This window comes from Chelonia mydas, chromosome 12, assembly GCF_015237465.2.
Source record: "Chelonia mydas isolate rCheMyd1 chromosome 12, rCheMyd1.pri.v2, whole genome shotgun sequence".
Classification (NCBI taxonomy): domain Eukaryota; kingdom Metazoa; phylum Chordata; order Testudines; family Cheloniidae; genus Chelonia; species Chelonia mydas.
The window spans coordinates 425,210-712,934 of record NC_051252.2 but is presented as its reverse complement, the minus strand read 5'-3'; the positions used below and the strand labels follow the sequence as shown (position 1 = coordinate 712,934).

At 49.4% G+C, this 287,725-nt stretch overlaps 2 protein-coding genes and 1 long non-coding RNA gene across 13 annotated transcripts; 1 reads left to right on the top strand and 2 right to left on the bottom strand.

Annotated features, from left to right (window-relative positions):
- Window positions 1-108,779: 108,779 nt before the first annotated feature.
- On the bottom strand, window positions 108,780-232,710 carry CFDP1 (craniofacial development protein 1). 6 transcript variants are annotated; one of them, XM_037878267.2, is made up of 8 exons: window positions 232,417-232,710; window positions 225,641-225,749; window positions 224,350-224,590; window positions 220,554-220,672; window positions 180,457-180,567; window positions 123,071-123,229; window positions 114,444-114,584; window positions 108,780-109,666 (listed from the first exon to the last, which is right to left on the bottom strand). In XM_037878267.2, exons 1-8 carry the CDS (start codon window positions 232,478-232,480, stop codon window positions 109,576-109,578), a joined length of 1,035 nt encoding a protein of 344 aa, XP_037734195.1. In that variant the 5' UTR covers window positions 232,481-232,710; the 3' UTR covers window positions 108,780-109,575. The 6 variants fall into 6 exon arrangements, with proteins under 6 accessions (XP_037734195.1, XP_037734196.1, XP_037734197.1 ...); XM_037878268.2 differs by having other exon boundaries at window positions 232,469-232,704; XM_037878269.2 differs by lacking the exon at window positions 114,444-114,584 and having other exon boundaries at window positions 232,417-232,703.
- On the bottom strand, window positions 181,998-196,787 carry LOC122462515. The gene is made up of 3 exons (XR_006285082.1): window positions 196,742-196,787; window positions 185,344-185,349; window positions 181,998-182,335 (listed from the first exon to the last, which is right to left on the bottom strand). It is a non-coding gene; the product is annotated as an uncharacterized LOC122462515 (long non-coding RNA).
- Window positions 232,711-233,849: 1,139 nt separating the features above from the next.
- TMEM170A (transmembrane protein 170A) lies at window positions 233,850-253,663 on the top strand. 6 transcript variants are annotated; one of them, XM_037878277.2, is made up of 3 exons: window positions 233,850-233,986; window positions 246,978-247,079; window positions 249,112-253,663. In XM_037878277.2, the coding sequence occupies exons 2-3, from the start codon at window positions 246,980-246,982 to the stop codon at window positions 249,240-249,242; spliced, it is 231 nt and encodes a 76-aa protein (XP_037734205.1). In that variant the 5' UTR covers window positions 233,850-233,986; window positions 246,978-246,979; the 3' UTR covers window positions 249,243-253,663. The 6 variants fall into 6 exon arrangements, with proteins under 6 accessions (XP_037734205.1, XP_037734203.1, XP_037734201.1 ...); XM_037878275.2 differs by having other exon boundaries at window positions 233,851-233,986; window positions 246,978-247,148; XM_037878273.2 differs by having other exon boundaries at window positions 233,939-234,142.
- Window positions 253,664-287,725: the final 34,062 nt, after the last annotated feature.

The following is a 287,725-nucleotide window of genomic DNA, read 5'->3' as shown; positions in this document are numbered from 1 at the left end:
ATCCCTGAACGGAGTCCAGGTCCCCTGAGCCCCTGTGCCCTAGCCACTGGACCACACTCCCCCTTACACTGTCCCAGCCAGGTGACTCTGCATGGGGAGGTTCCTGGGCAGACCCCGTCACTCTGGCACCGGTGCCTATACCTGTCACACAAGGTACTGTGGGACCAGACCTCGGGGTTACACCCCCATGGACAAATGGCAGCCGTTCCATACCCCTAATCATTTTTGTTGCCCTTTTCTGAACCTTTTCCAATTCCAATATATCTTTTTTGAGGTGGGCGACCACATCTGCACGCAGTATTCAAGGTGTGGGCGTACCATGGATTTATATAGGGGCATTATGATATTTTCTGTCTTAATATCAATCCCTTTCTTAATTATTCCCAACATTCTGTTCACTTTTTTGACTGCCGCCGCACATTGAGAACTATGCACAATGACTCCAAGATCTCTTTCTTGAGTGGTAACAGCTAATTTAGATCCCATCATTTTATATGTGTAGTTGGGATTATGTTTTCCAGTGTGCATTACCTTGCATTTATCAAAATTGAATTTCATCTGTCATTCTATTGTCCAGTCACCCAGTTTTGAGAGATCCTTTTGTAGCTCTTCGCAGTCTGCCTGGGACTTAACTATCTTGAGTAGTTTTGTATCATCTGCAAATTTTGCCACCTCAATGTTTATCCCTTTTTCCAGATCATTTATGAATATATTGAATAGGACTGGGCCCAGTACAGCTCCCTGGGGGGCACCACTATTTACCTCTCTCCATTCTGAAAAACTGACCATTTATACTCACCCTTCTGTTTCCTATCTTTTAACCAGTTACCAATCCATGAGAGAACCTTCCCTCTTATCCCATGACTGCTTACTTTGTGTAAGAGTCTTTGGTAAGGGAGCTTGTCAAAGGCTTTCTGAAAATTTAAGTGCACTATATCCACTGGATCACCCTTGTCCACATGCTTGTTGACTCCCTCAAAGAATTCTAGTAGATTGGTGAGGAATGATTTCCCTTTACAAAAGCCATGCTGATCTTCCCCAGCAACTTATGTTCATCTATGTGTCCGGGGCGGCCCGTCCAAATAGGTGAACTAGGCGGTTGCCTAGGGTGCCAAGTTAAATGGGGCACCAAATTACAGGAAAAAAAGCATATTAAAAAAAAAGAAAAAAAAAGAAATAGATGAAAAAATACAAATAAAATAACAAAGATGTCATTATTTCAATTCCTGTGTGCGTACAGAGGGACTATGCATTATAATTCATTTCTGTACATTTCTGAGAATTTATTAATATGTCAAATCTTTTATTTACTGCAAAAATCAATAATATTTTAGCGATTTTTTTTTTCAATTTGCGACATAGGGTTAAGATGACCGACTCCACAATTTTGATAAGCAGTAACAGCCACAATGAAACACGTCCGCCAGCGGCAAGAGCTGCAATGCTAGTGACACCTAACTCGACTATACCTCAAGGTCGCATAGCTGGAAATTCACGTAGAGCAGAGATATTGCGAGCTGATACATGTCAAACGGTCATTTTAACACACGTCACAGGTAGATGGTTAAGAATCTAGCAAATACTGTGGAAAACTGTGTTTCTTGGTGCCAAAGAATAAAGAATAACATCTTTCAGCATTATAAATCCAAAATGTGAGTATTTTTAAGTGTTATTAAACCTTAGCGTTATTATCACACTGTATAATTATGAACTTTTCTTTGTTATAACTGGTTCATATGTAATAAATAAGGTCCATAAAAGAAAAGTAACAGCGTTAACACTTAATAGACTACAAAAGTGATGATGTCACACTCCAAGCGGGTAACTGTGAGGAATGGATTACTTTCCTAACAACCGGTGTCGGGTTATAATGTTGAAAAAGGTCATTTTGTTTCCGTGTAAACGCTGTGACTAACTGTTTTAATAGGTAAGTGAGTGTACGTTACTAATCATTGAACCTTTAGGCAGTGAAAAGACGTGTTGGGATGGCTGCAATGTGGTTTAAATCGCCAACCCTGGTGGGTGTGTCAGCCATCCTTACCAGTATCATGCTTGCAGTTGGGAGCACAGTACATAACAATATTCAAATGCCCCCTGGCAGAAAGAGGAAAAAGAAAACTCTCAGGAGCTTTAAATGAAAGGCTGAGAAGGAAAAGGACCAAGCAAAACAGCAGGGATCCTTCCTGAAATATCTTCTCTTTAATCCAAATAAAGATTGAAGCAGTTCACAGCATCCAGATGAAGGAATTTTACTGGGAGAGGAGGAGGTTAGCTCATATCCGCATGGAAGCAGTTTGGAACATCAAGCTGAAGGTATATTACTTCGAGATGAGGGTAGCTCACATCCACAAAAAAGCAGTTTGGAAACTCAAGATGATGGAAACTTACTTCTAGATGAAGGCAGCTCACAGCATCAGACTGATATGCAAGTGGAGAAAAATTATTCACCTTCAGAGACACATGCAGAAATTGAAGTAAATGAAGTAGCAGGAAGAAAGGATGAGGAAGTTACAAACAAGTTACAGGATGGGGACCCAGCTTCATGACCCAGATGTGATGACAGTGTTTGGCAAATTCTCATGGAACATGGACCTGAACAAGTTCATGAATTTCCCTTCCCTAAGGATGGAAATAAAAGAAAATTCTCTGCTTAGCATTACAACAGGAAACTCATTAATGGGGAAAAAAGAACAAGGAGTACTTGTGGCACCTGAGAGACTAACAAATTTATTTGAGCATAAGCTTTTGTGGGCTAAAACCCACTTCATATACATACACACACACACACACAGAGAACATGAAAAAGTGGGTGTTGCCATACCCACTATAATGAGAGTGATCGGTTAAGGTGAGCTATTATCAGCAGGAGAAAAAAAAAACCTTTTGTAGTGATAATCAGGATGGTCCATTTCCAACAGTTGACAAGAACGTGTGAGTAACAGTAGGGGGAAAAAATAAGCATGGGGAAATAGTTTTACTTTGTGTAATGGCCCATCCACTCCCAGTCTTTATTCAAGTCTAATTTAATGGTGTCCAGTTTGCAAATTAATTTCAATTCAGCAGTTTCTCATTGGAGTCTGTTTTTGAAGTTTTTTTGTTGTAATATTGCCACTTTTAGGTCTGTAATCGAGTGACCAGGGAGACTGAAGTGTTCTCTGACTGGTTTTTGAATGTTATAACTCTTGACATCTGATTTGTGTCCCTTTATTCTTTTACGTAGAGACTGTCCGGTTTGGCCAATGTACATGGCAGAGGGGCATTGCTGGCACATGATGGCATATATCACATTGGTAGATGTGCAGGTGAATGAGCCTCTGATAGTGTGGCTGATGTGATTAGGCCCTATGATGGTGTCCCCTGAATAGATATGTGGACACAGTTGGCAACGGGCTTTGTTGCAAGGATAGGTTCCTGGGTTAGTGTTTTTGTTGTGTGGTGTGTGGTTGCTGGTGAGTATTTGCTTCAGGTTGGGGGGCTGTCTGTAAGCAAGGACTGGCCTGTCTCCCAAGATATGTGAGAGTGATGGGTCGTCCTTCAGGATAGGTTGTAGATCCTTGATGATGCGCTGGAGAGGTTTTAGTTGGGGGCTGAAAGTCACTGCTAGTGATGTTCTATTACTTTCTTTGTTGGGCCTGTCCTGCAGTAGGTAACTTCTGGGTACTCTTCTGGCTCTGTCAATTTGTTTTTTCACTTCAGCAGGTGGGTACTGTAGTTGTAAGAACGCTTGATAGAGATCTTGTAGGTGTTTGTCTGTGTCTGATGGGTTGGAGCAAATGTGGTTGTGTCGTACAGCTTGGCTATAGACAATGGATCATGTGGTGTGGTCTGGATGAAAGCTGGATGCATGTAGGTAAGTATAGAGGTCAGTAGGTTTCTGGTATAGGGTGGTGTTTATGTGACCATCGCTTATTAGCACTGTAGTGTCCAGGAAATGGATCTCTTGTGTGGACTGGTCCAGGCTGAGGTTGATAGTGGGATGGAAATTGTTGAAATCATGGTGGAATTCCTGATACAGACTAACACGGCTACCACCCTGAAACCCGTCATGAATGGGGAAGAAATTCATCGAAACTGGTTACAATATTCAGTGTCGAAGGACTCTGTGTTTTGTTTTTGCTGCAAGTTGTTTAGAAATCAAACAATTGGTACAACACTTACTGAAAATGGTTCGAAAGACTGGAAAAACATATCTTCAATTCTCTCTTCACATGAAAGAAGTACAGAATGTTTGGAATGTGTTTTCAAAATTGGAAAGAACGTGAATTATGATTGAAAAAAGGAAAAAATATCGATGAAGAAAATTTACATGTGATCAAGGAAAAAGAAGAGTATTGGCAACATGGGCAAAATTTAGCATTCTGCAACCATGGTAGAAATGAAAAATTATACACTCCAGGTAATGGAAACTTTTAAAAATTTGTTGAATACCTAGCTTAGTTTGATCCAGTCACGAAGAGCATCTATGTAAAATAACTGATCATGAAACACAGGTTCATTACTTAGGAAGAAACAAGCAGAATGACCTGATTCAAATCCTAGCAAATGCCATTAAAAAGAAAATTGTAGAAGCTGTCCATTCTGCAAAATACTTTTCAATAATACTGGGCTGTACATCAGATGTGAGTCATGTTGAACAAATGATGATGATCATTTGTTTTATGGACAGGGAAAAGTCTGCGGATGAAGATAATGTTGAAATGCTCATAAAGGAACATTTTTGGGGTTTCATACCACTGAAGGAGATGGCTGGAGCATTTATGACTGAAACTATTCTACAAGAGCTTGAAACAATGTCATTATCTGTTGAAAACTTATGTGGCCAAGGCTATGATAATGGGAGTAATATGAAGGGTAAAGACAATGGTGTGCAAAGGAGAATGATGGAAATTAATTCTAGGGCCTTTTTCGTTCCTTGCAGTGCGCTTTCTCTGAATTTGTTTGTCAATGATGCTGCTAGATGCTGTTTGGAAGCAAGCAGTTTCTTTGACCTGGTGCAACGTGTTTATGTTTTTCTCAGGCTCAGCATCCCGTTGGGAGATTCTGACTCACCATGTGAATTCTCTAACTGTGAAACCATTTATTCAGACAAGATGGGAGAGTCGCATTGATGCTTTGAAGCTCTTCACTATGAACTTGGAAACATTTATGATGCCCTAATTGAAATTTCTGATGATACTACCTTTACTGGATCATCTGGCAATATGGCACATTCAGATTCAGAAGCTCTCACAAATGGCCTTTCCAAGTTCCAATTTGTGACTTCACTCATTTTGTGGTATAATATCCTTTTCGAGATTAACCTCGAGATTAACCTCACTAGTAAGCAGTGTGACAAAGTTCCTCCTCTACCTTGATGGGCCCTGTGCTTATTGGCGGATTTGCTTGCCTCAGAGATTCACGGCAGCCCTCCGTTTGGCCTCTCTCATGGCTCAAATCTGCCGTTCACTCAGAAAACCTCATCACTGGCCAGCATGGGGAAAGAGAGAAGAACAACCCCCGCAGTCTATGCTGATCCACCTGTAGGTCGGGGAACAGCCCAGAGACCTTCCCCTCTGGGGGAACTCACAGTCCAGGTCAACTCCTCCTGTGTCTGATCAGGAGTTGGGAGGTTTGGGGGAAACCTGGGCCCGCCCTCTACTCTGGGTTCCAGCCCAGGGCCCTGTGCAATGCAGCTGTCTAGAGTGCCTCCTGGAACAGCTGTGCGACAGCTACAACTCCATGGGCTACTTCCCCATGGCCTCCTCCCAACACCTTCTTTATCCTCACCACAGGACCTTCCTTCTGGTGTCTGTTAACGCTTGTACTCCTCAGTCCTCCAGCAGAACGTCCTCTCACTCCCAACTCCTTACGTGCCTCTTCCTAAGGCTATGGCTACACTGGCACTTTACAGTGCTGCAACTTTCTCGCTCAGGCGTGTGAAAAAACACCCCCCTGAGCGCAGCAAGTTACAGCGCTGTGAAGCACCAGTGTAAACAGTGACCCAGCTAATCTCCTCGTGGAGGTGGAGTACCAGGAGCGCTGGGAGAGTGCTCCCAGCGCTGGCGTGCGACCACACTCACACTTGAAAGCGCTGCCGTGGGAGCGTTCCCGCAGCAGCACTTTGAAGTTTGAAGTGTAGCCATGCCCTAACTGAAGTGAGGTCCTTTTTAAACCCAGGTGCCCTGATTAGCCAGACTGTCCTAATTGGTTCTAGCAGCTTCTTCTTAATTGGCTCCAGGTGTCCTAATTAGCCTGCCTGCCTTAACTGGTTCCAGCAAGTTCCTTCTTGTTCTGGAACAGCCCCTGTTACCTTACCCAGGGAAAAGGTATCTGCTTAATCTGGGGCTAATATATCTGCCTTCTATCACTCTCCTGTAGCCATCTGGGCTGACCCTGTCACAACAGCTTCAGGAAAAGAACTTGAACATACATTCTGCTATTCAAAAACTGCAGCAAACTAAAAATATGCTGGAGGAATTCAGAAGTGATGAAGGGTTCGAAAGAACACTGGTAGATTCTCTCAAGCTTGCTGAAGAAATAGACTTTCTGACAGAATTTGAACCAGAGCTAGTTCACATTCGGCAAAAGGAACAGCAGTTTTCATATGAAGGATGAGACACACCCATTCAGAACCCCCCAAAAAAGGTTCAAAGTGAATTTCTACTTTGCAGTCCTTGATACTGCTATTCACTCGGTTGACAAAAGATTACAACAGATGCAGCAGCTAGAGTCAGTATTTGGCTTTCTATACGATATCCACAGCTTGCAAAAGAAAACAGCAAAACAGATAGGAGAATTTTGTCTAAAACTGGAGTCGGCATTGACTCATGAAAATTCAAAAGATATTGATTCTACAGATTTGTGTAGTGAGCTTCAGTCTTTTGCAAGACGACTTAAGAAACATTCCACTTCTGAAGAAGTACTGAAGTTTATTTGTGAAAATAAACTCACAGACAGTTTTCCAAACATTTTTATAGCTCTACGCATTCTTTTAACTTTGCCAGTTTCCGTAGCTAGTGGGGAACGTAGCTTCTCAAAGTTAAAATTGATAAAAACACATTTGTGTTCAACAATGGTGCAAGAGAGACTTGTTGGACTTGCCACAATGTCAACAGAGCATGAAATATCTGGAAAACTGGATCTAAAAGAACTAGTGACTGAATTTTCAAAACTTAAAGCAAGAAAAGTCATTTTTTAAGAGCACAGAGCGTTTTTTTGTTCGGAGTGTTTTGTAAATACAGGCTAAAGTTCATTGAAGAGTTTTCTTATTTCTTTCTATATTGGATGTGGTGGTAATGGCAGTTAAAGCAGGATAGCATAATGGATGATTTTGGATTTGTAATAATAAAAATAATTAACATTTTTAATGCATTTTTATTTGAAATTGGACTGAAATATCATCTAGATGTCATGTACAAATCTATTCTGAAAATTTCATGTCTCTCTTTTATCTGATCTCAGAAACATTGGTCGGACGGATGGATGGACAAACCGAATAATTAAGCCTCTGTTTAAAAAAAAAAAAAAAGCTTAAAAATCATTAAAAGGAAAAAAGGGGCAAAATGTTTCCCAGTTTACCAAAAACCTCAGCCTAGATCTGCCCTTGGGGTCTGGGGGCGCCGATTGCATGGTTCGCCTAGGGTGCCAGTTGGTGGCAGCTAGTCTAGGGCCGCCCCTGTATGCGTCTGACAATTTTGTTCTTTACTATAGTTTCAGTCAGTTTGCCAGATACTAAAGTCAGGCTTACTGGCCTATAATTGCTGGGGTCACCTCTGGAGCCCTTTTTAAAAATTGGTGTCACATTAGCTATCCCCATGTCATTTGGTACAGAAGCTGATTTAAATGATAGGTTACAGACGACAGTTACAGAGTAGCAGCCGTGATAGTCTGTATCCGCAAAAAGAAAAGGAGGACTTGTGGCACCATAGAGACTAACACATTTATTTGAGCATAAGCTTTCGTGAGCTACAGCTCACTTCATCGGATGCATGCAGTGGAAAATACAGTGGGGAGATTTTATATACATAGAGAACATAAAACAATGGGTGTTATCATACACACTGTAACGAGAGTGATCAGGTAAGGTGAGCTATTACCAGCAGGAGAGCGGGGGTGGGGGGAACCTTTTGTAGTGATAATCAAGGTGGGCCATTTCCAGCAGTTGACAAGAACGTCTGAGGAACAGTGGGGGGAGGGGAGGGCGTGTGAAATACACATGGGGAAACAGTTTTACTTTGTGTAATGACCCATCCACTCCCAGTCTCTATTCAAGCCTAAGTTAATTGTATCCAGTTTGCAAATTAATTCCAATTCAGCAGTCTCTCATTGGAGTCTGTTTCTGAAGTTTTTTTGTTGAAGAATTGCCACTTTTAGGTCTGTAATCGAGTGACCAAAGAGATTGAAGTGTTCTCTGACTGGTTTATGAATGTTATAATTCTTGACATCTGATTTGTGTCCATTTATTCTTTTACGTAGAGACTGTCCAGTTTGACCAATGTACATGGCAGAGGGGCATTGCTGGCACATGATGGCATATATCACATTGGTAGATGTGCAGGTGAACGAGCCTCTGATAGTGTGGCTGATGTGATTAGGCCCTGTGATGGTGTCCCCTGAATAGATATGTGGGCACAGTCGGCAACGGGCTTTGTTGCAAGGATAGGTTCCTGGGTTAGTGGTTCTGTTGTGTGGTGTGTGGTTGCTGGTGAGTATTTGCTTCAGGTTGGGGGGCTGTCTGTAAGCAAGGACTGGCCTGTCTCCCAAAATCTGTGAGAGTAATGGGTCGTCCTTCAGGATAGGTTGTAGATCCTTGATGATGCGTTGGAGAGGTTTTAGCTGGGGGCTGAAGGTGACGGCTAGTGGCGTTCTGTTATTTTCTTTTTTGGGCCTGTCCTGTAGTAGGTGACTTCTGGGTACTCTTCTGGCTCTGTCAATCTGTTTCTTCACTTCAGCAGGTGGGTATTGTAGTTGTAAGAATGCTTGATAGAGATCTTGTAGGTGTTTGTCTGTGTCTGATGGGTTGGAGCAAATGCGGTTGTATCGTAGAGCTTGGCTGTAGACAATGGATCGGGTGGTGCGGTCTGGATGAAAGCTGGAGGCATGTAGGTAAGTATAGCGTTCAGTAGGTTTCTGGTATAGGATGGTGTTTATGTGACCATCGCTTATTAGCACCGTAGTGTCTAGGAAGTGGATCTCTTGCGTGGACTGGTCCAGGCTGACGTTGATGGTGGGATGGAGTGCCGCTGATTTGGAGGTATACATTGTCCTCACCCATAACTATTTCACACTTGGGGACAATGTATACCTTCAAATCAGCGGCACTGCTATGGGTACCCGCACGGCCCCACAGTATGCCAACATTTTTATGGCTGACTTAGAACAACGCTTCCTCAGCTCTCGTCCCCTAATGCCCCTACTCTACTTGCGCTACATTGATGACATGTTCAACATCTTTTTATTTGGCTAGCTGTTCTTGAAATTCTTTTTTGGACTTCCTAATTATATTTTTACACTTCATTTGCCAGAGTTTATGCTCCTTTCTGTTTTCCTCAGAATGATTTAACTTCCACTTTTTAAAGGATGCCTTTTTGCCACTCAGTGCTTCTCTTACTTTGTTGTTTAGCCACAGTGGCTCTTCTTTGGTTCTCTTACTATGTTTTTAATTTGGGGTGTACATTTAAGTTGAAGCTCTATTATGGTGTCTTTAAAAAGTTTCCATGCAGCTTGCAGGGATTTCACTTTTGGTACTGTACCTTTTTAATTTCTCTTTAAGTAATTTACTCATTTTTGTGTAGTTCCCCTTTCTGAAATTAAACGCTACCGTGTTGGGCTGCTGTGGTGTTTTCCGCACCACAGGGTTTTGTGAGGGCTGTGCTCCCCTCGCAACCCAGCTCCGGCAGCCCTGTTCTTCACCCAGCTGTCTTGTTGCTCCTCCAGCCATTTGGGGCTGGACAGAGGGAGGGTTCCCACACCCTCTGCTGCCCACCGGTCACTCTCACTGCTCCAGCAATGTGTGCAGGGGCCGCTGTTGCCCGGGCCTGAAATGATGCCTAGCCCCGCAGCCTGCTCCAATGCCCACCAGCCACTCACCTGTGGGGAGTGGCAATGTGCTGTGGTGCTCACGGCCCCCAGCTGTGGGGCTTCCCTGGTAAGCTTGCTGCCTGGCCCTTATAGGGCACTGCAAATTAACACTGCCCGGGGGGGAAATCTCACTGGTTCTGATGTGTGTCAGGGCAGCGCCTAGAGACCCAAGCCGAGAGCCAGGCCCTATTGTATCACCAAGGAGGAGCTGAGGCCCAGGTCCTCAACAGTATGTAGGATCTAAATGCGATCGATTCCACTGGGAGTTAGGCACTGTATACCTTCGAGGAGCCGGGTGTTTTGTCCGAGGTCACACGAGGGGTCCATGACTGAGTCAGGGACTGATTCCTAGAGAGATTCAGGCCAGAAAGGACCCTTACATTCACTTGATACACCGTGGGCCAGAGAATTTCCCCCAGTTACCACTGCCCTGAGCCCAGTCACTTGTGTCTGGCTAAAGCATCTTCCGGATGCGAAGACACGGAGAGCTGGAGAACCCACTGCTGCCCTTGGGAGTTTGGTCCAGTGGAGAATCGCCCTCACTGGGTCCTATAATGGGAATGGGAATGTGTCTGGTTTTAACTCCCAGCCCTTGATTCTGGTTCTGACTTTCTCAGCTATGATAATTAGCCCTTTAGGACAGGGGCACCAGGACAGGGGCACCAGGACGGCCCCATCACTTTTAAAAGTAGAAGGGCTATGACCTCCCCTTTGTACCGGCTGTAAGGGGAAGTGATGGGATGGGGGGAGTGGAGCGGAGCAAGCGGGAGGTGGGATCTTGGGGGGAAGTGGCAACATGGGGCCGGGCCTCGGCGGTATGGGGGGTGAGGCCACCGTTTGGGCACCGGTGCCCTCCCCCTTTTAGGGAGCTTCCATCACTCCTGCTTTAGTACCTGGGGTTTTCTCCCCATGAACACATTCTACACACAGTGATCAAAGCACTTCTGGGTCATTGTGATAAGCTGCAGAGATGGGGCTTGAAGTCTCTCTTTGTAGGCATCCCACGCCTTGCCTTCCCCACAAGGCCAACCTTCCTCAGGACACAGGTGGAACCGTCCCCCACCCCTGAGGAGAGCAATCTCCCCGCGGACCTGTGCAATTGGGGCACGTCTGATCCCCGTCACACACCGGCAGCACCAGGCTCTGTGCCAGATAGTCCAGCCAGCCTCCAAGCTGCACAAACAATCAGAGGAAGGACTTTCTGGCAGAGCGTTCAGTGCAGTCCTTCTTCTGCCGCAATCCAGAGCTCGCACGGAGGAGCCTGACAAACCCACAGAGAAGCAGACGTGCCCATCAAGAGACCCAGCATCCCAGGCCTTTCACACTGATACCGATGGCCCTGCACAGCCCTGGCAGCCTCCCCAACATGGGTCCATCAGACTCCATCACCCTAAGGCTGCCCAGCTCCTTCACTCCCACCCCAGCTAGAATGCAAGTGACTCTGTTAGTACCATTGTTATGGGACTTGGTCTCCCACACCTCATTATTGCCCTGTTTCCATGCTGGCAAGAGGTGAGATGATACTTTGAGCCGGGCTGCCTTCTGTTTGTTCCCAAAGGGGGGCTGTGAGGGACAGTTTGCAGGCAATCCCACCTGTCTGAGACAGCAGAGTAGAAGGAAGGAGGAGGAGGAGGAACCTGCATATGACATCTGAGGCGCCTCTTAGAAGGAAGACATGGATAGTGAGCGATCAGCTGTTGTGACCTGCTCAGAATGTGCCACGTTTGTCTTTCTCCCAGAGGACAAAAGTGACTTCATCTGTATGAAGTGCAAGCTGGTCTGCATATTGGAAGAGAAGGTTAAAGGACTAGAGAACCAAGTATCAACCCTGCATCAGAGAACATGAAGATTTTCTGGATAGAAGTCAGTGTTTGGTGCTGGAAGCACAACATTCGGAAGATTCAGAGAGGGCAGTGCAGAATGGGGAAGAATATTGGCGGCATGTGACCTCCAGAAGAAGACAGAGGAGAACCCATGTACCCCCAATGTAGACAGAGGTGTGAAATTGTTTTCAGGCTCCTGCACAGGTACTACTGCAGAGAAGGATTTGGAAGAGCCCTCTGAGGGAAGGAATCAGAAAGAGACCAGAAGTCATGGGATGCACTGTCCTAGGGATGGGGGTTTCATGACCTCCACTCCCAAGAGGAGGAGACGGGTGGTGGTGGTTGGGGACTCCTTTCTAAGGGGGATGGAGTCATCCATCTGCTGACCAGACCAGGAGACTCAAGAAGCGTGCTGCTTGCCTGGAGGTAGAATCCAGGATGTGACGGAGTGTCTGCTGAGACTGATCAATCCGCTGGACCACTACCCCTTCCTACTTCTCCACATGGGCACCAATGATACTGCCAAGAATGACCTTGAGCGGATCACTGCAGACTATGTAGCTCTGGGAAGAAGGATAAAGGAATTTGAGGCACAGATCATGTTCTTGTCCATCCTCCCTGTGGAAGGAAAAGGCCCAGGTACGGACCGTCGAATTGAGGAGGTGAATGCATGGTTATGCAAGTGGTGTCACAGAGAGGGCTTTGGATTCGACCATGGGATGTTGTTCCGGGAAGAAGGATTGCTAGGAAGAGATGGGATCCACCTAACGGAGAGAGGGAAGAGCATCTTTGCAGGCAGGCTTGCTAACCTAGTGAGGAGGGCTTTAAACTAGGTTCACCAAGGGATGGTGACCTAAGCCCAGAAGTAAGTGGGGAAGTGGGATACCAGGAAGAAACACAAGGAGGAGGGTACAAGAAGGGAAGCCTCCTTATTCATACTGAGAAAGTAGGGCAATCAGCTAGTTATCTTAGGTGCATGTACATGAATGCAAGAAGCCTGGGAAACAAGCAGGAAGAATTGGAAGTCCTGGCACAATCAAGGAACTATGATGTAATTGGAATAACAGAAACTTGGTGGGGCAGTTCACATGACTGGAGCACTGTCATGGATGGGTATAAACTGTTCAGCAAGGACAGGTATGGGAGGAAAGGTGGAGGAGTTGCATTGTATGTAAGAGATTGCTTTGATTGCTCAGAGCTCCAGTTTGAAACTGGAGAAAAGCCTGTTGAAATTCTTTGTGTTAAGTTTAGAGGCGAGAGCAACAAGGGTGATGTCATGGTGGGTGTCTTCTATAGACCACCGGATCAGAAGGATGAGGTAGACGAAGCTTTCTTCGGACAACTAACTGAAGTCTCCAGATCACAGGCCCTGGTTCTAATGTGGGACGTCAATCACCCTGAGATCTGCTGGGAGAGCAATACAGCAGTGCACAGACAATCCAGGAAGTTTTTGGAGAGTGTTGGGGACAACTTCCTGGTACAAGTGCAGGAAGAACTCACTAGGGGCTGTGCTCCTCTTGACCTGCTGCTCACAAACAGGGAAGAATTGGTAGTGGAAGTAGAAGTGGGTGGCAACCTAGGCAGCAGTGACCGAGAGATGGTTGAGTTCAGGATCCTGACAAAAGGAAGAAAGAAGAGTAGCAAAATATGGACCCTGAACTTCAGAAAAGCAGACTTTGATTACCTCAGGAAACTGATGGGTTGGACCGCCTGGGAGTAGGGTGACCCAATATCCCGATTTTATAAGGACAGTCCCGATTTTTGGGTCTTTTTCTTATATAAGTTCCTATTACCCCCCACCCCGTCCTGATTTTTCACATTTGCTGTCTCGTCATCCTACGTGGGAGGCTAATATGAGGGGTCAAGGAGTCCAGGAGAGCTGGCTGTATTTTAAAGAAGCCTTATTGAGGGTGCAGGAACAAACCATCCTGATGTGCAGAAAGAATAGCAAATATGGCAGGTAACCAGCTTGGCTTAACAGTGAAATCTTCAGTGAGCTTAAACTCAAAAAGGAAGCTTACAAGAAGTGGAAAGTTGGACAGATGACTAGGGAGGAGTATCAAAATATTGCTAGCGCATGTAGGGGTGTAATCAGGAAGGCCAAGGCACAACTGGAGTTGCAGCTAGCAAGGGATGTGAAGGGTAACAAGAAGGGTTTTTTAGGTATGTTAGCAACAACAAGAAGGCCAGGAAAAGTGTAGGTCCCTTATCGAATGAGGGAGGCAACCTAGTGACAGAGGATGTAGAAAAAGCTGAAGTACTCAATGCTTTTTTTGCCTCGGTCTTTACAGACAAGGTCAGCTCCCAGACTGCTGCACTGGGCAACACAGTATGGGGAGGAGGTGAGCAGCCCTCAGTGGTGAAAGAACAGGTAAAGGACTATTTAGAAAAGCTGGACATGCACAAGTCCACGGGTCCAGATCTAATGCATCCAAGGGTGTTGAGGGAGTTGGCTGATGTGATTGCAGAGCCACTGGCCATTATTTTTGAAAATTCGTGGTGATTGGGGGAGGTCCCGGACAATTGGAAAAAGGCAAATATACTGCCCATATTTAAAAAAGGGAAGAAAGAGAACCCGGAGAACTACAGACCGGTCAGCCTCACTTCAGTCCCCGGCAAAATCATGGAGCAGGTCCTCAAGGAATCCATTCTGAAGCACTTAGAGGAGAGGAAGGTGATCAGGAACAGTCAGCATGGATTCACCAAGGGCAAGTCATGCCTGACGAACCTGATTGCCTTCTCTGATGAGATAACTGGCTCTGTGGATATGGGGAAAGTAGTGGATGTGATCTATCTTGACTTTAGCAAAGCTTTTGATACGGTCTCCACAGTATTCTTGCCAGCAAGTTAAGAAGTATGAATTGGACGAATGGACTATAAGGTGGATAGAAAGCTGGCTAGATTGTCGGGCTCAATGGGTAGTGATCAATGGCTCCATGTCTAGTTGGCAGGCAGTATCAAGTGGAATGCCCCAGGGGTTGGTCCTAGGGCTGGTTTTGTTCAACATCTTTATTAATGATCTGGAGGATGGTGTGGATTGCACCCTCAGCAAGTTCGCAGATGACACTAAGATGGGGAGAGAGGTACATATGTTGGAGGGTCGGGATAGGGTCCAGAGTGACCTAGACAAATTGGAGGATTGGGCCAAAATAAATCTGATGAGGTTCAACAAGGACAAGTGCACTTAGGACGGAATAATCCCATGCACTGCTACAGGCTGGGGACCGACTGGCTAAGCAGCAGTTCTGCAGAAAAGGACCTGGGGATTACAGTGGACGAGAAGCTGGATATGAGTCAGCAGTGTGCCCTCGTTGACAAGAAGGCTAACGGCATATTGGGCTGTATTAGTAGGAGCATTGCCAGCAGATCGAGGGACGTGATTATTCACCTCTATTCGGTACTGGTGAGGCCACACCTGGAGTACTGTGTCCAGTTTGGTCCCCCCACTACAGAACGGATGTGGACAAATTGGAGAGAGTCCAGCGGAGGGCAACAGAAATTATTAGGGGGCTAGGGCACATGACTTATGAGGAGAGGCTGAGGGAACTGGGTTTATTTAGTCTGCAGAAGAAAAGAGTGAGGGGGGATTTGATAGCAGCCTTCAACTATCTGAAAGGGGGTTTCAAAGAGGATAGAGCTCGACTGTTCTCAGTGGTAGCTGATGACAGAACAAGGAGCGATGGTCTCAAGTTGCAGTGGGGGAGGTTTAGGTTGGATATCAGGATACACTATTTCACTAGGAGGGTGGTGAAGCACTGGAATGCGTTACCTAGGGAGATGGTGGAATCTTCATCCTTAGAGGTTTTTAAGGTCAGGCTTGACAAAGCCCTGGCTGGGATGATTTAGTTGGGGTTGGTCCTGCTTTGAGCAGGGGGTTGGACTAGATGACCTCCTAAGATGTCTTCCAACCCCCATATTCTATGATTCTATGAAGCAGTCTGCAATGGCTGCACAGCGATGGGGTGGGTCAGCCTGTTGAGCTATGGGAGAACAGGCTTGTTCCAAAGTCCAGGGGAGGTTCTGGGAGTGTTTCCATTAACTTAAAGGGGCTTTAGATCTTCCCCTGGGCCAGCCAGGTTTTGGGGAGTGTACCAACGCGATGAATCACCAGCTCGGCGCCTCCTTCTGGTTGTCTCGGGAATTAGCTCTTCCAGCCCCGAGCGTCCTCTGCAGGTCGGTGTCTCACCTGCCGCTGGCCCCTGTGTCCTTCCCAGACCCCGGTGCCCCTCTACGTCAGGGTTCTGCCTGCCAGTAGTAACCCACAATCTTGGTCTCCCCACCCAGGGGAACCCCCAAACCTCTATCCCCACCTTGCCTCAGTGGCTACTGCCAGTCACCATCTAGCCCCCACTCACTGGGGCAGACTGCCGTGCACAAGCCATTCATCACTGGCAAAGGGGGTTTGGACCTGCTGCCTTTGCCTACCCTGGGCTGCACCTCTGCAACCCCAGTACCCTTCCCGGCCTTTAACAAGGCCTGCAGCCTGGGGGGTTTCCAGGCTGGAGCTCCCCAGCTCCTCTAGCCTTCCCCTAGCCCTGCTCCACTCTAGGTACCTTACTCAGCTCCCAAGCAGCCAGGCCCATCTCTCTCCACAGCTAGAGAGAGCCTGCCTGAGCTCCCGGCTCACAGCCTTTTACAGGGCCAGCTGTGGCCTGATTGGGGCGTGGCCCCGCTGATGCTGCCTTCCCCATCAGCCTAGCCTTTGGCTCACCGCCCCAGCCCTCTCCCAGGGTGGGCTGTAACCCCTTCAGGCCCAGAGCGGGTGACCACCCCGCTACAGGGAGCAGTGCCTGTAACCAGCCACCAAAATGGTCTGATGTGTCTGGAACCCAAACGGAAATAGCTCAGCCTGGCCCTGCACTGGGAGTCAAGGCTCATTCTCCACCCTTCGGATCAGCCGGCACTTACTGGGTTCCCAGATTCTTCCCGAAAGCCTGAGTAGACCTGGGCCTTCATCACGTGCCCTTTGTTAACCTGCATGACGTCTCAGCAGGGGATATGTGGCCCCTAGAGGCCCCACTCACGATTGACGCCCCTGGGTGCGAAGTGCAGTCCATACACCCGGGGAGAGTCACAGTCTGACTGGGCAAGACAGACAATGGTGAGGAGAGAAACAGGGGCACTTAGAAAGGTAACTTAGAGCCCAGTTTGGAGTTTTTTGGAACATGTTTTGTCCTGTTTTGAACCAATATTTTCCAAGAGAAATGTAATTCTAAAGTTCCCCTGTCCCTTATTTCCTTGTCACTCAGTGGTTTCAGGGCCCTTCCGACTATACAGATCTGGGGCTGGAACCTCAGTGGGTGTAAATCAGGGTAACTCAACGCAGGACTAATGGAAGCTTCCTAAAAGTGTGTGTGTGTGGCGGGGTGTTACCGGCACCTGAACTATGGCCCTGCCCTTGTGCAACCCCTTCCCCTGAGGCTCTGCTCCTACCTCCCCAAGACCTTGCCCCCCGCTCACTCCTCTTCGCCCCTTCCCCTCCATCACTTGCCCTTACGGCCAGTAAAATGTGATGGCCCCCTGGTCTTCCCTGTTCTGGCACCCTTGCCTCAATGGAGCTATGGTGATACACACCTGTTGAAGATCTGAGCCCTTTGTGGGACAACCATCTTTGCTTGGCTGCAGGGAGCAGCCCATAACTTGCATTGTGCTTGGCTTCATACTTGGAGGTCTGATCTGACCTGCAGGTTTTGAGTTCAAAAATTGAGGAAAGGGGATGTTTTTCCTTCCTCACTGGAGCTTTCCAATAAACGCACTGAACTTATTCATTTGACGCTCAATTCGTTGCCGGTAAGATCTGTTGTTTATGTTCCTACAGCACCCAGCACCGGAGAACTGGTTGGTACTATAAGAAAATAGATCTTAAAATAATAATAGTCCATGTTGAACTTGTGCATCAATACAAGCAGGCAACCACCATTCTCCTCTGCTCTTCTCAAATCAAAGGAAATTAAATGCAAAACCCAACGCTGACGCAGCACTGTGGTTCAGATTTGACACACCCAACAGCACGATAGTCAAAGCTGTGGTTCTCACGGTTACTGCAGCTCAGTAATGAGCTGTACACACATGAAATTTACTCCATATATAGCAATGGAAAATACTGCCCTCTGGCACGAGGGCAAACTCTGGGTAATGAGGGCACCATGACTGTGAATTCCCTGCCTCTTGTGCATGTAAAATCACAACCATCGTTCTAATTACCTTGTATTAAAGCAGCCAGTGAACATAACCTGTTAGACGCGCCGGACAAAGAAGGGGAAGGTGTGTTTTCTGTCAGTGACAAACACAAAGAAATCTGTCTCGGCAGTCGTGCATCCCACTCTCGCGTTTCATTTCCAGCCATTTGAAGCGTGCACTGATATCTCACACAGCTTCCGACTGCCCGGCCCTTTATGTGCTCCTGGAGGATGCAGATACAATGGAAAATTTCAGGAATTATTGCTTTGGATGCATGTTGTCCTAGCAACCATTGCTATGGAAAACATTTCAAGGCAAAATGTACGGTCGTGATCAAGCGTCCATCACTGTCTTCTGGAAAGTGTCATCTGGTGGATGAGGCAGCCCCATCTGGCTCACGGTGGGGTGGGTTGTTGATCATGGGAAAGCAGCAGGAAAAGAGGCCCCAGTTGTTTTTCCTTCACTGTCTCCCCTCTCCACTTTTTTCTGGGCGCTGGCAAGGGAAAGCTCTGCCAACCCATTAAAATGGTGCCAGTTCAAATAGATGCCACTGCTCACAGTGGCCACCCAGCCGAAACTAGCATGTCTTTAACACCCAGAGGAGAGCGGAGGGCCCAGTCAAAGCAATCGCCAGGGAATTAACTGAAGGTCTAGCCAGCCAGCCAGGCAAAGCACAAGCCACTGTGCCACATAGATGTAGGTACAGGATCCAAGAAGGGGAAGGTCAAATCCAACCACAAAACCCCCACGTCTCCTTCTAAGGAGGCCCCTAAACCGCCCCAGCCATCCGAGTTCCTAGTTCTTCCTAACACACTCTGAGGCATCAGCTCAGGTCAGGTTCCAGCACCCTTGAGACCAAGCAACCAACCTCACGTTCAGAAAACAAGTCTCCAGGAGCCAGCTCATGCTGGTGCCCAGAGGGTGCGGGGGGCAGAGCAGCCAGCATGGCTTCCCATCTGCCCCCCACGCAGTTTCCCTTTACTGTAGGGTGCTCCTGGATTGCACCCAAGCGATCTGTCTCGTCTGTAAAAGCCAGCCTGTCCCGTATGGGGCACTGTGTCCCACCAGCCGGTCAAATGCAGACTAGAAGACGTGTTTGATCCAAAGTGGACTCTGCTCACTCTAATCCTGGGCTCAGCTGCTGACACTTGGGATGATGTTTTGTGTTCTTAATTCCTCCACCAGTTCCATTGGTCAGTCCCAGTCCCCGCCTCACAACTACCTCTGGGCCAACTGGCCACCTTGCTGGCCGACTGAATGGACCACAGGGATGGAACTCCTCCCCTGCCCCTGCCAATGGCTGCAGCCAGGCTAGGCTGTGGCACATCAGGGGCAGACGCTGCCAGGTGATGACGGTCTCTCAGATAGAATCACAGAATCCTAGAATCTCAGGGGTGGAAGGGACCTCAGGAGGTCATCTAGTCCCACCCCCTGCTCAAAGCAGGACCAATCCCCAACTAAATCATCCCAGCCAGGGCTTTGTCAAGCCTGACCTTAAAAACCTCTAAGGAAGGAGATTCCACCACCTCCCTAGGTAACGCATTCCAGTGTTTCACCACCCTCCTAGTGAAAAAGTTTTTCCTAATATCCAACCTAGACCTCCCCTACTGCAACTAGAGACCATTACTCCTTGTTCTGTCATCAGCTACCACTGAGAACAGTCTAGAGCCATCCTCTTTTGGAACCCCCTTTCAGGAAGTTGAAAGCAGCTATCAAATCCCCCCTCATTCTTCTCTTCCGCAGACTAAATAATCACAGTTCCCTCAGCCTCTCCTCATAAGTCGTGCTCCAGCCCCTAATAATTTCTGTTGCCCTCTGCTGGACTCTTCCCAGTTTTTCCACATCCTTCTTGTAATGTGGGGCCCAAAACTGGACATAATATTCCAGATGAGGCTTCACCAATGCCGAATAGAGGGGAACGATCACGTCCCTCAATCGGCTGGCAATGCTTCTACTTATACACCCCAAAATGCCTTTAGCCTTTTTGGCAACAAGGGCACACTGGTGACTCATATCCAGCTTCTCATCCACTGTAACCCCAAGGTCCTTTTCTGCAGAACTGCTGCTTAGCCACTCGGTCCCTAGTCTGTAACGGTGCATGGGATTCTTCTGTCCTAAGTGCAGGACTCTGCACTTGTCCTTGTTGAACCTCATCAGATTTCTTTTGGCCCAATCCTCCAATCTGTCTAGGGCCCTCTGTATCCTATCGCAACCCTCCAGTGTATCTACCACTCCTCCCAGTTTAGTGTCATCTGCAAACTTGCTGAGGGTGCAATCCACACCATCTTCCAGATCACTGAAGATATTGAACAAAATCGGCCCCAGGACCAACCCTTGGGGCCCTCTGCTTGATACCAGCTGCCAACTAGACATCGAGCCGTTGATCACTATCCGTTGAGCCCGACAATCTAGCCAACTTTCTATCCACCTTATAGTCCATTCCTCCAGCCCATACTTCTTTAACTTACTGGCAAGAATACTGTGGGAGACTGTATCAAAAGCTTTGCTAAAGTCAAGGAACAACACGTTCACTGCTTTCCCCTCATCCACAGAGCCAGTTATCTCGTCATAGAAGGCAATGAGTTTAGTCAGGCATGACTTGCCCTTGGTGAATCCATGCTGACTGTTCCTGATCACTTTCCTCTCCTCTAAGTGCTTCAGAATTGATTCCTTGAGGACCTGCTCCATGATTTTTCCAGGGACTGAGGTCAGGCTAACTGGCCTGTAGTCCCAGGATCCTCCTTCTTCCCTTTTTTAAAGATGGGCACTACATTAGCCTTTTTCCAGTCATCCGGGACCTCCCCCGATTGCCATGAGTTTTCAAAGATAATGGCCAATGGCTCTGCAATCACATCCGCCAACTCCTTTAGCACTCTCGGATGCAGAGCATCCAGCCCCATGGACTTGTGCTCGTCCAGCTTTTCTAAATAGTCCCGAACCACTTCTTTCTCCACAGAGGGCTGGTCACCTCCTCCCCATGCTGTGCTGCCCAGTGCAGTAGTCTGGGAGCTGACCTGGTTCGTGAAGACAGAGGCAAAAAAAGCACTGAGTACATTAGCTTTTTCCACATCCTCTGTCACTAGGTTGCCTCCCTCATTCAGTAAGGGGCCACACTTTCCTTGACTTTCTTCTTGTTGCTAGCATACCTGAAGAAACCCTTCTTGTTACTCATAACATCTCTTGCTAGCTGCAACTCCAGGTGTGATTTGGCCTTCCTGATTTCACTCCTGCATGCACGAGCAATATTTTTATACTCCTCCCTGGTCATTTGTCCAATCTTCCACTTCTTGTAAGCTTCTTTTTTGTGTTTAAGATCGGCAAGGATTTCACTGTTAAGCCAAGCTGGTCGCCTGCCATATTTACTATTCTTTCTACACATCGGGATGGTTTGTCCCTGCAACCTCAAAAAGGATTCTTTAAAATACAGCCAGCTCTCCTGGACTCCTTTCCCCCTCATGTTATTCTCCCAGTTAATTGTATCCAGTTTGCAAATTAATTCCAATTCAGCAGTCTCTCATTGGAGTCTGTTTTTGAAGTTTTTTTGTTGAAGAATTGCAACTTTTAGGTCGGTAATCGAGTGACCAAAGAGATTGAAATGTTCTCCGACTGGTTTTTGAATGTTATAATTCTTGACATCTGATTTGTGTCCATTTATTCTTTTACGTAGAGACTGTCCAGTTTGGCCAATGTACATGGCAGAGGGGCATTGCTGGTACATGATGTCATATATCCCATTGGTAGATGTGCAGGTGAACGAGCCTCTGATAGTGTGGCTGATGTGATTAGGCCCTATGATGGTGTCCCCTGAATAGAGATATGTGGACACAGTTGCCAACGGGCTTTGTTGCTAGGATAGGTTCCTGGGTTAGTGGTTCTGTTGTGTGGTGTGTGGTTGCTGGTGAGTATTTGCTTCAGGTTGGGGGGCTGTCTGTAAGCAAGGACTGGCCTGTCTCCCAAAATCTGTGAGAGTGATGGGTCGTCCTTCAGGATAGGTTGTAGATATCCACATATCTATTCAGTGGACACCATCATATGGCCTAATCACATCAACCACTCTATCAGAGGCTCGTTCACCTGCACATCTACCTTAGCTCACCTTAACTGATCACTCTCGTTATAGTGGGTATGGCAACATCCATTTTTTCATGTTCTCTGTGTATATATATATATCTATATATATATCTATCTTCCTACTGTATTTTCCACTGCATGCATCTGATGAAGTGGGTTTTAGCCCACGAAAGCTTATGCTCAAATAAACTTGTTAGTCTCTAAGGTGCCACAAGTACTCCTTGTTCTTTTTTCCCCATTAATGAGTTTCCTGTTGTAATGCTGAGCAGAGAATTTTCATTTATTTCCATCAGCTCCACAATTTAAGGAAGTTTCCATTGTTTGGCACATACAGCTGATCTGCAGTGCCACGCAGTGCTAGGGTTTGGGTCGCAGGCATTGTCACAATGGTAATGAGCCTTTTCAGAACATTTTACCAGTAAAGAGACTTTGACGCAATCTTCTCTTGATGCTGTTCATCCGTGGTGGCCTTTAACCTTAGTCTCACCTCCAGCTCTTTCCACCTGTGGAATGCTCTCTGGTGATTTGCTGCCTTCTCATGGCATGCCAGATTTCTAGCCAGATTTTTCCAGTCCTTTGTTCCTGTAGAACCCAATGTGGCTGGAACATTAGACTGGAAGAGTTTGCAACAAAACCAGTATGCAGCATTCTGGGTTTCTGAGTACATAAGCCATGGCCTCTCCACTTTGTCACCATTGGGGATTTCAAGCCAGTAATGTGTTGGATGGAAACTTCTATTTTCGCTGTCTTTGGGGAACATGAAGTTTTTTACTTGCTGTGGCCCATGCCGTACAAGGAAGTCCCTCAGGCTACTGCTCAAGTGGGTCCACAGTCCTGGATCCTCTGGACTCAAGGAACTAAACTCAGCAGCAGCTGTTTCTTGTGCCTTCAGCACACTCTTCTCTGATCTTCACTTTTCTTCAGGAATGTGCCTGGTTACATCCACTTGAGATGGAGATATGGATGCTGCAGCAGCTGCCAGGTCACCTGCACTCTGACTGACTGGAAGATCAGGCATCTCCTCACCACTCACATCCTCACAGGGGCCGGAAGGCTCACCGTGAACATTTGTGTCTATGTATCTCAGGAGAGCTCCTTCCTGCTTAGATAGAAAAGCTTCCTTTGCTTTCTTTCTTTTTCTGAATGCTGCCCCAGAGGGGCGTTTTCTTCTTTCACTCATGGCTGCTGTTCTGTGCCAGCTAGAGTGGCTCTCGACACTCAGTTGAAGGGGAGAAATAAGCAGGCTGGTAGCAGGGCCTGAGTGAGGGAAGAGATCAGCGTCTTAGGGCCTAACTGGCTCCTACTACTCCAGTTGACGGCCTGTTCTCCTCAAGTGGCTTCAGGGAAGCAGCAGGACACAGGAAGCTCCCTGAGAAGCTGGGGTTAATCAGTCCAGACTCCTGGGGGGCTAGAGAGGGACATAAGAGGCTCCTTCTCCTCTCTCTCCCTGCAGCTCCTGCTGCTTTCTGTTATTCCCCCTCCCCTTTTCTCCTGCCTGCCTGTTCCGTCTCTTGTGCCCTCCTCCCTCCAGCCCAGCACTCCCCCCTCTCTGTGCATCTCGAGCAGAGAGGATACAGATGCACCAGCAGCAGACACCATTTTCTACACTCTGGGTCCTCGTGGTGCACCCCATGCCAGTCTGGCACCTGAGGCGGCTGCCTCAGTTCGCCTCATGGTAAGGCCAGCCCTGGGGATGCGGGGTTTAAAATGCCAGTCGGAGCCGTGCACAGACACAGCAGTGCAAGACTGCTCTGTCCCTTCCTGCTAGCGTCAGCAGCCACCAGCCACCCGGGCCCTGGTCTGCAGGCAGCCCGTGTCCAAGCAGAGATGGGAATTCTAGTAAGCCTCCAGTCCAGCCAAAGACAGGAAAGAGCCAGAGTCACCTGCACCATGTGGCCTATGGGAACCAGCTTGGGGCTCCCCACTCCCTAGTGGTCAGGTGTCCACCTCGTAGGACTTCCCGCCACCCCTGGAACTCCTGTACAGCCCCAGCGGAGAGGCCAGGGCCTGTACAGCCCCAGCGGAGAGGTGCCCGGGCAGGCGGCGGTATGGCTGCAGGCTGGAGCATGGGACGCTCGCCTGTGCTGGACGTTTGCTGTGGCTGCGCCTTCCCCAGAGCTCTCAGCCTGGCTCCTTTCTCCAGCACAGGGCTGCATTCTCCTGCGAGGAAAGAGAGGGAAAGAATTCCCGTCCCCAAGCAGTTAGCCCAGCTGTCAACCCAAGAGCAGTGACAGAGTCGTCCTCTCATCAACCCAGCACCCCAGCCACCAACACACCCACCCCTTATGGCTTCAGCATCCCACCCACCAGAGCACAGCCTGGGGGATGTGGGACACAGGGCCCAAGGGGCTGAGGGAGCCAGTGGCCCACTGGACACAGGGCCCGAGGGATCAGGGAGCCAGGGGCCCGATGGACACAGGGCCCAAGGGGTTGGGGAGGAGCTGGGAGTCCCAATGGCATGGACACAGGGCCCAAGGGGTTGGGGGGAGCTGGGGCCCCATTGCACACAGGGCCCGAGGGGCTGTGGGAGCCAGGGGCCCAATGGACACAGGGTTCGGGAGGTTGCGGGGGAGCCAGGGGTCCATTGGACACAGGGCCTGGGGGTTTGGGGAGCCAGGAGCACAATGGACATAGTGCCTGGGGGCTTGAGGGAGAGCTGGGGGCCCAACGGTCCCAGGGCCCAGGGGGTTGGGAGGGAGCCAGGGGCCCATAGGACACAGGGCGTGTTGTCGGTGGCAGGGATACAGGACCAGGTTTCTGTCCAGGACCCTCAGGAGTGTTTGCTGCCTGGTCCCCCACAGGAGGCCAAAGAGCCACGGCCAGGAGTAAAAAGAAAAGGAGTACTTGTGGCACCTTAGAGACTAACCAATTTATTTGAGCATAAGCTTTCGTGAGCTACAGCTCACTGCATCCGATGCATTCAGTGGATCCGCTGAAGTGAGCTGTAGCTCACGAAAGCTCATGCTCAAATAAATTGGTTAGTCTCTAAGTGCCACAAGTACTCCTTTTCTTTTTGCGAATACAGACTAACACGGCTGTTACTCTGAAACAGCCAGGAGTGAAGATTTACCTAGCAAAAGCCATGGGCTGCTTGTCTATGCATATATCTACATTACAGCTGTCGAGACTGGGGTAAATCCAGCTCTCCGAGAGGCAGGAGCTAGGTCGATAGAAGAATCCTTCCGTCGACGCAGCTACGTCTATGCTGGGGGATAGAGCGAACTAACTATGGTGCCCAGGCCAGGACACTTTTCACAGCCCTGGGCAAGGCAGCTAGGCAACCTATGTTCTAGGTGTAGACTGGCCTCAACCTCCACGCTCAGGAGCAGGGACGCTGCTGCCCTTTGGCTCTCAGCTGAATGCTCCCTTGTGAGCTCGTTCTGGTGATTGGCCTGGCTCTTGTGTGGGGGGCTAGTTTGGCATGATGGGGCGTTTGTGATACAATACCAGGGCTGCTGTGCCAACCAGGAAGCAAAGTGAGCAAGAACAAGACACAGCTTGCACACAGGAAACAGGACTTGGGTGAAGGTGACTCCATTAAGCACGGCAACACTAACGAGTTCTTATTTGCATTATCGATAATTATTTGCACAGTGCCGGAGATGTGCTGCAAAGCCATGCTGTCTCACCATGACTGAGAGAGGCTGCTGGGCACAGCGCTTAGCAGTACCCGAGCTGGTCTGGGAATCTGTGGAGGGCCTGCATTGGTGGCAGACCCACCTGAGCTGGGCTTGGCCCGTTGCTCAGAACTGGGACCACATTAGATAGAGGTTTAAGGTTGGGACTGGGGAGCAGGACACCTGACTTCTAGTCCTGACTTGTCTTCTGGAGTCTGGGGCAAGTGGCTTTCCTACTCTGTGCCTCAGTTTACCCATTGCTTAAATACCATTATAGGGATATAATATTTCCCTGACTCACAGGGGCGTTGGGACGATAGATCAGGTATTGTCTGTAAAGCACTTATAAAATCTGAGGGTATCTTAGCCCTGCATATCCAGAGCCCTTAGGCAGCTTTGGAAACCCCAGTCAATACCCCTAGTATTAGCAGCAGCATTCTCCTCCCCTGGTCCCCATCAGTTCCTTCAAGGCTGTCCTAGCAATCCTTTGACCCTCAACTGTGCAGAGCAAATGATGCCTAGCTCTCATACAGCGCTGTTCATCTGTTGATCTGAACCACTTAACAAAGGAGGTCACCAGCATGATCCCCCTTTTAGAGATGAGGAAATGGAGGCACGGAGCATTGAAGAGACTGGCCCAAAGTCACCCAGCAGGCCCGAACTAGGTCTAGAACACTGGTTTTCTGAATTCTAGGTCACTGCTCTATCCGCTAGGCAACGCTGCCTCCCCACAAGTGTCTATGTCCTCTGGCGCAGCTACAATCTGAGTTTGGTTAGCTGAGCACCTACCCTTCTGCAGCACCTGGCTGCAACACGTGTATCATTCTTTCCCTGCTCATCTGGAAAATCAACAGCACCCCCCCTCACCCCCACCAAGGGTTCATAAATCACGTGCCAGGCCTCCAAAATCAAAGAGTTTGGTCTAAAAAAAGTTTGTGAGATTTTTCAAATGTTGGGTCCTTTTTATTTGCCTCTGGGTCTGACCTGTAAGAGGTCACAAACGTTCACAGCTTTTCTCTGAAACCATGAGGGCTAGAGACTTAGCGGGTCTCACAGGATCACAGCACTCCAGGAGCTGGGGCTTCAAGAAAATCCCCAAATATCATGAGACTCATTATAAAGAGATGAAACAAACTGGAGGCCTACAGAAAGTGAACAGGGCGCTACAGACATAACTGTTGTACCCTGTAGAGGTGAATAGTGAATTACAGCCCGTCTAGCCGCTGTTTTGAACCATCCAATCAAGCTCTCTAGGAGGGCGACATCTCTCTGTTTAATTCGATAGGGTTGTTGAACAGCCCCGTAAGAAGGTTGTTATTTTTCAGTCACTTCTAAAGATGACGCCAGGCTCACAAATTATTATTATTTATTACTGTATGATCCCCAGCCAGTCACCAGGACCTTGCCATGTTAGGAGCTATACAAACACAGAACAAAAACGGGTCTCCAGATGGCTGGATCTCACGGATGTGACTGAGCAGTGATCATATGGGTCTGGAGGCTTCTCCTTGTTTCCAGCAGAGAGAGAACCGACCAGTGGAAGAGGAGGTGAAATGAAGAGCAGACATAAACACAGCACGGGTCTTTCCTGGAGACCCACCCACTTGTGGAAGGAAAGACAGTGCGAGTACACAGGCACCTTTCTAGCATTACTCTGCCATGTAAAGACGTGCTGTAGCTGCCACTGGAACATCATGCCATGGCAGAAGGGCTGTGGAGGTGTCTCCTGATTGCCCATGACAAGGGAGATTTCCACAAGACAAGGAAGTTTTGCAGCCATTGCAAACCTGCATGATGATGTCATCCCACCAGTCAGTGCTGGTTTCTCAGCCCAGACCCGGCACTCCACCGGCTGAAGCTGCTCTGTGAATGCCACCAACAACCTTGAATTGTTTCTTTCTAGGTCCCACTGCAAGCTGGCCTCCAAAGGAATCCTCATGTTCCTTGCAGCTCTGGAAATACTGCAGGTCGTGTGTCCCATGCTCACAACACTCATGACAACAGTGCAGAGCTGTGCAGGCTCCAAGCTTTTGTCAGAGAGGCAGGAAGCAAGGAGGGATTTTTGTGGGGATTTTTGAAAAAAGGTGTGAAATATTATGGGATGCCAATGAAATTATGGGATGGAGCACACAGCATTATGGATGTTGACCCCATGCTCTCAGTCATCGTTTCGGCCCCATCAGGCATCGCAAACACTTCCCCAAACACCCTGCACTGGACGGTGGCGAGTTGCATGCTGGGATACCTACCCACAGTGCACTGCTCTCTTCAGCGACACAAGTGCTCCTGGAGATGATGCGCACCGTCAACACTAGGAGCAAAGTGTGCACATGCATAAGCACCGTAATAACCGGCGCGGCTGTACACTGACCTAATTTAGGGTGATATAATTTGGTAGTGTAGACATGGCCAACCACTCCAGTCAGCTGTACCCTACACTGTGAGCGGCATTGGCAACCTGCTCTAGGACATTTTCCAGTCTGTGGGGAGAGTGTTGGGGGGAGGGATAGCTCAGTGGTTTGAGCATTGGCCTGCTAAACCCGGGTTTGTGAGTTCAATCTTTGAGGGGGCCATTTGGGATCTGGGGCAAAAATTGGGGATTGGTCCTGCTTTGAGCAGGGGTTGGACTAGATGACCTCCTGAGGACCCTTCCAACCCTGATATTCTATGAGTCTATGTTACAATGCACAAGTGGGTCCATACTGGGTCCCCACTCCCACCCAGCCAGCGCTATAGGAAGAGCAGAGGGATCATGTCCCCTGGCACCTGCGTGTGACACCCCCCAAGGTTGACATGCACAATAGAGTCTGACTGAGCCATTCCCTCCCTTTGAAGTCACTCTAATCCCCTCCCTCCTGCTATAAGACCTGTATTGACACACTCCCTGAGCACGCACTCCTGGCCCAAGCCCCTGATAGTTTATGTCCATTTCAAGTGAGTTGTTTATCTAGGGACTTCGTCCAGCTGAACAAACAAGCCATTGACAGCTGTCAGTTTACTCTGCCTTCTGCATTGCTAAGGATTCCATTTAACACCTTCCTTGGTGTTCCCCGATTTACATGCGGGCATAGCCTAATTTCATGGGGGCATAGCCTAATTCAATTGTGTAATGGAGGTACAGCCCTCCGGTTTGCAGAGCAGGAAAGACACACAGCAGGAATCATAAAACACAGCTCCCGTAGCTGGAAGGGCAGTGCGCACTCATGCTCCATTAGATCCACGCAATGCATTGCTCTGAGGCTGCAGCCAGTGTAGTTGGAGCTGAAGGCATGTAGTTCAGGGGCTAAGAGACAAGTGAAAAAAAAACCTTGGCAAGTCAGTTCAACTCTGTGCCTCAGATTCCCCTCTCACTTCTTGCCTAGTTAGATTGTGAGCTCTCCAGGGCAGGGATTGTCTCTCACTATGTATATGTCCAGGGCTAGCGCCCTGATCTCAGCCAGGGTCTTAGGTGAGAATGGAATAAACAATAAATTATACAAACTTGTTTGTACAATGTTGTGGGTCGAGGTTAGAGCCACTCAGGACATTGAAAGTGATGGCTCCCAGGGAGGTCACCAACTCAGCCATGCTGCATGTACAGACCTTACGCCATGAAGCAGAAATGCCTAGTTCTTCAGCCATGGATCTCAAAGTGCTTAGCAAAGGAGGTTAGTGGGGGAAACTGAGGCACATGTGGTGATTTGCCCAAGGGCAGCCAGCAGGTCAGAGTCAGGAATTGAATCCAGCTTTCCTGAATTACCAGCTTCACCCCATCCACTAGGCCATGCTGCCTCAGCTAGAACACCCTCTTGTGCAACATACTTCCTGGGTGCAAGGGCCAGGCACAGTTCCCACAGGAATCAGAGAAGGGTGCACTGGCCCAGGGGGCACAGGAAGCTGAAGGCAATCTGGTCTGCCAGATCACACATCCCCTGGTTGGGGACAAATTACAATTGTGCCCAGCTCAGCCAAAATGCCGATTGTTTACCAGGGAAGAGGCCAGTTGGGGGAGCAGGTTGGGTGGGGTGGAGCTGTGCTGGGCAGGGGCTGCTGGCTGGTCCAGACCATGCACTCTTGCTTTGGTAACTTTTAGTCCTCCGCCTGGTTCACTAGGAATTTCTCATTGGATGCATTCTCGTACATATTTTACAGCTAATGGGCCAGATACCCCACTGGGGTAAATTGCTGTAGCTTCACTGTCCCCAGGTGAGCTAAGCTGGACGATTAGCTGCCCTTCCATGCCTGGAGTGTCCATACCAGGATGTCGGGAGATCCAGTGTGGTGACAATCGGCAGCACAGACTGAGCACGAGGGTGTGGGAGACAGCCAGAGACCCACAGGGCGGTCCGTGTCCAGCAGGCCCAGGAAAGGATCCGCTTGTCCTGTCTGTTTCCTTTCTCCCGGGGACACTGCGCTGTGTCTCCACACACACTGCAGGGCAATGCTGGGTAACAGGGCGCCCGTAACTGTGTCTGCTCGCCAATCCTCAAATGCAACTGATGCAGAATTGCTCCTTAAGACAAAGTGAACCATGCAGCAAGATGGATGGAAAGAAGGCGGGGGGGGGGGGGGTGGAATCTGTAGCTCCGACCCACAAACACATTGGAGAGAAAACAGGGCTTTTGTGAGCAAAGCACAGGGAGAGAAGGGCAATGAGACAGATGTGTTCTGCTTAGCTGACTGCTTCAATAACCCTCACGTTGCAAACGGGTTGCTTCGTGCAGGCAGGATTTTTGCTCTCTCTGGACAGCGGTCTCCTGGAGAGGAGACAGTCCTCATCTGTGGGAGGTGGCTGCAGAAGCAGATGCTGCAAAAGCCCATATGATGCAGCCCCTGGCCCATTGAGCTTGTCAATCCGAGGCACCCAGGCATTGTCCAGTTGAGAGTCACACTGGCAGCTGGCACCCATGGACTGTAACCTTCCTTGTGTTATTTGGAGCCCCTCTCCTTGACACAGCCATGCGGGTTGCAAGAACTACACATGCTCCCCTAGTGTGGCCTGTGAGGGAGCACTGCATCTTGAGACTTGTAGTCCCCTTGGGCCACATCTTTAGAGTAAAGAGATTTGGTTGCTGCAGGCCACTTTCAGCCTGCGTGCTCAAAGCACAGTCAGCCCTTTATAAGCTCATAGCCCAGCACAGCGCTCTGGCAGCTGCTGGCTGGGTTCCCATGAAGATCTCTCACCCTCAGAGTACATTACGTAGCCACAAGCCATTGCAGAGAAATCACAAGCGATGGCATGACGCCCCATGGGGAGATTCCATCAGGCTGTCATCACTCCAGCTCCCGCATGATGATCAAACTCCAGGGTCATTGCAGGTGTTTGACATGTTCCTCACTCCACATTTGCTTGTTACTCCAAAGGCCCTTGTTTCCCTGTCTAAATTCTCAGCGGCTCCCCTCTACCCAGCTCAACCCTGCTCCCCTAAAGAGAAACGGTCCTTCTGTGCAGATCAGGTGTCCCGGTACTCTGAGTTAGAACCAGACAAGGACGTATCTACCGCCCCAAGGACGCTTCTGAAGAAGGAAAGCATCACAGCCTAGTGGGACGGGGTCCTTTGCCCAGTTCTGACACCAACTCACTGAGTGACCTTGGGCAAATTGCTTCCCCACCCTATACCTCAGTTTCCTTCTCTGTAAAGTGCGGAGAATTCTTACCCAGCTTCGCAAAGTGCACTGAGCCCTCGGGATGAGAGGAGCCGTAGCTGGTCTCATGCACACCCTTAACAATTCATACAGATGCCACTAACCCCACATCATAAGGGTGGCGGGGTAGGGGGAGAAGATGGGAAATTTGAGGCTAAACCAAATCTGCCCAAACGAGGGCCTCTTTGCTGCTTCGACCAGAGCCCTGAACTCGCATTTGATGCACAGACTGAGGCTGTTCTTACAGCAGAGCAGCGCGGCCCATGGAACTCCAGGTCCCAGCAGCCAGTGCTCCCCAGTGACCTGGGTGGCCGTGGACTTGGGGCTGTGACTCTCCTGCTGGCTACTGTGGAGGAGAGTGATCCAGAGGCTGCGATCGCTACGAAGCCGTGCTGGCTGGGAGCTGCCCTCCCTGTACTGCAGGGGTAAGTGGCTCCCGTGCCAAGCTCGGTGAGGTGGCTTTCGCCATGCGGCTCTGAACGAGGGGTGCAGAGAGTGGGAGTGAAAGGGAAGAGCTCCCACCCTGAGAAGAGGCTCTGCGCCCGGATCCCCACAGTGACGACCCTGTGCTTGTGCCTGCCCCGATACCTCGCTGATTGCACCCGAGAGAACAGAGCAGGGCTCCATGGCTGGGGCGGCACCTCGCCAGCTAACGACCTGGCACACTCCACCACAGCTCCTCCTGAGGGATCCCCAGCTGCCCCAGCCTCGAAGCAAGCACAGCACACTCCTTGCTCGGGCCTGGCCTATGAGGAGAGCAGGGCTGATTCTATGGCCCCATCATCCAGCTTTTCCCAGCCCTGCCTGCTAAGCCAGCCCCTCCATAGCTCGCTGATCATTCTTGTCGCTCTTCTCTGGGCTGCCGGGCAACGCGGTGCGGAGAAACGGACGCAATCTCCAGAGAGCCCTAGAGGCAGGGGCTCCGGAATCAGACGTCTTTCCATATGTAGGGCAAACTTGCAGCATCAGCCTTTTTCGCAGCAGCAGCATCACATCTAATTTACTCTCCATTCTCCCCCCAAAGGTCTCTTTCAGCATCAGTGTGCTGCAGATCGCTCCCCGCCAGCTGCTTTTCCCCCGCCAGAAGCTGAATTGTAGTTTATCTTTTCCTGCCCTCCTTTGTAATCTCCCTTCGTGTTACTTTCCTGGCCTCAATACTGAGCTCCTCCCGGCTAAGAGGAAGAAATCAACACACACAGCCCAAGAGTCTCCGACGGGAGAGGGTGGGGAAGGGGCAGAGGAAAGGCTGTAGCAGGGGAAACACCTATGATTTCCTAGGCGCCTTGTCAGTGTCTGCGCTGCTAATTTTTCCTGTGGGGGGAGGGAGAGATCACACCCAAAAGCAAAATTTACAGCTAATTGAGAGGGCCAGACAAACTAATGAGCCCGTGTGAAACGAAGGCGGGTTTCTCTTGCCAAGTGTTTGTCATCCAGGGTAAATAAATCCCAGGAAAGCCTGTATTTCTCACTCAGGCATGGAATATTTATACCAATAACCGGCTTCGTGCTGCTTGCTTCCTGTGATGTATCTGTAATACCCAATCTATAAACGTGAGCATGTTCGTTTTCCCAGGTGCCAATAAATTGTGGCAGCATCTTGCTCAGGGGCTCACGGGCTGCATTAATCACAGCTATTGATAGAGCCGGAGCCGGCTGTACCAGGGACGCGCACAGGGCACACATGCTGGAGAAGCAGCTGCACAACAAATACTCCTCTGTGAGGCTGGCTCCCAAGGGTAGCACGGTCCAGTGGTTATAGCAGGACGCCAGGGTTCTGGGCCTGGCTTTGCTGCAGGACCTTGGGCAAGTAATTTGACCTGTTTTCCCCTCACAGCCGCTCTTGTGAGCGTTGTGGGGCAGAGATGGCCTCTTGCTGTGCATCAGAACAGCACCTAGCACGGCGGGGCCCAGAGCCCAATTGACTTAGACAGACTGAGTTTCGTGTGCTTGGCAATAGACCCCGTCTCTTCCCCGTGGCTGGGCTGGCCTGGTTTTGGCCCAACTGTAGCAGACGGGGCTGTGAAATGTGAATACACGTGGGGAGCGGATGTGCTCGGCAGGAAGGGCCATTTCATGTTGTTTTCTAGAGCAGACTCGCCCAGTGGTTCTCTATAGCCAGGTTCCCATCACACAATGCGCCTCAGCCCCCCTCGGCAGATGGCCTGCTGGGCCCAGCTCTCTCCAAGCTCTGGAGTACGTCAGTCCTTCCAGCCCCTGGACGCGAGGCCCTGCCTGCAGCCTAGGTTTGCCACCTTGAGCGGTGCTCCGGGTCTCTATGGGATGACTCGCCATGAGTCAAGGAGATTGGGGCAGGGGCAGGTCTCCCATCGACCTTTTGATTTATATCTGACAGCTGTGACATTTCCTGTTTTCCCCTCACCCGCTCTGCGTCCATCCAAAGGAGATCAAAGCAGGGGGCACAGACCTGGCGCTGCTGCCCGCTTTCAGCCTGACTCACAGGCCAGGTGTGTCGGGGGGGCAGGAAACAGGCTGGCTGCCAAGGGCACGCCGAAGGTGCCGACAAAGCGTTCGCATTCACCCCATCCCTCTCTTGCATCACAGCCACCGTCCTTTCTGCTGCCACAGCTTCACAGTCCCTGCTGTTAACACAAGCAGTGGCTTGTCTGCCACCCCATGCTGCCCATCCCCAGAAGTGGTCGCGGCTGCCACCCCAGAGAAACCCCTTTACTGCCACTCTGCACCCTCCCCAGCTCAGCGACACAGCAACAGATCCCACCCACCCCCAGCTTCGGAGGGCAGTGGGAGGACTAGGCTAACTGGCAGGGATAGGCTGCCTCTCAGGACCCCTCAACTCCAAAGCCAGTGATCAAACGGTCCCCGCCCCATCCTGCCCCTCCCTCTGGGTCTGTATCCAAGGGGAAAGCGTGTCTACACAGACCGGCGCCTGCAATCGGGGAGGGGTGTCCTCTCAGAAACCAGCCAGCGGCCTCGGGCATGGCCTGAAGCAAAGAGGCACTTCACCAGCCCCAGTGACAAATTGTACCCAGCTGACTGGTGGGGTCTCTCTGAGCTGGGCCACAGCAGCCCCAAGGTGGAAGGGAGTGGGGCACCGCTGCCAGCCACAGGCTGTGTGTGCTCTCGCCTGTCTCCTCTGTCCGCCAGCCCAGGGCCAAAGCTTCGTGAGGTGTGAGTATTTCAGCTCCACTAAAGCAGTGACTGATGGATGGCTCTGTAAATTAGCTGCCACGGCTCCCCCGGCTCTGGGGGGCTTTCCAAAGCGGGGTTTGCGGCACAGCATTTAAGAAGTGCTAGAAATCCGCTGGTGATTCCAGCCCATAGATCCTAAGGCCAGATGGGACCGTAGTGATCATCTAGTCTAACCCTCTGCACGGCTGTGGCCAGAGAATGGTGTATCTTGTCGTCAAGCTACAGCCGCTCTTCCTGCAAGACACCTGGCATTGACCGAAAGCCTCCAAGAGCTGGCAAAGCCAGCATGGTCCCCAGGCTCCGTGGGACTGCTTAGAGGGAAGGGGAATACTGGATTGCGTGGAATCCCTGGGAAGTGGCTACCAGGATGAGCCTACAGGCCAAAGCCCAGGCGGGTTTGTCCCCAGTAGATCCCCACGGTGTCAGAGGCCCAACATCTCTACTCAATAAACCACCCAGAGTTGCTAAATGGGCAGTTGCTCAGATCTGCGATAATGTCCCACTCACTGAAGGTAGGGTGGCTGGGTGCCCGTCTGATCTACTGACCGAACACTCAATGTCCCGCTCCTGCACGTCGGGGAAGTGCTGGGTCATCACTCATGCCCCCACTCAGCCGGGATCGCCTCCTACCTGTGTCAGGCTGCTGCAGTTCCCAGCCCTGACTCCATGGGCGAGTCCCTCCTGACCTGGGCGAGGGGGTGGGAGGGGAAAAGCAGCGAGTATCGGGGGGGGAGTGGACGGGGTGGGGCCGCAGGGGAAGAGGTGGGGAGGGGCCTCGGGGGAAAGGGCTGGGCAGGGGAGGTTTTCGGCACTCCTGCTGGAGTGTCCAGATTTTAAATGGTACCAAGCTGGCAACCCCCCCTGTAGGAGGTGCTCTCAGGAGTTCACCGAACGCTCATTCTGCTCCCAAGCAGGGCTGTTTATTGGCCAGGGCCAGTTAGTGCAGGGCCAGGCTTTCAAGAGAGCTCGTGGCCAGACTTCATCAGCCCGCACCCATCAGGGCTAGCTCGGCCAGAGTGCTCAACCCCCAGCAGCCCCCGCTGTGACCCCCCCGAGGCAGAGTCTCCCCCCACCCGGAGCCCCTTTGAAAAGTCAGCCACTTGTTCTGAATGGGAGCCAAGCCCCCCTCGCTGAGATGCAACCAGTGGTGGCTCGGGGGTGGGGCACAATGGGGACCCCCCAGGGGCAGTGGGGGAGATTCAGGCTATGTCTCACAGCGGCAAGCAGGGTCTTTCCAACATCCCCAAGCACAGGCCAGGCCACCTGGGGGCTCCGAGCCACGTGGCTGTTCCCTGGTACCAGGCAGCTGGAGCACCCCTTTGTGGCAATGTCTGCGCAGGAGCAAATGCTCACCTGCTGCATCACCTCTCACCCCCCTCTGCACCGGGGTCCCCGCTCCTCTTTCTGCTCAGCCACAGAGGCTGGCAGCACGGCAATGTGGGTCAAGGGGCTGGACTTCAGAGGCTGCTGGCTCTCAAAGGGCTCCCTGTGTCTTGGACGAGGCTCGGTCACCGCTGGAATTCGAGGGGACCTTTGAAGGTGCCGTCTTGTTGGCTGAGGCCATTCATCTTCCCACGGCAGCTTTTGTTACAGCAGCGACCCAGCCCCAGTTTGGGTCCTGAGCGCGTTGACAGACGGAGCACAAATGCGGGTCTATGTCTCGACTCACATCCGCGACTCCCAGGGCTTCCTTTAATGGCTGTGCCTCAGCCATCACACGCAGAGGACGGTGGCGTTGAGAACAGAGAGAACGCTTCCCCCTGTGAGCCGCCGGCTGACCGAAGACTGGGGCGGCTGATAAGTAGGGCCCTACCAAAGTCACAGCTGTGAAAAACGCATCATGGACTGTGAAACCTGATCTCTCCAGGTGACAGCTGGGCTTTTGTGTGCTTTTACCATGTACTACATAGATTTCATGGGGGAGACCAGCATTTCTCAAACTGGGGGTCCTGACCCAAAAGGGAGTTGCAGGGGAGTTGCAAGGTTATTTTAGGGGGGTGGTGGTATTGCCACCCTTACTTTTGCGCTGCCTTCGTATCTGGGCGGCTGGAGAGCAGCAGCTGTTGGCCAGGCACCTAGCTCTGAAGGCAGCGCCCCGCCAGCAGCAGGGCAGAAGTAAGGGTGGCAATACCGTACCCTGCCACCCTTCTGCGCTGCTGCGAGTGGCGGCTCTGCCTTCATATCTGCCAGCAGCAGCAGTGCAGAAGTCAGGGTGGACATACTGCGATCCCCCTACAATAACCTTGGGACTCCACCCCGCAACTTGTTTTTGGGTCAGGACCCCTACAGTTGCAACACCATGAAATTTCAGATTTAAATATCTGAAATCATGAAATTTATGATTTTTAAAATCCTAGGACCGTGAAATTGACCAAAATGGACCGTGAATTTTGTAGGACCCTACTTATAAGCATCAATTTCAACTGCTCAACTGAGCTTGAGAGTTAAAGTCAATCAAACACCACTGCTTTCACAGCGTCCTCTGGGCACCACCAGCTGGTGACTGGGCTCTCGGTCTGAGCCAGAGCCAGCCATTGATGTCAACGGGCACACTAGAAACTTCTCAGTTTGATTAGAGATGGACAGACAAGCAGACCCCCCTGGCAGGAATCCCTAACCCCATTAGAAACTATTGGCAACATTCAATGCAAATCAAAGTGCGGCCAGGGCCCCCCATTCCTGTGGATTTCATTCCTAGAGCATCGAGCGCAGCCAGCTCTTAGGGTCGGGGACACAGGCTGGAATTGCAGAAAAGCTCCTTCGGGAGGATTAAAATGCACACTTAATGTACAGCGTGACTGAGAATCATGCTGCTGGCTTCTCAAGGCTTCTCAAGGCACAGGCTCTCCCAGCCTCCCAGCCATGAAAGGCAAGGGCCATAGCTTTCAGGTGTGCTTAAAATGTAGTTCAACGACATGTCTAGTCTTTGAGCAGCAGGAGCGCATGTCCCAGCCCCACCGATACTGGCATCGTAAAGTGGCCCATACTCTCAAGTGCATAAAACCAACCTCAGCCAGGAGCTCTAGCAATGAGACCCAGCACACGTACAACCTATGTAATGACACTGCATCGCGCAGGGGAAACTGACAAGGAGTCAGCAGCGTGATGCAGTTGAGAAAAAGGCAAATATTGTTCTGGGGAGTATTAACAGGAGTGTCGTATGTGAGACACGAACGGTCACTGTCCTGCTCTACCTGGCACTGGGGAGGCCCCAGCCGGAGTCCTGTGTCCAGTTCTGGGCACCGCACTTCCGGAACAATGTGGACAAATTGGAGAGTCCAGAAGAGAGCAACAAAAATGAGAAAAGGTTTAGAAAACCTGCCCTGTGAGGAAAGGTTAAAAACTTGGGCATGTTTAGTCTGGAGAAAAGAAGACAGAAGGGCAACCTGATAAGTCTTCAAACTTGTTAAGGGCTGTTACAGAGAATGATGATCAGTGGTTCTTCCTGGCCACTGAAGGCAGGACAAGAGGTAATGGGCTTAAGCTGCAAGGGAGATGTAGGTCAGATACTACGAGAAGTTTTCTAACTCTCAGGATAGCTAAGCTCTGGACCAGGCTCCCAAGGGATGTTGTGGAATCCCCGTTGCTGGAGGTTTAAGGACAGGTTGGACAAGCCTCTATCAGGGCTGGTCTAGGTTTCTTGGTCCTAGGTCATTGTAAGAGACTGGACTAGATGATCTAGTGAAGTCCCTTCCAGCCCCACATTTCTATGATTCTCTGATGATCTGTGGCCCTGATCTGTGACCCTTTGTCTAAGGCTCTTAGAGTGCTAACGCCCATCTCTGCACAAACCAGAGAGCGACCTGTCCAAGGACAGACAGCAGGTTCGTGGCAGAGTGGTGAGCAGCAGTCAGGTCATAGAATCATAGAATATTAGGGTTGGAAGAGACCTGAGGAGGTCATCTAGTCTAATCCCCTGCTCAAAGCAGGACCACCGCCAACTAAATCATCCCAGCCAAGGCTTTGTCAAGCCAGGCCTTAAAAACCTCTAAGGAAGGAGATTCCACCACCTCCCTAGGTAACGCATTCCAGTGCTTCACCACCCTCCTAGTGAAATAGTGTTTCCTAATGTCCAACCTAAACCTCCCCCACTGCAACTTGAGACCATTGCTTCTTGTTCTGTCATCTACCACCACTGAGAACAGACGAGCTCCATCCGTTTTGGAACCCCCCTTCAGGTAATTGAAGGCTGCTATCAAATCACCCCTCACTCTTCTCTTCTGAAGACTAAATAACCCCAGTTCCCTCAGCCTCTCCTCACAAGTCATGTGCCCCAGCCCCCTCATCATTTTCGTTGCCCTCCGCTGGACTCTCTCCAATTTGTCCACATCCCTTCAGTAGTGGGGGGACCAAAACTGGATGCAATACTCCAGTCTGTGGCCTCACCAGTGCCGAACAGAGGGGAATAATCACTTCCCTCGATCTGCTGGCAATGCTCCTACTAATGCAGCCCAATATGCCGTTGGCCTTCTTGGCAGCAAGGGCACACTGCTGACTCATATCCAACTTCTCGTCCACTGTAATCCCCAGGTCTTTTCTTCAGAACTGCTGCTTAGCTAGTTGGTCCCTACTCTGTAGCGATGCATGGGATTCTTCTGTCCTAAGTGCAGGACTCTGCACTTGTCCTTGTTGAACTTCATGAGATTTCTTTTGGCCCAGTCCTCCAATTTGTCTAGGTCACTCTGGACCCTATCCGTACCCTCCAGTGTATCTACCTCTCCCCCCAGCTTAGTGTCATCTGCGAACTTGCTGAGGGTGCAATCCATCCCATCATCCAGATCATTAATAAAGACGTTGAACAAAAACAGACCCAGGACTGACCCCTGGGGCACTCCGCTTGATACCAGCTGCCAACTAGACATCAAGCCATTGATCACCTTTGATCACCATTGATCACCGTTCTACCCACCTTATAGTCCATTCATCTAATCCATACTTTTTTAACTTGCTGGCAAGAATACTGTGGGAGACCGTATCAAAAGCTTTGCTAAAGCCAAGATAGATCATATCCACCGCTTTCCCCATATCCACAGAGCCAGTTATCTCATCATAAAAGACAATCAGATTGGTCAGGCATGACTTGCCCTTGGTGAATCCATGTTGACTGTTCCTGATCACCTTCCTCTCCTCCAAGTGCTTCAAAATGGATTCCTTGAGGACCTGCTCCATGATTTTGCCGGGGACTGAAGTGGGGCTGACTGGTCTCCCACTGCACAGCTCTAGCCAGTAGGCCCCAGACTGCAAGGGCTCACCCCCCCCCCCAATTGGAGCCAGCTTTTGCACAGGCTCAGCTGCTATTTAAGCCCTTAAGTAAGGGGCAGTTAAGGACTCAGTGCTTGACATGCTGAGCTCTTTTGGAACCCTGGCTGTGAACCACTCTGCCATGTGCCCAGACAGGAGGTGGCTCAAACCAAGCACCTACCTTGCCCAGTGCTGGCAGGAGCAGGAAGTCACTGCCGGCTGCCCATAACCCTTCCTGCACAGTGCTGGAGCTGGCAGGAGTCCAGAGGCTCTTCTCTTTCTTGATCTGTCCAGGAGGGTGCAGTGGAATGTTGTCAGCTCTACCCTGATTGCCCCTTTTCAGGCCCTCCAGTCAACCTCCCTCCAGGAGATGGAGCCCCATAAGCAGCAGCTAAATATAATAGAGAGATATGGAGGGTGTATTTGTTTCCCCCCACTGTGCTAATTCTGCATTGTAAGAGTGAGCCCAAATAACAAATCAATTAAAGAGAAATCAACTAATCAGCGCTATAAACTTGGGGGGGGGGTGTGGTTAGCATCAAATTACGTGAATGATATTGCACTGCCCAGAAGTGGAAGGATGCCGTGGACTGGCAGATCTTGGTTCGATTTGCTCTTCTACAGACTGGGGACAAGCCATTTAACCTCTGTATACCTCAATCTCCCCGCTGCACAATGCGGGTAAGAATATTGTCTGTCCTGTCTACTGAGAGGGAGCTTTTTAAGGCAGGGACCATGAGAGGTACGTCTGGCACCTGGCACAGTGGGGCCCTGATTACGGTGGGGGCTCTAGCCACAGCCACCATCACCACCACCACTGGAACAGCCTCCGTTTATATTGTATCAAATCTCTGGCCACACAGGACTTCCTGCTTGTCCCTATTGTGCATCTTGTAGTCACTTGGAACTTCCTAGCTCCAGCAACACAGACCATTACCGCTCGAGCTAACAGAGAATCTCCACGAGGTATTAGCAATATAAGGCCTATGACACACAGTGGAGTAGTTCGGCGTCTATCCAGTAGAGGGCGTTGTGGCACATACACGGCCAGCACATTGTGCTGCAGAGGATGATGGCACTCCAACAGGAGCACGGCTAATGGAGCATGCAGGCGTTGTGCTCCATGACTCTCCTTAATGTCATCCAACAGCTCGGAGTTGTAACCCGTCAGCAGCACTCAGCTAACCAGGAAACAGACCAAAGCCAGTGGCCTTGTGCTGCTGGGCTGGCTGTAGCAGCTCTCTTTGTCCTGTGTAATTGCTTAAAGATGGTGCAGGGCAGTATCCAGACAGCACCTGGGTACAACACTGCCACCGACAAATCCACCACTTAGAAAGCAATCTCCCAACGCCCAGAGCAGAAATAGGATTACATGGGATTGAGTCCCCTGGCAATGAAAGGACAAAATAAATCCTATAAGGCTGTATGGGATTTATTAGGCTGGAAATAATAAGGGTATTTCTCTTGACTGGTAGCATCACAGGACCCAACAGGGACACCACAAGGTTTTACCCTGATAGGTTTCCATGGCACTGGATGCTTTTTCATCACTTAAGACTAACTGAGGCAGAATTGGGGGAAGGAACCTAGAAGCTTTCGCATGAGATTAAAAGCAGGCCTGGCCCTTTAAGGTTTACCAGGATTCAGTCTGACAAAGTGGTGCATTGCTCACAAACTCCCCTGAGGGCAGGGGCTGGTGGGGTTTTAAAATGTCAGTGTATAGGATTTGGCCTGGTTTTCCCCCCTCCCTCCATGTGTTTGCAGCCTTCAGAGGAGACACTGAAGCGAGCTCATTCTGCCCTGTCCTGTAGATTCCCAGCTCTGATGGCACTTTCCTAGAGGGAGAGCCGTGGATTGGAAGCCCCCAGTCCTGTCTCACTCCCCTGCCGCAGTGAAAACGGAGCTCTCAGGTCCAAGGCCAGGCATATGCTGTGGGTGAGCATTACAGCTGAGTACTTGGAGCCTAATGACGGCTTGAAAAATCCATCTGCCAGCTCATCACTGGTGAGTGGGAAGCTTCTCCTGGTGAGGGGAGGGGTTGTCAGGGACCAGGACATGGGTAGTCCTGCTGAGTGTCATAGCCAGAAGCAGAAGTCAGGAATCAGAGCCAAGGGTCAGAGCCAGGTTATCTGGAGAGAGGCAAGGCAGAGGCAAGATTGGAACCAGGACAGGAGCAAGGCTGGGAACAAGCAGGCTCGGGAGCTAATGCAGCCACTGAACTGCTGTGGGGTGTAAGAACAAGTCCACTAGCTTCGTCAGCCAATCAGGCAGGGCCTTCCGCCAGTTGGGCGAGCTGTGCTCATCCGGCTGCCCGCAGACTGTAGGGCCTTATTCCTGACACGGGCCTGAGCCAGCACTGCCCTACGCCGGCTGAAATACCATCATGGCTGTTATTATTCCAGGGCACCCCAAAGCAATTGCATCTTTTACCATTGCTCATTATTTATCCATCCTCTCAAGAACCCTGGCATGAGCAGATGAAGGAAGCAGCAAATACCCGGATGGATTTTATTCCTTCATGCCCTGCTCTCGCATTTCTTTATTATTGTGAAAAATCTAGATTGTTCGGCAGCTCTGCCAGGCATTCGGTAGGTTAAAAAGATCGTCGCCATTACACGAGTGTGTTGAATTTGGCCCTTTGGGAGCCTTGTTTTCTGTCACTTCTGGGCTCTTCTTTCTTCGCAGCCTCTCCGTGTGCACAAAGACAGGTTCTGTGCGGCTCCATACGTGATCCCCAAACCCAGTGCTGTATCAAGGGCATGGACCCTGCTTGTCCCCCGTGACTGTGTAATCCAGGAAGTAAGGGCCTGGCTTTGGAAACAGGCTCTAATCCCAGCCAAGGACTGGTGCAGTGATCTCCAGGAAGACTCTGAGCCTCAGGGAAATCCATTAAAAGAGCTGGTAAAACTTTCCCTAGAACCCAGAATTCACCCCTGCACTGTAATGTGCAAAGAGCTTTGAGATTTATAGATGGAGGGTGTGAGGTACCGGTGGTATTAACTGACAGGTCACATGTGACACTGATCCTCTAGCCCAATACGTCCATGATGAAACCTCAGCCCTCCAGGCAGATGAGCCAAGCTCTGCTCTCTGTCTGTAGCTAACAGAGGAGACTTTCCCCATAGGGTTTGCTTCCTCATCCGGCTGCTGTTTGTGCTCACACAGCTTTCCTGCTAACTCCAATCAGTCTGCCAGGAAACACCTTTCTGACTCGGGCAGTCCCGGGAGAGGAGAGCGAGAGAGGAAACACATGGGCCGCAGAGATCACTGGCAGTGCTGGATTTGGAAAATGAACCTGTCTCCCCCATCCCTCCCTGCACAGAGCTGTTTTGCCAGGTGGCATCTGGAGCTCTTGAGTCATTTCCAACGAAGCACCAAAACACGAGCTGCAGGAAACGCTCCTCTGTTGTCCGAGGCAGGGGATGGCCAGGGGTTTGCTGATTGCAGAGCTGGCCTCGGGCCCTGGTGTAGCCTGGGGCTCCCAATGGAGCGCTCAGAGACTATGGTGATGGCAGCCCAGGCCAGCAGGGGCAGGGTCACACGGGTGGGGGTGGGCCCACGCCATTCCCGGGGGGCCAGAGTGCCTGGTGTCCGGGGTGCAGCAGTCACCACCCTAACTGGGGGAGCTGGTGGCACAGGCGCTGACTTATTTTTTTCCTGGTGGGTGCTCCACCCCCGCTCTGCCTGAGGCCCCGCTCCTGTCCCCGAGTCCCTGCCCTTGCTCCGCCCCTTCCCAGCCCTGCTCTACCCCCTCCCCAAAGGCTCCCCACTTGCTGCTCTCCACCCTCCAGTGAGCGCCTGCTGCCAGCCCCAAACAGCTGATCAGCAGCCCCGCCAAAGAGCTATGGCTGGTGGGTGCTAAGCATTGTGTGGGCGCCTGAGCCCGGAGCACCCACAGAGTCGGCGCCTATGGCTGGTGGGGAGCTGAAGGCCAGGACTGAGGGGCATTGGCAGAGCTGTGCAGGGAGCCCAGGAGTGAGACAGCACGGGCACAGCGGGTATGTCTAACGTGCCTCCCGATTGCAGTGCAGACATATTACATATTCAGTAGCTTTCCTCCAGTCAGCATTATCTAACACTACACATAGCCAGTTATCCATGTACCAAATTTTCACACTTCGTTTTTCATTCAGTGTTATTATAAACAGTTAACATTCCATCAACATTCAACTAACACATAGTCCTTAGTGTCTATCATTCAGCCGTTTTCCTCCTATTTTCGTATACATGTATCCATGGCTCATCCTAGATTAATCATCAATATATCCTTGATATTTATTTGAATAGGAAAGTTAGAGGGGTTACCATGCCCTTCATGGCAGCATGTTTTTATCTTTTTCAGACATGGGTTTTCAGGGGACTTTTTCTCCAAGCTTAGTGTCCACACCATCAGGCTTATAAATTGTTAATCAGTATCACTGTCAGTAATTGGGCTAGTTGCATTCTGGTGCTTTATTCTGGTGCTTCACTATCAGGGCCTAAGTAGTTATTTGGTCCCCAACACCACTTTAGAAAATGTTGCTCTAGATGTCTGGCCTAAGACCGCAGCTAGAGATAGTGCCCGTGCCAGACATTCCAGGGGCCCAGTCCTGTGCTAACACCGCGTAGTGCTTGGGGCATGAAAACTCTACTCAGGTCCTAGCTGGAGGACGAACCCTCCTAGCCAGAAGGTGACATGAGAATGAGGAGGCCCCCAGCACTGAAGTCCAGAGACAGCACCCCAGTGGGAGGCCACCTGCCTTCCATGCCCCCATGAGCATCACATGATGTGAAGGGGACCCAGCTTGGAGGCTCCATCTTTGGGCTCTGGCGGGCAGTGTCAGGCGCCTGATCAGCTCGAAGGTCACTACTAGCTGGCAGAAGGGAAAAGGAGCCCTGTGTCAGTTCTTCCAGATCTGGAGACTTTTGTGCACTGTGAAGAGAGTCTAGCTAACTTTCCCACTACTTTTTTGGGGTGTCCCCCCCTCAGATCACTCCACGGCTGCTGCTCACAGCTTTCCCAAGCAGCAGGAGAATGACATTAACACCATTCTTGACAGGGCATTGCTCACAGTGGTCTTAGTAACAGCCGTGAAACGGACCAGAGTCTTGTTAATGTCTCTCCAGGGCTGCTTGGCAAAGCACTGGGCCCCAGCAGAGGTATGGAGCTGTCTGTCCACAGACTCAGGCAGATGGCACTGGATTGGTTCACAGCCAGAAGAGCTAGAGGAAGCAAACCCTGTGGGGAAAGTCTCCTCTGTTAGCTACAGACAGAGAGCAGAGCTTGGCTCATCTGCCTGGAGGGCTGAGGTTTCATCATGGACGTATTAGGCTAGAGGATCAGTGTCACATGTGACCTGTCAGTTAATACCACCGGTACCTCACACCCTCCATCTATAAATCTCAAAGCTCTTTGCACATTACAGAACAGGGCTGAATTCTGGGTTCTAGGGAGAGTTTTACCAGCTCTTTTAATGGATTTCCCTGAGGCTCAGAGTCTTCCTGGAGATCACTGCACCAGTCCTTGGCTGGGATTAGAGCCTGTTTCCAAAGCCAGGCCCTTACTTCCTGGATTACACAGTCACGGGGGACAAGCAGGGTCCATGCCCTTGATACAGCACTGGGTTTGGGGATCACGTATGGAGCCGCACAGAACCTGTCTTTGTGCACACGGAGAGGCTGCGAAGAAAGAAGAGCCCAGAAGTGACAGAAAACAAGGCTCCCAAAGGGCCAAATTCAACACACTCGTGTAATGGCGACGATCTTTTTAACCTACCGAATGCCTGGCAGAGCTGCCGAACAATCTAGATTTTTCACAATAATAAAGAAATGCGAGAGCAGGGCATGAAGGAATAAAATCCATCCGGGTATTTGCTGCTTCCTTCATCTGCTCATGCCAGGGTTCTTGAGAGGATGGATAAATAATGAGCAATGGTAAAAGATGCAATTGCTTTGGGGTGCCCTGGAATAATAACAGCCATGATGGTATTTCAGCCGGCGTAGGGCAGTGCTGGACAGGCCAGGAACCTGCCCTGGAACAATCAGCTCCTAAGGCAGCATCCCATTTTCTACTTAGTCACAAACTGCCTGGGGGACCTTGGACCCAGATCCCCAAATGTACTTTGTCATCTAACTCCTGTGGATTTCAACAGGAATTAGGCACCTTGCTACCTCTGAGGATCTAGGCCTGGGGTGCCCTGTGACTCAGTTCCCCATCTGTACAATGGGCGCGCCCCCTGCTCCCGGCACTCACATACCACCATGACAGCGGCACCATAGATGGGGGAGAGCACCAGAGCCGGGCTGACACCAGGCTAAGCCTCACTTGCTCTTGCTTTGTGGGGGTGTTTAGAGTTTTAAGAATCACCCCTAAAGCAATGGATCCTGGGCAGCAAATTTGTCAGGGGCTCCAGGCTGGCCCTGATCCTGCCTGCATGCAGTTCATCACAGGACTGGGTCCTTGGCCTTTTCCTTGTCTATGAACCACATTTCACCCTCGTCCTTCAGCCTGTTTGGGTGCAGTGTCATTCAGTGGTTAGAGCTGGAGGGGCCTGACTCGCAGCATAGCCAGCAAGCCATGGCCACTTCTCTAATACCAGTCTGAATCTTACTGACACCAATGCAATTCCATTCACTGCAGAGGAGTTAATCCTGAGCTACGTCAGTGTGAGACGAGAATCAGTTTTCCCATCTGAGCAGGGATGACATTTCCCCACCTGCTGGCTGGGGGGCTGTGTGGACTGAGCCCTTTGTCAATGGAGCGTGCTAGGCAACTCAGCGCTGTTCTTATTTCACACCTAGCTATTTCTCGGGGAGCCTGTTTCCGAAGCACCGCGTGACCGACTCTGGTGGACACGGAGGGAGCGATGCTGGATTTGACTTGCACAAGATCAGCCAAAGGAGCAAGCATGGCACAGGCAAGGCCTAGCCCGCCGGCGTAAGGGTAAGTGCTGAGCCCTCCCAGGGGCAGACGATGAGTCTCAATCCGCAGGCCCAGGATTTACAGACTCCCCGGGCCACTGGAGTGTGGAAAGCCTGGGGCAGGAGCCTCAAGGTGCTGCCAAGCTCCTTTGGGTGGCTCAGGGAGGGTTAGTGGGCTCAGAGGAAATGGGGCCCAGGGGAGCGGGAGGGGGAGTTGATAAAATGGAGGGAGGAAAGAAATCCTCAGTGCTCCATCGGCGGTGGGAGAATCCTCCCAGCAAAGCAAAGCAGAATCCACTGGCTCGTACCCCTCTTGTTTCATTCATTCCCATCCGCAGAAACCTGCTTCCCCATCGCAGTCATGACAAGAACAGCCCAGGGCGTTCACTGGCTCTGTGGAGTCAGCCCCAGAGTGCCGAGGGCATGGGATGGGATGCCCTGGAATGGGGGAATGCTCCTGTAATGCCCGGTACTGACAGAGCCACGCCAGGGTCTCAGCACCCAGGGCTGGCCCTAGATGGGATGGTGCCCCAGGTGAAGAGAGTCTTTGGTGCCTCGCTCCATTGGTGTATCTTTTGAATACCTTGTTTTTTCACTGGAGCCCCTTTCATGACTTTGAGGCATGATTCCTCCCTGTCCTGTAAGACAATAAATGTGCATGCTAGGCTTGGTATATCTGTGTTTATTCATCCCATGAACGATCAGTGTCGGCAGAGTTGAGGATCGCCAGGCATAAAGCAGGGTGTGATGTATCAATCTGTGGCGTGCAGTTTTTCTCACTGCTGTTTCGGTCATCGTTCGAGGCTGATTCTCCTGTATCGCGTCTCTCTTTTCCACATCAGCCACATCCGTCTTTCCCATCCCTCTCCTTCCCGCCGCCAGGAAAACTGGATGATTCTCCATCACTTTCCTCACATTTCCATTCCGTCAGGGAAACCTGCTAATTCTTTAGTAATAGGACTTCCAGTGTTTAACCTTCGCTCCTCAATTTCATCTGCACTGGAACCATCGCTACTGCCTAAAGCCCGGGCTATGTAGTTCTGTTTCAGAGATTTCCCCATCAAATCTTCCCCTTGCTGCAAGCTAGATTGCAGTTGAGCTTTTTATACTGAGCTCCTCAAGGCTTCTTCAGGGGCATTGTTTATTTTCTATGGGGGGAAAATGGACATTATTAGGGAGAGCAAAAGTCTGTGTTCCACAGTCTTAGAAAGTCATCAGATATTACGTGTGAAGCATAGCCAAAGAAGTAACAGTATTTTCTTTTATATTGTTGTGTAGACAGGGGTTCAGTAGATATCTCTGGCGTCTCATTAAATATGTCCTTTGTTAGTCGCTACTTACACTCTTCAAGTCTTAAAACACAAGTACGCTTACACAATACAAAAAAGGTTCACAATATCGCAGCTGGGCTCTCACTTCATTCTTATATCTCACTGACTGCCTGGTGACACCCAGCCCCTTATATAGGCCTGAGGGCCTGGCAGACAACATTCTAGGAGGTTTGAGGAAAACGTAGTTCTCACAAAGTCTGGAAGATCACGAGATTCTACAAAGGCCCAGAACATTCTAGGAGGTTAGTGGAAAATGAAACCCCACATGGAATAATGGAAACATGTTTCTTCAGACATTCGATTTTCCCTTGTGTTGCTAATAACAAAAACAGCCCCCCAAGCCCAGCGGCCCCCACCCAAGCTCGGCACCTCAGGCAGTTGCCTGGGTCACCTGCCCCTAAATCCATACCTTTCAGTACCCCAGTGAGGAGGGGATCGTCCCCCATTGACAGCTGGGAAGCCCAGGCATGGAGCAGGGAGGTGGCTTGCCAGAGGTCAGACAGTCAGGCTGTGGCAGAGCTGTGTCTCCTGACTCCCAGTCCTGACACTACCACCAGCCCATGCTCTCTCCCCATTCATAGATCTACTACCTACCCCATCTACCTCTCTCTCCGTCTGGCCAGCCTTATGGACAATCACTGCTCTTTTCGCAGCAAACAACATGAAGGCAAGGGACAGATGGGGCATAAATGTGTGGATGGAAAAGTAAGATGGCCACATAACAGCCCATGCATTATGCTTTTCCGGTACGATGGGTAAACATCCTCCCCCTACAAAGACAAAAAGTGGGGGAATGCAGTAGGAAGAGAGACTGAGACACAAGCCCTTGTATCAGGGCTTGGTATGAGGCAGGACCTGCTCACAGAATCTGGCAAGAACAGGGCTGATATTGCAGAAATACACATTTCTAAGAAGTTCTAGGCACAGAGTACTTACGCAAACACATCCTGATATCAAGTGGTACCAGAACATTCCGATATCAAGGATGGTACAAAAACATTTCCCGAGGATAACAGGAACACACTGACCCCTCCTAAAAGATAAGGTCAGGATGACAGTACATAATAGAGATGTTTTGATCAAACCAACATGTACAAGGTGGTGGGTAATAACAAGCCATGTCAGGGAGCAGTAACTAACTATGTCAGAGTTAGTTATAAAATGGAGTCTCAGAGGGAGTATCTGTCCAGCCAAGGGGGAATGGAAAGTCCCGACATTCACTGAGCTGCATCCATTGTTATGGGCATACATGTCTTAGTATCCTTGTAGAGTCTGCCAGGTGCTACTACTGTGCTTCCTCGACAATAAACCTAGCCTGGTGCCTTCGTACCTTAACAGATCTTGTGGTCATTGGGCGGCTTGCTCGAGGTCTGCTGTGCCAGCTATCTGTGCAGAGCTGGGGCAGCACACAGGGAGAACACACACATGCAGACAAACATCTAATCACACAGCCTAATGCCCTGTTTGCTATTTGAAACTAGTGGTGGATTAGCCACTGGGCTGATGGGGCCCTGGACAACTGGGGGGCCCGGGAAAAAATCCATATCTGGGCAGCAGAAGCCTGGAGCCCCGGCCGCCAAGCAGGTGGAGGAAGCCCACGCACCCCCTGACCCCCCCATCCCCAGGAGAGCTGCAGGACAGGGGAAGCCCCCGCACTCCTCCATCCCTGGCAGAAGCCATGGGGCAGCAGGGGAAGCCCCTGTGCCCGACCCTGCACTACAGCAGAAGTGACGGGCGGGCGAGGTGGGAAAAGAGCCAGCACCCCAACCCCGGTCCCTCGCAGAAGCACAGGGTGTGGCAGGGGAAGCCCAAGCATCCAGACCCACGCTGGGGCCCTGGGACTGGAGGAGTTCTCACTCGCTGCTGTGACCCCAGGGTTGTGGTAGGGGGACTAAGCTTCTCCGGTCTTGGGGCAACAGCCGGGGCTCGGGGGGCAGAACAGAGCAAAGGGGTTGTGGGGTCAGAGTAGGGGGGGCAGAATGGGGAAGGACCATGGATAGAAAAGGGTCAGGGCCACGGGAAAAGGGGCAGAACGGGGTAGGCCCATGGGGGGGCCTCAGACGGAAGGGACGGAACAGGGGTGAGACTGTGGATGGAAGTGCTGGGGATGGGGTGGGACCGCAGGCGGAGGGGGCGGAACGGGGGTGGGACGGCAGGCGGGAGGGGCGGAATGGGGGTGGGACCGCAGGCGGGAGGGGCGGAACGGGGGTGGGACCGCAGGCGGGAGGGGTGGAATGGGGATGGGACTGCAGGCAGAAGGGGGGTGGGACCGCAGACAGAAAGCGTGGGGTGGGGGCCCTCACTTGCTCTGGCCCAAGGCCCCAAGAAATCCACCTCTGTTTGAATCACTGGTGTATGTCCCTGCTTAGCTGTCTACACAGGCGCTGGGAGCTTGCTTTGAGGGATAACTCACTTGCCTATGGGCAGTTGACACTGTGCCCTGTGACAGGCATCACCTTGAGTCCCAGCTGCTCTGGGGTAGCCTGATTCCTGGGCAGTGCCTTGCAAGCCTCCCCAAACCCTGTGGTGCAATGCAGCAAGTCATGTCACCCCACTTGTTACAACCTGCTGCGGCTCGTCAGGAATACATTGCTGGGGCAGCCCTCCATGAACCTCTCTCCACACTGACAACGGACCATTTATTCCCGCTCTTTGCTACCTATCGCTGAACCTATTTTAAATTCATGACAGGGCATTACCTCTTAGTCTATACCAGGTTCTCTTGTCAGGAACGTTAACAAAAAGCTGTGAACAGTCTCCATAAATTAATGGAACCCAGCAGTTCCCCTGCAGCTGCATGGGTTAACTCGTTCCTGGAACACTCCCGGCTTACGGCTCATCTTCACTAAAGTGATGCTGTTTGTCACTGTCTCATCACACTCAGATAGGTGAGAGGCTAGCTGCCTTCAATTATTTTCTGCAGTACTTTTCCATGCTACTGAAGTCAGCTGGATAACCCTTGGGATAACCCCTAGCAACTGTTTTACAGGTAGGGTGATATTGGCCCCTGTCCAGTCCTAAGCTGTGTGAAGTGGTCATTTATTAGCATTACTGTGACTTGCCCTGCACCACTTGTCCAATCACTGATACAGCTGGTAACAGAACCCAGACACCTCCTCCTCTAACCACTAGTTCATACTCCCTCCACTCATTAACTTGACTTATGCAAAATTATCCATAAGGACGGCCATTCTGGGTCAGACCAATGGTCCTGTCTTCTAACAGTGGCTAATGGCAGGTGTTTCAGAGGGAATGAACAGAACAAGGCAACTTATCGAGTGATCCATCTTCTGTCGTCCAGTCCCAGCATCTGGCAGTCAGAGGTTTAGGGACACCCAGATCATGGGGTTGTGTCCCAGAGCATCTCAGCTAATAGCCATTGCTGGACCTATCCTCCATGAATGTCTCATTCTGCTTTGAACCCAGTTATACTTTTGGCTTTCACAGCATCCCCTGGCAATGAGTACCACAGGTTGACTGTGCACTGTGTGAAGAAATACTTCCTTTTGTTTGTTTTAAACCTGCTGCCTGTTAATTTCATTGGGTGACCCCTGCTTCTTGTGTTATGAGAAGGGGAGAGTAACATTTCCTTATTCACGTTCTCCACATCAGTTATGGTTTTATAGACCCCTAGCACAGCCCCCCCACTTAGGCGTCTCTTTTCCAAGTCTCCGTCTTTTTCCTCTCTCCTCATATGGAAGCAGAAGAAGAGAAGGGGACTAGCAGTCAGGACTCCTGGATTCTAGGCCTTGCTGTGGTGGTTGGAGAAGAGGGATGGCACTCTGGACTCCTGGGTTCTATGTGTGGCTGTATTCGCCATGTGACCTTGGTGGAGTTGTTCCCCCCCGCCAGGTATAATGCTTCCTGCACCTGGGAGGGGGCTTGGAGGCTTAACTAGCACCTGCAAAGAGCTTCAGGTCCTGGCACAGGCACAGTATGGATGTTAGCGGTGCTGTAGGCAGGAGGATGAAATAAGAGACCCCTCATGGCTTATCACAGAGAAAGGAGGAAGCTTGGCCTCTGAGCCCAACAGCTGGAAATCTGGGCCACGACTCTCTCCATGACTTCACTCCCTGGTGCTGCCAGTTGCCGTGGATAACACAAAGAGAAGATGCCACCCCAGCCTTCTCTTGTGCCCAGCAGCCAGCACTTCTCATGGCACATGTCCTTGCCACACAGGGAGGGAAGCTCCGACATATCTGCCACTCACTAGGGGCAGAGAGAGGGGGCCCTCCACTGAATTGTGTGCCCTGAATTCCTGGCCAAAGTTGGAAGAGCGGAAGCTCACATACAAATGACAACGGTTGCGGACATTAACGCCATGTCAAGGAAAATATTAGCCAACATAAGTGGTTGAAAGAGAAAAGATCCTTGGATTGATATCAAAGCATAGTGGATGTTATTTTCCAGGATCATGAGATTGTGAACAGGACACACCGCAGGAATGAAAATCAATAGTGGTGGGACCATATCCACTCTGTAAGTTGTGTCAGGCCCAGGATCTAACATCTGCCTGCACTTCAGAATGTGACATTGTAAGGCTAGTGATACTCTTCGGATTTGACACATTGGCCCAAGACCTTACAAAGGACCCCATAAGCGTCCTGGGCTGGTATGATTACCACAGTGACAGAGCTTTGTGGCTCTATTTCAAAGATTACAAGGGAAGGGGCTGGCCAATCTCTTGCTGTGGCATTGTCCTTCATACCAATGTGCGACGGAATCCATTGAAAGGTCAGTGTATTGCCTCCTTCTCCAGTCCTCCAAGCCAGCTTCTGAACTGCATTGGTGATGGTGTTCTGGTTTCTTTGAAAGGAATTGAGGATCAGCACCTGTGAGTCAACAAACACCACTCCTGCCTCTCTTCCTGCTGTTTACTTCTTGCAGTGTGTTGAGCATAGCTTTCATTCAGCGATATGATTCGAGCTCATCTACCCTGAACAAATGCTTTTCCTGTACTCTATTTGGCCACTGGATGAAGCCCCCACAACCACCATTCCAGAAGAATTTGTCTGAGGAACCATGAGTGTACACATCAATCTGTTTGTCTTGTGACTGATACTGTTGGATGGTCTTTTCTGAAATTTTCCTTAGAGTAGTCAAGTTTTGTGCTCCTTCAAGAAAGGTTCCTAAAGGGAGAGGTGTTTACTAAAGTAAATAGGTTCATATGGAAGAACTACTGGACATATAAGCTTCTTCATCTACTTTACCCTCCTAACATCAAGGAATCATAGAATATTAGGGTTGGAAGAGACCTCAGGAGGTCACCTAGTCCAATCCCCTGCTCAAAGCAGGACCAACACCAACTAAATCATCCCAGCCAGGGCTGTGTCAAGCCTGGCCTTAAAACTCTCTAAGGATGGAGATTCCACCACCTCCCTAGGTAACCCATTCCAATGCTTTTACCACCCTCCTAGTGAAACAGTGTTTCCTAATATCCAACCTAGACCTCCCACACTGCAACTTGAGACCATTGCTTCTTGTTCCGTCATCTGCCACCACTGAGAATAGCCTAGCTCCATCCTCTTTGGAACCCCCCTTCAGGAAGTTGAAGGCTGCTATCAAATCTCCCCTCATTCTTCTCTTCCACAGACTAAATAATCCCAGTTCCCTCAGCCTCTCCTCATAAATCATGTGCCCCAGCCCCCTAATCATTTTCGTTGCCCTCCGCTGGACTCTCTCCAATTTTTCCACATCCTTCTTGTAGTGTGGGGCCCAAAACTGGACACAGTACTCCAAGTGAGGCCTCGCCAATGCCGAATAGAGGGGAACGATCACATCCCTCGATCTGCTGGCAATGCCCCTACTTATATAGCCCAAAATGCCATTGGCCTTCTTGGTAACAAGGGCACACTGGTGACTCATATCCAGCTTCTCGTCCACTGTAACCCCTAGGTCCTTTTCTGCAGAACTGCTGCCGAGCCATTCGGTCCCTAGTCTGTAGCGGTGCATTGGATTCTTCCGTCCTAAGTGCAGGACTCTGCACTTGTCCTTGTTGAACCTCATCAGATTTCTTTTGGCCCAATCCTCTAATTTGTCTAGGTCCCTCTGTATCCTATCCCTACCCTCCAGCGTATCTACCTCTCCTCCTAGTTTAGTGTCAATCTGCGAACTTGCTGAGGGTGCAATTCATCCCATCATCCAGATCATTAATAAAGATGTTGAACAAAACCGGCCCCAGGACCGACCCCTGGGGCACTCCACTTGATACTGGCTGCCAACTAGACATGGAGCCATTGATCACTACCCGTTGAGCCCAACAATCTAGCCAGCTTTCTATCTACCTTATAGTCCATTCATCCAATCCATACCTTTTTAACTTGCTGGCAAGAATACAGTGGGAGACCGTATCAAAAGCTTTGCTAAAGTCAAGATAGATCACATCCACCGCTTTCCCCATATCCACAGAGCCAGTTATCTCACCGTAGAAGGCAATCAGGTTCGTCAGGCATGACTTTCCTTTGGTGAATCCCTGTTGACTGTTCCTGATCACCTTCCTCTCCTCCAAGTGCTTCAAAATGGATTCCTTGAGGACCTGCTCCATGGTTTTTCCAGGGACTGAAGTGAGGCTGACCAGTCTGTAGTTCCCTGGGTTCTCTTTCTTCCCTTTTTTAAATATGGGCACTATATTTGCCTTTTTCCAATTCTCCTATCAAATGTTTCCATTTCTTCAGACATTCTTCAGACATTCTTCCGTTTCTTCAGATGTTCATTTCAGCCTTGATTTGGTTTCCCAATTTCTGAACAGACCTGAACATTGATAACATTCAGGTAGAGAACGAAGACGATTTCCCTGCTGGAATTAGCTGTTCCTTTTCTACAGTTCTCCAGAAGTTGAACATCAGACTCTTGTTCACAAATTGTTGTTGGAGTGGATCTTACAGCTCCAGTTATCATGGGAAGTGCAGATGACTGCACAACGTCCATCTCGACAAGGTTACCGGGAGCAGAATGTAGCCAGAAAGGGGAGGTGTATTCAAGAACTGGACGAACTATTGATCCATGTACTGTTGTCACTGCCTACCACAGGAACCCCAGTTGAGGCTGGCAATACACATAGAAGATTCAGTCTCTTCTTTGCTTTGGCCACCATCTTTCTGAGTTGTGGTCATAGAATCATAGAATCATAGAATATCAGGGTTGGAAGGGACCTCAGGAGGTCATCTAGTCCAACCCGCTGCTCAAAGCAGGACCAACCCCAACTAAATCATCCCAGCCAGGGCTTTGTCAAGCCTCACCTTAAAAACTTCTAAGGAAGGAGATTCCATCACCTCCCTAGGTAACGCATTCCAGTGTTTCACCACCCTCACAGTGAAAAAGTTTTTCCTAATATTCAACCTAAATCTCCCCCACTGCAACTTGAGACCATTACTCCTTGTTCTGTCATCTGCTACCACTGAGAACAGTCTAGAACCATCCTCTTTGGAACCCCCTTTCAGGTAGTTGAAAGCAGCTATCAAATCCCCCCCCCCCATTCTTCTCTTCCGCAGACTAAACAATCCCAGTTCCCTCTGCCTCTCCTCATAAGTCATGTGTTCCAGACCCCTAATCATTTTTGTTGCCCTCCGCTGGACGTTTTCCAATTTTTCCACATCCTTCTTGTAGTGTGGGGCCCAAAACTGGACACAGTACTCCAGATGAGGCCTCACCAATGTCGAATAGAGGGGAACGATCACGTCCCTCGGTCCAAACCTTAGTTCTGTGTCTGTGGTCACTCCAAGGTAAACCAGGTTCCTCTGAATAGCAATATCTTCTCCATCCAATGCCAATTTCAGACTACAGTTGAACCTCTTGGGTAAGGAAGGTGGACTTTGGTTTTACTGGATTCCACTGGAATTTATGTTCATTTGCGCATCTAATTACAATTCTCAAGTCCTCCTTCAAAGCGTCTGTTTCATGAGCTGTGATACGAAGCAAAAAATCATCTGTATGTGTGTATGCAAATGTCACAAGAGCTGAAAGTCCAGCAGGAAAAGAAGAGGATTTAAAACTGAGCCCTGGGAACTCCCATATCTTGAGTGGCCTTATCTTTGAAAAAGTACCATTTAGTCTCACTGTTATTTTCCAGTGCTGCAGGAAATCTCTTACCCAGAAGCACTCAGAATTGCTACCCACTTTAATGCCAAAACGGCAGCATAAATGGCCAGTGCCCCAATGCTGCATGCCCCGGTGCTGATGACTGGGGGTCAGAGAGGAAGGTGTAGCAGTCAGTTACGCTGGCCCTGTGCCCCCATCCCAAGGCAATCCTTGTGCACTACCATTGCGTATACACATTACATCTCTAGTTGCCTGCGGGCGTCAGAGTGATGCTGCTGGAGACCTCGCCACAGACCGAGGAGCAAGTAGACCAAGGAACCATTGATGGTTTGGCTGTGAAATCATTATTTCCTTGGTTGTTCTCTCTGTCACCTGAACGGTATCAAAGTGCATTAAACTTTCCTGTGAATGTTGTTCAACTGCTGCATCGCCACCCCCGTCATCAGCATAGGGGTGTGGAGAATTTGGATTTGCAAAAGTGGTTAGCGAGTCTGGGTGCAGAAACTTGGCTACACTAAGGAAATTTGCCCAACCCATGACACCTGCTTCTGAGAGGATGAGTGCGCTGCCTCTTCTGAAAATCAGGCCTGATTGAGATGTCTCAAGGAGGGCCTCAAAACCAGAGGCCACTAAAATCATGAGTTGTTTGGAAAGTCTTGCCCTAAAGTCATGCAATCTTTCATGGCGAGGATCAGGCTCCTACAGGAAACAAGATCATGCCAGTCACAAGAGGACACAAAGACAAATGGTCAGTGGGATGCTCTTCCCCCTTTTACAACCGGGATCCTGTACCTGGAAGCATCAACGTAGCTCAACCACCATAAAGCTTGTAGATTTCTGTTGCAGGGCTTGACTGAACCAGCCTAAGTAACAAAACAAAGCCTGATTTCATCTCCTCAGCAGTAATCAACGCAGCGGGCACGTCCGCCTACCACCCTCCTCCAGCATAGCCAGCAGCACCTGGAGCGCTTCATTCACATGCAGAGATGTTCTATAGAAATAGGCTGTCGGTGACATTAACAATCTGATAGCAAACCCCAGTCAGGGCAGAGATAGCATCTCTAATGACCATGCTAGCTCCGCTAAAGCAATCCCACTCGACACTGCAATTAATTCCAAAGGTCAGGATGGAGGAAATGAATAGCACAGAGCTATTAGTCCAATTGCACCTGCCCTGACAGTGGCTAGTTTCCACCAGGCCGTCTCATTTCATCCTGGACTCATCTTGAAAAGCTCCATCTACTAAGTGGCTCTGCACCAATTTTCCACTGTATCCAATCCCATTATTACTCCTGAACTCTGAACCGATTCCCTAAAACAGCATTGGCTCATTCAGCAGTTTGCACCAGAGGAGAGAAGATGGATTGCCAGCGTGACTGAATATTATTCGACACTGGTGAGGCCTCATCTGGAGTACTGTGTCCAGTTTTGGGCCCCACACTACAAGAAGGATGTGGAAAAATTGGGAAGAGTCCAGCGGAGGGCAACAAAAATGATTAGGGGACTGGAACACATGACTTATGAGGAGAGGCTGAGGGAACTGGGGATGTTTAGTCTGCAGAAGAGAAGAATGAGGTGGGGGGGGGGGGATTTGATAGCTGCTTTCAACTACCTGAAAGGGAGTTCCAAAGAGGATGGCTCTAGACTGTTCTCAGTGGTAGCAGATGACAGAACAAGGAGTAATGGTCTCAAGTTGCAGTGGGGGAGATTTAGGTTGGATATTAGGAAAAACTTTTTCACTAGGAGGGTGGTGAAACACTGGAATGCGTTACCTAGGGAGGTGGTGGAATCTCCTTCCTTAGAAGTTTTTAAGGTGAGGCTTGACAAAGCCCTGGCTGGGATGATTTAGTTGGGGATTGGTCCTGCTTTGAGCAGGGGGTTGGACTAGATGACCTCCTGAGGTCCCTTCCAACCCTGATATTCTATGATTCTGTGATTCTATAGAACCAAAACAGTGCAATGGTCCTGATTCTCTTCTCCCTCAGAGTGGTGTAAGTCTGGAGAAATTCCACAGCCAGTGAATTTACAGCAGGTGAAAGTGTAACAGGAGGAGAAACTCCACCAAGGCAAACCAGCATAAATAAGAAGAGACCCAATCCCAGTGTTAGGGCTGGGCGCCACAAGTACACTGCACCACTTAAAATCAGTTCCTGAGCCCAGTTAGTTAAAATCAGTGCAGCCCTCTGTGCGTGGATGCTCTGAAACTGGGGTAAAAGTGGCCAGTACTAATTTAGTTTAATTCATTTGGCTACTGAATGTTACCATTGATATCGGCCACTCTCAGACTGAATTCAGAGTGGTTACACGCAGGAGTTGCCCTGATCTCACTAAATGAGTTTAGTTAAAATGGTGCCATGTGTGGGTGTAGACTGGGCCTTCAAATGCAGAAATCTCTGACTATGGTTTCAGCACCACTCCCATCCGAACCCTAAATATTGCTCCTCATTAGACGTCACATAAACAGGAAGGCTCTGATCATCAAAGGTATTTTGGTGCCCTAAATCAATTAGAGTTTTCTTTTTTGGCATCTAGCAGGGTCCAACGCTTGGCAAATAGTATCTGTGTAAGTAAGTATGTGAGATCGCCTGACCAATGGGTGTCCTGCAGGGCTTGGGCACACAGAGGTTGCAAGTTCTATCTCCAGGCCAGTGGAGTTTTCACAGCCAGGAGCTCAGATTGGAAGCACTTTGCTCCACAGCTGTTCCAAGCTGTTCCAAGCACTGACGGTTCGTGCCACTGGGAACCCCACGGTGCTGGACTCAACTGCCCGTCAGTGCTTATGCAAGAGGAGAGCACTGGAGCACCGGTCTCACGGTACAGCCGCGCTTCAGTTTCAGGACCTAAAGAGATGGCACGCTCCAGACATGTCACCCGGGGAGGATAGCAGAGCAGACAACCACTCTGAGCCGTGCCCTTCAGAGCTGTTACAACCAGCGCCAATGAGCCTCCCGAGCTGGGGTAGTGGCTTTGCCGCTTGGAAACGCAGCTGGGCCCTTCTGTACACAAGCGTGGTGCTTAGGGTACCTGGAGCACTGCACTGATTGGCTAACACCTCTGGGACGCTGGAAGTGCTTAAACTGGCTAAGGCCACAGACCTATTTTCCATGGTAACAGTGATACAGCGAAGGGCCCACTCCGAAACCTGGCTGGCCTGTCAGCACCACTTGGAATGGCAGGGAGGCATTTTGTGCACGCTGACAGGATTTGGAAACACAGCCAGCCTCATCAATATTCACCTGCTCCCGAGTAACTCTGTAGCGCCCCTCTGAGGACTTGTTCACAGGCCTCTGACCATCTGTCTGGGGCCTGTGGGGAGATGTCACCGGTGTTCCCGGCATTGAGTGGTTTTTGCTTTCAATGGGCTTCAAAACTGTTCACCTGGCAACCCTCAGCGTGAGCCTAGTGTAGCGGGGCAGTCACTCCGCTCCGGCTCAGAAAGGGTTAAAAGCCAGCCCTTGGAGACGGCTGGGGCTGAGAGCCAATAAGAAAAGGCTGGGAGGCAGCCAATCAGGGCCAGGCTGGGCCCTATTAAAGGGCTGTGAGCTGGAAGCTGGGTCAGTCTCTCTCTAGCTTTGGAGAGAGATGGGACTGGCTGCCTGATGGAGCAATGCAGGAAAAGGCAGCAGGTCCAAACCCCTCTTGCCAATGATGAGTGGCCATTACACTGCAGTCTGCCTCAGTGAACAGGGGCTAGATCAGAGGTGGGTAAACTACAGCCTGTGGGCCACACCTGGCTTGTGGGACTGTCCTGCCTGGCCCCTGAGCTCCTGGCTGGGGAGGCTAGCCCATGGCCCCTCTCCTGCTGTCCCCCTTTCCGTGCAGCTTGTGCCTGCCCACCTCCCAGGCTTTCCAATAAGCCTGTCCTGATGCTCGGAGCAGCATGGTAAGGGGGTGGGAGTGGGGGGGTTACTTAAGGGGTGGGAGGTCCTGGGTGGTAGTCAGGGGGAGGTCAGGAGGCAGGGAGGGTTGAATAGGGGTGGGGTCCTGGGGGGGTGTTTAGGGGTGGGGGATCCTGGCAGGGGATGGTCAGGGGACAAGGAGTGGGGGGTTTGGATGGGTTGGGGATTCTGAGAGGGGCAGTTGGGGGTGGGAAGTGAGAGGGGGTGGATAGGGGTGGGAGCCAGAGACCTCCCTACCTGGCCCTCCATACAGTTTTGCAATCCACTGAGGTAAGGTGGGCTTAGAGGGTTGGGGGTTCCCCTGGGAGGGGAGACCCAGAGAGTGGGGGTCTTGTCGGGACCAGAACCCTAGAGTAAGGGGCACTGGGGTCTGGGAGGGACATGGGGGCCTGAGGCAGGTGAGCGGCCAGCAGAGGGTGCTCCAAGCTGGAAGTGAGCTAATTCCCAGGGCAACCAGCAGGAGGCGCTGCACCAGTGAGTCTCACTTCGCTACATCTAGCATGAGATCTCTGAGCATAAAATCCAGCTGCCTTCAGCTTTCTGGCGCACCCTGTCCTGGGGAGGGGACAAAAGCCAGGGAGAACTTCTGAAAAGTGTCCAAGCCAAGCATGCTCCTAAGGAGTGGACATGGTGGCAGAGGAGAGAAGCAGCCCTGGCCGCCACCTAACCAGGAGAAATTGCAGAATAAAAGGAGGAGGTTTGGAGGGGCTAAAACTTGGAGGTGTCAATATCAGGCTTACACACTGTCTCACAGCCTTCAATATGGCACTATGCCGTGGTTAATAGACTCATGGCAAGCCAGATACACTCAGCCAGTACTGTCTGCATCCAGCCCCGCAATGCTGGCTGAGCTAGAGGAGATCCTGGACAACGACAGCCCACCTTGAGTTAAAGGCAGACAGGGATGGAGAATCTCCCACAAGTTGTGCTAAGGGTTAATTACTCTCCCTGTTACAAAAGTGCACCTTATTTTGAGGCTGAATTAGTGACGCTCCACCTTCCAGGGCACCAGAATGGGGGTGGGACCCGGAGGTCATTGCTCACCCTTATGGCTGGTTAAAAAGTGATGGAGCCAGGGGGGAGGGGTGGAGAGGAGTGAGCAGGGGGTGAGGGTCTGGGGAGGGGAAGAGGCAGTGGGAGAGGTGAGGCCTTGGGGAGAAGGGGAGGTACAAGAGGTGGGGCCATGGTTCTGGCATGTGTGGCCCCCCCGCTTTTAGGGCACGTCCACCGCTCCAGCACTGGACACCCATACGCAGCTTTAAAAACCACACCCAAGTCTGCCAAGTTATGGGTGAGCTGCCGTCAGCGAGGTACACACAGCTACCAGCCTAGCAGCATTTGCGGCATCAGTATGCAGGTCCCTCCAGCTTTACAATCTCTTCTTCCACAACTGGGAGTGCTCCTGAGATCAGTCAAGTAAGTTATGCTGCCCCCCTTTGCTCATTTCAAAGGGAAACTGCTCCCCTTTGTCCAGGAGCAGGCTTCCCCGGAAACTGGCATTTGATTCAGTTCTGAAGCTCTCAGCACTGCAAACCTGGAGCCAGCAGCTTATTTGGGGTCATGGAAACTAAAAAGAAAAGTTTAGTGGGTAAGGAAATAACCCAGCCAGTGTTGTTTTGGGAGCAGTGAGCTTTGGGCATAGAGCAGAGTTTTGGAAACCACTCTGGTTTCCCCACACATGTTAAAGCCATTTTAAAGGATTTTCTGTGTGATCCAAAAACAAAACAGCCACACAGGTGAGCCCCCAGGAGCGCTGCTCTAGGGCGAAGGGAACAAAGCAAGGGCTGGACTGGGAAACAAAAGGGTCTGATTTCAACATTTAACACAACACAAGTACACCTGGGCACAGGCGCTGACTTTCTGCGCCACCCCTGCTCTGTCCCAAGGCTCAGCCCCCACTCTTCCATATCTGAGGCCCCGCCGCTTCCCCGAGGCTACACTCATGCTCTGCCTCTTCCTACCCTGGCTTCACCCTCACCCCGACCACTGCCGAACAGCCGATTGGCAGGTGACTGGTGGGTGCTGAGCAGCCACTGTTTTTCCTCTCGTGTGCGTGCCGGCCCCGGAGCACCCACGGAATTGGCGTCTATGCACCTGGGTTATTGTCGACTACAGCATTTGCAGCGAAGGAAAATGAAACCGATTCGGTGGAAATCCTAATCCTCATCCACTAACATCAATGGGACGTACGCAGGGCAGTAAAGCAGGCAAGAGTAGGTATCTCCTTTCAGCTTGGTCACTAATATTTTGCTATTCCCTACTCCAAAATTTTTTTAAACGATCAAGCTACAGATTTGTACCAACTGGAAACCAGGCATTGCCAACATAGGCTCCAATTCGAAGAGCTTTTAGCGTACTGATTTGGTGCTGCTTTGATGGCCTTGAAGCTTCGTGCAGGTGTCACAGCAGCTCCTTTGGTATGCTGCCAACCCAAGTAGCTCAGAGCACCCTCTGTCCATTACAGGAGTGCCAGCTCCACTCGGAGCCGACTGCAGCCTGGGTCAGACAGGCTCATGGACCAAGTAGCTGCTACGCACTGTGCAGTAACCTGCATGGAACTTGGAGGGAGGAGCCCAGGTTGCAGGAGGGAAGCATCTGGAGGGAAATCCCAGTAGTCAGTCTGTGTGCACATGGCTTAGGGTTGCCAACTGTCTAGGTTTTCCCAGGATCGTCTGTTTTGAGATAGCTGATCTGGGAAATGTGTCATGGTGCTCAGGGAACAGTGGCAACTGTTCTACAGGCTCAGAATCATCCTGGGTTTCGTACATTGCAGATCACAACAGCTGTAAGAGCACAGCACTGCCTAAACCCTATTTGTAACCCGAACTTGGGATTCCCTCACTCCTGTGGCTGCCTGAACATGACACGCGCTAGGGAGAAACGAGCGCAAAGGAGAAACATGCAAGACAGCTCCCTGTAACCATGCAACAGAGATTTCAGGCCTGAGTCTCGATGCACTGATCCAGATCCACACTTCCCCAGGTTAGGGGAGTCTGGATCCAGGGTGTGACCCCCATAAACCCCCATAAGGCTTTATAGAAATGTGCTTATGAATGTAAATATGACCTAACTGGAATATGTTTTATGCTAGATATGCCATGTAACATATCTGTGCAAAGGTTATGTTCTTCTGCATACATTCATACAAATAGGGTGAATACATCATTCTTGTATCTGAAACTTGAAATATAACTGAGGGCCTATTGTAATTATGCAAAGTGTGGTGGTTTGGAATCTTGATGCCTCCCATTAACCAGGAGAATTGACTGTAGATGGCTCTGTTTACTTGCAAGCCTTCCTGTGAGTCAGGCCGGGAAGAATGAAGGCTTGGGGCAGGGGTGGGCAAACTTTTTGGCCCAAGGGCCACATCGGGGTTGCAAAACAGTATGGAGGGCAAGGTAGGGAGGCTGTGCCTCGGCAAATGGCCTGGCCCCCTCCCACCCCGCTCCTTGTCCCCTGACCGCCCCCTCCTGGGACTCTCCGCCCCTAACCACCCCCCAGGGACCCCACCCCCTATCCAACCCCCCCTTGCTCCCTGTCTCCTAACCCCCCCAACCTCCGCCCCATCCAACCGCCCCCTGACTACCCCTCGGGACCTCCTGCCCCTTAACCAACCTCCCCACCCCCTTACCATGCCTTTCAGAGTGGCAGAACAGGCTTATTAGAAAGCCTGGGAGGTGGGCGGGTGCAAGCCGTGCTCCTCATGCAGCTGCAGGGAAGGGGAAAGAGCGGGGGTGGGGCCCGGGGGCTAGCCTCCCTGGCCAGGAACTCAGGGGCCGGGCAGGATGGTCCTGCGGGCCGGATGTGGCCCATGGGCCGTAGTTGCCCACCTCTGGCTTGGGGTCTCACAGGACATGTGACCATGTCACCTGGTACTGGAATCCATCTTAAACCTGGGGCTTTTCCATTTAGAAGGAGGGGTGGGGACCCAAAGAGACAAAAGATTCCCGCCTTGTGCCAAAGCTATATAAGGGGGTGGAACAGAACAAAGGGGGCTGCAGTCATGATAAATCCCCTCGCTACCACCTGAGCTGGAACAAGGACTGTACCAGGGGAAAGGATTGGGGCCAGATTAGAAGGAGGCTAGTCTGTCAAAGACACTTATTGGAACATCTCTGAGGATGAGATTTACCTGCATTTAGTTTCCTACTGTATTAGGCCTAGACATGCATATTTTCTTTGGTAATTTACTTTGTTCTGTCTGTTATTACTTGGAACCACTTAAATCCTACTTTTTGTATTTAATAAAATCACTTTTTACTTATTAATTAACCCAGAGCAAGTATTAATTCCTGGGGGAGTAAACAGCTGTGCATATCTCTCTCTGTGTTATAGAGGGTGAACAATTTGAGTTTACCCTGTATAAGCTTTATACAGAGTAAAATGGATTTATTTGGGGTTTGGACCCCATTGGGGTATCTGAGTGCTGGAGACAGGAGCATTTCTTAAGCTGTTTTCAGTTAAGCCTGCAGCTTGTGTGGGACGTGGTTCAGACTTGGATCTGTGTTTGCAGCAGGCAAGCGTGTCTAGCTCAAACAAGGCAAGGGACTGAAGTCCCAAGCTCACAGGGAAAACGGGCTCAGAGATAGTCTAGGCACATCAGGTGGCCGCCCAAAGGAGTTTCTGGGATCCAAACTTTCACACAGGGATTTAGTTCAGCTCATCATAGATGGAGCCAAGTCACAAAGGGCTTGATCCTGCAGCGGGGCCAAGTGCCACCCAAGAGGTGTCTCCCACTGAAGTGAATGGGATCTGAAATGCCCAGCACCTTGCAGGATTGGGCCAAAAGTTTGGATTTGGATTCACATTCAGTCCAGGGTTTTGGTCTGGGCAGCAGCATCCAGGTAAGCTGTCCCAGTGCCATACCCTGTGCTGCCAGGGCGATCTCCATAGCAAAGGAGGACAGAGGCAGCAACAGAAGGGCTCGGAACCAGCAGCGGCATCTTTTAACCCTGTTTTCTGGTGACGCAATTGCTCCTTTCACATTGAGTCTATGTGGGGCGACATGGAAAAATTTGAGATAGTTACTGAAACTCCCAGGTGCGGCTGATGAGAATGAATCAAGGGAACTGCTTCTAGCTTATGCTCTGCTAGGGAGTTAAGTGACACCCACCCAGTAATTTATCACACAGTCTGTACTGAGCAGCATTCCACTTGAAATCTCTTCTCTCAGACTCTTGCCTCGTTCTGTTTGGCAGGTGCCGATTGGCAGCAGCAGCAGCCCATTTCTCCCAGGGGATCTGGAATAAGCAGGCTGGTTTTGATGAAACAAGAACAACCTGTTATCAATGCACTTAGCCAGGGTCTGAAGGTGAGGAAAATGCTTTGAAGGCCACTGGTGTTTACAAAGGGCAATAAAAGGCATTGTGCCAGATTTCTAAAGGCATATAAGCATTGCTGTATTCTGTGTTGCAATGCTGAACTAATTTAAGAGACTAAATCTAATTTTCAAACATTATTTAGGTACCGAGGAGCAGGGCCGTCCTTACCCATATGCAAAGTATGCAGCTGCATAGGGCACCAGAAAATGTGGGGCTACGTGTTGCTCCAGCTCCTGCTCCGGCTCTTGCCCAGGGCCCCCACCCCTGCTCTGCCCCAGCCCTGCTCCTTCCCTGCCCCAGCCCCACCCCCACTCCCCTGAGGGGTGCAGCAGGGCCGGGCCTGCACTCACCGGTAGCGGGAGTGCAGTAATCCAGCCCCAGCCATGCCACTGGTGAGTGTTGGGGGATGCTTCCCCCAGCCCCCCAAGCCAGTCCCCCTCCCCCACAGAGGCCTGCCCCCCTGCGGAGGCCTGTGACCAGCCCCCCCACTTCTCCCCTGCAGAGGCCTGGGGCCCCACATGCACCCCCTGTGGGGGGGCTGCATGGGGCCCCAGAACAGCTAGGGACGGCCCTGCCTAGGAGCCAAAATCCCACCGATACAAGCTGCTAAGTGCCTAAATCCCTTCAGAGGCTTCTAAATCAGTTAGGTGTTGCAGTGCCAAAATACCTTCAAAAATCTGGGCCATTGTCAGTTCTCCAGGCACACTGGTGAACTCTAGGCCTTCATGGCAGCCACTTTGCTATACACGGCTCAGAGCGACAGAAGCCTCAGGCCTAGAGATGAGCAGCGATATGCCTCTGTTGTATTAACTGAGATGGAATATATGGGCCCCAAAAGACACAGTTGTCAACGTGACCTTGAAACTGTCTGACATTAAACAATTCCAGAGTTTGGCATCCGAGACCTCAGCTGACAGAGTACCATGGCCAACACACTATTAAAAATCCTTTGTAACCTTTCATTAAAAATACAGAAAAGAAGGAAAACCAGTGAAAGCCTTTGCAATGTAAAGTATTAAGTGAGGCTTTCATTTAAACACCATCTCTTGTTCCCTTTTTCTGAGGAGCGATTTTGAACAGACAAGTCCCTGGGTTTGACAGTCTCTTAGATGGTATCAAAGATGGTAATAACAGTCATTTTGGGGGGAAATGAGAACTTAGCTGAGATAGGTCGGAGCTGTTCTTAAAGTCCAACCCTGTTTCGTAGCAGACAAAACAAGCCAAACAGGCGCAAAGGGAGAGGAAAGAACAACAAAGAGAGAAAAATGCAGCTTCTGTCTCTGGTGTCAACTCATTTGCAGCCTGGCTGCTGGAGCAATGCAGGCCCAGCCCATGAGCTGATCAGCCATGCCAAGACCTGGCGAATGTGTACCAGAGCCGGGCTGTTCAGGGCATTGCATTGATCTGCTTCTGGGCACAGGCATACAGCAGTGTTGCCTGGCTAAGCCAGACTCTGGTAAGACAGAAAGACAAAGGAGAGGGGTAGGAAAGGAAAGAAATAAGGTGGAGAAGGAAAAGGAGACATGGAGCAGGGGAGACACAGCTTTAGATTTAGCCAAAGATGGTGGGGATGATGTCAGCTAGGTCCCCTGTCTCTGGCCTGGTCAGGACATCTCTCAGGATTAGGATGAAGAAGGCACAGCTGTGTCACATTGGACCCTGGGATCCCAAGGGGGTGGTAGGACTCGCTCCTTCCCCACCTTTCAGTCAGCCAGTGTCACAGTAGCCAGCTTCCCTCCTGCCCCCCCACCCCAAAGTCTTTTCTGAGGCTCTCAAAAGGGGAGCAATGGGTGGATTAGCCCATCTTTTCCCTTGTTTCATCAACAAATTAGACCTAATTTCTGACACACCAGTTTTGGTTCATTGATTTCTGGTCCCACGCTTCTCTTGCTTACCAGACGTGATCTGAACCCAGTCCTTGAATTATCTCAGGAGGCCTTTTCATTTGAACTGAGTCCGGCTCCCTTTTGCACCTTTGCCCAACCTACACTGACTATTCTAGGCTATTGTGCCACGTCATAAGCTTTCATGTTTCACAGCTTAAATCATCTGCGTCACACTCCTCTGAAATGAGAGTTGCTATGCATTTCCCAGGAAGTGCAGGATCACCAATAAGACAAGAAGGGAATTTCCAAGGATAAGAGAATTATAGAATCATGGAATATCGGGGTTGGAAGAGACCTCAGGAGGACATCTAGTCCAACCCCCTGCTCAAAGCAGGACCAACACCAACTAAATCATCCCAGCCAGAGCTTTGTCAAGAGAGATCAGGAGGAAGCTGTTTGCTCCATGCCTTTGCTGAGGATGTTACGTTCATTTTCTCCAGGCAGGTGCAGAACTTTGGGTCAATGTTCACAAGCGGGACAGAGGCTGATTGGGGTCAGTATCCCTTGGCTTAGCTGACCTGCCTAAAAACCAAGCTGCTGTCCTCAGGGCAGGACTTCACACCACAAGGATCAGAACAAAAATGGCAACTCCAGGGGAGCCAACAAACCATCCTTGTGCCTGGGGGTAACTTGTTCAGGCAGGATGCGGCCGGGAGTGTGGACTTGTCACTCTGCCATGGCATTGGCTCAGCTGGAGAGTGTCTAGGTGAGATTAATATGAACAAGAAGGTCACTGCACACAAATCAACCCTACAGGAAATGACAAAGCCCGGGCTGCGATGATTTAGTTGGGGATTGGTCCTGCTTTGAGCAGGGAGTTGGACTAGATGACCTCCTGAGGTCCCTTCCAACCCTGATATTCTATGATTCTATGAGGCGAGAGGTTAAAGGTCTGGAAAATGCAACCTTGGGCACTGAATATATAACAACAGTGCTGCTCAGAGAGAACAAAGTGCTACAGAGCAGGGCAGAGGGAAGGGGAGGAAGGCGGGGGGGCCTGAATCCAGCCTCCTCCAAGGGTCAGAACCTGGCAGTGCCAGGCTACTTTTCCATCTGACTGATAGGATTCATGGCATTGACTTTGCACAAGGCTTTCCCTTGTTCGGGAGATCCCTGCGCTGCGCGGGATGGGCCTAGGTGCACTCCACCAGAACAGAGTACCTAGTATGGCACCAAGCTGAGCCCCTCAGGAGCTGGCACCGGCATCACTTTGGAAACACATGGGTGACTTTAATTTTCCTGATATCTGCTGGGAGAGCAATACAGCGGTGCATAGACAATCCAGGAAGTTTTTGGAAAGCGTAGGGGACAATTTCCTGGCGCAAGTGCTAGGGGAACCAACTAGGGGGGGCGCTTTTCTTGACCTGCTGCTCACAAACCGGGTAGAATTAGTGGGGGAAGCAAAAGTGGATGGGAATCTGGGAGGCAGTGACCATGAGTTGGTTGAGTTCAGGATCCTGACGCAGGGAAGAAAGGTAAGCAGCAGGATACGGACCCTGGACTTCAGGAAAGCAGACTTCGACTGCCTCAGGGAACAGATGGCCAGGATCCCCTGGGGGACTAACATGAAGGGGACGGGAGTCCAGGAGAGCTGGCTGTATTTCAAGGAATCCCTGTTGAGGTTACAGGGACAAACCATCCCGATGAGTCGAAAGAATAGTAAATATGGCAGGCGACCAGCTTGGCTTAATGGTGAAATCCTAGCGGATCTTAAACATAAAAAAGAAGCTTACAAGAAGTGGAAGGTTGGACATATGACCAGGGAAGAGTATAAAAATATTGCTCGGGCATGTAGGAAAGATATCAGGAGGGCCAAATCGCACCTGGAGCTGCAGCTAGCAAGAGATGTCAAGAGTAACAAGAAGGGTTTCTTCAGGTATGTTGGCAACAAGAAGAAAGCCAAGGAAAGTGTGGGCCCCTTACTGAATGAGGGAGGCAACCTAGTGACTGAGGATGTGGAAAAAGCTAATGTACTCAATGCTTTTTTTTGCCTCTGTTTTCACTAACAAGGTCAGCTCCCAGACTGCTGCGCTGGGCATCACAAAATGGGGAAGAGATGGCCAGCCCTCTGTGGAGATAGAGGTGGTTAGGGACTATTTAGAAAAGCTGGACGTGCACAAGTCCATGGGGCCGGACGAGTTGCATCCGAGAGTGCTGAAGGAATTGGCGGCTGTGATTGCAGAGCCCTTGGCCATTATCTTTGAAAACTCGTGGCGAACGGGGGAAGTCCCGGATGACTGGAAAAAGGCTAATGTAGTGCCCATCTTTTAAAAAGGGAAGAAGGAGGATCCTGGGAACTACAGGCCAGTCAGCCTCACCTCAGTCCCTGGAAAAATCATGGAGCAGGTCCTCAAAGAATCAATCCTGAAGCACTTACATGAGAGGAAAGTGATCAGGAACAGTCAGCATGGATTCACCAAGGGAAGGTCATGCCTGACTAATCTAATCGCCTTTTATGATGAGATTACTGGTTCTGTGGATGAAGGGAAAGCAGTGAATGTATTGTTTCTTGACTTTAGCAAAGCTTTTGACACGGTCTCCCACAGTATTCTTGTCAGCAAGTTAAGGAAGTATGGGCTGGATGAATGCACTATAAGGTGGGTAGAAAGCTGGCTAGATTGTCGGGCTCAACGGGTAGTGATCAATGGCTCCATGTCTAGTTGGCAGCCGATGTCAAGTGGAGTGCCCCAGGGGTTGGTCCTGGGGCCGGTTTTGTTCAACATCTTCATAAATGATCTGGAGGATGGTGTGGATTGCATCCTCAGCAAGTTTGCAGATGACACTAAACGGGGAGGAGTGGTAGATATGCTGGAGGGGAGGGATAGGATACAGAAGGACCTAGACAAATTGGAGGATTGGGCCAAAAGAAATCTGATGAGGTTCAACAAGGATAAGTGCAGGGTCCTGCACTTAGGACGGAAGAACGCAATGCACAGCTACAGACTAGGGACTGAATGGCTAGGCAGCAGTTCTGCGGAAAAGGACCTAGGGGTGACAGTGGACGAGAAGCTGGATATGAGTCAGCAGTGTGCCCTTGTTGCCAAGAAGGCCAATGGCATTTTGGGATGTATAAGTAGGGGCATAGCGAGCAGATCGAGGGACGTGATCGTTCCCCTCTATTCGACACTGGTGAGGCCTCATCTGGAGTACTGTGTCCAGTTTTGGGCCCCACACTACAAGAAGGATGTGGATAAATTGGAGAGAGTCCAGCGAAGGGCAACAAAAATGATTAGGGGTCTAGAGTACATGACTTATGAGGAGAGGCTGAGGGAACTGGGATTGTTTAGTCTGCGGAAGAGAAGAATGAGGGGGGATTTGATTGCTGCTTTCAACTACCTGAAAGGGGGTTCCAAAGAGGATGGCTCTAGACTGTTCTCAATGGTAGCAGATGACAGAACGAGGAGTAATGGTCTCAAGTTGCAATGGGGGAGGTTTAGATTGGATATTAGGAAAAACTTTTTCACTAAGAGGGTGGTGAAACACTGGAATGCGTTACCTAGGGAGGTGGTAGAATCTCCTTCCTTAGAGGTTTTTAAGGTCAGGCTTGACAAAGCCCTGGCTGGGATGATTTAGCTGGGAATTGGTCCTGCTTCGAGCAGGGGGTTGGACTAGATGACCTTCTGGGGTCCCTTCCAACCCTGATATTTTATGATTCTATGATTCTATGATTCTATGAACACGGCTGAGTTACTTGGGCCAGGCTGTGTGTGGCTTACAGCTGTGGGAACCACATCGGCTCTTGCCACTTTTATTCCAAAATCAGAGGGTTTAAGGCTTTTTACACTTTGACATGTGAGGTCGGCACTTTGTAGTTATAAAACGTTAACTTTAACTTTTTGGATCTCAACGGGTGCTACTGTTAAATACTAATTGGCTGACACCCCCCGCCCCCATAATCTCCTGGAAGAGTGAAAATTTAAATAGATAAAAATGGAAACAAAAATGCTCAAAACCCAGAATTTTGTACAACTGTGACAATTTAGTTTGATAAAAAAGGGCTTAATATAAACATTGATATTTTCAGTAAAAACTATCAAAAGAAGTGAATTCTGCAGAGCCAGTGTTTGGTCCCCACAGGCCTGGCCTCTGGGTGACTGTTCCCTGTGCTCTCCCTCCCCAACTCAAGATTCCCCTGCCATGTGGCCATGGGGGGAAACTACAGAGTGGAACCAGCCAGAGTCTCCGGCCAGGAGAGGCAGAATCAGTCAGAGCAGGGACCACTGCACATTCGGGAGCTGTCTACTGTTTTGATTGGATTTTCTTTGCCCTGTGCTGATTGGCTGTTTGCGCCAACCCTGCTCTTTGCTCCCGCTTCCTCCGAGCTCTGTCTACACTGGAGCTGGCTCAACCTAGTGCACTACATCTAGCAGTGTTGCTGCGGCAACGCAAGCCGGGGCTAGCTGCCAGACCATGTACCTCAGACCTCAGGCAGGATTGTACTCAGAGCAACTAGACCCTCCCACTGTGGCTACACTCAATCAGAGCTGGCACAGGTAAGATTAGAACATAAGAACGGCCAGACTGGGTCAGACCAAAGGTCCATTCAGCCCAGTATCCTGTCTGCCGACAGTGGCCAATGCCAGGTGCCCCAGAGGGAGTGAACCTAACAGGTAATGATCCAGTGATCTCTCTCCTGCCATCCATCTCCACCCTCTGACAAACACAGGCTAGGGACACCATTCCTTGCCCATCCTGGCTAATAGCCATTAATGGACTTAACCTCCATGAATTTATCCAGCTCTCTTTTAAACCCTGTTATAGTCCTAGCCTTCACAACCCCCTCAGGCAAGGAGTTCCACAGGTTGACTATGCACTGTGTGAAGAAGAACTTCCTTTTATTTGTTTTAAACCTGCTGCCCATTAATTTCATCTGGTGGCCCCTAGTTCTTATATTATGGGAAAAAGTAAATAACTTTCCCTTTTTCACTTTCTCCACACCACTCATGATTTTATAGACCTCTATCATAGCCCCCCCAGTCTCCTCTTTTCCAAGCTGAAAAGTCCTAGCCTCTTTAATCTCTCCTCATATGGGACCCATTCCAAACCCCTAATCATTTTAGTTGCCCTTTTCTGAACCTTTTCTGATGCCAGTCTATCTTTTTTGAGATAAGGAGACCACATCTGTACGCAGTATTCAAGGTGGGCGTACCATGGATTTATATAAGGGCAATAAGATATTCTCCGTCTTATTCTCTATCCCTTTTTTAATGATTCCTAACATTCTGCTAGCTTTTTTGACTGCCGCTGCACACTGCGTGGACGTCTTCAGAGAACTAGCCACGATGACTCCAAGATCTCTATCCTGATTAGTTGCAGCTAAATTAGCCCCCATCAGATTGCATGTATAGTTGGGGTTATTTTTTCCAATGTGCATTACTTTACATTTATCCATATTAAATTTCATTTGCCATTTTGTTGCCCAATCAATTAGTTTTGTGAGATTTTTTTGAAGTTCTTCACAGTCTGCTTTGATCTTAACTATCTTGAGCAGTTTAGTATCATCTGCAAACTTTGCCACCTCCCTGTTTACCCCTTTCTCCAGATCATTTATGAATAAGTTGAATAGGATTGGTCCTAGGACTGACCCTTGGGGAACACCACTCGTTACCCCTCTCCATTCTGAAAATTTACCATTTATTCCCTGTCTTTTAACCACTTCTCAGTCCATGAAAGGATCTTCCCTACAGCTGGGAACTGCGGCTTCAGTGTAGATGCAGCCAGTCTCTTCAGCTTTGCTCCACCCTATGTCCCTTTTCTCGCCTGCCCTGTCCCTTCCTCCTTCCCATTTCACTGATCCCCTCCTAGCTAACCTCCTTCCCCACCCAGAAAAACTGTGGCACTAACACAATATTTGTTGCCCTCTCATTGTTCGCTCTGCTGGTGTGTTCTACCCTTCCCCCACCCTACGTCTGTCTCCCCAATATTTGGCCGCCTGATAGGATTGGTTACTTTTTATTACTGTAACATGGGTCTCTGAGCATGAATCCAGGGATAATGAGAGTGGCAGGGCCAGCTCTGCAGCTGGCTGAAATCAGCAGAGCCCCATGGATGTCAGTTCGCTCGATTGACTTCCTTGGAGCGACAGCAGCTGAAGAGCCGGCCTGTAGGTTTCTTGAGCTGAGGATCGGTGCATCTGCAAGAAGCTGAACCCCCCTTTTCTTTGAAAAGGCATAGCGCTTTGTTACACCCTGCCAGCTGAGGCCAGCCGGCGCGTCATAAACAGCTGAAAATAAAAAGCAGGGTCTGGGAATGCCCTGAGAGAAGAAGCTCCCACAGAAGACGGAGCATCAGAAAACGCTCCGTTGGGTTAACTAAAGGGCTGGCCTGCGTGGGGAGCTTTCACAGGCCCGCAGCTGCATGCTGCAGTGGTGATCAAAGCTGCTCCAGGCTGTCAGACAATTTGCCAAAGTGCAGTCAGGAAGGTGTACAAGTGCACGCGCACACACACACACACAAGCGCACACACACAAGCGCGCACACACACAAGCGCGCGCACACATACACACGCACAAACATATACACAAACGCACAAACACACAAGCGCGCACACACACACACACATGCGCAAACCAGAAAATGCTTAAGGCGGGAAAAGAAGGAAGAGATGGACGCTTCCTGGCTGCCAGTTCAAATCAATGCCAAGTACCCGGGGCCTGCAGATCAGTCCAACCTCTGCAGGTGTCTATAGCAAGAGAGAGCTGGAGAAGGATGTAATAAGGGCAAGAAAATTACTTCAGTGACCTTCAGGGCTGCCTCACTAACACGGCAACCTCTGCTGAGCAGGCGAGCCTGGGGATTCTCTGGAAAGGGAAGCCACCTGGAAAGGTGCCCTGCAAAGGAGGGAGCCATTGCACTGCCGCCCATCTTTGGAGCTGTTTGATGCACGGTACAGAGAGTGTCTCTCTCTTGCTTAGCACAGGCACAACCACCCCAGGCATGTGCAAGCCCAAGGGAAAGGGCAACTCTGCACTGCAGACACTGTAAAAACGGCCCCTTCTTATCCTGCGTATCTGCTCCCTATGAGTAGCAGAGTTGGAGCTGATTAGTTTGCTGATGGAGATACATCCTCCTGCTTGGTTTCAGAGTAACAGCCGTGTTAGTCTGTATTCGCAAAAAGAAAAGGAGTACTTGTGGCACCTGAGAGACTAACCAATTTATTTGAGCATAAGCTTTCGTGAGCTACAGCTCACTTCATCGGATGCATACTGTGGAAAATACAGAAGATGTTTTTATACACACAAACCATGAAAAAATGGGTGTTTATCACTACAAAAAGTTTTCTCTCCCCCTACCCCACTCTCCTGCTGGTAATAGCTTATCTAAAGTGATCACTCTCCTTACAATGTGTATGATAATCAAGGTGGGCCATTTCCAGCACAAATTCAGGGTTTAACAAGAACGTCTGAGGAAGGGGGGGGGGAGGAATAGGTTACTTTTTATAATGAATCAACCATTCCCAGTCTCTATTCAAGCCTAAATTAATTGTATCCCATTTGCAAATTAATTCCAATTCAGCAGTCTCTCGTTGGAGTCTGTTTTCGAAGTTTTTTTGTTGAAGGATAGTCACTTTGAGATCAGAAATCGAGTGACCAGAGAGATTGAAGTGTTCTCCGACTGGTTTATGAATGTTATAAATCTTGACATCTGATTTGTGTCCATTTATTCTTTTACATAGAGACTGTCCAGTTTGCCCAATGTACATGGCAGAGGGGCATTGCTGGCACATGAGGGCATATATCACATTGGTGGATGTGCAGGTGAACGAGCCTCTGATAGTGTGGCTGATGTTATTAGGCCCTGTGATGGTGTCCCCTGAATAGATATGTGGACACAGTTGGCAACGGGCTTTGTTGCAAGGATAGATTCCTGGGTTAGTGGTTCTGTTGTGTGGTATGTGGTTGCTGGTGAGTATTCGCTTCAGGTTGGGGGGCTGTCTGTAGGCAAGGACTGGCCTGTCTCCCAAGATTTGTGAGAGTGTTGGGTCATCCTTCAGGATAGGTTGTAGATCCTTGATAATGCGTTGGAGGGATTTTAGTTGGGGGCTGAAGGTGATGGCTAGTGGCTTTCTGTTATTTTCTTTGTTAGGCCTGTCCTGTAGTAGGTGACTTCTGGGAACTCTTCTGGCTCTATCAATCTGTTTCTTCACTTCCACAGGTGGGTATTGTAGTTGTAAGAATGCTTGATAGAGATCTTGTAGGTGTTTGTCTCTGTCTGAGGGGTTGGAGCAAATGCGGTTGTATCGCAGAGCTTGGCTGTAGACAATGGATCGTGTGGTGTGGTCAGGGTGAAAGCTGGAGGCAGGTAGGTAGGAATAGCGGTCAGTAGGTTTCTGGTATAGGGTGGTGTTTATGTGACCATCGTTTATTAGCACTGTAGTGTCCAGGAAGTGGATCTTTTGTGTGGACTGGACCAGGCTGAGGTTGATGGTGGGATGGAAATTGTTGAAATCATGGTGGAATTCCTCAAGGGCTTCTTTTCCATGGGTCCAGATGATGAAGATGTCATCAATGTAGCGCAAGTAGAGTAGGGGCGTTAGGGGACGAGAGCTGAGGAAGCGTTGTTCTGAGTTCAGCGAAGGGCATCAAAAATGATTAGGGGTCTGGAACATATGACTTATGAGGAGAGGCTGAGGGAACTGGGATTGTTTAGTCTACGGAAGAGAAGAATGAGGGGGGATTTGATAGCTGCTTTTAACTACCTGAAAGGTGGATACAAAGAGGATGGATCTAGACTATTCTCAGTGATAGCAGATGACAGGACAAGGAGTAATGGTCTCAAGTTGCAGTGAGGGAGATTTAGGTTGGATATTAGGAAAAACTTTTTCACTAGGAGGGTGGTGAAACACTGGAATGCGTTACCTAGGGAGGTGGTGGAATCCCCTTCCTTAGAAGTTTTTAAGGTCAGGCTTGACAAAGCCCTGGCTGGGATGATTTAGTTGGGATTGGTCCTGCTCTGGGCAGGGGGTTGGACTAGATGGCCTCCAGAGGTCCCTTCCAACTCTGTTATTCTATGATTAAGTCAGCCATAAAAATGTTGGCATACTGTGGGGCCATGCGGGTACCCATAGCAGTGCCGCTGATTTGAAGGTATACATTGTCCCCAAATGTAAAATAGTTATGGGTAAGGACAAAGTCACAAAGTTCAGCCACCAGGTTAGCCGTAACATTATCGGGGATAGTGTTCTTGTTCTTGATGGCTTGTAATCCATCTTTGTGTGGAATGTTGGTGTAGAGGGCTTCTACATCCACAGTGGCTAGGATGGTGTTATCAGGAAGATCACCGATGGATTGTAGTTTCCTCAGGAAGTCAGTGGTGTCTCGAAGGTAGCTGGGAGTGCTGGTAGCGTAGGGCCTGAGGAGGGAGTCTACATAGCCAGACAATCCTGCTGTCAGGGTGCCAATGCCTGAGATGATGGGGCGCCCAGGATTTCCAGGTTTATGGATCTTGGGTAGTAAATAGAATATCCCAGGTCGAGGTTCCAGGGGTGTGTCTGTGCGGATTTGATCTTGTGCTTTTTCAGGGAGTTTCTTGAGCAAATGCTGTAGTTTCTTTTGGTAACTCTCAGTGGGATCAGAGGGTAATGGCTTGTAGAAAGTGGTGTTGGAGAGCTGCCGAGCAGCCTCTTGTTCATATTCCGACCTATTCATGATGACAACAGCACCTCCTTTGTCAACCTTTTTGATTATGATGTCAGAATCGTTTCTGAGGCTGTGGATGGCATTGTGTTCTGCACGGCTGAGATTATGGGGCAAGTGATGCTGCTTTTCCACAATTTCAGCCCGTGCACGTCGGCGGAAGCACTCTATGTAGAAGTCCAGTCTGCTGTCTCGACCTTCCAGAGGAGTCCACTTAGAATCCTTCTTTTTGTAGTCTTGGTAGGAAGGTCTCTGTGGATTAGTATGTTGTTCAGAGGTGTGTTGGAAATATTCCTTGAGTCGGAGACGTCGAAAATGGGATTCTAGGTCACCACAGAACTGTATCATGTTCGTGGGGGTGGAGGGGCAGAAGGAGAGGCCCCGAGATAGGACAGCTGCTTCTGCTGGACTGAGAGTATAGTTGGATAGGTTAACAATATTGCTGGGTGGGTTGAGGGAACCATTGCTGTGGTCCCTTGTGGCATGTAGTAGTTTAGAAAATTTAGTGTCCTTTTTCTTTTGTAGAGAAGCAAAGTGTGTGTTGTAAATGGCTTGTCTAGTTTTAGTAAAATCCAGCCACGAGGAAGTTTGTGTGGAAGGTTGGTTTTTTATGAGAGTATACAGTTTTGAGAGCTCATTCTTTATCTTTCCCTGTTTGCTGTAGAGGATGTTGATCAGGTGGTTCCGCAGTTTCTTTGAGAGCGTGTGGCACAAGCTGTCAGCATAGTCTGTGTGGTATGTAGATTGTAATGTGCCAGCAATGCCCCTCTGCCATGTACATTGGGCAAACTGAACAGTCTCTACGTAAAAGAATAAATGGACACAAATCAGACGTCAAGAATTATAACATTCAAAAACCAGTCGGAGAACACTTCAATCTCTCTGGTCACTCAGTGTCTGATCTCAAAGTGATTATCCTTCAACAAAAAAACTTCAAAAACAGACTCCAACAAGAGACTGCTGAATTGGAATTAATTTGCAAATGGGATACAATTAACTTAGGCTTGAATAGAGACTGGGAGTGGCTAAGTCATTATGCAAGGTAACCTATTTCCCCTTGTTTTTTCCTCCCCCGCCCCCCCCCCCCCCCCCCCGACGTTCTTGTTAAACCCTGAATTTGTGCTGGAAATGGCCCACCTTGATTATCATACACATTGTAAGGAGAGTGATCACTTTAGATAAGCTATTACCAGCAGGAGAGTGGGGTAGGGGGAGAGAAAACCTTTTGTAGTGATAAACACCCATTTTTTCATGGTTTGTGTGTATAAGAACATCTTCTGTATTTTCCACAGTATGCATCCGATGAAGTGAGCTGTAGCTCACGAAAGCTTATGCTCAAATAAATTGGTTAGTCTCTAAGGTGCCACAAGTACTCCTATCTTCCTGCTTGGTATCTCAGGAGCCCTGCGGGCTGGCCTGGCCACAGGGAAGGGAGCCGGAGTCTGTCCCTGTGGGCCCTGCAGGGCCGGCCTGGCCACAGGGGAGGGAGCCAGAGCCTGTGCAGGTTCACACATCACCGACAGAACTGTTGGAGTCTATTTGCAGACTCTCTACTACTGATGCTATCTGAGAAGGGACAGGTCCAGCCTGAATCTCAGATCCCAGCTGAGTCTGCAGGGCTGGCGGCTATGTAAAAGGCATCTTTTTATTTGCAGACTGAGCCTGTTTCCTCTGGAGTCACCAAGAGATGACGAAACTCACCAGTCATCTAGCAGAGAAGCACGGCGCCTTCAGGGTCCACCCTGCAGGTGAGGAGCATTCTGGCCCCAGTGCAGCACAGCCTAGGGGAAGCCAGTGCATCTAGTCACCTGCTTAAAGTTCAGCACATGCCGTGGTGCTTTGCTGGACCAGGGCCAGAATGCTCAGGATCAAGCCCCTGACTGCTAGGTGCCGCTGGCGATTGGGTGGAGCTTCTGGGAGGATCAAGACGTCAGCATTTTTCAGTCTGGCCCAATAGGAGCACTTAAAAAAGTTTACTGGGCCCTGAAATCAATGTAGGGAGTTGGGGCAAAGACCATGTGTGACCTGCTCTGCTGAGATTCATCGGAGCTCACAGCATGAGTGTTACCTGTTCTGTCTCGTCCCCTCAACAGGCTAATCGGATGGGAATTGCAGCAAATCCAAGTTTCACAAAATCTGTCGTATTGGTCCCTAACGGTTCCTTCGCCCAGCAAAGTCTGAGAGGTCCCTTTGAGCCCCTTCCAGCTGCTGCCATCCTCAGGCAATCCCCGATCTCTATAAAATGCCAGTGAGAGAATATCAAGTGTAATAAGTTATTGACATCAGCTGAGGACCTTGGCACAGCCAGGGACATGCTGTCTCAGCTCATCCAAAGTATTTGGGTGCCTGGGTGAGGACTGGGGCCAAAGTGTCTCATAGACTTGGCTGGGGGAAAGGAACCATCTGGAGGAGCCTGTGTGTAAATGTTACATCATTAACATTCAGGACCCGCCTCCAGCGATGTCACAAAGGAGATGATGCCCACGATGGGAAATCAGGCCCTTTTCATGCCTCTCTTATGCCCTCCCGCCCCAGCAGCTGGACTCCTCACCAGCTCCCAGATGTTGATGCTTTGGACACAAGGGCTGCAGGCTGACAGCTGTTGGCTAGTGTGGCTCCAGTTTGGGGGTGGGGGGAGGGCTGGCTTGTGGCCCTCCAGAGTGGTTGCTCTAAGACGCTGCAGAGACATTTCCCAAGGCGCATAAGGAGTGAGGAGCCCAATTCCTATTGTGAGGCACTCTTACAGTGGGACATAGGTTCCTAAACCACTTGGGTCCCTTTGGAAACCTCACCTGTGTAGCCTCGCCCCTGAGGTGTGGCTCCGCCTCTTCCCTGGTGCTTGCTACTTGAAGCAGCTTCTTCCCTCTTTTTACATGGGTTGGGGTCTGGGTGATGCCTGGTGCCTCCACCCAGATGATTCCTCACCATGCCTGAGACACATGGGCGCTGTCCCTTGGGAAAATGAAACATGGTGCCACGGAGTGTAAATCCCAGCACACACGAAACAATCAAGAATGTGAATACAGCCCAAAATAATAATATAACAAGGGAGGGCGCAGGTAAATAGGATCTGGGAAAGGAGCATGTTATGGTTAACTCACAAGGACTAATGCATCAACAAGTTCCCCACCTCCAGCAGGTGGCATGCTGAGGTTGAGTCCGGAGCCAGGGGCTGTGAACGCTGGGTGACATACACCAAAAAGGGTCTCCCTATGGAGTCTTCGCCCCTGATCTGCCGTCCTGTGGGGGCTGAGCAGCCCTGGCTCATCACTGGCCCAGCAAACTGCTTCTCTAGATCAGCCCATGCAGAAGTGTCCCTATTGTCCTCAGCAGGAGCCCCCAGTAGCTCCACCCAGGGCTTACATGAACTAAAAATCAGTCCCATGCTCCTGGGAGCAGACAGGTGGCTGCCCCTCACTGCTTCCCTCTGGCCGCCTGCTGCATTGCAGGGGAGAAAGAAGAGTAGCACTGGCTCCTTTATTGCCAAGTTTCCCACCAGCCTGTGGGAGCCCCAGGAAAAGCAGGGTAGAAGCTGGACTGGTTCTGCCTCAGCCTAGAGCAGCCCTGAGCAAAGGACAGGTCCCCCCACATAGCCACCCAGGGCAGGAAAAAGAGAAGCTGAGAATCCATAGCAGTTACAGTTTCCATAGTCTACACCCTAGACCAGCCTGGTGGCTGCTCTAATTTGCACCATCGGACAGGATTTTTAAGGTCTTATACCGGGGAAACCTCCAGGGCCAGGAAAACCTCCCATAACCCTTTGGGAAGGAATGCTTCCCAGAGGCATACAGCACAAGTTCTTTTCCTCAGTTGTTCGCGAGCTCTCATACTTAACATGCTCCCTGCATCTTCCAGCTAGTGGTGGGCACAGCTGGGAGGGGTCCCCCGTAACAGAAAAAGTCCCTCCCCCAGCTATAAAAGCCTGGCTGTGATGGCTGAATGCAGGGGTTTTTAAAGTGTGGCCCAGGAATGGTTTTTAACAGTACCCCTGGGAGAACAGCCGTGTTCTGCTGGGGAACAAAGCGCTCATTTCTTTGCTTGTTTATTTTGGATGTGCTCTGCTGTCACAATGTTGGCTACATGTCATGGCCTGTCCTGGCGCCTGCCAGGAACCACCGGACCGTCTTCAGAACCAGCCCCTCCCTCCGTGTGGCTCGTCCCACCCAAATCTGGCTTGCTCAATCCCGCAAGCTGGCAAAGGTTCTGCTCCTTCACATCCTCCCTCTCCTCTACACCCCCCGCCCCAATCACAGCGCCAGCATTTCGTAGTGTGTGTGAACTTGATGCAGCTCCCACAAAGCTCTAACCTGACTTGATTAAAAGGAGTGTTTGTTCTCCCCACAGGTGTGACACAAACACACTTGGCAAAAGCACCATCGTATCTAGTGTGCTGGAAAAAATGGATTAAAAAAGCATCAGTTCTAGAGCAATCCCTCTACCCCCATATGCTTTATATGCCTCCACCGCAGCTTCCGCTCCACCCCAAGGCCTGGATCAGTCCCTCTTTGGCCCTGGGATTCATAGGTTGGCCACAGAGGTTATTCTTACCTCTGGCCAAATGGGGTGTTTGCCGTGGCATGACTGTCCAACCAGACAGTGGTTAGAGCCGGGTAGCCAGGACTCCTTAGCTCTGTTGCTGTTTTAGGGAGACGAGTGTGATCTAGTGGTTAGAGCAGAGGGTTGGGGCCAGGAGTCCTGGGTTCCAGTCCTGCTCCTGTGAGGGGTGTGTTGCCTAGTGGTTGTTTCATTCACAACGTGCAAAGTTGGTTGCCGTTTACGTCAAATTGATGAAGCCCTGTGCACTGCTCTGTCCACACGGCTGAGTTGCTTCCAGCCCAACGCCCTGCGTTCCCTGTTTCACTGGTGTCCCCTTCATAACAGTGTCTCCAGGGAGTGTTGGCCCTCGGACTCCAGCTCCACTGGTCAGGATGCAGTTTTTAAAGCTGGGGACTGGAAGCAGGACTCCAGGAAAGGACTATGGTCAAGTGGTTAAAGTATAGGGTCGGGAGCCAGCATTTTTGGCTCAGGGAGAGGAGTGTGGTCTAGTGGTCAGATCAGGGGAACAGAGAGGCAGGACTGGTGGATTCTGTCCCCAACCCTGATCCAAATTTGCCGAGTGATTTGGAACCGAATCCCAAGCTGACGCGAGGTCTGCCCGCTAGCAATCACTGGAACGTGTGTGCTCACCGAGACACAAGATGCTCCCGTTTTCCTTGCCAGCTCTCTCCCCCACCAGACGCCTTGACAAGCAGATTGGGACCAGCATTGTATAACCACGGGGCTGACTCATGGACTCTCCACAGCTGCCGGAAGGTGGCTGTCAGCAATGGCCTCTCCCAGCCATGGCCAGCCTGCGGCCCTTTGCAGTTTTCTCGCCCTCTGAACGCAGCAGGGGATACCGTTCAGTCATTGAGAGCTGCAGCTACACCGCCAGTGACATGCCTGAGGGATACTGAAAAGCCAGGGAGTGAATGACAGGCAACAGGATAAAAACGCGGCAGTAAGGCCCAGTGGGGAGGGCTGGGCCTCAGGCATCCTGGGCTCTAGTCTTGACACTGCCATGGCCTGCGGGGTGACCTTGGGTGCGTCCCATCCCCGCCCGCCCTGTCTCTCACTCTGTGCCTGTGCCATCCACCCACCTCGCCTGAGCTGCCGGCGTCCGCATTGCTAACATCCATCCAACGGGGTGCTCAGGCAGCCCCAAAGGTGTCTGCATGCCTCACCCTCCGGGATTTCACTGGGAGTGAGGCACTGGAATGGCTTGGAGGATCTGGGCCTCAGCTCTGATGAGGAGATCGGCCTAGGAACCCCTGTTGAACAGCAGAGAGCAAGGGTGGAGCCTGGCACCACAGCTCGCCAGGTGGACTCCAACGCATTGACGTTATGGTCGGTGTGCGAGCGCCTGCCCTAGGGATCTTCGTTCACCAAGAGGCAGATGCCTGATCTCAACGCTGGAGTCAGTGGCTGCAGTAGGGGTGGGGCTGACCGAGCCCCCAGGCCCAGCCTGAGATCTGGATCTGGAACGCGGCGCTCGCGGCACACTCAGAAGGGAGCTAGGATCCTCTCACGCCCACACCACCTCTACTGCTTTGCCTGCTCCATGTTTCCAACATGTCTGGCCCTTGGCTCTGGGCCTAGGCTGCACAATGCCCTAGCCCCAGTGCAACCAATTCCCAATCCAGCCCCTGCTGAGGCCAGCGAGAGATGTCACCGGGAGCAGGGATGGGCCCTTCACGTGTCCCCAGGGAAAGCTGCCCCCAGCAAATGGCAGGGAGAACATGTGTTGGGGTTGGTTGTTCTATCCACCCATGCAAGCGCCCATCCCTCTCCTCCTCTTGGGTCTGTAAGAATGTGGGGCTCTCGCTCCCTCCCCGAGGTCCACAGCCTCTCACAGATTGGCTTTCGCTGGCTACATCACACTGGGAGGATCACATTCACCTATTCCTCTTCCCAGGCCCCCTCGTCCTTGGGACGGGCTCATCCAGACTGGGGCCAGTGGTCAGCCTTCTCCATGTAAGGTGTCAGAGAAAAGTGGGGGGTACTCATCAGCCACGGGGTTCCCTTTTTCAAGCACAGCAGGTAAGACAAGTCTAGGAACAGGAGGTCTGCCACAAGGGATCAAACCACCGGGCCATAAATCCCAGCATCCTGCTGCCACTGGCTGTCAGCACCTGCTGCACAGAGCGCATCCTGGGGCTGCGTGGTGTGAACCCTGGTCTGTTTTCAAAGCAACTGAACAATAAGTCCCCGCTGCTTTCTACTGGCATCTCTCCCACTAGTCGGAGGCTGCTCAGGTGAGAGGCCTTCCGGGGACAAAGCTATCCCCGCTGCAGCCCCATGTCTCCTGGCCATCACACCCACAGGCAGCTCATTGCATGGATCTCAGCACACTGAGGAGAGCAAATCCCCTTTGACTCAGGAGAGGTGGCAGATGGGGGCTGTGGCCCGACCTGCTGTGGACGGTCAAATTGCTCACCATCCTGGAGTGAGTCTCTGATGTTTAAGACATTCCCTGGCAGTTCTGCGCTAAGAAGCCCGACTGCATCTCTTTCATGGCACTGGACCCCACAGGCTAGGAACCCTCAGGAGCCCAGGGCTTTATCTCTAGCCTGGCATTCCCAGATGATCTTTGGGATTAGCTACAGCACAGAGGGTCACTGCTCAGCCTGGTTTGTAGGGAAAGAAGGGAACAGGGTGGCTGAGAACTAGAGTCGAGTCCTGTAGGTCTAGCAAAGGTTTTGATCCAAGAGCATCTGGATCTGGGTCTGCTTATGGAGCACCGCTAGCCTGGGCTGATGGGAGCAACAGACGGCACCCCGAGCCATCACAGTGCAGAGCACAGGCCTGAGCTGCCAAGTTTATACTTTGTTTTTCTAGAGGGTCAAGTTGCTTCCAAGGTTTCAAAATTTCCACGTTTGCTTAGTGAGCTTTAACAAAAAACAAAACAAAACAAAAAGTCGAGGCATTGCTGGCAACCAGAGCTGGAACTGCAGCACGGAGGTTTCTGTCCAGGGCCCAGAGCCTGATCCTCTGAATCATAGAATATCAGGGTTGGAAGGGACCTCAGGAGGTCATCTAGCCCAACCCCCTGCTCAAAGCAGGACCGATCCCCAATTAAATCTGAATCTCTGAACAGGGAGAATCTGGAATCTTTTTCCAAGGGATGTGGTGCATTGTCCCTCACTCAGGGTCTTGAACTGGAGCCTGGACGTTTGTCTGAGAGAGCCGCTCCGGTCCAGCCACTGGGTGTTGGGCGGAGTGCAGGCACCCCGGCTGTTCTGTGGCTTGTGTTACGCGGGAGGCCAGACTGGATGATAACAATGGTCCCTTCTGGCCTTCAGCTCTGAAATCCATGAATATGGATGTGAGTAACACACGTAGCAACTGTGGGCGGATCCCCACAGGGGTCAAAGTGGTCTGAAACAGCCACAGAACAGCTATGGCCAAGAGGTTTATCTAACCTTCCCCTGGCACAGAAAGGTGACGGTTCACACCTGGCTTCTGTTGGCCACGCTTCTCCTCCTAGCTCTTGCTGAGCAGGCCACATGGGAAGTTTTGGTATGGCCCTGCTGGCTACCACAGTCCTGGGGCATTATTCTACACCTGACACTACCCCTGTGCTCCCAGCCAGGGGTGTGAGCAAGCCCTGGCTTTGGACAGCTGGGGGCTGGCAGGCCAGCTTAGATTCTGCTAATTAAACCAGGGTAAACCTGGAGAAACATCATTGACTTCCAGGGAGTTAGTCTGAGCTTGAAGCTGCTCTGGGGTATCCATGGCAGGCCCTCGGTTCCACAACTCTTCCCCCTGATTCCTCCAAGCCCCTCAGAGCCTGCTGGGAGCCCTTTTGGTCCCGTCCCCTGCTCCCAACTGCAGGAAAGTCAGAGCATTTGCAGTCAGTGACCTAGTGCAGGGGTTCTCAATGGGGGAGTGCTGGCAGTGGTATTTAGGGGGGTGCTGGAGGGGTGGGGGTGGGGGTCAAGGTCCTTCACCAAAGGCTCTTACACAAAGTAAGCTGCCACAGGATAAGAGGGAAGGTGCTCTCATGGATTGGCAACTGATTAAAAGATAGGGATGATTTAGTTGGGGATTGGTCCTGCTTTGAGCAGGGGGTTGGACTAGATGTCCTCCTGAGGTCCCTTCCAACCCTGATATTCTATGATTCTATGAAACAAAGAGTAGGTATAAATGGTCATTTTTCAGAATGGAGAGAGGTAAATAGTGGTGTCCCTCAGGGGTCTGTTCTGGGACCAGTCCTAATCAAGATACTCATAAATGATCTGAAAAAAGGGGTAAACAGGGAGGTGGCAAAATTTGCAGATGATACAAAATTACTAAAGAGAGTTAAGACCCAGGAAGACTGCGAAGAGCTACAAAAGGATCTCTCAAGACTGGGTGACTAGGCAACAAAATGGCAGATGAAATGTAATGTTGACAAATGCAAAGTGATGCACATTGGAAAGCATAATCCCAACTGTACATATTGTGATGAACTCAGACGAGAAGGATAAGAGAGTAGTCCTATTGGGATCCAGGAAGTGGGCGGGCGGAAGCCCGCCAACTGCTAAAGGACCCCCCCTCAGCCTAAGAGGAGTGTCCACGTGACCTGGAAACCCAATAATTCTGGGGGACAACTAATGAAATAACAGGGACAGGAGTGAGATCAAAGGGTCAAATGAAGGAAACCTGATGGGGACACCGAGCAGAGAACCCCGGACAGTGCCCACTGCTCCTCGAAGGCATCAATGGAGCCAGTGGACGCCGCCCAGAGGAACTCTGCCCGGATGCATGAGCAGACGAAGGATCGGAAATAGGCCCCACAGTCACAGGAGACCCCGTTGGCCAACCTCCTCTCCCTGGTTTTGTAGATGGCCATTTTAGCCAGGGCTAGGAGGAGGTTGACCAGGAGGTCCCGGACTTTGTGGGGCCACGGATAGGGAGTGCATACATAAGAAGGCGAGGGGAAAAGTGCAACTAAAAACGTAGGAGGATATCTAAGAGCAGCCGGAATAGGGGCTGCAACCTGGCATACTCTAGGTAAACATGTGCCAGAGTCTCCCTCACGCTGCAGAAGGGGCAGGTGTCTGGGACGGGGGAAGAAGGAGGATCCTGGGAACTACAGGCCGGTCAGCCTCACCTCAGTCCCCGGAAAAATCATGGAGCATGTCCTCCAGGAATCAATTCTGAAGCACTTAGACGAGAGGAAAGTGATCAGGAACAGTCAGCATGGATTCACCAAGGGCAAGTCATGCCTGACTAATCGAATTGCCTTCTATGATGAGAAAACTGGTTCTGTGGATGAAGGGAAAGCAGTAGATGTGTTATTCCTCGACTTTAGCAAACCTTTTGACACGGTCTCCCACAGTATTCTTGCCAGCAAGTTAAAGAAGTATGGGCTGGATGAATGCACTACAAGGTGGGTAGAAAGTTGGCTAGATTGTCGAGCTCAACGGGTAGTGATCAGTGGCTCCATGTCTAGTTGGCAGCCGGTATCAAGCGGAGTGCCCCAGGGGTCGGTCCTGGGGCCAGTTTTGTTCAATATCTTCATAAATGATCTGGAGGATGGTGTGGATTGCACCCTCAGCAAGTTTGCGGATGATACTAAACTGGGAGGAGTGGTAGATACGCTGGAGGGGAGGGATAGGATACAGAGGGCCCTAGACAAATTGGAGGATTGGGCCAAAAGAAATCTGATTAGGTTCAACAAGGACAAGTGCAGAGTCCTGCACTTAGGATGGAAGAATCCCATGCACCACTACAGACTAGGGGGCCGAGTGGCTAGGCAGCAGTTCTGCAGAGAAGGACCTAGGACTGACAGTGGACGAGAAGCTTGATATGAGTCAACAGTGTGCCCTTATTGCCCAGAAGGCCAATGGCATTTTGGGGTGTATAAGTAGGGGCATTGCCAGCAGATCGAGGGATGTTATCATTCCCCTCTATTTGACACTGGTGAGGCCTCATCTGGAGTACTGTGTCCAGTTTTGGGCCCCACACTACAAGAAGGATGTGGAGAAATTGGAGAGGGTCCAGCGAAGGGCAACAAAAATGATGAGGGGACTGGAACACATGACTTATGAGGAGAGGCTGAGGGAACTGGTATTGTTTAGTCTACGGAAAAGAAGAATGAGGGGGGATTTGATAGCTGCTTTCAACTACCTGAAAGGTGGATCCAAAGAGGACGGATCTAGACTATTCTCAGTGATAGCAGATGACCGGACAAGGAGTAATGGTCTCAAGTTGCAGTGGGGGAGATTTAAGTTGGATATAAGGAAAAACTTTTTCACTAGGGGGGTGGTGAAACACTGGAATGCGTTACCTAGGGAGATGGTGGAATCCCCTTCCTTAGAAGTTTTTAAGGTCAGGCTTGACAAAGCCCTGGCTGGGATGATTTAGTTGGGATTGGTCCTGCTCTGGGCAGGGGGTTGGACTAGATGGCCTCCAGAGGTCCCTTCCAACTCTGTTATTCTATGATTCTATGAAACCGTGCCAAGTACATGCCCGTGCTCACGGCTCTGTGAAGGACCTGCCAACTGATATCCTGAGTGGGCCCCAGGACCAGGGTGGCATATAGGCTGGCCCATCGGGGCTCCTCACCCTCCAGAGGTGGCAGGAGGTCCCGCCACTTTGTGTCGGGGCGGGACCCAAGGGTGAGGATGTGAAGGGTGTGGAGCACGAGTGTGTAGAGATGTTTCCTCGGTGCGGTCTGGAAATGAACTGGCTGCAAATCGTGCAGCCAGCTCATGGTGAAGGGGTGGTGGGGTGCGGGGGGCAGTCAGGTCCACGGGGCAGGGGCCCAATGAAAAGGTCTGGAGGCCCTGGGGTGGAGGGTGGGCGGGGGGTGCCCTCTTGCAGGACCCAGTTGTGGTAAGCCTGAGCAGTGGGCGGTAAAGTGGCCCTCGCCTCCTGAAGTACGCGCCATGGAGTACGTGGCCTAGAGAGCCCCACGCACCGAGCGAGCGTCAGGGGATCCAGCCAGTCTCCCCAGTCATAGTCCAGGAGGTCTCCGACTCTGGTGACTTCTGCCAGGACCAACCTCTGGTGCACCAAGTGGGACTCTACCACCTGCACACGGAGCTGGGGTTGTGTAGCAGGGGCTCTGTGAGGAGATCTGCCCCCTCAGGGGCTGCCACGGACCTGGTCACTGAGAACAGTTTCCAGGTCCGGAGGAGGTCCTGGTAGAAGAACAGCAGCCCGGAGAGGTCTCGCGGAAGACCTCTCGGATAGAGATAAAGGAGCTGCCAGTCATATTGGAGCCCTCTGAAGTGGCGCAGGAAGGCGTGCACCAGTACGCTCCACGCCGGACTACCTGCACCATAAAGGAGCCTCTGCAGGCCCTGCCCTCCCTCCTCCAGGGGCAGGTGGAAAACCCCTGCAGAGACCCAGTACAGTCCTGGCCAGAAGAACTCCAGAATTGATGTCCGGAGGTTGGCCAGCAAGCCCGGGGCCAGGACCAGGGTGTTGAGCCCATACCAAAGCATGTACAGGACTAGCCGATTGAGCACCAGTGCCCTCCCTCGGAGGGAGAGGAACCAGAATAGTCCTGTCCATCTCCAGAGCCGCTCTGTCACCCTGCCCTGTAAACCATAGAATATAAGGGTTGGAAGGGACCTTAGGAGGTCATCTAGTCCAACCCCCTGCTCAAAGCAGGACTGTCAAGGTTCCTCCCCCACTCTGAATGCTAGGGTACAGATGTGGGGACCTGTGTGAAAACCTCCTAAGCTTATCTTTACCAGCTTAGGTCAAAACTTCCCCAAGGTACAAAATATTCCACCCTTTGTCCTTGGATTGGCCGCTACCACCACCAAACTAATACTGGTTACTGGGGAAGAGCTGTTTGGAAACGTCTTTCCCCCCAAATACTTCCCAAAACCTTGCACCCCACTTCCTGGACAAGGTTTGGTAAAAAGCCTCACCAATTTGCCTAGGTGACTACAGACCCAGACCCTTGGATCTTAAGAACAATGAACAATCCTCCCAACACTTGCACCCCCCCTTTCCTGGGAAATGTTGGATAAAAAGCCTCACCAATTTGCATAGGTGACCACAGACCCAAACCCTTGGATCTGAGAACAATGAAAAAGCATTCAGTTTTCTTACAAGAAGACTTTTAATAGAAATAGGAGTAAATAGAAGTAAAGAAATCCCCTCTGTAAAATCAGGATGGTAGATACCTTACAGGGTAATTAGATTCAAAACATAGAGAATCCCTCTAGGCAAAACCTTAAGTTACAAAAAAGATACACAGACAGAAATAGTTATTCTATTCAGCACAATTCTTTTCTCAGCCATTTAAAGAAATCATAATCTAACACATACCTAGCTAGATTACTTACTAAAAGTTCTAAGACTCCATTCCTGGTCTATCCCTGGCAAAAACAGCATATGGACAGACAGAGACCCTTTGTTTCTCTCCCTCCTCCCAGCTTTTGAAAGTATCTTGTCTCCTCATTGGTCATTTTGGTCAGGTGCCAGCGAGGCTACCTTTAGCTTCTTAACCCTTTACAGGTGAGAGGAGTTTTCCTCTGGCCAGGAGGGATTTTAAAGGGGTTTACCCTTCCCTTTATATTTATGACAAGGACCAATCCCCAATTTTTGCCCCAGATCCCTAAATGGCCCCCTCAAGGATTGAACTCACAACCCTGGGTTTAGCAGGCCAATGCTCAAACAACTGAGCTATCCCTCCCCCCGTGCCAGTTCTCTGGCGGAGATGGATGTGTGGCAGAAAGGTAAATGCCAAGATAGAGCAGCAGACCCGCGCTCCACCGGATGGCCTGAAGCATGGGTGGGAGGGAGCTCGCCTGCCACCCATCCCGACCACCAGGCCAGAGCTCTTGACCCAGGTGTCCTGGGCAGAGGAGGCTGCTAAGTAGATGGCCTGGCATGCCTTCACCCTCACCAACTCGCCCGGGTCCTGGGCCACGAGGAGCATGTCGTCAGCATATGCTGACAGGACCAGCTGCAGCTCCGGCTCTCACAGCACCAACTCCGTCAACCTCTGACTGAGGAGACAAAGGAAGGGCTCGATCACCAGAGCATACAGCTGGCCCAAGAGGGGGCATCCCTGCCGTACTCCCTGGCCAAAGCTGACCAGTTCAGTCAGGGTCCAATTGAGCCTGACCAGACACTCTGCGGAGATGTACAGCACCTGGAGAAAGCCCACAAACTGGGGTCAGAAGCCTAATGCTCGCAGAGTGCCCAGGAGATACCTGTGGTCCACCCTGTCAAATGCCTTCTCCTGATCCAGAGACAGGAGGGCAAATGACAGACCATCCCTACACCCATGCTCCAGGAGATCCTGGACCAGATACAGGTTATCAAAGATGATACGGCCGGGATGGTGTAGGTCTGGTCTGGGTGGACGAGGTCCGCCAGCACGGACCCCAGCCGCAGCAAGATGGCCTTCGCTATGACTTTGTAGTCCGTGCTGAGGAGAGAGACTGGACGCCAATTCTGTAAGTCGTGGAGGTCCCCCTTCTTCGGCAATAAGGCAAGAACGGCTCGCCTGCACGAGAGAGAGAGGACCCCACTTTGAAAGGACTTGGCCCAGACGGTGACTAGGTCCGGGCTGAGGACGTCCCAGAACACGCGGTAGAACTCCACAGTTAGCCCGTCCATGCCCGGAGATTTATTAGTGGGCATGCGGCAGAGGGCTTCCAAGAACTCGGCCAGAGTGATAGGCAGCTCTAGCCGGTCTCGGTCGCCCGCGCTGACCGTCGGGAGTCTGTCCCAGAGCACTCTGCAAGCGTTAGGATCGGTCGGATCCGGGGAGAAAAGGCCTGTGTAGAAGGCCCTGGCCCTCTCGCACATCTCCACTGGATCCATGACGGGGGTGCAGTCCTCTGCCAGGAGGCAGGTGACCTGCTTTTTGGCCCCCCTCCTTTTCTCCAGGGCATAGAAGAAGCGGGAGCCGCGATCCATCTCCCAAAGGAGGCGGATGTGAGATCGAATGAAGGCTTCCTGGGCCTGATAGTCCTCGAGGGCTCCTCCCGCTTCTCCTGGCATGCTCCGCAGAGGGATGGATCCTCAGGGCTGGTGGCCAGATGCCTCTCCAGCTCTAAAACCTCCCATTCCAACTGCCCTATTGCCACATCCCTCTGTCGGCTGGCACCCCGGGTGTAGTCACAGCAGAGGAGCCGGGCGCGCACATTCCCCAAGAGGGCACGCCGCTGCCCTCGCCAGGCCATCCAGAACTCCCTGAAGGATGCCACAAAGCCCATATCCTCCAACAAGCTGTTATTCAAGTGCCAATAGGCCGGCACCAGCCTCTCTGCGCAGAGAGAGGCCGTCATGGTCACTAGATGGTGATCCGAAAACGGGGCTGGCCAGATGCTGGAGGAGTGGGCCTGTGAAAGATGGAAGCATGAGAGGTAGATGCGGTCCAACTGGGGTGGCGCGACAGATCGGCCTCCACCTGGACAAAGGTGAACGTTGAGACATCGTCTGAGTGGTGGTCGCACCAGACGTCCACCAGGGAGTGGTGTTCGACTATCTCCTGGAGGACGTCCGCGGCGGTCAGGCACTGCTCAGTCCCTGAGCGGTCCTGCTCCTCAAGGGTGGCGTTAAAGTCCCCACCCAGGACCAGGCATTCGTGAGGATCCAAGGTGCTGAGGAAGGCAGATGCCTGCTGATAGAAATGCAGCCAATCCGGGCCCAATGTTGGGGCATAGACGTTAACGAGGTTGACCACAAGCCCTTCCATACGAACCCAGAGGTGCAGCAGGTGACCCGGCACAGCCTCGGTGTCCCCAGAACCTCGGGCCGTAGGTTGGGGGAGAACAGGGTCGCCACTCCAGCTGTACGAAGTGTGAGATGGCGGAAGTAGTCCCTGTTCCCCCACTCCAGACGCCAGCTATCTTCGGCATCCTGATCCGTATGGGTCTCCTGAAGGAAAACTACACAGTACCCTCCTTCCCAAAGGAAGGAGAGCACCTGGCAACTGCGGAGACCTGTCCTACAGCCCAGGGTGTTTAATGTTGCAAAGATGATGGATGCCATGAGGAGGGCTCGGGGGGATCCTTGCTGGCAGGGACGCTCACGGCCCCCATTGGGCTGCACAGCAAACCCTGACCTACCCCGAAAGTAAGCAAGGAGTCACTGAAGCCGCGGGCCTGATGGTAAGCTGCAGTGCCCTGCTTCCCGGTCCTTTTACCCTCCCCCATGAGGGCCCTCATGGCCCAGAAGATTTGACGAAAATCCCCCCATCGCTCGAGAGTGAGCTGCACCTTGTTGCGAGAGCCACGGACGTCTTTGAGAAACTCCCACAGCTCTTCCCGCAGTGTAGGCGGGGGCAGGGACATTGGCCCCTGGCTGTCCTCCGGCGGGGCCCCTGGCCCAGCCCCGTGGCCCACTGAGACGGGCAGGCAAGGGGCGGACCCCCGACGTAGCGCCCAATGGGCCGGCGCCACATGGCCTGCCTCAGACCCCAGCTCAGTAGGGGGCAGCAGAGGGAAGGTAGCAGCCCCTAGTGGTTCGGGACAGGGAAACATGAAGGCTGCTCCCTGGGGGGTCATCTGCTGGAAAGGGGAAGGAAACAGCCCCAGGGGTGGCAATAGCATCACGGGAGGTGGAGGGGATAGGGATGGGGCCGGCATCAGGGACAGGGCCGGGGTCAGAAGTAGGGGCAGGGAGAGGGGCAGAGGTGAGATCCTGGGCCCCAGTAGCTGCACCGCTGTGGGGTGGCACCTCTCGGTCGGGCTCAGGGGTCTGGGGAGTGGGAAGGGGGCCCTCAGTGATGCTGGGCTCAGGCTCCATGGCAGGTGTGGCAGCCACGGCATCAGGAGTTGGATAATCTTCAGTGGGGCCCTCGCCTGGGAAGGAGGTCGGATGCCCCGCACCAACGAGGGGTGCCCCTCAATAGGCTCGGCAGCCGTCAGCGGGGTGCCACCTGTGGCTGGGACGGTGGAAGAGTCAGGGGACCTTCGGAGGCAGGAGCAGAAGCAGCGGTTATGGGGAGGGAACACAGGGAAAGGGGGACCGGGGTGAGGTCACTCATATCGAGGCCCACTGGCAGAGGGTTGTCCTCCCCCTGGGTGACTGGGGTCAGACCCAGGGCCTCGATCTCCTCACAGATGGAGGGGAGACCACCTCCCACCACCCCAGGGTCCTCCCCGACAGCGCCCGAAGCGAAGCTCTCCTCGGGGCTCGCTGGGGCCTTAGGTATCAAAGGGGCAGGAGGGGCTCCATCGGGGCCTCCGTGAGAAGGGACTCCAGTTGAGGGCCAGTGCTACCCTCCGGTGCTGCCACGTATTCCCCAGCCAGCACCGGTGGATGGAAAACACACCCGTGGGCAAAGCGGAAGGCTCGGTGTCGGTGCCCCCCTTCCTGGTTTTCCAGGGGGCCTCCGCATCGGATGGGAGGAGCGGAGCTCGAGCCTTCCGCTTGCCCTGCTTCCCTTGCACTAGGGCCCAGCCCTCCATGGCATCATCTGGGGGCTGGCTAACAGGGGTCGGGTCAGGGCTATGGCTCAGGGACTTGGGGGGGTAACAGTGGGGCAGCACGAGGGAGGAAAGATTCCCCCTGGGGCGGGCCCTCTCCCATGCCCGGTGGTGTCCCTGCCCCACCCTCCTCCACAGGCCCCGCCAGATTGCAAGCAGCGGGAGCGGGGCTCTCCCGCTCGTCTGGGTATAGTGCAGGAGGTGCCCCTTGGGCCCGAGCGGGAGCAGTGGTGGGCTGAGAAGGAGGAGGGGTGGCTCTGGCACCGGGCAGCCAGGGGCACCAGCGATGACGGGGCCAGTGCCCTGCCGGGCCTCGGGGGTCCCAGACATTCCTCCTTGCCGGGCCAAGGGGCAGTCCCTCCACACATGCCCCATCGCCCGGCAGAGGTAGCACCGGGCCCCCCCGTGGAATAATGCACCCGGTAATGGGCCCCCTGGTAGGGGACCAGGAAGGACCCCTCGAGCGCCTCTCCGCCACGCGCTGCCGGCGGCAGTTGAAGCTGCACCTGCCGGCAGAATGAGAGGACATCATGGAGGGCGGGGTCCTTGCAGCCCAAAGGGAGAGGGCAGATAATGGAGATGGGTTTCCCCAGGGTAGAGAGGGCGGGTAGCAGGGCGGCATTGGGGAGGGTCAGAGGTCAGGACCACTCAGACGCCCAGGTCCTCCAGCGGCTCCAGGGGGATGAACACCCCGCCACCGCCAGGCCCTTCTCCACCGCCTCCTGGGCAGCAGCCTCGGATGCCAGGAAGAAGACGACCTTCCCGTACATTTTGGAGGCTGCCACAATGGCCGTGGGCCCCACCACCCTCGCCAACGCCCGCACGTAGGTCTCCACGTGGGGCGAGGCGGGCACCAGGAGGCAACGGATGCCGTGATTCCTGGTCAAGGTTGGGAAGGGGCCTCGTCCGCTATAGCTGGTCGCGGAGGCGGTGGGTGGGAGAGATGATGGAGCGGCAGGCGGGGGGGCTGCTGCCACCTGGGCGTACCCCCTGGGGGGCTGGGGGAGGGGCACCTGTAGAGCTGGTGGAGGGAGCAATGGGGAGGGACACTGCGGCCAGTGGTGGGGCCGCGGCAGCCCCTGCCATGGAGGGCCTAATCTTCGTGGTGGGGCTCTTACCCTTTTTTTTACCCTGGCCCTTCCCGCTGGCTGGGGAGGGTCTCCCAGAGTCAGAGGGGGGAGGGACGTGGGACCAGTGGAGGTCACCCCAGTGGGGGCGACAGCAGGTGGTTCAGCAGCGGAGGTTGAGGTAGAGGCTAGGAAGGGTGTTGGGGGGGCAGGCAGGGGAGGGGCAGCAGGGTCTGCCCAAGGGGTCCTACTCACCCTGTCTCCTGCCATAATGAGCGGGGAGGAAGGGGAAGGAGGGGAAAACGCCGGAGAGAGGAGGGGAAAGGGGAGGCAGGTCGACCACTCCTCCCCACTAGACTGCAGGCAGGGGAGGAGGGCGCCACAAGGGGGGCTGGTTGGGGGGGGCTATCAAGGACTTGCAGGGGGGTTCAGTCACCGACTCAGGATGGGATTCCGGCTCCTCTAGCTGCACTAGGGGAGGGAAGGTTATAATAACATTGGGGGGGGGGGTGCAGGGATACCGGGGTCAACTAAAACAGGAGGGGGGGGGCACAAGTACATGGGAGGGGGCATGGGCGTATGAGGGGAGGGGCTAATCAGGGCAAGGGGGCTGCAGGGGGAGTGGAACAACCAGGCTGGGAGTGGGGCAGAGGAACCAAGGGGCTAGCTTCAGGGCTGGGGCGGGACAAACAAAAGCTGCAGTGGGAGAAGGGTGGCGCAGGCAAACAAACTGGGGCTAGAGAGGGGTTGGGGCAGAAAAGGGGGGGAATTAAGGGCCACAAGGGGAGAGGGGGAGACTGCTGCAACAGTGGGGGGGCAGTCCAATGGGGGCACATGCGCCCATGTGCATTTGCACAAGAAGTCAATGTTTGGGCTGGCTGCTGCAGGCCCCAAGGGTGGAAACAGGCACGGCAAGCCAGGCAAGCAGCTGAGTCGCAGAGGCAGGAGCTTGAGGCAGATAGTAAGCGGCCAGTGGAGGTGGTGGAGGGGGCAACAGTGGTGGTGGGGGTTGGGGGGACACAGATGGACCAGGGAGCAGGCTCCACTCCACACCCACTATGTCCCCACAAACAGTCAAAATCCCCACCACAAGAGCACAGTTCGAAAGCAACTCAGTCCTTGATGGCCCCCTCCACAGTGTCTGCAGAGTCTGTGCACTCCCCCAAGAGCAGAAGGTCCTCTTCATCTTCTCCCTCCTCTAGGCTCCAGCAGCTCCTGGGCAGCAAGGACAGCAGCAACTTCAGGTGGTCAGGCAGGAAAGACCCCCCCCCCAGGTGGTAGTGGTGTCCACAGCAGTAGTCACAGATGGGGTTGGAGCAGGGGTCCCTCACTCCCCTCCTCTGGGGCACAGGCCAGCAGCCCCCCAAGAGGCTGCAGCAGGAACAGCAACAACCAAGGGGGGGGGGGCGTCCAGTAGTCAGCCAGCAGCCAGGCAGCAGAGGGGGGCGGTCTGGCCCAACTAGGGGAGTAGCAGGAGCAGCCCCCTTCCTCCAGGCCAGAGTGGAAGGCAGGGAGATCAGCCGCAGAAGGAGCAGCTCCATGGATAGCCAAACAAAGGCTATTCCAGGCCAATCAAACCACCTGACGCCAATTTAACCAGTTAAGGTCATTAGGCTAATGCTGGCACCTGACCTCAATTAACTGGCAAAGGGTCAGTTAAGGCCGTTAGGCTAATAGAGACAGCTGGAACCAATTAAGGTCCTACTCATACTGCTTAAAAGCTCTCCTTTCCAGCCTTCTCTTGAGAGAAGCCTCGATGAAGGGAGCTGGAGGAGAGGGAGCATTGCTGAATCCTGAGGGAAGGGCGAAGCTGGGAAAAGGGGACCACAGGGAATCGAAGCAGCGTCAGTGGTGAAGGGAAAAGCTGCCAACAGCTGCTACCATTAGGGTCCCTGGGCTGGAGCCCAGAGTAGGGGGTGGGCCTGGGTCCCCTCTCCCCCATGCTCCACAGACAGGGCCGGCTCTAGGCACCAGCAAAACAAGCAGGTGCCTGGGGTGGCACGTTTCTAGGGGCGGCTCTCCGGCGCTGGCCAGGCTGCCCCTAGGAATGTGCCCCTGCCGCCGCCTGCTCACCTGAGCCCGCTGCCGCTGGCTTCTCCCCCCGCCCCCCCCCCCCCCAGGCTTGCTGTTTGGTGCGCAGCAAGCTTGGGAGGAAGGGGGAAGCGGAGCGGTGGCGTGTTCAGGGGAGTGGGCAGAGTGGAGGTGAGCTAGGGCAGGGGATTGTGGGGGGAGCCACAGGAAGCAAGGGGGGGGGAATGCGGCATGCCCAGGGGAGGAGGTGGGGCCAGCGATTTGGGGAAGGGGTTGGGAAGGGGCAGAGTTGGGGCGGAGCCGGTGGGGAGCACGAGAAAAAAAAGCAGGGGCGGCCAAAAATTTTTTTTGCTTGTGGTGGCAAAAACCCTAGAGGCAGCCCTGTCTACAGAGATCCCCTTGAAAGGGGAAGCAGACTTTGGTCCAGGCAGGAGGCTACTGAGCTCTAAGGAGCAACAGAGTCTGTGGGTATTACACCTTCCATGCTGGCCTGTGACGAATAAGCTCAATAAGCTGTGATCTTTGCTGCCATACTGGGAAATGGAGGTCATATTGAGGGTCTCAGTGAGCTTCTGAGGCCACTGAATCCACCTGGAAGCGCAGGACCCACCAATACAGGCTTGGAGCTTTGTCACAGTATAAAATGATGGGGTCTAAATTAACTATTACCACTCAAGAAAGAGATCTTGGAGTCATTGTGGATAGTTCTCTGAAAATATCCACTCAATGTGCAGCGGAAGTCAAAAAAGCAAACTGAATCCTGGGAATAATTAAGAAAGGGAGAGATAATAGGACAGAAAATATCATGTTGCCTCTATATAAATTCATGGTACGCCCACATCTTGAATAGTGCGTGCAGATGTGGTTGCCCCACCTCAAAAAAGATATACTGGAAAAGGTTCAGAAAAGGGCAACAAAAATGATTAGGGGTATAGAACAGCTTCCGTATGAGGAGAGATTAATGAAACTGGGACTTTTCAGCTTGGAAAAGAGATGGCTAAGGGGAGACTGCTACAGACTAGGGACCGAATGGCTAGGGAGCAGTTCAGCAGAAAAGGACCTAGGGGTGACAGTGGACGAGAAGCTGGATATGAGTCAACAGTGTGCCCTTGTTGCCAAGAAGGCCAGTGGCATTTTGGGGTGTATATGTAGGAGCATTGCCATTGGTGAGGCCTCATCTGGAGTCCTGTGTCCAGTTTTGGGCCCCACACTACAAGAAGGATGTGGAAAAACTAGAAAGCATCCAGCGGAGGGCAACACAAATGATTAGGGGTCTGGAACACATGACTTATGAGGAGAGGCTGAGGGAACTGGGATTGTTTAGTCTGCAGAAGAGAAAAATGAGGGGGGATTTGAGAGCTGCTTTCAACTACCTGAGAGGTGGTTCTAAAGAGGATGGATCTAGTCTGTTCTCAGTGGTAGCAGATGACAGAACGAGGAGTAATGGTCTCAGGTTGCAGTGGGGGAGGATTAGGTTGGATATTAGGAAACACTATTTCACTAGGAGGGTGGTGAAACACTGGAATGCGTTACCTAGGGAGGTGGTGGAATCTCCTTCCTTAGAGCTTTTTAAGGTCAGGCTTGACAAAGCCCTGGCTGGGATGATTTAATTGGGGATTGGTCCTGCTTTGAGCAGGGGGTTGGACTAGATGACCTCCTGAGGTCCCGTCCAACCCTGATATTCAATGATTCTATGATATGATTGAGGTCTATAAAATCATGACTGGTGTAGAGAAAGTAGATAAGGAAGTGTTGTTTACTACTTCTCATAACACAAGAACTAGGGGTCACCAAATGAAATTAATAGGCAGTAGGTTTAAAACCAATAAAAGGAAGTATTTCTTCACACAGCACACAGTCAATCTGTGGAACTCCTTGCTGGAAGATGTTGTGAAGGCTAAGACCATACCGGGGTTCAAAAAAGAACTAGATAAATTCATGGAGGATAGGTCCATCAACGGCTATTAGCCAGGATGGCAGAAACAGTGTCCCCAGCCTCTGTTTGCCAGAAGCTGGGAATGAGCAACAGGGGATGGATCACTTGATGATTACCTGTTCTGTTCATTCCCTCTGGGACACCTGGCGCTGGCCACTGGTCTGACCCAGTAGGGCCGTTCTTATGTGTGTGTGCACTGGGAAGGGTATTTGGGGGGTGCTGCAGGGTGTGTGCACTGGGAAGGGTATTTGGGGTGCTGCAGGGTGTGTGCACTGGGAAGGGTATTTGGGGTGCTGGAGGAGGTATTTGGGCAGGGGTACAGGAGTTGGTACCTGTGACCTCACAACCTAGGTATGGGGCAGTCTCGCACTCACTGTCATGTTGGCAGGGTGGCTGGTGCAGGCCTGGGACACAGCGCTAGCCTATTAGTCAGTGTCTCCCTGTGGGGCTCACCTCCTTCCCAGGGTCGGGATCCAGGGCCTGGTCCTGTCACCCTTCCTGGCCAGGCTCTGGGGTTCCACGGTGGGGCAGGTGGCCCGGCCTAGAGGCACTTGGCGGTTCAGCTAACCTGGTGGGGCAGGCAGGATCCGGCAGATGCAGGGGCGGGACCAATTGGGGCTCGGAGATGGCTCTTTCTGAGCTACAACAAGCAAGGAAAAATCCTGGACATTTCCCATTGAAAAGTCCTCCCCGGTGGAGATCAGCGGAAGAAAAGAGAGGTGATGTCCAGGTAACCCAATCCTGGTGCAACCTTCGGCTGAAGGTGTGTGTTAATGAGAGCTGAAGCCACACCGGCTTGTTCCATACACAAGAAATTATTATTGACCTTCTTAAATGAGCAAACAGAACAAATCGGCAGATTGAAGTGTTTGATTCTCCTGTGGCAGGCTCCTTGCTGGCTTAGCTGAAAAAGCACCTGGACCCTCTCATCCTGCGCCCTCTTCAGGGGTACACTGGCTTTGTGGGGGGCAGCAAACTGAGCCTCCTGCTTCCTCACCAGTGGGTGCTCTCCCCTCCCCAGACACTTGTGCACGTGGGCACTGAGAGGGCTCCTTGGTGTTTCCTGCTGGTCTTACAGAGTCCTTGAGGTCTAGAGGCTACCAAGGCTTCCCCCACGTGGTCCTGCCAGGGTGGGGGAGGGGAATCAGCTCCTCTGGGCTGCCACGGTCCGTGGAGATGGGGACAGTTGGGCCCTGGCCTGAGACCAGTCGCTCTAAGCCAGGCGTGGCCAACCTGAGCCTGAGAAGGAGCTAAAATTTACCAATGTACATTGTCAAAAGAGCCACAGTAATACGTCAGCAGCTCCCCTCCCCACCCTGCTCCCAGCGCCTCCTGCCCACTGGCAGCCCTGCCAATCAGCGCCTCCCCCTCCCTCCCCGCACCTCCCGATCAGCTGTTTTGTGGTGTGCAAGAGATTCGGAAGGGGAGGAGCAAGGGCATGGCAGGCTCAGGGGAGGGGGCGGGAAGGGGTGGAGTGGGGGCAGGGCCTGTGGCAGAGCCAGGGGTTGAGCAGTGAGCACCCCCCGGCACACTGGAAAGTTGGCGCCCGTAGATCCAGCCCCGGAGTCGGTGTTTATACAAGGAGCCGCATAGTAACTTCTGAAGAGCCACGTGTGGCTCTGGCCACCCCTGACCTAGGCTGTGGGCTCTTCGGTGGCAGCATGGCCCGAGAGCAATCAACAGGACAAGGGAGGCAGCGAGGTCTGACCTGCCAGGGCAATTTCTGCAGCGTCTCCAGAGCAGTTTACAAAGCAGAAGGCCAGGAGCTTGTGCATGCCTGGGAGACAAGAGAACTGGATGGAGAGAATGGGGCAGGGCTCCAAAGAGGTGTGTGCCCGAGCTCCAGCAGGGCTGGCCTAGAAGTGGCTCGCATGGGTCTCTTCTCAGCAATGAGCAGCGCCTTTATCCCTTTTGACAGGGTTACTGGCCGAGTGCAGGGGGGGAAGCAGGAGATGTGTTGTATCTTCATGTTAGTACGGCTTTTGACAAGTCCCACATGACATTCTCACAAGGAAACACGGTCCAGAGGAAATGACTATAACTGTACTATACACAACTGGTTGAAAGACTGTACTCAGAGTAGTTATCAATGGTTCACTGTCAAATGGGGAGAGAATATCTGGTGAGGTCCTGCAGCAGTCTGTCCTGGGTCTGGTACTAGTCAACATGTTCATTAATAACTTAGATAACGGAGTGGAGAGAGTGCTTATCAAATTTGCGGATGACACCACACTGGGAGGGGTCACCAGCACTTTGGACGATGGGATTAGAATTCAAAATGGCCTTGACAAATTGAAGAATTGGTCTGAAATCACCAAGATGAAATTCAATAGAGGCAAGTTCAAAGTACTGCACTTAAAGGGAAAAATCTAATGCACAAGTACAGCACAGGGAATAACTGGGGAGGCAGCCGAACTGCTGCGAAAGCTCGGGGGGGAGGGGTCTAGTGGCTCACAAATGAAATATGAGATGTGAGGCATCCGCGAAAAAGGCTCCTATCCTTCTAGGATGTATAAACAAGTGTGTTGTATGTAAGGCACAGGAGGGGAGTGTCCCACTCAGCACTGGGGAGGCTTCAGAAGACCACTGCGTCCAATTCTGAGAGTCAGGAGTTAGGGAAGATGTGGACGAATTGGAAAGAGTCCAGAAGAAAACAAAAATGATCAAAGATGTAGAGACCCTAATCTGTGAGGAAAGGTGAAAACCTGGGCACGTCTACTCTGGAGAAAAGGGGACTGAGGGGGTGAGACTTCAAATAAGGATCATTCTAAAAAGGATGGGGATCAATTGCTCTGTGTCCACTGCAGGCAGGATAAGCTGTAATGGGCTTCATCTACAGCAAGAGCGATTCAGGTTAGGTGTTAGGAAAACCCTTTCGAACTCTCAGGGCAGTTATGCTCTGGACCAGCCTTCCCAGGGAGCTTGTAGAATCCCCATCCCTGGAGGTTTTTAAGAACAGGTGGGAAAACATCAGGGCTGGTTTAGGTTGTACTTGGCCCTGCTTCAGCTCAGGGGCTGGACTTGATGACCTCTTGAGGTCCCTTCTAGCCCTAAGTTTCTGTGTTTACCTCTGCTGCCCTGCTCTTCCAAAGCCAGAGAGCCCAAGTGAGAGCCTAGGAAGTGCTGCATAGCCATTTCCCTACAGCTGTGAGCCACTATCTGGCCTGAACGAGATGCTTTTCCTTCCTGTACTCCCTGAAGTGGCACTATGACGCTCTGTACCTCAGGAGAACACCCTGCACCCCCATGTTCATTCTTATGTGTGGGATCCAGTGCAAAGTTTGTCATGGCGGGTGTCTTCGGAAGGCTCACAATGCACTGAGCATTGTTGTTATGGTAATGTTAAAGGTTGTAATTTCATGTATATAGTTGAGGCTGAAAATGTGTCCTCATGGCTTAAAACAAGCCCAGACAAAAACTCTCCAAGAGCAGAGGGGAAGTTCACGCCTCATCAGGGCATGTATGGGACAAACCGCACCCAGCCTCACAGGAACAAAGGATACTGGCCTAGGCAGCAACAAAGGATCTGTTGGACTCTCGAGTGAGTCACCCCCCTTCCCTTGATCACTTTGGGACTACGATGAGATAATGCTCACCTGACCCTGAAGGGGGGGGGGGGAAGAAAGGCAAAGCCAAGTGGGAAGAAAGAACATGATAAAAGGGAGAGACATTTGCCATGCTTTTCCTCTCTCTTCCACCTCCATCTACAGACACCACCACCAAGTGACAAGCACCCATCAATGGGGAGAGCCTGGTTGAAGGGCAACCAGCCAGCCTGTGGTGAGAAGCATCTAAGTTTATAAGGGCAATGAAAGTGTTAAGATCAGCTTAGAATGCGTTTTGGTTTTATTTCATTTGACCAAATCTGACTTCTTGTGCTTTGACTTATAAACACTTAAAATCTCTTTGTAGTTAATAACTCTGTTTGTTCTACCTGAAGCAGTTCGTTTGGTTTGAAGTGTGTCAGAGACTCCCCTTGAGATAACAAGCCTGGTGCATATCAATTTCTTTCTTAAATTGATGAACTCATATAAGCTTGCAGCATCCAGCAGGCATAACTGGACACTGCAAGACGCAGGTTCCTAGGATTGTGTCTGGCAGCAGCTGGCCAAAAGTGCTCACTCACGTAGCTGGGAGCAGCTTGCATGTCAGAGGCTGTGTGTGAAAAGCCTGGGAGTGGGGGTTCTCACAGCAGAGAAGGATAAGGCTGGCTCCCAGATTTGAGGATTGGAGAGGCCTAGCGGATCACCGGTCCAGATAGCACCAGAGGAATGTCACAGGCATCCCACCAGCCCTTGAGTGTGGAGGTACCTGTGACACATTCACAGGGCCCTGCACACCTTGGAGCTCCCACACGGTTCAGCACGGTTGGCTTGATGGACAGGCACGGCAGCCACAAGTGACAAACCGTGCCAAGCTGAAAGTCTCGGGAGAGCTGGTACAGAGAGCCAGAATGTAAAGGAAAAAACATGTGTGCCCTTGTTGCCGAGAAGGCCAATGGCATTTTGGGATGTATAAGTAGGGGCATAGCCAGCAGATCGAGGGACGTGATAGTTTCCCTCTATTCGACATTGGTGAGGCCTCATCTGGAGTACTGTGTCCAGTTTTGGGCCCCACACTACAAGAAGGATGTGGAAAAATTGGAGAGAGTCCAGAGAAGGGCAACAAAAATGATTAGGGGTCTGGAACACATGACTTATGAGGAGAGGCTGAGGGAACTGGGATTGTTTAGTCTGCAGAAGAGAAGAAGGAGGGGGGATTTGATAGCTGCTTTCAACTACCTGAAAGGGGGTTCCAAAGAGGATGGATCTAGACTGTTCTCAGTGGTAGAAGATGACAGGACAAGGAGTAATGGTCTCAAGTTGCAGTGGGGGGAGGTTTAGATTGGATATTAGGAAAAACTTTTTCACTAGGAGGGTGGTGAAACACAGGAATGCGTTACCTAGGGAGGTGGTGGAATCTCCTTCCTTAGAAGTTTTTAAGGTCAGGCTTGACAAAGCCCTGGCTGGGATGATTTAATTGGGGATTGGTCCTGCTTTGAGCAGGGGGTGGAACTAGATGACCTCCTGAGGTCCCTTCCAACCCTGATATTCTATGATTCTATGATTCTAAACCACCTGCGACAGTGAAGATGCAAATGGATGACCACTCTCTTGTCGGCTGCCAGAGAAGCTGTCGGTGCCTGAGACACTGAAGATGCGGCCAATGTGATATGGCGTGAAAAAAGCTAATGCGGTCTTGGGATGCATCAGGCGAGGTATTTCGAGTAGAGATAAGGAGGTGTTAGTACCCTTATACAAGGCACTGGTGAGACCTCATCTGGAATATTGTGTGCAGTTCTGGTCTCCCATATTTAAGAAAAATGAATTCAAACTGGAACAGGTACAGAGAAGAGCTACTAGGATGATTCGAGGAATAGAAAACCTGTCTTATGAAAAAAGAAAAGGAGTACTTGTGGCACCTTAGAGACTAACCAATTTATTTGAGCATAAGCTTTCGTGAGCTACAGCTCACTTCATCGGATGCTGTAGCTCACGAAAGCTTATGCTCAAATAAATTGGTTAGTCTCTAAGGTGCCACAAGTACTCCTTTTCTTTTTGTGAATACCGACTAACACGGCTGCTACTCTGAAACCTTGTCTTATGAAAGGAGACTTAAAGAGCTAAGCTTGTTTAGCCTAACCAAAAGAAGGTTGAGGGGAGATATGATTGCTCTCTCTAAATATATCAGAGGGATAAATACCATGGAGGGAGAAGAATTATTTAAGCTCAGTACCAATGTGGACACAAGAACAAATGGATATAAACTGGGCATTGGGAAGTTTAGACTTGAAATTAGATGAAGGTTTCTAACCATCAGAGGAGTGAAGTTCTGGAACAACCTTCCAAGGGAAACAGTGGGGGCAAAAGACCTATCTGGCTTCAAGACTAAGCTTGATAAATTTATGGAAGGGATGATATGATGGGATCAATTAATTACCAAAATTAGATTATCTTCAACTATTAGTGGTAGATATGCCCAATGGCCTGTGATGGGATGTTAGATGGGGTGGGAGCTGAGTTACTACAGGGAATTTTTTCCTGGGTATCTGGCTGGTGAATCTTGCCCACATGCTCAGGGTTCAGCTGATCGCCATATTTGGGGTCGGGAAGGAATTTTCCTCCAGGGCAGATTGGAAGAGGCCCTGGGGGTTTTTCGCCTTCCTCTGCAGCGTGGGGCATGGGTCACTTGCTGGAGGATTCTCTGCACCTCAAAATCTTTAAACCACGATTTGAGGACTTCAATAGCTCAGACATAGGTTAGAGGTTTGTTACAGGAGTGGGTGGGTGAGATTTCTGTGGCCTGCGTTGTGCAGGAGGTCAGACTAGACTATCCTAATGGTCCCTTCTGACCTTAAAGTCTGTGATTCTATGTGACAACCTTATTAGGATTTGACGAAGGCAGATCACAAATGTGTTCTGAATCTGCTGGGAACTAGACGCTGAAAGATGAGACAGTTGAAATGAGCAGCTCTGGGCTTGGCTGTTCAGGGCTGCAAGGCCAGACTTAGGACTGTTTTTGACGCTCTCTCTCCATCCCTCCTTTTAGGGACAGTGAGGACTAGTGGTGCAAGCACAGGCTGGGAGGAGCCCAGTACTCCTTTGTTCTAACCTCACCTCTGGCACTTAGTTGGTGTGTGGCCTTGCACAAATCATGTAACTACTTTGTGACTCAGTTTCCCCAAATTGGCCTAATACTACTTAGCGATCTGCCTCGCATGGGGTTATTAGACAGCAAATGCTCACCAGTGCTTTGAAAACAGACCGTGTTAAAGGAGTGCTAAGCATTAGTCAGAGGGACGCATCAGAGCCAGATTGCTGAGGCATAATTTAGCACATGACCAACTTATGCATATGCAACCGCCAACTCTGGCCAAAGCCAGGCAACCTCCTTTGCTGCTGGCAGCATCCCAGATCCTTCGGCAGGGCCCGTCAGCCTGAAAGGGCTGCTCTCCTTCAGTTCAAGTAGCTGTTACCCGTTTGGCTAGGAGATAGTCTCTGTCCATATCTCAGCAGAAACCGATTTCCCTTTTTTCAGGTGAAAACTAAGACCCCGAGGGCTGTTCTCATGCTCCCAGCACAGGAGCCAGCCCTGTACTGTAGTCCCAGTATACACATGGCCCCTTCCCCCCAGAGATATGGAATACGGCCAGAATTTCAGCAGGGAGTATATACCACTCCCAGGGACACGTTTTCACACCCACCCTGCCACCCACCCACCCACACACACACACACACACACACACAATGTCCTTGTGATAAATTGCAGCACCATAGGATTATACCACTCCCAGGGGCACGTTTTCGTGCATGCACGCACATGCACACACACTAAATTGCAGCACCATAGAATAAATGGTCAAGTCTCTTTGGCCCTCTCTGCTCACTGATTCCCCACGCATGGTCGGAGGGTACGTCTACCCTAGATACGCTACAGTGGCACAGTTGCAGCTTATACACTCCCTACAGCAATGGAAGAGGCTCCTCCCTCACTCTAGTCAACCCACCTCTCCGAGTGGCGGGAGCTAGGCTGATGGATGGAATGCTTCCGTCGACCCAGCACTGTCTACACTAGGGCTCAGGTCAGCTTAACTACGTCTCTCAGGGGTGTAAAATTTTTACATCCCTACATGACGTAGCTGCGTCAATATACGTTTTAAGTGTTGATCAGCCCTTAGCCTAATGTCCCACACCTCGGAGCAGCTTCAAACTGCTGCTTTGGAAATAAAATAGCCTGCCACAAACATTCCCTCCTCCTCTTTCCCTCAGAATTCCCCACCCCTCAAAGGATAGTGGCAGCAGAAGAGCTGACATTCAATCTGGGGACGGTGATAGCTTTGCCAGACCTCAAAATGTCATGGCATTCAAGTCTCTGAGTTCTCCCCTCTGCGGGACCAGAACCAGGAGTTCTCCAGGACTGGAAAAGCAGGGAGCCTTCAGATTTGGCAGCAGGCCCAGTATTAACTGAGGGCCAGAGATAGGAGGTCATGGAATTTGCAGGAGAGAGGGGGTTCTGTTTAGAAGGTTTTATGGTTCCCTCTGCGTTCTGTACCATAGAACGCATAGTCATAAAGGTTTCTGGCTTTACAGGCGGCGGGCCAGAAAAAATAATCCCAAGAACAAGTCTGACAACTCTACACAGCATTGCCATCCATGCAGTTTTTTGGTAGCTGCTGGCAGGTGGGATATCCGGGGGCAGGGCTGTGTGACGTGGTGTCAAGGTGTTACTGGCTCTCGTCTGGGGTGGCTTGCCCTGCCTATGGCCCCCTGCTCACCACACACCATCCCAACCTGCATTCCCGGAGGCAGGATCTGGGAAAGCACTGGCCGAGCCTTGCTCCCACTGAGTCTGGGGGAGGGGAGTTAGGCCAACACAGAGTGCTTTTGAAAACTCCTCTCTCCGTATGCACGGCCACTGCAAGGACCACGGGACACAATGCATTTGTTACACTCCTTTGATGGCTTCTCCTGAGCCCTGCTCCTTGATCCAGCTCTGATCTCCTTCAAAGAGCTACTGGTTTGACTTCCAACAAAGGGAGTGGAGCAGGATAATTGGTCAGAAATATTTGCTGCTTTTCCAATTTTCCCCTCCCAAACACATCAGGGCTGAAGCAAATCCCACTCTGCAGCATTGATCTCAGCAGTGATCAGCTCTACAAATGAGTGAATGCTTTCTACCACTGGAGAGGAGCTCAGACTCTCTGCCCCTTTCAAATGGTCAAATGCTTTTGCCTCCACCACCGGCAAACCAGGGCATTGGCCCCTCGCAGCACCAGCTCTTATAGCCCGAGCTATGATTTAGAGATCATTTGTAAAACTTTATTCATTACATTGTTCTTCCTCTCTCAACACCGGTGCAGTTAAACTCGGGGAACCAAGAAGCTTGAGTTACAGGGGTGTGAAAATAGCACCCCAAACTCTCCAGCCCATTTACAGAAAAATTATATGGCACAAGCAACATCCGTGATGGTGCAGGATGCTATAGAGTCTTTATCGGCACAAACCCAGGGTGGCTGCATTACTGAGGGGCATAAAGCCAGGAGTGAGCTTTGTGAGCCATTCATAACGACTGCGGATCAAATGATTATGCCGTAAGACAACATAGTCTGTATAGGACTTGTATGAAACAGGAAAGAGAGCCTAGAAATCTAGCAGAGGTACTTCGCTGGGCCCCCTTATGCAGCAGCTGAGCACCTCACACCTCCCTGTGAGGTAGGACAGTGCTGTCATTGCTATTCTTCAGATGGGAAACCGGGGCACAGAGAGACTAAGGGTATGTCTACACAGGGCTCTGTCATGGGTTTAAGCACAAGCTGCACCTTCCATCCACACACAAATCTGTCTGACTGGGGTCAGCAAGCAGCAGGACCAGCACTAGGGGGCTGGGTCTGAGCCCACACCGTGCTGTGACTCAGGCCCAAGCCCTGTCATTTTGAAGTGTGGACACAGCTCAAGCCACATATCTGAGTCAGAAGGTCTGCGCAGTACAGACACGTTAGCGCAGCTGAGAGACCCAGGGCCAGCAACTGTAAACCCAGGTTTACAGTGCAGCGTGGATGCACATGCTCAGACTTGGAAACACTGAGTCCAGAAGTCCTGGGTTTACAATGCAGTGTAGATGTACCCTCAGTGACTTACTCTAGGGCACACAGGAAGGCGGTAACAGAGCAGAGAACTGAACCCAGGTCCCCTGAACCCTAGATTAGCACTGTAACCGCTGAGCTGTCCTTCCCCTCAATATTAGAGTCCCATGTGTGCAGACAGCATGCCACTAATCTTACGGCTGAGGCACTGCAGTGGGACCCAGCAGAACTGGGTTCACCCCAGACTCCTTGTTGCACCTTTCACCAGCTCCCCACCTCTGAAATGGTGTCTGTCTCATCTGCTTCGATTGTAAGCTGCTTGGGGCAAGGACTGTGTCTCCCTAAGCATATGGAGTGCCCAGCATGGGACAGAAATGATGAGACACATGCCAAACACACGACAGCGCAGGGATTGAATCCTTTATTAGTATGACCGACTGGACGCGAGCCCTCCCCCACCTGCTGCTGCTCTCACCTTCCTGGGGAGACTGAATGGAAATTAGACAGAGGGAGGTTTTCTTGTATAAAAAAAAATAAAATCACAAGAACACCCAGACCGGTCAGAGTCGTGTGGAGGAAGGCCCAGCACGGAGGGGCTGGGACCTAGCTGGGTCCACAGGAAGAGTGGAGCGAAGGGCTACAACCCGAATTCCACAGCCCGGAGCACCCTCGAAGAGAGGCTTCGACAGCAAAACTGCTGGGGCATCAGCAGAAGTCCAGTCTGTGCTCCGCGCATGGGGTGAACCTTGATCCCCTCGTCCACTTTCCCAGGCTGCTGGGCGCTGGTGCCCCGAGACAACCCACAGGCAGGGCAAGGCCTTGTCTTTAGGCAGGAAGCGGCCAGCTCCAGCAGCCCATGCGTGCTCCGTCTGATTGCGCCCACTGTCAGCAGCGTTAAGGGGCTGGGAGAGGGACACTGCCCATGGCTTTCGTGGGGACTGGCGCTCAGAGAGTTCCCATCAGGATCATGCCAGTAGAGATATGCTGCTGCCATCGGCTAGGCAATACACCCCCAAAGTGCCCCCACCTGCTGACAAACCCCCTCCCTGCCTTTACAGTAAAAGGAAAAACCCCACAGGATATACAGGTTGAGTCTTGGAGAGAAAAACTGTTTCTGCATTTTGTTTTCAGCAGCTGCCAGCTGCCGGCCGGTTCTTGGATACAGAGGGAGGAGCAAGACGCCCTTGTGCCAGTCTCATGGCTTTGTCTTGCTCAGTCTGATGTCACGCTCGATTTCAAACTGCCTGTGATCCACACGTTCCAGAAACGCTTTCCTGTCGATGTACCTGCAGGAGAGAGGGAGGCCGAGAGAAGCAGGGTCAGCACAGACTTGCCCTGGAGGGACGCCAGGCTTGGAGCCTGCAATGTGGAATGCTGCCTTGACTGAAAGGTCCTGGGAGCATTCCAGAGCAACTCCCACATGTCCCCAAGTGGCCAAAGCGAACAGCTGGGGGTGAGCAGTGTACGCTACATGACAAACCCTCCTGTCTATGTCTTTACCCAGCCTCCATTACTGAGCACCTCGCAATCTCTCCCGGACTTCCCTCACCCCCCGCCCCCCCCGGAATGCAGGGCAGGGCTGTTCTCCACATTGTACAGAGGGGGAACTCCAGCACAGCCAGACTAAGTGACTTGCCCAAGGTTGCCCAGGCAATCTGCAGCTGAGCAGGTAACAGACCCCAGTCCACCAACCTAGTACCCTAACTACACCCCGCTCCCCCTCCAGATTATTTCCCCATCTCCCGAAGCTCTCACAGAAGTGCCTGAGAACACTGCTGGCCAGAGAGACAATGTCTGCAAAGCACTTTGCCATTTGTTAATGAGCTGAGGCTGTATTATCATACACTCTGCCACAAACCCGACTACAGCTAGCCTGGGGGCTGCGCTCCTCATTAGCCTATCACTGGAGCGAAGCGGGAGCTGTAATTGACTCATCACGCTCGTTTGCCTTTTGTTCCACTGTGGAACACGTTCAGCGCTCAGCACGAGGTCACTGCACTCAGCATGGGGATGCCACGACAAGCCCAAGCCCCAGGGCCACAGAGGAGTGGGTTTGCTTGGGTCCTCTCACATCGCCCCCCTGGATAGGCCTGGCCCACATAGCGGGCAGAAAGTGCTCACCCCCTGCAGAAAGCCAAGCTCCAAAGCCACGGCGAAGGTTGCAGCGGAGCCAGCCACAGGGCAGCGCGGGAACAAATATCCCAAGGCTCTGCCCGGCTTAGAAGCTATTGGCTGGCTGAGCTGGCTCTCAGTCTTCTTCCCAGGGCAGCTGGCCAGCAAGCAGAGCGGCACAGCCGGCATCCTGGGTGGCAGTGAAGGCAGGGACAGAAGGGCTACGGAGGCTGAGCCCTAGGATGGTCCCGCCAGGACAGGAGGTAGCTCGTTGGCAGAGGGCTGGGAAGCTCACTCTGCTGCTGCCCCGGCTGTGCCTGCTTTCAGACTGCAGGGACACTTGGCTGGCAGCCCCCGTTCACAAGCACTCAAGGTGCGATAACAGATTTCTCTTCCCTCTTGCAGTGACTGGCCAGCATCAGACCTTCCCACTCAGAAGGTTCGGTGAGCAGCTTCCTCCAAGCGCAGTGCTATCTGGCCTGCCAGCAAGCCTGCACATTCAGGGACGTGTCTTTGCCCCTTCCAGCCCTGCCCCAAAGACAGAAGTGCTGTGCTGCATCTGGGGCTATCCTACATGGGTCTGCACCCTGATGACAGACACAGGTCAGCTCTGGGTAAATGTTGCCGAGGGGTAGTGGCCCAGCATGCTAGTCCTGGTCTCTCCCCTGGGGGGACCTGCCTGCAGAGCCCGCTTCACTTCACAAGTCCCAGTAGTTGGGCTGCCTCTCCCAAGTTCCTGTTTCTCACCAGGCACAAGCTGCCACTCAGCTTGAGCCTCCTCTCAGTGTCTGCTCAGCTAAGGCCTGGCCCAGCAGCGGCGGGGGCTGCGAGTCAGAGGTGAGGCGCACGGCACAGCTCACTCGGTGGGGGTGGCCACCCATGCTGGGTGCACTGCAATGGAGTGTGGGAAATCTTGAAAAGAGCCCCCGGGCACTGTCCCCACCCTATGCCAATGGCACTAGCCCTTTGCTTCCGAGAGAACAAACTTCCAGTCACAGCAAACAATTCCGCGGGGCGAAGCTGGGAGGGCTCAGAGCAAAGGGAACCCAGGGGCACCCAAGAGTGAGGCATTCTGCCATGACAGAGCTTAACTGCTCCTGGGTTGGGCTCTCCCCTGCTAAAGAGCGAGGTCAGAGGGCCTTAGGGATCAAGTGCCTGTGAATGCCTGCGAACGCTCCAGGAGGCAGGAAGAATGGCGCAGCAGCAGCACCAGTGAGAACTTCTGCTGAGTCAGGCTGGCCCTGGGGCAAGGGGCAGGAATGGTACCAGCCAAGGGGTTAGCCAGACGACATGGCCCAGAGCTGAGCGAGTCAAGGGGAGCAGGCCCAGTGCAATTCTAGGAGCTTGTTGGACTCTCCCCTGACTGCTGCCCATGGCTCTGGCATGCACCCTCTCACCTGAGAGCTGAACAGCAGTCACCGAGTGGACCAGCCATGGCTTGTGAAGGAGGTCCACGGGGCCCAAGAGTTATCTGGCTGCGAACAGAAACTAGAGGCACTTCTAGACCAAACACCCACACTGGCGCCCACACCCCAACACAGGCAAGCCTGGGGGTCAGCGTGGCATACGGGCATCTGTACTGAGACACCTGGGTGAGGGGCCACATTTACAGAGGCAGCTCAGTGGGCTTCACCTCCCCTAAACCACCTCTGGAAAATCAGCTCTATCCAGGTGCCTAACTTGAGGGCCCCGTGCCTGGAAATTCTGGTGGCAGTGAGGTCTTCTGGCTTAGACATGAACAAACTACCCCTCCCAACCTCATTGTGAGGTGGGGTTCGGGTTACCCCTTGCTGCCAAGGGGTAATGGATACAGAGCAAGGTCCCGCAAGAGTGGGGATTCACACTCAGAGCATCCTGGTTCCTGGTCATGTACCCAGCCAGCTCCACCTCCTGTGATGTGCAACCCCCCCTTAGGGGGAACGTGCCAGTCCACAACGAAGCATTTGGTCTGCCTGCCTTGGCAGCTCAACGAGAGGCATCGGCTGGGCTTGTTCAAATCTGCATTCTCCACCAGGCTCCTCGCTCTTATCTGCATCTCCTTCCCCTCCTCTAACGTACGTGGGAAATGACCAGGCACGAGGCTGGGACTCGACAGATCTGAGCCTCTGCCACAGGCTCCTGGCATGGCCTTTGGTGAGTGCCAGGCTAGCCAGGGTGGTGGCTGAGACAGGCCTTGGGACAGGTCCAGGTTGGGGCAGTCTGTCAGAACTGCAGGCAGCTGGAAATTCTCCCGGCGCGGCAGTCGAGCAGACTGGAGTGGCTGCTTTTATTAGGAGCCTAGAGACCTGCCTTAGGGTCACCTGCTTAGGTGGTGGACTGGCTGGACCCTGGTTGACTGGCATGGCCTATCTCACCCCAGGGAGCTACTGAGGCCCAGCTGCTCACAGGCTCCTAACTCCTGTGACTCGGTTCCCCATCGGCACAACGGGGCAAACCCTGCTGCCTTTCTCCCTGGCTTTCTCGGCTGGCCTGGTTAGTTGTAAGCCTAGCTGTGGATCCAGCCTGGCATATCTGAACACCTCCCAGCCAGCAGCGGATGAGAGGCAGGGCAGCACTAGCCCCATTCACAGCTAGGGAGGCCCAGGTGGCCTTGCCCCAGGTTACAGAGAGGCGGTAGCTGAACTGGGCACTGAACCCAGGTTTCCCGCTCCAGTGCCCTACCTCAACAACCCGTTTGTTCCACAACCGTACACGGACACTAGGCCAAGGGGGTCCCCATCTCCTCAGGGGCCTTTGCTGTAATCAAATAAAGCATAACAAAATGCAGAGCACAAAGGATGCTGGGAGCTTTTCCCCTCCCCAGACTGATGAAACTGCTCACCTGCAGCATGGGAGGTTTGCTGGAGATTATCTTCTAGCTTATTCACTCTGCCCCGGGGCTGTGGGGAGAAGCTCAGGAGAGCTCCAGAGAACATGGCTGCAGAGGCACTGAGGCCACATGAGCCTGGGGTTTTGTAGAAAGCTTCGGGCAACAGGAAAGTCACAGCAGCAGTTTGCGCATGTCACTAGGAGCCCTTGGAAGTCCGGCCTTCACATCTAGGAGCATTTCATTGTGTTTTTAATACTGGGGAACCAATGAAAAACAGCTCCAATGGAAATGTGGGAATGCCTATTTGTTACATTTCACAAACCCCGGCCTGGCTGCGGGCCAGGACAGTGCTGGCACCCAGCCTCAGAGATCCTTGAGGACTCACCCCTCTTGGGGCGGGGAGCTTTTGGGTTGTTCAGCATCCACCCCTCTACTCAACGGAGACGTGTGAATGGCAGGCAGCCCCACCCTGCCCATGAGCGATGATGCCAGGCTGCTCCCTAGCCTGGCAAGGGGCTAGATTTAGGGGTGATGAATGGTGGTGTAAATGATATCCAATGGCAGTGGGTCACAACAAGGGCACAGGAAATGAAGTAATACAATCTGCACTGACAGAGGAGGCATGGGCTTTGGTTAAGGCACTGCACTGGACTAAAGAGATGCGAGTTCACCCTTTGCTTTCTCCGTGCCTCAGTTTCCCATTTCCACACTGGGAATAACAGCACCTCCCTTCCTCGCAGAGCTGTGAGGAGGAGAAATCCGTCGGTGCTTATGGGGCTGACAGCACTGACCTCCTTTGCAAAGCACTTTGAGATCCGCTGGTGAACAGTGCTCGATAAAAGCTAGTGGTTATTAATTATTCCTGGGAGGAGCTTGGATACTGCGATGTCGAGGGGCACAGGAAAGAATCTGGCATTTCGAGAGAGAGTAAAACCAGGGTCACTTAGAGTGGGGAGGAGACAGAGTTAGGGGTGTGGCTTCATCTGATCCCTGCTGCTTTTCTGATTGGGTTTGATCACAGTGCTCCTGAGAGTCTCATCTCTCTGGTAACCTTCAGGCAGCCGTGGGAATGGTTCAGGTATGTCTACACAGCTGATGGCAGGTGCTAATCAGAGCATGGCGTTGATTTCGCACGCACTTACCCATCAGCCTGCTTACAGTCCAGGCATGTAGGGATTAAAGAACCAGCACCAGGGACAGAACGATGCCATCCCTCCTGAATGTAGAACGGCTCCAGTCTTCTGTCGTTATCAGATCCCAAATGTAGCTTGTGGAGGTAACTCCTTACAAGAACCACAATGAAGGCATGTCATTTTGTGCCACAAAAGCTATGTCTACAGAGCAGCAGGGAGGGGTAATTCCCAGCGTGGGTAGATAGATGTGCTAGCTCTCCCCGGGCTAGCCCCTAAAAACAGCAGTGTGGCCACAGGGCTAGCTGCTTTAGTACAACCCCATTCAAGATCCTAGGCACATACTCGGGCAGCTAGTTAAATCCAAAGCAGCCTGTGAGGAGTCACAAAGGGAGTTCACTAAACTGAGTGACGAGCAACAAAATGGCAGATGAAATTCAATGTTGATAAATGCAAAGTAATGCACACTGGAAAACATCATCCCAACGATACATATAAAATGATGGGGTCTAAATTAGCTGTTATCACTCAAGAAAGAAATCTTGGCGTCATTGTGGATAGTTCTCTGAAAACATCCACTCAGTGTGTAGTGGCAGTCAAAAAAGCGAACAGAATGTTAGGAGCTGTTAGAAAAGGGATAGATAAGACAGAAAATATCACATTGCCTCTATATAAATCCATGGTATGCCCACATCTTGAATACTGTGTGTGGTTCTAGTCACCCTATCTCAAAAAAGATCTATTGGAATTGGAAAAGATTCAGAGAAGGGCAACAGAAATGATGAGGGGTATGGAACAGCTTCCATATGAGGAGAGATTAATAAGACTCGGACTTTTCAGCTTGGGGGATATGCTAGAGGTCTATAAAATCATGACTGGTGTAGAGAAAGTGAACAAGGAAGTGTTATTTATTCTTTCACACAACACAAGAACTAGGGGCCACCAAATGAAATTAATAGGCAGCAGATTTAAAACAATGAAAGGAAGTTCTTCACACAACACACAGTCACCCTGTGGAACTCTTCGCCAGAGGATGCTGTGAAGGCCAAGACTATAACAGGGTTCAACAAAGAACTAGATAAGTTCATGGAGGATAGGTCCATCAATGGCTATTAGCCAGGATGGGCAGGCATGGCGTCCCTAGCCTCTGTTTGCCAGAAGCTGGGAATGGGCGACGGGATGGATCACTTGATGATTTCCTGTTCTGTTCACTCCCTCTGGGGCACCTGGCACTGGCCACCGTCGGCAGACAGGGCACTGAGCTGGATGGACCCTTGGTCTGACCCCTTCTGGCCACTCTGATGTTAGTTGAAGCCCCTGCTTGTGCCGCTGCAGCCACCCTGCTGTTTTTAGGCGCTCGCTGGAGCAGTGCCAGTGTGTGTGCGTCTACCCAGGGCGGAATGACACCTTCCAGCTGCCATGCGGACATGCGCAAAAGCGAAGCCCTAAGAGGGGGCCTCTATCCTGGGAAGGGACTGGTGAAATTACCCCACAGATCTGTCCCTGCCTCACAAGAGCCAAGGTAAGGCTACATCTCCAGTGCAACCCCCCCTGGCAGCAAGTCTCAGAGCCTGGGTCAACTGGTACGTCAGGCTCATGCTACTGGGTTAAAACAGCAGTGTAGATGTTCCCGCACAGACTAGGGCCTGGGTTCTGAAACCTGGCGAGGGGAGGTAGGTCTCAGAGCCCGAGCAGGAACGGCTACACAGTGATTTTTAGCCCAGCAGCTCGAGACAGTCAGTTGGGGTGGGGTGGAGGTTTGCAGTGTAGATGTTCCTGGAGCTGGAATCATAGAAGATTAGGGTTGGAAGAGACCTCAGGAGGTCATCTAGTCCAACCCCCTCCTCAAGGTCAGCTCCCAGACTACTGCACTGGGCAGCACAGCATGGGGAGGAGGTAACCAGCCTGTGGAGAAAGAAGTGGTTTGGGACTATTTAGAAAAGCTGGACGAACACAAGTCCATAGGGCTGGATGCGCTGCATCCGAGAGTGCTAAAGGAGTTGCTGGATGTGATTGCAGAGCCATTGGCCATTATCTTGGAAAACTCATGGCAATCGGGGGAAGTCCTGGACGACTGGAAAAAGGCTAATGTCGTGCCCATCTTTAAAAAAGGGAAGAAGGAGGATCCTGGGAACTACAGGCCAGTCAGCCTGACCTCAGTCCCCGGAAAAATCATGGAGCAGGTTCTCAAGGAATCAATTCTGAAGCACTTAGACGAGAGGAAAGTGATCAGGAACAGTCAGCATGGATTCACCAAGGGAAAGTCATGCCTGACTGATCTAACTGCGTTCTATGATGAGATAACTGGCTCTGTGGATGAGGGGAAAGCGGTGGACGTGTTGTTCCTTGACTTTAGCAAAGCTTTTGACACGGTCTCCCACAGTATTCTTGCCAGCAAGTTAAAGAAGTATGGGCTGGATGAATGGACTATAAGGTGGATAGAAAGTTGGCTAGATTGTCGGGCTCAACGGGTAGTGATCAATGGCTCCATGTCTAGTTGGCAGCCGGTATCAAGTGGAGTGCCCCAAGGGTCGGTCCTTGGCCCGGTTTTGTTCAATATCTTCATAAATGATCTGGAGGATGGTGTGGATTGCATCCTCAGCAAGTTTGCAGATGACACTAAACTGGGAGGAGAGGTAGATACGCTGGAGGGTAGGGATAGGATACAGAGGGCCCTAGACAAATTAGAGGATTGGGCCAAAAGAAATCTGATGAGGTTCAACAAGGACAAGTGCAGAGTCCTGCACTTCGGACGGAAGAATCCCATGCACCGCTACAGACTAGGGACTGAATGGCTCGGCAGCAGTTCGGCAGAAAAGGACCTAGGGGTTACAGTGGACGAGAAGCTGGATATGAGTCAACAGTGTGCCTTTGTTGCCAAGAAGGCCAATGGCATTTTGGGATGTATATGTAGGGTCATTGCCAGCAGTTTGAGGGACGTGATCGTTCCCCTCTATTCGACATTGGTGAGGCCTCATCTGGAGTACTGTGTCCAGTTTTGGGCCCCACACTACAAGAAGGATGTGGAAAAATTGGAAAGAGTCCAGCGGAGGGCAACACAAATGATTAGGGGACTGGAACACATGACTTATGAGGAGAGGCTGAGGGAACTGGGATTGTTTAGTCTACGGAAGAGAAGAATGAGGGGGGACTTGATAGCTGCTTTCAATTACCTGAGAGGTGGTTTCAAAGAGGATGGATCTAGACTGTTCTCAGTGGTAGCTGATGACAGAACAAGGAGTAATGGTCTCAAGTTGCAGTGGGGGAGGTTTAGGTTGGATATTAGGAAAAACTTTTTCACTAGGAGGGTGGTGAAGCACTGGAATGCGTTACCTAGGGAGGTGGTGGAATCTCCTTCCTTAGATATTTTTAAGGTCAGGCTTGACAAAGCCCTGGCTGGGATGATTTAGTTGGGGATTGGTCCTGCTTTGAGCAGGGGGTTGGACTAGATGACCTCCTGAGGTCCCTTCCAACTCTGATATTCTATGATTCTATGAAAGTAGGACCAACCCCAACTAAATCATCCCAGCCAGGGCTTTGACAAGCTGGGCCTTAAAAACCTACCCGTTGAGCCTGACAATCTAGCCAGCTTTCTATCCACCTTATAGTCCACTCATCCAATCCATACTTTTTTAACTTGCTGGCAAGAATACTGTGGGAGACCGTATCAAAAGCTTTGCTAAAGTCAAGATAGATCACATCGACCACTTTCCCCATATCCACAGAGCCAGTTATCTCATCAGAGAAGGCAATCAGGTTGGTCAGGCATGACTTGCCCTTGGTGAATCCATGCTGACTGTTCCTGATCACACTCCTCTCCTCCAAGTGCTTCAAAATGGTTTCCTTGAGGACCTGGTCCATGATTTTTGCAGGGACTGAGGTGAGGCTGACCGGTCTGTAGTTCCCTGGGTTCTCCTTCTTCCCTTTTTTAAAGATGGGCACTATATTTGCCTTTTTCCAATCGTCCAGGACCTCCCTCGATCACCACGTTTTCAAAGATAATGGCCGATGGCTCTGCAATCACATCAGCCAATTCCCCCTCAGCACCCTCGGATGCATTAGATCTGGAACCATGGACTTGTGCATGTCCAGCTTTTCTAAATAGTCCTTAAACTGTTCTTTCACCACTGAGGGCTGTTCACCTCCTTCCCATACTGTGTTGCCCAGGACAGTGGTGTGGGAGCTGACCTTGTCTGTGAAGACTGAGGCAAAAAAAGAACTGAATACTTCAGCTTTTTCCACATCATCTGTCACTAGGTTGCTTCCCCCATTCAGTGAGGGTCCCACACTTTCCCTGACCTTATTCTTGTTGCTAACATACCTGTAGAAACCCTTCTTGTTACCCTTCACATCCCTTGCTAGCTGCAACTCCAGTTGTGTTTTGGCCTTCTTGATTACACCCCTGCATGCTCGAGCAATATTTTGATACTCCTCCCTAGTCATCTGTCCAAGTTTCCACATCTTGTAAGCTTCCTTTTTGTGTTAAAGCTCACTGAAGATTTCACTGTGAAGCCAAGCTGGTCGCCTGCCATATTTGCTATTCTTTCTGCACACCGGAATGGTTTGTTCCTGCGCCCTCAATAAGGCTTCTTTAAAAAACAGCCAGCTCTCCTGGACTCCTTTCCCCCTCATATTGGCCTATTCCTTCTTGCGCAGCAGCAGGATTGATTAGGACAGTCCACACAGTTTCACCCGTGCACACCTAATGAAAGCTAGGGGGCTGTGCATGGGTCACTCAGTGTAGCAGCAGGCCCGAGAACCCTTTGGGCAGAGTTAGCCCACCCTGACTCCGATTCCGGGCTGAGTTTGCACGGCTGGCAACAAGGACCAAAAAAAAAAAAAAGTCAACGTGTCGCCTGTAAACGGAGCATGTCTGATCTGGAGTCCCTGAGAGATGAACATGGAACCCACAAACCCATTTGTCCACAGCCGCTTTTCAGAGCATATGCACGCAAAACAAGAAACTACAGGAACTAACAGCTCCCAGCCTGCCACAGTGCAAGTTGGACAAAGACCTCAGAACAGGAATTCAATGAGAAATAGCGCTGGAAACTCACAACGACATGGAATTACTCATGCTAGGGAAGGGTTGTTTTTTTAAAAAATAACTTACATTGCCCAATTCATGATTTGCTATAAATAACCTGCAATAATGGAAGTGGGGTAACCATGAGCTATCTCAGATAAAGGCACATTTGCTGTAAAGGAAGTCTCTGCTAATGAGGAGAGCTGATAGTTCCCTTTGGGAAGATTTTATTGGCACTTTGGGTCCCCTGCCAGTCACTTGCAATCACACAGTGTGACAGCCCCAGTTTTGCCTGGGACACAGAGAGGAGGAGAGATCTAGTGCAGATCCCCTGCTGGGGCTGCCCTACATAACGTGGCACAGTTAAGAAGCTGTGCCACATGTTCAAGTTTATAAAATATGGTCGAGTGACAGATTTACAGCAAAAAGGATGTCTCCTCCCCTGCTCCGTCTCAATGTCTCCTTTTCAAAAGCAGGACAGGCCCTGAGGATCTGACAGAATCTGGGTTGCACACAAACCCACATTCCATTGCTGATGAAAAATAAACCCGCGGATTGAAAATTGATGACGAGGGGAGGAAAGAGACAAGGGCAGGTTAGACGTAGCCGGAGGGTATCACTTGTCCCCTTTAGCTTTGGGATTACAGCAGGCTATGCTGCGGAGGGCAGAATGAACTGTGTTATGAAAGGAAGGAAACTGCAATTCCGTCACTCAGCCAGAACAAGAGTGCTGATGGAGCAACTTCTAACAACTTGAGAAAGCAAGCGAAGGCCCAAGGAGCTGCCCTGAGATGTGAACGGTGACTTTGGCAAGGTTATTTTTTTTTTAAAGGAAGAATTTCTTCCCCCGACCATAAGACATACGATTACTATTTCTATAGCTTCTCGGGTTTGCCTGGTGCTTAACAATCTGGGCCTTGACTTGCCATGGGTGACGGAATGCTTTCCTAATCAGGTGGAACCCATCTTCAGTTACACAGCGAGATCTGCAGAGCCTGCCCATGTGACAAATGGCAGCAGAAAGATTAGTAAAAGACATGTGAAGCATGGTTCATAAGCACCAGGCAGGCACCAGGTACAGGCACCATTCCTCATCCTAATAGTTCTTGTTCGGATTTTTATAATGAGCTGTGTCAATTACTATCTACTGAATTGTGGACAAAGGTCACTTGACAAATATCTGAGGGGAGGGAGAGGACAGTAAAAGAAAAAGTGGCTCATAGAAAGTGGCCGGATCGCAAAAGCAGCCAATGACAGTGGTGTTTGTGTGATCTTGTGATGCCAGGCTAACAGCTGCAGTTTCACCCCCTTCTCACCCCCATCATTTACTAGTAGCTTTGGCTCACTTATGTGCTTGGTCTCCCTGCCTTTCTGCCTTGGAGGTGGATGTGATTAAAGTGAGCTGGGTCATCTGGTGACCCCCTGATGTTACGCATTTGACTAGTACTGATTTTTTTAAAAGAAGAGTCTCGTGTTTTCATGGCACCATGTTTCTCTTCTGTGTAATGACAAAGCCACCGGCTGATAGCTCAGTGGACCTGAGATCTGCTTGAGCAGTTAATAAGCAAGGCTAGTCAAGCTTGCAGATACTCTTAAAGATGCTACTCTGATTCGCTCATCTTTCCTGTGCACTGATCTCTTCTCCAGTCTTTAAAGACTACTGCACCAATGCCTCTGGAGAGGTTTGCCAGCGGTGAGTGAAGTCTATGGATATTCGTTTCCCTTGTACGTGTGCCAGAACAAGAAATCAGAACTTTCCAAGGAAGCGGGACATTTTCAGTTTGTAACTTCAATTCAGACGTCATCAGGACCAAGCAATTAAAGAGGCTGAAGGATCTTCATGATTTCCTGTAAGATTCTGTGTCCCCATGCTGCTAAACTAGTATATTTAATGCAATGATTCTGAAACAGCAGGAGCCCTGTTCAGCCCAGATGTAAGCAGGTGCAGGGTCACTGCAGTCAGTGGAGCTGAGCTGCACCCACATACACCAAGGATGCATTTCTAGGTAAGAAGAATGTCTAAGGGTTGGTAGAAGGTTCCAGAGCCTTTCATTTTATGCCATTGGTTTGAATACAGCCCAGATCAATAGCAGCCTAAAGTCCTGATGGCTGCCCAGTTGTCCATGTGGAATGAATTCTCAGGTGAGTTGTTAGTCCAGCTCCTGGTAAAAAAGTGTCCACCGCTTGGACACCACCATTTTAAGCAACTGGCACCACTAGAGGCAGCTACAGAGAGCTCAAAGGCTGATGGGCATGGAGATTCAACTCCCCTCTATATCCTCTTGAAGGCAAGACCCTGCAAAGCCAAGGAAGGGACGTTGGTGGGACTTTGTATGTAGGAAGCTGGCACTGCTCGTCATCTACCCATTCTGGGGAGCAGAGCCCATCAGAGAGCAGAGGGCTCTGGCACAGCCTTGCTTGCAGACATCTGTCACTCCTGGTGATGCTGACATATGCCATCTGAACTGTAAGCCTTCCTCAGAGGGGCTTTTCCCCAGAGGAGAAGTCCAGCTCTGTGCACTAACAGAGTTCGATGTGTTGAGATGTTTTGTCAGGTCTTGCACAAAAGCCCCTTCCCCACCCTGGTCTAACATCATCAGAGCCTGATAAATGAGCACCTTAATCTGGAGGGCCAGATCCACAGCTGGTGTAAATCAATGCAGCTCCTTTGACTTGCTCTGGCTTGATGGAGTGCCACCGACCCACCCACCCCCACCCTGCTCTATTGGCACCCACCTGTCTATGCTGGAGAGGCCAACAGGCCAGATCTAATAGGATGAGTGGTATGTTAGAGGCCAGGCAGCAAAGAGAAAAGACAAGGGTAATAAAATATCCATTTGAAACAGAAAATCAGATTTGTGGAGCCCTGAGACTGCGAGGTCTCCTGTAGGCAAAGCGTAAGAACAGCTTAGCATAGGGTTACATTTTATGAGCGGTCCACTAAGCTGGGGAGATTTTCCCATAGACTAGAGAAGCACTTGTGGTAGGGAGCCACGTCTGATCTTATTTCCCTTCCCCATGGCGTGCATTATGAACTGTTTTATCTACAACACCGCTACTTACTTTTATGACATTAACTGCACTGGAGTGAGCACGCTAGACACACACAATCAATACCCAACGCTGTCATAAACAGCAATGCGCTCTGACAGCTGTTCTGTATTTGTATGCGTCTGTACTGAAGAGGAGGAAAGTCTGAGGAGCCTGTATGGTGCCCCTGGGTGACGTTAAAAAGGGAAAAAAATGTGCTTATGAAAGTGGGATATCTTAGGGCAAGCTGTACAGGGGGCCACCATCTTTTGTCAGTAGATTGCTGGACTGGCTACTTAAAGAACCTGGTCAAGCTGCATTTGCCACCCTATCAGGAGCCATGCCAGCCAGAGTCCGTAAGGTGGGCCTGAAAATTCTACTGATGGCTTAGGGGACTGTGGGAGTGCTCAGGACAGCCAGACATCTTTCAACAGTCTATCCCCAGGACCCTTAGAGAGAGATCAACTGCTGGGCTCTCAACAGCCGCCTAGTGCTTTGGGGTTTGGTCGCTTCTCTGCAGGAAGTGATGGGTTTCCTGGGTGCTTGGCAGACCCTGACTGCTACTAAATAAAGCCCGTCTTACCCTTCTTTCCCTCGGTTGTGGATGGCCAGATCCTCCCCGATCCCCTCCTCCTCCTTGAAGTTCTCCCAGTCCAGTTTGGATTTCTCCAGCGTGCTCATCTTTTGCTTTTTGGAGCCAATCTTTCCCAGGAGGCTGCTTATGCCACTTGGCCTCTTCACCCTGATAGAGACGACGAAGCAGACACTCATTATTTACTGGGAGAAGACGTCATTACCACCTCAAATGAAAACAGAGATGAGAAATGCTGTGTGTGAACCAGGTGGTCATGGCTAAGGAGAACGGTTTCCTTTGCTCAGATCAACCCCTGCGCCAGAGACACTCCAGCCAACAAGCCACATTTCCTTGGAGCCTCTCATCCCATGCAGATCTGATGGGCAGAAGCAACTTGAGGTGAAAAGATTCTGTGTTTGCCCTGCAAGCTCACAATGCACTGCGAACAGCAAGGGGGGGGGGGGGGGGGGGGGAAGAGGGAAAGGGGCATGGCTCCATACCCTGCTTTAAGGGTCTAACGGTATCAGCCACTGCTTCAGGAGCCCAATACACAACCTGGGGCAGACACAGAGCTTAAGGGTCCCCTTCTAATACATGAATAAACAAAACAGCAGGGTCTTCTGGTTTGTGAGGAGACGGGGAGAGAGAAAAGCATGGAGACTGGGATGCCCTTTGAGGCTTCCACAGCAGCGGCACTCACAGTGGCATGAATCATATCAGCCATAGCCACCTCTGCAGTGAAGTGAGGAGGCTGCTTGCCACATAAGTATAAGAAACGGGAAGCATGATATAACTAGGAAGGAGCAGCTGGCCAATTCCCTGTAAACCACTGATCTCCTCCTGCGTGCCTCCTTGTGGCCTCGTAGCAGCCCTGCAAGTGGTCCCTCGCCTCAGTTTCCTTTTGAGACCCCAATAAGTCCATGGAAGCAGATCTAGTCCATCAACAATACATAGTGCAGACAGTCCCAAAGTATAATCCATATCACCCCAGTGCAAGCAGTCCTTGCTCTCACCATACCCCAGGGTTTTCCATCACAGCTAGGCTCCCTATGCATCCTATTCCACCCCAGCCCTTCCTTCTAGGGTGCAACCCCACTTTCCCCTGCAGGAACTCCTGCAGCCTCTCCGCTGGGAGAGCATCTTTACCAGGGAAGCATCCCTCCGCCCCCAACCCTCTCACGGTTACTCTGAGCCAGCTCTCCAACAAAGAGACATCAGCCGGTGAGCTCCTCTGCTGCTCCCCCTTCCTTCAGTCCTCTCTGGGTCCCTCCAGCTCAGAGCCAGCCAGCATCTACCTCTGCTGCTGCTCCAGTCCTGGCTCTCTGGCTTGAGGACATCAGCCAGCAAACCCCTCTTGCGGTTCCCCTGCCTTCAGCCTTCTCCCAGGAGCCACCTTGTCTCTCTGGTAGCTCTCATCCCCTGCCTGCCCTTTTTATAACCCCCCAGGTGCTGCCTTGCCCTCTTAATTGGCCCAACTTTTCTGTTGAACCCACTTTAGGAGAGATCTTTGTGCTGCTGCATCCTCAGCGATTTGGAGAAGCCCATCAAGCCCTAGCAAGTCTTTAAAAGCACGGCATTGCCCTGGCAAAGAGAGCCAATGGGGAATTACACTCTGCGTCAGAACACAGTGCAATCCTTCCTGCTCACCTGAGACATGGTTGGCCGAGGCAGGTTAGTTCACTGGACGGCCGTGGAAGGGGGAGGTTTCGAGAACTTGGGTGAAGGCAGGTGAATCTATGTTATGAAGCATGGAGCCGCAGTGGTTTTGTTAAAGTCCCGTTATAATTATAGACCTATTTTCCATGTGTTTTTCACCAGCTCCCTCCCAGCACAAGACCTTTCCAGCCCCACACGAAGTGTTTTGGGGGGCTACCTCTTCTCCTTCCCACGTGCAGAGGGAGCACAAGATAAAACAAAGGACTTGGGAAGCAGCACAGGTGTGTACATCTTCACCCTAGACCAATACAACTCTAGCCTATGGCCTCCTTCATAACTCTGAAAGTCCCTCCACCATGGGCCATCTCCCAGCTCACCAGGACTTTCCTACAAGCACCTAATGGAGCACACCAGCATGGGATGTTGTTGAGCCACATTCAGTTCAGGCCCTAGGGTGGGGCTTTGATACCAAGGTGATGGGCACCTTACATCCCCCACAAAGCACTCCCAGACTCCTCTCCACCGCCTGCAGCAGAGAGAACACTGTATCCCTCCCTAGCACCTTCAATCAAAGATGTCCAGGCGTGGCTAGACAGTCGCGGTGTACGTCTCCCAGACCCACTGTGATGGAGGGTTTTCTCCTGTTTTCACACAAGGCAGAACTGACACCCAAAGAGATTCAGTGACCAAGGGAACCTGTGCCAGAGCCAGGCACAGAACCTCCCCCTGGCCCAGTGCTGTTCTGTACACACAAGAGCCTCTGGAAGTTAGTTTACCTGGAGATTTACTGGTAAAAACGCTGATTTGGAACTGCACTCTACACCTTCGGGGAAGGTATGGGCCAAGTCCCCAGTTTTAAAGAGAAAACACTTCAATCAAGTAATTCTGGGGGTCACTTTTGTAATGGTCTAGGTAGCGAGAGAGCTGAAACAGGCAGGAGCACAGCGCTGCCCAGGCACAAGAGAGGACATCCCACCATCAGTTCCCGGTTTGCTGAGGACAGCAGGCTGCACAATTCAAGGCCTCCGAGAAGACCCATTTACCTCGCTGTTGCATGGGATGGTAGACACAAGACTCTTGGGGAAACGCAAGGGCTCAAGGGCTTTGCAGAGTCCCAACCACAAGAAAACCCAACCCCAAACTGCCAGATGAACCCCTTTCCTGCTGGCTGCTTGTGGAGAGGAAGGAAGGCGTTGGGGGCATCCCATATTGATGGTCTATACGGGACATTGGCGATCAAAAGCGAAGGGGAGCAACGGGATGGCACTTTGCTCCACATCACAGCTACGTCAGGCAGCACCGCAGAGGCCGTGTGTATTATCAGACCTTAGACCTGCTGCTACGCTCCTCTCTAGCCCTCCCTGAATTAGTGTCTGCAATGTTATTCCCTCACAGTGCAGTCGAGAAAGCTGCGCTCCTGGCCTCCACCCACCACAGCGCTTGCCAATGGCACCGACCAGTTTAATGAAGTGCAGTCACTTGCCTTTCCTCCCACCCAGCTTTGACAGAGCAGGCTTGTCCCAGTAATTGCTACAGAGCGCAGTCACCTCTGCAGGAGCCTGGGCAAAGAGGGGCTCTGTCCCCTGGCTCTCCCACAGGTGCAGATACGCCAGGCGATGGCAGAGCCAGGCTGCCTGGGATTAGCGGAACAAGCAGGAAATCCCTAAATGTGGGGGGGAAAGGTGGGTGAGGCGAGGAACAACATCATTTTGCAAGGAGAAGGGCGCAGAGGGGTTAATAAATAGAAATATTTGTGCCTAGCAGGGGCTGCTGTGAAGCTGAATAGTTTCCTTAACTGCAGGAAATGGTTCTCATTAGACCCCAACCACAGCTGGGCAAGCTATGCAGCCAGTAAATACTTTCTCTGTCCTAAATGGAAGATTCTTACCCAATGCATTGCAGACCAGCAAGCCCACCCCCTCTTGTCCCAGGACAATGCGCCTGCGTGTGAGAGGCAGTCTTAGCACCACCACAAAGAGAGAAGTTGTGTAGAAATCCTCAGTTCTGGCTCTAAGCCTAGAAGCCAGCGCTGGTTCTTGGTCGGTGACGTCTCTGAATCTGCCTCTTACAAACGGAGCGCTGGGGCCTCGGTCGCCCCGGGGACAGAGCATGAGTGGGGCATTACTCACCACAGGGCAGCTGCTCCCCACACAGCAATGTGGGACAGCTGGGTTACCCTCTCAGAGAAAAGCCCTGTTTTCCCAGTCCTGGGCTAGGAACTTGCTGAAATGACCCAGGCTGGGGTCGCTCCAGCTTGGACAGTGACTAATCACAAAGGCAATGGCAGGCTGAGCTCAGCTGGACGCAAGGGGCTCTGTGACTCATTCACAGTGCAGGCTGCAAGTAACAATGCCACTCATGATGCAACATCCCAGTGCTACCCGCAGCGATGGCTGACACAGATCATTGGCAAGGAGGACACACTGATTGCTGATTGGGTTTAATAAAATAAACTCCCCATTTCATCTCCCACTCCCCTTGGCTTCCCCGCTCAGGCTCACCTGCCACCTGGTCCTCTCCTCTCCTGGATTCTTGCCTGATGGTGGGTCCAGTGCTATCAGCAGCTCCAGGCTCCTCTTTCATGGCCACTCCCACAGGTGGCTCAAGGTACCAATATCTGAGAGCAGCTTCCATAGCCTTTTCTCCTCGTCTGTGTGGCAGACGATCCTTGTGGGGGGAGGGCCTGGATTTTGGTAGGTGGGCGTCTCAGTGAGCTTCCAGGTGAGGTGGTTGATACTACTGAGGACTGGCTCTTTGCTTGGTGAAGGGGTGAAAGAGAAGGATGGGGAGGCCATCAGCCGGTATTTGCATTGATTGTAGTTTTAATTCTCTTCCCAGGCACTGACAGCCTTAGTTTAGGTGGATTTTTATGTATTTAAGTCTAATTAAATACATTTTCTAGTTCAGATTAGCAGTGTCCCAGCCTCACCATCTGGGGGCTGAGCAGTGGCCTGTGTGAAAGAGCGAAGTCTCCATTCCGGTCTAGCTTTGCTACATTCACCTTGAGCAGAGGGCAGGGTGGAAGGGCCACACGAGGACTCTTTCCTCTTACCCAGAATGGAGGCCCAGGGAGCCCCTGGAAGGAACGGTGCGGAGCTGTGTGCACTGCCGCTGCCCAGCCTGTGCCCTCTGGCTGGGCAGACAGAGGTACTCGGTCTCCAGACCTGCCACCCAGCACCTTTGCCCAGCCCCGAATTCCCCCAAGAGCTGCAGCCACTGAAATGGATTGTTTGATCATACGCTTGGGAAGCGGTGGGGTCGGGATCGTTTCAACATGTCACGCCTTTCTGGAAAGGACCGGCTCTAGAGTCCCGTTCTCGCTGCTGGGGGCATGGGAGGGGCAGGGCAGCGGCTCCAGGCCAACGTCCAAGAGTTTCCCTTAAATTTATTAAATGTCTAAGTCCCATCACCGAGAGTTGGCAACTGCCGCCCACGTGCCGCTGCCCGACTCACACTAACGTACCAGCTTTGTCTGTAGGAACGTCACAGGACCCTCTGCCAGCTTTCCCTAAAGAGGGTGAGAGACATGTTATTACAACAGACATGGGGGCTCTCCCGCAGCTCAGCTGGGACTGGCCTGTGTTTTTCGAGTTGAAGCCCATCTTCCAGTGGGGGGTTGGGATTTCCAGCGAGTGTGTCCATTTCTTGCAGCTCAGGGATTTGGTTACACCATCAGACTTCAAGAGGAAACGTGTGCTCACCATCAGATGATGGGAATAGATACAAATGGCTCCTACCACGCAGGTCAGCGAGTTGAGAAGCTCTCAGGAAAGCAGGACAGGGATTTTGAGGCCCTGAAACGTGAGTCACATTGGCTTTCTAAAAACAACCTAGAGCGAGAGTTAGGAGTGTCTTTGTGCTCCCTGGAAGCTGAAAGAAAGGGAGTATGAATGGACACACTCATTGTCCTTGATGTAAGCACAAAGCATGCTGGGAGTCTTGCGACAGCTTGTCAGGGCATCACCTGCCAAAGCAATTTCTTCAGGTGTGCTGAGCAAAGCCCCAGTGAACACTGCAGTGGGGAGGCGGCAGCAGTTACTTCCTGCCTGGGAGGGTTGTGTGTGGGGAGAAATGACACTTCGTACAGTCGCTATATTTCTTCAGTCAAGAGGCAGCCAGGCAGCTCTGTAGAGGAGGCAGAGGAAGCACTGGAAAGGGAGCTGTCACCTTTCAAGGGAAAACCAGGTTGTCTTGGATTTGCTTCTCCTCTGTTCCCAGGCCCCCAGGGCAGTGGGCTCAGTCTGTCTGCTCTCACAGCACCAAAGCATCGTCCTCAGAGCATCACTTAGGCTTTCTGACAAGCAGCAAGGTGCAAGGGGACAGTTAACCAGCAGCCTGGTTCTCACCTCCTCTGCCTGCACGGCTCTCCACAGAAACCCCTCCAGATTCACCACTCCACATACGAAACAAAAAATCTATGTACCCTGGAGAGCCACCTCTCCTACCTCCCAGAGCCACACTGCCACCCCCTCCCACTAGAACCAGACACTTTCCTTTCCTCCCACCCGATTAAAGCCGTCCCAGAGCCAATCACGTTGGCACCCACCAGAGTGCTCCCCTACAGCCATACAGCCAGCCACTACAACACCTGCCACCCCCCCATTTCAATAAGTGCCTCCAGGAGCTCCCTGCACCCTCCCTGTGCCAGGCACCTCCCCTTGGCAATGCACAGGGCACGCTTCGGCTCAGCTCCCCCACTGGTACAAAGAGACGTAGCTTCATTAAAGCCAACTGGTGGCAATGGAGATAGGCTGATTTTCACCAGCTGAGGATCTGGCCTCTCACATTCTGCACTTAGGATGGAAGAATCCCATGAACCGCTACAGGCTGGGGACCGACTGGCTAAGCAGCAGTTCTGCAGAAAAGGACCTAGGGATTACAGTGGACGAGAAGCTGGATATGAGTCAGCAGTGTGCCCTCGTTGACAAGAAGGCTAACGGCATATTGGGATGTATTAGTAGTAGCATTGCCAGCAGATTGAGGGAAGTGATTATTCCCCTCTGTTCGGCACTGGTGAGGCCACATCTGGAGTACTGCGTCCAGTTTTGGGGTCCCCCACTACAGAAAGGATGTGGACAAATTGGAGAGAGTCCAGCGAAGGGCAACGAAAATGATCAGGGGCTGGGACACATGACTTATGAGGAGAGGCTGAGGGAACTGGGTTTGTTTAGTCTGCAGAAGAGAAGAGTGAGGGGAGATTTGATAGCAGCCTTCAACTATCTGAAGGGGGGTTCCAAAGAGGATGGAGCTCGGCTCTTCTCAGTGATGGCAGATGACAGAACAAGGAGCAATGGTCTCAAGTTGCAGTGGGGGAGGTCTAGGTTGGATATTAGGAAACACTATTTCACTAGGAGGGTGGTGAAGCACTGGAATGGGTTACCTAGGGAGGTGGTGGAATCTCCATCCTTAGAGGTTTTTAAGGCCCAGCTTGACAAAGCCCTGGCTGGGATGATTTAGTTGGGGTGGATCCTGCTTTGAGCAGGGAGTTGGACTCGATGACCTCCTGAGGTCTCTTCCAACCCTAATCTTCTGTGATCAAATCCTGCCCCGCACAATGCTGGCACAAGTGACAGCAAATGTTCCTTTGCTCTTCCCAGACCAGTTCAAGCTCCGATGCGCCCCATAGCAGCAAGGGTGCAGCAGAAAGGTGCCAGGCCACCGTGGCAAAGCGCTGGCTTCTACCGCTCTGTGAGCTGCCTTGTAGCAGTCTCCCCCACCAACAGGTGCAAAGAGTCCTTCTCTGCTGGGATGGCAAATCCCCACGCGCTGCCCTGGTGATGTATCAAGCCCGTCAGGTGCAGCTCTAGACTGCGTTCCCAGACCAAAGTGATAAGCGCATTGTATGTGTGCTAACCCAGAAGCTCATAGAGACAGACAAAACTGGCTGGCATTTCTTTTCCCTGCTTGGCATTGTTTCCCAAACTGGCAATGGCTGGGGGCGGGGGGAGGGGTTAGCACGTTCTCTGACCAGCAGGTGTTTAAAAAGCCCCAAACCCAACCAACGTGCTCTTAAGCTGTGGGTGGAGATGGAACACTTCAGAGGGAAATTGAGATAAAAGGGAGAGGGTGGATGCAGTTACATAGTTGGCAGATTTTAAACAAGTTTATTTTGGAACCCAGACTGTAGGATGAAGGGGACGCCGGCCAAGCATGGCAGCAAGGAAAGGGTCGGTCAGGGCAGCGTAGCGAGAGGAAAACCCTGCCAGGTCAGATATCTGTGCCTTTCCACACACTCTGCTTGCCCAGGTGGGAGCAGCTGTCGAGTGTTTATACCCTGACAGCACCGACAGATCAAGTCAAGGAACATGCTCAGAACCCAGTGGGTGCAATTCTGTGCCTGTAATCCCACCAACAGAGTAACTTTACTTCTACTGAAAGTCCAGTGGGGAGTCTGTCAACTGATGCGGTTAGCATTTCCCATTGACAAGCCTGCATTGCCAGCAGGACAGTGCCCTCCAAAGCAGCATGGTGGAGCACTGGCTCTAGAGGGAAGATTGCCACCTAGTGACTCATCAGCTCCTCCTGCAGTCCCAGTGCACTCCTCGGAGGTCTTTCACGCAAGAGCTGACCTGACCTGCTTAGCTTAGGGGATAATCCAGGATCACAGCACAAGGTGGGATAGCTGCAGGCCAAAATGAATGTTTAAGTCAGACAGCTATTGGGGCAAGAGAGGCCATAACCTCCCCGAAGTGTGGGGAAGTCTCCTGCACCAATTAAGGAGAAGGGGAGACATCTGATTTGCCTTGCAGCCCAGGTGTGTCATGTCTGCACACCCACACATTTGCAGTCAGCTCCATTACTTTAATAGCCCCCCTGTCTATTAGCAGCTTTCTACTTTTATGGCATCAGCCATGAAGGGCTCATCTACCACCCCTTCCGCAAGCCAATCACCGACGGCACCTTTTGATCCCACCGAAAAGTGCTTCGGGTGATGCACAATCACCTGAACAATTCAACAGCAGCGGCAAAGGCCAAGCAGCACTTGAAAAACAGTCACATATTTGGGCGCAGGTGTTTTTAGAAACACCTGTAACATAATTTGCTTGCCCGATTACCGAGATGCCAGACAGTCAACTGGTCATTTGAGTGTGCCGTTATCTCAAGGGGGGGGCATGACTCTAAATACCTGGGCTCAGAGCCTCAGTTGATTTCAGAGGATCAGCACTGACTTACTGAAGATCTGGCCTTTGCACGCTAAGAATTCAAGAGAAAAAGGAATTTACATTGCTTCTGTCACAGTTCAGGGCAACCTCTATTGCTCCCCTCATGGTACAGCATGGTCCCGGCTTCTCAGCTGTCACCTCTCTAGGGCAGAGACCTGCGTCTCTCTCCCTCCTGAACGGGGTTTTTCCAGGCTGCACAGTTCCCTGCCTACACTGTGAGCTCCGCAGCAAGCTAGACAACCTTCTACTGTCTGCGCTTTTTTTTCTCCTCAGAGGCTACAAACAGGACAATTGCCCAGAGTTACAAGTTACCACACAGCTCTTTCTAAAGCAAGCACATTTATTTGTCAGCACTGCATAGAAAACACATTTAAAACAGTAAAAGAACCTACACACATGCTAATAAACTCACTAGAGATCATCCCAACTCCAACAAAGGCAGGTGAACAGTCCTTCCAACCCCACCATGGGATTTTTCTGTGATTGCAAGTTCATAACAGCTTTTAGAACAAACACACCCATTCATAGATTAGCCTTTCCTTCATACAGTGGGGTGCAATCAGCAAGACAATGTTTCTCTCCTCAGGCGTAGCTTCAAAAGTTTGAGTCCAGGTGAGAATTTGCATTTGCCTCCCCCCAGGTATTTTCTAGGAAACCCACTTACTGTGGTTTGTCTCGAAAGTTCCTTCTCATCTGGCACATTGTTTAAAAGCACGCTTTGAAGCTCACAATACTTCCTAAGGTTTCCAGTGGCCACATCTCTCCCCTAGAGGAGTTACACATAATCCCACAATAACACATGAACTTTGCATTTAGAATACAATGGACTCCAAAGCTATTTAAACTTAATTCATTTGCATCTCCCAAAGACACTGCAGGAAATTGCTGGATGTGTCTTAGCTGCTATAAAGAGACACTTAATTTTGACTACTGCAACCACAGCCATGCTACTCCCCATGCAAGTCCTGGCTCCATCAAAATCAGTAGCAAACCTCCCACTGAATTTAGCCCAATGGGAGCCTTGCTATTTACTTCAACAGGAGACGAAATTGCCTCCTTTCCCCCTGTTCTGCTAATGATACCAGCCTCGGTGAGTTCTGTGTGAGGCATTGGAGCCTGTCTCCACGCTGCGCCCCCACACATGCTCACCCCATCAGAACCACCTGCCACTACCACGACACACTCAGGATGGGAGCTGGCCAAGACAACTTCCTCGTAGGTCATTTATTTGATAGGTCTGTGTGGTTTGTTTTTAAGGAGGAGATATTGAAAAGTACAGGGCAGTTCTGACTTTTGATGGGACTTGGGCACTGAACTGCCCTGTGCTCTTGAAAACGTCCTCTTACATCCACTGTGCTATGCACACACTGATAATTAACTGTACAGTCTTGTTACTGTCCTCTCTTCCTCCCCACCCCACTCCCATCCCCCATTTTATCTCTCTTCCATCATGTAATTTACTAGACTGAAAACCCTTTGAGCCAGGGACTTATTTCAAGCATCTGCATGCTACCAGGCTCACTTTTCGGCACTCAATGAATAAAAAAGGTTACATTCAATTTTTTTTAAGACTATAATAGGCAACGTGCTCGGTGCTGTGCAGGCATATCGGAAAACATGGCTGCTGTGCTCCAAAGAGGTTGCCATTGAAAAAGACAAAAAGGAGCAGGACATGGATGCAGTGTCCAAGCCTAGCGATCGGAGCAAGGTGGATAAAAATTGAAGATTTTTTTAAAGTATTTTTTTAATTTGAATCGGATTTTTTTATTTTGTTATTTCAATTAGAATCAGTTTTTCTTTTTAAAAATAAACCTGTTTAAAATGAAATCTGAATTTAATAGAAAAATGTTAAGACCTAAACTTATTATAATTCGGTTGTATATCTGAAACGTGTTTTGATCAGAGATGTTTATGTATTCAAAACATTGTTATATTTGTTGTTATATTTCATAAAAACAAATTGTATATGCTGTTTTGTGTATTTCTTTAAATTCCAGTTACCATCCTAATGCAGCTTGACACAAACCATGAGCAAAAAGTTAATTATCTAGTAAATAAGCAATATCTCATTCACCATTTTCTAACGTGCTAAAAATGCACAATTAATAAGAATCTGAAAATATTAAGTTATATCATGTGACGAAGTGGAAATGTTCTTAATGTTTTCTCCGAATACTGTGTGGGTGCCTCAGTTTCCCCAATGCCTTTCTTAAGTATGTAGGTGGTGGGATAAGGGTGTGTGATTGTTGCAGAGCAGTAGGCAGATGTGATGCTGTCTGTACAGAGAATGGCTGACACCCTGTCTCCTGGCAACCGATGGCCTGGGCCCTTCCCCCCTGCAAAGGTGCCAACTGAAGGCATTGGAGAACAAAGAGATCAGGTGGCCTCCTGGCCCAGGAAAGAAACAAAGGCCAGAGGAGGGGCTGGAGGGTGCTTCAGTTTAGAGCCGGCTGGGGAAATGGAGGGAGGCCCAGAACCGGGGTCTGGGCTCCCTATCCCCCTAGATGAACCTGACTGAGGGGTCCTGTTCCCTGTACCTACAAGCTCTGTTTTAGACCGTGTTCCTGTTATCTAATAAACCTCCTGTTTTACTGGCTGGCTGAGAGTCACGTCTGACTGCAGAGTTGAGGTGCAGGGCCCTCTGGCTTCCCCAGGAGCCCTGCCTGTGAGGACTCGCTGTGGGAAGCGCACAGTGTGAGAAGAGGATGCTGAATATTCCGAGGTTCAGACCCAGGAAGGTCGAAGCTGTGTAAACTTCCTGCCCTGGAGACAGTATGCTCAGAGAGAGGGGGCATGCTCCCCCGGAGTCCTGACTGGCTTCGTATGGAGTAGTTCCAAAGCATCGCCCGGTGACTCCGTGACATATCATTACCTAAATAAGTCGACATAGTTATAGTGAACCCGCCGAGGAAGCAAACAGATGTACCAAATATAGCGTAAAAGCTCTACTGACTTGTAAATCAACATGTTTTAATGAGAGTGCACACCTTTCTTTAGAAAAAAACTGAAGCACAAATGGAAAAGTTGATTTAAAAAATTGATGATTTAAATTGCCTTGATTTAAATCAATCCATCCTGGCACGGGGACTGAATGGCACATACCGTGGAAATGCCAGGAGGGATTCTGGGTATGAGATATGTACAATTCTATTTTATACGTGTGTGTCTTTGTACAGAGCTTTGCATAATGGGGTCCAACCTGGTCGAGGCCGCGAGGGGCTACTGCAAGATGCTGAACGGTGGTGACAGACTGTGCAGGCACACCCCCATCTCCCCAGACGTGTCAGTTATCGAATGAATGCTCCTCTCCAAACGAATAATGAGGGTAACAAAAATGAATGTGCAATGCTGAAACCCTAGTGGATTACCAGTCTCAGAGAAAGGAACGTTTGCATAACCATCAAAACCACACAGACTTTTCCCCTTGGGTTAAATCTCACCAGGGCTCTTAAAAGAAGTACAAAAGTAGCAGTCTAACCAGTGATTAGTACAGAGGACTGGGAATCAATATCTCCCCACCCCTCCTTCCCACACCCTGGAACCTGTCACCTCTGCGAGGAAGAGAGTTTAGATCTTTCACCATCATTACAAAAATAAAAGGGGCTGCCAGAAGGTGGCTGTGATGGGCAGACTGCTACACCTGGAGAGGCCAGTGGCCAGGCTTCGGACATGATGACATGTGGGCTTCATCTGCACAGAGACCCAAGGAAGGACACGACAGGCCAAGCGCAAGGCTATCATTGACATGGTGAGGACTGCTCGAGGCAGTGGCAGAGCTTGCTAGTGGCACAGTCAGAGCTGGATGTATTTTTGTCTAAGTCAAGTCAGCGGGGAATAAAGATTTGTTACAGAAGACAAAATGTCATTCCAACTTCCTGGTGGTAGCGATTGACAGAAGGTCAGATTGCCACGCTAAGATTCGGACTTGTATTTTATTGCTGTATTTATATATTAATCCAGTGCAGGGGATTTACATGGTACTTTTCAAGATATACAATGCACCCTAGCTATTCCATAGTGCTTTTCTCCTGTGATCTCAAACCACTTCACCAAGGGGGATAAACAGCATGATCCCCATTGACATGATGGGGAAACTGAGGCAGGGGGTAAACTACAGTGTTTTTCATTAGTAGATCTCAAAGTGCTTTAAAAAGGAGGTCAGCATCATCACCCTCAATTTACAGATGGGGAAAACTGAGACAGAGAGCAGCAACATGACTTGCCAAAGGTCACACAGAAAGCAAATGGCAGAGATCCCCGTTCTCACTCCCAGTCCAGTGATCCCTATGAGCGCAGACGACCGTTCAAGCTTTATAAACGCTTTACAAAAGTCCCCCTCCATCTTTGATTTGCCTTTCGGAAGCACGGTTCTGGAAAGCTATGTGGCAAACACATAGCTCAAACTACAGCCATAGTTGTGGGTGGGAAGGCATTTTCCCCAGATCAGATTGGCAGAGACCTGGGGGGTTTTCGCCTTCCTCTGCAGCATGGGACACAGGCCACTTGCTGGGTTGAACTACAGTAAATGATGGATTCTCTGCAACTAGAAGCCTTTGAATCATGATTTGAAGACTTCAGCAACTCAGCCAGAGGTTAGGGGGCCTATTACATGAGCGGGTGGGTGAGGTCCTGTGGCCTGCAATGTGAAGGAGGTCAGAGTAGATGATCATGATGGTCCCTTCTGACCTTAAAGTCTGTGAGCCTCTGACCTGTAAGTTTCCTTTCTCAGCAGGAAAACCTCATCAGGGAATGGATGGGAGTTTCCTGCCCAGCTCAGAATGTTTTGGGAAGAGACTGCTGCCATGGAGAGCACACTTCCTGCCGGCGGGACAAAGGAAAATATTTCCCTGGAGCCTTTTAAAAATAGTTGCTAAGGGCTTGTCTACACGGTCAAAGTGCCCCAGCACAGTTAAAGGCTTGTGTGGACACAGCTAAAGTGGCAAGAAGGTGCTCCCAGCGGTGTAGGGGAATAAGTTATCCTGGTAGCAGGCCCCTTTATACCAGTATAACTACATCCACAGTAGGGGACCATACTGGTATAATTATGTTGGTGCAAAATCACCCCCACCTTTAGGCTTTGTCTACACTGCCACTTTACAGAGTTGAAACTTTTTCGCTCAGGGGTGTGAAAAAACACTCCCCTGAGCGATGCAAGTTTCAGTGCTGTAAAGTGGCAGTGTAGACAGTGCTGGTAGCTACGCCTCTTGTGGGGGTGGTTTTTTTTACAACGCTGGGAGAGCTGCTGTGACTACATAGCCACATTAAAGTGTTGCCGCAGCAGTGCTTTAACGTTGGTAGGGAAGACATACCCTCAGTTCCACCAGTACAAAAACTGCACATAGGCCAGGGCCAACTCTGGCTCCTTCACAGGATGGTGCGTGAGGCTGTTATAACCTACGTTCTCACTGCAAAGTAGGCAGGTGGCCAGCTGGGCCAAAGAGAAACCCAGCTCAAGCCTGGGAAAGAGATTTTCCTGTGTGGATGAAAGAGGGGATAAGGGGCAACAGCTAGCAAACGAATTCACAGAGCAGCCCAGCTTCATATGCTGCTAAGAACAATGGGATACCCCATCAGTCATCCATCCCAGCCCACGAGCCAGTCCAGAGACACTGTGGATGTGGTTACGTGGATCTGGCCTGGGTAGGGCTTGCAGTGGGGACACCCCGGGCTAGGTTAGCCCAGGCTAACTCTGCAGTGAAGACATACTCTGATTGGCAGAGATTTCTAAAGCAGACACAGCAGGCAAGCTAACTACATTATAACGATTGTGCATGCACATCAATGGGGGTTTAAGTGAAGCAGCCCTGGCTTTTGATACTGTGAGGACAGCAATGATTCCAACCCACTACTAACCACCTATTCCTCCTCTCACACCTTACCACGGGTTCTAGGGTCTGCCCTGTACACACCACTGCACCCCTTTAAAACTAAATCAGTGAAACATCACACCTTTACTTGTATCAATGCAACTTCTGGGTGGACACCAGCCACTTTAAATAAAAGGGAAATAAATAATCCTCTGATTTATTATGTTATATGCACAGATGGGGTGAGGTTGAACATTGGTGTACCCAAACCTTTATATTTTTGTGATGTATTTAAAACATTTATAAAAATAAACTGTGAAAAAAACAACCCTCTAAATTAATGGCACACGTCAAATAGAAGTGCTGAATTTCATTGCTTTCACCATTCGTGGGATAATTTCACCATCAAGGTGTTTTCTTCCTTTTAGTCTATAAACTCTGTGGGTTGGTCAACCCATCAGTTTTGTACTGATTTAACTATACCAGTTTAGAAAACGGATACAGTTAGATCAGACCCCCAATATGGATGTATAAAGGTGCTTGCATTGGCATATTAAGACAATAAGCTATCTGTGTAAGCACCTTCATATCGCTATAACTTTGTCCATGCTAGTGGGTGTTCTGAATTAACTAGATCTGTTTCTAAACTAACATAGTTAAATCAGTACAAACACTTGTGTTTACACAATGGGTCAGACAACTGGTATTCTTATATGGCTGTCCATGTAAGACTGGCATACCAATGGCAGATAGAAAAAAAGGACAGATTCAGTGGTATTTTGTTGCCTGTAAAGCTGAGCGAATTATCAATTTTTTGGTAAGGGGGCAGGAGAACCGAAATATTAAAAAAAATTTTTTTTTTGTTCAGTTTGAGCTGTAATTGCATCGTTTGGGTTTTTTTTCCTCACTGTAATGTAATCCTCGCACACCCAAAATTTCATTGTAGGTTGAACAAATGTTTTATTTGACCCAAAAAACCAATAAATCAATCACTGTGTTTCATTTCCAGGTGTTTGTTACCCTTTGGGTGTTTAATATAAATCTAGATTTTTATATATATATAAATCTATAAGTATAAATCAAGAGGACACATTTTGAAATGAAAAGTCAACATGTTTTATTTTGAAATGGTCAAAACACACCCCCTCAACTTTAAAAACAAATCATTTTTTGAGCTGAAACCATTTGCCAAATTCCCAAATTTCTGTGCCCCACAAAATGCATTTTTGGAAACTTTTTTATTTGCTGAAAAAACCTCTCCTGGCTCTAATTACATGGTCCACTCTGGCATATATACCACAAGGTAGCAGTGGACTCTGTTAGCGTTTTAGCTAAATTCAGCTCACTAACATTGGTGACAATTTTGAGTAACATCCTTCAGTGACGTCTATAGCTAGGCATGGAAATAAACGAGAATTGACTTTCAAAGCTACTAAGCGCTCAGCTCCTGCAGACCAAGGGAGTTTGGTCAAATGTTTCAAATCAAACCACCAGCCACCACAGCTCTAGGCTGGGATTAAGCCTGGAACAGAATTTACTTAAAAGGAATTTGCCTGAGAAAGGTAGGAGCAGCTGTAATCATCTGCACAAAATTACTCCACTGTGCTACCTTAAAAACATCCATATTCCTTCCTGCCAAACTATTCAGATTTTAATTGCTAATTGAGTTTATTAAAAAAAAAATTGCTGGCGCACAGAACAGAAATTCTTCCTCTCTTTTCATGGAGGCAAACTCCATCCCCTTTTGCTTAATAGCAGCTCCTTTGTTTAGAATTCCAGTTCTAAGCAGCCTTGAAGTATTCTGGGAATGGCTTGGTTACGATATCCCCTCCAGACTGATGCCTTGACTCATTTCTAGCCAGCCGAGAAGCTGCTTCAAATCGCGTATAAAAAGTAACGGTAATGGAATTGTTCCAAGACTAAAGGGATTTCAAAGTGAGTGACTTTGGATGATACAGCAACTGGTGCAATTCCCACACTGTTTTTTTTTAGCCCTATGTGCCTTGCGGTAGTATAACTGCATGGAGTGTGTAACATCCTACTCAGCCGATCCTGAGAACGTGCCCTGCGCTCATCTTCCAGCAAACGGGTGCCAGGCTTCATCAGTGTGCCCACGTAAAATGACAGAGGTGGTCTGATAGATGCCTGAGCTTCAATTTTGATCAGCTTCCCACTGTGTCAGTTTAATGCCGTACTCTGATCAAAACAAGGCAAGAGAGCCAAGATGGGGGCAGGGCAGAAAGGGATTGAAAGAACAATGCATCTGACAGGCTTGTAAATGTTCAGATTCAAAACAAAACATGCTGCTTCCCATCAGCAGATGTTTGCAAAGTCCAGCAAAAAAAGAAGAGAGAACTAAAAGAGAAAGACTGCCCAGAATTAAAGCAGGCCTCTCCAGCCTAGCACAACTGTATCTTTACAAGAAGAAATAAGTGAGGGTTTCTTGAAACCCAATGGACCAATTGCTTTGCCATTCCATGGAAAGACAAATCGTGCAGACTGCACACAATCTAGTGTCAGCTAGTGGTGAGCTTGCGCTGGCAGCATGTGGGACTTTGGGGGCTGATAAACATTTGTACATTGCTACATGCAGACATAAAACCTGCATTGGGAGTCAAAAATGCTTAACTGTTTTGGGGGCGGGGAGTACATCACCACTGCAGGCATGAGAATTTCATTTCTTTTTACAAGATGGTTCCATTCAAAGATTAAGAAATTGCCAAATGGGACACACCCTAATATTTGAGGGGTGGACATAAGCAGGAAAAGCCCTAAAGCTCCAAAAAGGTAAAAAACAACACAGTCCAACTCAAACGAAAGAAAGAAGTCAGGGCTAGCTACTGAAAGCATCTTATAGGAGAAAGGGTACAGCGGGGCCAAACTTCCAGCTCCTTGCTAGCTGCAGTGCTATCAACTTTCTTACTTTATCACGAGCCTCATGATACCTGGTATTCTTACGGAAGCCCCAGCTCCTGGAGTCATGTGATTAGGAGAAACTCTAGGCTTGCATTTGTTTTTGAAAGTGAATTTCTAAGCCTCATGGTTGTGGAGAAAGGTCCGGTTTTCAAGCCTCAGTGCTCCCCAAAGGCTCCCAAACCAGAAAGCAGAGAAAAAAGCCCCAATTTTTTAAAGAAAGTATAGAATCATAGAATATCAGGGTTGGAAGGGACCTCAGGAGGTCATCTAGTCCAACCCCCTGCTCAAAGCAGAACCAATCCCCAACTAAATCATCCCAGCCAAGGTTTTGTCAAGCCTGATCTTAAAAACTTCAAAGGAAGGAGATTCCACCACCTCCCTAGGTAACCCATTCCAGTGTTTCACCACCCTCCTAGTGAAAAAGTTTTTCCTAATATCCAACCTAAACCTCCCCCACTGCAACTTCAGATCATTACTTCTCATTCTGTCGTGCTACCACTGAGAACAGTCTAGATCCATCCTCTTTGGAATCCCCTTTCAGGTAGTTAAAAGCAGCTATCAAATCCCCCCTCATTCTTCTCTTCTGCAGACTAAACAATCCCAGTTCCCTCAGCCTCTCCTCATAAGTCATGTGTTCCAGTCCCCTAATAATTTTTGTTGCTCTCCGCTTTCCAATTTTTTCACATCCTTCTTGTAGTGTGGAGCCCAAAACTGGACACAGTACTCCAGATGAGGCCTCACCAATGTCGAATAGAGGGGAATGATCATGTCCCTCAATCTGCTGGCAATGCCCCTACTTATACAGCCCAAAATGCCATTGGCCTTCATGGCAACAAAGGCACACTGTTGACTCATATCCAGCTTCTCGTCCACTGTAACCCCTAGGTCTTTTTCTGCAGAACTGCTGCCGAGTCATTTGGTCCCTAGTCTGTAGTGGTGCATGGGATTCTTCCGTCCTAAGTGCAGGACTTTGCGCTTGTCCTTGTTGAACCTCATCAGATTTCTTTTGGCCCAATCCTCTAATTTGTCTAGGGCCCTCTGTATCCTATCCCTAACCTCCAGCGTATCTACCTCTCCTCCCAGTTTAGTGTCATCTGCAAACTTGCTGAGGATGCAATCCACACCATCCTCCAGATCATTTATGAAGATGTTGAACAAAACCGGGCCAAGGACCGACCCTTGGGGCACTCCACTTGATACCGGCTGCCAACTAGACATGGAGCCGTTGATCACTACCCGTTGAGCCCGACAATCTAGCCAACTTTCTATCCACCTTATAGTCCATTCATCCAGCCCATACTTCTTGAACTTGCTGGCAAGAATACTGTGGGAGACCGTGTCAAAAGCTTTGCTAAAGTCAAGGAACAACACGTCCACCGCTTTCCCCTCATCCACAGAGCCAGTTATCTCATCATAGAACGCAGTTAGATCAGTCAGGCATGACTTTCCCTTGGTGAATCCATGCTGACTGTTCCTGATCACTTTCCTCTCCTCTAAGGGCTTCAGAATTGATTCCTTGAGGACCTGCTCCATGATTTCTCTAGGGACTGAGGTGAGGCTGACTGGCCTGTAGTTCCCCGGGGTCTCCTTCTTCCCTTTTTTAAAGATGGGCACTACATTAGCCTTTTTCCAGTCATAGAATCATAGAATATCAGGGTTGGAAGGGACCTCTGGAGGCCATCTAGTCCAACCCCCTGCCCAGAGCAGGACCAATCCCAACTAAGTCATCCCAGCCAGGGCTTTGTCCGGGACTTCCCCCGATCGCCATGAGTTTTCAAAGATAATGGCCAATGGCTCTGCAATCACATCCGCCAACTCCTTTAGCACTCTCGGATGCAGCGCATCCGGCCCCCTGGACCTGTGCTCGTCCAGCTTTTCTAAATAGTCCCGAACCACTTCTTTCTCCACAGAGGGCTGGTCACCTCCTCCCCATGCTGGGCTGCCCAGTGCAGTAGTCTGGGAGCTGACCTTGTTTATGAAGACAGAGGTAAAAAAAGCATTGAGTACATTAGCTTTTTCCACATCCTCCCTCATTCAGTATGGGGCCCACACTTTCCTTGACTTTCTTCTTGTTGCTAACATACCTGAAGAAACCCTTCTTGTTACTCTTAACATCTCTTGCTAGTAGTAATTTTAAGCCAAATCTCAAGAATTTTTCAGGGCTTGACTCATGGTTTCTGAATGCTCGGGGTGTGCAGTCCTGGAAGTGGGTCTGTTCTCCTCCCTGGCTTGACAGCAGCTGTTCAGAAGGGTGTGTCCCTGCAGAGACCAACTGCATTGGGAATGTATTTATTGTAATTCCTCAGAGGAAGAAGATGGAAAGAACTGAGATTTCCTTTGCCATCTGGAGGGATAGAAGTGCAGAGCTTCCATTCCCTCACTCCCCAACAGTCAGGAAATGGCAGGCAGAAAAGGCATCAGGAATTGGCTTTTTCTTCTCCCTTTCAGCAACCAGAGGCAGCTTCCCAGTTCCCAGAGGCTGATATGGAAGACGGAGCCACAAACATGGTGTAGGGAGAGCAACCTGGTAAGGCTCCCAGCACTGTCCAATTGCCACCGAGCCAGGGATGGCAAGAAGCGGAGCCTCTCGCGAGGGCGGTGCCCTGGAACCATTGGCAAGTGTCTCACAGCCTTTTGTACAGGTCTCTAGTGAGTGTGACGCCAGGCTTCACATCTAAGCGACCTACCAGCTAGAGCGGATAGAAAATGGCCACCATCTGACAGCGAGATGGAGAAAGCACTGCTCTTGAACTGGAGCCCCCGTCACAAAACCCTCCACCATGCTTGGGCACTCAGGAGACCAAGGGTCAACTCCCAGCTCTCCCACAAACAGCCTGTGAGAGTGTGGGCAAGGTCCCGTTGGAATCAATGGGAGTTAGGTGCCTAAATAGCTTGGAGGATCTGGGTTCAGTCTCACTGCAGTGAATCTTTTAGCTCCTGTGGTAGAAATTAGTGAGGCAGGGCTGAATGCCTTGGGCACACACCCTGCCGAGGGTTTTCACGTGGGGTTGTCACAGTCACACAACAAAACTTGTATCAGAAGTGCACATTTTCAATGGTGAACGTAATTGACCAGAGGAACAGCTTCGCAAGGAATGGGACGGAGCCCCCTCAAATCCTTCAGTGGAGTTCGGACGTCTCTTTTGAAAACACACACTTAACTTCAACACAATATATCGCACTCGCTCCGGAATCCCTGGGTGAAATGCTACAGCCTGCGCTATGCAGTAGCCCAGACCATATGGCCCTAACAGCCCCTTATGGCTTCACATCTCTGACCCACCCCCCTAGTGGTGGGCTCAGCAGGGTGAACGTCATGACGACGTGGGCACTAGAGACCGAACTCCTCTTAGCCTCTGGAGGTGACTTCTGAGATTCAGACAAACTATTCCTGCTTGCACTGTGCCTGCTCTGTCGAGAGACAGAAAAGTTTAGAGTTCAGAGCTGTCAATCCTGCTCCATCCCTGAAGGATCACTTAAAAATAGAGGCTCCCTTCAAATGGAAAGGGGAAAGAAAAAAGCAGCGGGACAGCACCTGGGATTCGACAGGCAGCAGGATCGGGCATGGGTTTGAAACTCCCCAGGAGCTTGACTTTTCAGTGGGCCATTTTGTCCTCCCTGGGTCGGAGCCTGACTATGCAGAAAGGGAGGTGAGAGTGGACGATAGCAAAGCAGCGTGCGTGGCTCGCAGCACTCTTCGTCCCAACAAAGCAGTGAACAGTTCCCAGGGAGACAGTTGGGAGCCAGGCTCTGCCATTGGATGGAATGAACTCTGCTACTGTTACATAAATAGGGGAAGACCAAGTTAGATGCTGGGATCCGAAAGCTTTTGGCATTGCCGATAAGTGTCTGCAACTGGTGTGTACATGGCTCTAGTGGCCTTAAGAGGAAGAGTAACCCGAGGCTAGGGCGAGCCAACATGTCACTTGAGGTACCTCGTCTGAGCCTAACTTGTCTCAATAACTGTCTAGATGGGAGTGCAGGATTTTCCACACCAGCTCACACCAATGCTCCATCTAGGACAGCCACCGGGCTTTAGAATCAGCAAATTCACTGCTTCAGAGGGGGATGAGGTAGGGAGAAATCAGCCCATCAGACACCTAATCAGCTCTGGAATGCTGTACATGGAAGTAATGTTCCCTCTGAACTTTACAGGTGATCAGATGGGTGCTCTGAAATAGGAGATCTGATCATTAGTGACACTGATTTCTTCTTGCTAGGCCAAACATCCCAGCATGAAGACAGTTGTAACCCCAATAGAACTGCGTCTCTATTCTTACCTTTAGCAGAGCTCATACCTCAGAAACCTCGCCAGTGTAAATTCAAAGCTTGCTCCCTTTTGATTCCCGTAACAGCCTCAGCTCCCTGCAGTTTCTATGATCTGACCCAAGCCTCGCATACAGTCTGGTGGTCTTCCCCTGATTTGACAGTTTAAATAATCCCCCATTCCCCTTAAGTCTCTCCATTTTCACTCCCCTCTCGTTAAAGTGGAGCCTGTCTCCTCACCACAGGTCCTCTGGTGCCCCAACATCAACTTCACTTCAGAACAGTCCCCTTACGACTGGATAGTAAGTCACAGACTGGCTCTCACAGCACACCCAGATCCAGCTGTCCAGGCTCCTACTGACTGAATCCTCTGTCACCACACCCGGCCTCTCTTAATTCCTGGAGAGTATTCCCTGGCATGTCAGCAATGAACAGGAATCCTATCCACAAAGCAGCTGAGCTTCTCCTCTCCTTCTGGGCTCTGTTGGTGATGATTGCATCTAAGGGTGAGGCCACCCTACTCTCCCGATGAACCGCCTTCTGATATCCTGAAAGCTGCTCATCATAGAGTTTCCTGAAGGCCTTGCGCTACATGTGTATTTACAAAAGCGTCCTCTCCCGCTCCAGGCAAGAGCTTGGGATGCTGTCCAACAGACAGTGATTTCTAAAAACACACCACAGCACACCTGGAAAAGCCACCCTCCTGCCAATTAACACTTCAAACTTATTCCAAGGGACTCATATAAGCAAAGGGCAGGGAGAGGAAAGGACAGTTATGAAGCTAATCTTGCTTATTCTAAAACAAACACCTTACTGAAGATTCCTTTAGTGCCTTTTAAAAGTGGGGAGAGGAGGACTGATGGCTTCACTTCACCAGTCTTAGCCTGGAGATGCTCTGCTACTAGAGTCTCCAGCTGACTGCATCTGGATCTCACCTGCACCTTGATGGATGCAGTCAATATCATATTAGATGTTAGACACTAGTTATCTCTTCCTTGCCTGAACTGCTGCTGGCCTTCTAATTCCATCAGTCTCCTCTAGTTCCCTTCAGGAGCTAAACTCAGGGCTATGGCAATATGTGCTTGGTTAGTGGGCAGAGAACCAGCCACCCACCATTTTGTGCTTGGTGTAAAACTCCTACCTCTACAGGAGACTCTACTATAGTTTTCCTTCCACTCTCAACCCAAACCTCACATGGGAAAAAGCCCTACTCACAACAGCTGTAGTGCCTTGCAAAGCGAAGACACATATCAATGTCAGCAGATGAGGAACTGGCACAATGGTAGAAGGCCCAAACTCATGATAATGGATGGCAGACACCGCCATGGTCCAAAACAAGAGTTGGGTTGAGCCAGTATTTGGTAGGATGCTATTCTGCTACCTCCCAGTTGGCATGGTCAGTTTCTGCAGAATCTAAGCTTTTTAAAATTGTTCTTTTAATCTTTGCTGGTGCAAAGAGCCTTCCAAATGTGGCCCTACTGCAGTACTGTCACAGGTGGAACTCACTTTATTCGTCTCAGTATGTTGATATTTATATTGTCATTGGGTTTCAGTGTTAACCGCTTCCTTTTACCACAGCAGCTACTGTGGGCTCGTGGTTAGATCTTGGGTTTATAGGTGGAGCGTAAGTAGATACGTATTTCCTATGTCCCCAGTGATAATTGTCTGGAGCAGAAAGGCGCCCAGGGACAGTTTCTCTGTGTGGCATACACCAGCTCCTTGAACTACTCGGAGGAGCAGCAGGTTCTGTTCCAGGGTTCTCTGCTCGGTGTCTCCTTCCAGAACCCGGATTATGAATCTTTGACCTGCACAGTTTTCTCATTTGTTGTCCCCTGAACTCAGTTGATCCCTATGTTCTTTTTTTGGCCTTTCACCTCTGAAGAGGAAGGGGGCCTTCAGGCTACCTAGAACAGAGGGATCAAATAAGCTGGAGCAGGAAGGAGAAATCTAACAGGAAGAAGAGAAGCTGTGGGTTGGATTTTGAGGTTTGGGACAGAAACCAAGCACAAGCTGGAGATCATTCATTACTCACATCCTTACCCTGCTGTTTGTTGTTATTTAAAATTGTGTTGCTTCAGAAAGCTCTGTGGAAACAGATCTCATTTCATGAAGCCTCAGTTAAACAGTTGGACTCCAGCACATTTAGGTACAACACAACAGGCTGTGCTATTCTTCAAGGCAGAATAACCTGACAAGCTTGCGCAATTAGCATTGAACTAGATATTTTATGCGCTATATATTTCTCCTCCAACCACTATTCTAAAGCTGCTACCATTTTTAATTTATTTATTAAAACTATTGTAGCCAGAATTTAAGCCACTTGACACAATTCGTTGCAAATCAGTGGTCCCCAAACTGTGGGGCGCGCCCCTCTAGGGCAGCGCAGAGAAATGTTCGGGACGGGGGAGAAGCATGCGCAGCAGGGCTGTGTCCAGCCCCCACAGAGGGCGGGAAGGGAACACCATCCAGCCCCACTCTGCCCCCAGCTCCACTCCAGCTCCGTCCCTAGCCCCAGCCGCAGGTCCAGCCCCAGCCACCAGCTCCACTCTGCTCCTGGCCACGGCCTCTGGCCCCCGCTCCTGACCATGGCTCCCAGGGGACCAGGGGGGAGGGGGAACAAAAATGTTTGGGGACCACTGCTGTAAATCAATGACTAATATTTGAAAGGAACAGAGATCATGGGGGAATGGGAAACCTGTTTGTGATTTACAAAATTATTATTGGGTTGGGCATTTGTTAAAGCCAGGTGCTCTGTGTTAGCCACAGATTCTCTCCTCCCTTGTCCAGCAGTAATATTATTGATAAAAAAGCCATCTGCTCCTGCAGTATCTACCCTAGAGCAACAAAACAATCATGGTGTTTGCCTCTTTCACCACTTCCATCCTGCTGCTTCAATCATTATGAAGGTTTCTACCACGATGCGTATCAGACAACTGTAGAAAGCTGGAAGGAATCTAACCAATCTGTCCCTTCCCCACACACCCTGCCAAGGATTCACCCAGCCTCCCATGACAAGGGGCATAGGCTCACACGGCATTCCTCACATGGGCACTCCCAGCTGACTGTGCTGCGCAGATGGCAGCCGGACTGAAGGGAACAGATCCAGTTACTTCTTACCCTGGGATCCGGGTGGGGAGAGATTAAATATGCCTCGTTTTCTCAGTCAATCCTAAATTTTGTCCAGTAACCCGTGGGTGGGCACTGCAGTTACCATGCTGGTGCCTGAGTAGGTGTGGACAGCATTCCCTTTGGAGTCAGTCAGTGCTCGTCCTTGAAATGGGCAGAAGAGGTCCTTGTTCAGTAACGGGAATCCTCTCAAGAGCTGAGCATGCCACCTCCAAAACCCTGCCAGCTGCAGGAGCAGGAGACTGGAAGCTGCTTCTGCAGAGTACGCACTGGGCTAGCTTGGTACACAGTCTGTTTTTATAACACAAACGAAACCAGGGTGCTTTAGGGCTCAGATTTCAGCACTGTGTAATCCAGGGGTGGGCAAACTTTTTGGCCCGAGGGCCACATTGGGAAACAGAAATTGTATGGCGGGCCATGAATGTTCACAAAATTGGGGTGAGGGTACGGGCTCTGGGGTGGGACTGGGGATGAGGAATTTGAGGTGTAGGAGGGTGCTCTGGGCTGGGAGGGAGGGTGGGGGAGGAGATCAGGGCTGGGGCAGGGGTGCAGGAAGGGGTGCAGGCTCCGGCTGGGAGTGCGGGCTCTGGGGTGGGGCTGGGGATGAGAGGTTTGGGGTGCAGGAGGGTGCTCTGGGCTGGGATCGAGGGGTTTGGAGAGCAGGAGGGGGATCAAGGTTGGGGCATGGGGAGAGGCTCAGGGGGTGCAGGCTCCGAGCGGCGCTTCCCTTGAGCAGCTCCCGGAAGCAGTGGCATGTCCCTTCTCTGGCTCCTACGCAGAGGCGCGGCCAGGTGGCTCTGTACGCCGCCCTATCCACAGGCACCACCTCTGCAGCTCCCATTGGAGCGCGTAGGAGCCAGAGCAGGGCCATGCCATGGCTTCTGGGAGCCGCATGGTGCGGCCTCGACCCAGTGCACTGACCCGAGCGCCGAAGTGCGTGGTGTGGCCTGGCCCCCGACCGTGCTGGAGCGCCAGAGAGGGGCCGAGCCACATGGTCCGGCCCCCGACCAGGCGCCCTGGCCAGAGTGGGGCCAAGCTGCTGGTGCAGCCCCTGACCCAGTGCTCTGGCCGGAGCAGGGCCGAGCCACATGGTGTGGTTTGTGGGCCGGCATAAAAAGGCCCACGGGCCGTAGTTTGCCCATCCCTGGTGTAACCACTGCTACAGAGGATCATTTGCATGCACAGTCATTGCAGGTGCACACCAAAATGGACAGCTGGGCATCTAATTGGTCACTTGAATGTGCAACTGAGTGTGGACAATTCTGAAAATCTGGACCTCACTGCGTTATTTACCCAAAACTCCAGCCTGAAATTACCCTGCTTTTAGGACTCACTTCATGATTAAAGAATGGCCCTTTGTCTGGAATGTTACTGTTTTAGAAATAAAAGCACAAAGGTTTTGTTTTGTAACCCAAATCGTAGGCTGCTTAATATCAGCAGAGCAGCCAGTCAAAGCCTTCCAGTCATTAGACAGATTATATTTAAGAGCCATGTGTACAGCTGAGCATGGAGAGCTGTTCCTTAAAGGATTCAAATTGCAAGACAGCGCACCTCAGCAAGCAATCTCATTTAATAGTCAATTAGCAGAGACATGCCCCTCAGAGCTAAAGTTCACTGAAGAAAAAAATGCAAAGGCATCGGTTTTCCCCGCTTTGGCTATTAAATCAAGACAGCTGATCCTAGTCTAGCCCAGCACTAATTGGAGAGATGGGGGGAGGGAGGAGAGCATCTGTGTATGTGTGAGAGACACAGAGAGAGAGTGCCAGCAGTTTTATTCCAATCCACAGTATAAAAATCAGCACAGTAATCTTCCTGATAATACACAATTCTGCTGACAATAGAAAGGAACTAGATAAATTACGGAACCAAAAGACAAAGCAACTTATTAAATACAAAGCACTCAACTCTTTAAGAGACCAGAACATTAAATTAACATTGGGCCAATTAAAATCGTCCCAACAGCAATCCCCATGAGGAGTCTACTACCTGAAACCTATATGCAGTCTCTGTGACAAGGAAACAAGTAACTCATGGCAGATTAGTACAGAGCTCATTCATTAGCGACAGCCAGATTACAGGCCAGGGGAGGGGAAGGCTACCTACGCAGCCCCATGCTATTAATGAGCAATACGAGACAGAGCATACCCCCGAGTTTTATAAGTACAGAATGCTATGTAACCTAGAGCACATGGGCATCTCCTCCAGTACTGCCAACCCCAAGTGTTCAAAAATCGTGAGTCAGGCTCCCAGAAAGTCATGAGTTTGGCTTAAAAGATAATACATTTGGGTTCTTTTTATTTGCCTTCTGATTTCTGTGCCTTTACGATGCACTTGGGTCTCATTTTCCAGCTTTTCTCTGCAACCATGAGCGCTAGAAACCTGCTTTTTGTTTTTTAATGAAAACTGGGATTCTTGTTTGCCTTCCAGAGCTGGGGCTTTAAGAAAAAAAATTACCCAACATTTTGAGACTTGGCGACATTGCTCTGGTTAGATTTTGTATCATTCCTCTCTTGAAAATTCAGTAGGGTACTGGATGGCTCCAGGGATCTGTAATGAGGTTCAGAAGTTATTAACTTGAGCTCGTTGGTTAGAATCCAGACCAGCTATTACCTCAGGGCAGCTGTTTAGTCACCTACATAGAAAAGTTTGGTGGAAAGATATCGCCATGAAACACACGGTCATAACTGGCACCTTTCTGGCAGCCCTAGCAGAGAGGCCAAGGGTTATGCAGACCATGGAGTCTGAGTTACCCTTTTGTCCTGAGAAGTGGATGTCCCCATGTCAGGACTGTGGCACACGGGAGGAGGTGGTGTGCAGAGGAAGTTGATTCTGTGTTTAAACAGAAGGGATGTTACACTGGCACTTTTGATCAGTACCAAAGACATGGTATGAAAACTGGATAGCAGCGGGCACAAGAAAAGGAGAAAACTGGGCAGCCAGTCACCACTAGGGTGTATGACGATGGGATGTGACAGTCAAGCTGGGCTCTTTCTGGGTTGTGCATCACCACCACAGATAAAGCGTATGCAGGCCAGATACTGTCCTCAGCAGCACCCATGTGACTCAACTGTCTCAACAGGGCTGTACAAGAATAAATCAGACCTTGGCTAAATCTGCTGATAGGTGAGTAAAAATGGAACTCTCTGACCCATAGCTGCGTTGGCTTTACAGGCCTGACAAAAGTAACACAAACAAATCAAAGCAGTAAAAAACCTGCACAGATCTGACTCGACACACTACAGGGAACAGAGCTGCAGAGCAAGATTGTGCATTTAGAGTTGCCTTTCAGAGGTGAACCAGCTTTTAATGAAGCAACAGGAAAAGGTTTGACAGAAGTAAAGCTGACAGTCTCTTCTACCCAACTATTCGCCCCAAGGCATAGCTTGGAAGTGAGATGCTTACATTATGGGCAGAAAACAAGACTTCCGTTTTCTTTCCTCTCAGCAGGAAGACAGTTGAGCATTTCCTGGGTGGTCCTTGCTTAAAGTTGGCAGATGCTGCTGCACTGAATTCCTCTGAGAAACGCAGCAAAGGAGAAAGGCAGACTGTGTCAATTTGATAGTTAGTAACCAGTAAGGTAAAAAAAACAAATACGCCTACTATTTCTTATCTGATCTGCCCTCTGCAAAATGATTAAGGCCGAGCGTTTCCTTGCCTGGATGCTACTGGCTTCCTGACTGCATGGTGACCAAGAAAAAGGTGAGATGTCTTAAAAGAGTAAAAGATTATTTGAAAAAGTAGATGGGACTGAAGATGGCAGGAAGGATGAAAGCAGGAGCTGCAGGAAGAAGAGCAGCAGGACTCCTCCCACTATGTTAACAGGTGAGCTACTAAGGCCAACAGACCCTAATCATGGATCCCCATACCAGTACCGGTACTCTAGGCTCATCATCACTCCAGCCATGGATCACTGTGCCAGGGTTGTACAAACACAAGCAGATCCTGCTCCAAAGAGCTTGCAATCTATGTTAAATGTCGAGCTGTGCTAGGCCTCACCTCCTTCCCATTCATTCATGCTAACACTAGACAAAATGGACCATGGCTGCCTCAGTCCTGTAGCCATGAACAGTGGAGGATAGAGAACAATAAGTGAATCAGAGAGGGCAGCCACTGGCTGGTATGCTGGGACAATAGCCCTAAACACAGAAACTCTGGGCTAAGCCGTTGTGAATAAGCTGGGGGGAGCGGGGAGGAGGGAGAATGCATTTGCTCTTTTGCAGGAAATTCTGTGATTCTGAATTTTTTTCACCTGACTTTGAAATTTCCTGCAAAACAAAATTTCAAAAACATTTTTGGTTTGTGTCGATTGAAACATTTTGTCCCAATCTTGACCATTGGAAACCTTTTTTCATGTAAAAAGAATTTTGTTCCGAAACGAAAAAGCAAAATGTGCCATTCCAAAAATGGTGAAATTGGATGATTTGACATTACTGAAATGCTTTGGGGTTTTTTTGAGGGGGGAGGGTGTCCAAATCAGTATATATCAAAACATTTTGATTTCAACCAAAAAAGCATTTTCCAAGATAAAAAAACCATTTCACCAAAATGTTTTTCTACCAGCTCTAATTGTAATTATCCTGCACAGGAACTGAAATAACTCACTCAACTAAAGGTCTGCCCTTCTCTTGCACCTTTCAACAGAGGAGCTCCAGTGTGAAGGAACTCAGCCTCACCACAGCCTTATGAGGTAGACCTCCTGGGGAGCCATGGGACAGGGAGGTTAAGTGACATGTAAGATCATAGAGCAAAGTCAGGGATGGAGCTGGGATGGAACCTATAGGAACTGGTTCGCAGTTCGCTTCTGAAACCACCTCCTTCCCTTTCCTTGTATCTGCTGCTATTTGAGGCACTGAGGCTGTGACAAGTGGATGGATAAAAAGATGAAAGGGAATTGGTTTTTCTTTAAGAATTGGATGGCCGGACATGCTGTCGGTGTGCCAGTACATGTAAAGAGCAGCACTGAGATGCCCCAAATGGACTTCGCGTCTAAGTCTCTTTGGCTATGTGAGGGAAAGTGGGTGAAAGCCAGAGGAACAATATCAGCACCCCAAAGGTTAAACAGAGTTGGACAGGTAAGTGAAGGAGGTTTCAGATACAGGGCTTTACAATGTCTTGATTTCTGAAAGTGGGATTTTGGGCTAAAGCTTCCCTGGCCCCCTTCAGTAACCTGCCCTCTTTATAGAGAGGTAGGAGGCAAACCAGCAGGCCGAAAATCAGCTGTGGAAATAAGCCACTTGGCATCTGATGCAGACTGCTCCCCAGACCTGGAGGCAGCCAAAACCAGTAACCTCTCCACTGAGTGTCAAACCAACCAAGAATCCTCCTCCCCCACCCACAAAATAAGGCTCTGTTACTCCACACACACACAACCAACCCTCCTCACATCCCCATCACCCCACCAGCATGGGGATGAATTATTGGCACGAGGATGTTAAATATTGTTCCAGACTCCCCTGTAAAAGAATATGTGGGAACTGCTAGTACCCTCCTCTTGAGCACATACTGGTATGAATGCAATCGGCCTGCCATTCCCCATTGCTACCATGGCAACCGTTGCAAAGACAGCATCATTGTGTATACCACGTGTCATGCTTAGAGAGGACATGCAAAGGGTTTTTTTTTTTTAAACTGGGGTTTTGTGCCCTTTTCATGGATAAAGGCAACTGAAAAGACGTTAATTCCCCCTCCCAAAATAAGTCCCCCCCATTTCTTTCTTAGAAATACTAAGAACGTTGAGTCTAGTCCTGCTTAATTTTGCTGGAGGACTTCTTGGAGGTCTCAGGGATCTTTATCACCTTAACTGAAGGTTGGAGGGTTGCATCTGTAACAAAGATGCCCTTTCTCCAAAATGTTTATTAGTTGTTGAGGCTAACTGCCCAAACCGAACAGAAGCAGCGTTTTAAGCAGCACTCTCAGTGGCTCAGCTTTCACCCTTTTGAGCCCTGCCAATGTCATTTCCTTAATACTGCAGTCCCTCGTCAATCTCGCAAGGTGTACAAGAACTGAATTTCTGATATGATCCACAAGAAGGAATTTTTTTTATAAAGCTTTCCAGCTTCCTCTATGCCTTGTGCAAGAAGCAGCCCAAAAAGATAAGCACCCCCCTTTTAAGGTCACCTTGGAAGCATGCAGAATACAGCACACATAATCCCATATATGCCCCTGCTTGCTTTAGTAACATTTAATTTACCACGAGAATGAACTACAGTATAGGTAGTCCTGTCCTATTCACTTTTAAGAAGTCAGGGACGGGAGGGAGGAAAAGAATAAAGACCATGAGATCCACTATTCTCTTCCTCCACAGGTTTGGAGAGAGGAAAAGAAAACAGGACATTTGATATTTAAATTCTAGACCTTTTGAATGCAAAAAAAAAAAAAAAAAAATTCCTGGAGAAGTTCAAGCAAGGGAAATGTCTTTTCAGCAATGTTGGAATAAGAGTTAGATCAGCGCTTTAATTTATGCAGGCAGGAAATAGCTGAGGCCGAGAGTTATTTAATTTTATTGTTAATATTCTGGATAGAGGTTAATTGCTTTGCCTACTGTTCATCTGCCTTGAAGTGAGAATTAAAAGCAATGAACAGACTGACAGGTTATCTAGCTGGGCTGTGGCTTCTGCAGCACCTCTCTCTCTTCCATTTAAATGCCCTTTTCCCTCAGTTCTTATAGCAAAATTCTGAATGAGAAGAGAATTATTTCGCCCAAGATGATCCAAAAGAGACTAGTGATTTTCGATGCCTCGGTTTTATGGTGCTGAAGCTGAGGCACCTAAAAGGCCTGGTTCTCTCTCACCCACAGAAAACTGATCCTCTTTAAGATGTCTTAAAAGTTGGCCACTGAAACCCTTTTGAAAATCTTGGGCTTAATATTTATATGAGTAGTATCCAGAGCCCCCAGTCAGGACTGGGAACCCACTGTGCTAGCCGCTATACATACAATACCTAAGAGGTATTGCTAGATTTTTCCAAAGATGGATTAGTATGGTGGGCTGCCTCCTCTATCTTTTTCATAGCTAAGATTTTCTCTCTTTCAGACAGAGTAGCTTCTGTAAGAAACGAGAGCTCTTTCATGAGCTCAGCTGGCTGTGTTAACTAGTTTCTAGGCACAATGATGCCAGATGTTCCCTTGAAGAGAGAGAATGAAATTGTCTATATTTCTAAAAACAAACTTCATTTTATTTTATTTTTTTAAAAGAAGGAATTTGTTGAAAGGTGCTAAGTGCTTCCCACTGACGAAGCACTTGTTAAAAGCCAGGACATAAGACTGAACAAGCAAGCTGGAAGAATGCTTTCTTGATTTAAAGACTGCAAAGGATGGTGAATCCACCGTGTCCTGTAATAAATGGTTAAGAACCCTCAGTGTTAAAATTTGCTCCTTATTTCTAGCCTGAATTTATCTAGCTGCAGCTTCCAGGTGGATGTAGTTATGCCTTTGTTGATAGATTAAAGAGCCCTCTGCTACCAAAAATTTTCTCCCTACATAAGAACATGTGGGCCATCAAGTCACCTCTTAGGGCTTGTCTATATAAACACATGGCAGATTTTCACCCCAGCTTGCTGCAAACTACGCGTTAGTATAGACAAGCCCTTATGTGAACCTTTATAATCTGAAAGCCCTTGTCCACACTGTAACAGAATCAGGGGATCTAATGACAACATGGTTACACTCTGTAGCGCAGATGAGAACTGTGTCTATGTAACAAGGCTAAACCCTTGGCTGTAAGGCTGCAGCGGCTGTCTTCACGGCAATTAACTTAGGCTCTTACTTGGGCGTTGTCCCAACCCCTCTCCTGTCCAACACACAACCCTCTCACCCATGGTCAGTGGTGCGTTCAACCTGGCTGGCTGGCTTAGCTAATGCTTTAGCTGAATCCCAAGTGAGGCTTTCAGTTGAGCTGGTAAACCACCTACTTTGTAACAAGAGTGCAGGCTAAACCATTTGTGTGCTGGCAGTCCTCCAGTGCTGTCCCACAATTCCCCTGTGTGCACAGAAGGGCAGACAAGTTCTCCCGCAATTCATTGGGAAATAATGAGAGTGGACCACCTTACTGCAACACAAGAAGCCTGGGGCATGCCCCCCAAAGTCCTAGCAACACACATGGGGGCGTATGGCACCAGTAAAGATACTGTAACTCAGGTAGGGCCTTGCCTTGTGCACAGCCAGGCTAGGCCAACCTGGATGCCAACCACCCACGATAACTCTGCCGTGAAGACGTACCCTCAGGTTTGAGCCCAAACCATCCTTCTGTCCACACACAAATATCAGTCTGACTCGGGTCAGCAAGCACTCAGGACTCAGGTCCTAGGACCAGGCTAGGGGAGTGGAGCAGAGCTCAAGTCCCACAGACACTCTAGGCCTAGCCCTGTCATTCTGCAGCGTGGACACAGTTCAAGCCACAGCTCCAAGTCAGGAGGTCTGCATAGTGCAGTATGGATGTGAGTCCTGGGTCCCATAAACCCAGGGATACACCAGTGTGGATGCTCAAATGCAGGCTTGGAAACACCGAGTCCACAAGCCCAGGTTCCCACAGATACAGGCTCAGTGTAGACACAGTCTGGTTATGGAATCACCCAGAAGCCTCAGCTGCCAGGGTGACCTAACATCACAGGCTGCCAGTTGTCAGACTTCTGACATCTTTTTGCACGCGGCTCAAAGTGCTGGTTTGTCCTGCAAAGCTCTGGATGGGCTGAAATCTTATCATTTGAGAAGCTGCTTCTCCTCTCAGGCTCTGTCTGGTGCAATGAGTAAAACCAGTAGAGATGTTCTTGCTGCCAGTCCCCAAGAGGAAACTCTAGGATTGGCAGCACAGTGTTTGCAGCAGAGGATTCTCTCCTGCAGAGCCTGTTCCCTCTGGCACCTCACTGGTGCGGGGGGTCTTAGGATGCAGTGCAAGGCAGATGCTGTATAGCAATGTGGCGCTCCCTGCATGCAGACAATGGAGTTTTTGTGCAGTAAAATAGCGAGGTCTGTCCACCTTGCCTGGAGGGCCATCAGGGAACAGGGGGCGTTGGATGGGGCAGGAGTCCTGGGGGAGGGGGGCCGTCAGGGGGCGAGAAGCAAGGGGGGGCAGAGGCACAACTTCCCCTAACTGGCCCTCCATACAATTTCCGAAACCCAATGTGGCCCTCAGGCCAAAAAGTTTGCCTGCCCCTGCTCTAGACAGCATGCTGCCTTGCAAAAGATTAAGGCTTCATGTAATTTATTTTTCTCCGGTATGATGGGCTAAGTAAAAGCACTTTCCTATGTTAGGCTATAACTTATTTCTAACATGTGCATGTATATAAATTGAGATGAGCATGCAAACACACAGAGATCAAACAGGAGCACTCACTCACTCTTATTTTCCATCAACAGATGTGCTGGGGGCATTTTCCAATGTAGAGAAGATGACCTTTTCTGGGTGTGCTCAGTCTGGAACAGCAGGGAGCCCTGTATGCTGAGGGAGTCTGGAGAGCCATGGAAGTGCTTGCATAGGCTGCTTTGAAGGGCTTGTCTACACTGGCACTTTACAGGGCTGCAACTTTCTCACTCAGGAGTGTAAAAACCCACATGCCCCACAGCGCAGTGAGTTGCGGCGCTGTAAAGTGCCAGTGTAAACAGTGACCCAGCGCTGGGAGCTGTTCTTTAGCACGCTTTAGCGTTGCCAGAGTAGACTGGCCCTAAGCCTTTAGCATCCAGAAATGTTGTGCTCCTGAAAGCTAGAACAATCAAGAGCTATTACCCTGTCACAAAGCACTGCTAAGTTTCTTTACATAATTAAGATTCTCTCTGTAAATATCCTATGCGATAAAGACAAAAAGAAATCAAGTTAAAGGGCTGAGGAGTGGCAGCTACTAAAATAGGCCACTGATTTTGTTACAACAGCAGTATTTTTGGCAGCAACATTTTAAACCCAACCTCACGTTCTAGGAACAGCAGAAGTGGACTAACTGGAAGGGATTGCTGAGTCAGCTCTTTCTCTGGGCTTCACAATGTGCTCTGTGTTTTCCACCAGGCTACAATCATAGCTGGGAAGAGGAGGCGAGAAATGGAGAAAGAGAGGGAATAAATCCACCAACTTTGGAGAAATCAGAATGGAACTTTGCAAAGAGCAGGTTAGAGCTGGAAAAAACCTCTGGTTTGATGAAAAGCTGGAGAAAGCAAAATCAAAATATATGAGTGTGTGACAACTCTCAATGTTACCAGCAGCAGCAGCAAGAAAGAAAGAAATGACCACTGAAATGCTTTACTGGAACATATACAGCCTACTTCTTTAAAGTGTGAATCTCTATGCAACTTTAACTAAGTAGTTGTTACTCATGTCTCCATAATACAAACACATTCTACAGGTTACACATACAGATGTTGACCAATATATGCTGTCATATATATATTATATATATATAGGACCCTACCAAATTCATAGTCCATTTTGGTCAATTTCTTGGTCATAGGACTTTAAAAATAGTAAATGTCATGATTTCAGGTATTTCAATCTGAAGTTTCATGGTGCTGTAATTTTAGGGGTCCTGATAAAGGAGTTGTGGGGAGAACTGCAGGGTTATTGAACCGGGGGGAGGGTGGGGGAGGGGGGAGTTGCGGTCCTGCTACCCTTACTTCTGTGCTGCTGCTGACGGCAGCGCTGCCTTCAGAGCTGGGAAGCTGGAGAGCAGCAGCTACTGGCCAGGAGCCCAGCTCGGAAGGCAGAGCCACTGTCAGCAGCAGCGCAGAAGTAAGGATGGCCTGGTCTGGTGTCGCCACCCTTATTCTGCGCTGCTGCCTGCCGAGCTGGGCCCTCGGTCAGCAGCCGCCACTATCAGACTGCCAAGCTCTGAAGGCAGCAGGGCAGAAGTAAGGGTGGAATGATCCTTATGTACTGCTGCTGGCGGGGCGCTGCCTTCAGAGCTGGGTGCCTGGCCAACAGCTGCCACTCTCCAGCTGTCCAGATCTGAAGGCAGAGCAGAAGTAAGGGTGGCAATACTGCCTCCCCCGCCCACCCCCCGAAAATAACCCTGTGAGCTCCATACAACTCCATTTTGGGTCAGGACCCCCAATTTGAGAAACACTGGTCAGTTTTCCCTCTAATTTTTCCCACCTGTGTGCGGAATGAATTTTGTTATGTGCACCAATATGGAGGTGATGTGTGACACACCTTCATATTGGTGCACATAACAAAATTCACGTGGTGGGGCTGGGGCCAAGGGGTTCGGAGTGTGGGAATGGGCTCAGGGCTGGGGCGGAAGGTTGGGATGCAGTGGTGTGAGGGCTCTGGCTGGGGGTGCAGGCTATCGGGTGGGGCTGGGCATGAGGGGTTTGGGGTGCAGGAGGGTGCTTCAGGTCTACAGCGGGGAGAGAGGGCTTCCCCCCAGCAGCACCTGGGAGATTTATCCATACCATATAGATATTAGTATGCATTAAACACAAATAGTATAGCAGTTATATATCCTAAACTGGCCTAAACCTTTACTACAATCCTGTTCTCTCATGCTAAGTAGCCCAGAGCTCCTTGCATTAGTTGAATTAAGCTTTGGCATAAGCAGACAGAAAACTTGTCAAAATTAAGACATTCGTTCCATGTCTTAGTACAAGCTAGGGAACTACCTTCACGGACCAGTAACTGGACTGCTAGAATCCAAAACAAAGATAAGGAAGGAACAGAACAACAAGTTAGGGAGTTGGGACAAACTGATGGGTTGGATTTTAGCGATGTGTAAAGAGATGGGTAACTTGCACAACCAACATATTATAATACTAGCTGAAATGTGTAACTTTGGGAACGTACCTTCTGTGTAAGGTGAATGTAACATCGCTGCATGAGACGGCTTTCCGGAGACTGGTATCGTATAGAACCTTTTCCCTGTACTATATTATCATTGGCTTAGAGCAATAAACCATGGTTATTTGGCCTCCTGAATATATTTCATAACGAATCAAAGTGTGGTCAAGCAACTGACCAACACAGAGCAGGCATTTCAAGACGAACCAGGAAGTACAAAAACTGCACACACCCCTGAGACTACTCTGGGAACAGTATCATTTTGAAGGTTTTCATGCAGGGCCTTTACTTTTAAATAAAGGACTCCACAGAGAAAGCCACTTTCTCCATCAATCGCTCAGGAAATGAATCACTGGGCTTCAGTTCAGAAGTCTACCAACTCGCATCAGCCCTTCAAATCTCGCTTTGAGAAGCACTAGCTGATGCTGACATTTTATTCTTGCCGACAAATATGAAAACTAAATAAAAAGGAATGAAAAGGCCGACAATTTTCAGTGCTCATCTGTGCAGTTTGGTTTTATTTACTGCACTAGGGGATGTACATCAGTTCATCCAGAAGACTTTAAGCCTGGTTTTCTTGTATGCTTCTGGATCAATGTCCTAACAGATAAAGCTCAAGATAGGGTATTAGTTGGTGTGCTACAGGCTGCCACATCACACTAGGGAACAGGACGACCACCTCCTTACACACCTATCTAAAATGTGCTGGAAAAACAAGCGACATGATCACGGGGGGCTTCAATTTGAGTGATATATGCTGGAAGTCTCATGCTGCCAGTAGTAAAACATGTTTGGAATTTCTAAACATTCTAAAATATAATAGGACAATTTCCTAACTAAGGCCTGGTCTACTGGGCTGAGGGGGTGGGGCTGGGGAAATAGATCTAAGATACGCAACTTCAGCTACGCTATTCTCGTAGCTGAAGTTGCGTCTTAGATCGACTTAGAATCACTTACTTCACATCCTCGCGGCATGGGATCAACAGCCGCCGCTCCCCCGTCGATTCCGCATCCGCCTCTTGCCTTGGTAGAGTTCCGGAGTCGACGGCAGAGCGATCAGGGATCGATTTATCATGTCTACACTAGACGTGATAAATCGATCCCCGATAGATCGATCACTACCCACCAATCTGGCGGGTAGTGTAGACGTGGCCTCAGAAAGTGTTGCAACCAACATGAGGGAATTCTGTATTAGATCAAGTCTTGACAGATAAAGAGGAACTGATCAGAGAACTAAAAATGAATGGTAGCTTAGATAACCAGTAAATATATATATATTTGGTGCTTTGAAAAGGCTAATTTCACACAGCTGAAAACAATTATGAGCCAAATCAGCTGGCAGAAAGAATTTAAATCAGAAAAATGTGAACAGAAAAATATGAATGATAATTGGGAATTGTTTACGAACAGTTTTCTAGATGCCCCAAAAGCCACAATCGAGCAAGAAGGCCATACTGGATAAAATCTGACCAGGTTTAGAGAGGAAATGAAGGCAACTGTAAAAAATTTTTATATTTATAAAACAAATGGAAGAAAGGGGAAGTTGATAGTAATGAATATAAATCAAAATCCAGGAACTGTAGAAAACTGATAAAGGAAGCAAAGGGACACAAAGGGACCTATGGCTAGCACAGTGTAGGGAAATAGGAGAGTTTTTTAAGTATACTAGGAATAAAAATAATCCTGATAAACGTATTGGACCATTACTAGATGGAAATGGTAGAATTACCCATAATAATGCAGAAAAGGAAAAAGTGTTCAATAAATATTTCTCTTCTATATTTGGGGAAAAAACAGATGATGTATTCTCATCATATGGTTATGAAAACCCTCTTTCCATTCCACTATCATCTCTGGAGGATATTAAACAGCTGCTCCTAAAGTTAGACATTTTTAAATCAGCAGGTTCAGAGAAATTGCATCCCAGAGTTTTAAAATAGCTGGCTGAGGAGACTGCAAGACTCTTAATGTTGATTTTCAATAAGTCTTGGAACAATGAGGAAATCCCAGAAGACCGGAAGAAAGCTAATGTTGTATCAATATTTAAAAAGGGCATATAGAATGACCCAGGTAATTACAGGTCTGTCAGTTTGACATTGATGCCAGGAAGGATAATGAAGCGGCTGATATGGGAATTAAAGGAGGATAATATAATTAATGCAAATCAACATGGGTTTATGAAAAATAGATCCTATCACACTTACTTGATATCTTTTCTGCTGATGAGTCTAAAAGTTTGATTGATGAAGTAATAGTGTTGATATCTACTTAGATGTCTGTAAGGCATTTAACTTGGTACCACAAAAGATTTTGATTAAAAAACTAGAACATATTAACATGGCACATTAATTGGATTAAAAACTGGCTAACTGATAGGACTCAAAATGTTATTGTAAATGGGGAATCATTATCACGCAGGTATGTTTCTAGTGAGGTTCGGGGGGGATCTGTTCTTGGCCCTACACTATTTAATATTTTTATCAAGACCTGGAAGAAAACATAAGATTGTCACTGGTAAAGTTTTCAGATGACACAAAAATTGGGGGAGTGGTAAATAATGAAGAGGACAGGTCACTGATTCAGTAAACTGGCGCAAGCAAATGTGTGTTTTAATGGGGTAAATGTAAATGTGTACATCTGGGAACAAAGATGGTAGGCCATACTTACAGGATGGGGGACTCTATCCTGGGAAACAGTGATTCTGAAAAAGATATGGGGATCTTGGTGGATAATCAGCTGAACATGCAACAATGTGGCCAAAGGGCTAATGCAATCCTGGCATGCATAAACAGAGGAATCTCAGGTAGGAGTAGAGAAGTTATTTTACCTCAGTATTTGGCACTGGTGTGACAATCTTTGGAATACTGTGTCCAGTTCTGGTGTCCAAAATTCAAGAAGGATGTTGAAAAATTGGAGAGGGGTCAGAGAAGAGCCATGAGAATGATTAAAGGATTAGAATATCAGCCCTATAGCGATAGACTCAAGGAACTTAATCTATTTTAACAAAGAGATGGGTAAGGGGTAACTTGATTATAGTCTATAAATACCTACATGGAGAACAACTATTTAACAATGGGCTCTTCAATCTAGCAGGGAAAGATAACACGATCCAATGGCTAGAGGTTGAAGCTAGACAAATTCAGACTGGAAATAAGAAATACATTTTTGAGAGAGAGAGAGAGAGAGAGAGAGAGAAATTAACCATTGGAACAATGTACCAAAGGTTGTGGTGGATTTTCCATCACTGGCAATTTTTAAATCAAGATAGGATGTTCTTTTAAAAGATCTCCTTTAGGCGTTATTTTGGGGCAGTTCTCTGGCTTTTGTTATACAGGAGGTCAGACTAGATGATCACAATGGTCCTTCTGGCTTTCAAATCTATGAACTTATTACTTTTTTAAATGGGTGGTTATATATTGTGGAACACCAGATTTCCCATGGATCCTGGGTGCGCAGCACAACCGTCAGCCTGATCATAGAATCTGAGAATATAGAATATCGAGGTTGGAAGGGACCTCAGGAGGTCATCTAGTCCCACCCCCTGCTCAAAGCAGGACCAATCCCCAACTCAATCAGAATGCCCCAATGCACATGAAGCATTATGCTACTCTGGACTGATTGCACCCCCAACCCTGCTTTGTGTTTTACCAACACTTCATGTTCAGAACCTTTTATTCCTGCACACTCTGTGTTTCTAGAATTGTCACATAACACTGTATGTGCGTGTGACCAACAGATGTGCACTTAAGGTGCGTACGAGATATCTACTCACACAACAGCATGACAGCTGATCCTTGCTACGACCCTGCCCTTCACGTAGGAGGAGGGACTAGATGAATCACTCCGGAGTTCACCCCTCCACACTCAAGATGAGAAGTGTCACAGAAGAGCAGCCACTGTTCATCCTCAAACACAGAGATAGTGATTTGGAGAGAAAGTTAAACAGAGAGAAACAAAGCAACAGGCCTGTATGAATGACACTCATATAGATACAAACAGGTGACATGTGAATAAAACCTACCAGAGCAAAGCTCAAGCAGTGGGCAGTGTCCTAGGAAACCCCTGCTGTATTTATATCCCTTCCTCCATTTCTTTCTCTTAGATTTAAATGGATCCAGTTTTTGACAAAAGACATAACAAGAACCAATGGTGGGTTCTTTCAACCAGCGGGTCAAACGTCATATCACTGCAGGCATCACAAGTCTGGGCAGGCATCCCTGGCTCTACCCCCAAGATAATGCCATGGGCTGGTGCTTAGAGCTTTTCCTCACAGGACTCTGCTCCGGGGCGGGGGAGGGCAGCGCAGCGGGGGGTAGGCACAGCTCCCCATTTAAAAAAATCATTTTTTGGTTGCATCTCAAAAAGCTCCAGAAATCAAATGGCAGCCCCGGGGCCCCGTGTGTGTTTGGGAAAGGCAGGGTGCTTGTCCCGAGGCAGCATTACTGGCCATTTAAAACAACTTCAGACTGAGATGTTTAAAACCCACCATAGCCAATGAGAGGGAACATGCCAAAACTACAGTCAAGTCACTCAGGCAGCGACCTAGCTTCAAACGTGGCTTGGGACCATTTAACGTGGCTTGGGACCATTCAGACCAGCTGGCTAGAGAGCGTCCGAGCTGCTTCAGGTACCCTTCCAAGCACAGACAGGGCCTAACCCTGAGCTTGCTGGCAACCTCTGGCCAGCAGGGCTGCTGAGCTCCCAGGAATCCAGAGGACACCTGAGGCCAGGCTCTGCTTCGCACTCTGCCGAGCTGCCCACCATCGAGTCCTACTTTGACTACAGAACAGCACACTGAGAGGTTTTTTCCTACATGGTACTTGGCTGTGAAATATGATGCAAACCCATAAATTCTAAATATATGGGCACCCTAAAAGAATAAGCTTTCCACACTGGCCTGATAAGCATTCACTGTAAAGCCATCAATCTGGCTCACATTGCGAGGGCTACAGTTAATGGCTCTCCCCTGTAGTAAAATTACACACAACACAGGCCACATAAAACAAGTGGAAACCTTAGCTGGCAATCGTTGCTGCCCTGCAACGACAGCCTGTGGCTGCTGCACTGGGGGAAATCGCACAGCAAACAGTTTTTACAAGCACCGAACCCTACTGAGAGTTGCTTCCGAGTTTCTGGGGAATCTGTGGTCTCGTCTCAGGCTCTTTGCATTAGCTGGCTCTTGAGACAGAAAATCAGGAGACTGAATATTTGTAGTGGCTGATCTCTCACCATCCCACTCTCCTGACTGTTAGAAATCTAGGAGAGTGAAACCCCTAGAACAAGAGTGGCACTTGCAGAAGCAATAAACACATTTCTGCTTGGGTTTTTAAACCCAAGGCGCCTCACTCTATGCCAGCCCTCTAAGTGGGGGCAGACCACAATTTGGATTTAGGTTCACAATCCAGTCAGCATCATCTTGTTGGCTTCTTATGGAACAGTTCAGATAGAATCTCATGCCCAAGCAGGACATTCAGTTTGTTTATAGCCATTTGGAGGGTGCTCTACACCATGGCATTGCTTGCTGGAACATGCAGTGGCCTAGAATAACCCACCGATCACTACGCTACTAGGATATCGGAAACTGTGCACATTTCCATCCCAGACAGGAGTTATTCGTGAACAGGAGTGGGTGGAAGAAGAGTCTGGGATCTAGCCAAATAGGTTAGGATTGTTATGCTGGAGGTTGGGTGGCTCCCGGCAAGCGTGTCTCATCTGCAGGCAGTCACAGAGGTCGCTGAAACTGATGGATATGTTAGCTGGCTTCCACTCACCTTAAATGTGGGAACAATTAAATGTCCCTTTGTTTAGTGAGAGCTAAAACAATGGAAGCCACTGCCCAAAGACTAGACTAAATGAAAACACAGGGTCTGGGGACTGATTTTGTTGCAGCTGTCTGTGTGGATGAAAAAGAAACCAAGAGCAGACGGAGAGAGTAACAGAAAGCCAAGAGAAATCAGCCTGAAAACAGGAGAGAGCAAGCAAAGCTCTGGTAGTGAGGCCCTTAGACAGCTTTTGGGGTAGAGCTGGAAAGGCAGGCTTGGAGTTGTGGACAAGGAAACTGTTTCCTGTTGCTTGATCCTACTGTATTCAGAGAACCAGGACTTTGTGTACATTCTTTATAAATAAACTGGACTGCATCAGAGACGACAGTCAATTTCTCCTCCTAGTGGAGCACCCACCTGGCCTCAAATGCTGGGTAACCATCTAGGCCAAGAGGGGCAATAGCATCTTTGTGCAATATCCTGGGTCCCTTTTCTCCAAACTTCCTCAGTGCTTTGGAACAATCAAAGAAGAGAATCCATCCCAGGCTTTATATTGAACCCCATACCAGTTAGGATGAGATTTCAAGGGACCTAAGTCAGTGCTGTGTGGATACCCACGCGTTGCAGACGCAATCATTAAAGCGTACAGAGCAGCAAGGTATCACAGCTGATTTCAGGAACTCCAAGTTAACCTGGGATACAAGCCTACGTTTGAAAACAACCATGCCGTCCCATTAAGAAGGCAGAACACTCCTTAAAACAGCAGCACAGTCCCAACCCAGAGCTTGTCCAGTGCTCGGGAAGTGGACACTTTTTACAGGAGCGGCAATAGAGAGATTTGTTTGCATTGAAAGAGAAGGATGAGGACAGACCGCTCCATAGCATTATTTGCTGCCTAAGACCGAGAAGCTCATGCTAATATTCTGCTATCCCGCTGGAGGTTTAGGAAGACAGCCAGGCAGATAAACTACTCATTCCTCCAGGAGCAGAAAGAGATCCTATTCCCTGCCCTACAATCCAGCCTGGACCTATAGAGAACCACCACACATCCTGATTGCACAGCGCTGGCCATGTGCAACTTCCCCTTTAAAGAATTCTCCAGAGTGCTCAAATGCAACAGCAATGTAACAGGAAAGAGAGGAAACAGAAAGCGGCGCTGGGCAACTCAGCTTGGCCTTTAGAGAAGGCCCAAAATGCCTGACCTATTTTTTACAAATCTATTTGCAGAGTCCATGTAATTCTCTAGAAGCAGCTTGGTTTCCAACACAAATGCTCCAGCGCTCTTTCGACTGGGGAGAGCAAGGGAGAGCGAGTGTGTATATGTGGAAAATCTCCCACAATGCAATGGCCAGGCACTCATGGCCAGGCCTTCCAATAAAGCACCATGCATGTGTCAGGGAGGGAAGGGAACAGGGATCTGTTCCAGCTTTCCATAGGGTTAGTCCAAAAGTAATGGGAAGGGAGAAGGGAAAAATACCATCACGGCGCTGTCTTAAAGCAACTGCAACTCAAAAAAGCAGAAGGGCCTAGATTGTATTATCCGTTGACAACAGGCAGTGGAGGGATCTGACGCCCAGTCTAGTGCATCAAGCAGCAGATGGAAACCAAGACACCGTGATTTGTATTACAGCAGCAACTAGAGGCCCTAACAGAGAGCAGGCCCCCAGAGTGCTAGGTGCTGTACATACTGAGAAGCAGTCATTGCCCTGAAGGGCTTGCACTTCAAATAAACAGAGCGGACATAGGGTGGCAGGATGGTATATACTGTAGGTTCTGCTTATTAGCAACTCCTCGGTTGCCAGCAGAAAGTTACTATTAAGCGGAAGTCAGGCCTGCGTGGCAGCAACAGCCGGACGACGAAGTGCGAGGACATGCCTTCCTCAGGTGCAGCCCTGCAAACCCGCCTCTGGCCAGGGCTGCAAAGAGGATAGGCACTGCAGGCCTGTGCCGAGGCTTTCTACGGGGAGTGTGGGCGCGGGGGCTGCACCATACCTCTCCATGCACTCTCGAGGGATCAGGGCTCAGCATGTCCCAGTGCTTCCTTCTCTTTGAGTGGTCCCCTGGCAGGACGCAGCCCAGACACTGCTGGGAGAGGTACCATGTAGCTCTGGCTTCTGGGCTGCAGCCCCTCTTGCCACTACTGCCCTGCCCACAGCCTTCCCTGCCCTTATCTCCTGTGTGGAGCCTGTGTGCAGGCAAGTTTCTGGGGCTGCAGCCCCAGATGGCAGCATTGGCAGGGGCTGAGAACCTGCAGCCAGGTTTTCAGGGCTGCGGCCAGAAGAGGCACGTCCCAGCCCATCTGCCCTGGCTGCAGCCCTGCAAACCGGCCTGCAGGGGATGCTCCACACGTCCCAGTGCTCCCTTCCCTGGTTGCAGCCTCGCAAACCTGCCTGCAGGTGGGGCCTTTTTTCCAAAAAAGATGTTGCCAATATCCGAATTCCATTAACACTGAAGTCAATGGGCCAGGATTGGTGCCCGGCAAAACACTGTTAATATCCGGGCTACTATTAAGCAGAATCTACTCTAGACGGGCAGAAGTTTAGCACTGTACAGATGGGGAACTGAGACACAGGGATTAAGTGACCGGTCCATGGTTACCCAGGCAGTCTGTGGCAAAGCTGAGAACTGACCCAGATCTCCTGAGGCCCAATCCAGTCCCCAAACCACACGATCCATACAGAGCTCCCCTATGCACTAGCTTCTCTATCAGATCGCCTTGAACAGCTGTTCCAGATGCTGCACCGAGACGGTTGCATGATGTAAAGATGGTCATGCTGCATGCCAGCCATCATGCAATCAAGCAGTAGGATTGGTTTAAAAAGCACCCCTTTCACACCTCTCTCAAACCAGTTTAATACCCTCCTCTTTCATGAGTTCACACCTCCACTTCCTTGAAAAGCTTCTCCGAGTAAACAGCAGTGGCAGGGACAGAGTTCCTTAAACGCCGGAAAGGTTAGCCTGCCTCTAGCCAGGACGGGGGAAATTAAAGCTTTTGGCAGAATTCCCACTGGCTTTGCATTAGGAAAGCCATGAGCTGAAATCTACAGCAGCCTTTTCTTTTTCATTTTTAACCCCTACATCGCTGCCAAATGTGCTCCAAATAGTTTCCGAAGTATTACAGCTGATCACCCATCGGAACACAAGTATCATGGCACGCTGCATACCACACCCCTAGCAGCATGGCATGGTGGAAAAGCTCCCCTCCAATCAGAGAGAGCTTCCTGTTTGGGAGCCCCCTTGGCTATAGGAATAGAAGGACAAATTTACTTTGCCTTTTTACACTCAGTACAGGCCTGGGGTCTCCCATCAGCCTTCCTGTAGTTTTTGGGAAAAGTGAAACCATTCACATTATTAAACTGAACCAGGGCCTGGTCCCTTGGCCATTTCATATATGAACATAAGAATGGCCAGACAGGGGCAGACCAAAGGTCCATCCAGCCCAGTATCCTGTCTGCCAACAGTGGCCAATGCCAGGTGCCCCAGAGGGAGTGAACCTAACAGGTTCACCTCTCTCTTGCCATCCATCTCCACCCTCTGACAAACAGAGGTGAGGGACACCATTCCTTAACCTCCATGAATTTATCCAGCTCTCTTTTAAACCCTGTTATAGTCCTAGCCTTCACAACCTCTTCAGGCAAGGAGTTCCACAGGTTGACTGTGCGCTGTGTGAAGAAGAACTTCCTTTTATTTCTTTTAAACCTGCTGCCCATTCATTTCATTTGGTGGCCCCTAGTTCTTATATTATGGGAACAAGTAAATAACTTTTCCTTATTCACTTTCTCCACACCACTCATGATTTTATAGACCTCTATCATATCCCCCTTTAGTCTCCTCTTTTCCAAGCTGAAAAGTCCTAGCCTCTTTAATCTCTCCTCATATGGGACCCGTTCCAACCCCCTAATCATTTTAATTGCCCTTTTCTGAACCTTTTCTAATGCCAGTATATCTTTTTTGAGATGAGGGGACCACATCTGTACACAGTATTCAAGATGTGGGCGTACCATGGATTTATATAAGGGTAATAAGATATTCTCCATCTTATTCTCTATCCCATTTTTAACGATTCCTAACATCCCATTTGCTTTTTTGACTGCCGCTGCGCACTGCGTGGACGCCTTCAGAGAACTATCCACGATGACTCCAAGATCTCTGAAATCACTGATTTCAATCTACCACAGGCCAGCAGTCAAGAAAGGTTGGAAGCATCAGACAGCTGCTTGGAGGCTTATGTGAAGCTTGCTGGGGAGTCTCAGTCTCGGGGTTCATGCCATACACATCACGAACCGAACAGGCTCTTCAGCAGAGGTGCTCTGAGATAAAGGAGAGACCGAATTCCCCGCTGAGTTCTAGCTGCAGGCCCCTCCAGATCAGGACTGAGGCATGCTGGCAGGGGGAAGCTTGCGCCCAGGCTGTACTTGTTACCTGGCTCAACAGAGGGGCTGTTAATATGGCAACTATCCTCAGCAGTAAATCTGCTTTAACGAGCAGAGCGTCAGCAATTCCAGACGCTTGGCAACAGACCTGATGGGCTGAGACCCCAAAGCGCTGGGAAGAGTTTGAAAGCGCTCACTCAGCCGGATGGGAAATAAATCCCTCCGTGGTTTGGCAGAGCCGATCAGCACAGGGCGCTGGACATGTTCCAGGTAGCTTATCTCTGACACCCTGACTCTCATATAATTCTAGAACAGGGGTGGGCAAACTACGGCCCACAGACTGGATCTGGCCCCTCAGGGCTTTGGATCCGGCCCGCAAGATTGCCCCCTATTGTGCCGCAGGCCCCGCGCCACTCTCAGAAGCAGCTAGCACCACGTTCCCGGGGCCACGGTGGGGGGGGAAAAGAGGGCTCCATGCACTGTCCTTGCCTCCAGGCACTGCCCCCTGCAGCTCCCATTGGCCAGGAATGGGGAACCGTGGCCAATGGGAGCTTTGGGGGAGGTACCTGGAGGCATGGCAAGGGCAGCGCGTGGAGCCCTGTGCCCCACCCTCCCACAGGGGCCACGCAGGGTCTTGGTCCCAGCCGCTTCCCGGAGTGGCGTGGCATGGAGCCTGGACAGGCAGGCAGGGAGCCTGCCCTGGCGCGCACCGCTGCCACTCCAGAGCCGCTTTAGGTAAGCGGTGCTGGGTTGGAGCCCGAACCCCTCCTGCCCCCCAACTTCCTACCCTAAGCCACCTGCCTGCACCTTGCACCCCTCCTGCACCCCAACCGCCTGCCCCGGCCCTGCATAAAATTTCCCCACCCAGATGTGGCCCTCAGTCCAAAAAGTTTGCCCAGCCCTGTTCTAGAACATGAAGGTGGGCAGCTGAGAAAACTTAGTGCAATGCTTCTGGAGGTAGGGGTGTGGGGAGGGAGTGAAAACGCTGGAGTATTTCACGGAAGCTCTGGACTGGCAACATCCTGTTTCATCCTAAAGCCAGGCCAAGGAGAGCTCAAGTGAGACCCAGCCATTCTAATGATCCTCACGGCTGCAAACGAGAAGAGGAAATCCCCACGGTTAAAGGCAGATACAAGCTCACTCGCTAGCTCATTCTTAGGCTTTTTCTGAAACGGAGAAGAATAGTTGCACAGACTGCTGCCAAGTTAAGTGGTTATAGTTCTTAGGCATTAACTGCTGTCCCTTCTAAAGCCCTAACCAGGTTCCCCCCCAAGATCTGCAACCACATTTCAAACATGTTCATCCCAGAAGGAAGAAGTCAGCACTTGTAGCCAACAAGTTTCACACTCAATCCAAGAAGCCGACTTCATTCAAAATGCTACCCGAGCCAACCTGATCAGTTCCATTTTCTAAACCTGTAGCCAGCAGGAGAGAGTAAAACCTTGGATGCAAATCAAACGTGCAGAGTACAAGCAGACTTGACAGTGTCACCTAGCCAGTGCTCTCTATGCCAGGCTATCTACAGCCGAACGGGGAAGAGAAGGAATTCAAGACAAAGGCCATTTGGTGGAATGCTAGATATGCTGCAGTCAAGGATGTCCCTTTATCACACTATGGTGCAGCTTCTCCCTTTCTTATCCCAGTTTATATTCTGAGAGGGAGGACACGATTGATGTGGCTTCCTGTTGCCCGAAAGGCTCCCAGATGTTAACTGGAGGAAAGCAGAATGTATAACATTGTCTTCCTGTGAAGGAAATATGCACCATGTCCATAAGGAAAGAGGCACTACAAAAGCAGAACAGACTGCATCCCAACCTTGGTGGAGAGACCTTAAGCCAGAGGTGGGCAAACTACGGCCCGCAGGACCGTCCTGCCTGGCCCCTGAGCTCCCGGCCGGGGAGGTTAGCCCCCAGCCTCTCCCCTGCTGTCCCTCCTCCCGCGCAGCCACGCAGGCAGAGCAGCTTGTGTCTGCCCACCTCCCAGGATTTCCAGTAAGCCTGTCCTGCTGCTCTGAGCGGCATGGTAAGGGGGCAGGGGGAGGTTGGATAAGGGGCAGGAAGTCCTGGGAGGTAGTCAGGGGGCAGTTGGATGGGGCAGAGGTTCGGGGGGGGGGGGGGTCAGGAGAGAGGGAGCGGGGGGGTGTGGATAGGGGGTGGGGTCCTGGGGGGACAGTTAGGGACGGGGGTCCTGGGAGGTGGCAGTCAGGGGACAAGGAGTGGGGCGGGGGGCTGGATGGGGCAGGGGGCCTGTCAGGTGGCGGGGGTGTGGATAGGGGTCAGGGCAGTCAGGGGACAGGGGGGGTTAGGCATTTGCAGAGGCACAACCTTCTCTACCGGCCCTCCATACCGTTTCGCAATCCCGATGTGGTCCTCCGGCCAAAAAGTTTGACCGCCCCTGCCCTAAGCCATGTCACAGTTTGAAACAAAGGAACTATTAGCACCAAACTGCCAGCCCTGTGCTTTAACCATTAGGCAATGCTTTCCTTCACTTCCCATTCCAATACAACGCCCAGCATAAGAAGATACAGGGGGCTCCCTCTGCATGTTTGCAAATGATCCAGAATAAGAATACAGCCAGCTCCATTAGCAGTTGGTTTCCATAACCGATCTCAGAGAGAGAGAAATGCACGTGACACAGGAGATGAAAGTAGAGGAGAGCAGGCTTCTCAGAACCCCTGCTGCCTGGAGGGAAAACTGCCCCCCAACTTTCATCAGAGAACTATCAAAGGACCAGTTTGGAGCGGGTTGTTTGTATTTTATAAGACAGATGCTTTAGAGAGTTTAAGTCCTCAAATAGCTGAGATTCCATTCTGCTGAGCTTAGACAAGACTAGGAAAAGAAACAGCTGATCCCAGTTAGCTCGACCTGGGGAATGTGCTCAGCCAGATCAAGGCAAAGAAATACAATGAGGCACAGAGCAACCTGGGCTCTGCTAAGCCAAGAAGCCTCCAAAGCAAAGTTAACCCCCACCACACACACTTGTGAAAGCGGCAGTAGGGCAAAGCGCCAGGGGGCCGGATTCTCATCTCACTCTGCTGTGACTCAGACATCACTCCATCCAAGTGGGTGGAGTTTTACCCATTCTGCATGTGGGCAAGGGAGAGAAGAATGAGGATCTGTGAGCTCCCTCTTGGAGGAAGATGTTTGCTGCATTCTTTGCTTTGAGCCCAATGTATCAAACACAAAAGAAGGGAAGCAAGAGAGCTCTCCAAACTCAGAGACTCCCCTCCCCCAGTTTTCCCGCAGTCCTGAGAAAATGCTTAATGACAACCCCACAGTAGGAACTGGGGGGTGGGAGGAGGAGATCCTGAACAATAACCTGTCCAGTTAGTAGAGTCTCAGCTAGGGCCCAATCCTGTGCAGTGCTAGCAGACTCAGCTCCCAGTGACTTCAACAGGAGGATGCTCAAGGGGTCAAGCCCTTGGAATGCCCTAAACAGGATTATAAGACAGCTACACCCTTGTTTAGTCAAGCTGATGACATCCATTCTTCCCCAGCCTTTAAACGCTGCTCCTTCCGTGGCAATTAATCTCAATGTAATAAACAAACAAAAGGGTAACATTAAAAAAAACAATAGCCCTGATGGATCAAAGAGGAGTCAGTTAAGAAATTAATAGTCAGCAGAAGCTAACAAGGAATAATTAGAAAGTGCCCAGGGAGATGCAAAGAAATAACAATGACGATAATAAAAACAGACCAGAGACCTGTATAGAGCTCGCTCCACTGGAAAAGCCAATGCCACACTGAAAATAGTGAATCTTCCAGACCCAAGTGGAATTAATAAGAAATATGTAAAAACTAGCTGTGGGGCACAAGTCGCACCCTGGCAGCCTCACCTCATTATGAGAAGAAAAATATATGTCCTGTACTATTTGCCTCCAGACAGTTGGCACCAGTGCAAGGAGCCAGGATTTCTCAGCCTAGCTGATTGTATACTGCCCCCTAGAGCACAGCCGGGGCACAGGCAAGGTTCTTGAAAATGTTAGTGAGGACTCAGCTGTGCAATTACACAGCGGACTAGTAAAAAGAAAATCAAGTCCAAGCAAGCATGAGCTCTGTGTCCTTTGTGCCACTGTGATGGTTACAGGCAGACCATTTTTTTCACTCCTCACCGGCAGATGAAGCTGCTGTGAAATCAGCAAAGTGTTCCAGGCACACCATAGCATGTGGTAGCCATGAGGGACAGCATTCTTTTGCTGCTCCAGTTTTAATGGTGTAGTAGCATTGGCCTGCCTTAACCAACATCCACTCCGAAAATGGACAATCCTGTCACCTCTCCAGCGCTCAAACTGCTGCACATCCTCTGTAGCAGACTGGCAGACACCAAGATCCTGGGAACACAGGACTCTTCTACTGAGGCACCCCAGGCTCAGGTGCTAAAATGCTCCATTAAGACCAGAGGAATTATCTCTGAGCGATGAGGAGGGTTGGGTCCAATTAGCTCCAACCAGGATCTAAAGCAGGCTGGAGTGCATCTCTAGGCAGAGGAGTCCTGGAAAGAAACCTTAGGAACAGCCCCGCTTGGGGAGCAAGTTTAGCTGAGATTTAGGGGGCTTAGGATGCAGCCCAGTCACATCCTCCCAGAAAGAGTCTCAAAACTGCTCCTCCCACTACCTTTAAGGCTGAGGAGGAAACAAGGCCCGGAAGCGCTTCTGCTGGGATGCGGCCACATGGCCCAGTGGAAGGCAGGGGAGTCAGGAAAGATCACACCTGCCTATATGGAGGCGAGGAGGAAGATACAAGAAAGTGTCGGGGCACAGATATTAGGGGATGATCTTTTCCAGTCTTTCGCCGAACTCCCTTGGTTTGAAGTCAATGCTATTCACATGCAGTGTGATTCCAGCAGCCTGTGTGGAGGTTCCTCCTTCATTTTATGTCCTCATCTTGCATACTGAAGGGCTTTTTTAAGAGCATGGACTACTCATGCTGTAGACCACGAAGGCTCTACTGTGTCACCGAAGACTACTAGGGACAGGCTAAACGTGCATGTTATTGACTAGACAGACTGTAATGGCTTCCCCAGTGTGAGCTCAGATGCACAGCTGTAAGAAATACTGCAGGAAAAACAATGTGGCTTTTTGGCATGGCACTTTATGGCTGAGAGCCCTTGCCCAATTTTAGTGATGGCAAATAAATGGAAGGCCTTCTTAATGCTAGCTGACACTTGTGGCAGTGACCGTAAATCCTAACAAACTAGCACTGCAATGGTACTGCAACCAGGTAAGTGGTGTAAAGTGGTAGTCTGAAACCTTGCCAGCTAACCACTAACGAACATCGCCGGGGGCATCCATACAATCGTCTGTAATCGTAGTTCAGAAGCCAGGGCATCATTGTGGGACAACTCTAATGCATCAGGACTGCAATAAGGAAGAGGCTGGGAAGCATCAGATCTATGGGAACCAAAGAGCAGGGCTCCCAAGGACTCACCTTGTCAACAAACCCTGCTGAGGGAACAGGGTTGGTTGCCTTTTATTCCTGGCTTTAATTAAAGCCAAGTGTTTAGTTTGCTCCTCTCCAGAACTGCTCCCTCCCCACCCACCGTAAACCATTGCTTTTTATAGTACGTCTGGCGTGGATGTCAAGCGTGCCAGAAATACACTTTCAGCCCCAAGTGTCCCTTCCCCAGGACCAATTAGTTACCAGGGCTTGCTAACGTGGAGATGAGAACAGGATGTTTGATTTTGCTACCATTGCTTTCCTGGATTACTTCAAGCTGTTTAGATAAAGGAAAATAAATAAATATGGGGCAGGCTGGCTGCATGCAGAATCAAAACAAACTGCTTGCAGGCTGAGGGAGGAAAAGCCTACAGAGAATCCACTCTTCATTATTAGAACTGTATCTTACACTTCAGGGGTCTAAAAGTAAAATCCAGTCAAAGAGCAGGTCATTTCACAACCGACACATGCTCCTCTTTGGGATCATTGATCCCTTACTCTTACAAAAAAAAAAAAAGGAGTACTTGTGGCACCTTAGAGACTAACCAATTTATTTGAGCATCAGCTTTCATGAGCTACAGCTCACTTCATCGGAAACCTTACTCTTACAATTACAGTTACTCTGAAGGTTCCAACGACAGCACAACTTTAATTACTGAGGATTTGTATTTCAGTAGCTTCTAGAGACACGAGTCAATATCAGGGCCCCACTGTGCTAGGTGATGTAATACACAGGGGGCAGACAGTCCCTGCCCCAAAGAGCTCACAGTGTGCTAAACAGACCAGACAAAGGGCCGTGTTATCTTCCACCAGACGGCTCCTTCTCTCACACATAGAGCTGTCATGTCAGAGCAGTCTGGAAATCCTCACTTCAGAAACATGGAGTCACTGCCGAGACACTAGCTGGGTTCAGTGTCTGGGAACTGAGTGAATTTTCTTAAGGTAAAGGTGCCTTATTCTGGCTTAAAGACACAAATCAGGCCTGTTAGTAATTTTCTTACCTGAAAGTATATTGGCTGGTTTTCAAACTGGGAGCAGAATTCTCTGAAGCATGTTTACCTTTGTGCTTAAAGGAAAGAGTCCCAATGGAGGGTAGGAGCAAACGCACCAGGATGGATTATCCCCAGTGACATGTACAAAGAAAATCACGTACAGCAAAAGTCTACCAGGAAGCCTGCTTAGGGCAGCAGGATATTAGGATATTAGAGCAGTGCACACTGGACCTGTAAGAGGCTTGCATAGACTGACTTTGCAACAGTCTAGTGCCCTTTGATTTTTTCCGACTTGAGCTCGTTCCAAACACTGAACTAAACAAAGCCCCATAAAATTACGTATTTGCCCTCATGACAGTAAGCTGTAGGGTTTAGAGTGTTTGGGGGCATACACGCCAGCAAAGGGGATGTCAGAAGTGCTTTTGGCTGTGTCAAGTCATTAGGCTGTGCCACAAACTGCTGGTCTGCAGCTAAATTTTACTCTACAACGCCAGACCATGCATGACATGCCTCCCCTTGCTGGCATGCCACCCAACTCGTCAACCTCGGCTCATGTTTTCAGCAGGCTGTTTCTGGTCTCTTCACTCAACTGGACGGGGGTCTAGTGATGGGCAACTGGCCCCATTTCATTCACTCGAGAAGCAGGACGTTTTAAAGGAGTGCCCTCATTACTCACTCAATATATTTGGGTGGGGTGCTAAGACTTCTGGGGGCACATCCCATGATTCTTTGCACTGCAGTAAACTGAGTCACACTACACATTATTGCAAAGTGTATTGTGAGAGAACTTGTCTGTCCTTTCTTGGCACTCAGAGGGAACTGTGGGGAGGCAGTGCAGGAGGTGCTAATCTGTACCCACCCTGCACACTGCTTATGTTAACAGCTGACAAGTTGTGTTCACTTGAGCCCTGTATCTCCTGACAGGAAGCCAACTCGAGTTCAAAGCACCCTCATTCCAGTGAAGGGTGCATGTGTGTGGACAGGACTCGAGTTAGAGGCAACCCTTAACCCGAGTTAACTTTGTCGTGAAGACTGCCCTACATCACAAGCATGCTATTCCATGATTCTGTCACAAGTGACAATACTAAGCTTATATACACATTCATTTCCCTAAGGACCAGACTCATCCAAGGAGCATTACAAGTCCTCATAACGGTCTATGTTTACATTTCCCCAATTTAGCTAATTGGCAAGACAATATTCAGATGGATAATTTCAGAGTGATGACCCAGCTGCAGATGCTGAAGAACTCAAGCTCTACTAGTTAATATCAGAATTAACTCACACCAAGAAACTGTCCTTTCAAACCTGCTTTAAGCTGACAGAAATAACAATGTAGTGGTTTTCATTCTACCCACATTCCAATCAAACCCATTTTAGGTCTCTTCAAACACAAAGAATCATAGAATCATAGAATATCAGAGTTGGAAGGGACCTCAGGAGGTCATCTAGTCCAACCCCCTGCTCAAAGCAGGACCAATCCCCAACTAAATCATCCCAGCCAGGGCTTTGTCAAGCCTGACCTTAAAAATATCTAAGGAAGGAGATTCCACCACCTCCCTAGGTAACGCATTCCAGTGCTTCACCACCCTCCTAGTGAAAAAGTTTTTTCTAATATCCAACCTAGACCTCCCCCACTGCAACTTGAGACCATTACTCCTCGTTCTGTCATCTGCCACCACTGAGAATAGTCTAGATCCATCCTCTTTGGAATCCCCTTTCAGGTAGTTGAAAGCAGCTATCAAATCCCCCCTCATTCTTCTCTTCTGCAGACTAAACAATCCCAGTTCCCTCAGTCTCTTCTCATAAGTCATGTGTTCCAGTCCCCTAATCATTTTTGTTGCCCTCCACTGGACGTTTTCCAATTTTTCCACATCCTTCTTGTAGTGTGGGGCCCAAAACTGGACACAGTACTCCAGATGAGGCCTCTCCAATGACAGATAGAGGGGAACAATCACGTCCCTCAATCTGCTGGTAATGCCCCTACTTCTACATCCCAAAATGCCATTAGCCTTCTTGGCAACAAGGGCACACTGTTGACTCATATCCAGCTTCTCGTCCACTGTAACCCCTAGGTCCTTCCTGCAGAACTGCTGCCTAGCCATTCGGTCCCTAGTCCGTAGCAGTGCATGGGATTCTTCCGTCCTAAGTGCACTTGCCTTTGTTGAACCTCATCAGATTTCTTTTGGCCCAGTCCTCTAATTTCCTCTGTATCCTATCCCTACCCTCCAGCGTATCTACCACTCCTCTCAGTTTAGTGTCTTGCTGAGGGTGCAGTCCACGCCATCCTCAAGATCATTAGTGAAGATATTGAACAAAACCAGCCCCAGGACTGACCCTCGGGACACTCCGCTTGATACCGGCTGCCAACTAGACATGGAGCCATTGATCACTACCCGCTGAGCCCGACAATCTAGCCAACTTTCTATCCACCTTATAGTCCATTCATCCAGCCCATACTTCTTGAACTTGCTGGCAAGAATACTGTGGGAGACCATGTCAAAAGCTTTGCTAAAGTCAAGGAATAACACATCCACTGCTTCCCCGCATCCACAGAGCCAGTTATCTTGTCATAGAAGGCAATTAGATTAGTCAGGCATGACTTGCCCTTGGTGAATCCATGCTGACTGTTCCTGATCACTTTCCTCTCCTCTAAGGGCTTCAGAATTGATTCCTTGAGGACCTGCTCCATGATTTTTCCAGGGACTGAGGTGAGGCTGACTGGCCTGTAGTTCCCAGGATCCTCCTCCTTCCCTTTTTTAAAGATGGGCCCTGCATTAGCCTTTTTCCAGTCATCTGGGACCTCCTCCGATCGCCATGAATTTTCAAACATAATGGTCAATGGCTCTGCCATCACATCCACCAACTCTTTTAGCACCCTCGGATGCAGCGCATCTGGCCCCATGGACCTGTGTTCGTCCAGCTTTTCTAAATAGTCCCAAACCACTTCTTTCTCCACAGAGGGCTGGTCACCTCCTCCCCATGCTGTGCTGCCCAGTGCAGTGGTCTGGGAGCTGACCTTGTTCATGAAGACAGATGCAAAAAAAGCATTGAGTACATAAGCTTTTTCCACATCCTCTGTCACGAGGTTGCCTCCCTCATTCAGTAAGGGGCCCACACTTTCCTTGACTTTCTTCTTGTTGCTAACATACCTGAAGAAACCCTTCTTGTTACTCTTAACATCTCTTGCTAGCTGCAACTCCAAGTGTGATTTGGCCTTCCTGATTTCGCTCCTGCCTGAGCAATATTTTTATACTCCTCCCTGGTCATTTGTCCAATCTTCCACTTCTTGTAAGCTTCTTTTTTGTATTTAAGATCAGCAAGGATTTCACTGTTAAGCCAAGCTGGTCGCCTGCCATATTTACTATTCTTTCTACACATCGGGATGGTTCGTTCCTATAACCTCAATAAAGATTCTTTAAACTACAGCCAGCTCTTCTGGACTCCTTTCCCCCCATGTTATTCTCCCAGGGGATCCTGCCCATCAGTTCCCTGAGGGAATCAAAGCCTGCTTTTCTGAAGTCCAGGGTCTGTATTCTGCTGCTCTCCTTTCTTCCTTGTGTCAGGATCCTGAACTCATCCATCTCATGGTCACTGCCTCCCAGGTTCCCATCCACTTTTGCTAAGAGATGGCTTAGGTCTAGAAAAAAATCCCCAATAGAACGTGGACACATTTCTTTTGTGCCCTAGCTAGGTAAGAAGGTTGTCCTGAGTTTTTCAAGTCATTCATAAGGACAAGCGTCACAGATCCATGGAGTGGATCTGACAGTTCCTTCAGACCTTTAATGAGAGCTGGGCTCATCCCAGAGTTCGCCGCTTGAGCAGAATCAACGCTCAGAGTAACATTCTAGCTCAGCCAGGTGAGGGGTCCAGAACAAAAAGATCAGTAATAGAAATATCACTGTTGGGACAAGATGGGGTAACAACAGAATTAGAGCCTGATCCTGAGAACTACTGAGTCCTGGGAGTTGTGCATACTCAGCGCCTCTCAGAATCAGGCCTCCAGCACTCAGTCCTGCTCCCACTGAAGTGGATACAAAGCTTCCTTTGACTTTAACAGCATAGGGTTGGGCCTTACTCACTAAGTGGGGCTCCCTCCTCCCCACAAACTCAGGCACCCCCTAGATGTAAAACACATGCACTCACCCAGAGACTGTTGGAAGGGAAGCAGGAGTCGCTGGCTGCACTTTCTCCTTCTCTTGCTGCTTCAGAAAGGATTTGGCTTCTTTTGAGGCAGCATCTACTTCTTTAGTCACCCTGTGGCACAGGAGAGACAAAGCCATGTGTCAAAGCAGAGACTCACACAGAATGGGAATCAGAGATCCAGCAAGGGAGCACAGGAAATATCGGTATCAAAGGCGATCCTGGGCCACATGCATTGTGTTAATTCCCCTTCTATTAACCACTGCAGGTGGAATCAGCATGTCTTGTTGAGATCCCATTCCAGTTGCAAACCATCTGTGTTCACGTCACAATGAAATGATAGTGAATTAGAGCTAACAGGGCTTTAAAAATTAACAGAAATGTTTATTCATTCAAACAGGCCCATCTCACTGGAAGCTACTGAATACCTCAAATGGATCACTAGAGGCAAGTCTGGTTTTTAATTGGGTGCTTGATTGTCTCATTTGCTGGTCTTCAGTAATAGCATCTCTCCCACCCACACTTCTCCCAACAATGGACTGGGCTGGCAACTACCCCCGTGACTGATGCTGGAGCAGGGAACATGTCTATAGAGACCATGCTCCGACTTAATGCTGAAAGCAGAAATTTGTGACAATTTTCTAGCTGCTATTTTTGTTTCACGCCTAGGGGATACAAAATATTGAACTTTTTTTTAATAAGTCAGTATTGCATCTGCTATGGAGAATACAAATATTAGAAAGAAAATATCCAGAAAACCACTTTATAATGAATCATTCAAAATATCCAGCTACTTTAGCCTCCTCATTTTTGCTGCCTGCCCCTAGCGATGTGTGTTTCCGGCACTCAGCTGTTCCTAATGAGATTGTCCTGGTTTGTCAAACTAAAAGCCTCACTCCCTTAAACAAAACTTAAAGCCTCTCACAACCTACTTGCAGTTCAGCCTCCACAGCCTGAAAACACCCTAAAGGAAGTGGTGTGCCTCCACGCAGCCAATCACTGCTCCCTTTGGACAGCCTCAGCGCCACCCACCACCAAACCTCACCTCCATTCATTCCGTTTGCTGGATCTGCCAGCTGAGCAGACTCATTTTCAGGTCAACACAAATTCTGGTTCTTCTCCGAAAGTGACTGTAAAAATCTCTTCCTCTGATTCCTAAGACCTGCTCCCTGGGAAAATCCAGACCCACCGCTGCTGACCTTTTATTCCTCAGAACCCTGCTGAGCCAACACAGCTACGAAGAGCAAGCTGGAGCCTATTAGGTCCTGTAGCGGTGTGGCTAACCCGTTCCTAAAATAGAAGGGGTTAAAAGCAGCCCTGGAGAGGGCAGTGGCTGGGGCTGGCTGACTGGGGAAGCAGCCGCAGCTGGGCCACGCCCCAGTCAGGCCCCAGCTGGCCTGTATGAAAAGGCTGGGAGCCAGAGGCCCCAGGAGTCTCTTTCCGGGCTGGGAGAGAGCAGGGCCTGGCTGCCTGCCTGACAGGGTACTGAGGGTGGTGCTGTGCTGGGGAAGGAGCAGGCTGAGGGAGGGTGCTCCAGGCTAGCAACTCCCCAGGCTGTAGGGCCTGGTCCAAGGCCCATAGAGGTACTGGGAGGCAGAGGAAGGCAACAGGTCCGAACCCCCTTGCCTACGATGAGTGGCCTTTATACGGCAGTCTGCCCCAGGGAGCGGGGGCTTGGTGATGACTGGCAGCAGCCCAGACTGAGGCAAGGTGGGGATAGTGGGTTGGGGGTTCCCCAGGAAGGGGAGACCCAGAGGCAGAGTGTGGGGGTACTGCCAGGGGGCAGAACCCCAGAGAAAGGGGCACTGGGGTCTGTGAGGGACACGGGGGCCAGAGCTGTACGGATCACCGGCCTGCAGACGGCGCTCCACGTTGGAAAGAGCTAAGTCCTGGATGACCAGCAGGAGATGCTGCTGGGTGAGTCTGGCTCCTTTTCAGGTCCCTACATGGGACATGAAACAATTGCTGACTGTAGACTCAGACCTGAAGGTTATCGTGATCATCTAGCCTGACCTGTGAATCGCAGGCCACAGAACCTCACCCACCTACTCCTGTAACAGATCCAAAACCTCCAGCTGAGTTACTGACATCCTCAAATCTTGATTTAAAAACTGCAAGTTACAGAGAATCTGCTCTAGTTCAAATCAGCAAGTGACCCTGCCCCACGCTGCAGAGGAAGGTGAAAACCCCCCAGGGTCCCTGCCAATCTGCCCTGGGGGAAAATTCCTTCCCACCCCCAAATATGGTGATCAGTTAGATCCTGAGCACGTCAGCAAGACCCATCAGCCAGACACCCGGGAAATAATTTTCTGTAGTAACTCAGAGCCCTTCCCACCCAATGTCCCATCTCTGGCTGCTGGGGATATTTGCTACTAGCAGTTGCAGACTGCTTACAATGCCATGCGGCCCATCTCATCATGCCATCCCCTCCATAAACTTAGACTTAAAACAAGCCAGGTTTTTTGTCCCCACTGCTCCCCTTGGGAGGCTGTTCTGGAACCTCACTCCTATGATGGTTAGATACTTTCATCCAATTTCAAGCCTAAAACTGTTAATGGCCACTTCCACGTTATATCTATTTGTTCTTGTGCCCATATTGGCCCTTAACTTAAATAACTCCTCTCCCTCTCTGGTGTTTATGCCTCTGATGTATTTAGAGAGAGCAATCACATCTCCCCTCAGCCATTGTTTGGTTAGGCTAAACCAGCCAAGCTTTTTGAGTCTCCTCTAGTAAGGTAGGTTTTCTTTTCCTCGGATCATCCTAGTAGCCCTTCTTTGCACCTGTTCCAATTTGAGTTCACCTTTCTTAAACATGGGAGCCCAGAACTGCACACAGTATTCCAAGTGAGGTCTCACCAGTGCCTTGTATAATGATATCAACACTTCCCTGTCTCTACTGGAAATACCTCGCCTGATGCATCCTAGGACTGCGCATCACATTGATGTCTCATAGTCATCCTGTGATCAACTCATACACCCAGATCTTTCTCTCTCTCTGTCACTTCCAACTGATATGTTCCCAGCTCATAGCAAAAATTCTTGTTGTTAGTCCCTAAGTGCATTCCCTTGCACTATTAAATATATCTATTATTCCAGTTTTCAAGGTCCTCCAGATCTTCTCAGATGATATTCTGATCCTCCTCCATATTGGCAAGACTTCCAACTTTGCATAATCCCAAATCTTATTAGCACTTTTAGTCCCACTTTTCATGCCAAGGTCATTTATGAAAATGTTAAATAAGACTGATCCCAAGACTGATCCCTGAAGAACTCCACTAATAAGCTCCCTCCAGCCTGACCGTTCCCCTTTCAGTATGACCCGTTGTAGTCTCTCCTTTAACCTATGTTCCAATCAGTTACACCAGAGCACATCAAAGGAATGCAATGAGGTTACACAGGGGTCACTGAGATCAGAATCTTGCCTACAGACTCGTTTATTACAGTTGATGTGCAAGAGGAAAACCCAGCCTAACTCTCAGACCCTTGGATAAGTTTCCAAGGCTGGCAGGAGAAAAATGCTTTAGACTTGTTGACTTAGAGACATTGACAGGGGAACAGATGAGGAATTCCCAGTGTGTTGTTTATAAAGAGTCAACATTCAGCAAAAACAGCACCTTAAGGCCAGCAGGAAGCGATAAGGTGAGGGGATGAAGGAAAAAGACCTTCATCTTCCTCCCTGCAGCCCAAATATGGAGGGAAAGGAATGCTGAAAAGTAAATTAACATCTGTGCTAATTGATTCTTGCCCCAGCCTTGTTCATTCAGTGCAGAAAGGAGAAATTAGCTTCATTTAGCTTTGCCACCTGCATTTCCAATGGACAGCTGTCATGTGGACTGAAGCCATTTCAAAGCAAGGAATATTTACAAGTGTTTGCAGATCAGATTGAAAGGGGAAAAATTAATTCAGGAAGAAACAAAATCCTTGTTACAGCAGCGTTACAATTTAGAACATCCAGAGCACGCTACCCATGCACAGCCCTCAGAGATAATGCTCATGTCGTGCCATATTTATATACCAATGGTTATTGTACTTTTCATTAATTTCATTAGACAGAATAAACTCATCGCCTTTATGCAGCAATTAGCTGGAACTCCCCAAGGAGCCCTAACAGCGGTGAATGCCGGGCTCAGATTAAAACCATTGCAGTGTCTATTTTTAAATGCACCAGCTTGAGGAAGCGGCTCAATTCCCCTCACTGCTGTGCAGCAAAATCGGTTCTCGTGCATTTTGCACAAAGGTGACAGCTCATGGAGATGCTCTCCTGGCTGTTATCACCCCCACATGTGCTTTCACCCAGTCCTGAAGCTTGTCTCCAAGGCATAAAGACAGTGACAAACAGCCATGAGAAACATCAAAGCAACTCAAGGGATACAGGAGTTCAACAGACATGGAACGGAATTCTATGGCTCTAGGCCCCCTGCTCTCCAGTCTGCCCCAGGGGAGCTTTCTGCTGGGGAGCCAAACTAGCTGTTCAACTCCAGCAAATTTTTGGCACTTGATAGCCTTGGCCTGGGGGAGACAGCGAAGAGGGAGCAGCAGTCTGGGAATAAAGCAAGGGTTACAGGAGGAAAATTGGAACTGGGAGCATGCCACTATTAACTCTGTACGCGCCGATCAAGAATAATGGCCCATAAGCTCTTTGGAGCAGGGACAGCATCCCTGACAACCTATTTGTACAGCATCTAGCATAATGAGACGCTGATCCTGATTGGCCCCCATTACTCTGGTATCTGAGCACCTCACAATCTTTACTGGATTTATCCTCATCTGCACCCGTGAAGCAGGGCAACCCTATTACCCCATTATACAGATGAGGAATGGAGACACAGAGAGACTAAGTGACTTTCCCAAGGTCACCCAGGCAGTCAGCAACAGAAGAGGGAAGTGAACCCGGGTCTCCCACATCCTGCTATGCATCCGATGAAGTGAGCTGTAGCTCACGAAAGCTCATGCTCAAATAAACTGGTTAGTCTCTAAGGTGCCACAAGTACTCCTTTTCTTTTTACGAATACAGACTAACACGGCTGTTACTCTGAAACCTAATAATAGCAGTGATTGCATGGGAGCGTATGGTGGTTTTGCATAGATCCTCTCCTACTGGTGCTGCCTTCAAAGACACACAATTGGGAAACAGCTCATAATATTCTGCATTTCTGGAGCTCTTTGCCTCAGGCAGTGCTCCAGCATTTAACCTCACAACCCCACTGTGCTCTTGGTAAGTCTGATGCCCACTTCACTGCTGAGCGAACTGCAGTGCACAGTACGTGCCCAAGGTCACAGAGCCAGGAACAGCACCCAGGAGTCCTGGCTCCCTCTGCTCTGATCACACCACAAGACACCACTGCCCCAGATTATTAGGAAAGAAACTGGCCAAAGAACATTATGAAGTTTAAGATTCCCAAGAAAATACCTGACTAGATTTGCTCATGTACAATGTGACAAAGACCATACAGCAGAGATGCCCAGTGAGCACAGTCACATTAGCTGAGCTTCCACAGTTCACCCCCACCTAGTGCTGAATCTGGCAAAGCTACGGCTAGGTCCCTCAACGCGAAGGCAGGATCAGTACCGAGGAGGCCCTCTGCACTTCATTGGGAGGAGACAGGCTTGCTTCACACCTCGGCTTAGAGCAACAGCAGTGGTGGTTGGATGTACAACAAAGCACTTTGTCTGCAATAATTTACCATTCCCTTTGGCCTGTCAACAGCTGCTCTGAATTTATTTTTAAAAAATCATTAGCCATCGCAGCACCAAGATACAGATGCGGCGCACAGCCTGTTTTGCCAGCACCACACAGCTGGGGACGGAGACAAGTGTCAGAAAACGAATTAAAATGAAGATAATTATCTTCGAAGATAAGTCCATCACAAGAGAGCTATACTGCCTCATAAAACGACACAAAAGCAACTCAGCAGCAATTTACGGCTGGGCCGATGCCGGCAGTGACTTTGCATCATTCCAATGTAACTGACAAATGAAAGAATATTAAAAGGCTTTAATGGGCACCAGCTCAGAGCATGTACATTTCACCCGTCCTCAGATCCCTGGCCAGGGGAAAGTAATAATGGAGGCCAGGTTTTCAAGAGACAATAGCTCACCATGTGCTAACCTAGGCACTCCCTGCTCTGCAGTGACAGAACTGGGAGCTGCTACTCCATCTGGAAGAAATCACAGTCATTACTAAAGAAAATTACAAGACCTTTTGCTACTAAATACTTGGTAAGTAACTATTTGCCTGGCTGTTTACCAGGATCTTATTCACACTTTCTTACCCAGGAATAAACATGAAAATAAATATATTGTCAACATTAAAATAAGTACAGATGTGTCTCACCCACTCAGGTACCCTGTAATTTGCACACACAAATCTGCTGCCTCTCCTCATTTCTCCATAGAGATTTAATACAGTAGCCGAGTGTTGCTATGAATCTCCTCAGGCTTGTACAAAATATAATAATACAGAACATTATTGTTGTTTGTATGGCACTAGCATAAGGAAAGGCAGTGTTGCCTAGGGGATACAGCAATGGACTGGACTCAGGAGACCTGGCTTCTATTCCTGACTGCCACCGGCGGGCTGGGGACCTTATGCCAGTCACTTCCCCACTCCGTGCCTCAGTTTCCACATCTTTAAATTGGAGACGATGCTACTGACCTCCTTTGTAAAGCAGTATGAGATCTACTGATGAAAGGTCCTAAATAAGAGCTAGGTATTATTAGTGCCTGGAAACCCCTGACACAGAGCACAAGACAGCTGCTTCCCCAAAGACCTTACATTCTAAGGACAGTACTAACGATAACAGTAAGGGTGTCTAACATTTACAAGCGACATATGAGATCGAGTGAATATGTGAAAACTAACCTAAGTCACCTTTGTCAAACAAACACATAAAGCACATTTTGCAGTGCAGTGACCTTGCTTTTGAGATGTTAAATTGTGAAACCCAGCACTTCACAAGTCTTCCAGTCATTAGTGAAGGTCTGACTACAGGGCCTGAAAAAGTTTAAGGACATTCTCCTCCTATCTGGCTAGTAGTTCTTTTGATCCAGCTTTATAAATAATATTTCATTCATAGATCTTAAAGCACTTCACAAGGAGGCCATATTACATGTGGGGAAAATTAAGGCAAAGAAGAGTAAAGCAACTTGCCTACGGTCATGAGACAGATGAGGTGCAGAGCTTAGAACAGAGCCCAGGACTACGGACCACATTGCCTCACAGAACTTCACCGTGAACAGACAATACAAATACAATTTCCCTTAACGCAGCACCTCCTGTTTTTACCAGGAGCCTCATGCAGGCAGACAAGCAACCTTACCACCCCACTCTGCGTCCCCAAACTCAAAGCCTAAAACCAGTATTCTAACAACAATTTCTTAATGCTTTCCACAGATCCAGTCTGGTCTACACAGAGATTTTGTACCACCATAGTTATACTGATACATCTTCTAACATGGATGCAATTATACTGGTATAAATGTGCTTATTCTACTGCACCCACATTAAGGCAACTTTACCGCTCTAACTGTAGAGCTATAGTTAAAGTGGTACATCGTGTGTGTGTAGACAAGACCTTAGAGTTACTGTACAGTATGCCTTCACTGCACAGTTAACCCAGGTGGATCAGCACCCAGGTTGGCCTAGCCTGGGTATGAGCAGCCACACTCCAGAACCTCACTGATGCTTCATTCACCCATGTGTACTGGGGGTGTATCCCAGGGTTCTCTGTGTTGAGATGCTCTATAATTCTTTCCCAGTCAACTGCGTCAATTGTGGGAGAAACTGTCTGCCCTTCAGGGGGAATTGTGGGAAAGCACTGGAGGACTATAAGAACTCAAGTGGTTTGGCTGAATTCTCGCTACAAAGTGGGTGGGTCCCAGCTAGGGTGACCAGATGACTCAATTTTATAGGGACAGTCCTGATATTTGGGGCTTTGTCTTATATAGGTCCCTATTACCTCCCACCCCCTGTCCTGATTTTTCACACTTGCTACCTGGTCACCCTAGTCCCAGCCCAAGTTAAATATAGCCTGGGTTCTAACCGATACTCCCAGCAAGGTCAGCTAACCTAGGGTTAAAGCATCTCTAAACCCAGGTGTAACAAGGAGGCTGCTACCTTAGCACCCACTTGTGGCCAGGGGTGCCTCTGCAGTGTCCTGCCTCCTGTTTCCCTTTCTTCAGGGCTCCTTAAACCACACTGTCTCTCTGCCAATTGCAGCCCTTCTTGGGGGCTGGTTTCTCCATCAAGTTAACAAAGTTCTCAAAAACCAAACACAAAACCAAAATCTTCCACCCAGCCTTAAGCTGGGCACTGCCCCGCCTCCGCAAGGTCTGAGCAGTTGGGGAAGATGCAAAGCCAAAGGAAAACAAAATGTTCAATTGGGTGTTCTTCCCCAGCCCCAACTCCCTTCTCCAGGGACAACCGCAGGAGACCCTCTCTCCCCGCAGCTCCCCTTTAGCTCTCATCCCACTGAACTCCCCGACCCTTTACAGCCTGGTGCAGCCCTGCCTCGTTAACTGGCTCCTTTGGGAGCACCTGCTCTGGTAGAGGGGCGCTGGACCTATTTCAATCACAGGGGATCAGCCACCTCGTGACACCAGGTAAAGGTTGGTGTGTGTGGACACAAGGGGGGCTTGGGCTAATACCTGGATCAGAGCTAGGTTAACTGCAGTGAAGACATACCCATAGTTACCCATAGTTGTTGAGCAGCTGTAAAAAAGAAAAAGAGACCTCCCAGCACCACCATTTCCCATGCCAAGGAGCCCTTGCCTCCGCAAACGAACTGGGAAATGGGAGTAGAAGATTTTCAAATATAAATCAGGGTTTCAGAGCTATCCGCTCATGACAACAACCCTCTTAGCAACAGCAGCAACTAAGCCAATACAGCCTAGTTTCAATATTGCTTTTATAATATTGAGTCAGTTTGGATAAAACATTGAACTTAATCTATTAAACCCTGAAGCTTAGTACTTGAATTCAATAGGAGAGAGGGGCTATAACATACTAGCTCTTCTCTGGTCCATATTCTGGCTTCAGGCACAAGTGAAATAAGTTTTGTGCTCTCCGCCTGGTCCTGGATAGATACTGGACCACATCCCACACCTTGTTACACAATCTGACCTTCTGCCCCTGGGATGCAGAGGGCCAGAAATGCAGAATGCTGCAGGTCAGGACTCAGGGGCTTTGGCAGTCATATGAAGCTCAGTACTGGAACAGCAAGGGGGTCCTTATTGAGCACAGCCGTGTGTGTGAGAGGAAGAAAGGCACAGAACTGGTGTCCAGCACTAGAAAGGGAGGATAACATCAGGCCAGGAGAGAAGCACATGGGCAAAGCTCCATGAAGAGAGCATGCAGAGGATCTCTGCACTGCACCTGGGTTATGACCAGCCCAGCCCTTATGCTACTGGTCTCCAAATTTGCACACAAGCCTTTCCCGACGCAGCTCAGCACAACAACGCTGGCGACACTGGCCAATGCAGCTTTCTTCAAAACAACAAAAGTGTTGGGTGAACAAAGAAGCATAGACTGAGAAGGCGTGTGCCAGCACTGGGGTAGAAGGGAACTCCTTCAGTCCAGCCACACCCCTAACTGCAGTGCTAACCCTCCCTCCGCCCTTCTGTGCTCAGAGTGGAAAATTCCTGCTCTTTTGCCTGTCACATCTCACAACAGCCAGCCCTGCTCAGGGATACTGGTCCAGCCTAGACCTGCTGGACAATCCTAATACTTCTTCCCGCAAGGGGAAAATTCGGCTAGTTATCCCTTTTTGAATAGTCCCAGCTGGGTTTGGCCTATTTTACAGGCCACCAGCTTTCTGTAAGCACTGCAGAGCAGACACTTATTTGTTGCAGGTTTTTGTAAATCACTTTCCACCTCTCCTTTGGACTAGACAGAGAGGAAATGTTTCCCCTTCTGGATCTCACATGCCCTAGCCTAATTGCTTGGGTGCTCTCCCCAGAGCTAGCTGCACTTTAAGAGTTAAGGGGTTAACCATCCTGCAAGGTGGTGAAGCCATGGGAGTTGTGGATGCTCAGCTCCTTGCAAGATTAGACTCCCAGGGTCAAAGTAATGGGTGGGTTGGGCCTGGGTGCTGGCTCTGCTAATGTGAAGAGGCCCAGGAATTCCCCCTGGCAGGAACAGCTGCACCCCATCCTACTTGAGGAGAGTGTGCATGGCTGAGCTAGCTCTATGCCCAGGCTATCCCTGGCTGCCTGGCTATGGCACAAAGCCACCTTTACCTCCCCTCTCATTAATCTCTGCACGTAAGCACAAGCTCAGTGCAGGGATGAACTGGCCCCTATGTCGTTTCCACGCGACATGCTGCTCTGAGTTAGACATTACTCCTCGGCCCTCAAAAAAAAAAAAAGCACCCACCAAACCCAGCTGCTCCAGCCAGTCAGAAGAGGCCATGCTCTCGAGAGCCAAATGGGAAAGGGGCTGAACGTCTCCTTAGCCCACAAAACTTGGCCAAGATCACAGCTGGGAAGAAGGTGGCAGGTGACCCCTGAATCACCAATCTCACGTTTCTGGAAACTCCAGGCAACTCCCACCTCCCTTGTTTATATGGCTGAGAACAGTCCCGCCCTCCTTCCCGTTTTCTCACTCCCCGCGTTCCTCAAACACCAGCCTCAGGCGTTTCCTTCCATTCCCGCCTGAGGTTGCACTGCAATGGGAGTCTGCTTCTGTCCCACTGACAGTAACAGCCTTGCATAGGCAGCTGGCCTATCCCCTCAGCACAGGAAGGCCTGAGTCCCTGGCCAGAGTCTGCTTCAGGCCCTCATCTCAGAGCTCAGCCTTATTCCTTCCACATAAACCTAGTGCAGTGCATCAAGCAACCTGGCCTCCTAAACCAAGGCCCCCTTGCAGGGGCCGCTCAATTCCCTACAGATTTCCACTCTACAGGCCACTTGCCTGAGAGTCATCCACAAACTGGGCTCTGTCCTCCCCGGCCGGAGCTTCCAGCCAGAGGAACCCTGCTCCCAAATGTTTTGTACCAGTCCCCCTACAGGAAGTCCCCCTGCTCCATGGCCTGCCACAGGAGCAGAGCCAACCCACTCCCTGTAGCTCTCCCCACTGTGGGAGCCTTCCTGCTCCTCCACCCCGAACTGGACTACAGTGCAGCTTTTATAATCACCTGATCCCTAGCTACCTCTCAGCTGAGACTGACCAGCTAACCAGTCACAGGTGAGGCTGGGCCCCAACTCCCCTTAAAGGGCCAGGTCCCAGGTATACCTCTCTAGCATCCATCAGACTCCCTGACTCTTCAAATCCCAGAGCTTCTCCCTCTGGACCACCTGCCAAGGCTCCTCACAAACAAAGCAATCATACACTACTGGGTTACTAGGGGACAGATTTTCAAAAGAGTTCAGCACCATGGGTTCTGAGCTGTTTGGAAAATCTGGTCTCTGTCAGACTTGGGGCAGCTGGGTGCTTTTTAGAAAATCTGGCCTGCTTTCTCAGTCTCCATGTAACTCAGCCACTTCTCCCCTACCTGTCTGACACAGAGCAGCCTTGTGCTTACGTGCAGAGATTAATCTTCAGTGATCCAGCCTGTGGGTCTTTTGTACCAACCACTCTATAGGAAAACAAGTGGCACGGATTTGCTTAGGAGTAAATAATTCCCAAACCACATTCTAACTCATAAACCTTTAGGACAACCGTCACCTTGAGGGTTGCTTTTCAGAATCCCATTTTCTTCTGAACAGACAAGATCTAGCTGTTGAGGCAGATGAAATTTAAGGACTACATTATTTTCATAGAATCGTAGGACTGGAAGGGACCTCAAGAGGTCATCTAGTCCAGTCCCCTGCACTCATGGCAGACTAAGTATTAACTAGACCAGGGGTAGTCAATAGGTGGGCTGCAGGCCAAATCCGGACCACCAGATGCTTTTGAACGGAACGCAAAATCTTTTTATGTACTTTTTATTATCATTTTTTAAATTATTATTATTATTTTCTCTGGCATCTGGATCTTGACTATACCTTGACCAAGTAAGTTAGACCGTGACAAAAAATAATTGACTACCCCCGATCTAAACCATCCCTGACAGGTGTTTGTCTAACCTGCTCTTGAAAATCTCCAATGATTCCACAACCTCCCTGGCCAATTTATTCCAGTGCTTAACTACCCTGACAGTTAGGTTTCAGAGTAGCAGCCGTGTTAGTCTGCATTCGCAAAAAGAAAAGGAGTACTAGTGGCACCTTAGAGACTAACCAATTTATTTGAACATAAGCTTTCGTGAGCTACAGCTCACTTCATCAGATGCATTCAGTGGAAAATACAGTGGGGAGATTTATATACACAGAGAACATGAAACAATGGGTGTTATCATACAGACTGTAACAAGAGTGATCAGGAAAGGTGAGCTATTACCAGCAGGAGAGCGGGGGAGGGGAGGGAGAGAAAACCTTTTGTAGTGATAATCAAGGTGGGCCATTTCCAGCAGTTAACAGGAACTGTGGAAATAGTTTTACTTTGTGTAATGACACATCCACTCCCAGGCTCTATTCAAGCCTAAGTTAATTCCCAGAGCAGTGCGCAGCAGGCAGGCAGGAAGCCACCTTAGGCTGTGTCTACACTGCCACCTTTCAGCACTAAAACTTTAGTCATTCAGGGGTGTCAAAAAACACCCCCCAGAGCGACAAAAGTTTTGGCGCTGAAAAGTGCCAGTATAGACAGCGCTTTATTACCGGGAACCGCGCTCCTGGCGATAAGCTACCACCCCTCATTCGGTATAGTTATTTTTTATCGCTGGGAGAGCTCTCCCCAGGGATAAAGCATGACTACGCTGGCCACATCACAGCGTTGCCACGGCCGCGCTGTAACGTGGGGTGTCCCGCTGCGCTGCCAGTGGTGGAGGAAGCGGCTGGGGGCCCCTGGGCCCTTTTAAATTGCCCAGGGGCAGCAGTAGGGGCCGGGAGGCACGTGGGGGTGGCAGGTGGAGGAGAGACCCGGCCCCAAACATTGGTGGAACTGGGCCCCTGGGCCCTGAATATTCATGGAGCCTGGGCACCCCTGGCCCCAACCTTTAGTTTGTTCCTTAGTCAAGCTGGGTGGATGCAGTTAGCTCTTGTAGATTTTCTTTGTAAGTCAATGCAATATGGTGCTCCCATCTTGTAACCTGGATTTGAAAGGGGGTACAATAAAAGCCACAGATTGATCAATACTCTGCTAGTCTCTCTGATTCTTCCTGTACAGCAGATTTACTTTCATTATGGGAAACACCCCTCACCTGAGGGAGGGGTCTCCTGGGTCCAAAAGACCACATGCTAAAACTGCACCTTAAAACTACAAATGTCGGGACAAAGATGGTGAATGCTATGGTAACAGATGCTACATACTATAACCAGAGAGAAAAATATCACCCAAGGGAGAACAGACTAGGCCTGGTTTTGTTTGTAAGGAGTTAATGACAGAGTGACAAGTCCAGCTTCCCTTCCCCAAGTCTCTTGTGGAGGAGAGGAAAGTGATCAGGAACAGTCAGCATGGATTCACCAAGGGAAAGTCATGCCTGACTAATCTAATTGCCTTCTATGACGAGATAACTGGCTCTGTGGATGAAGGGAAAGCAGTGGATGTGTTGTTCCTTGACTTTAGCAAAGCTTTTGACATGGTCTCCCATGTCAAAATAGGCTATTACCTATAGCTATTACCTACCTGGATAGGCTATTACCAGCAGGAGAGTGAGTTTGTGTGTGTGGTTTTTGGAGGGGGGTGAGGGGGTGAGAGAACCTGGATTTCTGCAGGAAATGGCCCACCTTGATTATCATACGCATTGTGAAGACAGTGGTCACTTTGGATGGGCTATTACCAGCAAGAGAGTGAGTTTGTTTGTGGGAGGGCGGAGGGTGAGAAAACCTGGATTTGTGCTGGAAATGGCCCAACTTGATGATCACTTTAGATAAGCTATTACCAGCAGGAGAGTGGGGTGGGAGGAGGTATTGTTTCATGGTGTCTGTGTATATAATGTCTTCTGCGATTTCCACAGTATGCATCCGATGAAGTGAGCTGTAGCTCACGAAAGCTCATGCTCAAATAAATTGGTTAGTCTCTAAGGTGCCACAAGTCCTCCTTTTCTTTTTGGTCTCCCACAGTATTCTTGCCAGCAAGTTAAAGAAGTATGGGCTGGATGAATGGACTATAAGGTGGATAGAAAGTTGGCTAGATTGTCGGGCTCAACGGATAGTGATCAATGGCTCCATGTCTAGTTGGCAGCTGGTATCAAGTGGAGTGCCCCAAGAGTCGGTCCTGGGGCCGGTTTTGTTCAATATCTTCATAAATGATCTGGAGGATGGTGTGGATTGCATCCTCAGCAAGTTTGCAGATGACACTAAACTGGGAGGAGAGGTAAATACTCTGGAGGGTAGGGATAGGATACAGAGGGCCCTAGACAAATTGGAGGATTGGGCCAAAAGAAATCTGATGAAGTTCAACAAGGACAAGTTCAGAGTCCTGCACTTAGGATGGAAGAATCCAATGCACCGCTACAGACTAGGGACCGAATGGCTCAGCAGCAGTTCTGCAGAAAAGGACCTAGGGGTTACAGTGGACGAGAAGCTGGATATGAGTCAACAGTGTGCCCTTGTTGCCAAGACGGCCATTGGCATTTTGGGATGTATAAGTAGGGGCACTGCCAGCAGATTGAGGGACGTGATCGTTCCCCTCTATTCGACATTGGTGAGGCCTCATCTGGAATATTGTGTCCAGTTTTGGGCCCCACACTACAAGAAGGATGTGGAAAAATTGGAAAGAGTCCAGCGGAGGGCAACAAAAATGATTAGGGGACTGGAACACATGACTTATGAGGAGAGGCTGAGGGAACTGGGGATGTTTAGTGTACGGAAGAGAAGAATGAGGGGGGATTTGATAGCTGCTTTCAACTACCTGAAAGGGGGTTCCAAAGAGGATGGCTCTAGACTGTTCTCAGTGGTGGAAGAGGACAGGACAAGGAGTAATGGTCTCAAGTTGCAGTGGGGGAGATTTAGGTTGAATATTAGGAAAAACTTTTTCACTGTGAGGGTGGTGAAACACTGGAGTGTGTTACCTAGGGAGGTGATGGAATCTCCTTCCTTAGAAGTTTTTAAGGTCAGGCTTGACAAAGCCCTGGCTGGGATGATTTAATTGGGGATCGGTCCTGCTTTGAGCAGGGGGTTGGACTAGATGGCCTCCTGAGGTCCCTTCCAACCCTGATATTCTATGATTCTATGATTCTAGGAAACACAATGGTCCTCCGGGCTTCAACGTCTGGCAGTTACTAAAATGTCATAAGCTGTTCTTTGTCCTGGGTGGAAATCCAAAGGCTGCAAAGCTGGCTCTGTCAGCATCTATTCAGACATCAAAAATACTTGTCTAAGCCCATAGCCGTCAGGAATGAGGAGGTGGTTTGGAGACTAGGGGAACACAGCAAAAAAGTTACAGCAAGTTTGGCTCGGAAGCCTTTGGAATAAAACCATAAGAGGCTCTTGGTCCCTCTGTGTATAACCCAACAGCAAAAGAGCAGCTTTGAAACATGGACAGCTCGCTCAATTCCTTATGCTTTGAGATCCGTCGATACCAGGCATGTTTCTTTACAGCCAAGCTAAGTCCAAGTGGTCACGCTATCAACTGATACTACCAAGGAAAACAGCGATTCAAAAAACAAAACCCTTCCTCCACCTGCGGCCCAACTATGTTGTCCAACTGTAGCAGGGTGGATACCCGCTCTGGCTCTGACAGGGCTGAGGCCAGCCTGGGAGAGGGCTGGGGCTGTGGGGAAAAGCCCAGCCAGATTCAGGGAGAAGCTGCAGCTGTGGCCAGCTCAATCAGGCCCAGCTGGCCCCTATAAAAGGCTGTGAGCCAGGAGCCCAGTCAGTCTCCCTCTGCCTGTAGAGGGAGAAGGGCCTGGCTGCAAGGTGCAGAGCAGGACACCTAGATTGGAGCAGGGCTGGGGGAGGGGCTGGGAGCTCGGGCCTGGAAAGCCCCAGTCTGCTGGCCTGACTACAGGCTGAATAGGTGCAGGGTTGCAAAGGGGCAGCCCACGGGCGGAGGCAGCAGATCCAAAAACCCTTGCCTGTGATGAGTGGCATATACACTGCAGTCTGACCCCAATACAAGGGCCTAAGTGGGGACTGGCAGTAGCCCAAACTGAGGTGAGGTGGGGTTAGAGGGTGGGGGTTCCCCTAGGTGGGGAGACCCAGAACCCGAGAGTATGGGGATACTGCCGGGGGGGAGCACCGGGTCCTGGGAGGGACACGGGGGCTGGCGGTAAGGTGGATCACTGGCCCTGCAGAGGGCGCTCTGGGGCTGGACGAGCTAATTCCCAATGACTACCAGCAGGAGGTGCCACAGGGGTGAGTCCAAACGTTTACACCAACCCTGCCCCTTTTCTGAGTTTGAGGCACAAACCACAACAGATCAACTAAATCTTGGAAGCTACTGTCCTCTTCTAAGATCTAATGCACAAGAAGAATATTTTGCATGTGGTTTGCCAGCATTGTGCTGTTCAATCCCCCAGGAGGCAAGTCGTGTTGTCTTTGTTTTCCAGATGCGGAAACTGATGCACAGAAGAGCTGAAGTTATGCCATCACTGCCTGCTGCAAGGTTCTTACATTTTCCTCTCAAACATCTGGTACTGGCCACTGTTGTAGGGATAAGATCCTTGGCCAGATAGACCCTGATCTGATTCAGTCTGGATCAGACTTAGCCAGGTGACACAACAAATCCGCAGGAGACAGGGAAAAGAACTCAGATTTCCTGACTATTCGTCTTGTACTTTAGCTGGGGTGCTGCCATGGTCCTGAGTTTGGTATAAATACCTCCGTAGCCACAGGAGGAGACTCCTTCTCTACTACACTGAAGATGCTTTTCAACCCCCCCCCTCCCCCCCCCCCGTCACCACCTACAATATTCCAGTGCTGACTGAAGACAAGGCACCAGCAGCAAATAAAAACACCCCACCAGAAAGTAACTGAAAGGGGAGAGATGAGGAGTAGAGTTCATCATCAAGTTCACTGTGCGTGATCATGGTGATGGGAGTCCTCAAAATACCTAGCACAGGTTGGAAAGATCCAGCTGACAATTCTGAAGATGCTTTGAGACTCCCTCCTTGAGGGTTACACACACACATGAGATCTTTCATTTTCCTCACACTGGTTAGTTACTGGCTTTGGTGATTTGGCAAACCGTTTGCACGAATGTATGAATTCTGGGTGATATTATGAAAGGTTACTAGGAAAAGTAAGAAAGAATTGAGGGGAGTCAAGGCGGCGCCACCTCACATAGCCAGGCGAAAGGCTATGGCCGCTAGGTGTGAACGCTGCCTCCTATGGGTATTGCTAGGCAAAATTCTCTAGCTCCGGTGCACAAAATTCTCTAGCTCTAAGTGGAATATACGGCTGCATCTACTCGCAGAAGAAGCGCCAGTGAACCCCATGCATAATGTATAGGAGAATAACTGATGCCTACACTTAATGACATCAGCTTTGGTCAATAGTTGTCAATTATTAGCTAAAATCAGACCCAACCCTCCTCCCCAGGGAAATCTCCTTATTTGTCTATATTCCCTGAAGTTTCAGAAAGGTTATCCAAACTTGCCAGGAAATCCTTTCAGAAGCTTTATGCATCTCCTCAGAGGTATCATACTTTCACTTACTGAGTTCCAAAATCAATAGCTGCTTTTGAAATCGGAAAAAGCCAATATAAACTGCACAAGTCTGAGTATCCTCTGACCTCTAAGAGCAATAACATTGCAAGGACAGACACAGCACAGAACCACTGCTGCTGACACATCATAATGCCACGATCAGTGGGTTAGGCATCAGCTGCAGCAAAGCTGTTAGTCATTTTTTTGTTTTAAAGGGCAATACCAATACCGAAGGCATTCATTCCTGGAACCTACTTGGGGTTGGCTTCATTCCCAGCATGGCTTTAGTAAGGACCCACAATTTCTGAAAGAGAATAGTCTCTTACTATCTAGGCCAAATTTTTGGAAGTGCTATAGAAAAAGAGCTCCCAGCTTTGGGGATGCTATGGGGAGCAGTGGGGGTAAGTGACATGTCACTGAACAACAGCTCTGATAGAGCAGGCTCCAAAGGAAATACTATTTAGCTTCGCTCTGCAGGAAGGATGGGAGCTGCAGATCCCAAAGAGACTGAGGATCAGGGCATTCCAAGTGGGGAGATCCTTAGGGCTCTTGTGAGGAATGTAGAGACCAACCCCAGGAAACACAAACAACAAGGAAGTGACTAGAATAGGCTCTTCCAGATCCCCTTCACCAGGTTAGAGGATCTGGGATTAAAACAGACACAAGTCAGACCAATCTTCTCCCATCGAGACAAAGCATCCTTATTCACCCTGATGGTCCTCAGAGCTTACCCTACTCAAAGCTTGGCCAAGCAGACCCAGGACTTCAATCCCAATGGAAATCCATAGAGGTTCATGACCCTGCTTTTAGCAGCACTGCACTCAATGCTACGGTGAGGAGCACAGTATAAATATCTAGATGGGTATCTTCCCCCCACCCCACCCCACCCCGCCCACTTCCCACTGCCCCCATGCAGCTTTATTTCAAGGTTTTCACACAGACCATTGTGATCATCTAGTCTGACCTCCTCCTCTATAGCACAGGGCATAGAACTTCCTCCACAATAATTCCTAGAGCAGATCTTTTAGCAAAACATGACTGAAAAATTGTCAGTGATGGAGAATCCACCACGGCCCTTGGTAAATTGTTCCAATAGTTAATTACCCTTATTTCCAGTAAACAGCAGATCTCCATCTATCAGAGCTGGGTGTAGCTGTCTCCATACATCTCTTGCCATCCACCTTGAGGGAATAACTAGAGGACAATTCAGGGCATTCCAAACTCCTGCCAATTCAAAAGGAAGCCATGGGGTTTGGTTTCCAGAGGGTGACCCTTGCCTGGCTATACACTGGGCTGCTACTAAATTGCTCAGATCAGTCCCATGAAGCAGGTTTAATAATTAAATGGTCCACTTTTGCAGGTAGGCCTTGTAAAGCCCTGGGTCCTACAACCTTTTCTGTATAAAGTGACAGGAATCAGAGACTTTTGGACACAAAGAACAATTCTGTTAGCACTCACTTGCCCCGTCATTCACTGATGCTGCAAAAGCTTTTCAGAAAAAACCCAATCTGCATGAAGATCAGCAATACACATCAGCCGTGTGTGCCTTATCTACAGCATCAGCAACTGAAGGAAAGACATCAAAGCACTGATCCCCACTTCTGAATGGCAGCAAAGGACACTGTCCTTCTCTTCTATTCATCCCTGCACAATACCTTGGGAATGACACACTGTGTCAAGACTCTCACCAACATCTCTGGCAAGAATTCTGAATGCTCTCTCAACTTCTTGCTACTAATAGCCTGGATTTCCAGAGGAGCGTCAGAAGCCTGACTGGTATGGCTAGAAGAGAATCAACAAAATCATGTGTTCTAGCCGCAGCCTATTCTGACAGGTTTAGGAAATGCATCTGGCTGAGCTACACTGTGAGTGACCATAGAGTTGGAGGGCATCTGGCTGAGCTATATTGAGTGATCACTGAGTTGGACGGCAGGAGGGTGGCTGGACAATTACAGGTGGTTTAAACACTGGGGATGGGGAAAACACTCTAAATCCTGAAAGTCACTGCTGTAAATCCCTACTTTAAAAAAAAATAGTTTCATTTTATAGCTCATGCTTGGCATTTCCCAACTCTTCCCTATAGCTGCTGGTAGAAGATAGGGGCTCAGCATGCTGTCTTGACAGACTAAGGCTACGTCTACACTTGCGGCGGTGTGTAGAGGGCCAGCTAGAATGGGTATAAACAGAAGTGTAGATGATGAGACACGGCTTAGGCGAGTCAAGTGCTCCACACATCCAGCTATATACCTTGCAGTGCTCTCTGCATGCCAAGGAGCACCTCTCATGTCTACACTGCTATCTTTTAGCAGAGTAGCTCCCCACTACCAGAACCTTTCACTGCAGCAAGGAAAGGCTCTGGTGGGGGGCAGGTGAGGGGAAAGGCTCCAGCAGCCAGGAGGGAAGATTCCCTGCTGCCAGAGCCTTTCCTTGCTGCAGTGAAAGGCTCTAGTAGCGCGGAGCTTCAGAGCCTTTTACCACAGCGTGTAGCTACACGTATAGTTCTGTACTCTACATGCCACCCTAAATGTACGGATAGCCTAACGGAACCAAGAGGCAGAATTCCATCCTATGGACTGTGGCAGGGGGAGAAGAAATACCCTTGGGCTCTCTCTTCACTCAGCCACCTAGCCTGGGAGGCAGAAGGGATACCACCCTATCCCAGCACAGCAGAAGTGAAACTGCCGTTACCAGGAGGGAAGGCAGAGCTGAGCAGGGATGTGGTTTACTGCATTGTGGCAACTAAAGAACCACGTAGGGAGCAGGGAAGGTGCTTTCTAGAGGGCAGCTCTTGACAGCAAGCTAAGAGCTCTCATAGGCCAGATCCACTGTTCTGCAGCTGCTCCCTTTTGGGGAAGGGCTGAAAGCGGGAAGGATGAGGAGAGGATTGAGGAGAGGAGCTGGCTAGATTGTCGGGCTCAACGGGTAGTGATCAATGGCTCCATGTCTAGTTGGCAGCCGGTGTCAAGTGGAGTGCCCCAGGGGTCGGTCCTGGGGCCGGTTTTGTTCAATATCTTCATAAATGATCTGGAGGATGGTGTGGATTGCACTCTCAGCAAATTTGCGGATGATACTAAACTGGGAGGAGTGGTAGATACGCTGGAGGGGAGGGATAGGATACAGAAGGACCTAGACAAATTGGAGGTTTGGGCCAAAAGAAATCTGATGAGGTTCAATAAGGATAAGTGCAGGGTCCTGCACTTAGGATGGAAGAATCCAATGCACCGCTACAGACTAGGGACCGAATGGCTAGGCAGCAGTTCTGCGGAAAAGGACCTAGGGGTGACAGTAGACGAGAAGCTGGATATGAGTCAGCAGTGTGCCCTTGTTGCCAAGAAGGCCAATGGCATTTTGGGATGTATAAGTAGGGGCATAGCGAGCAGATCGAGGGACGTGATCGTTCCCCTCTATTCGACACTGGTGAGGCCTCATCTGGAGTACTGTGTCCAGTTTTGGGCCCCACACTACAAGAAGGATGTGGATAAATTGGAAAGAGTCCAGCGAAGGGCAACAAAAATGATTAGGGGTCTAGAGCACATGACTTATGAGGAGAGGCTGAGGGAGCTGGGATTGTTTAGTCTGCAGAAGAGAAGAATGAGGGGGGATTTGATAGCTGCTTTCAACTACCTGAAAGGGGGTTCCAAAGAGGATGGCTCTAGATTGTTCTCAATGGTAGCAGATGAGAGAACGAGGAGTAATGGTCTCAAGTTGCAATGGGGGAGGTTTAGATTGGATATTAGGAAAAACTTTTTCACTAAGAGGGTGGTGAAACACTGGAATGCGTTACCTAGGGAGGTGGTAGAATCTCCTTCCTTAGAGGTTTTTAAGGTCAGGCTTGACAAAGCCCTGGCTGGGATGATTTAACTGGGACTTGGTCCTGCTTTGAGCAGGGGGTTGGACTAGATGACCTTCTGGGGTCCCTTCCAACCCTGATATTCTATGATTCTATGATTCTATGATTCTAGGAGGGCAGGAGCCCAGCAAGAGCAGCTGTGAGCAGATGAATGGCTCACCCCTGCACTGGGAGGAGCTGGGGATAATCTATTCTAGCTGCCAAGCCCACAGAAGATGCAGGATAAAGACCAGAAAGAATTCAAGCAGCTTTGAGCGATTGTCATGTCCTGTATCAGAACGCGAGCTCTACTGCTGTTTAGGTCAGACCTCCCATCAAGGGGGAATAAATCTATCCTGCAGTAGTTGTGCACAGCTCTCCTAAGCAGCCTAATCAGGAAATGGGTGAAAAGTTAACAGCCTTGAGCAAGGTTGGAGCTAACCAGCAACACATCCAAGGGCTTAGCCACACACCTGTCCATAATCATCTTCACTAGTCAATGTGATTATGCATAAGTCCCATGGTTTGCTGACCTGCTTCTAGTTCCCCATCTCGGTAAGGGTCAAATACATTGGGCTTAATGCTGCACTTCTGCAGACACAATTCCCAGTGTCAACCTCAAGCCTGCACACAAGGGGCCTGCAGCATCAGGCTCAATGTGTGGTTTTATCAGAACAGGCAAACCCTTAATGGTTCAGATCCTCAGTCCCACTATCCCCCAGGCTTTGCTTTCCCTACCACAAGTCATGGCCAAATCTGACTTCCTTCACCCTCCAAAAGAACCCTCACCCATCTCTAGGGACCCCAATCCAAGAGTAACATCCCTGCACTATTTCCTTCTGGTGGACTAAAAGCTGTTAAGCCATGAGCTACCCATTCAGTGACTAAATTCATGTGTACGACTGAAAGTTACAAAGACATTTATAAACAGTTCTGATTGGAAATCAGCCTCTTTTACTTACCAAGTCCTAAGTTCAGGGTTTGATATTTCACCTGCCACAGGTGACAATCCCAAACTCAGGAATTATTTTAAAGTTAAGTTCACAGATCTATTTGGTCACTGATCAAAACTCCTAGGCAGTTTTTAAAAAGCTTTGTATTTCACCTTTAAGACATAAATGCCTCCGTCTGACCCTTCTTCCTCCCTGAATTCCTACCTTAATAAAAATACCACTGGCCCCACTGAGAGGGTCAACCCCAGCTCTGTACTCCTCCTTGATGCAAAGAACTGACTGCATCCAGCCATGTTACATATGGTCCGGGGAACGTGAGGTCCAGGTGCTGACACTGGCTTGCTGGGTGACCTTGAACCATGTCACTTAACCTCTCTCTGCCTCAGTTTCCACATCTATAAAAATAGGAATTACACTCCTTTAGAAAGTGCTTTGACATAGTTAGATGGAAAGCTCTGTAGAAATGCTAAGCATTTTTTCCTTTTGCATTTGCAAAACCTCCTGTCCGAAAGGGTTTTAAACACACCAGGGAGCCCGTTACCCATGGTTCTATTATACATCCACACATGTTATATTTTAATAAACTCAACAAAGGGACAATGTCAAAAAGCAGACTCCATATGACTGGTTTTCCTGACGCTGGAAGCAAAGAATCTGCACCAGCAGGTGTTTTTTTCAGCTGTTTAATTAACAGGACAGCTCTTTTGGTGAAAGAGCCATTAGGGTCAGCTTGTCCACTGCCCTAGATCATTGGTTCTCAACCTTTGTGGGCTCAGGACCCAGTGGTAAATGTTTATGGCCTGTCCTGACCCAGTAAATAGTCTGGGGGTGGAGGCCCTGGAGTGGTTTCGGTCAGATCCTGCCTCCTGGGGGGATTGGATCCTGTCCAGCACTCACCCCACAGTGGCAGCTCCTATGCTGTGGGCTTGGCTCTCCACTCTGGGCGTTGCAACCTCAGAGGTTGCAGCACTAAAGTTTGGCCCCACCCTCCTGATTGGACCGAATTTGTGTGAATGGAGTTGTGACCTGGCTCATGGAGTTGCAGGGCTACTCACTCAACTTTGGCCTACCCGGACTGCTGTCATCATGACAGCTGGGCCAAACCTGACTGGTGCTGGGAACCCAGAGGTTGCAGTGCCTGGAGCACGGAGGCGAGCCCAAGCAGCTCTGTGGGAGCTACCACACAACCCTTTGAAACATTCCGGCAACCCAATTTTGGGTCCCAACCCACAGGCTGAGAAACCCTGCCCTGGACAGTACAGTGGACATTCTAGCATGGGGCTTAAAAACAGCAGTAAGCTTTAATGAGCAGCCCAGCAGCCAGGGCAAAGCACTGAGGAAGTGCTTTCAGAAACATCCTGAATTAATCAGCAAATGTGCAGCTCAGGAACATCTAAAGAAGATCGTAGAGCCCCTCCTTAAATGGTGATCTTGAGTCAGTACTGCTCCACATCTGAGCCATCTTCTGTTGTCAACTAAGTGATTCTTCAAATATTTTCTCAGATAAGAAACCACTATCCCCATTTCCACCCAGCCAAGGGCTGCGGTAAAACTGCAGCTGCAATGGGCCTCATTTCCAGAGCTCTGTGGTCCTGGATTCCTGATGCAGCAGTGCCAGCAAAGCTTCCAGCATCCCTGCCGCTGCAGCTGAGCAGTCAGAAAGTAAAGGCACAAGTTGGGCAAGCTCCCTACACATGCATCCCTGCCAGGAGTGGGTTAGATCTGAGCTTCGGGAAAAAAATAAATGCACCTCCTCACTGTGTGTCCGAATGAAAGTGTCTTTGATTCCAAACTTGGGACAAACTCAGTCATATGAAGTTTTTCCAAAGAGCCTCTGTCATAAATATAAAGGGAAGGGTAACAACCTTTATGTGTGCAGAAACATAAAATCCCTCCTGGCCAGAGGTACAGAATCATTTACCTGTAAGGGGTTAATCAGTGTCATGGTTCCTTCCCCACTCTGAACTCTAGGGTACAGTTGTGGGGACCCGCATGAAAGACCCCCTAAGCTTATTTCTACCAGCTTAGGTTAAAACTTCCCCAAGGCACAAAGTCTTTGCCCTTGGATTAAGTAAAACGCTGCCACCACCAAGTGTTTTAGACAAAGAACAGGGAAAGGACGACCTGGAGTCCTATTCCCCCAAAATATTCCCCCAAACTCTATACCCCCTTTTCTGGGGAAGGCTTGATAATAATATCCTCACCAACTGGTACAAGTGAACACAGACCCAAACCCTTGGATCTTAAGAACAATGAAAAATCAATCAGGTTCTTAAGAGAAGAATTTTATTTAAAGAAAAGGTAAAACAATCACCTCTGTAAAATCAGGATGGTAAATACTTTACAGGATAATCAGATTCAAAACATAGAGAATCCCTCTAGGCAAAACCTTAAGTTACAAAAAGACACAAAAACAGAAATATACATTCCCTCCAGGACAGCGAATTTTACAAGCCATTAAACAAAGAAAACCTAACAGATTTTCTAGCTAGATTACTTACTAACTTTACAGGAGTTGGAGAACTTGCATCCTTGATCTGTTCCCGGCAAAGGCATCACACAGGTAGACAGGAACTCTTTGTCTCCCCGCCCCCTCCAGATTTGAAAGTATCTTGTCCCCTCATTGGTCATTTTGGGTCAGGTGCCAGCGAGGTTATCTTAGATTCTTAACCCTTTACAGATGAAAGGGTTTTGCCTCTGGCCAGGAAGGATTTTAATGCACAGTATACAGAAAGGTGGTTACCCTTCCCTTTATATTTATGACACAGTTCAATTAACCTAGTTGGCACCTGACCAGAAGAACCAATGGGAAAAGAAGATACTTTCAAGTCAGGGGGAGGGGGTTTGTTTGTGCTCTCTTTTTTTTGGTTCCCTCTTGGGACAAAGAGAGAGACCAAGCAGGTAAACCAGCTCCTAAAAGATCCTGAAATAATACATCTAAAATTACAGAAATTGTAAGTAATAGCAAGGAAATGCATTAGATTATCTTTTGTTTTAGCTTGTGAATTTTCCCTATGCTAAGAGGTAATTTTATTCCTTTTTTGTAACTGGGAAGCAGAGTCAGACAGGAATCCTCTGTGTTTTAAATCTTTTTATTTACCCTGTAAAGTTATCTTCCATCCTGATTTTGCAGGTGTGATTCTTTTTCTTTTTTTTTTTTTTTTTAAATAAAATTCTTCTTTTAAGAAGCTAATTGATTTTCAGTGTCCTAAAAAGCAGGGATTTGGTCTGTGCTCACTTTGTTAACCGATTGGTTGGTATATTATTCTCAAGCCTCCCTAGGAAAAGGGGTGAAAGAGCTTGGGGGGGATAGGGCTCCAAGTGGCCCCTCCCTGAATGTTTGTTTAAATCACTTGGTGATGGCAGCAATACCGTCCAAGGACAAGGAAAGGAATTTGTACCTTGGGGAAGTTTTTAACCTAAGCTGGTGGAATATAAGCTTAGGGGGTCTTTCCTGCGGGTCCCCACATCTATACCCCAGAATTCAGAGTTGTGAGGGAACCCTGACAGCTTCTCTGATGGAGCCATCTGCCAAGGAGGATGAGTCCCTTGGGGTAAGGGTGGGAAGAGAACTACTCAAGGGGCAATACAAATGTATTCTAATTGCATTCCACGAAGTCAACAGCGAGCACCTCCGCGAAGGTAGGAAGAGGAATCAACTGCAGGGAACACATTGCTTAAATCTGGCCCTTGTGGTTCAGAGACCCGGGCACTCATCACAAGGAAGGGGCAGCCTTGGGCAGCACTGAGCACTTTGTCCCGCCTGTTCTGGAATTCCTCTGGATCCAGCAGGCACCACTCCTTGCTGAGGGTACAGTGACTGCTGCTGTTTATAACCTTGCATGGAGCCACCTGGTGCATGGAATGAAGCGGGGTAGCTGCCCACTGCAATGACTGGGGACCTGCAGGATACTCATTTGTTCTTTCGATTGGCTTGTCTCGTGTGGGTGCGCATTCATGGGCAGCTGAATGTGGGGTGTCCACTGGGAAGCTAAGGGAGGCAGTTGTTTTGATAGCCCACATGCGTGCACTATTTAAAACAAATGCGTGACTGGGAACAGGATGAGGAGTGGTGGCGGTGGTGGGGAGCCTGGAGAAGTTAAGGAGGCTGGGTGGCTGAAACTCAAAGGGATAGAGCCAAGGGTCAAGAAAGCTGGTCTCCAAAGCCTAGGCAGGTCAATCCAGATCATGTCTCTAGTTGCATGGATATCAACTCTACTGAAGGTACTTTTGCAGCCCTTATCACCATAGTCTGTGAGCACCTCACAATCTCTCAATACAGTTACCCTCCTGCCCTTGTAAGGTAGGGAAGTGCCCTGCCCACTAGACAATCCTTCCTCTCTGTAATTAATGTCCTCTGAAATGAACTATCAGATTAGTTCCCTGTTTCTGATCATTATTAGAACTGGCTTCTGTTCTGACCCCTCCCCCCCCACTGCCTGGATTCTAACCTGGCCCATGACACATTGCAGTGATAGCGTGGATCCATGGGCCAGCTCCAGTCACACTAGGTCAGTTTCATTGCGATTCTGGATGAGGATCAGCTCTCTTTCAGCTAGAGATTGGTTTCTGCACCCAGTGCCCAGCAGTAATTGACAGAAAGGACAAGAGCCGCAGAAGTTGGGGCAGCCAAACAGAACACAAGCATCTCGATAGTCTAGTTACAGATAAAAGCCCCTGGCACCAGAGAACTGCTGCTTATTAATGCAGCCGCATGCCTTGCATCATGAGGCAAGTTCATAAAGCAGAGCGCTTCAAAAGGGCTTCTATCCACCCAGTGCGAGATGACACTGAACTTTCATTGAGAGGTAAACGGGCTTTGCGAATTGCTCCCACTGTCCACGATTTACAGTTCTCTGTGCGACAATTGCCCGCTACTCTGTGCCTATTACACACAAAAGGGACATGAAAAGCTGACAATGAGCAGCAGAGAGTGTGTCAGAACAAGGGAATAGGTGCCAAGGAGAAATGGAAATCAGGTATCGAGGAATGATCATAATAATTCCAAGACTGAGAAGCTTCAGCTCTGAATGCAATAGGTAAACTATTAATTTAGAAAACAGAGTAGGCCATAAACTTGGTCCTTTATTTGGCATTTTTAATATTCTGAACTTACTAAGAAGCTTCTCTAAACTAGCAAGGGTGATCCAACAGCAGACTTAGTCTAATTAGATTAATTAATCTAATATAGAAAAGGGTAGTTTCTCCTGGGCCTGGGATCATGGAAAATCCTACATGACACAATGGGCTGGACATAGAGGTGCCTTCCCCACCCCATCCCCTAGGAAGCTTGGGGTGATTATGTATTAAACACCTTGTGTTGCAGATTAGATGTGTTTTCTCTGTATCTGTATAAGAATAAAACTAAATGGTTTCCTAGGCAGTAAGAGTTTCAAGAAAAGACCATTGAGATCTGTACCTCAAAACTATCCAGGCTTAAATCTTGATCTAAATTCTACAGCTTTCAAAAAAGGAACCATTCCCAAAATGCAGCCTCAGCCCACTTAGAAAGCAGCATAACAGACACTTTCTCCCCGGAAGAAAAATCCAGTGTTTGGTTTTCAGGCCCTTTCTATAAGCTATCATTGTGCACAAACAATATCATTTTCCTTTAAAGAAAAGAATGCCCCCAGCTCCCCAACCTAGCACTGTTCAGATGGGTGTTCACAGGGGTGGTTCTCAAGCCATGGTTCATGGAATCTTTACTGGCAGCCTGCAGAATGGCATGTTTTGAGATGCAAGTAGCTGGGGGATTGAGGTGTCAATTACTCTGATGCCAGAATGGCTGGAGCTTCAGGCATGGTTATTCATAAAAACAGGGACAGGAGACTAGAAAGATGTTCCAAGGAGCTAAGAATCAGCTGCATGCCACTAGAACATTGCCACAAGCTATGGACGGCATTGCCCTGCTGGTCTATCTCGAGCCACCCTGAGTTTTGGGGACTTGTTGATACAGGGCTTGCTTTAAACAATATAAAGTAAGGTAACCTTGGTGGTTTGCAGGATTACACCAAGATTACACCAAATCCCCAGATTTGATTTATTCTAGAAAGAAGTCACAGTTTAATTAGTAACTGAACTCATTTCACCGACAGACCCCCTGGAGATGAGCCCATTGCTGAAGAGTGGGAGGCTGCCAGAAAAGCAGCACCTGCAGGAAAAAGAGGTCTTAAATTAATGTAGGGCATTCAGCATGTAATATTAAAAAACTGTAGCTGGAATGAGTGGATATTGATGTTTAAAGCCCTGAGCTCAGTATTTGAGCACCCTTGCTAAATTCTATTCCCCCAGGGCATGTCACTCCTTTTGACAGGCAGGAATAAAAGAATCCCTGCCCAATCCCTCCTCCTCCCCCAAATTATTATCAACGTGGTGAGGGAGGGAAGTGAAAATTTTCACATCCATTTTGCAAGACCTAGCTATTGTGGTAATGGGCACCCTCCAAATGCTCAAGAAAGATTTAGGGAGAGATCTCATGCCTGGAGACCCTCACAACACCCTTGTCTCCCTCACAGTGCTCTCCTGCCATTCAGCAAGATGCTCTTTTCTGAGGGACAAGAGAAAAAAATTAAGGCTAGGATTGTCAAAGGAGAATAAGTTCACCTAATTCTGCCAGGCTCCTTTGACAATCCCTGCTTTAAAGGCATTAATGCTTAAGCACTCTTCCACCTATGTAATACTCGTGTTCTTAAGAAAACCTACAAGGTACATTTGCCTATTAATCAAAGTCCTCCTTTAAACTATACACTTATCATACCCATCTATATGCACAAGAGACTTGAATCAGCAATAGCAACTGCAGATCCACACCCCACAGATTTCAGAAAAATTCAGTAATAGTTTCTTGGTGAGCAAACCTCTTATACCTCTAATTAGGCTGTATCCTGAATACGAGACCTTTGTGTGATGTGAAGGGAGGAAAGATTACTTTGGTAACTGAGTGGGAACATGGCTCTGCAATGATTCGTTTGGCTGAGAAGCCGCTTTATCCAAGTAGCAGCGTGGGTTTTTTAACTGGCAACCTGCAGTGCCATTGATTAGTCTCTTTTCATTTAAGAGCACAGCTGCATCTGAACTTCTATTTCTCATATGCGCAGGTAAGAAATAAGCACGTATCATAGAATATCGGGGTTGGAAGAGACTTCAGTAGGTCATTTAGTCCAATCCCCGGCTCAAAGCAGGACCAATCCCCAACTAAATCATCCCAGCCAGGGCTTTGTCAAGCCAGGCCTTAAAAACCTCTAAGGATGGAGATTCCACCACCTCCCTAGGTAATGCATTCCAGTGCTACACCACCCTCCTAGTGAAATAGTGTTTCCTAATATCCAACCTAAACCTCCCCCACTGCAACCTGAGACCATTGCTCCTTGTTCTGTCATCTGCTACCACTGAGAACAGCCGAGCTCCATCCTCTTTGGAACCCCCCTTCAGGTAACTGAAGGCTGCTATCAAATCACCCCTCACTCTTCTCTTCTGAAGACTAAATAACCCCAGTTCCCTCAGTCTCTCCTCACAAGTCATGTGCCCCAGCCCCCTAATCATTTTTGTTGCCCTCCTCTGGACTCTCTCCAATTTGTCCACATCCGTTCTGTAGTGGGGGGACCAAACTGGACACAGTACTCCAGGTGTGGCCTCACCAGTACCGAATAGAGGTGAATAATCACGTCCCTTGATCTGCTGGCAATGCTCCTACTAATACAGCCCAATATGCCGTTAGCCTTCTTGTCAACGAGGGCACACTGCTGACTCATATCCAGCTTCTCGTCCACTGTAATCCCCAGGTCCTTTTCTGCAGAACTGCTGCTTAGCCCGTCAGCCCCCAGCCTGTAGCAGTGCATGGAATTCTTCCTTCCTAAGTGCAGAACTCTGCACTGGTCATTGTTGAACCTCATCAGATTTCTTTTGGCCCAATCCTCCAATTTGTCTAGGTCACTCTGGACCCTATTCCTACCCTCCATTGTATCTACCTCTCCCCTCAGCTTAGTGTCATCTGCGAATTTGCTGAGGGTGCAATTCATCCCATCATCCAGATCACTAATAAAGATGTTGAACAAAACCAGCCCCAGGATCAACCCCTGGGGCACTCCGCTTGATACCAGCTGCCAACTAGACACTGAGCCATTGATCACTACCCATTGAGCCCGACAACCTGGCCAGCTTTCTATCCACCTTATAGTCCATTCATCCAATCCATACTTTTTAAACTTGCTGGCAAGAATACTGTAGAAGACCGTATCAAAAGCTTTGCTAAAGTCAAGATATATGCAAAGGCTCAAGTCTTAAAACAGTCCTGGAGAGAAGCAATGGAACCTAGCATTTAGAGTAGAGGACTGGGAGTCGGGCACCTAGGTTCTCTTTGTGACTCTGCAACAGATGCTTTTGGGAAAGTCCCCTGCCCACCCTCCAGAAGGTAGGTCAGTATCTCCATTTTATACACAGGAAAAGTGAGGCACCGCAATTGGGAGGCTTACCTCATTTTTATGAATAGCACTTTGAGATTCTCCAACAGAAGGTGCTACCTTCAGAAAATACAAGGTATCTATTATTTCAACAGTACTAATTCCATTGAGAAATAGGTCCAAGTTACGTGACCGGCTCACTGTCTTTCCATATCGCTCATCACCCATAATTAAAAGCAATGTCACTGGGAGCAGTTTATCTATGTTTCCCTCTCCCTTCTTGGATAACACTGGGGTGTTATTGCTTGGGTTTGTCTCCCCCTGGTGGAGAATTCAATTCCATACGTTTTAATTTTTCATGAGGTTAGAAATCAGCATTTTGTCTTATTACGCAGAGTGACAATTCAGTTCTGTTGCCAACATCATTATCTTTACCAGGCCATTATCCAGCCAGCCATTATGCAAGTTTCACCAACCCAGGGCAGCCAATGCTCCTCAATACTAACTTCGGGCATTGCTAACATGCTTCTCACTGTGGCATCTAAGCATTCAAAATAAGGAGTAAGCGTCATCATTGTTGTCCCACTATGACCAAATGCCCTGCACTTCCTGACACATCATCCTGCAAGGTGGCTGAATTCCGTGGGGAAGGGGCTGGCAAGCCATTTGCCAGCATCCCTCATTGAGGGAAGGCCTAAGCAAAGTATCGAGTTTATCCTTGTGCTCTCAAGATGGCCAACGACTAAGCTCCACAGAAGGATGTTCCATCACTGTGCACAGAGAAACCTGCCCCCACTACCATTATCCCCATCCTCATTAATGCTTTAGATCAGGAATGGGCAAACTTTTTGGCCCAAGAGCCACATCGGGGTTGCGAAACGGTACGGAGGGCTGGGTAGGGAAGGCTGTGCCTCCGCAAACAGCCTGGCCCTCGCCCCCTATCCGTCCTCTCCCACTTCCTGCCCCCCAGACTGCCCCCCTCAGAACCCCCGACCCATCCAACCCCCCCTGCTCCTTGTCCCCTAACCACCCCCCCCCCCAGGACCCCACCCCGTATCCAACCCCCCTGCTACCTGTCCCCTGACTGCCCCGACCCGTATCCACACCCCCCGCCCCTGACAGGCACCCAGATCCATCCAACCTCCCCGCCCCATTCCTTGTCCCCTGACCACCCCCTCCTGGGACCCCCATCCCTAACTGCCCCCCCCCCCCAGGACACCACCCCCTATCCAACTCCCACCTGCTCCCTATCCCCCCCTCCCAGGACCCGCCCGGAACCCCCCCCCATCCAACCCCCCCTGCTCCCTGTCTCCTGGTTTCTGCTCCCCCGAACCTCCTCCCCATCCAACCGCCCTCTGACTACCCCCTGGGACCTCCTGCCCCTTATCCAACCCATGCCCCCTTACCATGCAGCTCGGAGTGACAGTGCCAGTGAGGCTTACATCTTGCAAACGTCTCTGAGGAAGCTCATAGTAGGTAGGTGATATGGAAGGGGGGGGTTCAGCTGTTGTGACCTGCACTGGATGTGCCATGTTTGTCTTTCTTCCACAGGACAGAAGCGACTTTGTCTGTACAAAGTGCAAGCTGGTCTCCATATTGGAAGAGAAGATTGAAGGTCTGGAGCAACAGATAACGACCCTGCGTTGTATACGAGAAACTGAGGATTTTCTGGACAAAACTCAGGATAGGCTTCTAGGGGCACAAAGCTCTAAAGATATAGAGCAGGTTGCACAGAGGAGCCAAGAGGCCAGTGAAGAAGCTTGGTAACATGTGACCTCCAGAAGAGGTAAGCCGAATGTCCGGGTTCCAGTAACACAGACACAGATTCATAGATTCACAGATATTTAGGTCAGAAGGGACCATTATGATCATCTAGTCCGACCTCCTGCACAACGCAGGCCACAGAATTTCACCCACCAGTCCTACAAAAAAAAACCTCACACCTATATCTGTGCTACTGAAGTCCTCAAATCGTAGTTTAAAGACTTCAAGGAGCAGAGAATCCTCCAGCAAGTGACCCGTGCCCCATGCTACAGAGGAAGGCGAAAAACCTCCAGGGCCTTCCAATCTGCCCTGGAGGAAAATTCCTTCCCGACCCCAAATATGGCGATCAGCTAAACCCTGAGCATATGGGCAAGAGTCACCAGCCAGATACTACAGAAAATTCTTTCCCGGGTAACTTGGATCACAGGTAACTAACCGCTTTCATGTTCTCTCCACAGGTACCATTGCGGAGAGTGGACCAGATGATATGTCTGGGGGGAGAAAGCAGAAGGAGACTCCGCTGGTTGGAAGGCATGAGATGCGATGTCCTGAGGTTGGGGGTTCCACGACCACCACTCCCAAGAGGAGAAGGCGGGTGGTGGTGGTCGGGGACTCTCTCCTCCGGGGGACTGAGTCATCTATCTGCCGCCCTGACCGGGAAAACCGAGAAGTCTGCTGCTTGCCAGGGGCTAAGATTCGCGATGTGACGGAGAGACTGCCGAGACTCATCAAGCCCTCGGATCGCTACCCCTTCCTGCTTCTCCACATGGGCACCAATGATACTGCCAAGAACGACCTTGAGCGGATCACTGCGGACTACGTGGCTCTGGGAAGAAGGATAAAGGAGTTGGAGGCGCAAGTGGTGTTCTCGTCCATCCTCCCCGTGGAAGGAAAAGGCCTGGGTAGGGACCGTCGAATCGTGGAAGTCAACGAATGGCTACGCAGGTGGTGTCGGAGAGAAGGCTTTGGATTCTTTGACCATGGGATGGTGTTCCATGAAGGAGGAGTGCTGGGCAGAGATGGGCTCCATCTTACGAAGAGAGGGAAGAGCATCTTTGCCAGCAGGCTGGCTAACCTAGTGAGGAGGGCTTTAAACTAGGTTCACCGGGGGAAGGAGACCAAAGCCCTGAGGTAAGTGGGAAAGCGGGATACCGGGAGGAAACACAGGCAGGAATGTCTGTGAGGGGAGGGCTCCTGCCTCATACTGGGAATGAGGGGCGATCAACAGGTTATCTCAAGTGCTTATATACAAATGCACAAAGCCTTGGAAACAAGCAGGGAGAACTGGAGGTCCTGGTGATGTCAAGGAATTATGACGTGATTGGAATAACAGAGACTTGGTGGGATAACTCACATGACTGGAGTACAGTCATGGATGGTTATAAACTGTTCAGGAAGGACAGGCAGGGCAGAAAAGGTGGGGGAGTAGCACTGTATGTAAGGGAGCAGTATGACTGCTCAGAGCTCCGGTACGAAACTGTGGAAAAACCTGAGTGTCTCTGGATTAAGTTTAGAAGTGTGTGCAACAAGGGTGATGTCGTGGTGGGAGTCTGCTATAGACCACCGGACCAGGGGGATGAGGTGGATGAGGCTTTCTTCCGGCAACTCACGGAAGCTACTAGATCGCATGCCCTGATTCTCATGGGTGACTTTAATTTTCCTGATATCTGCTGGGAGAGCAATACAGCGGTGCATAGACAATCCAGGAAGTTTTTGGAAAGCGTAGGGGACAATTTCCTGGCGCAAGTGCTAGGGGAGCCAACTAGGGGGGGCGCTTTTCTTGACCTGCTGCTCACAAACCGGGTAGAATTAGTGGGGGAAGCAAAAGTGGATGGGAATCTGGGAGGCAGTGACCATGAGTTGGTTGAGTTCAGGATCCTGACGCAGGGAAGAAAGGTAAGCAGCAGGATACGGACCCTGGACTTCAGGAAAGCAGACTTCGACTCCCTCAGGGAACAGATGGCCAGGATCCCCTGGGGGACTAACATGAAGGGGAAAGGAGTCCAGGAGAGCTGGCTGTATTTCAAGGAATCCCTGTTGAGGTTACAGGGACAAACCATCCCGATGAGTCGAAAGAATAGTAAATATGGCAGGCGACCAGCTTGGCTTAATGGTGAAATCCTAGCGGATCTTAAACATAAAAAAGAAGCTTACAAGGAGTGGAAGGTTGGACGTATGACCAGGGAAGAGTATAAAAATATTGCTCGGGCATGTAGGAAAGATATCAGGAGGGCCAAATCGCACCTGGAGCTGCAGCTAGCAAGAGATGTCAAGAGTAACAAGAAGGGTTTCTTCAGGTATGTTGGCAACAAGAAGAAAGCCAAGGAAAGTGTGGGCCCCTCACTGAATGAGGGAGGCAACCTAGTGACAGAGGATGTGGAAAAAGCTAATGTACTCAATGCTTTTTTTGCCTCTGTTTTCACTAACAAGGTCAGCTCCCAGACTGCTGCGCTGGGCATCACAAAATGGGGAAGAGATGGCCAGCCCTCTGTGGAGATAGAGGTGGTTCGGGACTATTTAGAAAAGCTGGACGTGCACAAGTCCATGGGGCCGGACGAGTTGCATCCAAGAGTGCTGAAGGAATTGGCGGCTGTGATTGCAGAGCCCTTGGCCATTATCTTTGAAAACTCGTGGCGAACGGGGGAAGTCCCGGATGACTGGAAAAAGGCTAATGTAGTACCAATCTTTAAAAAAGGGAAGGAGAAGGATCCTGGGAACTACAGGCCAGTCAGCCTCACCTCAGTCCCTGGAAAAATCATGGAGCAGGTCCTCAAAGAATCAATCCTGAAGCACTTACATGAGAGGAAAGTGATCAGGAACAGTCAGCATGGATTCACCAAGGGAAGGTCATGCCTGACTAATCTAATCGCCTTTTATGATGAGATTACTGGTTCTGTGGATGAAGGGAAAGCAGTGGATGTATTGTTTCTTGACTTTAGCAAAGCTTTTGACACGGTCTCCCACAGTATTCTTGTCAGCAAGTTAAGGAAGTATGGGCTGGATGAATGGACTATAAGGTGGGTAGAAAGCTGGCTAGATTGTCGGGCTCAACGGGTAGTGATCAATGGCTCCATGTCTAGTTGGCAGCCGGTGTCAAGTGGAGTGCCTCAGGGGTCGGTCCTGGGGCCGGTTTTGTTCAATATCTTCATAAATGATCTGGAGGATGGTGTGGATTGCACTCTCAGCAAATTTGCGGATGATACTAAACTGGGAGGAGTGGTAGATACGCTGGAGGGGAGGGATAGGATACAGAAGGACCTAGACAAATTGGAGGTTTGGGCCAAAAGAAATCTGATGAGGTTCAATAAGGATAAGTGCAGAGTCCTACACTTAGGATGGAAGAATCCAATGCACCGCTACAGACTAGGGACCGAATGGCTAGGCAGCAGTTCTGCGGAAAAGGACCTAGGGGTGACAGTGGACGAGAAGCTGGATATGAGTCAGCAGTGTGCCCTTGTTGCCAAGAAGGCCAATGGCATTTTGGGATGTATAAGTAGGGGCATAGCGAGCAGATCGAGGGACGTGATCGTTCCCCTCTATTCGACACTGGTGAGGCCTCATCTGGAGTACTGTGTCCAGTTTTGGGCCCCACACTACAAGAAGGATGTGGATAAATTGGAGAGAGTCCAGCGAAGGGCAACAAAAATGATTAGGGGTCTAGAGCACATGACTTATGAGGAGAGGCTGAGGGAGCTGGGATTGTTTAGTCTGCAGAAGAGAAGAATGAGGGGGGATTTGATAGCTGCTTTCAACTACCTGAAAGGGGGTTCCAAAGAGGATGGCTCTAGACTGTTCTCAATGGTAGCAGATGACAGAACGAGGAATAATGGTCTCAAGTTGCAATGGGGGAGGTTTAGATTGGATATTAGGAAAAACTTTTTCACTAAGAGGGTGGTGAAACACTGGAATGCGTTACCTAGGGAGGTGGTAGAATCTCCTTCCTTAGAGGTTTTTAAGGTCAGGCTTTACAAAGCCCTGGCTGGGATGATTTAACTGGGAATTGGTCCTGCTTCGAGCAGGGGGTTGGACTAGATGACCCTCTGGGGTCCCTTCCAACCCTGATATTCTATGATTCTATGATTCTATGACAGGCTTAATGGAAAGCCTGGGAGGTGGGCGGGCACAAGCCGTGCTGCCCGCGCGGCTGCAAGAAAGGAGCGACAGCCGGGGAGGGGCCGGGGGCTAGCCTCCCCGGCTGGGAGCTCAGGGGCCAGGCAGGACGCTCCCGCGAGCTGGATGTGGCCCGTGGGCCGTAGTTTGCCCACCTTTGATTTAGATAATGGCATAGAGAGCACACTTACAAAGTCTGTGGGGAGGGGTTGCAAGTGCTTTGAAGGATAGGATTAAAATTCAAAATGATCTGGACAAACTGGAGAAATGGTCTGAAGTAAACAGGATGAAATTCATATAAGGACAAATGCAAAGTACTCTACTTAGGAAGGAACAATCAGTTGCACACATACAAAATGAGAAATGACTGCCTAGGAAGGAGTACTGCAGAATGGAGTACCACAGAGTACTGGGGGTTGTAGTGGATCACAAGCAAAATGTGTGTCAACAGTGTCACACTGTTCCACCAAAAAAAAAAAAAAATAGTGAACATCCTCATGGGATATATTAGCAGGAGTGTTGTAAGCAAGACATGAGAAGTAATTCTTCTGCTTTACTCTGCGCTGATTAGGCCTCAACAGGAGTATTGTTTCCAGTTGTGGGCACCACATTTCAGGAAAGATGTGGACAGACTGGAAAGAGTCCAGAAAAGAGCAAAAAAAATGATTAAAGGTCTAGAAAACACGACCTGTGAGGGACGATTGAAAAGAACGGGCTTATTTAGTCTGGAGAAGAGAAGACTGAGAAGGGACAAGATAACAGTTTTCAAGTACATAAAAGGTTGATACAAGGAGGAGGGTGAAAACCTGTTCTCGTTAACCTCTGAGGACAGGACAACAAGCAATGGGCTTAAATTGCAGCACCAGGGCAGTTTAGGTTGGACATTAGGAAAAACTTCCTGATTATCAGGGTAGTTAAGCACTGGAATAAACTGACGAGGGAGGTTGTGGAATCTCCATTATTGAAAATTTTTAAGAGCAGGTTGGACAATCACTTGTCAGGGACGGTCTAGATAATACTTAGTGCTGCCATGAGCGCAGGTGACTGGACTAGAAGATCTCGAGGCCCCTTCCAGTTCTATGATTCTATGAGCTTTGTCCTAAGCTCCCTCAACTGCAGCCTACTTGCTGATCCCAGCACTCTCACAGAGATGTGAAAGGAGACACAGTCCAAGAGATACTCAGGCCTTTGCTCATGGAAGGCTTTGAAGAGAACCAGCTCCTCAAAGCACACCCAGTGTAAAACAACCCACTAGTCCAGCCCTAAGTCTGTCAGCTTTATAAGGGGGTTGGCTAGCAGCAAGGTGCTACTACCCCTGTGTCTTGTCTGTCACCTGATCCCCCCCTCTCTCACAGATCTTGGGAGACAGACCAGTCCTCGCTTACAGGCAGCCCCCCAACCTGAAACAAATACTCACCAGCAACCACACACCAAAAACACTAACCCAGGAACCTATCCTTGCAACAAAGCCCGATGCCAATTCTGTCCACATATTTATTCAAGTGACACCATCATATGACCTAATCACATTAGCCATGCCATCAGGGGCTCGTTCACCTGCACGTCTACCAATGTGCTATATATGCCATCATGTGCCAGCAATGCCCCTCTGCCATGTACATTGGCCAAACTGGACAGTCTCTACGCAAAAGAATAAATGGACACAAATCTGACATCAGGAATCATAACATTCAAAAACCGGTAGGAGAACACTTCAAGCTCTCTGGACACTCAGTAACAGACTTAAAGGTGGCAATTTTGCAACAGAAAAGCTTCAAAAACAGACTCCAACAAGAAACTGCTGAGCTTGAATTAATATGCAAACTAGATACCATTAACTTGGGTTTGAACAGAGACTGGGAGCGGCTGGGTCATTACACATAATGAATCTATTTCCCCATGTTAAGTATCCTCACACCTTCTTGTCAACTGTCTAAATGGGCCATCTCGATTATCACTACAAAAGTTTTTTTCTCCTGCTGATATAGTTCATCTTAATTAATTAGCCTTACTCCACCTTTTCATGTTCTCTGTATGTGTGTATATATCTTCTTACTATATGTTCCATTCTATGCATCTGATGAAGTGGGCTATAGCCCACGAAAGCTTATGCTCAAATAAATTTGTTAGTCTCTAAGGTGCCACAAGTACTCCTTTCAGAGTAACAGCCGTGTTAGTCTGTATTACAGGACAGGCCTAACAAAGAAAATAACAGAACGCCACTAGCCGTCACCTTCAGCCCCCAACTAAAACCCCTCCAACGCATTATTAAGGATCTACAACCTATCCTGAAGGATGACCCAACACTCTCACAAATCTTGGGAGACAGGCCAGTCCTTGCCTACAGACAGCCCCCCAACCTGAAGCAAATACTCACCAGCAACCACATACCACACAACCGAACCACTAACCCAGGAACCTACCCTTGCAACAAAGCCTGTTGCCAACGGTGCCCACATATCTATTCAGGGGACACCATCACAGGGCCTAATAACATCAGCCACACCATCAGAGGCTCGTTCACCTGCACATCCACCAATGTGATATATGCCATCATGTGCCAGCAATGCCCCTCTGCCATGTACATTGGTCAAACTGGACAGTCTCTACGTAAAAGAATAAATGGACACAAATCAGACGTCAAGAATTATAACATTCATAAACCAGTCGGAGAACACTTCAATCTCTCTGGTCACGCGATTACAGACATGAAAGTTGCTATATTACAACAAAAAAACTTCAAATCCAGACTCCAGCGAGAAACTGTTGAATTGGAATTGATTTGCAAACTGGATACAATTAACTTAGGCTTGAATAGAGACTGGGAGTGGCTAAGTCATTATGCAAGGTAACCTATTTCCCCTTGTTTCCCCCCCCCCCCCCCCCCCCCCCCGCCACGTTCTTGTTAAACCCTGGATTTGTGCTGAAAATGGCCCACCTTGATTATCATACACATTGTAAGGAGAGTGGTCACTTTAGATAAGCTATTACCAGCAGGAGAGTGGGGTGGGGGGAGGTATTTTTTCATGCTTTGTGTGTATAAAAAGATCTTCTACACTTTCCACAGTATGCATCCGATGAAGTGAGCTGTAGCTCACGAAAGCTTATGCTCAAATAAACTGGTTAGTCTCTAAGGTGCCACAAGTCCTCCTTTTCTTTTTACAAGTCCTCCTGTTCTTTTTGCGGATACAGACTAACACGGCTGCTAGTCTGAAATTAGAGCCACAGTGGACTGCAGTACAATTTGCATTACAAGAGTTGTCCATGGTCAGTTATGGAACTAGAACAGCACAGTGGGAACAGAAGGAACATCTAGCCCTGTTCTGCACCACCAACATTTCAGCAGGAAGACAGATGTTCTAGCCACTCATTTTCCAAAGGCAACATACAATAACTTGGACATACCAGCTCAAGGCAAACTCACCTGACCTCTTCACCTGCAAAATCAAACACTTTGGTGATTGTCACTTTTGCCATGTCTTTTGGCTTCTCTGGCTCTTTTGCTTCTTCCTGGAGTTTGCTCGAACTCTTCTCCACTGTAGTCTGAGAAACACAGCAATAACAAATCAAAGAAACTGAATCCTGCAGTGAGACCACCTAATTATGTCAAGTGGCCTACGGACCACCCCATCAGTCAGGTGGCACTGGCTTTACAGCTCAGATCCTGACTCCACTAGTCACTATCCAGAGCAAGTCACCCACAATAACGGCAAAGGAGATTAGTGGCTCAGCTGCCAGATTTAAATTCGCCACTTGGATTCTAACCCTCATTGCAGGGCCAGGATTAGAACCTCAAACTCTTCTGCACACCCAGCAGAAAAGCCCAAAGAATCCCCGGGCTGCCTTTTATGGGACCGAATGCAAAAACTAGCATCAGTATAAAGTTCAGAAATTAGGCAAGCATCTGGAAATTCCAAATTAAGCTTTCGACTACCAAATTACACTCACCTGTCCCATAACCTTTCATCAACTAAAAGCAATGTACTAAAGTTTTCTTTTAAACAGGAAAAACAAAGAGAAAATACATCTATACAAAATGGTTACTTTCCTGTTGCAGTAGAGCTCTTGAGAATTTTCTGATGACTAGATTTCTCATCCTTATATAAACACTGGTTTTTGCATTTAATTGCCTTAGCTAACTATTATAATTCATTTTAAAGAAGTCTCCAGATTGTTAGCTACCAGGTAGTGGGTCAGCTTCTGGTCAGGCACTTCCCCCTAGTCAGGAACAACTGCAATTTACAATGGTGCACACAAATGACAACTGCAAACTTTTCAAGCACGCATGTAACACTTTGTTTTCTATCCACTGTACATGTGCCATACATTTAAAAGCAGACATGACTTTAAGAAATTCTAAACCAAGATTTCCCAAATCTAGCCCAAGCTCTACACTGAGAATTAACTGCATGCGAAACTTTCAAAGTCCAGCCATTTTTTAGCAATGAGCCTGAAAAAAGCAGCGATCAGAATAGTGCATTTTTTTTTCACCATCTTATTTTTAAAACTATCCTGAATGTAAGAGACTCAAATGTTCAACAGGCACTACTTTACCTTTGGGGGGAGGACAAGCATGAAGATTTCAACCCAACTGGAGATTTTTTTTCTAAAAGTTATGAGCAAATGAAAACCAAGGATTATACAACTGAAGCCATTTTGGAGCCTTCAGATGCAGCTGTATTCTGAAGGGTGGCTCTGTATAAATGGCCTTGTGGGGATCAGTGTTTAGTGTCTCTCAATGACTCCAGTGCACGTATGCTCAAGTTTACAAATGTTTTTTCTAGTTGCCAGCCCTGTACGCTCACACTGGGATCTGAGAGTCAATCTGGGTTCCTTCCTCTCACTCACCACCACTTCTACTCAAGGTTCTGGGGACAAACTGTGCCCTCACTGACTCCTGTTCATTCCTATTGTCTTCAAGTACATGAAAAAGTGACATTAGGAAAATAATGTATTTTAAGGATTTTTGTATTGCAATTTAGCAGCTGAAGGCCAGGGGGAGCTAGCTCCATGTGACCAGCTACCAGTGCCAAACCACTTAGATTAGTCAATTTCATTATGTTAATAGTAGTTCTAGTTAGTTTCACATTCAGGTTCTTGTGCTGAAATGTTTACAGCAAAGTATATCCTGACCAAAGGATCCAAGATCAATGGACTTTATAATGTTAGACTTCTGCCATGGAGAGAAGGACAGTTGGGTCAGAGACTACACAACCAAGCAGTTTATGTTAAAAAGCACCACCCTGAAGAAAGGCAGCAGGGAGATTGTGATGGTGCCCCATGAAAATATGCTTATGAATATATATATATGACATAACTGGAATATGTTTTATGCTACATATGCCCTGTAACATATCTATGTAAAGGTTATGATCTACTGAATCTATTAATCCTATTTGTATGCATGTATCATTTTTGTATTCGACGTTATGAATACTGGCTTGATTTCTAGGCAGCCTTAGTAGAGCATTTATTTGGTCAGCTTCTTGAGAAAGGAATGTGCAAATTAGGTACCCAATCAAGAAACACTTAAAGGGCAATGAATCTTGTACGGCTCCAATCCACATAAGAAGTCTACCTGAGGACGTTCAAGGAAGCATGTGAACCATGGCTGCCACCTGTAAGTTCTGAATCAAGCATGGACAGGTGACTTGCCCATGCGACTCCAAAACTCCATCTTGGAGCTGAACTTTGCATAGCCTCTCCACCCCCAAGGATACTTGAAAGAAACTGGAACAAAGGACAATAGCTACAGGGGGTGTGAGTGATTGCTGGACCCAGACTAGAAGGAGTATAGTCTGTAAAAGGAAGCTTACTGGAATTCCTCTAAGGGTGAGGTTTTTATCTGTATTCAGAGTTCTTACTGTATTAGACATAGACTTGCGTGTTCTATTTTATTTTGCTTGGTAATTCACTTTGTTCTGTCTGTTATACTTGGAACCACTTAAATCCTACTTTCTGTGTTTAATAAAATCACTTTTTACTTATTAATTAAGCCAGAGTATGTATTAATACCTGGGGGGGGGGGTGCAAACAGCTGCGTATATCTCTCTATCAGTGTTACAGAGGGCAAACAAGCATATAAGCTTTATACAGGGTAAAACAGATTTATTTGGGGTTTGGACCCCACTAGGAGTTGGGCATCTGAGTGTCAAAGACAGGAACATTTCTTAAGCTGTTTTCAGTTAAGTCTGCAGCTTTGGGGCACATGGTTCAGACCTTGGGTCTGTGCTGGAGCAGACTGGCATGTCTGGCTCAACAAGACAAGGTGCTGGAGTCCCAAACTGACAGGGAAAGCAGGGGCAGAAGTATTCCTGGCACATCAGGTGGGAGCCCCAGGGGTTTCTGTGATCCAACCCATCACAGAGATGAGATCCCCTTTCATTCAGAGTGACAATCCAAACATGTGGCATCTTCAGGACACCCTAGATTGCAGGGGGAAGTGAAGGATATTGGTATGTTTTACACAGAGGGCCAGCTCCAGGCACCAACTTTCCAAGCAGGTGCTTGGGGCGGCATTGAGAATGGGGCAGCAGTCTGTGTCCCGCGGCAGCTTTTGGACGCTCTTCGGGGGGGGGGAAGGGGCAGCAATTCAGTGCCAGCTCTGCCCCTGTTGCGGCAGCAGCAATTTGGCACCAACCGCTTGAGGAGGCAAAATTGGTAGAGCCGTCCCTGTTTACACCCCGTATTTCCCCTCCTCCTAATCTTCCCTTTTTGAAATGCACACATAACCAAAGAGGAACAGTGCTGCACTAGAAGTATTCATGCAAATTACACTTGCCATTTGCAGCTGTGTGCAGCCCACGGTAGAAGGAGTCAACCTGCCCAACATTTAACAGGAACCTGACAAGCCATTGGCAGCTGGCAGCTCCAGTTCCCCTCCTTCCCATGCTGGACCAGACCGTCCCATCCCACCACCATACTGAAGGGTTTAGCCAGGACGTCACCACTCTTAGCCAGTGCAACAGGCTAGATGGAGCGTCCATGCCAAAGCCAGTGAGGAGATAAGCCTTGTACCTTGTGACAAGAGCTCAACCCCATTTCTGACACCCATGCCTTACAAGGCCACATTCGGGATAGGAGGAATCCATTGTTTTGCTGTTCAACCCAACACTCAATACTAACTACAACTATTCATCACCATCTGCAGATTTTAACCCTCTGGATTCTTTCCCCCACTCCATATAATAAAAACTGCCCCAGCCAGGTTTCTCCATTACCTTATTAGTCTGTGGACTGGTCAGCTGAGCAGCAGCCGGTGCTTTAGATTTCTGCCCCACATCACTGAGGAAACTGGCCCACAGAGCATCCTCTTTCTTCTTTTTCTCCTCCTCCTCCGCTCTGCTTCCTTTCACCTGCCTTAGACTGTCGGCCTCCTCTTTTTCCTCACTGTCACTTTGTTGATCCTTTGATTCCTCTCTTTCCCCTGGCACTAACAAGAGGCCTCCTCTCTCCCTTTTCCTGGGAACAGATGACAACAGAAATGCTGAGATAGGGCAAAGCCTCACCAGTAGAAACATGAGCATGGGTGAAGTGACTTAACGATTCTGTATTTACAGACTGCTGGATTCTAACCATGAGGCTTCCATTTACCTTCAAGGGGAGACACTGAGCCAGAACCCCACACTGGTCAGAAAGTTGAAGGGCAAGATTCAGAGAATCTCTTTAAATGCTCCATTATATGGCAAAAGCCGATGCTACAAAGGCTGGAAAACTTGGGTAAGGAAGTTAGCATTCTAGAGCAGTGGTTCTCAACCATGTGTACCCCTGGGAGTATGCAGAAGTCTTCCAGGGAGTACATCAACTCATCTAGAGATTTGCCTAGTTTTACAGCAGGCTACATAAAAAGCACTAGTGAGTACTAACTAAAAAAAGCACTAGTCAGTACTAACTAAAATTTCATACAATGACCTATTTACACTGCTGTCTATACTATACACTAAAATGTAAGTACAATATTTATATTCCAACTGATTTCTTTTATAATTATATGGCAAAAATGAGAAAGTCAGCAATTTTTCAGTAATAGTGTCATGTGACACTTTTGTATTTTTATGTCTGATTTTGTAAGCAAGTAGTTTTTAAGTGAGGTGAAACTTGGGGTACAGAAGATAAATCAGCGTCCTGAAAGGGGTACAGTAGTCTGGAAACATTGACAGCCACTGTTCTAGAGGAAAGAGCCTGGACCTGGAAGTCAGGAACTGGGCTCTATTCCTGGCTCCGACACTGACTTCCAGCATGGCCTAGGGCGAATCATCTAACCTCTGTCTCTACATCTGTCTGAAGAACAGAGATAATGCTCTTTTAGAATCTTCCCTTATAAGTTTGGCACTTTTTGTACTGTCTTTGCAGGTAACCTTTAATACTAACCAAAGAGCAAAGCTTAAACTACACCGCATTTTCATAACTGAAGTGAGGGAGGGCGATTGCAGCTGATGCCAGTGGCTTAGCAATGAAGCCACTGACAGACCAGTTATGATCCCATTAAGGTGGGATGGATTTGGCATTTACCTGCACACAGTGCCTTTGGAACTTTTTTTGCCTTTTTCTTTGTATGGTTTCTCCTCATCCTCGTCTTCCTTGACCAACTCGCTCACATCATCTTCACTGTACTCCTCACCTGGAACCACACGCAGCAGGACCCACAATCACCCAAGAAACAAAGGAAAACAAAGATGATTCTGCTCTTGCCACAGGAAAAAATGATTTCAAACAACCCATTTGCCAAAATTAGAATCATAAGTATATGGCACATCCAAGTCTTGCCAGTGGAACCTTCTCCTTGGCCTGCCCACTGAAAGCATGCTGGTGAAACAAGCTATAGGCATACTGTGTTCAAAGGCTTCCTTAGAAGTCAGGCTTCAGAGGGAAGTGCTCATGCCACTTGTTTGTCTTAACCTGTTAGGACTTGTCTTTTAGACTCTGACATTTACTCTGTTTGCACAGCACCTAGCATAACTGGGCCTCAGCCTAGTTGGCCTATGTGATAATCAATGTCCAGACACACCAAGGTGAGAACAGAAAGTTTAAATCCAAAACATAAGCCATTAAACCGACTGGTTGCATACTTCGTCATATTATATAAATACATCAAGTAAGATCTCTTATGAGAGTTTGGAAAGTTCTAACCTAATAGTCATTATTAGATACGTAAACAGACCATTGTGATTAATTTATATATTTATGTATATTGAAAACTGGACTCATAAGCTTCAGCTGCAAATCACAGCAAAGTGGAGTAGCAGTCAAGCAGGGAGGAGCACCTCCCAAACAAGTTGTTTACATTAAACCACCTGCAAATACCCATTCATTATCCAGCCCAGGAAAAGACAATGATGGAGCATCTGATTTAATGGAAAGACAATGAGACATCCTCAGGTATCATGTCAAGAGGGAATTTCTCCAATCTGAATAACCATGAGTCAATCATAATCTAAAGGCATGTCTACACTACAAAATTAAGTTGATCTAATTTACATCGGCATACAGCCGCTGCAGTAATTACATCTGCTGTGCGTGCCTACACTTTCCTCATTGTGTCGGTGGTGTATGTCAATTGTACTGTCACAGTGTGGGGCATTGTGGGATAGCTTCTGAAAGCCAGTAACAGTCGATGTAAGCAACACAGTGTCTACACTGACACTGTGTTGACCTAACTACACCAACCTTGACTCTAAATTGCTCGTGGAGGAGTTAAGTCAGTGGTGTGGGTCAGTTATGTTGGTGGGAGTAAAATTTTAGTGTAGACACTTCCAGAGTTAGGTTGATGTAAACTGCCTTTGTTGACCTAACTCTGTAGTGTAGACCAGACCCAGGAGAATTAAACAAAGGAAAAAGCCTTTTAAAAAGAGGCTTGGAAGGGAGGCTGATCATCTAGAAACTGAGGCACAGCTTCTCAACGGGAAGCTACCCATGAACCTGAGATCCCCCCTACAGCTTAGTGGGAGCGCCAGAAAGCTATTAAAAGACAATAGGTAACTTGTATTAGACAAGGGATTCTATCCAATAGAAAAGTATAAAGCCTGAGGGTTGCATCTATATGTTTATTTTCTTTATAACTTGTGCATGTTTGCTTTCCCTAACTAGTTCATCTTGGAGTCTGTAGGTTTTCTACTCAATAAACTTTGACTCCCTCAGGGAACTGATGGGCAGGATCCCCTGAGAGAATAACATGGGGGGGGAAAGGAGTCCTGGAGAGCTGGCTGTATTTTAAAGAATCCTTATTGAGGTTGCAGGAACACACCATCCCGATGTGTAGAAAGAATAGTAAATATGGCAGGCGACCAGCTTGACTTCACAGTGAAATCCTTGCTGATCTTAAACACAAAAAAGAAGCTTACAAGAAGTGGAAGATTGGACAAATGACCAGGGAAGAGTATAAAAATATTGCTCAGGCATGCAGGAGTGAAATCAGGAAGGCCAAATCACACCTGGAGTTGCAGCTAGCAAGGGATGTTAAGAGTAACAAGAAGGGTTTCTTCAGGTATGTTAGCAACAAGAAGGTGGTCAGGGAAAGTGTAGGCCCCTTACTGAATGAGGGAGGCAACCTCGTGACAGAGGATGTGGAAAAAGCTTATGTACTCAATGCTTTTTTTGCCTCTGTCTTCACGAACAAGGTCAGCTCCCAGACTACTGCACTGGGCAGCCCAGCATGGGGAGGAGGTGACCAGCCCCCTGTGGAGAAAGAAGTGGTTTGGGACTATTTAGAAAAGCTGGACGAACACAAGTCCATGGGGCCGGATGCACTGCATCCGAGGGTGCTAAAGGAGTTGGCGGATGTGATGGCAGAGCCATTGGCCATTATCTTTGAAAACTCATGGCGATCGGGGGAGGTCCTGGATGACTGGAAAAAGGCTAATGTAGGGCCCATCTTTAAAAAAGGGAAGGAGGAGGATCCAGGGAACTACAGGCCAGTCAGCCTCACCTCAGTCCCCGGAAAAATCATGGAGCAGGTCCTCAAGGAATCAGTTCTGAAGCCCTTAGAGGAAAGGAAAGTGATCAGGAACAGTCAGCATGGATTCACCAAGGGCAAGTCATGCCCGACTAACCTAATTGCCTTCTATGATGAGATAACTGGCTCTGTGAATGAGGGGAAAGCAAGTGGACGTGTTATTCCTTGACTTTAGCAAAGCTTTTGATACGGTCTCCCACAGTATTCTTGCGAGCAAGTTAAAGAAGTATGGGCTGGATGAATGGACTATAAGGTGGATAGAAAGCTGGCTAGATAATCGGGCTCAGAGGGTAGCGACCAATGGCTCCATGTCTAGTTGGCAGCCGGTATCAAGCAGAGTGCCCCAAGGGTCAGTCCTGGGGCGATTTTGCTCAAAATCTTCATTAATGATCTAGAGGATGGTGTGGATTGCAACCTCAGCAAGTCTGCAGATGACACTAAACTGGGAGGAGTGATAGATAGGCTGGAGGGTAGGGATAGGATACAGAGGGCCCTAGACAAATTAGAGGACTGAGCCAAAAGAAATCTGATGAGGTTCAACAAGGAAAAGTGCAGAATCCTGCACTTAGGACAGAAGAATCCCATGCACTGCTACAGACTAGGGACCGAGTGGCTAGGCAGCAGTTCTGCAGAAAAGGACCTAGGGATTACAGTGGCAAGACGCTGGATATGAGTCAACAGTGTGCCCTTGTTGCCAAGAAGGCTAATGGCATTTTGGACTGTATAAGTAGGAGCATTGCAAGCAGATCGAGGGACATGATCATTTCCCTCTATTCGGCATTGGTGAGGCCTCACTTGGAGTACTGTGTCCAGTTTTGGGCCCCACACTACAAGAAGGATGTGGAAAAATTGGAATGAGTCCAGCAGAGGGCAACAAAAATGATTAGGGGACTGGAACACATGACTTATGAGGAGAGGCTGCGGGAACTGGGATTATTTAGTCTGCAGAAGAGAAGAATGAGGGGGGATCTCATAGCTGCTTTCAACTACCTGAAAGGGGGTTCCAAAGAGGATGGATCTAGACTGTTCTCAGTGGTAGCAGATGACAGAACGAAGAGTAATGGTCTCAAGTTGCAGTGGGGGAGGTTTGGGCTGGATATTAGGAAAAACTTTTTCACTAGGAGGGTGGTGAAGCACTGGAATGCGTTACCTAGGGAGGTGGTGGAATCTCCTTCCTTAGATATTTTTAAGGTCAGGCTTGACAAAGCCCTGGCTGGGATGATTTAGTTGGGGATTGGTCCTGCTTTGAGCAGGGGGTTGGACTAGATGACCTCCTGAGGTCCCTTCCAACCCTGATATTCTATGATTTTATAAACTTTTGGTTTTAATTTTATCCCATGCAGGTTCTGGTGTGCAAACTGTGTGAAGCATATACACCAAAATGAACTGATAACTGGAGGGCTGGTTTCACACCTTCAGAACTGATGAATCACAGGAGAATGGTCTGAGTATCTGGTAATTAAGAACTCTTGGAAGATGGATTTGGGGAGACTCCAAGCTGTTGGGGTCACCCTGCCAGAAGTAACGAGATTGGTGAGGACCAAGGTGAGACCATATGCTTAAAGTCAGGGATCTGAACCATAGCCGCACGGCACCAAGGCATCTCCAAATTACAGGGCAGGGGGTGACAGACATCTTATCAGTATGGATGATCCCTAAAACATCAGCTTATTTGGCGCTACCACAATATAAATGCTGATGCACATGGAGACTAGTTCACCTTGGAGTTGCAGGTGATGCTCTGCACGCTGTTTGCAGATCTCATTATTGGTGTACACCCTCACTCTGCACAATCTGAGCTTTTGTTTTTAAAAAAGTAAGTTTCTAGCCACTCTGGTTGCCAAGAAATCCTTCCGGATGTGAACCAAGTGTAATGATGCAGTGATACCTGCCTGAGTCCGCAGACAAGACTACCTCTACTGGTGCTCAGAGCTTCCTTGGGCAACTGCAGAATGAAACTGGCTCATAGAGGCTATTCAGAATGCCCTGGGCAACAGTGAAAACTGACTAGAAACAAGCCAATTTCACTCTGCAGCTGCTCTGAAGAGTTATGACCAGCAACAAAGAGAGGTGCTGAAGGCAATAACTGTTGGACTAAAAAATCTGAGGCTGGCCAAGAACAGAGCAACAGAATAACACACTTTACAGCAGCCAGGAGTCCATCTGGCCCTCCTCGGCTACCAGCAAGCGCTCTGGGCCACGGTTTGGGATTGTGGCAGGGCTCATGTGGCTTCCTGAACACAACGAGCTACCGGCCTCCTTTATAAAGCTCTCCGGGATCTACCCACGAGAAGGCCTGGATAAGAGCTAAGTTATTGTTATTACTCCAGCAAAAGCTGCCCTCGGGGCCCCCAGTACAGCCCCCACAGCCTCCCAATGCGCCCCCGACTCTCCTCCCTCTGCCATCACAGCCCCCAATGCCCCAGCGCAGCCCCCCACGCCCCTCCCTCTGCATCACAGCCCCCAATGTCCCAGCCAGCCCCCCCCACCCCTCCCTCTGCCATCGTAGCCCCCAAGGCCCCAGCTCAGCCCCCCACACCCCTCCCTCTGCCATCGTAGCCCCCAATGCCCCAGCGCAGCCCCCCCACGGCCCTCCCTCTGCCATCACAGCCCCCAATGCCCCAGCGCAGCCCCCCACGCCCCTCCCTCTGCCATCACAGCCCCCAATGCCCCAGCGCAGCCCCCCCACCCCTCCCTCTGCCATCACAGCCCCCATTGCCCCAGCACAGCCCCCCCACCCCTCCCTCTGCCATCACAGCCCCCAATGCCCCTCCCCCACCAGCGCAGCCCCCCCACCCCTCCCTCTGCCATCGCAGCCCCCAATGCCCCAGCGCACCCCCCCCACGGCCCTCTCTCTGCCATCACAGCCCCCAATGCCCCAACTCAGCCCCCCACGCCCTTCCCTCTGCCATCACAGCCCCCAATGCCCCAGTGCAGCCCCCCACGGCCCTCCCTCTGCATCACAGCCCCCAATGCCCCAGCTCAGCCCCCCACGCCCCTCCCTCTGCCATCACAGCCCCCATTGCCCCAGCGCAGCCCCCCCACCCCTCCCTCTGCATCACAGCCCCCAATGCCCCAGCGCACCCCCCCCACGGCCCTCCCTCTGCATCACAGCCCCCAATGCTCCAGCGCAGCCCCCCACGCCCCTCCCTCTGCATCACAGCCCCCAATGTCCCAGCCAGCCCCCCCACCCCTCCCTCTGCCATTGTAGCCCCCAATGCCCCAGCGCAGCCCCCCCACCCCTCCCTCTGCCATCACATCCCCCAATGCCCCAGCGCAGCCCCCCCACCCCTCCCTCTGCCATCACAGCCCCCAATGCCCCAGCGCAGCCCCCCACGCCCCTCCCTCTGCCATCGCAGCCCCCAATGCCCCAGCGCAGCCCCCCCACGCCCCTCCCTCTGCCATCACAGCCCCCAATGCCCCAGCGCAGCCCCCCACGCCCCTCCCTCTGCCATCACAGCCCCCAATGCCCCAGCGCAGCCCCCCACGCCCCTCTCTCTGCCATCACAGCCCCCAATGCCCCAGCGCACCCCCCCACCCCTCCCTCTGCATCACAGCCCCCAATGCCCCAGCGCAGCCCCCCACGCCCCTCCCTCTGCATCACAGCCCCCAATGTCCCAGCGCACCCCCCCACGGCCCTCTCTCTGCCATCGCAGCCCCCAATGCCCCAGCGCACCCCCCCACCCCTCCCTCTGCCATCACAGCCCCCAATGCCCCAGCGCAGCCCCCCCACGGCCCTCCCTCTGCCATCACAGCCCCCAATGCCCCAGCGCACCCCCCCCACGGCCCTCCCTCTGCCATCACAGCCCCCAATGCCCCAGCGCACCCCCCCCACCCCTCCCTCTGCCATCACAGCCCCCAATGCCCCAGCGCAGCCCCCCCACCCCTCCCTCTGCCATCACAGCCCCCAATGCCCCAGCGCACCCCCCCCACGGCCCTCCCTCTGCCATCGCAGCCCCCAATGCCCCAGCGCAGCCCCCCCACCCCTCCCTCTGCCATCACAGCCCCCAATGCCCCAGCGCAGCCCCCCACGCCCCTCCCTCTGCATCACAGCCCCCAATGCTCCAGCGCACCCCCCCACGCCCCTCCCTCTGCCATCACAGCCCCCAATGCCCCAGCGCAGCCCCCCCCACCCCTCTCTCTGCCATCACAGCCCCCAATGCCCCAGCGCAGCCCCCCACGCCCCTCCCTCTGCCATCGCAGCCCCCAATGCCCCAGCGCACCCCCCCCACGCCCCCCCCACGCCCCTCCCTCTGCCATCACAGCCCCCAATGCCCCAGCGCAGCCCCCCACGCCCCTCCCTCTGCCATCGCAGCCCCCAATGCCCCTCCCCCACCAGCGCAGCTCCCCAAGGCCGGGGCGCTGTGCGCGGAGGCTCCCCGCCCCACCTGAGGGCACATAGTCCTCGTCTTCGGCGGAGGAATACTCCTCCGAGGCCGACATGCTGACGGCCGGCGCCGCCGGTTCCAAGCTAGCCACTCAGCACCAGAGAGACGTGACAACGCGGGCTAGAGCGCCCTCCGCGATTCGCGCCCGAGCTACAGAACCAAGGGGGCCCGGCTAGAGCGCCCTCCGGCCTCGCGGCCGTGGGAGAGGTACCATAGAGCCACGCGTTGGAATGCTTAGAGCGCCCTCTTGCGATTGGGGGCACCATAGAGCTGGGGGGCTAGAGCGTCTCGAGGGGCACTTGGAGGGACGGAACATCCGGCGATAGCGGGATGCGGAAATGGCTGTTCCGCTGGGCGGCGCTCTGTCCGAAAGAAGCAGCGGGCGGCTGCTGGGACCAACACGCCCTAGCATGTGTTGCGCCGGCCGCCCTGCCCCCGTCGGTACCGTACATCTGTGAGGGCTGTAGTCCCTAGGGATCGTCAGCCCTGACAGCTGTGCACTTTCCTGTGAGCCGGACGCCTGGGTTCTGTGCCCAGCTCCGGGAAGGGGGTGGGGTCCGGTGGATTAAAGCAGGTGGCCGTGAGCCGGACGCCTGGGTTCTGTGCCCAGCTCCGGGAAGGGGGTGGGGTCCGGTGGATTAAAGCAGGTGGCCGTGAGCCGGACGCCTGGGTTCTGTGCCCAGCTCCGGGAAGGGGGTGGGGTCCGGTGGATTAAAGCAGGTGGCCGTGAGCCGGACGCCTGGGTTCTGTGCCCAGCTCTGTCGCTGACTCCTTCAGAGGCTATGGGCAGGTGACTTTGCCTCTCCGCTCCTGTTTCCTTTGGGAATAATGAGACTGGCCCACCTTGCTAGGGGGGCCTGAGGTGGAATTAGCCACTGTCTGTGCAGTTGCCGCTCGGCAAGAGCCGCACCATTCAGACAGTCTGTTTCCAAGCCGCGATTGTACAAATGCTCGTAGGCTGATAACACACACAGGGCCCCGCGCCAACCAGCTCCGCTGCTCCCCTTATTGCCTTAAAAAGAGGCGGCCAGTTAATGACCTGCCCTACCCTCCTCCCCGGGCAGCACTTGGGCGGGGGTGGCCAGGCCCTGGCTGAGAGGAGCGGTGAGCCCGCTCCCCCGCCGCTATCCGCTCACGTCTGCAGCGGAGGGAGGCGCCGGTCAAAGCTGGAGGACCCGCGGGGCCAGGGGGGCCAGGTCTGCGGACAGTGCCTGCAGCCTGCGGCCCCCCGCGGCCGATCGGCTCTTAGCGCTGCCGCCGGCGTGGAGCAGCTTCCGAGCCACAGCGCTGGTGCGGCGCCCTCCGCCCGCGGGGGGCGCACTTGCGCTTGCGAGAGTGTCAGGGCGGGAGGCGGAGCCGAGCGGCGTCCCACCCCTCTAGGCACAGTGGGGTAATGGGCAGAGGCCCTTGTCTGTCATGGTGAGGGGCGGGACCCGACGGGCGATCCGCGGTGCGATTGGCGCACAGAGCCGTCCGTTCCGCCGGGGCGGGCTGACGAATTCCGGGAGGCCCTCTCAGGTGAGGCGCTGAGGCTGCTCCCTGCCCTTAATGGCGGCGGAATGGAGAGCAGCGAGCCGGGCGCGGGCGGGCTCCTGCAGCAGATCCTGAGCCTGCGCCTTGTACCGCGGGTGGACAATGGCACCCTGTACACCACCCCGCTGGTCAGCTTCCCAGGTACCGGGCTGGCCCCGCCCCTTTCCGGGACCCCGCCGCCCTTCCGCGTCCCCTCCGGGCCCTGGCTCCGGCCCCGCCCCTTTCCGGGACCCCGCCGCCCTTCCGCGTCCCCTCCGGGCCCTGGCTCCGGCCCCGCCCCTTTCCGGGACCCCGCCGCCCTTCCGCGTCCCCTCCGGGCCCTGGCTCCGGCCCCGCCCCTTTCCGGGACCCCGACCCGGTCCATTCTCCGGCCCCATCCTTCGGGACCGCAGACCCGCCCCCGCTTCATTTTCTGAGCCCATCGCTCCGGGACCCTGAGCTCGCCCCATGTTCCGGGAAGCCGGCCGCCGCCGCTCCCGCCCCGTCTGTTCTCCGGACCCAGCCCCGTCTTTCAGGACAGTCTCCAGCTGCGCCCACATCCGCCCCGGACCCGGACCCGGACCCGACCCTTCTCCCCCGGGCCCGATTCCGCCCCCGGGCCCGCCCCCCTTCCTCCATCAGTCTGTGTGTTCTGGTCACATTCTCTGTCTGAACTAAGCAGTGCCAGGCTCTGGAATCACAGTTTTCAGTGCTTGGCTCCAAGCCCCCCTGCCGTCTGTCCTTTAAGAAAGGGTGACCAGAACTGAGCAAATCTAATTGTGGCGGTGCTGAAACCATCAGCCAGAGCCTGCCCACAGGGCTCCTACCCTTGAGATCACTGATTAGGTGATGGCCACACTGGGAATCTTTTGTAAAATGCCCTATAGGTAGGTAAGGTTAGAGAACAGAATTGTGGCGTTTATTTGAGCATGAGCTTTCGTGAGCTACAGCTCACTTCATCGGATTAAACTGGTTAGTCTCTAAGGTGCCACAAGTACTCCTTTTCTTTTTACGAATACAGACTAACACGGCTGTTACTCTGAAACCTCTCCTAGAAAGAAGCTCATCAAATGGGTTTGCGTTGCCCCTAGATTCAAGCGAAACCCTGCCAGGCCTTCAGCAAGTTTTGAAACATGGTAAATGCCTGGGAAGCAGGTGTGAGAAATGGTGATTAAGTGTTCTTGGTGACAGTAATAGGTCAAGTGCAATCAGGCAGTGACTCCAACCTTTAAAATCGATTGATTGTGTCCCACACGCACCAGCCAACAAAACCATGCTTCTATTTTAAAAGCTGTAAGTAAAAACTGCTCCCTCCCCCTCCCCCCCAGCTAAATGAATGTGGGTACAAATAGGGGTCACTTGAATCAAAAGCTATTAGCCAGGATGGGCAGGGATGGTGTCCCTAGCCTCAGTTTGCCAGAAGCTGGGAGTAGGGGACAGGGAGTGGATCACTTGATGATTACCTGTTCTGTTCATTCCCTCTGGGGCACCAGGCATTGGCCACTGTCAGAAGACAGGATACTGGGCTAGATGGACCTTAAGTCTGGCCCAGTATGGCTGTTCTTATGTGCTTAATCCTCTTTATTATTGGTCCCCTGTATGGATGGATATCTTTGGCACTACAGTTGCTTCTCCAGTTTTCATGACATTTGACACTCCGTATAGAGAATGACATTTAAAATAGAGGGACAAGTTTACAGTGTGAGCAAAAACAGGCTGCAGACTTACAGTGTACATACAGGTTTCAGAGTAACAGCCATGTTAGTCTGTATTCGCAGAAAGAAAAGGAGTACTTGTGGCACCTGAGAGACTAACCAATTTATTTGAGCATGAGCTTTCGTGAGCTACAACTCACTTCATCGGATGCATACTGTGGAAACTGCAGAAGACATTATATACACAGAGATCATGAAACAATACCTCCTCCCACCCCACTCTCCTGCTGGTAATAGCTTATCTAAAGTGATCATCAAGTTGGGCCATTTCCAGCACAAATCCAGGTTTTCTCACCCTCTGCCCCCCCCCCCCCCCAACTCACTCTCCTGCTGGTAATAGCCCATCCAAAGTGACCACTCTCTTCACAATGTGTGTGATAATCAAGGTGGGCCATTTCATGCACAAATCCAGGTTCCCTCACCCCCCTCCAAAAACCACACACACAAACTCACTCTCCTGCTGGTAATAGCTTATCCAAAGTGACCACTCTCCTTACAACGTGCATGAAAATCAAGGTGGACCATTTCCAGCACAAATACAGGTTCTCACCCCCCCCCCTTTTTTTTTTTCCAAAAAACACACACACACAAACTCACTCTCCTGCTGGTAATAGCCCATCCAAAGTGACCACTCTCTTCACAATGTGTATGATAATCAAGGTGGGCCATTTCCTGCACAAATCCAGGTTCTCTCACCCCCTCACCCCCCTCCAAAAACCACACACACAAACTCACTCTCCTGCTGGTAATAGCCTATCCAAAGTGACCACTCTCCTTACAACGTGCATGAAAATCAAGGTGGGCCATTTCCAGCACAAATACAGGTTCTCACCCCCCCCCCTTTTTTTTTTTTCCAAAAAACACACACACACAAACTCACTCTCCTGCTGGTAAGTCTGATACATACAGTCTGTGTGTAGTTTGGAGCTTTGGAGTGAAGCCTTTTCTGATTATTACAGTATTGCTAGTTGAAGCAAGTGTAAAAAGGGGCTGCTCTTTGGTTAATTGTTGAGAGGCTAGACGCAAGGGTGGCTTTGCTTGCATTAAAAACTACTAGGAATCTCATTACAGGTTTGGTATCACTTCAGTCGCAAATGCAGGTTGTGTTTTACTGAACTTGGTTTCGTTCTAGAGAACAGTGAGAGGGAACTCGATTTTGTTTACTCAGTAGGAAGGCTTTTCTAACAGCGATCTCATTGGGGAATTTAAAAAAATAGTCTTTGGCTATTTCTCTAACTTCTACACTTGAGACCTTGTTCGCTGCAGTATTTAAGCTGCTTTTTTACTGTGGTGCTATATTTAAGTATATATGTCTCAAGATTCAAAGATCAGAAGGGACCGTTGTGATCCTCTAGTTTAACCTCCTGTATAACACAGGCCAGAGAACACCCCCCAAATAATTCCTAGAGCAGATTTTTTTTTAGAAGAATATTTAATCTTGATTTAAGAATTCTGTATTATTCTGAGTGCAGAATATAGAAGTGGCAAGTTTGCTTGATTAGTAAACAAAACAAGGAGTTACAGGTAATGCATTTTGTTTGAACCAACTCTATTAAAATCGGTAAGCTGTTACGACTCCAACTGCATTAAATAATGCATTAACAAAGCAATAGATGCATCGCTGTAGTGGCAAATTCAATTCAGAGGTACAATTGATAACTTTTTTTTGAGGGAGAGTTAATTAATTTGTAGCGCTTTTGTTATTTTAAAAAGATTAAGCAAGACTTGAAAGTGCATACCTATACAGAGCTTGGTATTGTAATACAATAATAAGTAATAAGACAAAGGAGAAGTACAGCAGGAGTTCCTCATTTCAAAGGATGTTTACAATAGCAACAGTGGTTCTCAAAGATCATCATTTTAGTCCTCTGGCAGAGCTATCAGGACGCCAGTCCCTACACTCAAAAAAAAAGTTTCCAGAATCTGTGGTATTAACACTTGTCACATTACAAGACTTTAAATTCCTTGCTTGGTTAACCTGAAATAACTTCTGCAGAAGTAGTACAGGAGTCCTTGTCAGCAAGCTTACAAGTTGAGTTCTGTTTCATCATGGGAAGAAAAACTCAGTCAGTTTTTCTGCCAACTTAATGTAACTGCTTCCTAATGATGCTTGAATCCAAGCTGTTGTCCTGGAGAGAGAGCTGCTTCTGAAGTACTACACTTACACAAGAGTAAAAAGTTGCCTTCTGTTTCTAGGCATCCCTATTGCTCAGGTTCAGAGGCAGCTATTCTCTAGAAGAACAGGTGCAGAGCTGGTTTCAGAATAGCAGCCATGTTAGTCTGTATCTGCAAAAAGAAAAGGAGTACTTGTGGCACCTTAGAGACTAACACATTTATTTGAGCATAAGGTTTCGTGAGCTACAGCTCACTTCATCAGAGCAGTAGTTGTCAAAGGATCAAAACAAATTGCAAGTAATAGCATAGATTGCATATTTATACCTGCCTCTGGAAATTTCCACTACGTGCATCCGACGAAGTGGTATTCACCCACGAAAGCTTATGCTCCAATACTTCTGTTAGTCTATAAGGTGCCACGGGACTCTTTGCTGCTTTTATAGATTTCTTTATTACTGTACTCTGCTGTTTGAGTCAAGGATGCGGTTTTCAAACAGCCCATGAGTGTTGGAAATCCAAGCTGTTAACTAATTTTCCAGCAGAAATCTAGCAGATAAATAACACAGGATCTTTATGCCATGGCACTTAGGTTTTTTTTCCTCTCGGGGTCAGTACTAGAATTTTTTTTAAATACTCAAATAAGATTTTAAGGGTGCCCTAGCACCAAAACTTGCTTCCATGTTGACTGTCTGGGTGAATCCATCTCCTATTTAGTCAGTTTACAAATACAACTTTTCCTTAATTGCCAGTCCTGCAAACTCAGCTGGGGATATGCAGGTCAAGATGGCTTCTATCTGGCTTGTGCATCATCACTAGGGCCCTAAATAATTCACAGTCCATTTTGGTCAATTTCATGGTCATAGGATTTTAAAATCATAAATTTCATGATTTCAGCTATTTAATTCTGAAATTTCACAGTGGGGTGCTGACACAAAAAGGAGTTTGCAGGGAGGAACAAGTTATTGTAGGGCATGTTGCAGTACTCCTTCCCTTACGTCTGCACTGCTGTTGGTGGCGGTTCTGCCTTCAGAGCTGAGCAGCGGGGGAGCAGTGGCTGCTGGCCAGGAGCCCAGCTCTGAAGGCAGAACCGCCACCAGCAGCAGCACAGAAGTAAGGATGGCCTGGTCTGGTATTGCCACCGTTACTTCTGCAGAGCTGGGCCCTCAGTCAGCAGCCGCCGCTCTCTGACCGCCCAGCTCTGAAGGCAGCAGCACATAAGAAGGGGTGGCATGGTATGGTATTGCTATCCTTACTTCTGCGCTGCTGCTGGCAGGGCACTGCCTTCAGAGCTGGGTGCCTGGCCAACAGCTGCCACTCTCCAGTTGCCCAGCTCTGAAGGCAGCACAGAAATAAGGGTGGCAATACCGTGAGCCCCCTAAAATAACCTTATAACCCCCCTGCAACTTCCTTTTGGGTCAGGTACCCCAATTTGAGAAACACTGGCCTCCCCTGTGAAATCTGTATAGTATGGGGTAAAAGCAAACAAAAGACCAGATTTTGCAGTCCGTGACGCATCTTTCATGGCCATGAATTTTGTAGGGCCCTAATCATCACCAATAACAAAAGCGACAGGTCACATCCTGCCTGCAAGGGTAGCTCTAGCCCTTGTCCTGAATGGGGTTGCATGAGTGTAAATGAGGGCAGAATTTGGCCCTGCGGTTGTTCCGCTCTGCACCAGCCAGCATAGAATCCAGCAGTAGTTGTGTTGACTCATTGACTGCTTTTTATTCCAATCGTGTTATTGTCACAAAACTGAGCAAGTCTGACTCTATACTGTGGGGAGCAATTTTCCTGCTAAGGAGGTGCTACCATTCTTATTCAGTGTCACTTTCAAGCTAGATCATGGTGTGCAATGCATAGGCATATCCCTTGGCCATGCTAAAGAAATTGCTCTCTTGATCTCTTCCTTACCTCCCCCCAACCCCACTAAGAAGGCTCATTTTCTGACAGAGATGCAGACCAGTGCAGTATTCTGTCTAGTTACTGCTTTTTCAGGTTCCTACTCCAAAACAATTCGGTGTTATTTTGATCTCCTTGCCGCATGGAATAAGTTTTGGTAGCATGAAGAGATTCAGAGAATTGTGCCTGTATCTTGGCTGCTATAATAAACAAATGATCAGATTGTAGACGCTCAAGGGATTATTACAGGGCTGTTTACTCTTGTGATACATCAATTCCAAAACTACAATGTAACTTTCAAATTGTTCTGAAGTTAGGGCAGGCATTTGTAATGGCCGAATGTCGTCTTAGCATTGCCATTCCCAATACGGAGCAAACTTCTGTAGCTGCGTGTAGTGAGGTCACAGCTTGGTCCCTTACATCATGGACCCTCTTAGGGTACATGGTCTATGTCTTGTTTCCTCTTAAACTCTTTAGAGCAGGAACTTTGTCATCCTATGTGTTTGTACAGCACCTAGCACAGTGGGAGCCCAATCCTGATAGGAGCCTGTTAGGGTTCCCTCCCCATTTTGAACTTTAGGGTACAGATGTGGGGACCCGCATGAAAGACCCCCCTAAGCTTATTTTTACCAGCTGAGGTTAAAAACTTTTTTAAGGCACAAATTCTCCCCCCCCACCCCCCTTGGGTGGGTACTGCTGCCCCCACCAAGTGAGTTAGACAAAGATTTAGGAAAATGACCACGTGGAGTTTCTGTTTCCTAAAATATTTCCCCAAGCCTCTTTACCCCCTTTTTTGGGGAGGCTTGAGAATAATACACCAACCAAATAGGGAGACCAGATTTTTAAAAAAACAGAACTTTATTATAAAGGAAAAAAAAGTAAAAGAAGCACCTTCGTAAAGTTAGGACGGAAGGTAACTTTACAGGGTAATCAGATTTAAAACACAGAGGATTTTCCTTTCGGCAAAACTTTAAAGTTACCAAAAAAAAAAAAAAAAAACCGCAGGGATAAACCTCCCTTTTAGCACAGGGAAAACTTACAAGCTAAAACAAAAGATAATTTAACGCATTTTTTGCTATTACTTACTATTTTCTTAGTATTAGATATATTATTTTAGTAGCAACTGGATTGCTTGCTTGGTCTTTTCTTTTATCTCCCAAGAGAATATCCACAGAGCCCAAAACAAAGCCTTCCCTCCACCCCCAGATTTGAAAGTATTTTCTTTTCCCATTGGTCCTTCTGGTCAGGTGCCAGCTAGGTTAATTGAACTGATTAACCCCTTACAGGTAAGGGAGGGATTTGATGCAACCCTTAGCTGTATGTTTATGACATGCACCCCAAATCACAGACTGTGCTGGACAGCCTACTTCACACTGGCTGTGATTTTTTTTTTGGAGCTTTAGGAGAAAACAGAGTTAATAAGACACATGCACCTTTAGATATACTACTGATTATATAAAAACGAACAATATTTTCCACATTTTAAGGACGATTTTAACCAGTTGATTTTAGGAAACTTTTACGGGAGAAAAAAGAAAAGGAGTACTTGTGGCACCTTAGAGACTAACCAATTTATTTGAGCATGAGCTTTCGGGAGAGTTCGTTAGCCACTTTGTTAGAAGCTCCCGAAATGTGTTGTATTTTAAAATTAAAATTTTGGAGAGCTAAACTTCACCGAAGAAGTTTTTTGTTATGATTCTTGATGTTATGAAGCCACTTTAGCCCAGCATCGTCGGTTTGCAGGTGGAAACGCCGTTCCCAAACGAATGGGCGTAGCTTTTTTAGAGTGTACACAATGGCGTAACATTTCTTTTTGCTGATTGACCAGCGGCTTTCCCTTTTAGACAGTTTTTTGCTGAGAAACACAACAGGATGGAATTTTTGATCCGGTCTTTCCTGCATTAAAACTGCTCCAACACCACGCTTGGATGCATCTGTGGTTACTAGGAAAAGTTTGTTAAAGTCTGGGGCCCTTAGCACAGGGAAAGACATGAGTGTTGCTTTAAGCTGGTTAAAGGCCTTCTGACACTCTTCAGTCCACTGAACTGCATTTAGCTGGGTTTTTTTGGTTAGGCCTGTCAGTGGGGCGGTGATTTAGCTGTAGTGCGGTACAAATCACCTGTAATATCCGGCCAAGCCTAAGAAGGATTGGACCTGTTTTTTTGACTTTGGGACAGGCTAGTTTGGATACATTCACTTTGGCCTCTAGGGGGTTGATAGTTCCTTGACGTACCTGGTGTCCAAGGTAAGTTACTCTGTTTAGGCCTATTTGACACTTTTTAGCCTTAACAGTTAGTCCTGCCTCTTATATGCGCTTGAAGACTTTTTGCAAATGCTTCAGGTGTTCTGCCCGTGAATTAGAAAAGATGGTCACATCATCAAGGTAGGTGACTGCAAATTTTTCCAATCCCACTAGGAGACTATTTACAAGTTTTTGGAAAGTGGCGGGTGCATTTTGCAGCCCGAAAGGGAGCACATGAAATTCATACAGTCCTACGTGGGTGATGAAGGCTGACCTTTTCTTGGCGGATTCTTTCAGCAGTACTTGCCAGTACCCCTTGGTTAAGTCTAAGGTAGAAATGAACTGGGCACGTTCCCAGTTTTTTTAATAGCTTATCTGTACGTGGCATTGGATAGTTGTTTGGGCGAGTTACAGCATTTAGCTTACGGTAGTCCACGCAAAAGCGTATTTCCCCATCCAGTTTGGGAACTAGAACCACTGGAGATGCCCATGCAGTGTTAGAGGGGCGGATTACGCCCATCTGTAGCATGTCCTGGATTTCCCGTTCTATAGCAGTTTTGGCTTGAGACACCCAGTAAGGTTGGGCTCTAATTGGGCAAGCATTACCTGTGTCAATGGAGTGGTATGCCCGTTCGGTCCGTCCTGGGGTGGCTGAGATCATTGGTGCAAAGCTAGTGCACAGCTTCTTGATCTGCTGTCGCTGCTTACGCCCAAGGGTCGTGGAGAGGTTCACCTCTTCCACGCCACCATCACTTATTTCTTCGCAGTAGACCCCTTTAGGCCACTTAGCGTCGTCTCCTCCCTGGGCTGTAAACTGACAAACCTTTAATTCTCTGGAATAAAAGGGCTTTAGAGAATTAACATGGTACGCTTTAGGGTTGAGGTAGGGAAAGCTATGAGATAGTTAACAGCTCCCAGGCACTCTTGGACCGTAAATGGCCCGTCTCACAATACTTTTATCTTATGGGCCTGGAGCTCCTTCGAGACCATGACCTGGTCCCCTACTTTGAAGGAATGCTTTCTGTCATGGTTATCATACCAGGCCTTTTGCTTTTCCTGAGCATCTTTTAGGTTTTTTCTTGCACGGGCTAAAGAGTCTCGGAGGGTGTTTTGTAGGTGGCTTACAAAGTTCAGAATGTTAGTTCCTGGAGAAGACGTAAACCCCTCCCATTGCTGCTTCACCAACTGTAATGGCCCCTTAACCTCATGGCCATACACAAGTTTAAATAGTGAAAACCCTAAACTGGGATGTGGTACAGCCCTGTAGGCAAAGAGCAACTGCTGCAACACTAGGTCCCAATCATTGGAGTGCTCATTTACGAATTTACGTATTATGGCCCCCAAAGTTCCATTAAACTTCTCCACCAGGCGATTTGTTTGATGGTGGTAAGGGGTGGCAACCAAGTGGTTCACCCCGTGAACTTTTCAAAGGCTTTTCATGATTCCTGCTAGGAAATTAGTTCCCGAATCCGTAAGGATGTTGGAGGGGCAACCTACCCTGGCAAACATATCTGTTAAGGCCTGGCACACACTTTTAGCCCTCGTGTTGCTTAGAGCTACTGCTTCCAGCCATTGGGTGGCAAAATCCACAAAAGTTAGGATGTACTGCTTTCCTCTGGGTGTCTTTTTTTTGGAAAAGGACCCAGAATATCCACAGCTACTCGCTGAAATGGAACCTCAATTATGGGGAGTAGTTGGAGAGGGGCTTTAACCTGGTCTTGGGGTTTTCCCACTCTTTGGCATACCTCACAAGACCGGACATAGGTAGAAACGTCCTTGCCCATTCCCTCCCAGTGGAAGAACCTCCCCAAATGGTCTTTGGTCCTGTTCACCCCAGCATGGCCACTAGGATGATCGTGGGCTAAGCTCAAGAGCTTGACCCGATACTTAGTTGGAACTACCAACTGTCTCTGAGGATGCCAGTTTCCTGGTGCCCACCAGAAAGAGTTTTCTTGTATAAAAGTCCTCTACCACAAACTGGGATCGATGAGAAGAGTTGAGAGGCAGTGGGTTGCTCTGTGCCGCCGTCCAAGCTCCCTGGAGGCTTTCATCTGCTTCCTGCTCTGCCTGGAACTGTTCCTCACTGGATGGTGGACCTGGGCTTGGTCCCTCGGGAAGCTACGCAGGGGACGGGGCGGGTTCCAGGGTTGGTGACCCGCTCTCCACGGGTGCGCTAGGTTGGGGTTCAGGCTCCGGTTGAGCCTCTTGCGCAGGTTTAACTGCTGCTGCCAGCGCGGGCTCGGTGGGGCCCTCTGGTGGTGGAGCAGTGGACGGGGTTGCAAGGGCTGGACTCGGTGCTGGCAATGGTTCTGGTGCTGGTTGCTCCGCCAGTTCCAGTTCTGGGCCTGGCTCTGGCTGGGTCTCTGCAACTGGATCCACTACGGCTGCTGCAGACGTTGACATGGGGTCTGGTTCCACCACCTCAGTCTGGGTCTCTGGTATCACAGACTGGGCCCTTGTAGAAGGCTCAGGGACAGAGCTATGTGTGACAGCTCGCTTAGCCTAGCTGCGGGTGACCATTCCCACCCTCTTGGCTAGCTTCACATGGTTGGCCAAGTCTTCCCCCAGCAGCACGGAACTGGGATAATCATTATAAGCTGCAAAAGTCCACATTCCTGACCAGCCCTTATACTGGACAGGCAACTCGGCTGTAGACAGGTCAAAAGAGTTTGACTTGAAGGGCTGAATCGTCACTTGGGCCTCTGGGTTGATTAAGCTGGGGTCCACTAAGGATTGGTGGATAGCCGACACTTGTGCTTCAAGTATCAGAGGGGTAGCTGTGTTAGTCTGGATCTGTAAAAGCGGCAAAGAGTCCTGTGGCACCTTGTAGACTAACGGACGTATTGGAGCATAAGCTTTCATGGGTGCATCCAATGAAGTGGGTATTCACCCACGAAAGCTTATGCTCCAGTACGTCTGCTAGTCTATAAGGTGCCACAGGACTCTTTCCCACTTGTGCTTCAGTGTCCCTCCACACGATAACCTTCTTCCCGCCCACACTCACAGTTTCCCTTCGCTCTGAAGGTATTTGGGAGGCATCTGGGCCTGAGGACCTTTGGTGTGACCCCGGTGCAATGAACTGTAATCTATTGGGGTTTTGGGGGCAGTTGGCCTTTACATGCCTCAGCTCATTATATTTAAAATATCACCCAGCTGACAGGTCATTGGGGTGGGGTGGGTTGGTGGAGAACGGTGTGGTGGGACGATAAGGTGTCTGGGGTTTTCCTTGGGGTGTAGTTGGGGCCTTAGGCTGTCCTCGGTGGTAGGGTGTGGTCTCGGGGTGTCCCTTCTGGTATCCACCCAAACTGCTACCAGGGTTGTTCCTCTTTGCTACCTCCACCTGTTTTGTTCTGATTTGCCCCGCCTTTTAGACGGTCTGGGACTGCTTGTATTGATCAGCATAAGAAGCAAGACTTTTTGCTGAGTCCATTTTCTTATCCCATAAACAATGTTGTACATCATCATTGGTCATAGTCAGGAACTGCTCCTGGACAACCAAATCACATATTCCTTCAAAGCTAGTTACATCCCTGCCTTTGACCCATTTATTTAACAGATCCTTTATCTGGTTTACATAAGCCACATTACTTAGTCCAGCCCCTCTCTTAAGGGCTCTAAATTTTACTTGGTAAGTTTCAGGTGTAATTTGAAATTGTTTCAAAACCAAATCCTTAAATTTACCATAGTTAAAAGCATCCTCAATAGGCATCTTGTTGAATATGTCCAGAGCTCTTCCAGTTAATTTTTCTACCAATGGGGTCATCTTGTGATCATCAGGAATTGCATGGACGGTGCACAGCCTCTCAAAGGTGAGGAAATACTCAGCAATATCAGTGGATTCATCATACTGCTGACATAGTCTCTCCCATTTGTGGATTTTTGGGGAAGTGGAGTCAGCAGCTGAAGGGTTTTGTCTCAACTCCATAACAGCCAGATCATGCTTCCTCTCCCTTTCCCTCTCCTTCTGAGCATGCTTCTGGGCCTCCATAGTTCTCTCATGGGCAGCCTCTTCTACCTCCCTAGCAGCTTTTTCTCTGTCCGTTTCTGCCTTCACCGCGCTCTTGTGGGCAGCCTCTTCTGCCTCCCTAGCAGCTTTTTTTCTGGGCACTTGTGCATCAATTTCCATCTGAGTTTCAGCTGTTTTTCGTGTCCTTTTAATATCCTGAGGTTTGTGCTTCTGGTTTAAAATGATCACACCTCTGCCACCATGTCAGGGTTCCCTCCCCACTCTGAACTTTAAGGTACAGATGTGGGGACCCACATGAAAGACCCCCTAAGCTTATTTCCACCAGCTTAGGTTAAAAACTTCCCCAAGGCACAAATCCTTTCTTGTCCTTGGATGGGTACTGCTGCCACTGCAAAGTGAGTTAGACAAAGATTTAGGAAAAGGACCACTTGGAGTTTCTGTTCCCTAAAATATCCCCCCAAACTCCTTCACACCCTTTCCTTGGGAGGCTTGAGAATACTACACCAACCAAATAGGGAAACCAGATTCTTAAAAAACAGAACTTTAGTATATAAAAAAAAAAAGTAAAAAGCACCTCTGTAAAATCAGGATGGAAGGTAACTTTACAGGGTAATCAGATTCAAAACACAGAGGATTCCCCTCTAGGCAAAACTTTAAAGTTACAAAAAAAAAAAGGGATAAACCTCCCTCTTAGCACAGGGAAAATTTACAAGCTAAAACAAAAGATAATGCATTTTTTGCTATTACTTACTATTTTTGTAACATTATTTTAGTAGGAGCTGGATTACTTGCTTGGTCTTTTCTTTTGTCTCCCAAGAGAACACCCGCAGAGCCCAAAACAAAGCCTCCCAGATTTGAAAGTATTTTCTTTCCCCATTGATCCTTCTGGTCAGGTGCCAACTAGGTTAATTGAACTGGTTAACCCTTTACAGGTCAGGGAGGGATATTATGCTACCCTTAGCTTTATGTTTATGACAGAGCCTTTGGTAGCGGCTGTTGTGTTCAGGTAGACGGTGAAGTGTCCTGTCTGAGTCAACTTTCTTTCTCCTTGCCTTGCAGAAATGTGGTATGGTGTATTCCTGTGGGCACTGGTGTCCTCTCTCTTTTTCCACATCCCTGCGGGATTACTGGCGCTCTTCACCCTCAGACATCACAAATATGGTAGGTTCATGTCTGTAAGCATCCTGTTGATGGGCATCGTGGGACCAATTTCTGCTGGAATCTTAACAAGTATGTTAGACTTTCCAAAGTACTCATTTGACTGATGGGTGTCTCTTGGTGAGAGTTCACTTCAGAAGCTTGTTGAAGTGGGCTGCTATTTCTTCCCCATGAGAAAGGAACTAACATCTCAAAGTAAGGGTCCTGCCCCATGTGCTTTAAGTTAGACCTTCCCATACAGTTTCTTAATGCTCTCTTTTTCTAGTGCCTTTCATGGAGGATTTCAAAACAGGCTCAAATGGAGCACAATTAACATTGAGCTGGATGATAAATGTGGAATCTAACTGTGGCACGTCTAGTCACTTTCAGACTTGAAATATATTTAAAATATTTTACAGTGATCTGTATGACAGGTTTCAGAGTAGCAGCCATGTTAGTCTGTATCTGCAAAAAGAACAGGAGTACTTGTGGCACTTTAGAGACTAACAAATTTATTAGAGCATAAGCTTTTGTGGTCTACAGCCCACTTCATCGGATGCATAGAATGAACATATAGTAAGAAGATATAGATATACATACATACAGAGAAGGTGGAAGTTGCCATACAAACTGTAAGAAGCTAATTAATTAAGATGAGCTGCTATTAGCAGGAGAAAAAAACTTTTGCAGTGATAAACAAGATGGCTCATTTAGACACTTGACAAGAAGGTGTGAGGATACTTAACATAGGGAGATAGATTCAATATGTGTAATGACCAGCCACTCCCAGTGATCTGTTTCAGAGTAGCAGCTGTGTTAGTCTGTATCCACAAAAAGAAAAGGAGTACTTGTGGCACCTTAGACTAACCAATTTATTTGAGCCTAAGCTTTTGTGAGCTACAGCTATTTGAGCTATTTATTTATGCTCAAATAAATTTCTTAGTCTCTAAGGTGCCACAAGTCCTCCTTTTCTTTTTCCCAGTGGTCTGTATGTTTGCCTGAAACTGAACAAAGGATTCTGAGTCATGGGCACAAAAGATTCTGGTCTGCAGTGTCCCACAACTCATTGAATAAACAGTTTATATAAAGAAGCCCCATACAATACGCCATTCAATGAGGCATTAGCAAGGTTTTATTATTACCCCATTTTACTTCTGGACTGTGATTGGTATCACATTGCAATGAATGTGTAATGTGCTACTGCTGTCCTTCATAGCATCCAGTCCCGCATTCTCTCTCTGTCTGCCGTACTCCCACCTTGTACTGGGAGTATATATCTGTCTCAAATAAAATGTTTTGCATTTTCGCAGTGAAATCCCTTCCATTGCCCCAGGTCCTTCTGTAGTATCCAGTCTCCTCTCCTGTCGGAACCTCTCTCTACTTTCCTTAACTTGTGAGGATGGTAAACAATGCATCCGGCACATGTGTATATGTATACCACCTATAGTAGAACCTGCCAACAGTGATCACCTATAGGATAATAAAATCGCAGTACCTCCATGTTAATTGTGGTGTTGTGACAGTCTGATAGGGTGGCTGGGAAACTAAACCCTCCTTTGGTGGCTGTTAAGTGTGGACAGGGCTGTTCCATAGTTAAAACTACATTAAAAGAACGCTGACATGTCTCGCTAAGAACTCTGTGCTGTTGTAGGCATTAATGAAGTGAACAGTTGGAGAAGAAAATGTTGAAATCAAGACTCTAGTCTTAACTGCTGAATAAAGAGAGCAATTCTTTCCAACTACTTAGTTTTTAAAATGTACTTCAAGTGTTTGGTTTAAACAGATGTCTGGTTAATGACTGGAGACTTTACAAAGACCAGGCAAAATTTTGTTTATATTGCTTTTTGCAAGCACAGTTATTTGCTAGCATGATTATTTTCTTTTATTTAGATGTAAAACTCCAGTGTATTCAGTGGTTTGGACATCTAAATAACCAAAGCTGAACATACAAAAATAGACCAGACTGTGAGATTGGCCCTTGCTGTCCATTCCTGTGTATGACTAAAAGTTTCTATCTCAAACTTGCCATAGCACATTAATGCTCTTTTCTTATCAGGTGCAGCTATTGCTGGAGTTTACAGAGCTGCTGCAAAACAAATGATCCCCTTCGAAGCACTTACTCTAGGTGTGGGGCAAACGTTCTGTGTGATGGTGGTTTCCTTCTCACGGATTTTAGCAACTCTATAGCATTCCTCTGGAGACTTGAGTCTGAAGATCGAATCGGGAGGGGAGAAGATTTCGACTGCGTGGCAGAGGTAGTCCATGAATATGGCAATTTTTCAATCTCTGGGCAGAAAACAGCATGAGACGAAGATCCTGGACATACCTGGAAGGTGTTATGTGTCTGGTTTTCTAAAGGCCTGGTTCTGTCGCTGATTTGGTAGCAGAATGATTTAAACTAGGGAAGAGATCTAATCTGAGGGGGTATGCACTCCAAATGAAGTTCCTCAACACAATGTTGGTTTGTTTAAAATTGGCTTCTCTAAAGTACAAAAGCAGGCACAGTAAAAAGGCTTGTCTTGATTTTCTTGTAGCACAGCTGTGTCCACGCTTCCCTGGAAAATAAGGGGTTAAATATTTCACAGATGCTACTGCAAGCATTATCATCTTCAAACCAGAATATACTGTTTGATCAGTCTTCAGTCTGTTGTAGACTTGGTTGAAACTGAAGCTAATTTATTAACATTTATTTTGTTACATTTTGGTAACATTAAGTGCCAAGGTTTTTTGGGGGGAGAAGTCATAGGATGCGCGGGGGGGAGGGCCGGCTGCTGGGGTTAGTAGCGTTTAGTATAATGTTGCAAAAAATGAACTGTTATAGAAACAGAAAGAATCCACAATGTGACATAGAGAGGTTCTGCTGTAGAAATGTTACTACTGAGTGACCTGGCAGGTACAGAGTTCAGTGAATGCTTTGACCTCTCGCTACTTTACGCTTTGTGATGAACCTTTTTAAAACACTTTTTAAAGACGTGAAATGCAGTTTTTATGAGCTATATTAATTGGCCTTTCTGCCCACCCCTTCCCCCCCCCCCCCCCCCGCCTTTCTAATGATAAGTGTTGGGTTTAGTGGGGGAGCAGCAAAAGGAAACATCATTTTAGATACTTGGAAATGGAAATTACAGTGAAATTACCAGCCACCATATACCTTCTGTTAAGGCAGCAAATTCTGGTGAATGACCACTACCCCAGCAACAAGTAGTTTTAAATCATATGTGTATCCCTCTTGATCTCCATGCCTTGAAAAAGCCTGACTTTGATTAAGCTTTTGTTAGTTCTCCCTTTAAGTACTTAAAGTCTTAACATGTTTACAGTGGCATGAAGGTAATTCAAGTTTTAATTTGATGTTATAATAATCAGAGGTCCAGAGATTTAGAATTCTGCATCTGGCTTCCATGAGTCACAGCATGTGCCAGCTGTGTGTCAATGGGCCACTTGCACATCCTCCATTCTAAATATCTGGGCCTAACCATCTCTGAGATGTCTCTGTAGATTGGATGCCTCTTGGGGGGTCCCAGAAAGTGCCTGGGTGATTTGCCCTTCCTTCAGTGACTAGTACTTCCAGGAAACATGATCTCTTCTGTCCTTTCTTTGTTTTTTAAGAAAAGGATTTTAAACTTCTTTCACTCTCTGCCCTTTTGACAGAAGCACTTGTGCAGTAAGGGCCCTTGTACAGCCATGTGCTTTCTGTGTTCTCTAGGGCCTGGGGACTAACCCTAAGCATTCCTTTAAGGCTATGTAGCCATGTGCAGCTTCCCCGCTGTTTGTCATGGTGCCGAGGGCAATGTATTTGCATTTCCAGATCCACTTGCTACAAGGGAAGCATCAGATGTGTCCATTAGTAGGGCATCTGCTCCTCAGGAGACACTTAAAAATCGTTGATTTTTTTTACTGAACTTGTTTTTAATTATTTTATTGGCAAACCAGATTGCCTTTTACATCTAAATTCCTGCTTCCTTTTACAATAACACCCATCACTTCCTCCTTACCTAATGACATCTACCATAAACAGCCAGAAGAGAGGTATTGCACTTTTCGCAGCATAATTGTCCTAGCATAATAGTCTTATATTGCCCATCAACGGTTACCTGGAGAGGCAGTTTATTGTGATGAGGCCTTCCTAGAATCGGTCTAATGCTGACTGGTCTAGTTTTAATAAAAAAAAAATACAAGCTGTGGGGTAATCTGAGAGAGGCTTTCATGTGAATGCCTAGTCTTTAGGTGGCAAAGCTTCAAATTAAATGTAACTGCTGTTGTAACACACTGAACACCAAGTAACTTGTACTAAGCACTGGGAATTCTAAATGTATCCTACATGTGTTATGCTGCATGGACAGGGCTGTCATTATTACCCTTGTATCTATCTCTCCTAGTGGCTCAGGCTTGGGTTATTTTAGCCACCTCAGACTCCTTCCCAAGAGTCTGAAAGGAGGAAAAGCAGTCTAAAATGAGCTATGTAAAAGTCACCTTATATCCTGTCCTCTTTCCCATTTATCTCGAATATCTGCACAGCATAGCCCATGTCCTAAACACAGCTTGCTTTGCAGATGATCCTGAATTTTGTTGGGTACAAAATTCCTTCGTCTATAAAAGTCTTGTGCCATGGGGCTCTTGTCAGGTACACTCAATATCTTAGAATCTTTTCTTTATGGGGGCCACTAGAAACTGGCGTTCCAGACATTTGCAGTGACCCCTGTGCTTGTGTTCCCACCCCGTGTTTGGATTCCTTCAAGAGCAAGGATCATACCCCATGGGAGAGCTTAGCAGAAAAGGCTTCATGATATTCTGACATGAAAGAGCTGAGAATCTGCAGGTCTCACATGAGGACAATCCAGAGGGATAAATGAAGCTGGAGAGCAGATGCCCTCATCTATACAGTCAGTTTTGTTGAACCAGCAGTCCCCAAATCCAGAGGGTTGGAGAGGAAACTTTGTTGTCCTGCTGCTGACTCTTCCTGTAGGGATGTGAAGGAAGCAGTGGTGGGAGGCGGGAGCTGGTGCCAAAAAGTTCTCCTAAAAGATCTCTCAGCTTACAGGTAGCGCACTGCTGCTTTCCATTGCCACTCACTAGCAGAGGGCATCTTTGTGCTTTTGACCATTAATTGCTGTGGTTCGAACTTGAATGAAACAAACTCATAATTATGAGCTAGAACAAACATGAAATTAAAATGGCTTAGAGCAGTGGCTCTCAAACTTTTTTACTGGTGACCCCTTTCACATAGCAAGTCTCTGAGTGCGACCCCCCCTTATAAATTAAAAACACTTTTTTTATATATTTAACACCATAATAAATGCTGGAGGCAAAACAGGGTTTGGGGTGGAGGTTGACAGCTCGCGATCCCCCATGTAATAACCTCGTGACCCCCTGAGGCGTCCCGACCCCCAGTTTGAGAATCACTGGCTTAGAGCAACTGGAAGACCTAGAAGCTGTTCTATTTTCTACCTATTTAATTTCCTTAACTACCATTTATCTGTTCACCTTAAAGAGTGTGAATATGCATCTTCAGTAGGCATTGAGTGTTGAATGATTTGTTATCTGTAGTGTTTATCTGAATTTGCCCAGGTCCAGTGAATTTTTCAGGGAGCGGTCTTGTAAAGGTGACCAATCAGGTCTTATCAAATACTGAGTCCCAGGGGCAAGGCTGTTCATATTATTTTAGTGATAGGGGAAACTTCATGAGTGCTCTGCTATCTTCAGTGTTCTCTGGTCGTATTCTCCACACTCTGTTGAAATGCAGAAGACTACAGAGGAGACATCCTTCTCTCTCCTTTCCCACGCAATAAACCTAACCCAAAAGAAGAGCTTTTGTGCTGATGTAACAAATCCATTATTAAAAGCAATGTCTGTCTTCCACCCCCACCATCAAATGTGCTTGCTCAGTTCCTTAATGTCCTTTTTAAACTTTAATTAAGCAAGTAGAAGAAGCTCACAGTTAATCTTCAGCTGGTATGAATGGACGTAGCATCACTGAAATAAATAGGGCTATGCTAGTTTACAAAAACTGAGGATCTGGCCCTCAGCCTGTACATAAAAATATTTACTGGGAGGCAGGGAGGGACTGAATCTTAAGAGCCAGTGAAGACACTGTAATAACAGTTCATGCCTAGAAGGTAGCTCTTTGTCACCAACTTTTTATCACAGGTCTGTGTAGCTGTTGCATGGGGCTGTTAAAATGACACAGGCTTGTTTGGGTGCAGTGCAATTCCCACTGCATCATGGGGCAAAATGACCACAACTAGCAAAGAACTTGTAGAAAAATGTGAAAGCATAGGTTCTGTTGCCTGACTGTTGAAGGTGCATTTCACCCTAGTCCAGAGAGACTGATCAAAGGCTTAAGTGAAGCAAAAAGCCTGTCAAGAGGCCTTCTGCCCTGGAGTCATTTTATGCCTGGAGCAGAGGTTCATGGTCCTGCTGTTCATGCGTGTGCACATACTGTGTGCTGGTTTGAACCAAATCAGCCTCCCTTTCTATCTCACTCACTGCTACAGCCAATATGAACAAATTTTGTATAACAGAAAACAATGTAAAAGTAAATTCTATTTTTCTACTGACACTTCTAATGCTGGTGTAGCTGTTTACCAATAAACTCTAATGATCGCTGTGAAGCAGACCTGTGTACATCCTCTTTGTAAAGCAGTGGGAGGGTGGATAGTGGTGCTTCACATTCAACTGTTTCCTGTTGCTTTGTCTTAGTGAGCTAATATAGATAGAGCATTAGGTGAATTTCCTGGTAAAAGTCCAATTTGTTGTCTATGGAAATCCACACTATCTTCCCGCCGTGCCTGGAGTCTGTTATTTCAGTAAGCTCAGCTGGATTGTGCACAGTTAATTTGGTGTCTATAACTGCTGTTGTAATACTTTGTTTTTCATCAGAGGCTCTCCAAATGCTACACAAGGGTCAGGAAGCGTGGGGGGTGATGGGGAATGAGACTAAGTGATGTGCCCAAGGGCCCACGAGGTTAGTGGCAGAGTTGTCTCCCCTCTAACTACTAGGCAATAATTTCCCTTAAAAGAAATGTCCTCCTTGTGTCCTGAACCCATAACCTGAAAGGCTTCATTGTAGGACTGAGGAGAGAGACTCAGTAACAACGCTAGTTCAGACAGAGATGTTTATTCATGAGATGCAGATGGGTGCTAGGATGTCCTGTGTACGCTGCTGGTGAAATCATTCCTGTAGGCCAGGCTCTCATCATGGCACAGTTCTTTCTGTCCAGTCCACTATGATCCTGTGGTGTTTCTCAGAGAGGGTGGAGAGCACTTTCAGAATTCCCTGCATGCTGTCCTCCACCGTCCTCTCTGCCTGCAGCAAGCACACAAAAGGGGGAGAATGAAACTCCACTCATGTTTGAAGCACCCGCCCCAGGAAAGTGGGTTCCTGGCCTCGATGGCAGCTCGCCCACACCTTCCTGTGCTCGCTGCTTCCTTCCGGGAACACAGCTAGCAAATCCAGGCTGTTGCTGGGGGGCGGGGCCAATAGTCACCTTTCTGGAAGGAAGGGGGAGCATAGATCTTGTGAAGCTGTGTGTGGGGAGGTGGAAATAGGGACTGGAGGAGAAGCTGCAGTAGCTGCTGGACCTCCCAAAGTTGGAAGCTGATCAAGTTCTCATGGCCAGGTAGAGGCACAAATAAGAACAGGGGTTGAAGGGGGGAGAAATATTTGGGGGGGGGGACAAAAGGACATGGGGACACAGATGAGGCAGGACGGGGGATGCAGCTGGAGCACATGGGACCCAAGGCCATAGGTGAGATGCAGATGGGGATGCTGGAAGATTGGGGGAGGTGGGGAGAGGAATGACTGGAGAGGGAGGAAGATTGACCCCATCATACTTCCAGAAGGCACAAACCACATCCTCAGTTATTCCCTATCCATCTGCAAGAGTGTGGATTGCACCAGAGGGGGAAATCACAGTGGTCTTGTGCCCTGATGATCCTGGGGCCTACCAGTGAAGTGACTACAAATGCTGGTTTTACTGGGACGCTCCCAGCTTTCACAGTGTCCTGCAGCCCCGCAAACGTCTCAGGACTCCGGAAACGTCCTGGCTTCTCACTTCATTCATCAAACCGTGTTTATTTTACAGCTACAAAATGTTTACTCAAAAGAGGGGCGTTTACTCTGTGTTTAGCAGGAACAAACAGTGCAGTGGGTGCAGGAAGTGTTCAGTGCCAGCAGTGGCTGGAGTGCAGAGAAAAGCCAAATGAGCGGAGACGTTATCAGTGCTGTTCATTTGCTCCAAATGAATGTGAGCAGCACATGGCCAGGGGATTTGATTTGGATGATGCTAAATGTCTGAGTCTGGCCAGCTTTTCCCATTAGCAAACTTTTCTTGATATCAGCAGCAAAGCAAAGCACCACTCTGGTCTGAGAAATGGAAAGAGATGGCAATGAATGATTTGTGTCTTGCTTCTGGTACCTGGATGCCTATATGAACCTTGGACTAAATTCTCTTCTTTGCTACACAACTGCCACTCCATTAACGTCACGGGGGTGGCACAGGTGTAACTAAGACAAGATTGGGTCCCTTTGACTTAGAACAGAGATGAGTGAAATTCTAGATCTCTTCAGCTGCTTTTCTTCCCTGGAAACCGAAGTAGAAGCTACAAATTCTCAGCTGAAGCCCTGTGACAGGCAGACTCTTAGCTGGGTCCCACAACACTGATTTTATACATGTCCAACATATCTGCAGGACACCCTGGCTCCAGGGTGTTCTCTGGCATAACACCAGCTTTATTAGCAAATTCAGGCCAGATCCTCCTAGATGGGCCTCAGCTTTCTTTGCAACGGCCTGGATGCTTGCGGCATATGTAGCTTCTGGAGAGAGTGATGATGGGATTTATTATGAGCGTGGGTTGGTTTCATTCCTGATACTGTGTGAAATAAATATGGCTGAGGTTATGGTGATTTGTGCTGAAGAGAGAGAGATGTCCTCCCTTATCAGATTTGCTCTCGGGAGATACTTGTAGAGCTGTGGCTGGTTCCTTCAAGCTATGAATATATCACATACAAAAAACTGCATACCAAGAAAGTTAATTAGGTTACAAAGTCAAGCCCTCAGAAGTAAGATTTGCAGCTTCACAATTGTCTGCACAACTTTAATTCTGTTCCCTGGCCCATCCAGCTGTGCACTGAAGGAGACATGCAGCCTGTGGAAAAAAGAATATGTGGTCATGTAATTAAGAACTGTATCATGATGCAGTAGGTTGCACAAGCAATCTTAATTCTGGCAATTCCTAACTTTTGGGACCTTGATTTTTCAATCTAATTAACATTCTTTTAATGTAGTTTTTCATCTGTCATTTCCTGGGTGGGGGTGTTGGGGAATGAAAAAGCTAAAAAGAAACTCTGTTAGTTGCACCTGTCACCACCCCACTTCATCCATCATGAATACAGCTTTGAATTGTGAATGCTTCAGCACAGACTTCTACCACTTGTCTACAAAACTAAATACATTTGCTAGCAGTAGGAGAAGGTTGTTATACTGGAAGGGGATGAGTTGGTGTCATCACATTCAGGGAAGCCTGATTTGCTTTCTCTCCCCACCCTCCGAAAGTCAGGGGCTCTTGCCACATGTGGCGTCCCCAGAGAGGGAGCTGCACTAGTGCTATGTATCAGATCAGAGGGAGGGTCAGACAGGGAGCCCAGCTGGCTCCCTTCTATCCCCTCCCCACCTCGCCCTGCTACAGCAGCTCAGGCATCTCCTGGTCATTTGTCTGTGAACCCGCACAGAGGGGAGATTTGGGGGGCTGACTCTGAGGAGGGAATTTCACCCCCGAATGCCCTGGCTGATAGCCACAAGATGTGAGTGGAAGCAGGGAACAGATTCCAGGAGTCCGACTGGGGCTGGGACATGCCACTAATGGGCAGTTCTGTGGTGATTCCAGGAGCTGCAATTAGCTGTGTCCCTTTGATCAGCAGAGGGGAGAAGCAGAGAACATGTGCTGGGCTGGTCGTAAGGGGAGAGATATAACAGGCTTGGTTTTGTCCCAAATGCTCCATTCTTTCACCAGGTGTCTCTTTTGTGCCGGCAAAGGGTGCCATGGGATTTGCTAACTCACTGGTGCAGCTGGCAGTTTGCCCTGCCCATTGCCCACAGCCTGGCTCAGCCATGGTACAAAGTCAGCTTTCAGTGATAACAGACAAGCCTGGACCTAGCACCATCTCTGGGCTGCTTAACTCTCGGGCTTGGTACAATCAGGAGGAGTTTACCTTTGCTGCCTAAGCGCAAAGCCAGATTCAGGTGGGATCACTTACTCTGCAGGGCTTTGTGTTTGCTGCTGCAGAAATAACAGCTGCTGACAGCAGGGATCAGCACTGGGAGTGGCTGAACTGGGCTGGCCTCTGACTCAGCTGTAAGTGGAAGAAAGGAAAACTGTGCTGCCCCAGGTCAGATATTTTTGGAGGAGGGGGACAGTGCAGGTTTGGATGCAAGATAAGAAAGAAAAGGAGTACTTGTGGCAAGATAAGAAAGGTTCCCCTGTGAAGAGAACAGAAGAGGGAAGGGTTGGAGCGAATCTGTGCAGTGGCCACACTGGGGTGTCACAGCACAACACCTGGGCGCGCTCAGATGCACAGCCAGTAGTTTGAACTGCTGCGCCATGTAGACATAGAGCCACAAAGGGCCAGTTTCTCTGCTGGTGGAAATTGGCTAGTGTAAAAGCTCAACAGAGCTGGGCAAAAGGACTGTGAAGGAGAGTTAGAATGTAGGGCATTTGCAAGGTGTTTGGAGAGAATATACCTAGCAGCAGTATCACAAGGTTCAGATGCTTTTAAGGCAAATTTTTGGAAGCTAAAAGATATTGCATTATGGAACCACCAAAATATGGTCAAAACTTAGGGGAAAACATTTACAAAAAATTCAGTTTCCCCCCCATTTTTTTCAGGGTTTGAAGTAATCTTCCATTTTAAAAAAAATTCATTACTTTTTCAAAAATGTTAAATTTCCTTTTTTTTCCTATTTATTTCTCTGTTTTCTCTCCCCTTCCCAGCCCCTTCTTTCATCTTTCTCAGAAGATGCAATAAAAATGACTAATATCCAGGGTTTTTTGTTTGTTTGTTTTCTCCCACTCTGTAGCTTTTCAAAACTTCTCTAACTTTGGAAAAGTTTGCAACAGAAAAAAGAAAACTGTAGGATTCTGGATCTTTTCAAAATGCCCTCATCTTTTAAAGGATTCCAGAGTGATAAAGTCTCAGCGTTTCCTTCTTCCACTGTAACTTTTCCAAAGTTGAAAAAAGTGGAAAAGGGAAAAAAGAGAGAAAAGAAAATTGGACACCGCCCCCCCCCCCCCAATCCAATCTATTCATTTGGTAGGGGGGAAATTAGAGCAAGGGGGAAACTTAAATATGAAATTTCCAACATGTGGGGGTTTTCAAAAACTGAAAGGAAAAATTTCATTTTCTTTCAAAATTTCCTATCAAAAATGACATTTTATTGTGAAAAGTTTGGTTTCCTAGGAATCCCCCACCCCTTTTTTGTTGTTGTTGGGAATATACAAATTCTAACTCCTCAGAGAGTGCCTCAGCAAGGCTAAACCCCACTGCCTTGGGACACTGATTCTGCTGTTACACACGTGTGATCCTCTTCATTTGAATGGGGTCACATGAGGGTAAGTGAGAGCCCACATTGACCCTGGGTCTGGAAGTTAGTGATGCCTGGGAGCTCCAACCTGAACGTCACCCAAATTTGCGCAGGCTCCTTAGAGCACCTCCCTGCGGGTTGTGCAGCGGTTGGTACCTGATCCCAGTTTGCCAGGCTGCTGCAGAATACCACAATAAACAGATATGTCCTTGGGGAGTGATGTGGAATGAGTCAGTATTTTGGACTTTAATGGGGGTGAGTTAATAAAACAACGGGGATTCAGGCTACAGAATCCTGGCCATGGGAGCCAGAGTTGCTTAAGAGCGGAGGGTGGGGGAGCAGCATCCGAGCGGCAGGGTCTGGAGGTGCTGGGATTGGCAGAGGACAGAACGTCTCTGGGGTGTGAGGAGTCACGAGAGCAGATTGGCAGCACTATGTACCCACTCTGCACAAGGCGCAGGGCAGTGGAAAATCAGGCCCAACGTAGAGTTGGGTAAAAGTGGAGTCAGCCCAAATCTGACCTCCTGTTGCAACAGGAGAGGCTCCCAGATTTAACAGAACCGGGGTTTCTGGGGTGGAAGGGAATATACAACTGCAGGCATTGTGGAAGACAGGCCCAGGCTGCCCTACATGCCCTTCCCTGCCCCATAGCCCCACATGCAGGGTGCATGCTGGGGTGTGTGGAGGAGCCAGAGGTGAGCTGGGGGAGAAGGCGCAAGCAGCAGCACTATCATCCATCAGGCAGTGCAGGGGGCCTGCTGGCTGCCTATGTTGCTGCATGGGCTGGTTCATCCCTGGACCAGGAGGGTACAAATGTGGCATAAAACCACCTTTCCCCACCCCTGCCCCCTTCAGTAGATCTGTGAGGTTTATATTAGTCCACAGCAAAAAACAGCACCCTGCACCTCCGGCCTTGTCTAGATATGAGAGGTCAGTCAACTGAATTGTCCTCTAGTGAGTAGGAAATGCCTTTGCACCCACACACAAATCTAGTGCAATCGGTGTTTCACTGGCCATCGGTCATGTCAGTGTCTCCAATAGTTTGCAGGGGTCACCTTCAGCTGATACTAGCTCAATCAGCAGAGTTCATGTGAACACATCTCCCTATCAAGATAATGCTATTGATGCAAATAGCGCCCCCGCTGCGCACCGTGTACCAGTCATGGCAGAAGTAGCCTGTCTGGTCACCTATGTGCACCCTGCTGCGGAGGGGTTATCTTGCCTGGAAGCCCCTTACCCATACAAACAGCCCATGCAGAGCTCGCTTGCAAGTCATTTTCCAAGTGAGCTCCTTCTCAACTCCACCTAGACCTAGAGAGTGACACCTGCTGTGGACAGAGCACCGGACTGCGACTCAGGAGATGTGGGTTCTATCCCCAGCTCTGCCACTGGCCTGCTGTGTGAACTTGTGCCCCTCTCTGTGCCTCAGTTTCCTCCGCTGTAATAGGGAGACGGATTTTGACCCTCCTTTATAAAGCCCTTTGAGATCCACTAATGAGAAAAGCTAGCTATCACAGAGTCACCAGGCAATGCTCTGGAACTACTCCCTATGAAGCCCATCAGGACTCTGGAGGAGCCTCCTCTCTTTGAGCATACTGTCGTCAGGGCAAGAAGCTTACACAGCTTCAACCTTCCTGGGTTTGACCTGGGAGCATTCAGCCTCCCCTTCCACACCGTGTGCTTTCCTCAGAGAGTCAGCCCCGGCAGGGCTCCAGAGGAAGCCAAAGGGCACTGCACCCCAACTCCACAGTCAGCAGTGACTCAGCCAGCCGGTAAAACAGAAGGTTTATTAGTTGAGAGGTACACAACACAGAACAGAACTTGTTAGCACAGAAATCAGTGACTCTTAGGGAGTCCTGGGCCTGACGCCCTGGACTCTCCCTCTTCCAGTGCCCCACAGCAGACTGCCCCGACCTCTGTCCTCTCCCGCTTTGCTCCTCCGCCTCGTCTTTGTCCTGCTTCCTGGGCAAAAAGTGTCACCTGATCACATCCCCCTCCTGGGTCTCAAGTTACAAAAGGCACAGGCCATAGCCTATGTGCAAATAACAGAGCAGAGGGCCTCAGCAAAAATCTCACACCCAATTCCTACCACCGAAGTATTGGTGCAGTACACAGGGAAACAGGTACACACAGCATTAGTATAGGACAGTAAGACTCACATGCAACATGACAAGATGAATAAAACCCCAATTTGTCACACTAGCGATTGTCATGCATGTCTCTGGGGTGAGGAGAACATGTAGTCCTGGCAGGGCACCTGCTGCAGGAAAGCCAAAGCCATCCCCACAGTGTCTCAGCAGCTCCCTACTGTGGACATTGCATAGCAGAGCTGGTGGAGGGGAAGGACCTCAGAAATGTGCTGTGGCAGGCTGGGTGTGACCCGCACGACACACATCCATTCTACATAGAACTGGTCCAGCTTCTCAGCCAAGATCCCAACACATGAGCTCTGGGAGGACAGATCTGCTGTCATGGGGAGGGCAGCCAAAGGGAGGATGAGGAGGATGACCTTTTCCCCGTCCTAGCTCAGGACTCGGTCCCATCCAGCCAGGCGTTGTTTCTGGACACAGGTATGGAGGCCCCGGTGGTGCAAGTAGGGTGATCCGGTCCGGTCCGCCGTTCCAGTAAGCTATTTATAGCTGGTACGGTGTACTGGAAAGACACAGGAAGAGCAGAACGTGGGGCTGCCCTCCTTCGGCATGGCTGTACCGCCCCCAGGCCTTCCATGCAGCTGTGTACCTTCGTCTCCTGTTCGGAGTCTGTACAGCAGCCCCAGCGGAGGACAGGGCTGGGGGTGGTACAGCCGTGCCGGAGGAGCTGCCAGCGCGGGACCGCCCGGTGGCCTTACATTCTGCTCCTTTTGCTGCTTCGGTTCCCAGGAGAGCCCTAAACCACAGGGCTCTCCTGGGAACCACAGTGGCAAATGGAGCAGAACATGCAACTCCTCCGGCACGGCTGTACCGCCTCCAGCCCTTCCACGCAGCTGCATGCCTGCGTCTCCTGTCCGGGGTCTGTACAGCAGCCATGCTGGAGGACAGGGCTGGGGCTGGGGCTGGGCTGGAGGAGGTGCAGCTGCGCCAGAGGATCTGTCGGCATGGGGAGGGGAGGGAGAGAGTGCGGGGCCTGGGCTGGGGTCGGGGTGGGGTCACGTGAGGAGTCATGGGGGGTGGGGGGTCACGTGTCCCCTCCTTTTAGCTGGTGCAGCATACCGGTAAAAAATAAATTCTACTTGCACCACTGGGAGACCCCAGGGGTTGGGTTCATTTTTTCAGAGGCTGAGTGCTAGGGTGGCTTTTCCTGCTCAGGTATGTTCCTTTGGGGCAGGGTGAGGGTCTTTAATGTTTGCACAGCGAGCGTAGAAGAAAGTTGGGATCATTGGAACTTTTGTTTTCTCTACAATCCATGGTCCTGCCTGTCAGATCCTTTGCCAAGAACTCTCCCCCCACTGCTGGGTTTGTTTGGTTTGTTTCTGTAGATTTCTAGGATGTGCCTGCCCGTGGGATTAATCCCTACTCCCTAAGTGTATGGGAAGGCTCTGAGTCCAGTGACCTTCGGGTGAAGCCCAGTAGTTCTCCAGTTGCATCTAGACTATGAACCGCCAACAGTACTTGGAGTGACAGCCTGTCAGAGAGATCTGAAATAGGAACGCCCTAAAAAGTCCTCCTCATTCCTGAGCCAATTACTCCTCTCCCAGCCAGCCCCTCACCTCGGAGAAGAGAAAGCCCTGACAGCTTCCTTCTACACTCCCTGCACATCAGCCACCCTCCGAGACCAGGATGCTGGGGGACCAGCTGGGGAAGCGATTTCCAAAGCTGGGGATCCCCCACTGAAGATTCTCTGACCCCAGGGCCAGCCTTTTTAAGAGAGAGGCTCTCCAGCTCCGGAGTCTCTGATGGCCCCAGCTGCAGAAATAGGGCACGCAGAGAGGGTTTCTCCAGCAGGCAGGGCACGGATCACTTAGGACTTCAGGGGTTAAATAAATTAATAGTTAAATCACTTTAAACGTCCCTGAATGTTGGTGACTGGGAGTTTTCAGCTGCAGGAGAAAGTAGCTCTTCAGCATAAGACAATAGTTTGCATTTATGTAGCCCTTTTATCTAATGATTGCAAAGTGCTTTAGCCATGATAGGTGTCAGAGGGTTTCCCTTGACCCTCTCCCCTGGTTCTTGTCACACAGACAGAAAACAGAAGACCAGAAGTCTGAAGTGCAGGCAATGCGATGTTTATTGGGGTTAGTGCCAAGCAAACATATTCATAGCTCTAAACACCGGCAGAGTCTATTTCCTAGTGTTCCGTTCCCAGCTCTGATGCTGCAGAGCGATTACCCCGTGTCCCCCTTCCCAGCTCTGACGCCACAGAGCCTTGCCTGTGTCTCTGTTCCCCCTTCCCTAGTCCCTATTCCCCCTTCCCTAGTCCCACCTTCTCCTTCTTAGCAGGCGCAAATATACCTGCAGTGCACACTCCTACTCACACCCCTTACAACTTATGGTCATGTTCCATTTTGGAGGGTTGTGAATTGGGGTCTTTGTCCCACCTTTTTTGTACCGCATGGGAGGCGTAAGGAGTGAGGTTATGCTCTGGCCAAGGCCAGGCCTTTCTTTGGCTTTTACTGTTTCTTATGCCTCCTCCCCAGCTCCCTTGCCCCTCCTAACTAGTTGCTTGACCTTGCCTTGAGATAAGAAGTTAAGGAAGTCTTCAAGTGTGCACTCATATGTTATATTCCCACCATGCCCAGTAACACTTTAGCTCTATCCCTTATGTTTTTTAATTGTACTAAAAGCCCCATCTGGTTGTGGAAAATGCAACACATAGTGTCTTTTGTTCTTTGTTCACACATATTAGTAAAAATGTATATATATCCAAAACCAAACAGGCAAGCAGAGCTCAAAGTACTATCTCAGGCAAAACTACAGGCCTGGAGCCTACATTGACACTAATACTCCTAACAATAGGTAATTAGTCCTCAGAATTCCCCTTGGAGATACCGAAGGTCAAGTCTAAATGGGAAAGTATTCCTAGTTTTACTGGTATAGTTATAGCACTATAGCCCCCGGGTGGGTGAACTCATTCTGGAATAAGCCTGGCTTTTTTTGGGTTAGCCCAAACCCCTTCTCCAGCAACACGGGTTAAACTGAAAAAGCCACTCTCCTACCAGAATTAGAGTGTCCACACTGTAACTATAACTGTATCGGTTTAAACTCAGGTTATTCTAGTATAACTCTCCTACATAGACAATCCTTAAATGTTATTGCCATCTTACAGAGGGCAAAGAAAGGCAGGAGAGAATGAGTAACCTTGCCCCAGGCCCCACAGAACCCAGGAGTCCTGACTCCCAGTGAGGTGCTCTAAGCGCTTGAGGGCAGTCGCTTTATGGTACCCAAATGCAAATATCAAAGGTTTGGCTTTCAAGAAGTGCCAAACACATCAGCTGCCAGTCCAAAGCTCCTGTGAACTCTCTGATGTCTCCCCTCCCTACCAGTCCCACCTGGGAAAGGCCTTTGGAATGCCCTAACCCACAACCCCTAGCAAGCTCTCCGCATCCAGTCACCTCCCCACTCCTCCCTCTCTTCAAACAGCTCAGCCCCTGTTCCCCAATACTCTGCCAGCTGTGGAGATAAGAATGCAGGGGTACCGAGCTCTGGGAGCAGGGTGGGAGGGCTCAGCTGAACCTGAACTAAGGTTCCGGTTTGGGCATGGGTGAAGTTTTTTCTCAGGGTTTTCTCAGACGACTGGGTCATCTCTAAGGTTTGATTGGACTGGTCTATAGCATCAGCTGGGACTGGGAGCATGGTTTGTGTCTGACTAGAACAACAAGAGGGAGGGGATTTATTGCTGGTCACCCCCCTTGTGGAAGGCTGAATCTAGGTCTGGGCCAGTCTTTCAGGGTTTGGCTCACGATGAATTTGCGAATGGAGCACTGCAGGTTGGGTTTGAATGAAACCCTGTGGACTCAGCTGGAGGTTTCAGTTCACTGAACTCTAAGGGAAGCCCTGTAAGACCCCAGGGATCTAGATCCCAGGCCAGCATCTCCAGGTTGCCACATCTTGTGCTCCATGGCCTACTGTGAACAGACCATAGGAAGTCCTGCCTCAGAGGTCTGGCAGGCAGCAGCCTAACCTATATAAAGAGTCCAGGCAACACTGTGGGTCTTCTGTAGCTGCCAAGACCATTTCTGCTCCTTGCTTCTGAACTCCTCCTGGCTTTGACCTTAGCTTGACTTGAACTTTACCTCCTGACCCGGACCCTGGAATCTGATTCGGACTCTGATCTTTGATATCAAACCGAGCCTGGAACCTGACTATAAATTCCTCTACCACTCCCAGCCACGGGTTTGCCCCTCCTCTGACCCATGGTCATGACTGTCCTTGTTGGAATCCTGATATGCCTCATGGTTGGGAGACCCCAGACTTTGCACTGGTTCAGTGTGGGAATCACCAAATGAAATTCCACAGACCTGGGTTCTGCAGGAAGTCAGGCTAGAGGATCATAATGATCCCTTTTGGCCTTACCTTCAGAATCTATGCCTCATGGGAGTGCAGGAGGCAGCCATGGGAGGGGCATGGATGGAGTCTGTCCAGAGCTGGCAGGATGAAGCCATTTAAACAGCCTTAGCCCACATCTATAAATTTATGAAGAACTTGGTCAGAGCCGACACATCAATCCCAAAGCAAAGCCTGAGAGTGTCAGGTTCAAAGTGGATCTCTTGCCCAGGATGCAGGATTCCAGTATCAGTCTCTCAAATGCCATATGAAGAGAGAAAAAGTAACCCTGTCAATTAATCACAATTAACTCTAGCTCTTAACTCAAAACAAATTAACCTGATTAAAAAAATTAAGCAGGATTAATTGCCGTTTTAATCGCACTGTTCAACAATAATAGAATATCACTTGACAGTTATCATCAATATTTTTGGATGTTTTTCTACATTTTCAAATATGGTGGAATGGTAGTGGAAGCATGAAGGGGCCTACAAATGCTTAGCATATCTGGCACAAAAATACCTTGCAACACTGGCTACAAGAGCGCCATGTGAACGAATGCCTGTTCTCACTTTCAGGTGACCCTGTAAATAAAAAGTGGACAGCATTAGCTCGTAAATGTAAACAAACTTGTGTGTCTTAGTGAACAAGAAGTAGGACTGAGTGGATTTGTAGGCTCTATGCTATGGCCGTGAGGCAGGCGGGTGGCCTGGGCGAGGTGAGGACCTCCTGTCCCAGCCTGAGGCAGCAGTGCTTCCTCATCCCCTTTTCCTGCCCAGAGCAGCAGGCAGCTGCTGCGGGAACACACGGGGGAGGCTCTGGGGACGCTGGGCAGCTTGGCGTGGCTGGCAGGGGAAAGAGATGAGGCTCCCTACTCGGCCTGCTGTTGGCCCCCGTGGCTTTGCCCTCGGTCAGCTGAGGCGGGCCAGGCTGCGGATGTGACTCAGGCTAGGGCAGCATGGCCATGCTTCCCTGGCGAGGCATGAAGCAAGCCAAGACCTTTGCACAGTCAACGGGGAAGTTGGTGGGGAGGCAAACTTACAGCCGCAGTGGCTCATCTGTTTCTCCCTTCCCACTTGGGCAGAGCCAGGATGGGAGCCATACGGGTCCTGCTGAAGGTTTTTTTGGTGGGTTTGAGGATTTAGCCCAAGTCCCTGGCATGGCTGCTCGCACAGGGGTTTTTGTGGCGCAGCCCCCCACACTCCTCCTGCCACCAGGTCGACCCACTGAAGCCGAGAGGAACGGCTTTGAGGCATCAAAATGAGGACTTCAAGGAGGATGCCTTCAGCACCGTCCCTGGGTAAGCTGAAACCACCATCCTGTTACTTAACAGCAAAATGCACTGACCCATTGCGCCACAGAGACATCCAAGCTCCGCTCCTCTCCCAGGGTTGCTGCCTAGCAGCCTGTGCCACTTCCAGCACAAGAGGTGGCAAGGCGCTAACCTGGAGCCAGGGAGAATGGGTGCTAGACAGAAACAATTGGTAGAGTGGCACAGCAAAAGCCTGCTGGGTCCATGACCCAGAGGTCAGTAGATCGAAACCATCCTCTGCTAGCTTTGGGCCTTCTTCTTTTTACTCTGGGCCTTAAAGTGAGGCAGTGGCAAGCAGAATGCCAAGAGCCTAGGCCCTGAGGCAGCAGACAGCTGAGGACCTGGCCTGCCTGGGAGCTCCCTGGCACCTCTGGCTGCCTGGGCTGAAGGCAAGAGGCAGGCCTGCACAAAGTGAGGGCCTCCTGTCCTGGCCTGAGGCAGCAGTGCTTCCTCGCCCCTTTTCCCACCCACACTGGCAGGCCGCTGTGATGAGGGAGCACACGAGGGAGGCTCTCAAGATGCTAGGCAGCTCTGTGTGGCTGTCAGGGGAAAGAGCCGAGGCTCCCAACTCGAACTGCCGTTGGCCTGCGTAGCTCTGTGCTCCGGCAACCAGGGAGGGCCAGGCTGCAGGCTTGGGCAGCATGGCCGCGCTCTCCTGGTGAGGCATGAAGCAAGCCAAGACCTTCACACAACCAATGGGGAAGATGGTGGGGAGGCAGGCTGGGTGCCGAACCAAAGCAGCCAGCAGAGTGGTGCAGTGTTAGAGTGTTGGGCCCATAACCCAGAGGTGGATTGACGGAAACCATTCTCCAGTAGCCCCGGGCTTGCTTCTTTTGACTCTGGGCCTTCAAGCGAGGTGGTGGTCAGCAGGGAGCCAAGCCTAGGCCAGGGGTGGCCAAACTTACTGACCCTCCTAGCCGCATGCGACAATCTTCAGAAGTTCAAGAGCCAAGGCACAGCTACCAGGGCTCAGGGCTTCAGCCTTACGGGGAGAGGGGATCTTGGGGATTTAGCTCTGTAGGAAGTGCCTGCCAGGGCTTGGGGCTGAAGCCCAGCTCCTGCTGAAGGCCTGAGCCGGGGCAGGCATGCCCCATAGGACTGAAGTCCTGAGACCCCTGTCTCTGCTTGGCAGAAGCCATTGGCGACATATGGGGGGAGGGGAGGAGGGCATGGGATCACCTGTCTCCCTGAGATTTTTGCTGGCCCCGCTTGGTCACATGGCGCTGCCGGACCCCATGCCTGCATGGCAGCGGCTGGAGCCGGCAATCTGGGAGTGGCCGCTGCTGTAGTAGTAGGATTTTATGTTTGTATTTTATATAATTTAGAATAAAGAATAATAATGTAGCAAGTATTAAATGTATTGGTGTATGATTTGATCATATCCTGCCAGCCACCCTTTTTGAATAGCAGAAAGGAATGGCCTAATGGGCCATTGGTAAAAATGCATCAGCCAGAATCTGTATCTGAGCTGATTTCAAGGCAGTAACAGACCCTTTAGGGTCACCACTTTGTTGTAGGTTTAGCATTTTAAAATAAGTAAAAAAATGCCGTGACTGTTTTCTCTTGCACTGCAATTTGATGTTCCTGTTCAAATGCTCTGTGTAAATCAATTCTGCGTTCTGTGTGAATGAGGAATGTGTGTGTTAAGAAATAAGTATGAAGGCCATCACCAAACCAAATGTTCTAGGGAGGAACCAAGGACAGATGCGAGGGCACCAGAAAATTACAACACGCCCCTATTGAAATGTCAGAAGAGGGCAGATTAACAACTCTAAAAATGAGACAGGCACCTATGAATGGGGACAAAATAGCTGAGATCAAAACCAGCATGGAGTAACTCCCTAAAAAACTTAATAAAAAAACAAAATAAAAAATTAGAAGGACAATTTAAGAAAACAAAACACTCATCAAATGACAATTGAGTTTTGCAACGTCATGCTGTAATCATTGGTCCCAATGAAGGAAAAATAACTATATAAACAGGGTGCCTTGCCGTGAAACTTTGAGTTTGTCCTGCCAAGTCTTCCCCGGAACATCATGTCGTGACCGACAGAACCCGGCTCCTCCCTACCCATGATCAACCTAGCTGGCCACTAGACTGATCTGGACTCTGGACTGGTAACTATAACATTGACTGGCGGGACAGTGTGTATGTGTGTGTAATTAAATGCATATGCTCTTCTTGACCTGCTGTTCACAAACCGGGAAGAATTAGTAGGGGAAGCTAAAGTGGATGGGAACCTGGGAGGCAGTGACCATGAGATGGTCGAGTTCAGGATCCTGACACAGGGAAGAAAGGAAAGCAGCAGAATACGGACCCTGGACTTCAGAAAAACAGACTTTGACTCCCTCAGGGAACTGATGGGCAGGATCCCCTGGGAGAATAACATGAGGGGGAAAGGAGTCCAGGAGAGCTGGCTGTATTTTAAAGAATCCTTATTGAGGTTACAGGGACAAACCATCCCGATGTGTAGAAAGAATAGTAAATATGGCAGGCGACCAGCTTGGCTTAACAGTGAAATCCTTGCTGATCTTAAACTCAAAAAAGAAGCTTATAAGAAGTGGAAGATTGGACAAATGACCAGGGAAGAGTATAAAAATATTGCTCGGGCATGCAGGAGTGAAATCAGGAAGGCCAAATCACACCTGGAGTTGCACCTAGCAAGAGATGTTAAGAGTAACAAGAAGGGTTTCTTCAGGTATGTTGGCAACAAGAAGAAAGTCAAGGAAAGTGTGGGCCCCTTACTGAATGAGGGAGGCAACCTAGTGACAGAGGATGTGGAAAAAGCTAACGTACTCAATGCTTTTTTTGCATCTGTCTTCACGAACAAGGTCAGCTCCCAGACTACTGCACTGGGCAGCACAGCATGGGGAGGAGGTGGCCAGCCCTCTGTGAAGGAAGAAGTGGTTCGGGACTATTTAGGAAAGCTAGACGTGCACAAGTCCATGGGGCCGGATGCGTTGCATCCGAGAGTGTTAAAGGAGTTGGCGGCTGTGATTGCAGAGCTGTTGGCCATTATCTTTGAAAACTCGTGGCGAACGGGGGAAGTCCTGGATGACTGGAAAAAGGCTAATGTAGTGCCCATCTTTAAAAAAGGGAAGAAGGAGGATCCTGGGAACTACAGGCCGATCAGCCTCACCTCAGTCCCCGGAAAAATCATGGAGCATGTCCTCAAGGAATCAATTCTGAAGCACTTAGAGGAGAGGAAAGTGATCAGGAACAGTCAGCATGGATTCACCAAGGGAAAGTCATGCCTGACTAATCTAATTGCCTTCTATGATGATATAACTGGTTCTGTGGATGAAGGGAAAGCAGTAGATGTGTTATTCCTCGACTTTAGCAAAGCTTTTGACATGGTCTCCCACAGTATTCTTGTCAGCAAGTTAAAGAAGTATGGGCTGGATGGATGCACTACAAGGTGGGTAGAAAGTTGGCTAGATTGTCGGGCTCAACGGGTAGTGATCAATGGCTCCATGTCTAGTTGGCAGCCTGTATCTAGCGGAGTGCCCCAAGGGTCGGTCCTGGGGCCGGTTTTGTTCAATATCTTCATTAATGATCTGGAGGATGGTGTGGATTGCACCCTCAGCAAGTTTGTGGATGATACTAAACTGGGAGGAGTGGTAGATACGCTGGAGGATAGGGATAGGATACAGAGGGACCTAGACAAATTGGAGGATTGGGCCAAAAGAAATCTGATGAGGTTCAACAAGGACAAGTGCAGAGTCCTGCACTTAGGACGGAAGAATCCAATGGACCGCTACAGACTAGGGACCGAATGGCTAGGCAGCAGTTCTGCAGAAAAGGACCTAGGGGTGACAATGGACGAGAAGCTGGATATGAGTCAACAGTGTGCCCTTGTTGCCAAGAAGGCCAATGGCGTGTATAAGTAGGGGTGTATAAGTAGGGGCATTGCCAGCAGATGGAGGGACGTGATTGTTCCCCTCTATTTGACATTGGTGAGGCCTCATCTGAAGTACTGTGTGCAGTTTTGGGCCCCACACTACAAGGAGGATGTGGATAAATTGGAGAGAGTCCAGTGAAGGGCAACAAAAATGATTAGGGGACTGGAACACATGAGTTATGAGGAGAGGCTGAGGGAACTGGGATTGTTGATTCTACGGAAGAGAAGAATGAGGGGGGATTTGATAGCTGCTTTCAACTACCTGAAAGGTGGATCCAAAGAGGATGGATCTAGACTATTCTCAATGATAGCAGATGACAGGACAAGGAGTAATGGTCTCAAGTTGCAGTGGGGGAGGTTTAGGTTGGCTATTAGGAAAAACTTTTTCACTAGGAGGGTGGTGAAACACTGGAATGCGTTACCAAGGGAGGTGGTGGAATCCCTTTCCTTAGAAGTTTTTAAGGTCAGGCTTGACAAAGCCCTGGCTGGGATGATTTAGTTGGGATTGGTCCTGCTCTGGGCAGGGGGTTGGACTAGATGGCCTCCAGAGGTCCCTTCCAACTCTGTTATTCTATGATTCTATGATTCTAGGAGCAACAGCAGGGGAGAAGGCACACACAGCACCCCCCAGTACCCACCACGCGGGTGTTGAGGGAGATTCCTGGACCTGAGAGGGGTCCTAGGAGCACATGCAGTGACAGTGGTAGGGGTGAGTGTGCTGCTGGGGTGGCGGGAAAGGGGGGCTCCTCCCCCAGAGCTCGCTGCTGCCAGCAGGGAAAGGGCTGGGGGGAATCCTCCTCTCTGGCCCCTGTCCCAGAGCAGCCTGCCTGCACCCCAAACTCATCCCCAGCCCTGCCCCACCCCAGAGCCCACACCTCCAGCCAGAGCTTTCACCCCCCCACCACACCCTCTACCCTTGCCCTGAGCCCCTCCCACACCCCAAATCCCTCATCCTCAGTCCCTGCCAGAGCCCTCATCCCCCTGCACCCCAACCCTCTGCCCGAGCCCTGAGCCCCCTCCAACACCACAAACCCCTCATCTCCAGCCCCAGCCAGAGCCCTCATTCCCCCACACTCTAATCCTCTGCCCCAGCCCTGAGCCTCTCTAACCCCCCAAGACCCCCAGACAGAGCCCTCACCCCCTACACCCCTACTCTTGCTCTGAGCCCCTCCCATACCCCAAACCCCTCATCTGCAGCCACACCCCACAGCCCTCACCCCTGCACTCCCTCCCTCTGCACCCTCTCCCATCCCCAAACTCCCTCCCAGAACCTGCACTGCCTCCTTCTGCACCCCCTCCCATCCCCAAACTCCCTCCCAGAGCCTGTACCCTGCTCCCCAATCCCCTGCCCCAGCCTAGGGCCTGCATCCCAGACCTCCTCCCCCACCCAAACTCCCTCCCAGAGCCTTGGGCAGGTGCTGGGCGGAGTTTGGGGGGGTGGAGTTTGGGCAGGGGTGGGTTCTGGGCACCACCAAAATTTCTACAAACCTGCCACCTCTGCTCAAGGCTGAACTAAACAAGCAAACCAACATGAATCATAGAATCACAGAATCATAGAATCATAGAATATCAGGGTTGGAAGGGACCTCAGGAGGTCATCTAGTCCAACCCCCTGCTCAAAGCAGGACCAATCCCCAATCAAACCATCCCAGCCAGGGCTTTGTCAAGCCTGACCTTAAAAACTTCTAAGGAAGGAGATTCCACCACCTCCCTAGGTAACGCATTCCAGTGTTTCACCACCCTCCTGGTGAAAAAGTTTTTCCTGATATCCAACCTAAACCTCCCCCACTGCAACTTGAGACCATTACTCCTTGTTCTGTCCTCTTCTACCACTGAGAATAGTCTAGAACCATCCTCTCTGGAACCACCTCTCAGGTAGTTAAAAGCAGCTATCAAATCCCCCCTCATTCTTCTCTTCTGCAGACTAAACAATCCCAGTTCCCTCAGCCTCTCCTCATAAGTCATGTGTTCCAGACCCCTAATCATTTTTGTTGCCCTTCTCTGGACTCTCTCCAATTTATCCACATCCTTCTTGTAGTGTGGGGCCCAAAACTGCACACAGTACTCCAGATGAGGCCTCACCAATGTAGAATAGAGGGGAATGATCACGTCCCTTGATCTGCTCGCTATGCCCCTACTTATACATCCCAAAATGCCATTGGCCTTCTTGGCAACAAGGGCACACTGCTGACTCATATCCAGCTTCTCGTCCACTGTAACCCCTAGGTCCTTTTCCGCAGAACTGCTGCCTAGCCATTCGGTCCCTAGTCTGTAGCTGTGCATTGGGTTCTTCCGTCCTAAGTGCAGGACCCTGCACTTATCCTTATTGAACCTCATCAGATTTCTTTTGGCCCAATCCTCCAATTTGTCTAGGTCCCTCTGTATCCTATCCCTGCCCTCCAGCGTATCTACCACTCCTCCCAGTTTAGTATCATCCGCAAATTTGCTGAGAGTGCAATCCACACCATCCTCCAATCATTTATGAAGATATTGAACAAAACCGGCCCCAGGACCGACCCCTGGGGCACTCCACTTGACACCGGCTGCCAACTAGACATGGAGCCATTGATCACTACCCGTTGAGCCCGATGAGCTGCTGATTGGATGAATTCTACATCTGATGGCATGACCCTACCACCCAAATATGAGCTGGTTACTCACAAATCGAAATGTTAGAGAACAATATCTAGTTTCCTCCCAGCCCACCACTCTGTAATAACTCTCTAATAACATGAGTCTTACAACATGAAAAACAAAGAGGAAGGCTCAAGGCAGAGGAATGCTTCAGAGCATAATTTAACTCTCCCACACCACTTTCTACAAGCCATTACCCTCTGATCCCACTGAGGGTTACCAAAAGAAACTACAGCATTTGCTCAAGAAACTCCCTGAAAAAGCACAAGAACAAATCCGCACAGACACATCCCTGGAATCCCGACCAGGGGTATTCTATCTGCTACCCAAGATCCATAAACCTGGAAATCCTGGACACCCCATCATCTCAGGCATTGGCACCCTGACAGCAGGATTGTCTGGCAATGTAGATTCCCTCATCAGGCCCTAAGCTACCAGCACTCCCAGCTATCTTCGAGACACCACTGACTTCCTGAGGAAACTAGAATCCATCGGTGATCTTCCTGAAAACACCATCCTGGCCACTATGGATGTAGAAGCCCTCTACATCAATATTACACACAAAGATGGACTACAAGCCATCAGGAACAGTATCCCTGATAATGTCACGGCAAACCTCGTGGCTGAACTTTGTGACTTTGTCCTCACCCGTAACTATTTCACATTTGGGGACAATGTATACCTTAAAATCAGCGGCACTGCTGTTGGGGACACTGGGGCATGGCCACTAGGTAACTCGAGGGGATGGAAGACCACGAGTGTCGATGAAGCCCCCTCACACTAGGCCCAAGTGTCCTTGGCCCCCCCACTTGCCTGGAGGCACTCGCAGCAGTTATGTGTACGAGGCCCAAGTGTCCTTGGCCCCCCCCGCCTGGAGGCACTCGCAGCAGTTATGCTGAGGATCTGCAACAATATGTTGCAGAGTCAGACTGCCTGAAACTAAGCAAGGCCACACAGGGGAGATATGGAAGAACAATGCTGAATAAAGCAGCTTTTTGTATGGTTTAACAAATGATACAAAAAACAAGGGAACTAGCTGGGAACTGGATTGGCCAGCTATATGGATACTTAGGGCAGCTTGCTATTGGATAAGTATGCTGGGAAAAAAGGATGTATAAAAGCCTGTGTAACTTCCTGCTCTGTGTGCAGGATTTGAGATCTTATTCTCCCTCTACCTTTTTGCAGCTGCAAATAAACTTTTCAGCTTCTCCACCCCGTTGTGATTATTGGGTGTAGCACACCGGGTAGGGAACCAACTCCAGCTGTTGTTTAGCCTCTCGGCACTGGGTGCCGGCAACACTGCTATGGGTACCCGCATGGCCCCACAGTATGCCAACATTTTTATGGTTGACTTAGAACAACGCTTCCTCAGCTCTCGTCCCCTAGTGCCCCTACTCTATTTGTACTACATTGATGACATCTTCATCATCTGGACCCATGGAAAAGAAGCCCTTGAGGAATTCTACCATGATTTCAACAATTTCCATCCCACCATCAACCGCAGCCTGGACCAGTCCACACAAGAGATCCACTTCCTGGACACTATGGTGCTAAGAAGCAATGGTCAGATAAACACCACCCTATACCGGAAACCTACTGATCGCTATGCCTACCTACATGCCTCCAGCTTTCATCCAGACCACACCACAAGAACCATTGTCTACAGTCAAGCTCTATGATGCAACCACATTTCCTCCAACCCCTCAGTCAGAGACAAACACCTACAAGATCCCTATCAAGCGTTCTTACAAATATAATACCCACCTGCTGAAGTGAGGAAACAGATTGACAAAGCCAGAAGAGTACCCAGAAGTTACCTACTGCAGGACAGGCCCAACAAAGAAAATAACAGAACACCACTAACCATCACCTTCAGCCCCCAACTAAAACCTCTCCAACGCATCATCAAGGATCTACAACCTATCCTGAAGGACGACCCATCACTCTTACAGATCTTGGGAGACAGGCTAGTCCTTGCTTACAGACAGCCCCCCAACCTGAAGCAAATACCACCAGCAACCACACACCACACAACAGAACCACTAACCTAGGAACCTATCCTTGCAACAAAGCCTGTTGCCAACTGTGTCCACATATCTATTCAGGGGACACCATCATAGGGTCTCATCACATCATCCACACTATCAGAGGCTCGTTCACCTGCACATCCACCAGTGTGATATATGCCATCATGTGCCAGCAATGCCCCTCTGCCATGTACCTTGGCCAAACTTGACAGTCTCTATGTAAAAGAATAAATGGACACAAATCAGACGTCAAGAATTATAACATTCATAAACCAGTCGGAGAACACTTCAATCTCTTTGGTCACTCGATTACAGACCTAAAAGTGGCAATTCTTCAACAAAAAAACTTCAGAAACAGACTCCAACGAGAGACTGCTGAATTGGAATTAATTTGCAAACTGGATACAATTAATTTAGGCTTGAATAAAGACTGGGAGTGGATGGGTCATTACGCAAAGTAAAACTATTTCCCCATGTTTATTTCACTCCCCGCCCCCTCCCCCCGCTCGTTCCTCAGACGTTCTTGTCAACTGCTGGAAATGGCCCACCTTGATTATCACGACAAAAGTTTCTACCCCCCCCCCCGCCCCCGGCTCTCCTGCTGGTAATAGCTCACCTTACCTGATCACTCTTGTTACAGTGTGTATGGTAACACCCATTGTTTCATGTTCTCTGTGTATATAAATCTCCCCGCTGTATTTTCCATTGAATGCATCCAATGAAGTGAGCTGTAGCTCACGAAAGCTCACACTCAAATAAATTTTTTCGTCTCTAAGGTGCCACAAGTACTCCTTTTCTTCTTCCCGGGATTGTTCATCAGCCACTTTGTTAGAGGCTCTGGAAATGTTTTGTATTTCAAAATCAAAGTCTTGAAGAGCTAAACTCCACCAAAGAAGTTTTTTGTTCATCTCTTTGACTGTGTGAAGCCATTTCAGTGCAGCATGGTCAGTCTGCAGGTGGAAACACAGTCCCCAAATGTTTGGCCGTAGCTTCTCCAGAGTTTAGAAATGGCATAACATTTTTATTCTGAGACTGACCAGTGACTTTTCCTCTTAGAAAGTTGTTTGCTGAGGAACACGACAGGACGAAGGTAAGTTTACCCTGTTGAAGCCTATTTGTAATTTTTTGGTCTTAATGGTTAATCCCGCCTCCCTTATGCCTCTATGACCCAGCTTAGCCTTTTCCAGCTCTAAGCGGTCCAACTCCATTTCCAGCTCCAGGCTCTTCGCCTCTTTCCTCACGTCCACCTCCAAAAACTTCACCTCCGCTTCCACCTCCAGGCGCTTCACCTCAAAGCACTTCGCCTCTCTCCTCTCCTCCACTTTTGCCTCCAGGCGCTTTTCCACCTCTTCCAAGCGCTTCATCTCTAGGAAGAAATTGCTTTAATAGAATATCAGGGTTGGAAGGGACCTCAGGAGGTCATCTAGTCCAACCCCCTTCTCAAAGCAGGGCCAATCCCCAACTAAATCATCCCAGCCAGGGCTTTGTCAAGCCTGCCCTTAAAAACCTCTAAGGAAGGAGATTCCACCACCTCCCTAGGTAACACATTCCAGTGCTTCACCACCCTCCTAGTGAAAAAGTTTTTCCTAATATCCAACCTAAACGTCCCCCACTGCAACTTGAGACCATTACTTTTCGTTCTGTCATCTGCTACCACTGACAACAGTCTAGATCCATCCTCTTTGGAACCCCCTTTCAGGTAGTTGAAAGCCGCTATCAAATCCCCCCTCATTCTTCTCTTCTATAGATTAAATAATCCCAGTTCCCTCAGCCTCTCCTCATAAATCATGTGCTCCAGCCCTCTAATAATTTTTATTGCCCTCCGCTGCACTTTTTCCAATTTTTCAACATCCTTCTCGTAGTGTGGGGCCCAAAACTGGACACTGTACTCCAGATGAGGCCTCACCAACGCCGAATAGAGGGGAATGTTCATGTCCCTCCATCTGCTGGCAATGCTCCTACTTATACAGCCCAAAATGCCGTTAGTCTTCTTGGCAACAAAGGCACACTGTTGACTCATATCCAGCTTCTTGTCCACTGTAACCCCTCGGTCCTTTTCTGCCAAACTGCTGCTTAGCCACTCAGTCCCTAGTGTGAGGGAAAATTAACAGGACATAAAACTCAGGTCAAGTCCCTGACTTTGGTTAAGCTTGCCTGCAGGCCGTAAACTGAGATCCTGCTTGCTTATGTGTGTCAAGGGGTAGGAGAAGTCACAGTGGAAAGTCCCCAAAATGGAACAATGGTTTTCTGTGCAAAAGGGGCATGAAGGGGCAGGATGGAAAGGTCCCCAGACAGAACAAATTTACAATAGTCAATCTTATGATATATATAACTACAAGAGTTGTGTTAGAAAGGTCGCTGACTGCAAAAGAAAAGACAGTGAATAACAGGAGGGGCCTAGTGGGGGAGATGCTTGTTTTTGCTTTTGACCAGTGTTAATTTTGCAAAGTATTCCAAATAAGGTAATTAATACAGAAGTATGTGTAATTTGTCTGTGGTTTTAAGCTTTAAAAAGCTGTGTGTGCTTTGCATCAGGGAGCAGCTACTTAGAGCTATTTCCCCCCTGCGCTTGTAATCAATAAAGGAGCCTCAGGCTTGTTCTGATCCAAACACAAAGCGTGGTTAATTTTCCACAACACTAGTCTGTAGCAGTGCATGGGATTCTTCCGTGTAAGTGCAGGACTCTGCACTTGTCCTTGCTGAACCTCATCGGATTTCTTTTGGCCCAATCCTCTAATTTGTCTAGGGCCCTCTGTAGCCTACCCCTACCCTCCAGCGTATCTACCCCTCCTCCCAGTACTCCTCCTACCACTCCTCCTTAGTGTCATCTGCAAACTTGCTGAGGGTGCAATCCACGCCATCCTCCAGATCATTAATGAAGATATTGAACAAAACCGGCCCCAGGACCGACCCTTGCAGCACTCCGCTAGATACCGGCTGCCAGCTAGACATAAAGCCATTGATCATTATCAGTTGAGCCCGACAATCTAGCCAGCTTTCTATCCACCTTATAGTCCAACCAGCCCATACTTCTTTAACTTGCTGGCAAGAATACTGTGGAAGATTGTATCAAAAGCTTTGCTAAAGTCAAGGAATAACACATCCACTGCTTTCCTCTCATCCACAGGGTCAGTTATCTCGTCATAGAAGGCAATTAGGTTAGTCAGGCAGCAGGACTTGCCCTGGGTGAATCCATGCTGACTGTTCCTGATCACTTTCCTCTCCTCTAAGTGCTTCAGAATTGATTCCTTGAGGACCTGCTCCATGATTTTTCCAGGGACTGAGGTGAGGCTGACTGGCCTGTAGTTCCCCAGATCCTCCTTCTTCCCTTTTTTAAAGATGGGCACTATGTTAGCCTTTTCCAGTCATCCGGGATCTCCCCCGATCGCCATGAGTATTCAAAGATAATGGCCAATGGCTCTGCAATCACATCCGCCAACTCCTTTCTTCTGCAATTAGAACTCGGCCTGGGTTAAGGGCATCCTTCCATCCTGGCACCTGGATCGCAGACTGGGGAGGGCTGACCCTTCCCTCCTGGGAAATCTCTTGTCCCCCATCTCCTCTGCATTTCTGTCATGGAGCAGGATGTGTGGGTTTTATTTTGGTCTGTCTTCTCTGAGGCGTGCCACTTTGGAAAGATTGGTTGCTCTAGGGTTTCGGTACCCGACCGCAACCTCATGCACAGGGCTGCCCTACTCTAGCCTAGCGATTTCGTTGCCACGAAGATAGAAAAAACTGACTTTTGGACTCCCTGGCTTGGCAGACTGAAGCCTTTTCCTGCCTGTTCCTCCTCAGGCAACAAAGAAACAAAAAGAAAGAAAAAAAACCTCCCTGGCTTTACAGGTTGCGAAAAGTAAAAATGTGTCCTTTTAAAATCCTGAGGCCTGTGCTTCTGGTTCAAAATGATCCCACCGCTCTGCCACCATATCAAGGCTGATTCTCCACTCTGGCACTTCGAGTGCAGAAGGTGGTGGCCTGCAAGGATTTTAAAAATTAATACTGGCCACTCCAGGCGTGTATTAAACTCCCAAGGTTACAGCTTTTCTCTGACCTTGGATGGGAATATGCTGCCACCACCCAAGTGGAAAAACCCCATTTGAGAACCCAGGAAGGCGCACTTTGGAATTCCTTCCTGTGGAGTACCTTCAAGCCCTTTCATTCCCCGCCCCCCTCCCGGGAAGAGCTGAGAAAGAAAACAAAGCAAATCAGCTGTTGCCACCAGCTAATTAAACAACATGTACACACCCTCTTAGGACACAAAAATCCAATCCTGTTCTTAACAAAAGTAAATTTTATTAGAAACAAAAGAAAGAAAATACATCTGGAATTTAGGTTTTCTGCTAGAATAAAAAAAAACAATTACAAGGATTAAGCACCAAGAATTGCTCTCTTCAGGTGCAGCTTAAAGGTTACAAGCAAAACAAAAGCACCTGGGGTTAGCACAGAGGAGTCCACAAGCCATAAAGAAATAAAAAAGAGATAAACCTCATTGCGTCTTCCTAGACATTCCCTGACCTACTTACATATCTGGGGTTTCAAATGAGTAGTTTCTAGGTGTGATCTGATGATTTTTCATACCTGGCCCAAAGCTTTTTACAGCACTGCTGCTCTGTCGCCACTCTCCGGACAACCACAAGAGACAGACAAAGGGAAAGTTTTTTCCCCAATTTTTAAAAGTTCTAGCCTTCCCATTGGCTTTTTTGGTCCAGTGCCCACTTCCTTTCTTCTACCCATGCAGGGAGATTTTTTAACCCTTTCCAGGTAAAGGAAGTAGAAAATAACTACTAAGAGAGATTTTATAGCTTACTGGCCATCTGGGTGTCCATAAAAGGGAGCTACCTCCCCCTTTCATTTACATCAGAAGTGCTAGTGCCTCCATTACACAGAGGGGTTGTGAGGCACAGAGAGACTCAGGGTATGTCTATACTGGAGCTGAAGGTGCACTTTGCAGCCTGGGTTGTCCAAGCTACGCTAGCTCTGATTGAGCTACTGCACTAAAAGCAGACGTGTAGCCAAGGGACAGGATAGCTGCACTCCTGTGCAGTCCTGTCTGAAACCCTAGACATGTATCAGTTCAGCTAGCCTCTCCCACTGCTTGCTCCATGGCGGCTGCATTTCTACTTTTAGCATGCTCACTTGATCAGAGCTGGTATGGGTCTGGTTGTGTGTGGGCGGGGAGAGGGATCGCTCAGTGGTTTGAGCATTGGCCTGCTAAACCCAGGGTTGTGAGTTCAATCCTTGAGGGGGCCATTTAGGGATCTGGGGCAAAAACTGGGGATTGGTCCTGCTTTGAGCAGGGGGTTGGACTAGATGACCTCCTGAGGTCCCTTCCAACCCTGATATTCTATGATTCTACCCACACTGGAAATTACCCTGCCAGCTCCAGCATAGGCATAGCCTGAGTGACTGACCTAAGGTCACAAAGGAAGTTTGGCAGAGCAGGGACTTCCAGGAACCCTAACCACTGACCCCTGCTTCCCCTTCACACTGTTTGCTTGCACTGTATGTTATAAGGCTACTGTGACATATACCAAGCAACGCTGAGCTAAAAACACTGCTGTGCTTGCTCAGGGCCAAGCTATGGCTTTAAGGCACAGGCCTGCATTGAGGATGGGTCAGAGCTGCCTTCCCCCTGGCAACTGTGGGAAACATTCTGCCTCACCCAGAGTGAGCTGCCCTCTGCAGCTGGCTGGCTCTGCTATCTGATGCAGGGAAGCGGTACAATATTTGCTGCAACATTTTTGACCAGCCCTCATTTGGAGTAAGGCCCACAGTAACATGGGTTCATGCTAGTTCACATCCTTTGTAAACCAGAATGAACAAAGGTCCTGCTTCCTCTCTGCCCCTGAGCTACAAGCCCCACACAGAAGTGAGCGGAGTACTGATGAATCCAGCTCCTGTGCCAGAAGCATGAGTGGGGGGAAGGGGGAGCAGTGGTTGGCCACACTCTCACCCCCAGTGCTTTCCCATAGGAGGCTGGGTGAGGATTAGGCCCATTATTGGAACAGATGGTCAGGAATGCAGAGTGTGATGTGAGTCCCTTGATGAGCGGGCAGCGTTCCATTCTCCCCCCGACCAGGTATCATCAGCCCCACAGCAACTACATGCTAGGGCACATGCAGAATAAGAATGTTTCTGTTACTTGCATTAACTTTTAGGACCTTTATTCTTGCAAAGTCGCCCTTGCAATCAATGGGCAATTCGTCTGAAGGGGAGATGGTTGGATAATGGGGCTTTTTCCCCCAAGAGAAATGTTTACTTGTTGCCAAACAATCAAAAATGGAAATAGTTTAGTTCAGCAGTTGTGTCGTGGTGCTTCATGGGACTTGCTGTTTGAGTGTCTCTTTTACCATGAAAGACCATTCATGGGGAAAAAGCCCCATTATCCGACAGTCTCCCCTTCAGATGAGTTGCCCATCGATTGCAAGGGCGGCTTCCCTTGGCGAGGCTCTCTGGTCAGACTGCATGGTGCAGCCTCCCCAAGACAGAGAAAGCCATTATGTACAGCATTATGTGCAGAGCTACAATTCATTTGCAAACTTAACACCATTAATTTGGCTTGAATAGCGACTGGGAGTGGCTGGCTCACTACAAAAGCAATTTTCCCTCTCTTGGTATTGACACCTCCTCATCAGTTATTGGGAGTGGACCACATCCACCCTGACTGAATTGGCCTTGTCCGCACTGGTTCTCCACTTGTAAGGTAACTCTCTTCTCTTCCTGTGTCAGTATATTTATGCCTGTATCTGTAATTTTCACTCCATGCATCTGAAGAAGTAGGTTTTTTACCCACAAAAGCTTATGCCCAAATAAATCTGTTAGTCTTTAAGGTCCTTGTTGTTTTTGTGGATACAGACTAACAGGGCTACCCCTCGAATTATGTGCAGCAGTACAGCTCCCCTTCTCAATGGGGAGACTGTGGTGCATCATGGGACTCCCTGACTATTGTGTATGATGAGAAATGTCGTTAAACCAGCCTATAGAAGAAAATAGGGATATGAGGAAACTAAACTACAATTCTGATAAGGGACTGCAGCAGCTGATCAAAATTGAAATATTTTGGGTTTCAGCTGAAATAGTTTGGCTTTTGACCAAAACCCAACAACTTTTCAGTTTTGGGACAATTTTTTTTTACAAAGTCAAAGTGTTATGCAGATAGCAGACACATTTTGAAAAAAAAATTCAATCTAGTCAACCCCCCACAATTTTCTGTATAAAAAAAAAGGTATGCTGCAATATTTTTGACCAGCCCTCATTTGGAGTAAGGCCTACAGGAATATGGGTTCATGCTAGTTCACATCCCTTGTACCCTTGAATGAACAAAGACTCTTTATCTGAGCATTACTGGCCATTTGGGCAACAAAATTGATTAGGGGTCTGGAACACATGACTTATGAGGAGAGGCTGAGGGAAATGGGATTGTTTAGTCTGCAGAAGAGAAGAATGAGGTGGGATTTGATAGCTGCTTTCGACTACCTGAGAGGTGGTTCCAAAGAGGATGGTTCTAGACTATTCTCAGTGGTAGAAGATGACAGGACAAGGAGTAATGGTCTCAAGTTGCAGTGGGGGAGGTTTAGGTTGGATATTAGGAAAAAATTTTTCACTAGGAGGGTGGTGAAACACTGGAATGCGTTACCTAGGGAGGTGGTAGAATCTCCTTCCTTAGAAGTTTTTAAGGTCAGGCTTGACAAAGCCCTGGCTGGGATGATTTAATTGGGGATTGGTCCTGCTTTGAGCAGGGGATTGGACTAGATGACCTCCTGAGGTCCCTTCCAACCCTGATATTCTATGATTCTATGATTCTATGAAATCTAGCACTCCTTTCTCAAGCAAGTATTTCCACTGAAATTAATGGGATGACTCACACGGGTAAGGAGAGCAGGATGCAACCCTTATTGAAGAAACTGGCAGAAAGACTTTGGATTTGGGGGTCAGGTCCTATCTGCATCGGGGCTGCACCTACTGATGCACTGCTCTGGTGCAAACCCCTAGTGTAGACAGGTAAAGCCATTATGTGCCCCAGTCCAGCTGGAAACTGGGGTACACAGCACTGGTGCAAATTGCAGTTTTGGCTGTCTAAACTAGGCCTGTACAGCAGGGCAACTACAGTGGGGGCTGGCAGCAGTACAAACAAGGCCTTATTCAGTCTGTTAGGATCATGTCTCCCTAGTTTCTCACCTGCGCTTGTGCTCCCCTTGGGTCCTGGCAGGCCCCAAAGATCCATTCCGGTGGGTTTGGCTTCCCCAGGAAATGTTTAACCAGTCCCAGGCCGAGTCCCTGATCGGACCAAGTCACCAGCACGCAGCGAGCGGTCAGCCCTGCCATCTTTACCCAGCTGCTGGCGCCACCCCCTTATCACTCTTTATACGTCAGCTGAGCACTCATCACTCTGCCTGAGCAGACCTGCCTTCTCTGCACCGGCCTACACTCCAAGCAATTGTATTGAGGCAAGGCTGGGGGCGATGGCCATTGTCCAGCATCCTGTCCAGGCTTCTTTCCTCTTCATCTTTAATCCCAGTTGTTTAAATGGACTGCTGGAAATCTCCAGATTTACTTTTCTGCCCGTGAAGCCAAGACAGACACAGAGGAGTTCCCCTGCCATGGTCATGCTGGTTCGTAGTGCGGGGTAAATGTCAGCCCCAATGTCAGCAACCAAAAGGGGTTGGGAACCCTATGAAGCCCAATTTATTTTTCAAAGTCTGAAGCGTTCCAAGCATAGGTGCTGCCTAGGGCTCAAGCACCCATGGGGAAAAAATGCGGGTTGCTCAGCACACATGAGCCATAGTGGTTCCTGCCTGCCCGAGTTTCCTATCTTAAGGTCTGCTCACAGCCCATGCCCTAGCTCCAGAGAGAGCTTGAGTGTGGAATGTGATAAATTCTGTGCTGCTCCCAACCTCTGCCTTTGGGGCAGGGAGTTTATAAATAGAGGCAGGGTGATTAAGATAACAAAAGGCTTGTAATTAAATTAAATCAAGTATCCTTAGATGACCCTGAAAGCATTGCTACACACTCCAGTTAAAAGATAGGAAACAAAGGGCAGGAATAAATGGTCCATTTTCAGAATGGAGAGAAGTAAATAATGGTGCCCCCCAGGGCTCTGTACTGGGACCAGTCCTATTCAACATATTCATACATGATCTGGAAAAAGGGGTAAACACAGAGGTGGCAAAAGAGTTACAAAGGGATCTCACAAAACTGGGTGACTTGGCAACAAAATGGCAGATGAAATTCAATGTTAAATGTAAAGTAATACAGATGGCAAAATATAATCCTTACTATACATACAAAATGTTGGGGTCCTAAATAGCTGTTACCTGTCAAGAAAGAGATCTTGGAGTCATTTGCACTATGCTTCCAGAGTACTGCAAATTTATAAGAATCCTTCTCACTGTGCCTGTATCATTCTGAACTGCAGAACACTCATTCTCCAGCTTCAGAAAACTTAAAAATTATCTCCAGTTATCAAAGGGACAGACGCAGTTTAATAATGTAGCTGTCCTTAACGTGCATCAAGACCACACCAGGGAACTAGATGTAAATAAGATTGCTGATAGTTTCATCCAGAAAGCTGAGTGTAGCTGAGACATAATGTCTTTAAATTGGGTAGTGAAGACAGCTTGTAGGTGTTTGCAATGATCTTAATATACTGTAATTAATGATAATGTAATTACATAGTTCATATCCATTGAATCATTATTAAAATAGTAAAGATACCAATGATAGACACACATTTAATAACTAGAATATGAAAGAAGTGTATAAATATGCTGAAAATAGCCTCTCCCCAAAACTAGCAGAGCTCCTCCCTTCAAATACAAACCCCTCTTCGAAAGCACCCACTGGCAAAAAGAAAAGTCAGCATCTGTGGTTCCAAGAAACTAGGCCAATTCTCCTCCTGTCCTACTATGTCAGTCTGGAATGACTCTGCTGAGATCTGTGGAATTACTCCAAAATTGCACAACATGGCTCTTCTTTTCCTGTTGCCAGTGGAGTTACTCCTGGTTCACATCAGCGTCCATGAGATGAGAATCAGACCCAGCCTTTGTGCCTAAATGCCAAGTGCTGATGAATGTCCCTCAGCTACTGCATCTGTCTTTTAAAAGGAAAAGTTGTGAATAGAGAGGTCCCCAGGGACTCTCAGCTCCTGGAGCTGGCCCCTGTGACTCTCCTTCCTGTCTCAAAGGAGCAGGTAGGGGCCTGAAGGGAGAGAGCTTAGGTGCCTGCAGATTTCAGGGCGTCAAGGAGGGCTGCACTGGCAGCTGTTGAGCTGACACATTACTGACAGAAAGAGGAAGCAGTGAGTCCAGCTGTTTGTCCCCCTCTGCTGGAAATTATGTCACCTCCCCCCACTCCCCACCCTAAGCTCTCCAGGGGGCTCCTTGGCAGTGCCCTCCAGACTGCTGCCTAGAGGGGAAAGCAGCAGGCTGGCAGCACCTGTCCTGCCTGTGCAGCAGCTGCCGCATGGAACCACTAGCCCAGTGTGATGTTCCCCTGGTGTTGTCTGGACTAGTTGTCTGCTAGGTCACTCCAATCCTTGACTCTGGGAGGCAGCCTTATCCTGCTCTGCTACGAGAACCCCCACCCCTGAGCTGTTCACGCACAGCCTCTGGCATGTAAACTGCTTGGATTGTGAAACCGAATGACACTAGCCAATATCTCCAATCCCAGAGACTACTCTAGGAACCGCCGTCTTGCAGTGTCCAGTTATGCCTGCTGGACACTGCAAGCTTATATGAGTTCATCAATTTAAGAAAGAAATTGATATGTACCAAGCTTGTTATCCCAAGGGGAATCTCTGACATGCTGCAAACCAAACGCAAATCTACTGCTTCAGGTAGAAGAAACAAACAAATTTATTAACTACAATAGATAAATTTTAAGTGATTATAAGTCAAAGCACAACAAGTCAGATTTGGTCAAATGAAATAAAAGCAAAACACATTCTAAGCCGCTCTTAACACTTTCAGTGTGTCAAAGTCAGATTCAGGACTCACATAATTTGTCAGACCACTCTATTTATTAGCAAAGCGCTTTGCCAATGCACCCAGATATGTAAGCCCCTCTCTGAGGCTCAGGCTAACTTATTTATACAGCTAAGTCAAAGCCAATGTAACATAAGAGATAAAAGGAAGCAGAAACTGACAAATATACATACATGTCTTATTTGCATACTAATGTTTACCAATCTCCTAGCTCAGCAGGAGTTCTAAGTTAATTAGTTTGAGGACCCATTGTCTCACACTCCTTAATGTTTCTCTTCCTGACAACTATATTTCAACAAACCCTTCAAGTAGCATTTCTTTAATGAATTATAATTTCAATATAATTCATTCTACTTTCACGGTCCCTCCTTTTGGTCAAGCTACGCAATGACCAACAATGTCTGGGTTCCACATATCAATCTTTCTTTATCTCTTTGTTCATCAGTGATATTTAAAATCATCAAATTAGCACTCTGGTTTGGGGGCAGCTATCTGTGTAGCATGCCTGACACAATTTTGGATACAACAAGAAAGTAACTGAAAACATACAAAAAGTATTAGGATTCCAAACAGGAGAGTTACGGCTCCCTGAAACAACCAGTTTCCTATGCCAGAGAAATTGAAAAGGTTACTTAGCCACTTCCATAAAGAACTTGGCTCTTCGTGGGGAAGATATGCGATTTGTTCTAAGTGGCTAGCACAATCTATTACCTCATTGGTGTTGTCTGGTATATACACACAGCAGTCTTTTCCAATGAGAGCACAAGTCCCTCCTTTTGCCGCCAGGACTATGTCCAATGCCTGACGGTATTGGAGGGCCATCTGTTGGATTGCCCCTGTTTCTTTGGTCAGGGCTTTTAAACTTTCTCCGGTGTCATTTGCCATTATTTCAACTACTGCTTGTAACCTTAGGAGCCTTTTTGCATGGTGTATTATTCCCCCTAATGGTATTAAGGAACCGCCAATGGCCTCTTCCCAAGTTAAGGGGCTTATGTTATTTACATACCATTGGGCATCTGTTAAGTCCCTTCTTTTTCGCCTGAAATTGCGGAGGCGTTCTCGAGGGAAGGTTCCTAGCACTTGGAATTGTGGGAAGAGTCGGACAGGATAACAGATTCCTGACCAATTAGCTGGTAGTGCAGTATAAGCTCTGGTCTCACACACCCAGTGATGGCCTATTAAGGCCGGGAAGGGTTGGTTGCACCCATTTGTCATATAGGTGTTTGCAAAGGAGAAGTAGTATCCCCCAAAGGGTACAGGGTAATTCTCCTTATGAGGAGTGGTGTTATTTGCATGACATTGAAAGATTGTATTGTTTTCACTAAGGTTACTGTAGGGGGAACAAGAGATTGATTTCTCTGTTTGATCCCAGGTTGAGAAAAAATTCATATCTCCATACCCGTCCCGCCACTTTTTAGTTTTGTTTGAATAATCCCATACACTATTGGCCACAATATGCTGAAGGCAACGGCTTTTCCCCAGATCCAGCCCTGTCCCATTACACACCCAACACCAGTGACCTTTTCCCTCCACCACACTTATCCATTTAGATGCATTTATTCCCACCGCTTCCCAAGTGTCATTTCTGTTCCATATTTTGTTAAATGGACGAGGCCCTCCAGTGAGGTCTGGGGACTTGAGTGGGATAGCCAGGACAGGAACACCAGTCTGAGAGTGGGCTGGGATGTGGCTGCAGACCCAGCAATTAGAAATATTAAGGGTCTGAGCTATCCACACCTGCTGCTGGATAAAAGAATTGTC

Bases quoted from the DNA above. Each gene is read 5' to 3' on its own strand.
- CFDP1 (XM_037878267.2), bottom strand. From the start codon at position 232,480: ATGTGCCCTCAGGTGGGGCGGGGAGCCTCCGCGCACAGCGCCCCGGCC. The intron at 180,568-220,553 runs GTGAGTTTGCCT...CCTGTGCCACAG, and splicing joins TTTGCAGGTGAAGAGGTCAG to GGTGACTAAAGAAGTAGATG. The intron at 114,585-123,070 runs GTAAGACGGGCT...GGTTCTTGTAAG, and splicing joins CACAACCGAGGGAAAGAAGG to GAGTTACCTCCACAAGCTAC.
- TMEM170A (XM_037878271.2), top strand. From the start codon at position 234,028: ATGGAGAGCAGCGAGCCGGGCGCGGGCGGGCTCCTGCAGCAGATCCTG. The intron at 234,143-246,977 runs GTACCGGGCTGG...CTTGCCTTGCAG, and splicing joins CCCGCTGGTCAGCTTCCCAG to AAATGTGGTATGGTGTATTC. The intron at 247,149-249,111 runs GTATGTTAGACT...TTTTCTTATCAG, and splicing joins TTCTGCTGGAATCTTAACAA to GTGCAGCTATTGCTGGAGTT.